The following is a 243067-nucleotide window of genomic DNA, read 5'->3' on the forward strand; positions in this document are numbered from 1 at the left end:
ATAGTCAGCCAGCCTATGCCATGATGCCATTTTTTTTTGGGGGGGGGGGGGGCGCCACAAGGTTAGCTCGCACAGGGCGCCTGAACACCTAAGGCCGGCCCTGGTCCTGCCTCATTCCATCATTGGCTGAGGGTCTTTCCTGGCATTTCCTGCCAGTCAAGCCAGGACCAGGAAGTGGAGAGCGGTGGGGACTGGAGCAGCAGTGGAATGGAAGTGGTGTGGGAATCGATAGAAGTGAGTAATGCTTTTTTTTTTTTAACTTCCTTCTGGGATTCGCGTCCCCACCTATCCCTTGGTTTGTCTTTTTTCAACCGTATTAACTATGTAACTATGTAACCTTCTCTGACCCATTTTTTAATATATCACCTTGGAAAACCCCTTTAATTTTAGTAAATATAACCAGATGGAACAATCAGTACATCTGGAGGCTCGCAGGTACAAAATCAAGGTACTAAGGTAGAAGAGGCAGAGAGGATACCTGTGTGGTAGAGTCACTCAGGGGATCCACGTCCTGAATCGTGATGCTATCTCAAGCTATGGTGATATTCACAGTGGGGAGGACCAGCTGAACGTGAGGCATTTTCGAGAAACTTACCTGGACTTCTGATATCCTTGGACATTTGAGATATCCCCACCCCGTATTTTCCTGCCATTCTGGACATCACTATTGCACATTACAACCCCCCTTGGAGAATGCCATTTTACCTATCATTTACCTCATACCACCTCTATATTCCTAGGGGAACACATGACCTTCCGTTACAGCTCCATTCTGCGAGTATCTCCTGTGTGTTGGACTTTTATATTTTACAACAGGCTGTAGTATTAGAGACATTTATTATGCGCCATGTGAAATTTTAAAGAATACATCTGCAACCTTTTTCAAAATTGACTTCTCTATGGAAATATTTATTCCCCAAAAAGCTGATATGGAGGACAATGTGGTTCCCATATGTGTTGTCCATATGAGAATTACCTTGTGTATGAGACGGTCGGGTGTAACGTGACATATGGTACTTCATCCCACTGCCATCTTAAATGCAACTTAACTTCAAATAAAAAGGGATGGTTCCTGACTCTACTTAATATACCTTTGTAAATATGACAAAAAGAAGAAATGGATGCTTTTATATAAACTATAAAACACTGTTACATAAAAATCATTCCTTGTCCTTACAAAAAAAACTTCAGGAAGATTTATCAGTAGTGTGTGCCTGAAGATGAATCTGGTGGAGGCTAACAACGATGCTACATCAAACATGTTAATACATGATTTAAACTTTACTCTGAAGACCACTTTTCTGGACATATTCATGTGTCAGAAAAAAAGGTATGAGGTGCATGAGGCGGTAGAGCCCAGGGAATCAGGAAATGATATTGGTGAGCAGGGGTGGACCCAGCCTTTCCGCTGTCTGAGGCGAAAACTGAAAGGATGCCCCCACTCCCCAATGCCAATTTCTTAACCTAATTCCCTTCAGCCCATAGCCCTTCAGCTGCCCCTCTCTTGCCCCTACCTGGTGCTGCCTGAGGAGATCGCCTCACCTGGCCTCATTGGTGGTGCACCCCTGATGTTGAGGAACCAGAAGGTCTTGGAGCGTATTATGGCTAGAACAATAGGGGGCCTATAACCTGGATATGGGTTTTATTAAAAAAATTGTTACCCTCCCCATAAAAAGAATAGTTCTGTAATTCTGTAAATATATAGTAAGTAATTCTGAAAATCTAAAAATTTATACAAAAAAGAAAAGCTTACATGGTGTGCACATGTTTTCAACTTTCCTGGAAAAAAGGTCCATCGTGTTTCCCAGACCAACAGCGGCTCGCCTGATCCGAACTCGCTGCATCATAGTGATCTATAATGCTGTGAATTCCAGCCCGACAGTGGGTCTACTGTTCCAATGTCACATGATGCTGTGAGTACTGTACAGTAGACAGGCTGGAATTCACAACATCATAGATCTCTATGATGCAGTGAGTTTGGTTCAGCTCGGGAAATGTGGGCACCTGCGCATCACACAAACCGTATTTCACAGACCACAAATGCTTGTGTGAAACTTGTCTAAGAGCGGAAATAAAGGTGATAGGTTATTGGGAGAACATGCAGATGTTTCAAATTGATGCACAATTTTTAATCTAGGCCATCACTATAAGATTGGTGAGGGTCCACCTCTAGGCACCCAGTCCGATCTGCTGTTTGAAGGGTCTGCACGCTCATACAAGCACTGGAGCCTCTTCACTGTTTACATTGGTCCAGACACTGTTCAGACTGCACATGCTGTACTTTTTATATCAGTGATGCAGGATATTACAGCTTTATCATCTTCTCTTGAGGAGTGCTAAGGGGGCTCAATGGATGTGCGCCAACACTACCAACTTGTTGTTGATGCCTGTCAAGGAAGGAAGGCAAGCTCATTAGCCAAAAATTGTGCCAGAATGCTGAGGGTTGTGCGGTTATTTACATGGGTTAACATCCTTCTAATAAGATGAGTACTCTACGTTCTACGCTGTTGTAATTAAAATATCCCAAAGCCACAAAGAATTAGGTCATTGTACAAATTTAATTTTCTTAAGTATCATAGTAGCCCATTTCTTTGAAATCTTATGGGACTTTTCTCTTTATAGGTCAACCACATTATGGCTTGAAAACATCTAGACAGATTCACTAGTAAAATTAAGTAGTAAAAGTGCAATTAAACCTGACAAGGAATCCCTATTTTTATTTATGGCGTCTGTAACTCTTTCACTGCTGGTAGGTTCTGGCAGTCTATCGGGAAGACATATTTTCTAGGGGTAGACAGAGCGAAGTCTGTGGGTGGCCTGAACAGGAAAACAGAATTAGGCTTAAAGCAAAGAGTTAAAAAAAAAAGGCGCTGCAGAGGAATGTTTCAATTCTGGCCAGATCCATCTTCCTGAGGCGGGATTTATACGGGATGTTATTTCATCCTGAGTCCGTAATCTGCATTTTTATGGGGCTCTGCAGAGCTTATACACTGGTCTTTTCTTGGGGTGGGTAGGAGGGGGGGAAGCAATGGGGAGGAGAAGGGAAGGCAATGGGGGGATGGAGAGAAAGCTTTTACTCTAGTATGCTGAGTAAGTAAAGCATTCCTCTAAATGTCTCTGGGAAAAAACGGCATTAAAATTGTTACCCGCAGGGCAGAGGGGAGAGTGCCTGGAAATAAATTCTTTCTCTCACCATCTGCTACTCTCACTTTACATCGCACTGATTCTTTTATTATATTTTCTCTCCATTTTCTCCTTGTTACTGTAGCTCACTCACATGTTTATGTCTGCAAATTGTCACTTCCCTTCTCCTCATATTATTTGATTCCTTCATGTTTTATTTGCCATCTTTTACCATCATTCTTATCGGTTATGTTTTAGCGTTCTGAATAATGTGTTGTTTTTTCATTGCGCTATCTCCATTATGAAATGCGCCGATCAGCCATAACAATAAAGGCACCTGCCTTATATTGTGTAGGTTCCCCTCATGCTGCCAAAGTAGCTGTGACCCATCGAGGCATGGACTCCACAAAACCTCTAAAGAGTCCTGTTGTAGGTGTCACCAAGATGTTAGCAGCACATGCTGTATTTAGCAATTTGGGCCCATCTCGTAAGTACTCGTTTGGATTGAGTTCTGGGGATTTGGAGGCCAAGTCAACATCTTGAACTCTTGGTCATTTCTGAATAATTTTACAGGGCACAGTATCCTGCTGAAAGAAGTCACTGGCATTAGGAAATAGCGCTGCCATGAGGGTAGGTACCTGGTTTTCAACCATGTTCAAGTAGGTGGTACATGTCCATAGTCTATTTTGGGGCCATCTCTTCCTTGGGTAAGCAACACACTTGACCAGTCATATGATGTAAGAGAAAATGTGATACATCAGACCAAGCCACCTTGCTCCATTGTCCCGTCGTCCCAAGTTCTGAAGCTCACATGTCCATTGTAGAAGCTTTCATGATGGACAGAAGTCATCATAGGCATTGCGACCAGTCTGCAGCTATGCAGTCCCCTTTTGTAGCAAGTTGCGAAGTGTTATGTGTTCTGACAACTTTCTGTCATGGCCAGCGTTAAAAGATTTTCAGCAGTTTGTGTTACAGTTGCTCTTCTGTGGGAATGGACCAGACTGACTGATCTTCACTTCCCATGTGCGTCAATGATCCTTGGGGACCCATGATCCTGTTGCTCGTTCACTAGTTGTCTTTCTTTGGACCACTTTTGGTAGATAATAACATATGCATACTGGGAACTCCCCACCTACCATTTTGGAGATGCTCTGAGTAATTCATCTAGCTATAACAATTTGGCTGTTGCCAGAGCCGCTCAGATCCTTATGGCCTTGTCATAAATTAGGCGACTCTATGGCAGTCTATGCGTCTGGCTTAAAAACTACTCGAGCTCCTAGACTACACTTGTTTCAAGGCGTAATTGTTAGTAAATTTGCCATGGTCGGAGTTCCCGCACCAGCACAGCCCCTGATACACTCCCGCTCTGCCATCATCCCGTCCAACTACAGAACACAGCGTAAAACTGGCTGAGCAACTAAATATTGACGCGCGGCTGGTAAAAAAATGGACTTGTGACTATTTTTACAACTAAAATTGTGACAAATCCCTTAATAAATGACTCATGTCAACTTCAAGAACTGACTGGTCTCTAGATGCCTAATATATCCTACCCATCAAGATTATTTATCTGTCACATGTCACCTGCCTCTGTTTGGTTGGGTTTACACATTTCGTTTTTTTGATGCAGGAAAGCCAGGAATGGATCACAAATTGAATCCCCTCTGGCTTTGGCTTCAAAAACCTGCATGTTCCACTCCTGCTTTTGGCTTGCAAATAGTGATGCAAAGCACTGACTTCAGCGTCTTTCTGTGTTTGTAAGCCCATGTTCACATGGCATCATTTTGAAGCTGAAGAGTATAGAGCTGATTTCAGACACTTTTTTGGTGTAATCCTTTATTTCCAGCAGCATTTTCAGCTGTGCAAATGCCTGCAGGCTGCGTTCATACAGTGAAATATGTCTGCTGTGGCAGATCAAAAGGTGATTTGCCTCTGAGAACAGGCCATTTTTGGCAGAATGAACCACCAGATACTCATGAAGGTATTTAAACCATTTCACATGATCTAGTACACGAGAAACTCTTTCTAAAAAAGCTAGAACCGGCCCTGTACCTCACATAGATGAAGAGATCTCCCCATTCACTGTGTAAATTGTTCTGCTAAATTTAGGGTACTTTCACACTAGCGGTTTTGTTTTCCGGTGTTAAGTTCCGTCACAGGGGCTTAATACCGGAAAAAAAACTGATCAGTTTTATCCTAATGCATTCTGAATGGAGAGCATTCCGTTCAGTATGCATCAAGATGCATCCGTTCAGTCCCTCTTACGTTTTTTGGACGGCGAAAGTACCGCAGCATGCTGCAGTTATCTCTCTGGCCCAAAATACGGCATTAAGAGTTTCGGCAAAACGGAGACGGCTTTCCGGTCTGCGCATGCACAGACCTTTTAAAAATGCAATTTTTTTTTATACCTGATCCGTTTTTTCTGGATAACACCGGAGAGACGGATCCAGTATTTCAATGCATTTGTCAGACGGATCCGTCTGACAAATGCCATCAGTTTGCGTCCGGTTTGCCGGATCCAGCAGGCAGTTCCGGCGACGGAACTGCCTGCCGGAGTCCTCTGCCGCAAGTGTGAAAGTACCCTTATTTCAAACTGCTGCAGCTGGTGGCTGTTGGATGGTACTGAGCATGTGCTTCCGTCTCAGTGAGCAGGACAGAGAAATTGGAAAAAGAGCAAACAGCAGGTGGCGCTATAACTCAGTAGTTCTAATACATTTTTAATGATATACAATTACAAAAGTATTCAGATCCAGGTGCTAGTTTGAAAACTGTGGAATATTTTTAGGCAACAACCCCTTTAACATTGAATTCAATGGGAAGCAGTTTGGTAGCTGCTTAAAATGCCTGTTTTTAAGCTGTAGAATATGCACTTTTTTCGGCATGTGAACATAGCCGCAAAATGCACTTCAACAACTAAAACACTACAAAAAGGCGTTTTTTTAAACCGTGGCATAAAAATGTGTGGTGTGAACTATGATGCAATTTCTCATTGAAAACAATTTAGAGGAGTCTCTGGTTTGGATGATACAAGGACAGCTAATTTTCAAGTTTTTCCCATGGACCTGTGCCTGTAAGTACATCTCCATACATAAGCAGGGTCTCTTCAATGATACCAGCACCCAAAAATTCTTAGTAAAATCAGTCATTATTTAATTGTGGGAAACAAAATTACCTGTAAGCCCCTATGGACATAAAATGGCAGATTACAGAATATCTGTGACCATAAGGAATTTTAATTGAACGCAGTAACCTAATCACTTTGCACAGATTATGAGACGGGTGGGTATTTACACCAGAGACATGTCTGGTTTTATATGGACGGTTGTAGCATGTTTACTCTGGATTGCTTTTCATTTCATACAGTGTCATACAATTAATCTCATCTGGTCTCGTGAATGGCGCTCATACCATGTCTCATTACATTGCACAATGCTGTGGGACATAAATTAAAACAACAGACGTCTGAACCGCGGCAAGCAATTAATCAGATGGCATTGCACATATGTTGCAGAAAGGTAATTTAATTGGACAACCACCGATCCATCCTTTATGGGGAGCACTGATATCTGAAAAGTAATGTTATTCTTGTCTATTTTATTATCCGCTATTTATTTAGCACCAAGCTATTCCACAGCTTTGTACACGAGTATGGGCTTAAATGAGCGCCCGTGCACTGTGGATCTCACAATCGAATTTCCTTATCACACGATTTTTTGGGATAGGCAGTAAAGGGATTTTCTGCGTATTCTTTTTTTTGGTTTGTTTTTGTTTTAAAGGTGTAAAAAGAAAACAAGGGATTGTCCACCGCTCCCATTCCTGCCGATCTCCACATCCTGGTGCTTCTTGGCACACAGGAAATGACTGCCCTCATGGGTGACCCACCTCAGCTAGTAATCGTCTAATTGTCAAGAAGAACCAGGAAGTGAAAATCACCAAAGACCAAGAAGCATCCGTTTGGGAAGGTGAGCATCACTTTGGTTTTTCGTTCCTATTCTGACCCTTTAAAAAAGAAAACAAATATTAACAGCTGGACAACCCTTTTAAAGAGCTATACCAATGAATGACGTTCATTGCATATCCATAAGCATATCCACCTATGGCCACAGCCATAAAAGTCTGATTGGTGGGGGTCAAACAACAGAGACCATCACCAGTTATGAATGTTCTATTTAGGGTCCTGAGTGGGGGGCCATAGCCGCTGGGTGTCTGCTATTTTACAGAGCAAACACTCGGAGCTAATGTCTGTGATCAGTGATAACCCTTCAGATGCTGTGGTCAATTTTGACCACGGCATTTAAGGCGGCTTTCCCCCGGGTTCACTGCTTCCCTGGGGCCCGAATGGCTCCCTTGCGGGGTGATCAGTGGAGGCGTTCATTCCCTATGGTAGCCTCAGTCCCTCTGAAGGATCTGAGGCTACCACAGCAGTAGTTCCTATACAGGCCTTTATATGGCAGGGCTCCATATGGGGAGCAATAAAGTCCCATAGGGGGGACTTAAAAAGGTAAAAAAAAGTTACGAACAATCTTCCCAGTTTATTGGCCTGTGTAAATGCCCATATAGTGATCTGCAGCCTAAAGAAAATGGTGGTCATTTATTAAGACCAGCGTTTTAGACGCCGGTCTTAATACCCCTTACGATGGTGGTGGACGCGCCTAAGTTATGTAGAGGCACCGGCCTGCCTCTCTAAATATACCTCAGCTCTCTTGCTGGCATAGATTTAGTCCATTTTCTACACCTAAACAGGCATAGAAAATGATAAATGAGACTGGCCTGCCTGCCCGCTTGCTTCCCCGCACTTGCCCCATGTCCCCTTTTTTAGACCCGCCGCGAGCTGGGAAAAGTCGCAGATTGCGGCACAAATAACCTTAGCGCCGCAATTTGAAACAGATATACACCAAAAACTGGCGTATATCTGTTAGTAAATGACCCCTAATGAATTTGAGAGGAGCAATCACCATAGCAATCCCTCATCCCAATTCAGCGGAGGTGGTTGCCGCATGTAAATGCAGCTCTCACTTTTTTTGACCAGCAGGCAGTTATCGGCAACAAACGGTTGGTTCCCGATAATTGCCATGTAAAGGGTCCTTAAATACCAGAGCTATACAGACCCCAGCTAGCAGATTGTGTTCTAGTAGTTTCTCACAATGTTCTATGTGGTTAAATGACTTTCTATGGGCCAGATTTGGCTTCTTAAACGATAGGCCAGTGGTTGCCTGTCCTAGCAAATCATCACCCCCACATGAACTAATGGAGTCCCATGAGACCTCGTGATCACATGTGACATTCATCGTTTTAATATATTGAAATTTTTCAAAATATATATTTGTGATCGATCGTAAAAAAAACTCCAAAAAATGGCTTCGTAGTCCTTGCCTAAGAGCCTACAGCGCCTCCAGATCACATTCTTGTGGAACATTAGCCTGCACTAAACCGACCCCAGACCATATTTGTCTTTTTTAATGAGAAATAAAGTTTACAACGGTACACCTACAGTTTATGGGGTTAACTTTAACAATGCTTAACCCCCCCCCCCCCCCCCACATCGTATACTGTTCACGTGCGCCACACCGGCATCCTTTGATGTGATGGTTATTGTAGCTTATGAGAGTGGAAACTTTCTCCCATAAGCCCTGAGAGGAGATTAGAAAGGACACTTTATAAATGTAATTACTGTTTGCTTTTATTATTATTATTACGAGACCAGAATACCCCCCAAGTGAATTTGAGAGGGGCCCGGCTGGAGCTGGATGTCATAGGCAGACAGTTTTCCCATCCCCCCCCTTCCCAGTCCCAGCCCCCGGGATCAGGACAGACGCTGCCATTGACAGAATGCCAGAGTCAATATGGTGCTGTATTTACTTAACCCACAGTCCTTCTTCTTGTTGCAGATAATTTACGCCCTGTCTCCTTGGACCAGGCCAGGCCAGTAACTCATCTTTATGGCTGCTGCAGAGAGAGGAACACACAGGAGCCACTGGCCAGATTAACCCATTAACCACTTCTTTCCTATTGATTAAACACTTCCAGCACTCCTCAATGTAAACCGCCTTCTCAGGTGAAATATTTATACTGTCACACCACTTACATATCTGTATATTTTAAATGGTGATCCATCTTGACCTTTAATGCAGTGTTTATGTAACATACATAGCTCAGGGCTGCGCTGACTTGGCAGCCATCAAGGAGGCAGACTGCATTGTAATTGTATTTACGGTCTGGAAGTATAAATTAGATGGTTTATAAAAATAAAAAAATTAAAGATGCCTTTACAAGCAATGATAGTTTTGTCTCCTTCACCCAGACTGAAAACTCCCTTTTAGGGCTCATACACAAGAATGTATTATTATTATTATTCCATTTCAGTTCCGTTTTTTTACAGGTCAGTATGCGAAATCATTCACTTCAATGGGGCCTAAAAAAAAAAAAAAAAGAAATGACACCATGTGCATTCCGTTTCCGTATGTCCCGTAAAAAACGGAATGTTTTTGCGGACAGGGACAGGCATTGTTACAATGGATCCGCAAAACAAAACGGATGCAACATGAACATTACACTTTTGTCATCCGTTTTTTTATTTTTTTTGTAGATCCCTGTTTTGTGGACTGCAAAATACATACGATCGTGTGCATGAGTCCTCACAGTTTGTTGACATATTTTTTGCGCTTTGCGACTTTTCTGAAACTTTCTCGCCTAGTAGCCGTACTTTAAAAGGGGCAACCTTCTTAGAGCTGTGATTTGGCTATGAAAACACAGGTAAGTCACAGGCGAGTCGCGTGCCAAATAAAATACAAGAGGTCTGGATTTTTTTGCCACTGCCGTTTTGCATGTCACATTTCAACACCATGGACAAACGTTACATGAAACGTCGCAAGTTGCTGTGTAGCCAAACTCTTAGGACACCTGCACACATTACAGAAAACATGTGTTTTTTTTGGCGCGGAAAAAACACAGCGTAGTACAGTACTCGCAAAGGGTATAAGATTACACTACTCTTATATACACTTTGCAGATTTTTTCCGTGTGGAAATTCACCTGCCGTGCGGATTTCCAACATGTCACTTATGTTTGCGGTTTTAGCTGAGGATTTTACCCTTTTCAATGGAAGGGTGAGATCTGCGGCAAAACCGCATCAAATCTGCATCAAAAATCGCAATTAGACATTGCAGGTTTTGGTGCGATTTTGTGTGACGCACATAAATCCGCAGGGAAATTCGTGCGGATCTTATGTGATCTTGTGTTCAGTCACACCCACGGTGGTCTGCAGGAGCATGTACACGCAGGGCCGGCCTTTGGGGTGTGCGAGCTGTGCGGCTGCACAGGGCGCCATGGCAACAGGGGCGCCCGGCGGCCGACACAGCCACTGGCGGATCCAGGGGCACGGTAAGGGGGCGGCGGCGGCGGGGGGGCATAGGGAGATGAACGCTTCCATTGTAGAAGCGCTCATCTCCATAGTCATCTGTATCGCCGTCCTCAGGACAAGAATAGAACATGACGGAGGTACTGGTTAATACCACTCGACCCCTATAAACATACCTCCAACCCACCTCTAACCATCTACCTCCCTCCGCCCTCCCTTCCCCAATAAAGACACTGACACCGCTTCATTGGATTAATTTTGGCCACAGCAGCCTATTTATTACAAACATACATAAAATATTATATCAAATATTATAACACTGTAACCTCATAAATGCCAACCAAAAACACATGTCCCTTTTTTCCGAAGGGGGAGGTCCTTGAAGCCCTAAACCCAAAACCGTGCCGAGGTGAGCCAACTTACCCCCAGCCGTTGACCACTAGCTCGGAGGCACCCCTGATGGCTCACCCTGACAGTTCCGCCACGTCCACCCAACAATCCTGGGAGTCCAGCCCCACCTGTAGGGCCCTCCCATCCTCATTACCATCAAATCACACCGACTCCAAGGACCTCCCACCGCCTTACTGCCGTGACAATCTTTCTTCCCCACAGACTGCACCCCACTACTCAACCTCGCCCTTACCCCTTATTTTCCATCCCCTTAAAAACCTTCACACAGGGCGGGTGGGTGGGCGTTTGTCACCCAAAATGGCCCCTGACCGGCTGCTGCTCGCCTCACTTAACCCCTTGACCACCCCCACTAGCCCAAATTGACCAATCCCCCGCCCCGGGGGAAAAGGAAAGGAGGAGGGGGGGGGTCTCGCTAACCACCCCCCCGTCATGGTCGCCTCCCCTCAAGGCTATCGCCCCCCAGTCCGGCTCTACTTGACGGAGGTACTGGTTAATACCACTCGACCCCTATAAACATACCTCCAACCCACCTCTAACCATCTACCTCCCTCCGCCCTCCCTTCCCCAATAAAGACACTGACACCGCTTCATTGGATTAATTTTGGCCACAGCAGCCTATTTATTACAAACATACATAAAATATTATATCAAATATTATAACACTGTAACCTCATAAATGCCAACCAAAAACACATGTCCCTTTTTTCCGAAGGGGGAGGTCCTTGAAGCCCTAAACCCAAAACCGTGCCGAGGTGAGCCAACTTACCCCCAGCCGTTGACCACTAGCTCGGAGGCACCCCTGATGGCTCACCCTGACAGTTCCGCCACGTCCACCCAACAATCCTGGGAGTCCAGCCCCACCTGTAGGGCCCTCCCATCCTCATTACCATCAAATCACACCGACTCCAAGGACCTCCCACCGCCACAAACGCACAGGCTTGACTTCCCTCAAGCCCGTGCGTCCCTCCACACCTGTACCGCAATCTCCATGCCCTCCTGTATCGCCAAGCTCCACATATCCAAACCCAGGGCGTTTAGGTGCACCCCGTCACTCCGCCAAAATCCCCCAACACCCCCTTCTAAATCCCTATGTCGCACCGCTAAACCCCCATTCCTCACCATAAACCTCCCAATAGCCCTATTAACCTTCACCCGGGCCTTGTTCAAACTCTCCACCGACCGAGCTCCTCGCCAGACCGACCGCGGCACAATATCGGACCATACTGTGATCATACCCGGATACAACACCCATAACTTTAACAAATCTGATTTAACGTCTCTCACCAACTCCCTAAAGGGCCGAGCCCCCAAATCATTCCCCCCTACATGTAGCACCAACACATCAGGCGCCCTGTCTTGCCTAACAAATCTATTGAACTCCGGAAGAACCCCACTCCACATCATCCCCCTCCTGCCAATCCACCTTACCACCGCCACTTCACGAGCCAATCCAAGCTGCAAACCGTCCGGCCTAACCGCAGCCCTGGCAGCTCCCCACCACACATACGAGTGACCCAACAGCCAAACCAACGCTGGATCTGAACCTGCAATGACAAAGAAAAACACAAGAAAACAGGAAGCAAGCCAAGCAACTGCAAATCCCTTCATTCAACCACACCTTCAGGTCTTACATATGACCTAAAACGAATCGATTCCCACCTACCGATCCTTTTTATTACTTCATCCCCCAACCCCCATCTAGCTGCCTCTGTTGCCGCCCCAATTCTAAATGAATGGCTGGAAAAACCTACCTCCCCCACACCTAACCCCGCCAAACACCGCCTAAAAACTGCCACAAACTGAAATCGAGAGAGAAAAGAACCATCATCATGAACTAATAACGGATTGAGCCCTTCACCCACCTTGTCCCCCATGAAATTCTCCGCACAACGCACCGGGCACATCAAGCAACCCGGAATTGCAAACAAAACCACCCGCCGCCCTTTTCCTTCCATATCAGTCTTGGATCGCCTGATCACGAATTCAACCCTATCTGGCCAAACATCAACGTCATCTCTAAACAACCCCCCTTTTCTACTCACCGTCGGGCTAACTAATTCACCCAGCCGCAACGCCCCAAAAAACGCCAATGAAAACGCCAACCTGAATAACTTTACCTCCCCCCCTGACCTGCATACCTCCCCCAACTGCTCCCCCATTCTAACCAGCAACGTAAATGACACCGGCCGCCGAGAGTCCACCCCTGCCTTCTCCCGCCGCCAACCCCTAATGGCCCGCGCCACCAAAAACGATTTAGTCACGTCCGTCACTTTCCTGAGCCTAAAACCAAAAGCCAGTCCCGCCAAACAACTATTCATCCTAGAAACGGACCAACCCTCATCCCTGCAATGCCCAATGAACAACAACATCGGTATCTCTAAATCCTCATTGCCCACCCCCAAACTCCCCTTCCACTGCTCCCAACATTCCCAGGCCTTTGCATACCGCTCCCACGTACCAGGTGCCAGAGATGACCGAATCAGTCCTGCCACCGCTACTCCAGAACGTTCCACAGCAAGGCTGGACACTCCACCCCCACCTCCGCCGCACCAGGAGCTAGCTGACGGAAACGGTCCCACTGTGAACGAGAGAGGGCATCAGCAATACAGTTGTCAACCCCAGGCACATGCACAGCCACCACCCACGCGTTGATTACAAGGCACTCCAACACCAACCTCTGTAACAACCTAACCACTAACGGTGATGAGGCCGACAAACCGTTAATCGCCTGCACTACCCCCAAGTTGTCACAATGAAAACGGACTTTCTTGTCCCTGAAACACTCGCCCCACAACATTACCGCCGCTACAATTGGGAAAAGTTCCAATAAGGCCAAGTTCCGTACCCAACCCCTGTGCACCCAACTATCCGGCCACTCTCCTGCGCACCACTGCCCCCCACAATACACGCCGAACCCGCACCCCCCAGCCGCATCCGAAAATAACTCAAAATCTACTGCATTAACAACCTCCCCCATAAACAAAGACCTCCCGTTATACTTAACTAAAAACGAACCCCAAACCGCTAGATCAGCCTTTAACTCCCGCCCCAACCTAATGAAATGATGTGGGGCCCGCACCCCTGATGTTGCCCCAGCCAATCGCCTGCAAAAGATCCTGCCCATAGGCATGATCCTGCAAGCGAAGTTCAGCTTACCAAGGAGCGACTGAAGTTCCCTAAGCTTTATCTTTTCCAACCTCCCCGCCCTAGCCACCTCCTCCCTCAAATCCTCCAATTTATCCAATGGCAGCCTACACTCCATCCGCTCTGAATCAATCACAATTCCCAAAAAACTCAATTCAGCTGTAGGCCCCACCGTCTTCTCCCCCGCCAACGGAACACCAAAACGCCCAAACACCCCGCACAGCGTATTCAGCAAAACTGAACAAACCCTCGAACCCGCTGGGCCCACACACAGGAAGTCATCCAGGTAATGGATGACGGAGTCACAACCTGCCGCATCCCTAACCGCCCATTCCAAGAAAGAGCTAAAGGCCTCGAAATACGCACACGACAGGGAGCAACCCATCGGCAAACAACGGTCCACAAAAAACCCCCCCATCCAAAAACACCCCAACAAATGTAAACAATCCGGATGCACCGGCAACAGACGGAACGCTGCCTCAATATCCGTCTTGGCCATAAGCGCCCCTCTCCCAAGCCGCTTCACCAATGCCACTGCCGCGTCAAATGACGTATAAACCACGGAACACAAAGCCGGGTCTATGCCATCATTGACCGACGTTCCCCTAGGGAAGGACAGGTGGTGAATCAGCCGGAATTTATTGGGCTCCTTCTTCGGGACCACCCCCAGCGGAGACAGGCGCAGGTCCGCTAAAGGCGGCTCCGAAAAGGGGCCGGCCATCCTACCTAACATAACCTCCTTCCCCAACTTATCCGTAACAACACCCGGATGCTCCAATGCCGAACGCAAATTCTTCTTAACCAAACGAGCCCCTGACTGAACAAACGGAATCCGAAAACCTTCCGCAAATCCCGTTTCCAACAAAACCGCCGCCTCCCTATCCGGGTACCTATCGAGGTAAGGCCGCATCTTTTCCAGCCGCACTGGCGTCACCCCCTTTTCCAAAACCATCCCCCCCTCTCTGCCTACCTCCCCGGAAACAACGCGAGGCTCCGTGTGACCCGCCGCAGGTAGAGCATTCGTGCTTGAACTTGCACTTTGCCCCAAACTTGCAGCTCCCTTCGTTAAAAAGGAAGCACAGCCCCTTTGCGGATGCCACCGCGAATCCGGACTGCCCCCCACCACTAGATTCCCCCCGAAAGGACTGCCCGGCCCTAGCTGGCGCTGTCACCTTCAACCACAAAGCAATGTCTTTGTGGTCCCATTTGATCCCTTGACGCACTGCCTTCCGCTGCCTAAACTGCTCGTCGTACCGCAGCCACGCAATCCCTCCGTACACCCTATACGCTTCACCTATCGCATCCAGATAACAAAAAAGCGCGGAGCAGCACTCCGGCTCTTTTTCCCCGATAACACTGGCTAAAATCGCGAACGCCTGCAACCAATTGGCAAACGTCCGCGGAATCAGCCTGTGTCTCCGCCTCTCCTCTTCCTCTTTCTTGCCCTCATCCCGTTTCGCCCTATCCAAATTAAATTTTTCCAAGGGGAGCAGGGAAAAAATATCCACATACTCCCCTTTCCATATTTTTTCCCTCAAATCCTGTTTTAAATGAGCGCCCAACGGTCCCTCAAAACAGACATACACTTCCCCCTTAGCCCTGTCATCCAACCTTGCCACCTCTTCCTCCCCGGCTCCCCCCGCCTGCGTTTCCACCGAGACCGAACTCGCCCGCGCCTCTGGGGCCCCCGATCCGACCGCCCCCACCCCGCCGAGGCCCCCAACGCCCCAAGCCGGTAACGGGGACATCCCCCCCCTACCTAACCCCGCAACCAAACCCGCCAAACCCCCCAGCAACTGGCCCAAACCCCTACCTAAATCCAGCTGGGACCCCCCACCTACAACCGACTGGGACCCCCCATCCCTACCAGCTAACTCAACCCCCAACTGTACTAGAGAACCCCAGGATGCCTCACCTGGCTGCGTGGGTGCTGTGACCCCACCAGCCGCAGATCCTGAATCCTGACGCTCTGGTCTCCTCAGATCTTCTTCAGCCAGGTGTCCCCTGACCACGCTGGAGCCAGGGACGTCGCTGGCAGGCTGCCCTCGTCCATCTTCAGAGGAGGCGGAGCCACCCTCCTCCTCTCTCCCTGTTCCCGCCGAGGGCCTGCTGGCGGTGGCCTCCACACTCACCGCAGCCCCGTACCGACCGCCAACCTTCTTCTGCAGGGGGCCCCCAGCCACCGATCCGTGGGCTGGAGCCGCCGAACCCGGTCCTGAATCCAAACGCCGCGTCAACCGCCGGGCAGACCTGGCCTGGCCTGCAGGTGAGCTCCGCCGCATCCTAGGATTCCTCCCACGCCCGGGGGTACAGGGAGGAACAGTATCAGCTGTCCCCCGGCGTGAAGGGTCCCTGGTGGGGCTCCTTTTCCGGCGCTGAGCCCGAGGGGACGCCATGTCAGGGCTGGGGCCCGCCGGCGGCCTGGCCCGCCGCGGCCGGGATGCCACAGGCGGAGGAACAGCTGGGACCTCCGCCTCCCCTCTCAACAGCTGCTGCACTCGCTCCTGCAGCCACTCTTCTCCTCTCTCCTCCGCCGCCCTCCGCAGCTCCTGAATTAAAGCCTCCATGCCGGTGAGATTTAGACCTGGCGCTCGTCCGTTTGTCACCCAAAATGGCCCCTGACCGGCTGCTGCTCGCCTCACTTAACCCCTTGACCACCCCCACTAGCCCAAATTGACCAATCCCCCGCCCCGGGGGAAAAGGAAAGGAGGAGGGGGGGGGTCTCGCTAACCACCCCCCCGTCATGGTCGCCTCCCCTCAAGGCTATCGCCCCCCAGTCCGGCTCTACTTGTTCTATTTTTTTGCGGGGCCACGGAACGGAGCAACGGACGCGGACAGCACACGGAGTGCTGTCCGCATCTTTTGCGGCCCCATTGAAGTGAATGGGTCCGCATCCGAGCCGCCAAAATGGCGACTTGGATGCGGACTCAAACAACGGCTGTGTGCATGAGGCCTTACCAGTAGCATTTCTGCATTGTGTTTTTCCCTTGTACAAAAGGTGATGTCAAAACACCTGGAAAAACACCAAAGCTCCAACATACTGTATTTTTGAAAAGAAACAGATTATTTTTATTTTTTTAAACACCACTTAATGAACAAAACCGGCAGGAGAAAAAACGCCGGTGTGGTCTGTGTTTTATATTTCCCATAGACCTTCATCTGGAGCTGGCATTTTTATAACAAAAAACCTGGAAAAAAAAAACTGAATGCAAAAGTGCAGAAAAACCATCAGAAAAGTGAAAGTACCCTTAGGCCTCCTGCACATGACCGTATTTTTTTTTATTGTTTTGCAGTCCGTTTGTTACGGATCCGTTGTTCCGTTTTTTGTTTCCGTTCTGTTTTTCCGTTCCGTTTTTCCGTATGGCATATACAGTATACAGTAATTACATAGAATAAATTGGGCTGGGCATAAAATTTTCAATAGATGGTTCCGCAAAAATGGAACGGATACGGAAGACATACGGAGTACATTCCGTATGTGTTCCGTTCTTTTTGCGGACCCATTGACTTGAATGGAGCCACGGAAAGTGATTGCGGGCAATAATAGGACATGTTCTATCTTTCAACGGAAAAACGGAAATACAGAAACTGAATGCATACAGAGTATTTTTTTTTGCGGAACCATTGAAATGAATAGTTTCGTATACGGAACGCAAAAAACGTTTGTGTGCAGGAGGCCCTAGGCTGGTGTCACACAATCTTTCTTTTGCAGTTTTTGAGGGATTTAGCAATTTGTGATTTGTTTTTTTTTTTTGCTTGTGTTTATTTCCATTTTTTTTTTATAGTAAAAAAGAATCCAGCTCCAGATCTTTAATGGAAGTCTATTGGAAATACAAAATGCTGCACACACAAATGTGTTTTTGTAGTGGTGTTTTTTCACCCCTGAAATTTTTTTTTTTTTTTTTTTTTTTATGGCCAATTTTTTTTCTGGATGTGGTGTTTTTTTTCCTATTTTGTCTGGTGTTTTTGTCCCTCAGCTATCTATTATTTTTTTTATTTTGCCCTCTTGAAAAAAAAGTGCGTTTTGCATATTGTTAATGGTGTTTTTGCATTGCATTTTTTGTGCCAATGTATATTCCCAATGTTGCTCTACAGAGGAAGTGGCCTTACAGGGGTCTGTACAAAAACGCCAACTGCTAAAACACACTATATGGGTAAAAAACGCCTCCAAAATGCCTGAATAAGCTCCAGAAAAAAAAACTTTTAGTTGGTATATTGCATAAAGGTATGGTTAGCTGAAGATTTACTGTATTTGTACATCTCAGTAGGAAACATGTGAAGAACAATGTTTCCTGCTATGTGTGAGAATAGGTGTGCTTTATGATGGCTTTTATCGCCCACAGTGCATCATGGGAGATGTAGTTTTTGTTTCAGCACTTAAGTAACAGATGAAGCATGCACACCATGTCATAGATTATTTTAATGGACAAAATGGTTTAGACAGGGCGGCTTAAAAAATAAAGCAGTGCAGGTGTGCCGTCCAGGCATGATTTATACACAGCCATTTCTGGCATTTTATCCAATCAAGAAACAGAATTTTCTCTCCCCAATTTATAAATATATGTACACATGTGTTTATATATGTGATGTCTGAGAGATAGCGATCATAAATCCTGCATTAATGCTGTAATCGCTGCCATAAATAACCTCCTGAAATAGCCATTAGTCCAGCACAGGCCTCGTTGACATGGCAACCAGCTGCCCGAGGCTGGAAAGCTCCCAGTAAAAGATTAGAGGCTTCGGCCTAAACAATCCCCTTGTAAAGTAGTAGACAACAGTAGATAAGTGAATGCTGCCTTGTACTGTATATATAAAGCATCGCCATTGAACACACTGGGGCACATTTACTAATACTATCTAACATGCCTCCCATCCGTCCTGGATCTGGTGGAACAGTCCCAGATTTCAGTTGTTGTCCTGAATTCCTGGGAGGATGCAGCATGTCCCAATTTCAACTGTATCTGCATCCTCAGGATGCAGATACGGTTGAATGCAGTGGTGAAGCAGGGAGACATCATGTCACGGCCTCGCTGTTGTGCGCCGTGACACTTTAGCCGTGCATGCTGGTTGCCAGGGGCAACATGTTGTTGTCGCAGCATGTATGTGCTTTGCTCCCCTTCTCGTGGTTCCTCCCCTGCTTGGTGTCTTTGGGGTTAACTATCTGGCTGGGTGTGGCCACTGGGTTCATACTGCCTGGGGTTTCCAGGCTGGAGGTGGTTGTCCTCCAGCCTTGGTGTGTGCTGGAGTTGCTCCTGTCCTTGATATGTCATCGATCTAATTTGAGGGCCACCTAGTTGGACATAGATGTCACCATGATGTCTTCCCTTTGTTCTGTACCCTTCCTTACATGTTTGGTGTGGGTTTATGTTTTGGGTTTGTTGTAATGTCTAGTTTGGTGTTCCATGTCTGGTATGTTTGGTGTTGTTATCCAGCATGGTTGCTAGATATCTTTCCTGTCTGTTGTACCTCCGGAAGGGGGTGTCAGGGTTCCCCAGAGGGGGAATCACAAGTCAGCGTGCAGCTCTGCTGGGGTCACCATGCATCCTGTCCGCATGGGGGTCCGTTCTTCGTTGTTGCAGTGGCAGATAAGTGCAAGTTGTTTCAGTAGCTGTGCACTGCCTGCCTTTCCCTGCATCTAGGCCTGGTGAGACTCCTGTTCATCCGTGTCTTGGATGAACAGGTCGTCTCAGCACTTTCCCTATTTTGAGTGATTATCAGGGCGACTCGGGGTCTTACCATCCCGGTCCGCTCATACGGTGAGGAGTTAGGCCTATTGCACACGGACGTTTTTTTTCCCCCGTTTACTGGACGTTTTTTGCGTTCCGTATACGGTCCGTATACGGAACCATTCATTTCAATGGGTCCGCAAAAAAAACGGAATGTACTCCGTATGCATTCCGTTTCCGTATTTCCGTTTTTCCGTTCCGTTTTAACATAGAACATGTCCTATTATTGCCCGCAAATCACAGTCCGTGGCTCCATTCAAGTCAATGGGTCCGCAAAAAAACGGAACACATACGGAAATGCATCCGTATGTCTTCCGTTTCCGTTCCGTTTTTTGCTGAACCATCTATTGAAAATGTTATGCCCAGCCCAATTTTATCTATGTAATTACTGTATACTGTATATGCCATACGGAAAAACGGAACGGAAAAACGGAACAGAAACGGAAACACAACGGAAACAAAAAACGGAACAACGGATCCGTGAAAAACGGATCGCAAAACACTGAAAAAGCCATACGGTCGTGTGCAATAGGCCTTAGGGTGAGGATTAGGGATGCAATAGGAGGTGACCTGCTCTCTTATCCCGGCCTAGTTGTATTCTTGTATACCCACCGTGACACATCAGCCCCTTGCTCCACCGCCCAGCAGCCTGTTCCCACCCACACAGCCAGGCATGATACTAGTTGAGTTGAGCAGGAGAGCGCACAGAGGGGGGAACATGTGCTCCATTCATCAGGGGAGCAGGGCTAGGTGACTAATACTTTTGTATTTTAATGTGTGGGTGTCACTAAAGGGGGAAACACTACTGTGAAGGAAGCACTGGGGGGCAACACTATTTTGAGGGGTACAAAGGGGGCAACACTATTGTGAAGGAAGCACTAGGGGGGCAACACTATTCTGAAAGGGCACAAAGGGAGCAACACTATTGTAAATAAAGTATTAAGGGGCAACACTATTGTGAGGAGGTACAATGGGGGCATCCTTATTGTAAGAGTGTCAGGGGTCACCATACTTACCAACGCCATGTGGAATGCCCCAACCCAGCTATGGAATTTATGGACACATGAAAATCCCGCCAATTTTTCAGCCCTGGACAAGGGACTTTCTCTGAAAATTAGGGATACTCCTGTCAAATTCAGGACAGTTGGCAACTATGGGGTCGCTAAGAGGGCATAACTACAGCGTGGGAATACTAAGGCAGCATGACTATGGTGTTGGGGCAAAAGCACAAAGTAGGCATTCTTGTTGTGAGGGGGTACTATGGGGGCATAACTACTGTGAGGGAGCACTAAGGGGGCATTCTTACTGTACATTGAGCCCTAAGAAAACATTCATACTGGGAGGGGGCATCATTACTGTAAAGGGGGCACAAAGGACTGTGTGAGGACACTATTACAGTGTGTCACATAAAACAAGCACTGTCAAAGTTTAAGAGGCACATTACTGAGTGGGAGCACTAAGAAGACTGAGCAGGATTGGGTGTGTAAGAAGAGAAATCGGGAGAGGTAAGAGTGGTGGCATAATGGGAACTATGCTGCTAATACTTAGTGTAAACTGACAGTCTTACACTGCACCAGATTTATCTCAGTATGTCATGCTGGGTGATAAATAGGGCACATTTTTAGACTGTCTTTAAGACTTTAGTTTAATTCCAGACCACCTTTGGTTGGCTTACTTTACAGTAGAATAGTTTGCCAAAATTTTGGTGCATTTTTTTGGTGCATCTTAAGTCACTCCCCTTTTACGACAAGCATACTTTTCTCAATATAATATTTATTATTATATTTATTATACTCCCTTATATAACGCTGCTATATCCCGCAGCGCTTTACAGATAATAGCATCACACTGTCCCCAATGGGGCTCACAATCTAAGTTCCCTATCTGTATGTCTTCTTCCACACCCGGAGAAAATGTAGCTATGTCCACTATTTACAGGGAGGGGCGCTATCAGGATACGGGGGTGCAGTTTTGAGACAAATGGTGCATAACTTTTTGACATCTTTATGCTGTTTTCCGGTTATACACAGCGTGATGGTGTGAGCCCTGCAGTTATCCATAACCCGGGAAGGCAGTTTTGAAAGTATTTTTTTTGTTTATAATACATTTTCTCAGAATTTCAGAGCAAATCTCATTAAAACGCAAACATAGAAACTCTAAGAGATGATGAAAACATAGACTATACATAATTAGTTTATATTGTGGACCCAAGGCTATATATTTTTGAAGAGACTGCTACGTATCAGTGAATACAATGTTTCTTTTCTGTTAGCGGCGCTTTTGTTGGCAGTAACTAGATTATATTCATTTCAGAACACAGAAAATTCAATTTATTTAGCTTTTTTTCTAGCTGATATGGTATTGGGCTGCAAGAGGAAGCTAGAAATAGCTTTATGCTATCTGTCGCTATAGGAGGTGAGCAATAGACATTTAGCTGTATGATGACGACTTATAGTTATGGATGAAGAAAATAATGTAACAGCCTGCCCTGTGTACACACTTAGAGGATTTTTAACTAGATTAATTATATATACATCGTACATGACACAGGCCAAGGGACAATGACACAGTGCAGAAATTAGATTTTCACGTGGAGCTACACATACTAACGGATTTAGGCCTCATTCACACCACAGTATTTTTGTTCTGCATCTGATCTGCATTTTTTGTGGATTGGATGCGGACCCATTCATTTCAACGGGGACGCAAAAGATGCGGACCGCACACCTTGTGCTGTCTGCATCCGTATGTCCATTCCATGGCCCCGCAAAAAAAAAGGACAAGAATATGCCTTATTCTTGTCCGTTTTGCGGACAAGAATAGGCATGTATAGCATAGTGTGGGACCTGAAGAAGGGGAAAATGCAGGATGCACACGGCCCGTGTTTTGCAGATCTGCGGTTTGCAATCCGTAAAACGGACACAGTGATGTGAATGAGGCCTGAGAATGGGTCTAGCAGGCATCATGAGTTCTTAGAAATGTGATGACATTATGTTTACAGTCATATTTCAATAAAAAAATAAGATCCTTTAAATAGATAACAATGTAAAATATGTAATACAAATAATATCAATGACTGTTAGGCCCCTTTCACACAGGCGAGTATTCCGCCGCGTGGGTGCAATGCGTGACATGAACGCATTTCACCCGCACTGAATCCTGACAATGGGGCTGTGTACATGAGCGTTGTTTTTCACGCAGCACTTGTGCGTTGCGTGAAAATCGCAGCAGGTTCTATATTCTGCGTTTTTTCATGAATGGGGATGCGTGAAAATCACATAGCATCCGCAAGCAAGTGCGGATGCGGTGCGATTTGCACGCATTGTTGCTAGGAGATGATGTTAGTAAATAGGTATGAGCAACCCCGGACCCCATCAAAGTCAATTCACTATTATTTTCCCTTCTAGCATGGTTATAAGGGAAAATAATAGCATTCTTAATACAGAATGCTAACTAAAATGTCCATTGAGGGGTTAAAAAATAATAAACTCACCTCATCCACTTGATCGCGCAGCCGGTATCGTCGTCTTTCTTCTTCCTGCAGGACCTGCGCTGACGTCATCGCGCTCACCATTGCGGTGATGTCAGCGCAGGTCCTGCTGAATGAAGATAGATGACGTCATCGAAGGCCCTTTTGCAGGTCCTGCAGAAAGAATGAAAGAATAAATAAGACGATGCCGGCTGCACGATCAAGTGGATGAGGTGAGTTTATTTAATTTATTTTTTTAACCCCTCAATGGACATTTTAGTTAGCATTCTGTATTAAGAATGCTATTATATCCCATTACAGGGAGTGCAGAATTATTAGGCAAGTTGTATTTTTGAGGATTAATTTTATTATTGAACAACAACCATGTTCTCAATGAACCCAAAAAACTCATTAATATCAAAGCTGAATATTTTTGGAAGTAGTTTTTAGTTTGTTTTTAGTTTTAGCTATTTTAGGGGGATATCTGTGTGTGCAGGTGACTATTACTGTGCATAATTATTAGGCAACTTAACAAAAAACAAATATATACCCATTTCAATTATTTATTTTTACCAGTGAAACCAATATAACATCTCAACATTCACAAATATACATTTCTGACATTCAAAAACAAAACAAAAACAAATCAGTGACCAATATAGCCACCTTTCTTTGCAAGGACACTCAAAAGCCTGCCATCCATGGATTCTGTCAGTGTTTTGATCTGTTCACCATCAACATTGCGTTCAGCAGCAACCACAGCCTCCCAGACACTGTTCAGAGAGGTGTACTGTTTTCCCTCCTTGTAAATCTCACATTTGATGATGGACCACAGGTTCTCAATGGGGTTCAGATCAGGTGAACAAGGAGGCCATGTCATTAGATTGTCTTCTTTTATACCCTTTCTTGCCAGCCACGCTGTGGAGTACTTGGACGCGTGTGATGGAGCATTGTCCTGCATGAAAATCATGTTTTTCTTGAAGGATGTAGACTTCTTCCTGTACCACTGCTTGAAGAAGGTGTCTTCCAGAAACTGGCAGTAGGACTGGGAGTTAAGCTTGACTCCATCCTCAACCCGAAAAGGCCCCACAAGCTCATCTTTGATGATACCAGCCCAAACCAGTACTCCACCTCCACCTTGCTGGCGTCTGAGTCGGACTGGAGCTCTCTGCCCTTTACCAATCCAGCCACGGGCCCATCCATCTGGCCCATCAAGACTCACTCTCATTTCATCAGTCCATAAAACCTTAGAAAAATCAGTCTTGAGATATTTCTTGGCCCAGTCTTGACGTTTCAGCTTGTGTGTCTTGTTCAGTGGTGGTCGTCTTTCAGCCTTTCTTACCTTGGCCATGTCTCTGAGTATTGCACACCTTGTGCTTTTGGGCACTCCAGTGATGTTGCAGCTCTGAAATATGGTCAAACTGGTGGCAAGTGGCATCTTGGCAGCTGCACGCTTGACTTTTCTCAGTTCATGGGCAGTTATTTTGCGCCTTGGTTTTTCCACACGCTTCTTGCGACCCTGTTGACTATTTTGAATGAAACGCTTGATTGTTCGATGATCACGCTTCAGAAGCTTTGCAATTTTAAGAGTGCTGCATCCCTCTGCAAGATATCTCACTATTTTTGACTTTTCTGAGCCTGTCAAGTCCTTCTTTTGACCCATTTTGCCAAAGGAAAGGAAGTTGCCTAATAATTATGCACACCTGATATAGGGTGTTGATGTCATTAGACCACACCCCTTCTCATTACAGAGATGCACATCACCTAATATGCTTAATTGGTAGTAGGCTTTCGAGCCTATACAGCTTGGAGTAAGACAACATGCATAAAGAGGATGATGTGGTCAAAATACTCATTTGCCTAATAATTCTGCACGCAGTGTATAACCATGTTAGAAAGGAAAATAATAAAATCAACAAACACCTAACCCAAACCCGAATTTCAGTGAAGAAGTCCGGGTTCGGGTCTGGGTACCACATTCAGTTTTTTATCATGCTCGTGGAAAACGCATTGCACTCGCACGGAAAAAACGGAACATAATCACAGACAAAACTGACTGAAATTGCAACACATCCGGACAAAATCCGTGATGCCCGTGTGAAAGAGGCCTTAGGCCCCTTTCACACAAGCATGACGGATTGGCTCCAGATGCGTTCAGGGTGCGTTCAGTGAAACTTGCACCATTTTGCAAGCAAGTTCAGTCAGTTTTGTCTGCGATTGCGTTCAGTTGTTCAGTTTTTTCCGCGCGGGTGCAATGCGTTTTGATGCAGTTTTCACGCACGTGAGAAAAAACGGAAGGTTTACAAACAACATCTCCTAGCAACCATCAGTGAAAAAAGCATTGCATCCGGGCGGAAAACTCGCTCGTGTGAAAGGGGCCTTATATTAAATCTCTGTACTTTCCCCAAAAATAAAATACTAAGGTTTACATATCCATGTGATGTATAAAAGCATTACAGCTTGTCCCGGAAAAACACAAGACCTCGTACAGCTAGGTAGATGTAAAAAGAAAGAAGTTGTTCCTTAATGAAAAGTGAAAAAGTTTTCTGGTATATGACATTTACTCCATGCAGCACTGGGCACAGCCACACTGGTATGGATGTTGCTGTGCCAGGCTGATGTCATACATAGGATTTTTTTTGGTATATTTGAGAGCTTTTGCAGTTTTGGTGCCTTTTTTTGGCTGTCATTTTTTTTTCCTAGATGGGAAATGGAAAATACGGGTAATATTAAAAACAGGACAAATAAAGGTTTTTCCTTGTAGTGCCATTTTTCACCCTTAGGGCTCATGCACACAACTGTATGTACTTTGCGGTCCGCAAAAAATAGATCCGCAAACAATTCGGATGACGTCCGTGTGCATTCCATATTTTGTGGAACGGAACAGCTGGCCCCTAATAGAACAGTACTCTCCTTGTCCGTAATGCGGACAATAATAGGACATGTTCTAATTTTTTGCGGAACGGAAATATGGGCATACGGAAAAGGAATGCACACGGAGTAACTTCCGTTTTTCTTTTGCAGACCCATTGAAATGAATGGTTCCTCATACGGTCCTCAAAAAACAGACACGGAAAGAAAATACATTCGTTTACGAGCTTAAAGTGCGTTTTATATTGTTGGTGTTTTTTTAAATTGCAGCGCGCACTGGTTATGGTGTTTTTCCCTCATTGTCTAGCATTTTGATATCACAGACATCCATTGGTTTTCTTGCCCTGCTTAAAAAATCGTGTCAGAGTCTTTTTGATGGCGTTCTTGCATAACATTTTTGTACCAATGTATTTTATTTACTGGGGGTACATACTTTCCTAATAAAAATGAAAAGAATACAAAAACACCAGGTGGCAAAACACACTATATATGGGCAAAAAAAAGGCTACAAGATGCTGAGCATGTTTTCAAAAGCCTTTTTTGGCCCAAAAAAGCCACCAAGGCCCTTTCACTTTTTTTCTAATTTAGTTTTTCTCACATCAATCTGCAATTAATATCCCATAATGACAAAGTAAAACAGAATTTTAGACATTTTTGCAAATTTATTAAAAAGGAAGGGCCTTGGTAAGAGAGGTGAACATGAACCCAATGCTGAGCTCCAAAGATCCTGTGTGCAGATAGGAAAAACTTCTAGAAGGTCAACCATTACCACAGCACCCCACCCTTATGGGCTTTAAGGCAGTGTAGTAAGAAAGAAAAAAAAACTCACCTAAAAGACTCTTGTACTAGGAGAAAAAAAGATTCTCTGGTCTGTTAAAACAAAGATTAAACTTTTTATCCTCAATTCTAAGTATCATGTCTGGAGAAAACCAGGCACTGCTCATCCCCTGTCCATTACCATCCTTACAGTGAAGCATGGTGGTGGCAGCATCATTCTGTGTGTTTGTTTTTCAGCAGCTGGGACAGGGAGACTGGTCAGAGTTGAGGCAAAGTTGAATGGAGCAAAGTACAGAGATATTCTTAATGAAAATCTGATCCAGAATGCTCTGGACCTCAGACCAGGCTGAAGGTTTACCTTCCAACAAGACAATGACCCTAAGAACACAGCCAAGACAACACAGAAGTGGCTTAGGGACAACTCTGTGAATATCCTTGAGTGGCCCAACCTGAGCGCTGGCTTGAACCCAACTGAAGATCACTGGAGAGACCTGAAAGTGGCTGTCCATCGATGGTCCCCATCCAACCTGACAGACCTTGAGAGGATCTGCACAAAAGAATAGCAGAATATCCCAGAATCCAGGTATGCAAACCTTGTGGCATCATACCCAAGACGACTGGAGACTGTAATCGCTGTCAAAGTTTTTCCTTTTCAATAAATTAGGAAAGATTTCTAAAATTCTGTTTTCACTTTGTCTTTATGGGGTATTCATTGTACAGTAGAATGATGGGAAAAAAAATGATTTTTTTATTTTAACACAAGGCTGCAACATAATAAAATGTGAAAAGAAAGTAAAAGGATCTGAAGACTTTCTGAAGGCACTGTATGTGTGGCAGCACCGTAAAGAGGTGTTTCCAACCTTAGACATTTATGAAATATCTGCAGGATAAAGTAGAAATGTCTGATAGATGCGGGGCCTACCGGTGACTGCATCCAGGTTCCCTCCATTTACTTCTACAGCTGTTACAGTCAAGCAAGTGTTCATCTCTCCATTCTTTTTCTGCCTGATCGGGTCAGTGGTTCCCCATTTTGGATATACATGCAGGTCTTAACTCTGGGACTTTCACCTGAGAAAGGGTATCCTCTCACCCTTGTTAAAGAGGTGGTCACGCTTGTGCCCCACTGTCTATTTGAAGTCTATGGGAGTGATAGCAATAGCCCACATAGCAGTAATATGAGAGGAGGGTTGCATCACCATATGACTAGGAAGGTTTGCCATTCAGTAGTACAAGAAAGTTGGATCACAACTCTGCAATGGAGGCCATATGTATCGTCACTCAACTTTTCCTGTATTAGGTAGTGTAAGTAACGATAGCGAACAGTTTAATAAAAATACCAGAAGACGACAACTTGTATTTTCAAACTAGTTACTTAGATTTTATTATTTTTCTTTTTCTTTTTTTTCCAGTGACATAAAGGGGATTAACTTGTTACTGAAATAAAGAAAATAGCCAAAAATAAACGACCACAGTTTTACTTAAAGGCCACTCGGCTGCTAAAGTTTTAGTGTTTTTGAACATGATCCAGGAACTTTATTGCTGAGGTCTAACTTTTTGGAACAGTTCATGAATTTCTCTGAAGTCAGTGTTTGATCAGGAAACTCTCGTAAACCACGGCAAAAAATAGAGCGGTGGCTGATGGACAGGGTCCCCTGTGAGGTTTTATATGATGATGGGAATCCCTCTGACTAGTTCAGATATGAAGTTGTCTGTCTTCAGTAACAATAACCCTCACTTTAATGAACACGAGGAGTATTTTCTTTAGTGAGGAGCTGAGGAAAATGAATAGGTTGTTTGTGAGAGGGATGCGTAGAAGCTTTCATGTATCTGTCATACTAACAAGCTGCAGCACAATCACAGCAGGACAGTTGGACGGTATACTGCATATGCAGTGACCTGGAGGACACTGCTAAAGATGAAAATTGTCCTTTTGTCATTGATAACAAGGCATTTTGCTATAAGTCTCAGGCTACTTTCACACTAGCGTTCGGAGCGGGTCCGTCTGATGTTTCATCAGACGGATCCGCTCCTATAATGCAGACGTTTGCATCCGTTCAGAACGGCTCCGTCTGCATTATAACTTAGAAAAATTTCTAAGTGTGAAAGTAGCCTGAGCGGATCGGTTCAGACTTTACATTGAAAGTCAATGGGGGACGGACCCGCTTGAAGATTGAGCCATATGGTGTCATCTTCAAGCGGATCCGTCCCCATTGACTTCCATTATAAGTCTGGACGGATCCGCTTGCCTCCGCACGGCCAGGCGGACACCCGAACGCTGCAAGCAGCGTTCAGGTGTCCGCTCACTGAGCGGAGCGGAGGCTGAGCGCTGGCAGACTGATGCATTCTCAGTGGATCCGCCTCCACTGAGAATGCATTAGAGCTGGACGGTTGCGTTCAGGGCCGCTCGTGAGCCCCTTCAAACGGAGCGCACGAGCGGACACCTGAACGCAGGTGTGAAAGCAGCCTTTTTTTCCAGTGTGTAGTTAGGTAAAACTGTATTACTTCAATGTTATGTTAATTTCTGGCTGGCACACTGAGGGTCAACCCATGGTTTAGTTACAATCACTAGGCTTGGGGGGGGGACAACCTCTTTAAAGCTTTATCCATGCAGCAGGACTATACAGTCACTTTAATGAGCCATGCACCTGTAGGAGTTGGATTAACGTAAAAAAGAAAAATCAGACATCATATAATACATGACAATCTCTCTAACAAAGCTCAAACCAGTCCTGTACCTCACATGGATCCAGAGATCTCCACATTCATTGTTCCAGTTGCTCTGCTAAATTTATATGAAGCAGGCAGTTCAGGGGAGTGTCTTTTCTGCTGAAGCTTAGGAGGTGTGTCCATTCTGCGGCAGCTCTCGCCCTATCATAGCTCAGGAGGAAACTGAAGGATGCAACTGAGCAAGTGAGGTGGACAGAGAAATGAGAAAAAGAGCAAACAGCAGGTGGCGCTATGCACATACATTGTATTAGATAACTCAGTGGCTATACAAAATTTTTAATTACATGCAATTTCAAAAGTATTCAGATTCAGGTGCTGATTTGAAAAACTGCAGAATATTTTTCGTGCGACAGCCCCTTTAATGTAGACATCTTAACCCCTTTCTGACATGGCCATTTTGTACTTTTGTGTTTTTGTTTTTTTTACTCCCTGTCTTGCTAAGACATAATCTTCTCACTTTTCCATTTACAGAACCATATTAGGGCTTGTTGCCTGCAGGATTAGTTGTACTTTATAATGGCACCACTTAATATTTCATATACTGTACAGTGGTCCCTCAAGTTACAATATTAATTGGTTCCAGGACGACCATTGTATGTTGAAACCATTGTAAGTTGAGTAATCGGTTCCAAAGCCCAAAAATGTCATCCAAGATAAGAGAAAATGAAGATTTAAGAAAAATATGCAGATAACTAAGACAGATAAAACAAGTCCTTACATATAACAGTCAGGAATAGCTGCTAAGTAGCAACTAATCCAGCTATTTTACCAGAAAAGTGGCCTTGATTGGTTGGATCCGAGTCTGAGGCATTGTATGTTGCATCTGGTTTCAACCTACGATGGTCAGAAAAGACCCTTGTATGTTGAAAATATTGTATCCTAAGGCCATTGTATCTTGAGGGAGCACTGTATTGTATTGGGAACCTGGAAATATTAATAGACTGAAATTAGCAAAAGCGCGATTGCAGGTTTACCAGGTTTAGTTTTTACCGCATTCACTGTATGGTAACACTAACGTTACCCTTATTCGGGTCAGTACAATTACAGTGATACAAAATGTATATACCTGTAGTTATATAGTTGTTATGATTAAATACTTAACAAATGTACATAAAACTTTGAAAACAGAATTTTCTTTGGAGTGCTATATTCTGATATTCAGAACTTTTTCATCTCTGTCTAGAGCTATGTGAAGGCTTTTTTGCAGGGCAAGCTTCAGTTCTTATTCATTCCATTTTTGGAGTAGGTATGACTTTTTGATCACTTTTTAAGAATTTCCATTTACTGACAGAAAGCAGAGCTCTTCAAAACAGGGATGGACTGAACCCAAGTATATTAACAAGTTGAACAACTTTTCATTATGCAATACATTAGATTTAGGTCTCATGCACACGACCGTTCCGTTTGCGGTCCGCAAACCGCCAATCCGCAAAAAACGGAAGCCGCCCGTGTGCCTTCCGCAATTCGCGGAACGGAACGGGCGGCCCATTGTAGAAATGCCTATTCTTGTCTGCAAAATGGACAAGAATAGGACATGTTCTATTTTTTTTGCGGGGCCACGGAACGGAGCAACGGATGCGGACAGCACACGAAGTGCTGTCTGCATCATTTGCGGCCCCATTGAAGTGAATAGGTCCGCATCCGAGCCGCCCCCAAACAACGTTGTGTGCATGAGGCCTTACTAACATAAAATCTGAAAACTCATTTAAAATCATCCATATAAGAAGTTCAGTTCTGTTCCTGCCAGGGGCGGACTGGGACATTAACGTGGCCCTGGAAAAAAATAAAAAAAAAATAAAAGTGGCCCCATGTAGGTGGATGTAAATTGACAGAAAGCAGGGCAACACATATAGGCGGGGTCAGCAATACCACAGCACAAAATAACATCCCAGCAGAACCATATACCACATTGCAGCACAATATACTACCCTAAAAGATGTCCCTCTGTGGTGGCCATCAATAGCTGCCATTTTCTGTCCTCCACCTCTAGTTGTGGGTCTCAGTTGAATTCAGGAGGACATGTGAGGTACCTGATTCTCACAGCGTTAATTACCGCTGAGAGCTCATTATGTACTCAGCCAGCAGCAGAGAGGAGGGTTCAGGTGGCCCCCTGGGCATCGGCCCACCGGGAAATTTCACTGTAAGGTCTATGGCCAATCCACCCCTAAATGCAGCAACTGGCCCACATAAGTGTTTGTTTCCCGGCCTAAAGGGATGCACTTTCGCCAATCATCAGATATGTATGAGTATATAATATCCACAGTATCCTCAGAGGAATACAGTCTATGAACAGGGAGCCTTCCTGTCTTTTGGATAAGGTGGGCAGCTTGTAGCATACAGTGTTTCCACCACATGCAGAGGAGGCTGTAGCCAGATTAGCGGTGAATACATTCTTTGCCAAAGTCCACAATCCCCTTCTGTCGGCTAAACCTTCTATAGATTTTTTCTCTTCTCAGGGCTGGCACATACGTTGCTTGTGGGCTGTAGGGGAATGGAATCTCCCTACAGGAGCTGCTCCTTGCTGCTCTGAGGTGTTCACTCCTCAGCAGTCAGCCATTAACTGCAGAATCTTCCTCCTAGAGAGGAAGGGTGGAGCCAACCATGACTAGCAACATGGGACCTCCCACTTCTTATACAATCTTATGGGATTTATAGTACATGCACATAATACATAAAATACAATGATATTAATACTTTCAGTGCTTTGCAGTGTATTTCAGGACACTACACTAATTATGTGCGCTTCTGCCTAAAAATTGCTGGAGCTTTTAACATTCTACTGAAAAGACCTGAACTTCCTTGCAGAGTTAGCAGCTCTCCATAAAGAAGGGAAGGACTTTGCTATACTGCAGCCAGCCAGTAGCGCAGGGGCAACACGTGAGGTGCACGGTGGACCGATGAGGGGCCAAATAATAACACACAGTTCATTAGTTTACTCACGGTTAGCAGAAAGCCTCCCTGGGCTGGCAGCACAGTGTTGAGGTGGACAGCACGAAATCCTCCGGGGCACGCTCTGTGGTAGGAAGCATCAGCCAAGATGGTGGTTGAGGTGCCCTTGATGTTAGGGGTGCTTGTTGCGGCTGTCGTGACGCCAGTACCGTTAATGGTGGTACAACCAGTGGTAAGAATGAGGTAGACAGTGGTAAGATTCAACTCACAACTTTTACTGATGTTAGTTCTAGTTGCAGTAGGTACATCAATCACAATGCAGTCTTTTGTTAGCAGTAGAGTTATCCTGTGAATCCACTGTTTGTAGGCTTTCTTAGGCTCTGATTTAGGCTGTGGTTGGGGAGTACCTTACTTTAGTTGGTATGCTCAGTCCTATACCTTGTCCTTTCCCTCCAAGCTGAATATTGGGACAGGTAGCTAATCTGTTTCCCAGAATTATAGTGTGGCTGCCAGAAGCTATAAGTCCTCCACCATGCGCAAAGGTGTCCCTAAATAACGGCTGTTATCACCGATTAATCTTTCTGATGCTTGGGTCTGTTCCAGGGAGGCAAACTCTCTCCTACTGGTCAGGGATGCAAGTGTATAGTCCCGCCACAGAAGGAAAACGCTCTTCTGCGCCTCACACCTTGGTACTACCACATAGCGAAGTTGGCTCCACTCACTAATCTGTGGTGTGAAGTCTTCATTCTGCATTCCCTCCCACTACTCCACTAATCTCCTCTGTTCTGCCTAACCTCCACCCACTAACTAGGCCTGACCTAGGTATTTATACGACCTAAGTGTTATCCCCATCTAGTGGTGGGATGTATAAATTACACCTATTCTGCCTAATAACAGGGATTTTGCAGATAAGTTAGTACAAAATTACATAGCATAGCATAATACAATTCTTAGGGAAAAACTTGCTTTTAAGCAGTGCCCAGACACATGTAGTGGGACGCTGCAATACCATCCCTGCCTTCTGCTTGCTATATTCACCGCATTCAATGAGCACTGTGTATAGAGATCAGGATGCATCAATGCCGTTTCCTGCTTCGGTCACAGTAATCATGTGATCATTGGGACCTGAGTGTCTGCTTGAGCTGCTGGGCCCTACCAGATCAGTTCTGCAGTAAGGCTCAACAGCCTTGTTAAAGCCTGCAGCAACTGTATTTCCCTCTATAACTGGTGCTAATATGTCAGCCGCAGTTACAGGATCAGCAATAAAAAAAATGTAATGTTAAATGCCCCTTACCGTTTTACATGACCTTATGGAGGAACAAAGTGTAAAATAAAAATAAAGATGAAGACAAAAAAAAAAAGCCATAACATGCCACACCGCAACCAGCCCCACCTCCACTGCCTATAAACCCATATATCCCCTATATCAAAAGGACTGTTAGAAAAGGGGACATAGTTTTAAAAATAATTTTAGTTTCACTTTGTGTTTAGCTGTAATCTTTTCCAACATATTTTTGGGTATAAATAAATAGAAAATAATATTAAATAAAGCCCCAGAAAATGCATCTGGTCAGGAAGGGTAATAAATGGCTTGGTATTGAACTGGTTAAAAATAGCCCAAAATATTGCTAAAGATCCTGCAAGTAAGTCCAGCTAATTCGGTGTAAGAGTAGAGGGATAGACTTACCACTAGGGGCTATCTTGTAAAGCCTCTCACGTATGGGTCGTATGCAGCACATTTGTGCGCAGTTCTAGAGATTATGCACTCAGACGGCTGCAACATCTGAGAGGCTTTAAAAACCCTGATCTGACTTAATCCCTACAATTTGAAGGCTGTGTTGAGACTACTCATTCTCCCACCTGCTCTTCCAGTGCTTTTCCCACCAAAACACCTGCTGCTGCTGATCACCATCCTAGCAGTGAATTGCTGGTCCTTATATTTTATACCTTTTTATATCAATAATTCATTATCAAATTAACTTTACCTAGTAAGGCCTTATCCGGAAGTCAGTGAATTACGGACATGTGCTGTCTGCTTTCTCCACGGACAGCACACGTACCCATTGATTTTAATGTGTGTATTTACATATCCGTCATTTACCACAGTCTGGGGTTGCACCTCGGAAGTATGTCCTATTTTTGTCCATGTTTCCGGATCCATAACACCCATCTTACTCTATGGGTCCAATAAAAAACACGGACACAACACTGATGGCATCTGTGTTTCCTCCATGTATAACGGATCGTTGCTAGGAGATGCTCTTGAAATTAATTTTCAGCCTAGCAGTGTCCGTGGAATACGGATGACACATGGAGGGCAAAAAATGGACACATGGATCCTTCACAGACATCTTCTCAGATAATCCACTGACCATCTTGTCACTGATGTCATCAAGGACATGTGAAAGAGGCCTAACATTGCGTTTATGAACATGCAGCGACCCACAGAGGAGTCAATGGGAGTAGTGGCAGGCAATATGATGGTGGTAGTAGTACTCACAGTTCACAGTGGCAATCTCCATAGGGCTGTGCAGTGATAAGACAGCGCACCTTTTCTCCCCTCGGGGCACACTCTGATATTGGGGCCCTTTATGGAATAGGGTTGGATGGGTGCAAGGCAGGAGTGTAAATGCAGAGGGCCAGCTGATGTATGGTGGAGTTGATAACCAGGCTATAATAAAGTATTTCTTTACTGTAGTGAAGATGGGGGTAGTAGTGCATACAGCAGCAAAACGGTGCAGTTCCAAGGTATGGCACTGTGCAATCCTCTCCCTATAGTAGCATATGGACAATAAAAATGATGATAGTTGTAGTACTCTCTCTAGAGACACGTTTCAGCCTCTCAACAGAACCACAGACATGCAATCAATTTCCTTTTCAACTCCTATTGCAGTTCCCGGGTCAAGGGGTGCAAAACTAAGCTATGGGTGGCCAATCTGTCTCAAAGTATGGTAGGATTTTTATAATCATAAAACGAAAGAGAAAACACACGGCCATCGGCCAGCATTGTCCTTTGATAAGAGAAAACACACTAGCGATCAGTGCCACATTGATATGGTGCTCAATGCAGCAGTATTAATCCAATATGTGTCCAGAACAAAAGAGATCCAAAGCATGGCACTCACCATAAAAACCTTCCTTTATATAATCCAGCGTGCACATAGAGCAAGGACAGGAGGGTAATGCTGGAGAGCAGTCGGCCATTTCACGTCACAGACGCGTTCTACAAGGCACTATGGGAGCACCTGTGTGCTTCCTTTTATTGGCTGCTCCCCGTCCACCTCATTACATACACATAACAATACAATATGTACTAACAGACATACAAAATATATACACAGACCTCCCAAGTGTCCCTCTTTTGAAGGGACAGTCCCTGGTTTTGACCCAAGTTCCTCTGTCCCTCTTTTCTCTTTAAATGTCCCTCTTTTTGATCTGAGGGATTAATTTGCATTATTACATTTTCAATATTGATCCAGAAACTGTCTGATTTCTATCTGTATATTAGACTCCACCTTGTATATTATTTCATTATTTGATGGAATTTGGATTTTAGAAATTTCTCTATTCCGATATAATTTTTGTGATATTGTGCGCTAACAAAACTATTAACGTGTATAAATATGCAGGAAATAATGGACTTTCACACAATGAACCATAAGTGTCCCTCTTTGATAGTCCAAAAAGTTGGGAGGTATGTATACAAACAAGATAATTCATTCTGAAAATTGAGAAAATTCATTTCGGTCATCGAAACCAAGAGGTCCCAAAGCGTTTGCTTTTATAATCCAATTTGCTTCACATTTCAACAGGGCACCATGTCTATCTCTACCGTAATGCGGTGAGAAAATCCACTGCAATCCTGCAAAGATTAAACAGCCCATATCAGCATTGTGAACATCTGTAATATGATTAATTAAACGGGTACATCCATTGGTTGTTTTTTATGGTGTTTTTACTGTATGTTCCCTTATTCTATGGAACAATGGTCTGATGGTTTTGCCTATGTAAAAAAATCTGCATGGGCAGAACAACACATAGACAACAAAATCAGACCTGCATGTTATCAACTGCTAAGGGCTCATGCCCACGAACAGAAGGGCTCTGTGCCCGTGCTGCGGACCTCAAATTGCGGTCTGCAATGCACGGGCACGACCGTGGGGCAGCCGCATGCAGATCGCGGACCCATTCACTTGAATGGGGTCCGTGGTCCGCACCGCAAAAAAGTAGTGCATCCACAACTTTTTTTGCGGTGCGGAGGCACGGCCAGAAACACCACAGAAGCACTCCATAGTGCTTCCGTGGAGTTCCGATCCGTGCCTCCGTTCCGCATCTCCATGATTGCGGACCCATTGAAGTGAATGGGTCCGCTATCCGTGGTGCGGGGTGCACACGGCCGATGCCCATGTATTGCGGACCCCCTGTATGCGGCCCGCAATACGGCCACGGCCGGGCAACGGTCGTGTGCATGAGCCCTAAGTGTGAAAAAGCTCCTGTTTGCAACACTTTACCTTACTGCACCTGAGCACAAAGAACACAATTCCTGCAAAGAAAATTGCCTGTAGGAATTAACCCCTGTAACCAGTTTTTCTGTTTATTTTGCATATATCTACCTTCACTAGTTGGTCTCTTAAATTTTTCCTAAACGATACAATGGAGGGATTTTTTGCTCTATCAACTAGTTCAGGATCGGATGCAATCAGGCGCCAATGTTTTCTAATGGCCCTTTTAATATTATCTACCCTTGGGCTATACAGGGAGTGCAGAATTATTAGGCAAGTTGTATTTTTGAGGATTAATTTTATTATTGAACAACAACCATGTTCTCAATGAACCAAAAAAACTCGATAATATCAAAGCTGAATATTTTTGGAAGTAGTTTTTAGTTTGTTTTTAGTTTTAGCTATTTTAGGGGGATATCTGTGTGTGCAGGTGACTATTACTGTGCATAATTATTAGGCAACTTAACAAAAAACAAATATATACCCATTTCAATTATTTATTTTTACCAGTGAAACCAATATAACATCTCAACATTCACAAATATACATTTGTGACATTCAAAAACAAAACAAAAACAAATCAGTGACCAATATAGCCACCTTTCTTTGCAAGGACACTCAAAAGCCTGCCATCCATGGATTCTGTCAGTGTTTTGATCTGTTCACCATCAACATTGCGTGCAGCAGCAACCACAGCCTCCCAGACACTGTTCAGAGAGGTGTACTGTTTTCCCTCCTTGTAAATCTCACATTTGATGATGGACCACAGGTTCTCAATGGGGTTCAGATCAGGTGAACAAGGAGGCCATGTCATTAGATTTTCTTCTTTTATACCCTTTCTTGCCAGCCACGCTGTGGAGTACTTGGACGCGTGTGATGGAGCATTGTCCTGCATGAAAATCATGTTTTTCTTGAAGGATGCAGACTTCTTCCTGTACCACTGCTTGAAGAAGGTGTCTTCCAGAAACTGGCAGTAGGACTGGGAGTTGAGCTTGACTCCATCCTCAACCCGAAAAGGCCCCACAAGCTCATCTTTGATGATACCAGCCAAAACCAGTACTCCACCTCCACCTTGCTGGCGTCTGAGTCGGACTTGAGCTCTCTGCCCTTTACCAATCCAGCCACGGGCCCATCCATCTGGCCCATCAAGACTCACTCTCATTTCATCAGTCCATAAAACCTTAGAAAAATCAGTCTTGAGATATTTCTTGGCCCAGTCTTGACGTTTCAGCTTGTGTGTCTTGTTCAGTGGTGGTCGTCTTTCAGCCTTTCTTACCTTGGCCATGTCTCTGAGTATTGCACACCTTGTGCTTCTGGGCACTCCAGTAATGTTGCAGCTCTGAAATATGGCCAAACTGGTGGCAAGTGGCATCTTGGCAGCTGCACGCTTGACTTTTCTCAGTTCATGGGCAGTTATTTTGCGCCTTGGTTTTTCCACACGCTTCTTGCGACCCTGTTGACTATTTTGAATGAAACGCTTGATTGTTCGATGATCACGCTTCAGAAGCTTTGCAATTTTAAGAGTGCTGCATCCCTCTGCAAGATATCTCACTATTTTTGACTTTTCTGAGCCTGTCAAGTCCTTCTTTTGACCCATTTTGCCAAAGGAAAGGAAGTTGCCTAATAATTATGCACACCTGATATAGGGTGTTGATGTCATTAGACCACACCCCTTCTCATTACAGAGATGCACATCACCTAATATGCTTAATTGGTAGTAGGCTTTCGAGCCTATACAGCTTGGAGTAAGACAACATGCATAAAGAGGATGATGTGGTCAAAATACTCATTTGCCTAATAATTCTGCACACAGTGTATAAAAAAGACAAGAGAGTTTTTTTTTCTTATTGTTTTTTTATTTTTTTTGTTATTTTACTCGATAATAGTTCCTTTGATTTTTATTTTTTTTATTTTTTTTTAGGGCTCTAGTAAAGGCTTCAGATGTGATCATTTCTGGGTATCCTCGATCCCGAAGACGACCAGAAAGATCCAGTGCCTGTTCTAGGAATGTATCATATTCACTAGTATTGTGCCGTAACCTGTATGGAAAAGATCTTTTGACCTGATCAGGTTGATAACTATGATTGTGTAAAAGAGAATTGGTGGCAGTGGATTTCCTGAGCCCCTTTGTCAATAATTCACCCCCTTTAGAGTAAATAACATTATGCTCCACAAATGAATGTAATTCTTTCTCTGTGCCTGACCAAATGACTAACACGTCGTCTATGAATCGAGTCCAGTATGTTCACATTATATATTTTTCCTCCCATATGGAATAGGTTTGCAAAGGTTGTTGCCACTGATGTGCCCATCACCGTACCAGTTCCCTGGGCATACGAGTGGTCGCCAAACCTGAAAACATTATTGGACAGCACAAAATCCAAAGATTCACAAAGTGAACACATTGTTTATTATGATGTATGGGGGTATACAGACTGGCAACATCAGTTGTTGCCAAACTGTAACCTTCCTGCCAGGACACATTCTTTAATTGTTGAAACAATGTTTTGGTGTCTAACAAAAAAGACGGGACCACTTTAAGAAGGGGTCGCAAAAACCAGTCTAAATACTATGATAAAGGCTCAGTGACAGACCCCCTGCCAGCCATAATGGGCCTGCCAGGGGGTCTCTCAGTGTCCTTATGAATCTTGTGAAGAAAATATCAATTGGGTTGAGAAGGACTGGGTGGGAATAGATGACTGGACAATTTCTCAGATATTTTCCTTTCCACATTTTTACGTAACCGGGCACAATTTTTGTTGTATTTTCATAATGCAGTCACCAGATAACCGCATCTAGGTGGTGTCATCCTGTAATTCCGCATCTAGGTGGTGTCATCCTTTCACATAGATTCCTCATAATAATATTCACAGTTCATGACAACTAGGCATATTCCCACCCTTGTCCGCAGGTTTTATTCCAAGCTCTTTTTTGATTTTTTAGTCACTTCAGGACACTGATTTCACTCGGAGACAAACAGCCTGTGGATAAAACTGTGAAAATGATTTATGGTGATTGCCATGCTTTGGATCTCTTTTGTTCTGGATGCTTTTTATAATATTCCCTTCCACAGCAGCAAAGTCTTTCTGCCATAGATGTGCACAATACCTTGCTGTCTGTATCCAGTGCATGTCCATGTGGGTTCTAGACCTTTTAATCACCTTCTCTCTGGAGAACGGCTGCTTTCTGGGCACTTGATAGCTCAGAGACTAGGGTTCTCTGAACTTGGGCCTAGTTTTGCAGGAGGTCTCTCACATACGTCTCTCCTCCAAGCTGTTTCCGACTAGACTCTCTCGCTCTCTAGTCGGGGGGCAGGCCTGGTCCATCTCCTGACAATTTAATACAATTTACCAAGTCTTGTTAACCATACAGGGAGTGCAGAATTATTAGGCAAGTTGTATTTTTGAGGATTAATTTTATTATTGAACAACAACCATGTTCTCAATGAACCCAAAAAACTCATTAATATCAAAGCTGAATATTTTTGGAAGTAGTTTTTAGTTTGTTTTTTAGTTTTAGCTATTTTAAGGGGATATCTGTGTGTGCAGGTGACTATTACTGTGCATAATTATTAGGCAACTTAACAAAAAACAAATATATACCCATTTCAATTATTTATTTTTACCAGTGAAACCAATATAACATCTCAACATTCACAAATATACATTTCTGACATTCAAAAACAAAACAAAAACAAATCAGTGACCAATATAGCCACCTTTCTTTGCAAGGACACTCAAAAGCCTGCCATCCATGGATTCTGTCAGGGTTTTGATCTGTTCACCATCAACATTGCGTACAGCAGCAACCACAGCCTCCCAGACACTGTTCAGAGAGGTGTACTGTTTTCCCTCCTTGTAAATCTCACATTTGATGATGGACCACAGGTTCTCAATGGGGTTCAGATCAGGTGAACAAGGAGGCCATGTCATTAGATTTTCTTCTTTTATACCCTTTCTTGCCAGCCACGCTGTGGAGTACTTGGACGCGTGTGATGGAGCATTGTCCTGCATGAAAATCATGTTTTTCTTGAAGGATGCAGACTTCTTCCTGTACCACTGCTTGAAGAAGGTGTCTTCCAGAAACTGGCAGAAGGACTGGGAGTTGAGCTTGACTCCATCCTCAACCCGAAAAGGCCCCACAAGCTCATCTTTGATGATACCAGCCCAAACCAGTACTCCACCTCCACCTTGCTGGCGTCTGAGTCGGACTGGAGCTCTCTGCCCTTTACCAATCCAGCCACGGGCCCATCCATCTGGCCCATCAAGACTCACTCTCATTTCATCAGTCCATAAAACCTTAGAAAAATCAGTCTTGAGATATTTCTTGGCCCAGTCTTGACGTTTCAGCTTGTGTGTCTTGTTCAGTGGTGGTCGTCTTTCAGCCTTTCTTACCTTGGCCATGTCTCTGAGTATTGCACACCTTGTGCTTTTGGGCACTCCAGTGATGTTGCAGCTCTGAAATATGGCCAAACTGGTGGCAAGTGGCATCTTGGCAGCTGCACGCTTGACTTTTCTCAGTTCATGGGCAGTTATTTTGCGCCTTGGTTTTTCCACACGCTTCTTGCGACCCTGTTGACTATTTTGAATGAAACGCTTGATTGTTCGATGATCACGCTTCAGAAGTATTGCAATTTTAAGAGTGCTGCATCCCTCTGCAAGATATCTCACTATTTTTGACTTTTCTGAGCCTGTCAAGTCCTTCTTTTGACCCATTTTGCCAAAGGAAAGGAAGTTGCCTAATAATTATGCACACCTAATATAGGGTGTTGATGTCATTAGACCACACCCCTTCTTATTACAGAGATTCACATCACCTAATATGCTTAATTGGTAGTAGGCTTTCGAGCCTATACAGCTTGGAGTAAGACAACATGCATAAAGAGGATGATGTGGTCAAAATACTCATTTGCCTAATAATTCTGCACGCAGTGTATGTTGTCCATATTGTGCTATTAAATGCATATACATGCAGCACGCCAGACCTGCAGGGTATTGCGATGTGAGGTCACGGTTATGGGCAATCGAGGGTTGCTCACTGTATTGGAGAACCCTGGGCAGGCATGCGGCAGTGAATGAGAGGTAGACACAGTTCCTCTGGGGCACACTCTGTTTGTAGGGACCAGGCCTGATGGTGGATGAGGTGCCCTGGATGTTACAGGTATTTTGAGTGCCTGGGGCAAGGTCCCTGTTGGTTTCGTGACGCCAGTGCCTGTAACGGTGGCACACCGATTTATAGGAGGAATAACTGAGTACTCAGTGGATAAACCAAACGTTGCTTTACTTGGTGAACACAGTCCAACTTTGTACATACAGTTACAGGTGATTGTGATGATAATGCAGTCCCTTGAACAATACTTCGCAAGCAGGTAGACTTTAAATAGTGGCAGGAATTAATCATGCAAGATACTTGGAGGGTGCAACAGTTAATGCTTTGCAGTGCAATGCTGCTCTATTCCCTTCAGCTATTCTAGCTGGCTGAATCCCAAGGCCCGGATGCCTAAATGCTGGCTTTAATCCTTGGTATATAAATCCTCACTCCAGTATTGGCGCTTGCTGTACTTTATAGAACCTCTGCCCATCAGGGTACTTATCTGACTTGTATTATCCTTGCTTGGTTGGGAAGCTGCAGGTTTCTCCCAGGAGGTGCTGTCCTGCAACTGGGGTGTCTCTACTGAGCTAAGCCTAGCCTCAGGAGCTTCAGGTGGACGAAGTAACTCCTCTAGTCCCCTGGAATGAACTAACTTCCCCTGTCTGGGCCTACCTATATATGACCAGGGCTCTCTGGCTCCCTCTAACGTCTGGGAGGCTAAACTGCACCCTAATAGGCCTGACACCAGTTAACACAGGGAAATGCATACATATAACATTACAGGTAATAACAACACATTAACCCCTTTTGTGCAGTGCCCACCTTAACCTAGTGGGACACTACATACATAACAAATCACAACATTTACCAAGAAACATTGCATTAACTCTGTTGTTTATTGAGTAATTAAACTGGGGTACTGCAAACACAATACACAGTAACTCAGTGGTTAGCACTGTTGCCCTGCAGTGCTTGGGTCCTAGGTTTGAATCCGACCAAGGACAACATCTGCATGGAGTTTGTATCTTCTCCCTGTGTTTGTGTGGGTTTCCTCCGGGTTTCTCCGGTTCCCTCCCACACTCCAAAGAAAAAATGATATGGAACATATGGGGTCATTTATCAAACTGGTGTAAAGTAGAACTGGCTTAGGTGCCCATAGCAACCAATCAGATTCCACCTTTCATTTTCTGAAGGAGCTATCAAAAATGAAAGATGGAATCTGATTGGTTGCTATGGGCAACTAAGCCAGTTCTATTTTACACCAGTTTGATAAATGACCCCAATAGATTGTGAGCCCCATTGGGGACAGCTTGAGGATAATGTCTGTAAAGCGCTGTGGAATATGTGCATAAAATAAATAAATATAACATATAAAAATATAGCAATATATCATAATACTAATAATACATTGCTTTGTAAACTTATAATGGCTGTAAGTTCCAACAGTTTTAATCTATAATGATGTTTCTTGTGATATCATATTTTTAAACCAACTTGAGCTTAAAATGCCACAAGCAATAGCCTTCTGGGCCACATGTGATTGGCTAAAAGATTCAACCAATCAGTATGCAAATTGTGTCTTTCTGCACACAATTAGTTCATATAACCCCCTTCATCATACCCTAAAATGGATACAGACCCCAGAACAGACCCGCTAAAAAAGCTGAGATGTTATGGTTCATGTACCAGAGTGTCAGTGAACCCTCAAAGCCACAATTTTCCCATTCTTTAACTGTAGGGCCCCCCCCAGTGCCCAACTATACATTTCCTGGCTTGGAACAATAATTTGGTTGCAATTTCCCTGTGTTGAGAGCCTTCCACCCCATCCAGCACCCCTAAGATACATTCCTCAAAATGTCTAGGCACTGTAAACTGATGGTATTCCTCAATTTTTCAATTATCTTTGCCCAGTAGTTTTGGACACAAACCGGCATTAGGTTGCCATTTAGGCAACATGTGACAAGTTCGGTAAGTCACTGGGCGGCTAAATTTGTGATCATATTTATTCTGAGCCTTTGCAGTGCTCCAGACAAAAAAAAATGACCAGTAGCCATTGGCTCCTAAACTAAAAAATTTAGGAGCCAAATTACATTTTTTAGTCGCCAAATTTAAAATGCATATAATTTAAAAAAAAAGGACTTTGAGAAGATGAGACGCAGGGTGCACTACATATAGGAGAAAACAGCACCACATATCTCTCACATCCAGGGACATTTTCTGGGGAACAAGGTGACTAAAAAATGGCGAATTGCGTGGTTTTGAGTTTTTGTTTTTTTCTGTTACGGCCTTCACCGAGCGGAAATATTTTTTAATATTTTAATAGCTCACACTTTTTGGGACGTGGGCGATATGTAATATGTTCTTTATTGTTTGTAAATTTTATATGTAAAACTGGAAGGGGGCCATTTAAACTTTTAGTATTTTTGGTGTTTTTTTTTTTCTTTTTATTTAATAACCATTTCTTCCCTTAGGGACTAGAACCTGGATCTTTTCATCCCTTGTGCTATTCACCCTGATAGAGCTCTATCAGGGTGAATAGGATCTCACACATCTCCCTGCTGCCCTGTGCTCTGTGCACACAGCAGCAGGGAGCTGAACATGGCAGCCAGGGCTTCAGTAGCGTCCTGGCTGCCATGGTAACGATCTGAGCCCCAGCAGTGTAATCTGCCACTGCCACCAATGAAGGGGATGGGACCCTGTGGCCACCATATAACAATGGGGGGGGGGGGGAGAGAGACGGGGACGACTTGTGGCCAGTGATAATGGGGGGGAGGGGAGAGGCTTTGGGAGAGCGCACTGCACCACCAATGAATGTTTAAAGAGGATCTTCAGTGAGCCTTGCGGTAACAAAGAGGCACTGTGTGCACAGAATAAACTCCGCAGAAATGAATGGCCATTTAAAGGGTTGCATAACCTTACAAGTGTGCTGGTCTCACTGTGTCGGCAGCGGTATCACAGACCCGGCACCCGGCCTCAATAACAGGGCATGCGATCCGCGGCCATTAACCCCTCAGGTGCCCCAGATCGCATGCCCTGTTATTGAGGCCGGGTGCCCGGTCTGTGATACCGCTGCCGACACTTGTATAAATGAGTCAAAGAGGACCTTTCATGGGTCCAAAGAATATGAACTTATCAGCAGGCTGCATAGAGCGGCGCCCAGGGATCTAAGTGCACTTACTATTATTCCTGGGCGCCGCTCCGTTCGTCCGCTGTGGCCCCCGGTATTTTCAGCATTCAGAGGAAGGAGGAGGAGACGCCAGTGTGTCTCCGTCTCCCTGACAGCAGCGCTGTCCAATCACAGCACAGAACTCAGAGCCAGGGAGAAAAAAAACCTGAGGGGTTAATGGCCGCGCATCGCATGCCCTGTTTATTTGAGGCCGGGTGCCGGGTCTCTGATACCGCTGCCGACACTTATGTTTTACATTCATTGGGTGGCGCAGTGGCGACAGCTCCTCCCCTCCTCCTCCCCTGCTATCTCCCCATTGGTGGTAGTGGCGGCCGCGTCACAGTGGAGAGGGAGGGACTCCTTCCTTCTCCACTGTGCCGTGTCCTACTGAAGGGAACTTAGTCTGCGCAGGATCGCGGCGGTACAGTCGCAAATGGCGACAAGACTAAAAAGTCTTGTCGCCATCTGCAAATTTTAAGGCGCATTGGCGACCGTTTTGGTCGCCATCTGGAGCCCTGCTTTGGCTTGCTTAGTTCACGAGATTGATTTAGTTCTTGAATTGTATATATTATAGTGGTACTTTCACAGAACTGATGTTATAATAAAGTATTGGTGTTACAGACATGCAATAAAAGTATTGTAAAGTTTTTATGTACATTACATTTTCCTCTCTGGCAGCGCCCCCTGCTGTTTATCCTTCCGGTCCACCCTTCACCTGTATTCAGAGGTGGAATAACATGCTCAGTAGCTTCCCTGTTCCCCTCCTTCAGTGCTGGCATAGTAATCTCATAGAGAAGAAGGTGACGTGTCCAGATACCTTTCATTTATTCATCCTAACGTCTAAATTCATAGAAATATATAGCTACATATCTCTCTAGACAGCGGATAAGGTAATTGTGGGGCATTGCATACTATATGCATCTCTGGGACTATATGAAAGGGACTATTTTCTATGCGGGGGAAGAAGGGGTTAATCACAATACATCCTGGGAGATGCAGGTGCTTGATTAGCTCCTGCCCACACATGGAAAGGAAAGTCCTCAAGATATGTAAGTAAGGGCTCTTTCACACCTGCGTATTGTCTTCCGGCATAGAGTTCCGTCGTCGGGGCTCTATGCCGGAAGAATCCTGATCAGGATTATCCAATGCATTCTGAATGGAGTGAAATCCGTTCAGGATGCATCAGGATGTCTTCAGTACCGGAACGGAACGTTTTTTGGCCGGAGAAAATACCGCAGCATGCTGCGCTTTTTCCTCCGGCCAAAAATCCGGAACACTTGCCGCAAGGCCGGATCCGGAATTAATGCCCATTGAAAGGCATTGATCCGGATCCGCCTTAAGCTAAACGTCGTTTCGGCGCATTGCCGGAGCCGACATTTAGCTTTTTTCTGAATGGTTACCATGGCTGCCGGGACGCTAAAGTCCTGGCAGCCATGGTAAAGTGTAGCGGGGAGCGGGGGAGCAGCATACTTACCGTCCGTGCGGCTCCTGGGGAGCTCCAGAGTGACGTCAGGGCGCCCCAAGCGCATGGATCACGTGATCGCATTGGACACGTCATCCATGCGCATGGGGCGCTCTGACGTCATTCTGGAGCGCCCCGGGAGCCGCACGGACTGTAAGTAAACTGCTCCCCCGCTCCCCGCTCCTACTATGGCAACCAGGACTTTAATAGCGTCCTGGGTGGCATAGTAACGCTGAAAGCATTTGGGAGACGGTTCCGTCTTCAAATGCTTTCAGTACACTTGCGTTTTTCCGGGATCCGGAGTGTAATTCCGGCAAGTGGAGTGCACGCCGGATCCGGACAACGCAAGTGTGAAAGAGGCCTAAAAATGTTTTTAAAAGAGTTTTTATATTGTGAGATAACCCCTTTTAATAGTCAAATTATTTTAGCTTCTATTTTGTAAGTTTTAAAGGGGCTGTGCACCCAGTACATACTGATGACTTAGGCCTCATGCACACGGACGTTTTTTTTTTGCGGTCCGCAAAAACGGTTTTCCGTTGTTCCGTGATCCGTGTCAGTTTTTTCATCTGTGGGTCTTCCTTGAATTTTTGGAGGATCCACGGACATGAAAAGTGAAAAAAAAACTAAGTCAAGTTTGCATTGAAATTATAGGAAAAACTGACACGGATCACGGACACGGATCACGGACACGGATCACGGACACGGATCACGGACGCGGATGACTATCTTGTGTGCATCCGTGATTTTTTCACGGACCCTTGACTTGAATGGGTCCGTGAACGTTGTCTGTGAAAAAAATAGGACAGGTCCTATTTTTTTCACGGACTGGAAAAACGGATCACGGACGCGGAAGCCAAACGGTGCATTTTCAGATTTTTCCACGGACCCATTAAAAGTCAATGGGTTCGCGAAAAAAAACGGAAAACGGAACAACGGCCGCGGATGCACACAACGGTCGTGTGCATGAGGCCTTATCCTCAAGATTAGGGCATCAATATCTAATCAGTTGGGGTCTGACTCCTGGCATCCCTGCCGATCAGTTTGTTTGAAGAAGAAGCATCACTTGGTACGAGCGCTACTTCCTAAAGATTACACTGTGCGTTGTCTTGGAAGTCTCAGCGGTGCAGTGTAATTACAAGTGCTTTTTCCATTTACTTTAATGGGATGAGCACTTGTAATTACGATGAGCCGCCGTTTCAAGCGAGACGACGCGCAGTGTAATCTTGATGAGGAAGCAGTACTCGTACAAGCGCCGCCTCCTCTCAAAAAGCTGATTGGCTAGGGTGTCGGGAGTTGGATTCCCACTTGATATTTATGGGACCCCCACCGATCAATATGTACTGGCTGCACAACCCCTTTAATAAAGATAGCTGTTGCCAAGTTTTTTTTCACTACAAGGTATCCACGTGTCTTATTTACTTAGGCCTCCTGCACACGAACGTATTTTTTTGCGGTCCGCAAAAACGGGTCCCGTTTTTTTCCGTGATCCTTGACCGTTTTTTCGTCCGTGGGTCTTCCTTGATTTTGGAGGATCCACGGACATGAAAAAAAAGTCGTTTTGGGTGGTCCGCCTGGCCGTGCGGAGCCAAACGGATCCGTCCTGAATTACAATGCAAGTCAATGGGGACGGATCCGTTTGACGTTGACACAATAATGGTGCCATTTCAAACGGATCCGTCCCCCATTGACTTTCAATGTAAAGTCAGGAGTCCCTTTAATACCATCGGATCTGAGTTTTCTCCAATCCGATGGTATATTTTAACTTGAAGCGTCCCCATCACCATGGGAACGCCCCTATGTTATAATATACTGTCGGATATGAGTTTAGATCGTGAAACCTCATTTCCGACAGTATATTCTAACACAGAGGCGTTCCCCATGGTGATGGGGACGCTTCTAGTTAGAATATACTACAAACTGTGGTACATGACTGCCCCTGCTGCCTAGCAGCATCCGATCTCTTACAGGGGGCCGTGATCAGCACATTAACCCCTCAAGTGCCGCACCTGAAGGGGTTAATTGTACTATCAAATTCTCCCCTGTAAGAAGTCAGGGCTGCCAGGCAGCAGGGGGGCAGACCCCCCCCCCCCCTCCCCAGTTTGATTATCTATTGTAATAAATCGTTGGTGGCACATTGTGCGCGCCCCCCCCCCCCCCCCTTCCTCCCTCTATTGAAATAAATCGTTGGTGGCACAGTGTGCGGCCTCCCCCCCCCTTCCTCCCTCTATTGGTAATAAATCGTTGGTGGCACAGTGTGCGCCCCCCCGCCCCCCCTTCCTCCCTCTATTGTAATAAATCGTTGGTGGCACAGTGTGCGCCCCCCATCGGCCCCCCCCCCCCTCTATAGCATTAACAACATTGGTGGCCAGTGTGCGCCCCCCATCGCCCCCCCCCCCCCCCCCCCCCCCCCCCCCCCCCCCCCCCCCCCCCCCCCCCCCCCCCCCCCCCCCCCCCCCCCCCCCCCCCCCCCCCCCCCCCCCCCCCCCCCCCCCCCCCCCCCCCCCCCCCCCCCCCCCCCCCCCCCCCCCCCCCCCCCCCCCCCCCCCCCCCCCCCCCCCCCCCCCCCCCCCCCCCCCCCCCCCCCCCCCCCCCCCCCCCCCCCCCCCCCCCCCCCCCCCCCCCCCCCCCCCCCCCCCCCCCCCCCCCCCCCCCCCCCCCCCCCCCCCCCCCCCCCCCCCCCCCCCCCCCCCCCCCCCCCCCCCCCCCCCCCCCCCCCCCCCCCCCCTGCCCCCCCCCCATCCCCTCATAGCATTAACAACATTGGTGGCCAGTGTGGCGCTCGCCCCCCCGCCCCCCCCCCTCCTCCCTCTATTGTAATAAATCGTGTGGTGGCACAGTGTGCGGCCCCCCCCCTTCCTCCCTCTATTGTAATAAATCGTTGGTGGCACAGTGTGCGCACCCCCCGCCCCCCCTCCGATCGGAACTCCGCTGCCACCAATGATGAATGGGGGGGGGGGGGAGATGGGGAGGCCGCACACTGGCCACCCAATGTTGTTAATGCTATAGAGGGAGGGGGGGCCGATGGGGGGCGCACACTGTGCCACCAACGAATTATTACAATAGGGGGTTAATTGTGCTGAGTCACGGCCCCCTGTAAGAGATCGGTGTGCTGCCAGGCAGCAGGGGGCAGTCTTGTACACAGTTTGTAGTGTATCTAACTAGAAGCGTCCCCATCACCATGGGAACGCTTCTGTGTTAGAATATACTGTCGGTTCTGAGTTTTCACGAAGTGAAAACTCAGCTTTGAAAAAGCTTTATGCAGACGGAACTTCGGATCCGTCTGTATAAAAAGTACCCTACGGCCACGGATCACGGACACGGATGCCAATCTTGTTTGCAACCGTGTTCTTTCAACGGACCCATTGACTTGAAGTGGGTCCGTGAACCGTATGGCCGTGAAAAAAAATAGGACAGGGTCATATTTTTTTCACGGCCATGAACACGGATTCACGGATGCGGCTGCAAAACGGTGCATTTTCCGTTTTTTTCCACGGACCCATTGAAAGTCAATGGGTCCGCGAAAAAAAAAATGGATAACGGCACAACGGCCACGGGTGATCACAACGTGACGTGTGCAGGAGGCTTATTTAATGTTATCTACTGTACAGTACCACTATCTGTGCCAGGATGACTTGGTCTTTTGGTAACATAGTGATGAGCGGCAGTGGCAATATTCGAATTCGCGATATATCGCGAATATTCGTTCATAAATTTGCAAATTCGCCATTATTTTCTTGATTGCAAAAATCGGCAATGTAATAGGCGCGTATTGCGCGTGCAATACAGGTGTGGGTCACTTTTGCTGCCATTTTTCAAGCTGCTAGAAGTTTCCTGAGACTGGAGAAAATGTTGGCACAGCAGAACATTACAATAGCTTTATATGCAGATGGAGTGCTCCAATAATTTTGCGATTGCACAAAATCGGCAATTAATGATGCGCATATTTTGGTGCAATATGCGCAACTATCACATTTTAGCCGGTCTGTACTACATATAACTGATTGGTGCACTAAGTTATAGTTGTGACATCACAGCACTATGGGGCCAGATTTATCATACTCTGAACAGCTCACCTCCACTTTCAGATATGGCTAAAGTCAGTTTTAGCCAAGTCAGATTTATGATCCCCCTTTAAGACTGTAATAAATGTGGTTTGACTGTAGCAGTTTATCCGTCAGTAAGCAGCTTTACAAAAGTGTCGCACATCTTACGAAAAAGTCGCACGTTTTTATGAAAAAGTTGCATGTTTTTATTAAAAAGTCTCATAAGATAAGCATGGTCCTCACTGGAGTGAAATTGCGACTTTTTTTGCGACTTTTTTGCGACTTTTTAAATAGTCCCAATAGTAAAGCTGTCTAGAGATTCATTTACATAAGAAAACAACGCCCACTTTCAGAAAACTGGCGAGCATAGTGGCAGATGCAGAAAAAGATCGCAAATTTGTGCGCAGTTTTAGCGTTTGAGACATTTTTTTGGCCTTTTCCACTCCATTATTCTGACCTGAGCTAATGATAAATCTGGCCCCAATGTCTGTAGCATGTATGTATGGACAGCAGAACCTATCACACTACCTAACTATCACACTACCAGCTACACTATATCACGATCTAACCTACACTGACTATCTCCCACTCACTATCTGTAATATATATATATATATACTAACTATCTAATGTAATGACACAGTAAAGCTCAGAGCACAGCAATGACACTGCTCTCTCTCAGAACTCTGCTGCGGAGGTTCTTATATAGTAATTAGTAGACAACTTTCCTATTGGTTGCTAGGGATGTTGCTAAGCTCAGACAAAGACATTGCAGCCTTCTCATTGGCCCACAGCAAGAAGCAGGGAGGAATCATGGGTGCAGATGAAAAAAAAATCTAGAATATTCGCGAATACGAATATATAGCACTATATTCTAATCTTCGCGAATTCTCGAAGTGATGATATTCGCGATTAAAATTAGCGATTTGAATATTCGCGATCAACACTATTGTTTAACCACATGTGAGTTATCTCCACTTTATATGAGGTTTATTTATATTCATATCCTCTGCATAAAACTGATGAAGAGCCACTGTTTAAAAATAATAATTGTATAATTTCCATTTAGGCTCTTCAGATGTGCTCTAGAAATATGTTTATTAATATCTCTGAAAGAGGACCTGGCTTGTCACCTCTCCTGACATTAGCTTTTAGTAAATATTTCTATTCCACTAAAAATTACAATCTGAAGAATTGTATCTTAGAAATTCTGCTGTCCCTCTGTTATTCCTCCTAGAAATGTATGAATATAATGGCCAATGGGGTGTATGCTCAGACAGTTTGACACCGTCCAATCAGTGGAGACAGTTGTCAATTTATTCATCGATTTCCAGGAAGAATAACAGAGGAAGGACACAATACAGAGTTTCTTCAAAAAGGTGGTCCAACTAAAAGATACGTGTCCAGCAAGGTCTTGAGGTCCTATTAGGGATGCTGTTAATAGTAAGGTAGAAACACTGTGAAATGTCCCTGTTCTGTGGAGAAGCAAATTGGAGTTTGTTTCATTAAGAATATGCATTTTAAAGGTTTAATGTAACGCCCTTAGAATTCACACGCTCATCATACCTTCCCTGACTTTCATCTTCTTCATTTGGCCTTCGGTGACATTTTGACTTCTCTGTTTAGGCTGATAGAAAGCAGGTAGATGGAAAAATACATCTTTTCTTTATTTACAGTGGAAAGTATAGGACAAGTTGTAATGCGATGGTGTATACGTTGGGGATGAAAGGATTCCTGTGCTCTGTTATGGAGACCATGCATTGTCCACATAATGGATAGCTTGATTCACAGTTGCTCATGATACCAATTAAGGGAACCAGCTATGAACCTAAGAAGTTCTACACAGCGTGATCTCCCATGTAGATCATCTGCACTATAGAGTTGGCGTAATTTTATAATTTATTGATTAGAAAATATCCATCATACTATGGAAATCACAGATTTTCCAGATGAGCCAATACAATAAATAATAATAATTCTTTAGTAAGGGCTCATTCACACGACCGTATGAATGCGTCTGCATCCGTTCCGCAATTTTGCGGAACAGGTGCAGACCCATTTGTTTTCAATGTTCTATACATCAGCAACCCTGTTTTGGTCATTTGAGGGTTTACAAGTCCATGATCATATATAGGTACAAAGTTATTGGCCATGTGATTTGATAGGGGACATTGGTCATGTTAATATGAAGCAGGCCCAGGAGAGGATAACAGTAATAGTAGTAGCAATAATATGGGTAGTAGTTACTCAATCTAACACTCTCCTGGGCTGTGCAGTGATGGGAAGGGCGTACCTTTTCTTCCCTTTGGGGAACACCCAGGTTCTGGGGGTCTCTCTGCTTGGTGGTGGTTCGGGGTGCCCTTGGTGTTGATGAATTTCGAGGTGCAAGGCAGGGTTCCTGGAAGTGTGAGGAAAATGATGAATGGTTCTTACTTGCAGATAAAGTACAAATACAGCAGTCACAGTTCTCAGCATGCATGGATTGTCAGTTCTTTCTAGTTCTCACAGCTGCAAAGGTAGTAAACAGGCCAATTGTCCTTCTCTAGAGCCTAATCTTCCCCACACTGCACTTCTCTCTCTGTAATTTTGGAATAGGGGTAACACTCAACATGCAGCTTTCAGCACTATATCACTTTCTCTAACTTTTTCACTTTACTCACAAGGTGATCCACAATGTCCTCTGAGGGACGTGGGCCTTAGCAAATTCCTAGTCAGCCTCTAAAGTATATCCAGGCTCCCAAAGCATTCCTTCTTCTGAACAAGTTTGCTGCAGAGTCCATAAGGCTCTATGGAAGTATTCTCCACAGTCAATTTTGCATTGTACCACCACTCAACACTGATATGCTCCAAGTCCAAGGTATTTCTCTCCACTTAAACTGGTTTCAAAGCTTTTTCTCTACATCTTTTGCTCCTCTCTGGGTGGATCTTTCTCGGGGCTCTTCTTTGCTTCCTTACACTTCACCGTCTCAGTCTGCACTGACTTACTTCCACTTATGCAGTCACATACAGAAAATGCATAATACACATTTTTAACTCTTTAAGCAGTGGGGGATGCTACAACAATTTACAAGGGTGTATTAAAGGGAGGGTCTTTGAGGCATTATCTTGGGCCCGGCACCACCTGTGGACCAAGGAGAACTCTATCACCAATTTTCCATGCACCAACCGCCCAACTTTTTCTTTATATGCCTATGGTAGTCACACATAGACAAAATTATTGGTACCCTTTCTGTTAAAGAAAGAAAAACTCACAATGGTCAATGAAATAACTTAAAACTGACAAAATTAATAATAAATAAAAGTTACTGAAAATCAGCTAATTGAAAATGAGACATTGCTTTTGGACTGTAGTTCACCAGAATAAATTTAAACCCTCGGTGCACATGGGTGTAACTGTATGCCTAGGTGAGCATTAAGTTGCACACCTGGGCTTACAGTTACGCCCAAACTTTTACCGGAGGCTGTTACACTATAAAGCCCGGAGACTCCCAGTCAGAGGAGACACGGGAGCTGCTGGCAAGGGTCCTAATCAGAGCAGTCTCTTGTCAGCGATTGCTCTGATTGGTTAGTCTGTGTAGACTACCAATCTGAGCCTTAGGGCCTCTTGCACACGAACGTGCGGTGCCCGTGTTGCGGTCCGCAATGCACGGGCACCGACCGTGGGCCAGCCACATGCGGATATCGGACCCATTCACATTGAATGGGGTCCTCGATGCCCTCCGTTCTGGCAAAAAGATAGGACAAGTTCTATCTTTTTGCAGGACGGAAGCATGGAACGGAACCCCACGAAAGCACTCCGTAGTGATTCTGTTCCGTAGTTCCGTTCTGCACCGCATCTCCGGATTTGCGGACCCATTCAAGTGAAAAAACAGCACGGTCGTGTGAACGAGCCCAAAAACTGACAAAACAGTCCATTGCAATAGATGACTATTGCAATGCACTGTATAGCCATCAGGCCCACTGGATCTTCAAGATCCAAGTGGGACTTGAAAAATTTTTTTTTTTAAAAAGTGTAAAAGAAATAAATAACTAAATGAATACAAATATAATAAGAGAAAAATTAATTGCCTTTCCCCATATCTGCTCATTATAATTGATAAAAAAATGAAAAAATAAAATAAACTACACATAAGTGGTATTGGCCACGTCCGTAACGACCTTATCTATAAAGTTGTCACATTACTTATCCCGAGTGGTGAACACTGTAAAAAAAATAGAATAAAATGGATGATGAAATTGCTGTTTTTGTCACCTCACCTCCGAAAAAAAATTGAATAAAAAGTGATCAAAAAGCTTTATGTAACCCAATAATGATACCAATAAAAACTACAGCCTGTCCTGCAAAAAAGAAGCCCTCACACAGATATGTTGATAGAAAAATAAAAAGTTATGGGTCTTAGATATGGCGATGCAAAAAAAAAATCTAATAAAAAGTGTTTTAATTATATAAAAGTGGTAAAACATTAAAAAATATACAACTTTGGTATTACCACAACCATATCAAGCCACAGATTAAAATTATCATATCAAATATACCACTTTTTGCACATTTTACCTCCCAATAAAATAAAAATAAAAATGATCAAAAAGTCATATGTATCCAAAAATGATACCAATAAAAACTACAGCCTGTCCCGCAAAAAACAAGCCCTCACACAGCTACATTGGTAAAAAAATAAAAATGTTATGGATGTTAGTATATGGTTATGGAAAATATCATTTATTTTTAAAGCAAAACTGAATTTATGCTGAAAAAGTAGTAAAACATAAAAAACTACATAAATTTGGTATCGCCATAACCGTGTCAACCCACAGAATAAAATTATCATATCATATATACCGCATGAGGAACCCCATAAACAGTGCTTGAAGTGGGCCGGAACGCGGCGGTACTCAGTACCGCCACTTCCAAAAATTGCCCTGGAGAGTACCAGCACCTCTCCGTGCGCCCAGTACGTGGGTTTCCGGTACCGGAGCGCAGCGGAGAGCTGGCAGTATCTCCTCCCTAATGTCGTTGGCTGGGCAGCTAGTGGAGGGGGGCGGGTCGTTGCATAGTACGGCTCAGGCTGGCGCAGGCAGGGAGTTGACCTCACGTTAGGTGACGTCAACTCCTTCCCGCGCGCCTGTGACTGAGGAGCGATCAGTGCGGCGACCAGTGACTGGTCCTCCTTGGAGTCAGGAGTCGGACGGTGCAGCAAAGAACATCGACTTTGCTTTGGAATCCAACTTCTGAAGAGTACTGGTGAGTGACAGGCACCCCCCCTCCCCCCACACACATTAGTTCCTCTCTGTACCACTCCTCTCTGTGGGTGATGAGGGGGGGGGGGGGGTCTGATGTGCAGGGGGGTACTGGTACAGAGAGGAACGAATGTGCGGTGGTGTGGGGGGGGGGGTACTGGTACATAGAGGAACTAATATATATGTGTCTGATGGGTGGGTCTGATGTGTAGGGGGCCCCTGCACATCAGACCCCCCCATCACACACATATATATTAGTTCCTCTATGTACCAGGACCCCCCCCCCACCACCGCACATTCGTTCCTCTCTGTACCAGTACCCCCCTGCACATCAGACCCCCCCCCCTCATCACACACATTAGTTCCTCTCTTTACCAGTACCCCCCCCCCCCACCACCACCACACATTAGTGCCTCTCTGTACCAGTACCCCTCTGCACATCAGACCCCCCATCACACACATATATATTAGTTCCTCTATGTACCAGTACCCCCCCCCCACCACCGCACATTCGTTCCTCTCTGAACCAGTACCCCCCTGCACATCAGACCCCCCCCTCATCACACACACACACATCACACATTAATTCCTCTCTGTACCAGTACCCCCCCTGGCAGGGGGGTACTGGTACAGAGAGGAATTAATGTTGTGTGTGTGTTGATGAGTGGGGGGGGGGGGGTCTGATGTGCAGGGGGGTACTGGTACAGAGAGGAACGAATGTGCGGTGGTGGGGGGGGGATCTGTACTGGTACATAGAGGAACTAATATATATGTGTGTGATGGGGGGGTCCTGATGTGGCAGGGGGGGGGGAGCACCGGCGCCTAATAGAGTACCGGCACCTCTTTTGGCCCACTTAAAGCACTCCCATTAAAAAATAAAAACAAAAAACACTGACAGAATTGCAATTTTGACACTTCACCTCCCAAAAAATTAAATAAAAAATGGTCATATGTATCCATAAGTCATATGTATCCCAAAATGATACCAATAAAAAACTACAGCCTGTCCCGCAAAAAACAAGCCCTCACACAGTAAAAAAAAAGTTATGGCCCTTAAAATCAATTTCTGCAAATTCCATGTTAGGAAATGCAGATTCTGCTCCTTTCCTTTTGAACAAATTGTGGGGTGCCTTTTCTTCCCTTTATCCCTTTGAAAATGAAAAATGGAAGACTAAAGCAACATTTTCTTGTAAAAATGCTATTTTTATTTTCACAGCAAAGTATTCTGGAAATCTATGAAACACTTGTTCGGGCCAAAGCACTCTCTCTAGCCCCTCGATGAGATTCTTTGAGGGGTGTAGTTTCCAAAAATGGGAATTATTTTTTGTGGGTTTCCATTTTAGGGTATCTCAGGTCCCTTCATATGGGACATGGCTCCTGTAAACTATAGCAGCAAAATCTGCCCTCCTAGATATCATATGGCGCTCCCTGCCTTCTGAGCACTGTGGTGAGCCCATGTAAAGGTTTACGATCACATAGGGGAACGGGAAAAATGGATTAAAATGAAAAATTTCAACTTCATTTGCTTTAATTTCTATGTAACACATTTTGCTTTAATTTCTATGGAATTCTTTTCCATGTAATGTAAACTGTGCATTGGCTTGGCCTGTATTATTCACTATAATTCCCCATGTAAGCATTGGACAGATAGGGCAGGACAGCAGTGCTATGACAGAATGCCATGGATATTCAATCAGTATAAACGTGGATACAGTGGTTAACATTAAACATTGAAACGTTATTGGAATTATGTTGATTGTAATGATTAACATTACTATTTTGTTATGAAACATAAAAGACAAATGGCTTAAAGTTTGAAAAGGCATTCGGTATTTACACACAAATGTATAAGTGAATGGTTTCCATTGTCCTGAAGAGAATCTGAAACTTCTGACATTGTTATCATCATTTGTTATGCTGTACAAAGCAATAGTTCATCCTCTGTCATCAGCACTGACAGGCCTCAAAGCCCTAAAATATTTTAATACAGGAATCCTGCTCTGAAATGGAAAAACATTGAACTCCAGTGTGTTGTTAGTATAGTGCTGCTTCGTTCAGACAATCATTATTGATCAACTAACGAATGGGAACATGGGATGAAACAAATGGCAAAATGACATCAACATGTCGTTTTCTTCTCATCTTTATCAAATTCACATCAAATATGCTAAAAAAACTCACAACGTTTCGGCCTATTACAAGCTTTTCTTCAAGCCATACAAAGGAATAAAATACACAGGGTTATACAGGGGAGTGCAGAGATATTAGGCAAGTGTATTTTTGAGGATTAATTTTATTATTGAACAACAACCATGTTCTCAATGAACCTAAAAAACTCATTATATCAAAGCTGAATATTTTTGGAAGTAGTTTTTAGTTTGTTTTTAGTTTTAGGCTATTTTAGGGGGATATCTGTGTGTGCAGGTGACTATTACGTGCATAATTTTTTGGCAACTTAACTAAAAACAAATATATACCCATTTCAATTAGTTAGTTTTACCAGTGAAACCAATATAACACTCAACATTCTCAAATTACATTTCCTGACATTCAAAAACAAAACAAAAACAAATCAGTGACCAATATAGCCACCTTTCTTTGCAGAGGACACTCAAAAGCCTGCATCCATGGATTCTGTCAGTGTTTTGATCTGTTCACCATCAACATTGCGTGCAGCAGCAGCCACCAAAGCCTCCCAGACACTGTTCAGAGAGGTGTACTGTTTTCCCCTCCTTGTAAATGGCTCACATTTGATGATGGACCACAGGTTCTCAATGGGGTTCATATCAGGTGAACAAGGAGGCCATGTCATTAGATTTTCTTATTTTATACCCTTTCTTGCCAGCCACGCTGTGGAGTACTTGACGCGTGTGATGGAGCATTGTCCTGCATGAAAATCTGTTTTTCTTGAAGGATGCAGACTTCTTCCTATACCACTGCTTGAAGAAGGTGTCCTTCCAGAAACTGGCAGTAGGACTGGGAGTTGAGCTTGACTCCATCCTCAACCCGAAAAGGCCCCACAAGCTCATCTTTGATGATACCAGCCCAAACCAGTACTCCACCTCCACCTTGCTGGCGTCTGAGTCGGACTGGAGCTCTCTGCCCTTTACCAATCCAGCCACGGGCCCATCCATCTGGCCCATCAAGACTCACTCTCATTTCATCAGTCCATAAAACCTTAAAAAATCAGTCTTGAATATTTCTTGGCCCAGTCTTGACGTTTCAGCTTGTGTGTCTTGTTCAGTGGTGGTCTCTTTCAGCCTTTCTTACCTTGCCATGTCTCTGAGTATTGCACACCTTGTGCTTTTGGGCACTCCAGTGATGTTGCAGCTCTGAAATTATGGCCAAACTGGTGGCAAGTGGCATCTTGGCAGTTGCACGCTTGACTTTTCTCAGTTCATGGGCAGTTATTTTGCGCCTTGGTTTTTCCCACACGCTTCTTGCGACCCTGTTTGACTATTTTTGAATGAAACGCTTGATTGTTCGATGATCACGCTTCAGAAGCTTTGCAATTTTAAGAGTGCTGCATCCCTCTGCAAGATATCTCACTATTTTTGTCTTTTCTGAGCCTGTCAAGTCCTTCTTTTGACCCATTTTGCCAAAGGAAAGGAAGTTGCCTAATAATTATGCACACCTAATATAGGGTGTTGATGTCATTAGACCACACCCCTTCTCATTACAGAGATGCACATCACCTAATATGCTTAATTGGTAGTAGGCTTCTCGAGCCTATACAGCTTGAGTAAGACAACATGCAGTAAAGAGGATGATGTGGGGTCAAAATACTCATTTGCCTAATAATTCTGCAAGCAGGTGTACAGGTACAGTATGGGGTGACAGAGGCATAAACAAATCTTATAGGGTCCAATAGCAAAATTTTGTATGGCCCCACCTGTCCTACCCAGTTTAACCCAGTTTCTGTACATTAGATATTCCCAGGTAACGCTAAACATGCCCCAGATGTCTCATGAATTTACATTTTTTTAAATAAAAATTGTGTAAAAAAGGAGACACCCTTCGCCTCACCCCACTTTTATCTGACTGCTATGTCGGAATAAGTGAAACAGCTGCTTTAAAAATATGGCTGTGATTCTAAACTCGATATTTCTCAATGTATTTACACCTGACGACTGCCATAAATACATTGATATATCTACCCCCACCACCCCTTCATACAGCTCTACATTACTGCTTCACTTCTCCTATAAAAAAAAAAAATATGGCTGCCTGACGCCACCACTAGAGGGAGCTTAGTCATAGGAATTATACAGTTACTGTAATAATCTCCTTTGCACTGAGCTCCCAATAGTGGCAGCTGTATGAAAATGGAGAGCTTTTTTCATGAACAGAAGAGAGTTCAGCACTGGGCCCAATTTTGGACTGGGATTCCTTGGTCCCACTAGAGGAAATTATTTTAGAGGCCCAACCACTATATCATAAATAAAGTCTAATAGGTTTGAATAAAAGAAATAGACTATAGGGACAATTGATTTGCTCGAAAGGAAACCAAATGAGTTTTTTCTCCTGGACCTTTGGGGGCCATCTATCATATAAGACCAAGGCTCACCACATTTGGGGCCAGTCCAACCCTGCCAAGCACCTACTCTACCTGGGCCCCATACCAGTCATGTGGTCTACTTCTATTGAAGGTACGCCACTGTGGCTGAATCAAAGCAAAGTAAGCACCGATCAATACATGTGACAATAATTATCATTAAAGGGGTTTTTCAAGATTTTTTTTTTACTGATAACCTATACTCTGGACAGATCATCATTAGTATCTGATCAGTGGGGGTACGACACCCGGGACCGCTGATCAGCTATTTGAGAAGGCAGTGGCGCTCTCAGCTTTTCCTAGTCAGAGTGATGACACGTTCATGTGTCAGGTGGCCTAGGAGCAGTTCAGCCCCATTCAAGTGAATGCAGCTGAGTGCAATACCAAGCACAGCCGCTGTACAGCGCTGTGCCCGGTTAAGCTGAAAGCAGCGGTGGTGCCTTCTCAAAACAGCTGATCAGCTGGGGTCCCGGGTGTTGGACTCCCACCGATCAGATACTGACGAACTATCTTGAGGATAGGTCATCAGTAAAAAAAATCCCAGAAAACCGAGGTGACTAACCTCTGGTTTCAATTCTTATGGGACACTCACACGCACCGATTAGGACACCAACCTTTAACAAACACATGGCAGGGCAATGGGGCTGTCAAGTGGAGCCATCGATGTTGACCCTGCATCTTTACAACTTCACATGCCCATCCTCCCTGCACTTTTGCGTGTCAAGAACTACATTCATGTTAACTCACTATGCAATGGCCAGAACCATGTATATCAAAACCACATATACACTACCTACTGTATCTCAGTCACTCATTTCTATCTATTCACTGCATCATCAGTATGGTCCCTTCATCTCTGTATGGATGCATCATTCCTCAACCAGCTAGGAAGCGTCATATCTACGTGGCAACTCACCGCCTCCTGATCGGCACAGCAAGGGAACGAAATCCAAATAACTGCAGGCTCATACATGTATGTGTGCTGATGCATAGTACTCTGGGGGGCTTGGGTACACTAAATTATATGTGGGCACATGATCAAATACATTCAAGAGTGACATATGCTCAAAAATTGTAAATCAGACATTAAAGATCCATAGAAAAGAAATTTCCCTTCACGCCACAGTCCTATAACAGATTACTTTGTAGATGAAAATTAGACTTTTGTTGGGTCATTGTGGTTTATCCAATCTTCTAGCTACCACCGTTCTCCATAAACTACAAAACAAGTAGGAATTTGATACATCGATATCTATTATGTATCTCCTACATACTAATTCTCTCACTTCTCTCATTGTGACATTATAAACAACTTAATCTATATCCACCAGTGTTTAATAGTTTGTGGAGAATGGGCCGAGTAGAAGACTTGAATTATTGCAGCTCTTTACTTCCTCCCTGCCGAGAGACACAGATATATAGCTAATATAGCTTAAATGTTTCACCTAAACATGGAATTACAAGCTGTCTGTAGAGGGAATGTACAAGTTAATACAGTCCTGTAATCACAACAGAAATAGCACTGATTCAAGCAGACAAGCTCTCTCTCTGCATTGTGAAAGGGATGCGGGGAGGGGAAGTGTAATGTGAGCAGGCAGGCTGGTAGAGACAGTGACCAGTGTATCTGTAACATGGCTGGCAATGTAAACTTCCTGTTAGTGAATTAGGAAAAATAGTTTTACAGAGAAAAAAAAAATTGAGCTTTGAAAAGAGCAGCTTCACAAAGGTGAACATTTATTTATCTTGCTCACTTACAGTATATAGCGCTGACATATTTCACAGCGCTTTACAGACATTATCATCACTTGTTGTTCCCAAAAGGGCTCACAATCTAAGCTCCCTATCAGTATGTCTTTGGAGTGTGGGAGGAAACCGGAGAACACCCACACCCACACGGGAAGAACATACAAACTCCATGCAAATGTTGTCCTTGGTCACATTCGAACCCAGGACCCCAGCGCTGCAAGGCACCAGTGCTAACCACTGAGCCACTGTGCTGTTTTAAAGGGATTTTCCAGGATTTATATATTTATGGCCTATCTTCAGGATAGGTCATCAATATCTGATTGGTGGGGGTCCCACTCCTGGCACCCCTGCTGATAAGCTGTTTGAAAAGGATGTGGTCCTCCAGTGAGCGCTGCAGCCTCTTACTGGGCCAGTGACCTCATGTTCATCGGTCACATGGCCTAGTTGCAGCTCATTCCCATTCAAGTGAATGAGCTTGGGCTGCAGTACCAAGCACAGTCACTATACAAAGTATGGAACTATGCTCAGTAAGCTGTGATGATGCCTCACTAGAATGCCACTGCATCTTGAAACAGCTGATCGATGAGGGTTCCAGGAGTTGGACCCCCACTGATCAGATATTGATGACCCATCCTGAGGACAGGTCATCAATATGGGGGTCCTCGAAAACCTCTTTAACTGATACATCCTGTAGAATATACTAAATGGGAGCTGAAAAGGAGAAATAAACATCAAAAATGTAAATGGGGCTTCTATCATCCTGCCCTGGAACAGAAGAGTCAATGCTTGTTACCTTACCTTTCTAATACTTTGCAAAACAGAATGGCAATTTGACTCTTGGGATGGTTGACCTGATTATTGGTTCTAATACGACTGCCTTCGAAAAATAAGGAGGCCTACTCATCAGAATGGGTCCAAGCTAGGATTAAAAGGGTTATCCGGGTATAAAGAATCAGAACTGGCCAAATGGTCATGATGTCAGACCCATGTGCTATTGATCCACAAGCATGGTAGGCAGAGTCCACTGCTTGTCTTATTGAGGCTGTGTGGGAGGACAAATTAGGAGGAGACAACAAAAGGATGATGGAGGGTGTAGTGGGTGGCATTTTCAGCTCAGTGAAAGGTGTAGTGGGCAGTTACATTTCTGGCTGATCTTACAGCACACTACACTATGGGAAGTGTTGTGGCTGCTGCTCAACTACATCCCCAACCCAGAAGTTCAGGTTGTAAGTAATGGAATGCACGGGAGCATAGGAGATTGGGAAGACTCAGGAAAAGTTGACAGGGGTACTATTATGCTCTGTAGGTGACTAGGCAAGATTTGCACAATTTTTTAGGATCCAGCACAAACCCTTTAACTTTTCCTCCATGAAGGCAATGTATCTATTATATGATAGGCACCTACACTGGAAAATTATTATCCAATTACAAAAAATATATAATTATTGTGATTATATGAAGGTGTTTCCTACCTTTTAATATTTACAGATAAAAGACGTGTTATCTCCTTACTTTATATAAGATCCATATAATGATTACATCCCCTAATTCACTATACCTCAGAACACGCACCCCATCTGAAACAGATCTGTAACGGACCATTGCCTTTGACATGTGGATTGCACACAACCCTAATCCATCCTCCATTTCTTTTCCATGAGGAAAAGGTCCATAATTTTATTTGTGGTGAAATAAAAAATAAAGTGGCTGACTTACGGTGTACAGCGACAGGGAAGTGTAAGTCACTGAACCATAATTAACTACCGCAGCTAACCATAACTCAGCGCCGTCTACTTTATTAATACATCCCGGCTTCCGGTATAATTGTGGCGGAGAAAATGACTTAAGGATCAGGTTGGCAAAGTAGACACGAAAAAGAAGGAGGACTGAGTGATTGTTCCATTCCTTACAGCAAACTAGTGCAATAACGATTCTAATCTTATTAATGTAATAGACAGCAGCTTTTCTCTTTATTGCTCCATACACAGCATACCTCTTCATGGCTGGGTCTTGAAACATGGTTATGAGGCGTGATGAATACTTAGACAAGTCACTCACAAGGGCTGCTCATCGGAGGGCAATGGTGTATAAAGTGAATCGATTCTTTATAGTAGACTATAAGCAAATATATCAGTTAGGCTACTTTCACACTAGCGTTAATGTTTTCCGGTATTGAAATCTGTCATAGGGTCTCAATACCGGAAAAAAAAAACGCTTCCGTTTTGTCCCCATTCATTGTCAATGGGGACAAAACATAACAGAATGGAGTGCTCCAAAATGCATACCATTACATTCTCATACCGGAGAGCAAAGCGCAGCATGCTGCGGTTTGCTTTGCGTCCTGAGATGCGGAGCAAGACGGATCCGTCATGACCCACAATGCAAGTCAATGGGGATGGAAATCTCTGACACAATCTGACACAATAGAAAACGGATCCGTCCCCCATTGACTTTCAATGGACTTCATGACGGATCCGTCTTGGCCATATTAAAGATAATACAGCCAGATCCGTTCATAATGGATGCAGACGGTTGTATTATCAGTAACGGAAGCGTTTTTGCTAAACCCTGCCGGATCCAGCAAAAACTCTAGTGTGAAAGTAGCCTAAGTGGAAAAATTCCACAGACTCATCAGATAAGATGTGTATCCTGTCGAGCTTATTCGTGTATTCTTGATATCCTCTGCACTGTTGAAGGATGCATTTAATTTATGACAAGGTACAGTTGTGTTCAAAATAATAGCAGTCAGACATCACTAACCTGATCAATCACTGTTTTTGGTAGAAATGATATTTCTACATGGAAAATCATTTACTAGCAGGTGTAGTAGAGTAATAGAAAGCCAACAGACCCAACAGTCATGACATGCATGCTGATGATTCTCTGTAATTCAATCACTTATTGAAAGGGCATGTTCAAAATAATAGCAGTGTGGAGTTCAATGAGTGAGGTCATTCATTCTTTGAAAAAACAGGTGGCAATTAATGCCCTTATTTAAGGAAGGAAGGCAGCAAATGTTGTACATGCTGGTTACAGTACATTTTTCTTTCTGGAATACTGAGGGAAAATGGGTTGTTCCAGACATTGTTCCAGAAAGAACAGCGTACCTTGATTAAAAAGTTGATTGGAAAGGGGGAAAAAGCATATAAAGAAGTGCAGAAAATGATAGGCTGCTCAGCTAAACTGATCGCAAATGCTTTAAAAATGGCAACCAAAACCTGAAATATGTGGAAGAAAGCGAAAAAAACTACCATTCTAAAAGATAGAAGAATAGCCAAAATGGCAAGGACCCCACAATCAGCTCCAGGAAAATCAAAGAAGGTCTAAAGTTACCTGTGAGTACTGTTACAATTAGAAGACACCTATGTGAAGCCAAGCTAATATGCAAGAAGCCCCTGCAAAGTCCCACTGTTGAAAAAAAGACATGTGCTGAAGAGGGTTACAATTTGCCAAAGAGTACTTGACTGGCCTAAAGAGACATTTTGTGTACTGGATGAAAGTAAGATTGTTCTTGGGTCTAATGTCCGGAGACAGTTTTGTCAGGTGACCCCTGTGAGGAATATGGATTAATATTTACTGTCAGCCATGTCCTCACACCCCATTGCTGACAGATAGCGGAGGTAGTGAACTCCACAGGAGGGCCCTGCTTCCAAGCCCCAGCCCTGATTGTCGATCTGATGCACCTCGTGGCATGCTCGTGTACATGCAAAATTATTTCCACCCCCCAGCCATCTGAGTGTCAGTTGGCAAGGAAGAAAGCCCCCAGGGGGTCCAGGCTTCAAGGAGAAGGTCACACTCACATCCACTAGTTTGGAGCCAAGCTGAATCCTGCAGGAAAACCCCCAGCATGGGGTATCCGCCTTGTCCAGGATCAATGAGACCTCCAGACATGTTGGCACCTACCTTTCATAAGGAATTATGAACCGCGCCTGGCCATCGCAGCGCAAACCGGATACATATTTGTGTCCTGGTGGCCACGAGGTACAGTTCCCATGGTCTTTGTTTAATGGGACGAGGTCAGGGTAGGGAGATATCCATATCTCCCCATAGAAACCACATAACGTGTACCAGGTTTGGGCTCTACTTTAGCTGGAACCCAGGCAGGTCCATTGGTCCCAGAACCATCTCCCTGTGACCCTCTGGTCTGGAGCTATAAACCCTAAAGGGGTTTTGTGGGTCATTTGCTGCCAGCCCAGAAGAGGGGGGAGTGGAACCCCTCCCTGAGGCCGGGAGGGGAGGGGGCTGGCTAAGGTTAAAAGTCTGTGTGCCAGGCAAGTAGGCGCGTCTTTCTCTGAAGAGGGGTTCACATCCTACAAATGTGTTTAGAGGGACCCAGGAAATAGCTGAGATCACGGCCCTTCATTGGACTCCAGCAAAGAACATCTCAAAGGAACTTTCATCTTACCCGTAAGATGACTTTTACACTGCTTAACCCTGTGTGTAACCATATAACCTGTAAACCTGTATCTGGTAACCTCAGACCACTGTATATATGGTCTGTGTCTATTGTGTAGAGTCTAGTGTGCCCATACGGCGATTAAATCTATAATTTAATCTTGTGCTATCTTGTATCTCGATCACGAATCCCCACGTACGTGTTTTGGCCTAGTCATAAGCTACCGCGGGTTGGTTTCTGACCTATATAATCCCGTTAGCAGACCGGGGCTTATATCAAACAAGAACTGGTGGCAGATACGGGCTGAGAAGGCGCTGTTTCACTGCGGCAGTGAAAAGGCTCTTTCAGCTTGGTGCCTCTCTGTGCCCGCGGTGAACAGGAGGTGTGTGTAAGCTATAACCAACCTGACCCGTGACCATACCACGGTCTCGTGAGCTCGACGTAGTTGATGTCAAGCGGGCATGAGGTGTGTGTATTTATCACATATTGGTGGCAGCGGTGGGGATCGAGATACTAGTGTGTGTGAGTGTGAGACCCATACTCCCAGACACTAAAGACGACCAGCAGTAGCTCTTGCCGATGGAGTCTTAAGATCAGCTCAACACTAGACAGTCTGAGTGCAGATACAATAAGGTGTGTGTGCATCAGGTTGCAGTGACCATCCGTTGCAATGACGGCCAGTGTCACAAGGAAAAGAGCTAAGGAGAATGGCCGCTGCTTTGAATGGTGGCGGGGAGGATGCAGTCCAGATGGGGGGCGGGAGAGGAGGTGGGAAGGTGAGGGGGAGCACAGCCAGTCGCCAGAGGTGAGGTCCGCGTGGGCCTCACTCCACCTGCCCATCCCCCCAGCCAAGCTGGCTCAGCTGCTCTCCTACAAGCTGCCATGGACCATCTCCAGGCTGGAGACAGGCAGCATCTGAGCTCCTCCTCGCGGCTGCAGAGCGTCGCGAGCAAGCAGAAGCTGCAGAGCGTCACGAGCAAGCAGAAGCTGCAGAGCATCGCGAGCAAGCAGAGGCTGCAGAGCGTCGCGAGTGAGCAGGAGGCTGCAGAACGTCGCGGAGCAAGCACAGGCCGAGCGTGGAGCACCAGCTACAAATGCTCCAGCTGAAGCTTCAATTCCAGCAGCCCTCCCCAGCCCAATGTGAATCTCCAGAGGTCCGGATTCCCAAACTGCGGCGGAGGACTTTCTCCTACTGGACAAAGATGGGGACTTGGACACCTTTTTGTTGGCATTTGAGACAGCCTGCCATCAATACCAGCTGCCAGAGGACCAGTGGGTCAGATTCCTCACGCCACGGCCCAGGGGAAAAGCCCTTGAAATCTTCGGGTACCTGCCCAGCGAGACCATCCTGAGCTATGAGGACATCAAACAGGCTCTGGTCAGGGCAGTATAACTTAACCCCTGAGTCGTACCGGAAAAGGCTCAGGAATTTCGCACCGGGGTTCTACTCAGAGCTGGGCCGATCACATGCAGGCCTTGCTGAGAGCGGTCGACCATGGACCCACCGGATTGGAGCTCTCCACCGTCCAGCAGCTGAAGGAGCTCATTGCCACAGAACAGTTCTTGTGGAACTGCCCAGAGGATCTCCAGCAGTACCTCCGTGACCGGAAGCAAAGGGGGCCTCCGCAACAGCAGCCCTGGCCGATGAATACACCAACAACAGGGACTTCAGAGGCCGGAAACCTGTCGGCTGGAGATGGGGGTAAGACGCACGCTGCACCTGCTACCCCTGCCCCTAGGCCCAAGTGGGCACCGGCCCCTGCTGCATTTTCCACGTCAGTGGGGGAACCCCGCCTGTGTCACCTGTGTAAGCAGCCAGGAGCACTTCAAAGCCAATGTGTCCCCAGCGCCTGAGGGATCCGTCCCAGTCATCAACCCGGAAACCGTCCACTGGTTGTGTGTGGGTGGGGGTGGTGGGAGGTCCCTTGACAATGTTCAACCGGTCACCGTGGGCCAGGCCGTGGCCATGGGACTTAGAGACACTGGCGCTGAAATGACACTGGTACAGCCTGAACTGGTGGCACCCCATGATTTACTGCCCGGGAGATCCCTCACTGTCTCCGGGATTGGAGGAGTAGAACCGGCGCTGCCCGTCGCCAAGGTCTATTTGGACTGGGGCGCCGGTCGAGGAGTAAGGGAGGTGGGGGTATCCGCAAATATCCCCGCCAGTGTTTTGCTGGGGACAGACCTGGGGCGGCTTGTGTCTAAGTATGTGACGGCTGACCCCCCGATGTCCGATTCCCCAGAATGTGATGTACCTGTAATGTCCCCCGCTGATGATACTGTGAATGTACCTACCATGCCTCTTTTTGGGGATGTGGGGGTGGGGGATGTAATGAGTGCCTCTCCCCTTAGTGGGGAGGGGGTCATTCCTGCCAGCTGGGCTGAAACCCCAGGCTGTGGCCAGCAAGCCTGCTGGACCCTGTTGTCCTCCAGTGTGGTGACTGAGGGGACAAGCAGGGGGCAGACAGTTGCGGGGGAGGAGGATGCAAATGAGGTCGGAGCTGTCCCAGGAGAAGTAGGGCTGCCAGGTGAAGCCTCAGTGCAGGGTTCCTCCCCCACTGGCATGTCAGAAGGCCAGGTTAGTCCGTCGGGACTGGCAACTTGGTCGGGGGCCGAGGGAAAGCAGGCACTACCAGCAGTGGCAGCGGCCATAGCTGCTGTCACGCGCAGTGGGAGTGCTGGGGCCCTAGGGGCCCCTCAGGGGTCTGATGGCTTTCCCCCTTCCGACCAAGTGGCTGCCGAGTCAGAGGGAGGCCAGGAGACAGGTCCCGGGGACCTGACAGGGGATGTGGCAGCCTCGTCTATTCTGGCCACGTCCAGTCAGGAGTTTCAGGCAGCGTTAGCGGCTGATGCCAGCCTGAACGCTCTCAAGGAGCAAGCGGAACAGCCCCCCTCGGACTCAGACCTAGAGCGGATGGTCTGGGACCAAGGACGGCTGTACCGGGTCACGGTCCAGCCGGGCTCACAGTAGGCGTGGCCTAGGGACCGACAGCTAGTGGTACCCTATCAGTTCAGGACGGAGTTGTTGCAGGTTGCGCATGAGATTCCGATGGCTGGACACCTAGGGATTGCTAAAACAAGGGCCAGATTAGCCCAGCATTTCTACTGGCCAAAGATGGGGGCTGATGTGGTTGCCTACTGCCGTTCATATGACACCATGAAACGCTTCATATTGACGGTAGTAGACTATGCCACCCGGTACCCGGAGGCGGTAGCCTTGTCATCCATTCGGGCCCACAAGGTGGCTACTGCTTGCTGGAGATTTTCTCCAGAGTGGGCTTTCCCCAGGAAATGCTCACCGACCGGGGGGACCCAGCTCATGTCACAATTGATGGAGTCCCTCTGTAGGCAAACACAGGTGCAACATCTGGTGACCAGCCCGTACCACCCACAGACAAACGGCCTGTGTGAACGATTTAATGGCACCTTAAAGCAGATGCTTAAGATGTTGGTCGACTCCCACGTTTGTGACTGGGAGCGGTACCTCCCATATCTACTGTTTGCCTACCGAGAGGTCCCACAGGCCTCCACGGGGTTCTCCCCCTTCGAGCTCCTGTATGGGCGACGTGTGCGGGGGCCCCTGGCTCTGGTGAAAGAGGCCTGGGAGGGAGATGTAGCCACCCCTGGAGTGTCGGTCGTCGAGTATGTCATGCGCTTCCGGAACAAGATGCAGACCTTGTCGCAGCTAGTGCACGATAATATGGAGCGGGCCCAGGCCGACCAGAAGCGATGGTATGACCAGAACGCGTGTGAGAGGACCTACCAGATGGGTCAGAAGGTATGGGTACTGGTCCCTGTACCTCAGGACAAGCTTCAGGCGGCCTGGGAAGGCCCGTACCTCGTGCACCAGCGCCTCAATGCCGTGACGTACCTGGTCACCCTGGACCACGCCCGAGAAAGGCAGAAGGCCTTCCACGTGAACATGATGAAGGCCCATCATGAGAGGGAGGCATGTGCCCTCCCTGTCTGCAACCTCCCCGAAGAGGGGGAGGAGGTAACCCTCCTGGACATGCTCACCCAGGTGAAGGCAGGTGGGTCCATCGAGGATGTGGAGGTGGGCCAACAGCTCTTGAAGGACCAACGGTCCCAGCTATGGGCCACCCTTCACCCCTTCCGGGAGTTGTTCAGCAACAAGCCCGGAAGGACGGAGTTGGCCGTCCATCACGTGGACACTAGGGATCACCCCCCCAATCCGGCGTTCAGCATATCGGGTTTCCTTGGAGGTGCAGCAACACATGCGCCAGGAGATTGACGAGATGCTGAAGCTGGGGGTCATCCAGGCATCCAACAGCGCTTGGGCCTCGCCTGTGGCCCTCGCCCCAAAGAAGGACCGGACCACCCGGTTCTGCGTGGACTACAGGGGACTCAACGCTGTCTCAGTCACCGATGCGTACCCTATGCCACGCATCGATGACCTGCTTGATCAGTTGGCCGGGGCCCGGTACCTGACCATCTGAGCCGGGGGTACTGGCAGATTCCCCTGACAAAGGAGGCACGGGAACGCTCTGCCTTTATCACCCCTTTGGATTGTACGAATCCACGGTGATGCCGTTTCGGCATGAAGAATGCCCCTGCCACTTTTCAGCGGATGGTCAACACCGCTGCTTAAGGGACTTGAAGAGTACGCGGCCGCATACCTGGATGACATTGCCGTCTTCAGTCCCACCTGGGAGGATCACCTACAGCACCTGACGCAGGTGCTGGGGCGGATCCACTAGGCAGGCTTGACCATCAAGCCGGAAAAGTGCCAGCTGGGCATGAGCGAGGTCCGCTACCTGGGGCACCGGGTAGGCGGGGGGACCCTTAAGCCAGAGCCCGGGAAAGTGGATGCTGTCGCATCCAGGCCCACCCCCAGGACCAAGAAAACAGGTGATGTCCTTCCTGGGCACCGCCAGGTACTATAGGAGGTTCGTCCCCCACTATAGTAGCCTGGCGAAGCCCTTGACAGACCTCACCAAGAAGAAGCTGCCCTCCGCAGTCGATTGGACGAACGACTGCGAGACGGCCTTCCGAGCGCTGAAGGCCGCCCTCTCGAGCTTCCCTGTACTACAGGCGGCCGACTTCACGCTGCCGTTTATAGTGCAGACCGACGCCAGTGATTTTGGCCTCGGTGCCGTACTCAGCCAGGTTGACACTACGGGCCAGGAACACCCCGTTCTGTACCTGAGTCGGAAGCTCCTGCCGAGGGAGGTGGCGTACTCCACAATGGAGAAGGAGTGCCTGGCAATTGTCCTGGGCACTGCAACGGTTGCAGCCGTATTTATACGGGCGCCGCTTCACGGTGGAGACCGACCACAACCCCCTCAGCTGGTTAAACACCGTATCCGGGACGAATGGGAGGCTGCTACACTGGAGCCTAGCTCTCCAGCAGTATCACTTGACCATTTGCCACAAAAGGGGCCGTGACCACGGGAACGCTGATGGGCTATCCCGACAAGGAGAGGGTGCGGATGGGCACGCAGGGGAACACAGGAATGTGCTGCCCCCTGGCGCCCTCTAAAAGGGGGAGGTGTGAGGAATATGGATTAATATTTACTGTCAGCCATGTCCTCACACCCCCATTTGCTGACAATATAGAACAAAAGACTGGCACTTCACTTCTGTTCAGAATCTTTGCTTTATTGGAGCATGGAGGAATACAGCGCAGATGCGACTCGTGTTTCGGCTCAAGTGTGAGCCTTTGTCAAGCATAGTGAACTACTGCATGAAACACATTTAAATAGTGCGCCCATATCGGCGTCAACGTGATGAGGTCACATCACCATAGAAACAGAGATATACAAAACATGAAGCGCAACAATTATAAACATTGTTGCAACAAAGTCACGGTACTTATTTAAACATATAATGCAATTAAATCTTATAACTTTAATTGAAGTGGGTTTTACAGAAAAGAGAAGTTAGCAAATGGCATGAGATGCAAAAATACAATGGATACAATTTATTAAAATAATTACCCTGAGAAATAAGTCTCCCACAGGTTACATATAACTTAAAGATATCAAATCTTTGTTGCTTTTTTTATTTGTTTCATTTTCTCTGTGACTAAACAAATACAAAATGTATATTAAAATACAATGACAATTATTGTCTATTGCAAGAATGAAAAGAAAAAAACTTTTATATATCTTACAGAAATGCATTAATTCGTATTCCCGATTTAAACCTTTTGGTTCAATGGTCTGCAGGGTGTGGATCCAAAAACTTTCACGTTTTTTGAGTAATAGCAACCTGTTGCCCCCTCTACGTGGTGGCAAAACCTGCTTGATGATCTGGAATCTTAGTTGTGAAACATTGTGAGAACATCTGTCAAAATGAAAGGGAATAGGCAACAGCAGATTTTTCTTACGTATGGTAGATTTGTGATTACTGAACCTATCCTTCATTCTGACAGAAGTCTCACCAATGTACAACAAGCCACAAGGGCACTTTAACAGATACACAACATAGTTGCTATCACAGGTAAAAAAAACTTTTACAGGAAATTTCTTACCAGTATGTGGATGGAAAACGGATTCACCCTTAAAGGGATTCTGTCCATCGCTATGTTGACTAAAGTAGCTTATTGCCAGGACTCTTCTTTTTACTTTATTTCGTTTAGTAGTTTTGATGCAAAAGCGATTTTTATGTTATGCTAATTAGGGTCCAAGGTGCCCAGAGGGGTCGTTTTTCTCACTCTCCGGTGCCCAGTGACGCCCCCCTGCAGTGCCCAAGACAGCCTCCTGATAATCAAAACACCTCCCACAGCCCGGCAAACGGTTCCGCCCCCTCCGCACGTCATAATCTACCTTATAGATATACCCCGTCCTCCTTCCTGTCTGCGGCCAGAAAACTCGCGCAGGCGCAGTACCGCCTGCGGCCTGCGCGATCATCAACGTCCTGAGGGCAACAGCGCTCAGGTCACATCACTGGGCTCGGCGCATGCCCAGTGAGACTTTTGAGGCTGTTGCCCTCAGGAGGTTGATGATCGCCTCAGGCGCAGGCCGCAGGCGGTACTGCGCCTGCGCGAGTTTTCTGGCCGCAGACAGGAAGGAGGACGGGGCATATCTATAAGGTAGATTATGACGTGGGGAGGGGGCGGAACCGTTTGCCGGGCTGTGGGAGGTGTTTTGATTATCAGGAGGCGTTCTTGGGCACTGCAGGGGGGCGTCACTGGGCACCAGAGAGTGAGAAAAACGCCCCTCTGGGCACCTTGGACCCTAATTAGCATAACATAAAAATCGCTTTTACATCAAAACTACTAAACGAAATAAAGTAAGAAGAAGAGTCCTGGAAATAAGCTACTTTAGTCAACATAGCGATGGTGCCAGCTTAAAATCGTAAAAGGAGGTGACAGAATCCCTTTAATTACCGCAGAACAGTGAACACACTGCAAACAAGGGAAAGTGCCCTTTTTAGGTGTGGAAAGGAAAAGTTGACGAGGTATGTTCATGAACCCACCTATGTCTGCTTTAACAATGGTATCTCTAATATTTTTAGTTCTCTTGTAGCAGATCATAGGTATATCATGAAATTCAACAACATCCGGATAAGCTGTGCGCATAATCCCCCAATGTTTATTGACCACATGGCGAACGTATTAATCCATGGATGATATTTGACAATGAACGGTAACCGTTTATTATCAGTATGAGGCTTAGATATCTCCATTTTGCTGCTACATTTCTTTATCTCAGAATCCAATAAGGATCTGGGATATCCCCTCAAAGAATTTTTTTTTTGCCATCTCATTGAATCTGACCTCCCTTATTGATTCGTCTGAAACGATTCTCTTGATACGTTTAAACTGTGAAGAGGGTAAAGACCTCTTCACAGAAGGTGAATGGTTACTGGAGTAATGTAACAAACTGTTCTTGTCTGTTTTTTTGATGTACAAATCAGTCTGCACACAATTATCATGACCCTTTATTACCAAAGTATCTAAAAAATTCATCTTGTGTGGGTCATACTGAACTGTAAACATAACTCGGGCCATATATTGTTTAAATACTGGGTGAACTGATCAAGGGACTCGCTGCCGCCCCGCCATACGCAAAAGATGTTGTCTATAAAGCGACGCCAAACAATACACGATTGTATGTATAATGGATTTTTATATATAAAATTTTCTTCAAGCCAGGACATGTAACTATTTGCGTATGGCGGTGCAGCATGCGAGCCCATCGCGGTACCCCGTTTCTGCTGAAAGAATGTATCCTGGAACAAGAAATAATTTTCCTGTAAAATTAATTCTAACAGTTGTAGAATTTTTATTTTTTTCTTGAATGGTATATTTTGACGATTCCAGGATCCATTTTACAGCAGTAAGACCTTCTGTATGTTCAATAGATGTGTACAGGCTACATACATCATATGTTACAAACAAATCTCCTACCTCAAGATGTAGATCTTTAATGGTCAGACAAGAATTGGTTAGTGTCTAATACAAATGATTGACACAACTTTCTGACAGGGATACTTATCACCCTTTAAATAGGGATCCTGTCTATGATATTAAACGCAAATTGACAACTATTGTTCACACTTACAAAGAATTAGGTCTACTTGATGAAAAGTTGTGTCAATTTCTGATAAATCAGCATCCTGTCACTCCTGTCCTATACACGTTGCCAAAAATTCATAAATGTATGACAGCCCCCCCCCCGGGACGACCCAATGTGGCGTCAAATAATTCCATTTTGTCTGCACCAGCCATGTTGATTGAAAAAGTACTCACCCCGTTAACAAAAAATATGCCATCATTTGTATTAGACACTAACCAATTCTTGTCTGACATTAAAGATCTACATCTTGAGGTAGGAGATTTGTTTGTAACATATGATGTATGTAGCCTGTACACATCTATTGAACATACAGAAGGTCTTACTGCTGTAGAATGGATCCTGGAATCATCAAAATATACCATTCAAGAAAAACATTTTTTTCTACAACTGTTAGAATTAATTTTACAGGAAAATTATTTCTTGTTCCAGGATACATTCTTTCAGCAGAAACGGGGTACCGCGATGGGCTCGCATGCCGCACCGCCATACGCAAATAGTTACATGTCCTGGCTTGAGGAAAATTTTATATATAAAAATCCATTATACATACAATCGTGTATTGTTTGGCGTCGCTTTATAGATGACATTTTTTGCGTATGGCGGGGCGGCAGCGAAGTCCCTTGATCAGTTCACCCAGTATTTAAACAATATATGGCCCGAGTTATGTTTTACAGTTCAGATGACCCACACAAGATAAATTTTTTAGATACTTTGGTAATAAAGGGTCATGATAATTGTGTTGCAGACTGATTTGAACATCAAAAAAACAGACAAGAACAGTTTGTTACATTACTCCAGTAACCATTCACCTTCTGTGAAGAGGTCTTTACCTTCTTCACAGTTTAAACGTATCAAGAGAATCGTGTCAGACGAATCAATAAGGGAGGTCAGATTCAATGAGATGGCAAAAAAAATTTCTTTGAGGGGCTATCCCAGATCCTATTGGATTTTGAGATAAAGAAATGTAGCAGCAAAATGGAGATATCTAAGCCTCATACTGATAATAAAACGGTTACCGTTTATTGTCAAATATCATCCATGGATTAATACGTTTCGCCTTGTGGTCAATAAACATTGGGGGATTATGCGCACAGCTTATCCGGATGTTGTTGAATTTCATGATATACCTATGATCTGCTACAAGAGAACTAAAAATATTAGAGATACCATTGTTAAAGCAGACATAGGTGGGTTCATGAACATGCCTCGTCAACTTTTCCTTTCCACACCTAAAAAGGGCACTTTCCCTTGTTTGCAGTGTGTTCACTGTTCTGCGGTAATTAAGGGTGAATCCGTTTTCCATCCACATACTGGTAAGAAATTTCCTGTAAAAGTTTTTTTTACCTGTGATAGCAACTATGTTGTGTATCTGTTAAAGTGCCCTTGTGGCTTGTTGTACATTGGTGAGACTTCTGTCAGAATGAAGGATAGGTTCAGTAATCACAAATCTACCATACGTAAGAAAAATCTGCTGTTGCCTATTCCCTTTCATTTTGACAGATGTTCTCACAATGTTTCACAAGATTCCACATCATCGAGCAGGTTTTGCCACCACGTAGAGGGGGCAACAGGTTGCTATTACTCAAAAAACGTGAACGTTTTTTGGATCCACACCCTGCAGACCATTGAACCAAAAGGTTTAAATCGGGAATACGAATTAAATGCATTTCTGTAAGATATATAAAAGTTTTTTTTCTTTTCATTCTTGCAATAGACAATAATTGTCATTGTATTTTAATATACATTTTGTATTTGTTTAGTCACAGAGAAAATGAAACAAATGAAAAAAGCAACAAGATTTGATATCTTTAAGTTATATGTAACCTGTGGGAGACTTATTTCTCAGGGTAATTATTTTAATAAATTGTATCCATTGTATTTTTGCATCTCATGCCATTTGCTAACTTCTCTTTTCTGTAGAACCCACTTCAATTAAAGTTATAAGATTTAATTGCATTATATGTTTAAATAAGTACCGTGACTTTGTTGCAACAATGTTTATAATTGTTGCGCTTCATGTTTTGTGTATCTCTATTTCTATGGTGATGTGACCTCATCACGTTTGACGCCGATATGGGCGCACTATTTAAATGTGTTTCATGCAGTAGTTCACTATGCTTGACAAAGGCTCACACTTGAGCCGAAACACGTGTCGCATCTGTGCTGCATCCTCCATGCTCCAATAAAGCAAAGATTCTGAACAGAAGTAAAGTGACGGTCTTTTGTTCTATATCGTAAGTGGGCTTTCATACCCTGGACGCGAGCACCACGACTCTGCAAGAGGAGTGCCGACCGTCTTCAATCTTGTACCCATTTGCTGACAGATAGCGGAGGTAGTGAACTCCACAGGAGGGCCTGCTTCAAAGCCCCAGCCCTGATTGTCATCTGATGCACCTCGAGGCATGTTCAGTGTACATGCATCTGAGTGTCAGTTGGCAAGGAAGAAAGCCCCAGGGGGTCCAGGCTTCAAGGAGAAGGTCACACCTCACATCCACCAGTTTGGAGCCAAGCTGAATCCCTGCAGGAAAACCCCCCAGCAGGGGTATCCGCCCTTGCCCAGGATCAATGAGAACCTCCCAGACATTGTTGGCACCTACCTTCATAAGGAATTATGAACCGCCTGGCCATCGCAGGCGCAAACCGGATACATATTTGTGTCCCGGTGGCCACGAGGTATGTTCCCATGGTCTTTGTTTAATGAGACGAGGTCAGGGTAGGGAGATATCCATATCTCCCCATAGAAACCACATAACGGTACCAGGTTTGGGCTCTACTTGTAGCCGGAACCCAGGCAGGTCCTTTGGTCCCAGAACCATCTCCCTGTGACACTCTGGTCTGGAGCCAGTGGCGTAGGGATCGCTATAGCAACCATAGCAGTGGCTATGGGGCCCTACACCACTGGGGGCCCGTCCGTGCCGACTTCTGTTGATTTTATTATTTTTTTTTATTTACACCTACACTACACACAGGCAGCCAGGCCCGAGCCGCGGACCGCCTGCCCACTACACTAGACTAGTGTAGTGGGCGGGACGCGGGCGGTCCGAGGCTCGGGTCTGGCTGGGGAGGAGTCAGGACTGGAGCAGGGCGCACGGAGGGCCGGGCCGACACAGTGGCTGCGGAGGCTCCAGCCAGGCCACTGAGTAAGGAAGATTCCGATAGTATATTCTAACCCCCAGGCGTTCCCATGGTGACGGGGACGCTTGCCTGGGGGTTAGAATATACCATCGGATCTGAGTTTTCACGAGCTCAGTGAGATCGTAAAAACTCAAATCCGATGGTATATTCTAACCCCCAGGCGTTCCCCGGTGACAGGGACGCTTGCCTGGGGTTAGACTATACAGGGCCACGCCGCTCACAGCAGTATATTTATAAACTAATCAGTAACTACTTTAACTTTAATAATTGCTCATTGCTGAGCTCTTTACTTGGATTTTTTTGGCTATCTTACTCTGTAGGCTCCTCCGGTAACAGCAGGCAGTGCTGGGGGCGGCGCTCACTCACTGACGTCACGCGCCCTGCTCCTCCCACTAGGCGGCGCAGGCGCGTGACGTCAGTGAGTGAGCGCCGCCCCCCGCACTGCCTGCTGTTACCGGAGGAGCTAAGACAGAGTAAGATATCAAAAAATCCAAGTAAAGAGCTCAGCAATGAGCAATGATTAAAGTTAAAGTAGTTACTGATTAGTTTATAAATATACTGCTGTGAGCGGCGTGGAGGGGGATCTGTGGATGTTACTGTTTAGGGGAGGGATCTGTGGATGGCACTGTTATGAGGGGGGGGGATCTGTGGATGGCACTGTTTAGGGGGGGATCTGTGGATGGCACTGTTATGAGGGGGGGATCTGTGGATTGCACTTTTTAGGGGAGGGGGGATCTGTGGATGGCACTGTTTAGGGGGGAGATCTGTGTATGGCACTGTTTAGGGGGAATCTGTGGATGGCACTGTTTAGGGGGGGATCTGTGGATGGCACTGTTTAGGGGGGATCTGTGGATGGCACTGTTTAGGGAGGATCTGTGGATGGCACTGTTTAGGGGGGATCTGTGGATGGCACTGTTTAGGGGGATCTGTGGATGGCACTGTTTTGGGGGATCTGTGGATGGCACTGTTTAGGGGGGATCTGTGAATGGCACTGTTTAGGGGGGATCTGTGGATGGCACTGTTTAGGGGGGATCTGTGGATTGCACTGTTTAGGGGGGATCTGTGGATGGCACTGTTTAGGGGAGGGGGATCTGTGGATGGCACTGTTTAGGGGAGGGGGATCTGTGGATGGCACTGTTTAGGGGGGAGATCTGTGGATTGCACTGTTTAGGGGGGATCTGTGGATGGCACTGTTTGGGGGGGGATCTGTGGATGGCACTGTTTAGGGGGGATCTGTGGATGGCACTGTTTTGGGGGATCTGTGGATGGCACTGTTTAGGGGGGATCTGTGGATGGCACTGTTGTTAATGGCACTGTTTAGGGGAGGGGGGATCTGTGGATGGCACTGTTTAGGAGGGAGATCTGTGGATGGCACTGTTTAGGGGGAATCTGTGGATGGCACTGTTTAGGGGGGGATCTGTGGATGGCACTGTTTAGGGGGGATCTGTGGATGGCACTGTTTAGGAGGATCTGTGGATGGCACTGTTTAGGGGGAGATCTGTGGATTGCACTGTTTAGGGGGGATCTGTGGATGGCACTGTTTAGGGGGGGATCTGTGGATGGCACTGTTTAGGGGGGATCTGTGGATGGCACTGTTTTGGGGGGATCTGTGGATGGCACTGTTTAGGGGGGATCGGTGGATGGCACTGTTTAGGGGGGATCTGTGGATGGCACTGTTTAGGGGAGGGGGATCTGTGGATTTGCACTGTTTAGGGGAGGGGGGATCTGTGGATGGCACTGTTTAGGGGGGATCTGTGGATGGCACTGTTTAGGGGGGGATCTGTGGATGGCACTGTTTAGGGGGATCTGTGGATGGCACTGTTTTGGGGGATCTGTGGATGGCACTGTTTAGGGGGGATCTGTGGATGGCACTGTTTAGGGGGGATCTGTGGATGGCACTGTTTAGGGGAGGGGGGATCTGTGGATCGCACTGTTTAGGGGAGGGGGGATCTGTGGATGGCACTGTTTAGGAGGGAGATCTGTGGATGGCACTGTTTAGGGGGAATCTGTGGATGGCACTGTTTAGGGGGGGATCTGTAGATGGCACTGTTTAGGGGGGATCTGTGGATGGCACTGTTTAGGGAGGATCTGTGGATGGCACTGTTTAGGGGGATCTGTGGATGGCACTGTTTAGGGGGGATCTGTGAATGGCACTGTTTAGGGGGGATCTGTGGATGGCACTGTTTAGGGGGGATCTGTGGATGGCACTGTTTAGGGGAGGGGGATCTGTGGATTGCACTGTTTAGGGGAGGGGGATCTGTGGATGGCACTGTTTAGGGGGAGATCTGTGGGTGGCACTGTTTAGGGGGGATCTGTGGATGGCACTGTTTAGGGGGGGATCTGTCGATGGCACTGTTTAGGGGGGATCTGTGGATGGCACTGTTTTGGGGGGATATGTGGATGGCACTGTTTAGGGGGGATCTGTGGATGGCACTGTTTAGGGGGGGATCTGTGGATGGCACTGTTTAGGGAGGATCTGTGGATGGCACTGTTTAGGGGAGATCTGTGGATTGCACTGTTTAGGGGGGATCTGTGGATGGCACTGTTTAGGGGGGGATCTGTGGATGGCACTGTTTAGGGGGGATCTGTTGATGGCACTGTTTTGGGGGGATCTGTGGATGGCACTGTTTAGGGGGGATCTGTGGATGGCACTGTTTAGGGGGGATCTGTGAATGGCACTGTTTTGGGGAGGGGGGATCTGTGGATGGCACTGTTTAGGAGAGAGATCTGTCGATGGCACTGTTTAGGGGGAGATCTGTGGATTGCACTGTTTAGGGGGGATCTGTGGATGGCACTGTTTAGGGGGGGATCTGTGGATGGCACTGTTTAGGGGGAGATCTGTGGATTGCACTGTTTAGGGGGGATCTGTGGATGGCACTGTTTAGGGGGGGATCTGTGGATGGCACTGTTTAGGGGGGATCTGTGGATGGCACTGTTTTGGGGGGATCTGTGGATGGCACTGTTTAGGGGGGATCTGTGGATGGCACTGTTTAGGGGGGATCTGTGAATGGCACTGTTTTGGGGAGGGGGGATCTGTGGATGGCACTGTTTAGGAGAGAGATCTGTGGATGGCACTGTTTAGGGGGAATCTGTGGATGGCACTGTTTAGGGGGGGATCTGTGAATGGCACTGTTTAGGGGGGATCTGTGGATGGCACTGTTTAGGGAGGATCTGTGGATGGCACTGTTTAGGGGGGGATCTGTGGATGGCACTGTTTAGGGGGGATCTGTGGATGGCACTGTTTTGGGGGGATCTGTGGATGGCACTGTTTAGGGGGGGTTTGTGAATGGCACTGTTTAGGGGGGATCTGTGGATGGCACTGTTTAGGGGGGATCTGTGGATGGCACTGTTTAGGGGGGATCTGTGGATGCACTGTTTAGGGGAGGGGGATCTGTGGATTGCACTGTTTAGGGGAGGGGGGATCTGTGGATGGCACTGTTTAGGGGGGAGATCTGTGGATTGCACTGTTTAGGGGGGATCTGTGGATGGCACTGTTTAGGGGGGATCTGTCGATGGCACTGTTTAGGGGGGATCTGTGGATGGCACTGTTTTGGGGGGATCTGTGGATGGCACTGTTTAGGGGGATCTGTGGATGGCACTGTTTAGGGGGGATCTGTGGATGGTACTGTTTAGGGGGGATCTGTGGATGGCACTGTTTAGGGGGGATCTGTGGATGGCCCTGTTTTGGGGGGATCTGTGGATGGCACTGTTTAGGGGGGATCTGTGAATGACACTGTTTAGGGGGGATCTGTGGATGGCACTGTTTAGGGGGGATCGGTGGATGGCACTGTTTAGGGGGGATCTGTGGATGGCACTGTTTAGGGGAGGGGGATCTGTGGATTGCACTGTTTAGGGGAGGGGGGATCTGTGGATGGCACTGTTTAGGGGGGATCTGTGGATGGCACTGTTTAGGGGGGGATCTGTGGATGGCACTGTTTAGGGGGGATCTGTGGATGGCACTGTTTTGGGGGATCTGTGGATGGCACTGTTTAGGGGGGATCTGTGGATGGCACTGTTTAGGGGGGATCTGTGGAGGCACTGTTTAGGGGAGGGGGGATCTGTGGATCGCACTGTTTAGGGGGGATCTGTGGATGGCACTGTTTAGGAGGGAGATCTGTGGATGGCACTGTTTAGGGGGAATCTGTGGATGGCACTGTTTAGGGGGGGATCTGTGGATGGCACTGTTTAGGGGGGATCTGTGGATGGCACTGTTTAGGGAGGATCTGTGGATGGCACTGTTTAGGGGGGATCTGTGGATGGCACTGTTTAGGGGGGATCTGTGAATGGCACTGTTTAGGGGGGATCTGTGGATGGCACTGTTTAGGGGGGATCTGTGGATGGCACTGTTTAGGGGGGATCTGTGGATGGCACTGTTTAGGGGAGGGGGATCTGTGGATTGCACTGTTTAGGGGAGGGGGGATCTGTGGATGGCACTGTTTAGGGGGGAGATCTGTGGATGGCACTGTTTAGGGGGGATCTGTGGATGGCACTGTTTAGGGGGGGATCTGTCGATGGCACTGTTTAGGGGGGATCTGTGGATGGCACTGTTTTGGGGGGATCTGTGGATGGCACTGTTTAGGGGGATCTGTGGATGGCACTGTTTAGGGGGGATCTGTGGATGGCACTGTTTAGGGGGGATCTGTGGATGGCACTGTTTAGGGGGGATCTGTGGATGGCACTGTTTTGGGGGATCTGTGGATGGCACTGTTTAGGGGGGATCTGTGGATGGCACTGTTTAGGGGGATCTGTGGATGGCACTGTTTAGGGGGGATCTGTGGATGGCACTGTTTAGGGGGGGATCTGTGGATGGCACTGTTTAGGGGAGGGGGATCTGTGGATTGCACTGTTTAGGGGAGGGGGGATCTGTGGATGGCACTGTTTAGGGGGGAGATCTGTGGATGGCACTGTTTAGGGGGATCTGTGGATGGCACTGTTTAGGGGGGATCTGTGGATGGCACTGTTTAGGGGGGATCTGTGGATGGCACTGTTTAGGGGGAATCTGTGGATAGCACTGTTTAGGGGGGATCTGTGGATGGCACTGTTTAGGGGGGATCTGTGGATGGCACTGTTTAGGGGGGATCTGTGGATGACACTGTTTAGGGGGGAGATCTGTGGATGGCACTGTTTAGGGAAGGGGGGATCTGTGGATGGCACTGTTTAGGGGGGATCTGTGGATGGCACTGTTTAGGGGGGATCTGTGAATGGCACTGTTTAGGGGGGGGATCTGTGGATGGCACTGTTTAGGGGGGGATCTGTGGATGGCACTGTTTAGGGGAGGGGGGATCTGTGGATGGCACGGGGGGGGGGGCCCATACATTTTTTTGCTATGGGGCCCATGCATTTCTAGCTATGCCCCTGTCTGGAGCTATGAACCCTAAAGGGTTTTGTGGGTCATTTGCTGCCAGCCCAGAAGAGGGGGAGTGGACCCCTCCCTGAGGCCGGGGGGGGAGGGGCTGGCTACAGGTTAAAAGTCTGGTGCCAGCAAGTAGGCGCGTCTTTCTCTGAAGAGGGGTCACATCCTACAAATGTGTTTAGACTCAGGGACCCAGGAAATAGCTGAGATCACGGTCCTTCATGTGGACTCCAGCAAAGAACATCTCAAAGGAACTTTCATCTTACCCGGTAACTGACTTTTACACTGCTTAACCCTGTTGTAACCATATAACCTGTATCTGTAACCTTAGACCACTGTATATATTGTCTGTGTATATTGTGTTAGATCTAGTGTGCCCATACGGCGATTAAATCTATAATTTAATCATGTGCTATCTTGTATCTCGATCACGAACAGGCCCGTCGCTAACAGACAGGCAAAACAAGCAATTGCTTGGGGCCCCGAGCTGGCCCGGGGCCCCAAGCAGAGCCGGTGCTTGTTTTGCTCCCTTTAAGGCTGCAGCCGCCTGAGCGCTCTATAGAGAGCCTCAGACGGCTGTAGCACTCCTGGTTACCTCCCGAGTTCCTCCTCTGCTGACTGCTGCTCTGTAGCGTGGCTGAGATCTCCTCCTCTACCTCCTGGCTGTCACTCAGTCCGGCCGGGTACCGCCCGGTACAGGAACAGGGGATTCAGTTTCCCGTTCCCGGCCGGACTGACAGGAAGTGTACACTGAGTGCTCACTTCCTTTTAGTCCGGCCGCGGCTGGGAACAGGAAACTGAATCTCCTGACCTGTACCACGCGGTTCCCGGCCGCACTGAGTGACAGCCAGGAGGTAGAGGTAGAGAGCGAGGAGCTCGGCCACGCTACAGGGTCCAGGGAAGGAGCCGGAGGACTGAATTAACTTAGGAACTTATCTAAGGTAGGGTAGGGAATAAAAAATAAAAAAAAAACAGGGAGGGGAGAGTAAGTAGGGACACAGGGAGGGGGAGGGGGAAGTAAGAAGGACAGGGGGAGGGGGGACTAAGAAGGACATGGGTAGTGGAATAAGAAGGGAGGGGGGAGTCCACCATGGGCCAAGAAAGGCTCACAGGACTGGCACTTACATCAATTGAGAGTGATGTTCGCCAGTCTTTGAACATGGAGGACATTGTGATTGCCTTTGCAGAAAACAAACAGCAGTTTTAGATCATTTGCACATGTTTGTAAGAACTGAAAAATGTTAATGTATGTTGGATTTAGTTATTGTGCACTTTTTTAATGTATATTGGATTGTATGGTACAGTGGTGTTTTTTGCAAATGTTCATTTGTTTGAAAATGTTCAAATTTCATGCACATTAAATGCAACTGCAGTATTTGCACTGTAAACCTCCTTTTTATTTATATAAAGTGTGGGTGAACTTAACTGTATGGCTATTACTGTGGTTCCTGTAGGCTTTGCGTGCGTTAAAGGTGGGGAGGGCGTGGAGGGGGGGCCTCCATGTCTATTTTGCTTGGGGCCCCCAAATTCCTTCAACGGCCCCTGATCACGAATCCCCACGTCCGTGTTTTGGCTAGTCATAAGCTACCGACGGGTTGGTTTCTGACCCTATATAATCCCGTTAGCGGGACGGGCTCTTATCAAACAAGAACTGGTGGCAGATAGGGCTGAGGGGCGCTGTTTCACTGCGGCAGTGAAAAGGCTCTCTCAGCTTGTTGTCTCTCTGTGCCCGCGTGGACAGGAGGTGTGTGTAAGCTATACCAAACCTGACCTTACGTGCTCCACTGGAGGGCGTAACTTCACGTTTTTGGTAGACCCGTGACCATACCACGTCTCGTGAGCTCGACGTTGTTGACGTCAAGCGGGCACGAGGTGTGGTATTCATCACAACCCCCCTAACACTGAATTCAACCCACAGTAAAACTGTGAAGTCAGTGAAGCATGGTGCCGCAAGCATCATGTTATGGGGATGTTTCTCATACTACGGTGTTGGGCCTATTTATCGCATATCAGGGATCATGGATCAGTATTGAATACATTAGATACTTGAAGAGGTCATGCTGCCTTATGCTGAAGAGGAAATGCCCTTGAAATGGGTGTTCCAACAAGACAACGACCCCAAACACACCAGTAAATGTGCAACATCTTGGTTCCAGACCAACAAGATTGACGTCATTGAGTTGTCAGCCCAATCCCCGGATCTTAATCCATAGAAAACTTGTGGGTGACATCAAAAATGCAGTTTCTGAGGCAAAACCAAGAAATAGAGAACTGTGGAATGTAGTCCAATCATCCTGGGCTGGAATACCTGTTCCATGCAACACAGATGTACAGCAGTTCTCAGGAACAGCGGTTATACAACTAAATATTCAAAGGAAAGCAAAATCTTCAAAACATTTTTCAGTTTATATAGTGAATGTTTGAGTTTGTAAAGAAGAATACAAACACAATTTTTTTTGAACAGTCTAATATTCACTTATCGTCAATTTTTTTTGGAGGAACACACAAATTTGATATATTTTTCTTCATGTTTTGATTTGAATAGAAGTGTAGTGTTCCCAATGCATTTGTGTGTATGGAAATAAAAGCTATTAGAAGGATTTTGAGCTTTATTCACTTTTTTTTTTTTAAAACTTTCAATTTTTATTGATTTTTCAACATAAGAAAATCAGACAGTAAATATGTCATTTGCATAAGCCAGAACAATGTTAAGATTTGCAAGTACAACTTTGACATTTATATTGTGATGTTACATATTTAAGCCAACAAAAGAATACCAGCTAATAAATGTCACTTGTATAATCCAGCAACTATCACTTAATATATGTTAAGCATATTGATGACATATACAACAAATTGTAACATAGTCAATTCAAGAACAAGACTAATAGATTGAATCCAGAACTTGTGATCCATTTCTAAGATATATTTTATTCTATACTTTAGTGTACCGCTATATATGCTTACCCTATACCGTAATCCATCCACCGTCCTCCATCCACCGCTCTCTCCCGCCATGTATGTATACCACAGTATTAGTCCCTACAGAGCTACAGAGTGAATCTTAACTGCAAACGGGCATGAGCTCCACAATTCCATCTTTTGTGAGCCCTTAAAGCGTTCAGAGTAAGAATCTGCATATATATATATTCATGTTGCATATACTGGTTAACTAGTGAGATCACATCAGGCACCTGAGGAGTAATGGGCAGCTTCCATGAGGTTGCAATAAGCTTCCTTGCAGCTGAGAGAATGCCCATCATAACCGGTCTAAGGGAGTGAGGGTAAATCTCCTATTCCGATGGATAACACAGCTAATGGAGGGTCGAGGGGGATCTGGAAGCCCGCCACTGTCGAGATAAGGTCAAAAATCTTCCTCCAAAAAGGGAGAATATAGGGCATGACCACCACATATGTGATAAGCTTCCCTTTTCCCCACAATTCCTCAGCAGTTTGAACTATATTCAGGATCCATGTGTGCTATGCGGGCCGGCGTCAAGTACCATCTAAGTTGTATTTTCCTATTTTGTTCAATGTGATTAATACATTTGGCATAGCTAATCGTCCAGTGGAAAGCATCCCTCACTCCCCCGACCGACCAAGAGCTTTCAAATTCTTCTTCCCATTTCACCATAAAGTTAAGCTTTGTTTCTAAAGTAGGGTCAAGTGCATGATATGCAGTAGCAAGGCCTTTCCCCCTTTATTCACTTTTTTAAACACACTGCTATTATTTTGAACACAACTGTACATGCCTCGACATAAATTAAATATTCTACAGTTTTCAAACCAGCACCTGATCTGAATCATTTTGTAATTTCATATAATTAAAAATTTAGCATAGCCACTGAGTCATTCAATAAAATGTATCTGTATAGCGCTTATTTCTTTGTCCTACTCACTGAGATGGCGCACATGCTCAGTTTCATCCTTCAACTGCCTCCTGAGCTGTGATAGGGAGAGCATGGACACGCCCCCTGAGCTGTGATAGGGAGAGCATGGACACGCCCCCTGAGCTGCAGCAGTAAAGACACTCCCCTGAGCTGCCAGCTTGATATAAATCTAGCAGAGCAATGAATGTGGAGATCAGGTACAGGGCTGGTTCTAGCTTTGTTAGGCTGAGTTCACATCAGCGTTCAGCCTTTACATTCTCCTTACATAATAGGAGCAGTAGAAAAAAAAGAACAGATTTTTGTCTCCGCTTCAAAAATCTTCCCCTGAGCAGAAACCTAACGGACCCCATGATATTCTATGGGGTCTGTAGGCTTCATTTAGCTCAGTTATCGGACAAATTCCTCCTTTCCGTTCTTCTGCTCCTATAACGGAGCAGAAGAACGAAAAAGCTGAACGCTTATGTGAACTCAGCCTTAGAAATAGATTGTCATGTACTATATTATGTCTGTATATAATTATATTATAATTTTTAAATTAGTCATAGGTTAACCACTTTAAGTCAGGGCCTTAGAAGGGTTGTCCCATCTTGGACATTGGGGGAATATCGATAGCACCTATACTTAGAAAGGAGCCCGCAAAGTGCAAGAGGGTGCACTACTCATGTGCGGCCACCCTCCATTCATTTTTATGGGACTGCTGAAAATAGCGCTGGCTCTGATATTTCTATAAGCCCCATAGAAGTGAATGGAGCACTCAGCTGTTTTTAGCAGTCTCATAGAAATTAATGGAGGGCAGCCAAGCATGTGCAGTACGCCCTCCTGCACTTTGCAGGCTCCATTCTAAGTATGGCTGCAGGTCCCAGAGGTGGAACCTGCACCTATCAGACATTGGGGGAATATCCTAGCAATATGCCCCCGATGTCCAAGATGGGAATTTAACCCCTTTAAATTATTGCTGTGTGTTTACTGGCAGGGGAGTGCTGGGCCTAACAGCCTACCGCTCCTGCTGCTGTGGGCCACGGTAGCTTTGCCACTGATTTAAAGGGCATCTGTCACTACAAGATTATCAAAATTAATCCAGCTGACGTGCGAGATCTGTGCATATCAGCTGAATGTAATGCTTTTAGTCTTAATTCTTTATGTGGCTTCAATGTGTCTTAAATCTATCTTTTATAATATGCAAATGGGCCTCTGGGTGCAATGAGGATGGTGCTGTTGCATCCAGAGGTTCCCTGTCTTGTTTTCCATGCCCCCACCGCTAATATTGACACTCCATCCCTGTACAACACATGTGCTGAAAGTGCTCCCGTGAGATTTCAGGGCCAGGTGGGAATATGTTTTCACTGCCTGGCCAGGCAGGTGGAGGTGAGGTCTCATTTATAAAGTAACAAAAGGTGTAGGAAAAAAAAAATTACGAAGAAAAAATAATGCGCTGTTTGGCTAATATTAGCTATCAAAGAATAGAGTGGACAACAGCGCCATATATTGTATAGTGGCTGTGCTTGGTATTGAAGCTCAGGCCCATTCACTTCAATAGGGGATATGACTGATGAATGTGACGTAACTGGTCTACATAGAGGGCATAGGACTCAGCAGGGTGCCATGGCCTCTTCAAACAGTTCATGGATGTTGGGAGTCAGACCCCGCCGATCAGATATTGATGACCTATCCTGAGAATCGGATCTTACACAACTCCTTTAAACAAAGCATCTTTAAAAGGTTTTCCTTTAAAATAATCACTTATGAAGCTGTTGTAATTTTTGTAATGTACTTTTACCTTTTGTGCTCCTATTCTTACTTCTGGTTTGTGATCACATGACCATGTCCAAGCAGCACTTTAACATTACCTGTTATGTTATGTCTATGGACATGTCAAAGTAGCAACAAGGGCAGTGATAGGGCAGTGTCTAAGTAACTAGCTGGGTGGGAGGAGATAGAAACTAGCTCAAGATTGTTAGGGGTTGTGCTGGAGCTGAGAAAGAAGAAGTGCATGATGGGTTTGGTTGGATACAGCTTCAGGAAGTGCTACATAAAGGATGGAAACTAACCAGAGTGATTTGTTTACGTGGTGAAAACGGATCAGGAGAGTCCAAATTGAAAAAAAAAACTTGGGGTAGATATACATGAGGTAAGCAACTACATGAACGTGTCTGTTAAAAACCATAGTAATCTCGGGAAAACCCCTTTAAGCTCCCTCTAGTGGCAGTTGCAAGCAGCTAGATTGTATCTGTTCATATCTGCTCTATTGCAGATTCTGTAATACATGATCGGCACAATAGTGCATGAAGCACGATTTTTCTTAAAGGGAGTCTTTCACGCTGATTGACCCTATTAACCTATTAACAGACTTATGTCCACGGCATCCCCCCTATTAAAACTGTTCTTACCATATGTTGCTATCATCGTTCCTCCGAAAAACACTATTATTCCGTATGCAAATTAGGCTGTGAAGGTGCCCAGGGGCGGCCTTGCAACGTCCGGTGCCCAGGCCCCTGGGTCATTTTCATACCAATCCACTCCCCCTCCGCCGCTTCTGCCCACCCATCTGCCGCGTCTGCTCGCCCTTGGTCTCTTCTCTATCCTTCCTCCTACTGTCCGTAATCCTGCGCATGTGCCGATGACCGCGATATCGGCACGTGCGCATTGAATGACCACAGTTTGGCCGGGGCATCACAGTTTACTGTGCGCATGCGCCGGCCCGGGCCTAACTTACGTTCTTGCCGTAATGCTGTGATCGCGGTAATCGGCGCATGCGCGGGATTACGGACAGTAGGAGGAAGGAAAGAGAAGAGACCAAGGGCGGGCAGACGCGGCGGATGGGCGGGTAGAAGCGGCGGAGGGGGAGTGGATTGGTATGAAAATTACCCAGGGGCCTGGGCACCTTCACAGCCTAATTTGCATACGGAATAAAAGTGTTTTCGGAGGAACGATGATAGCAAGCAACATATGGTAAGAACAGTTTTAATAGGGGGATGCCGTGGACATAAGTCTGTTAATAGGTTAATAGGGTCAATCGGCGTGAAAGACTCCCTTTAAAACAATGGACTCAACAGAGCTATACAGATTTACTAAGAAATTAGTCTTAGGCTACATGGTGACTTGTGACCAAATGACATTAAAGGGAACCTGTCATCAACTTCATGCTGCCCATACTAAAGTCAGAATAAAGTAGAGACAGGTGAGTTGATTTCAGCGGTCTGTCATTTATAAGTTAAAAGTAAGTGGTTGCCGAGAACTAACATCATAATTATTGCAGACTGGGCCTGGAAAAGAGTCACGGCCACCTGAGAAGAGTCCTGGTTATTCATGAATTCCTGCTCTCCTGCTGATGACTGACAGTCTAATACCTAGTTGTCTCCCTTTCTCTCTAGGAGAGAACTGCCAATCATCAGCAGATGGGTGAGAGTGCAGGAGATTATGGATAACCATGACTCTTCTTAAGTAGATTTGACTCTTTTCAAGGCCCAGTCTGCAATGATTATGATGCTGGTTCTCAGCAACCACTTACTTTTAGCTGAAAAAGGCTTTTTAGGTACAGGTCTGGAGGACCCCGTAAAAGTCACAAATTTTGCTCTGCCAGTCACACTTAATCATAGCAAATTTGTCATGTCGCAGATACTGCAAGTTGAGAGTCTCAGTGCAATCACATTCACATTAGGAATGATGCAAGAGCACAACTCTATGTCACTTGACCATAAGTCACCATGTAGGTAGCCCTAACCTAAATCAACACATACATTTAGACTTAGATCAAAATCAAAATGGTGTTTAACGGTGGACATTTACTTTAAGGCGCATAAAGAACATCCAATAGCAATATATATATAGAAATGTCTGAGCACACCTCATGCTCTGTTCACCTATATTTACTTGTTTGTAGTGAATTCCTTATATAAAAGCCCTTATCGCCAGCCCAGGACGTGGCGAGAGTGTCACGGCCATGGCTATGATCGTGACTCCTGAACCGCATGCGGTTGTCAGCGGTTTACTTTGGTTGTCAATCACAGGCGAGGGCTGTGGTATTTGCCTCACCTGTGGTTGCCGCTGGCAACAGTATGTATGTGGCAGCGTAGCAGTCTGAGCTGTGCCATTGCAGCTTGCTATGTTGTGCATGCGGTTTTGTGTGATGTGTGTATGTGTGCACCTGCTTTTTATGTTATTGTGTGCACGTCCTCTTTAAGTGGTTTTTTTCCCTTCCCTGGTGTTGGAAGGGTTAATCTCCTTCCTAGTGTGTGTGTGCACTGGGTGTGTCCGACTGTGGGGTGTGGCTTCTTGGCCTATAAAGCCTCACTGCTTTTGCAGGCCTGCAGGTTGCTTCAGCCATGCTTAGCTGAAAGCAGCCTCCTGTCTTTACTACCTGCCAGTAAGAGCCACCCCTGTGGTCATAACCATAATGTCTCATTAAAGAGGACCTTTCATCAGAATCAAGTATGTAAACTGAATATACATACATGGAGAGCGGCGCCCAGGGACCCCCCTGCACTTACTATTATCCCCGGGCGCCGCTCCGTTCTCCGGTGATAGCCTCCGGTAAAGTCATAGTTAGGCTCCACCCATTTGAGCCTGCCGGCGTCTCTTTCTCCTATGCTGTAGCGCTGGCCAATCGCAGCGCTCAGCTCATAGCATGGCTATGAGCTGAGCGCTGCGATTGGCCAGCGCTACAGCATAGGAGAAAGAGACGCCGGCAGGCTCAAATGGGTGGAGCCTAACTATGACTTTACCGGAGGCTATCACCGGAGAACGGAGCGGCGCCCGGGGATAATAGTAAGTGCAGGGGGGTCCCTGGGCGCCGCTCTCCATGTATGTATATTCAGTTTACATACTTGATTCTGATGAAAGGTCCTCTTTAAGTTATTTCTAGTTATGTGTGATGTCCGTTTGATGTTTTACATGTGATTTTGTGCAGCTATGGATCTGGGTCCCTGTGTGGGGATGCGTTTGTGATCTGCACCCTGCTTACACAGGGATCCAGTCAGCAAGGCTGTGGCAGGTAGGTAGGTGGAACTCTTTGTTCACCTGCCATATCCATAGAGCTGTTTATGTCTCTCCTTTTCCAGCAGCTTGGCCGTTGAGACTCCTGCTCCTCCGTGTCTAGGAGGAGTGGGTTGTCTTACTCAGCTCCTAGTTTAGGGCCATCTTGAGGGCTAGCAGGGACTTCTAGGTTCCGGAGCATGAGCCCTCCTACCATCAAGGTTGGCTCATGTAGCTAGGAGTCAGGGTCAGGTTAGGGATGCCTTTAGGAGGTGACCTGCTCCCTAATCCTGTCTTCATGGCCAAGCAGCCATAACATCACCGGGCTCCACACGGCTGAGGATTTCCCCCATCCTCAGCCGTGACAGTATGAATACCACAGCCCTCACCTGTGATTGACAACCAAAGTAAACCGCTGACAACCGCATGCGGTTCAGGAGTCACGGTCATAGCCATGGCCGTGACAGAGAGCGGAAGAAATCAGTGTCCTAAATTATCCAGTATATAAAAGCCTTGTCGTGATCGTACGAAGTTCATCTTTTGTAAAGTATTCTCAAGGAAGACATAAAAGTAATGTTCCCATGCTTTCATTAAGGGCCTAACGGTAACGAAATTCCTGAGCTCATCTTACCAGCTGCTCAATCTATCCCAGTTTATAACAATACAGATTAGGCAGAGAACATAAATATTACTACAGCAATTATTCATTGTAATTAATCAAAATGGCTGCATTGAAAACCACGGCGCTCTGACATTTTATGTGAACTGGACGTAATCACATTAAAAGATAATGCCGAGATTAAGACTGAAAAAATAGACTTCATACTGGATACAGAAGTTCATATGTTTCTAATAGTAATATGCAAAATGTTCAGTGCTGGAAAGAGACTACACAAACGAGCAATAAAGGGCGAATTCATTGCTATTTAGATACGTGCATGGCACGCACGCTGATCGTATGCTGAATAAAAATGCTATTAATTGGTTATGAAATAAACTGTGATTTTGGAAAGTCTTCAGATCATTACATTTTTTTACATTTTGTTAAGCTGCAGCCTTGGTTAAAAAATAAATAAAAAATCTAGTTTTTTTTCCATCATTCTGCACTCAATACCCCATAATGACAATGTGAAAACCCAATGTTAGAAATCTTTCCGAATTTATTGAATAGTAAAAACTAACATCTTGCTTTAACATTAGCATCAGCAGGGCCTTTGCTAGGGTCTCAAAAGATCTGGGGCCCAAGCCCCAATGAATATGTCCCAGTTCTCTAAGTCGCCCACTCTCCCCCGCACACCACACCAGCCTCCAGGTGACGTCTCCTCTGATGTAGATCTTCTCTGTCATCATCTTCTCCATTCGGTCCGGACAACTTCTTTCAGTCGCCTCGTCTCTGCAGAGTGTGACACACAGACATCTTAGCTTCTTCACATTTCTATCATCATCCCTCAACCTGGAGTCCCCACAGTGTTATCCTGCTGCTCGTTGTGCCCCACAATACCCCCAAATACTATCCTGAAGAAAAAAAAAAGGGTCCCCATAGTAATAGTGCTTCTTATAGTCTCAACAATAGTAATTCCCTTTTTAGTATGCCCTCATTAGTAATACTGCCCCCTACAGTGCCCCCAACCGTGATAATGCTCCCCAAGAGTGCCTCCATTAGTAATATTGCCCGCTACAGTGCCCCCAACGTGATAATGGTCCCCAAGAGTGCCTCCATTAGTAGAAGAGCCCTCCAATATTAATAATACCCTCACAGAGTCTTCAGTAGTAATAAGGCCCCCCTATTGTTATCCCAGTGGTAATAAAGCTCTCTATAGACCCCTCAGTAGTAATAAGAAGGCCCAATGTCCCCTGGATTTGCAGTGCCCCCTGTAGTTATATTCCTCCCTTCACCTTACAGTCCCATGTAAATAACATCACACCATCTCTCCTGCCCCCTCCAAAAGACAGCCCTATGTAAATAACATCACTCCCTTCCCTTCAGCCCCTCCAACATACAGTCCCATGTAAATAACACTATTTCCCTCCCTCCGCCATATAGTTCCATGTAAATAACATCACACCATCTCTCCACCCCTCCAGTATACAGTCCCATGTAAATAACATCCCTCTCTATCTACAGCCCCCTCCGAAATACAGTCCCATGTAATAACATCACCTCCTCCCCAGCCGCCTTCAACATACAGTCCCAAGTAAATAATATCACCCCCTCCCTAGCCACCTCCAACATACAATCCCATGTAAACATCACCCCCTCAACATTCAGTCCCATGTAAATAACATCATTCCCCCCCACCAGCCACCTTCAACATATAGTCCCATGTAAATAACCACCTCCTCATCATTCAGTCCCATGTAAATAACATCACTCCCTCCCACAGCCGCCATCAACATACAGTTCCATGTAAGTAACATCACTCCCTCCCACAGCCTCCTCCAACATACAGTCCCATGTAAATAACATAATCTCCTCCCACAGCCACCTGCAACATACAGTAAGTTGCATGAAAAAAGGTTCCAGCACTCACTTTGTAGTTGTGTCGTTTCTTTGTCTTTATTCACAGCAGCAAATCGGACATAAGGACAAGTCCATCCACCAATGGTAATCGTTAACGCGTTTCTAACATACTGTTCTTAGTCGTAACAGTAATGTGTGTGAGGACCGAGAGATTTATAGACAGGTTCCTACCCTCCCCACATCCAAAAGCGGTAGGAGGGATCAGAATTCGGTCCACCTATCCTCAGGCCAAACACACATTAACCTGTTATATGCAATCACATGTGTATTCCAAGAACCAAACCCAAAAGAGTAAGTAATTACAAATGTGATACCCAAATACATATGAAAAGTACAAATATTTAACTATACAAGACATATATAAAAACACAAACATTGTGCAAAAAAGGGGAAAGGACATGAATCTATTTGAAATCTAAAAACACATAATGGCCAAAAATTCTTCCATTGTCTGTCCCTGATGTTGATATGTTAATTTAATGATAGAATGCAGAAGTTCCTTCCTTAAATTTAATCCTGAAGGAAATCTCGTATTGAGCCTATAATCCAGTAAGCTTCCTCAAGAGGATGGTTTTCTTATGATCCCCTCCCCTTGGAGGAGGTGTCACTTTCTCGGAAATATTTAGCACTGCTGCTATGTGGTGATTAAAGTGTCTTGCTGCGTTTGAAATGTTGGTAGAAAAGGGGTTGGAAATATAATTAAGATGCTCCAATATCCTAGTTTTGAACCTTCTTGATGAACTATCGACATATATTAAATCTCATGCAATACATTGAATGATATACACAATACCAGCAGTGTTACAGTTAATATAGGATTTATTGGGGAAAGTGATGGAATGGTCAGCATTGTGAAAAATCTTTGTATTCTGTGCATAATTGCAGGTTTTACACGGATGGCCCCCACATTTAGTGAAGCCTTTGTATTTAATCCATGTATCACCTGCAGTTCTGCACTGCCATGTAAAGAATGAGGGTGAGAGAACATTTGGTCGCCTAAACACTATTCGGCAGCCCTTACGTAGAATATTGTACAAAAGCTAATCTTCATGTAAGATGGGTAAGCATTTTTTAACAATATCTTGTATTTGGCTGAACTGTCGAGTATATGTCAACACTAAAGTCGGCAACTTAGGCCCATCCTGATTGGAAGTAGAGCTCGTTCTGTCATTCCTTATTTTCTTGTTTTTGAATAATAACTCCTGTCTGGATTTATTGATCGCTATGGCTTGGGCTCTAGAGAGCATCCAAAAAAGGTAACCCCTATTCAGAAGTCGTGAGTGAATGATTTGACACGCCCTCAAAAACGCAGCCTGTGTACTACAATTCCTGCACGCACGTATAAACTCGCCCACAGGAATGGACTTAAAGGGAACCTTTGGGGACTGGGTATTGCGGAACCTATTGGGACTGGGTATTGCGGATGTGCTAGCAGCCATCTAGCAACCCATGACCTCAGCTCTATACCCAAAATCCCGGTGACAGGTTCCCTTTAATAGTGTGAATAGGGTGATGGCTATTTCCTTGCAAAATAGTATTCCCTGTGATTTTTTTACGGTAACTTTCTGTTAGAACGTAGAGTTCTTCGCCCCCTGTTAGAATGCCTACGTGAAAGAGACATTCCCTACATGTGGGGATATCCGTTTCAGCTGGTGGTCAGAAGAGGCGGCAAACGCCATGAACTGCGAGATCCCTCGGAGTTAGCAGATTTTCTGGCTGCGCTGGGACTACCTGATATTGAGCTCCCTGAATGGAGTACCATCCCTCCGATCCCAGCACGTTTCTCAGTCTGGAAGACTACGCCATCGGGACGCAATAGGGGTCTGATAATCGGAGGCTATTATCATGATCTCCCCATCGCATCGCATGCGGCGTACAGTTTGTCACTTATAACGTGCTCTTATGTTTGAGGTCTCTTGTCAGTTGAGGTCCGGGCGCCCTTGGTTTGTGTTAGACAGAGGTGCTACCCTGATTGACATGACGGCTTAGTTCTTTTGTCTTCAGTTGATGAGCAAGCAATTAGCTGGGTGTTCTCTGCTTCATAGTTCAGTTTCTAGCTGTAGTGTTATGTTATTGATATATGTCGGCAGGTTCTATTCGCCCGTCACTCCTTCCAGTCCACTATCCTCATCTCTAGGACGTTCACTTTGTTAACTAATGGTCAGTTATACTCTCGGGCAGGTCTCAATATCTGCTATTGGAAGACAGTCCCCAAATAATGCTTAACGTTACCCTCCTCACTTCCGAGGTCTCATTGATACACTCTGTGTACCACTCCTAGTTTGTTGTTTTCGACTACTCTCCACTTTCACCTCCTCTTCTTTTTCTTCCCCTTCCTCTCCCCTTTTTCTTTCTGTTTGTCTCTGTGGTCTCTTTGCCTAAGTTTCACTTGTCGTCCCTTCATAGTATTTGTCTGTCCTGTCTCCCACCCCTGGTGTTTTTTTTCCTACCTCAATACCTTTCCCTGATCCCTTCCCGAGTCCAGCATTGCTGATTCATTACTCTGTCAGAAATGAACCAACAGGCTGAAATCAAACTTGTCTCCCTAAATGTTAGAGGGTTTAATATCCCTGACAAAAGATCAAAGATTCTTGCGGGAATGCAAAAAGATAAAGCGCAGATCTTGCTCCTGCAAGAAATGCATTTTAAGACACACCACATCCCAAACTTTAGGTCAAGGGCCTATACCACCTGGTTTCACAGTACAAATCCAGAAGCTAAAGCTAAGGGGGTTTCTATCGCTCTGCATAAAAATCTTCCTTGCTCTGTTATAGATTCCAGGTCCTGCAGCAAGGGACGATACGTCTTTCTCAAGCTGGCCATCCATGGGAGAGCGTACACGATAGGTAACTTATACCTTCCAAACTCGGGGCAAGGTAAGACGTTTGCAGCTATTATGTCTAAACTTGAATCTTTTATAGATGGTATTGTACTGCTGGGGGGCGACTTTAACTTACCTCTTAACCCGTCACTAGACACATCCCTAGGACGATCTCTTGTTCCTACAACAATCTCCAGGGTTCACTCTGTCTTGCAGAACAATAGGCTCTTTGATGTATGGAGGATTTTAAATCCGGACAGTCGCGATTACACATACTACTCCCCAGCCCATAACACATACAGTAGAATTGACTTGTTTGCCATCTCCCATTATGCATTGTCATACCATCCTAAGGCATCTATAGGTTCAGCTGTATGGTCGGAGCATACTCCTGTTTCACTTACTTTAGCTCTGCCCGACTTAGTTGCCAAAGAGTGGACATGGCGGCTCAATGATACTCTACTGAAAGATATGGTGTGTAGGCAGGCAATCGAGAAAACCATTACGGACTTTCTTGACACACATTCTGCTGACACCACGGCCCCTCCTCTGCAGTGGGAGGCATTAAAATGCGTGTTACGGGGACTTTTATCCAACATGGTTCGAGATTGAAAAAGGAAGGTGAGGCACGTATTAGGAGCTTGTCTGATCAACTACTCAAGTTAAAGTCCTTACACAAGAGTTCTCTTACCCCTGCTCTGTTAACTGAGTTGACTATGGTTAGGAACAATCTAAAAGAAGCGATCAACAAGAAATTCAACTATGCTAGAGAACGTTACCAGAGCTTCTTGTTTGAAAATGCCAATAAATGCGGGTCGGCCCTAGCCAAACTCCTACATCCCAGACTGACACAATCCTATATCCCAGAGATTAAAGATTCAGGGGGTAAGACCTTACATCATCCTCTTAATATTGCTGAAGCATTCAGATTATATTATGAATCGCTTTACAATATAAAAGGCCAATTTACAGACATGCCCCTTCCTGAGTTGGATTGCCGTATTTCATCATACCTACAAGAGACGGCCCTGCCTGTAATTTCGTCGGACCAACAGACCGACATGGATCAGCCTTTCTCTGAATCAGAAGTAAGGTTGGTGGTCAAGTCTCTTAAAGGTCATAGGAGCCCGGGACCAGATGGGTTCGCTGGCATCTTCTATAAGAAATTTCTCGATCTGCTTCTCCCCTTCCTGACTAAAGTCTTTAACAGCATCTCGCCTGCCTGTCCCTTTCCCAAGCAATCCTTAGAAGCCCATATTGTAGTTATACCCAAGCCCAACAAGGACAGCACTGTTTGTGGCAACTATAGGCCAATATCGCTGATAAATTGTGACATAAAAATCTATTAAAAAATACTGGCGAATAGGCTTCGGATGGTTTTGACGAGGTGTATTAGCCTAGATCAGGTCGGGTTCGTCCCGGGCCGTGAGGCCAGGGACAATACCATCCGCACCATCACATTGATCCACCAAGCCCAGGAACAACAAAGTCCCCTGTGTCTGATGTCTGTTGATGCCGAGAAGGCATTCGACAGGGTCCACTGGCGATTCATGTTGGCTTCCTTGAGGCAAATAGGATTGGTGGACAGATTTCTAGAATATGTATAAGCTTTATACACCCACCCCACAGCTAGGGTTAGAACTAATGGCATCCTTGCTCCTTCTTTTGAGATCCATAACAGAACACGTCAGGGATGTCTGTTATCCCCTCTCTTGTATGTCCTCACAATGGAACATCTAGCACAGGCAATTCGTCTTAATCCAGACGTAAGGAGTATCAACATAAAGAATAGACAGCATAAATTGGCGTTGTACGCTGATGACTTGCTCCTATATGTGTCGGCCCCCCATATCTCAATTCCATCTCTACTCCGTGAGTTTGACAGATTCGGACATCTAAGCAATTTTAAGGTGAACCTCTCGAAGACGGAGTTATTAAACGTATCTCTTGCCCCTGACGATGTAGCCACCCTCCGTAATAACTTCTCCTTTAAATGGAGAGAGCAAAGCTTGACTTATTTGGGCATCCAAATCCCGGCACAACTGCATTTGCTTGTCCCGCTTAACTACTTGCCACTGCAGAGGAGGATGCTGGAGGATATTCAAAAATATTTTCTTAAACAACTCTCTTGGTTTGGCCGTATGACCGCTTTTAAGATGGATATCTTACCAAGGTTTCTATACCTCTTCCAAACTATCCCTGTTCATGTTCCTGGGTCATACTTCCGGGAATTACAAAAAGGGCTGAACAAGTTTATCTGGCAGGCCAGCAAACCCAGACTGCATAAACAGGTCCTGACTAAACAGAAATCTTTAGGAGGCTTTGGACTCACCGATATGTCCATTTATCATAGCCCGGCTGTACTCACCAGACTGAGGGACTGGCTACATAAAGACTCTCAGAAACTGTGGGTTGGCCTAGAACAGTCACTGTCTCCCCTGTCTCTTCAGGCGTTGCCCTGGATTGCTTTGGCCGACAGACCGCCAATTGATGGATGGCCATACTTGGTGAGACACACTTTGGTAATTTGGGATTACTGGATATCCTCTTCACAGATTTCAACCAGACCAGGTCCCATGACTCCTTTACATAGTAACCCGACCTTACCCCTTCCTCATTCCTCATTAAAGCTGCTCATGACGGTTTATTGCGGGTTAGAGATGTACTTACTTCTAGTCAGCTATCCTCTCTGGAGACCCTTCGACAGAATGCAGCCTTCACCGTAGTTTCGTGGTTGGGTTATGCGCAGATGAGGTCATTTACTGGACTCACGTTTTCAGGCAAGGAGATAGGTCAGTTGACAGACTTTGATAAACTCTACCTAGCTTCCACGGACGGTCAAGGTACAATATCAGCTATGTATCAGATTCTGTTAAACCTCCAAAATGGGGAGAGAGCCCCATTTATTGATAAATGGGAGAGAGATCTGCAAATCACTTTCTCGGCAGAAGAGGTGGAGAAATTTTGTGCGCTCTCTCATGGAATGTCAATGGCGACTCAAGTCAAAGAGAAGAATTATAAAATTATCTCCAGGTGGTACTATTGCCCTACTAATTTACACCAGATGTTTCCTTCCGTTTCAGATCAATGTTGGCGTTACAAACGGGAGAGAGGTTCCATGCTTCACATTTGGTGGGGCTGTCCTCTGATACGTCCTTTCTGGGAGCAGGTTTAAAAGATATATGCTAGCTACTCTAACAAATCCATACCTAATACACCGCAAATCACTCTGCTCTCACTTCTTCCGGGTTCCATTTCGCAGATCAAGAAGGGGGCTCTACGGCTCTTTTTGGCTGCAGCGCGTATGGTAATTCCAAGACCTTGGAAATCCATTTCCTCCCCCACTTTGATTGAATGGGCTAGTGAATTGAAGCTCATCTTGAGGATGGAAGAGTTGATAGCAGATAGACAAGAAAGAGGAGAGTTCTTTCAGAACAGATATACCCCTCTGACCTTATTTTTAGATTCTCAGGGATTTAGAGATATGATATGAATCTGTAGATAATGTACTGCATTTTTCTGCAAGTTTGCTTTGGTACCCCTCGCCCCCCCTCCTCCCCTCCTTACCCTCTTTCCTTATGTGTCCTGTATGTTCTGTTTGATCTGGGTGTTAGCTATATTGAAGCGGTACACTGCCTTGTGCTTTCATACCCAGGCCATGAGAGGCTTGTGACAAGCCTTTTGTTGCTACAAGTTATTATTTCTTTCTTACTTTAGGTCCCCTGATACACACGGGACGATAATTGTTTTCTTTAGTTCTATTATACACTTATAGTATGGCTGTATTATGATGGTCCTGCGTGACCTACTGTTGGGCAATAGCCCTCACCCTGTTTTCTAATGTCTTTTTCTGTAAAATGTCATTTGGAAAAGGAAAATGAATAAAATCAGATTACACATAAAGTCCCAGTTAAATAACCATAACTCCTAGCATTGCTCTGCCTCTCCCTTCACTTACCTCTCGTCATGTAGCAGACATCACCACAGCTTCTTCCCCCAGGACTTCACCTCTTCACTGCCCTCCTCTCCTGCACTGGTCACATGATGGTGACATCATCGCAGGTCTTTCTCAACCACTGCCTGTTTTACTGGTCACATGACCTGTAATGTCCTGAGGAGGGCAATACAGTTGTATCTAGCTGGCAGGCAGGACATTCGGGCCTGGGACAAAACATCAAGGGCCCAGGCCCCGAATGTTTTAACCTAGCAACGCCCTTGAGTATCAGACCCTTTACTCAGGACTTAGTTGAAGTACCCTTGGCAGCATTTACAGTCTCCAGTCTTCTTAGGTATGATGCCACAAGGTTTACACACCTGAATTGGGAATTATCTGACAGATTTTCTGACCAATAATTGGTCAGATGGCCAATTACACACACAGATCTTTTGTTATACACACACCAACTATTGGTCTGATTGACAGATATTGGTCAGATAATCTGTTGGTGTAATACAGGCCTTCAAATCAGGGCTCTGGCTGGGCCACTCAAGGACATTCACAGAGCTGTCCCTAAGCCACTCTTGTGTTGTCTTGGCTGTGTGCTTAGGGTCATTGTCTTGGAAGGTGAACCTTCATCCCAGCCTGAGGTCCAGAGCACTCTGGATCAGGTTTTCATTAAAAATATCTCTGTACTTTGCTACATTCAGCTTTCCCTCAATCCTAACCAGTTTCTCTGTTGCAGCTGTTGGAAAGCACCCGAACAGCATGATGCTGTAGGAATGCTATTGGGCGCGTGAGAAAAAAAATGCCTGGTTTCCTCCAGATATGACCTTTTGAATTGAGACCAAAAAGTTCAATCTTGGTTTCATCAGATGAAAGAATCTTGTTTCTCAATCTGAAAGGCCTTGTTTTGCAAACTCCAGGTAGGCTTTTATGTGTCTTGTACTGAGAAGCTTATTTCTGACCACTCTGCCATAAAGCCCATATTAGTGTGTTGCAGTGATGGTTGACCTTCTGGAAGTTTCTCCTAACTACACCTTTGGAGGTCAGTCAGAGTGGGTTCTTGGTCACCTCTCTTACCAAGGCTCTGTATTCAGCCACCAATGTACATGAGAGAAGTCTCTGAGTGTGAGTGGCAATTTCTTGTACAAGCAATGGAAGATAGGGATATGCCCCCAATGTCTGATACTTAGAACGGAGCCTGCGGTCGCCCTCCATTCATTTCTATCGGACTGCCAAAAATAGCTGAGCGGTGCGCTCGACTATTTTCTGAAGCCCTGTTGAAATGAATGGGAAGTTCAATGCACAAGTGTGGCCACCACTCCATTAATTTTTATGTGGCTCATGGAAATAGCCGAGCCAGCGATCAGCTATTTTCAGTGCTCCCATAAAAATGAATGGAGGGCGGCTACTTAAGTGCAGTGTACTTTGTGGGCTCCACTCTAAGTATAGATGCAAATCCTAGGGGCCCACACCTATCAGACATTGGGGGCATATCCCTTTAGGTCCCAATGCGAATCTTCATCCTCCAACCAATTATCTATCATTTATCCCTTTAATTCCCAATGTGAATCTTCAGTCTCCAAACAATTATCCATCATTTATGTTATTGACCCCTTGGACCTCACCCCCATCATGCTTAAGAGCCCAGACATGAATACAAACACTTTACTCTCTCTAGGTACACCAATAGCCTGTATTATGTAAGAATTAGGAGTTAGTTTGGTGTAACTATAGCTGCTGAAGCCTTCTCTTCTTAGGTGGAACTCTGGGCTGTGTTAAAAATGAGACTTGGAATTTGTAGAGCCCTGGCCTCCTCAACCTGTCTCTGGGATGTATCCATCTGTGAAATAAAAAAAATAATAGTTTTGCTGCGTTGATCAACTCAGCTTCTACAGTGCAGTATGGAGTTAGAATTAATGCATTAGAAAAAAGAATTACAAAGTGTTTTATGTGTTAGAGTAACAAGATTTTCTAATTTGGTGTAGATTCAACCGTATTGAAGTGGTTACAGATTCAAAGCAATACATAAAATGCTAGTACAAACAGATGATGATGTCTAATTTATGTAAAGTTAATTTTTTGGACAATAAAAGTTATTTTGTAACAATTGTTTTACAAAAACACAGATAATTAAATTTTAAGAGATTTAAAAGGGCTTTCCAGGACTTTTTTTCTTTTACTGAGGACCTACCCTCTGGATAGGTCATCATAATCTGATCAATGGAGGTCTCTGTTTGAGAAGGCACTGCATCTGGTAGTAGTGCCGCGGCCTTCTCTCAGCTCACCAAACATAGCGCCGTACATTGTATAGCAGCTGTGCTTGGTATTGCAGCTCAGCCCCATTCATTTCAAGGGTTCTGAGCTGCACCTAGATCATGTGACCGGTGAACGTGACGTCACATGGCCTAGGAAAAACTGGGGAAGGCTGTAGCGCCACTGCGATCACCGGTGTCTTCTCAAACAGCTGATTGGCAGGGCTCCCGGTGTTGGAGCCTGACCAATCAGATACTGATGACTTATCGAGAGCATAGGTCATCAGTAAAAAAAAAAAGGCTCAGAAAACTCCTTTAAGCTAAACTTGTAGATGTGCTTCGAACATACCAGATACAGCCATGGGCAGATTTGTCATTTCTGGGGCCAAGAGCAAAGTTATATTTTGGGGTTCCATCCCACTGCTAATCTCTGCCCTTTTTGGCATGCTGAGACCCGCTTTCAGCTTAGCAGTGAAGCCTAGACTCTTGCTTACTTGTTAAAAAAATTTCAGCTAACAGCTTGTGGCCAGCTGGGGGCCCCCTGATCTCTGGGGCACCAAACATTTGCTTGGTGGTTAAGTTCAGCCCTGGTACAGCCACATGTCTGATGTGCCATTTTTCCTGGATGAACACTGGAGGGACTTCGCCTCTTGTGGCAGAATGTTGCTGCTTTTTCCTGCTGATCATTGGGGTTCTGGAGGTCATTCTAAGGATAGGTTATCAATTTGTCTCAAGCCCATCTACAATCATTGCTATAAAAGGTCATGTACATATTGAAATTCCAAAAACAGTGACAAATTAAGGACTAGTTCACATCTGCATTGCAGACTCCATTTGGATCCTCCATTGCATATTCCATCAAAAACAGCAGAGAGTAAAGTCCTACATGCAGGACTCTTTTCTCTACTAAAAAAGCAGGCTTCCGAACGGATACTGAACAGACCCTGTTATAGTTTTGACGGGTCTGTTATGTGCGGAATCCGGTAATTTTATTATTTTTGTTGATTGGCCCCTAAAACAGAGCAATACAATGGAAACAATGCTGATGTGAACTCAGCCTGGCTTTAAATTTAATTTGTACTGGTTTTGTGTTCATACAGTACTATGCAAAAGTTTTAGGCAAGTGTGGAAAAAATTCTGCAAAGTAAGAATTCTTTTAAAAATAGAAGTGTTAAAGGGGTTGTGTGATCCCAAACATTGGTTGCATATCAATAGGATATACCACCAATGTCTGATAGCTCTAGGTGCCACCTCTGGGACCTGCAGCTATCTCTTGAATGAGGCTCTTTGGCATAAAATACAAGTACATTTTTCACAAAAACTGAGGCACATAGAAAGAAAAGACAAACACTGTTAGCTTCAGCTGACATTAGCATATGTCTAAAGCCAGCCAGTTTAATAACGATGTTCCTGATGACAGAAGCTCTTTAACTTTTTATCATCCACCTCAATATATTTCTGAACAATTTTTGCAGTGTGGCAGGATGCATTATCTTGATGATCAAGGCTAATGCTGATACTGAATACCATTGCCATGAAGTGATGCACTTGGCCTACAAAAATGTTTTGATAGATGGTATGTCTCAAAGTAACATTCTCATGAACCATAGCAAGTGATCTGTGCTACAGTAAATCTTCTGTGGAACTGGACCAGACAGGCTATTCTTCACTCCCCATGTTCATCAGTAATCCCTGGGCACCCATGACCATGCCACCGATTGTCCTTCCTTGGACCACTTTTTGTAGGTACTAACCACAACATAACAGTAACACCCCCCTGCCGTTATGGAGATGCACTGATCTCGCTGCCTAATTAGCAGTTTTCACCATGCTAAACTATTGTCAGCACTAGGTGGGGGCTGGAGAGAACAGGACAAACATACCTTTTGTGGAGCTTTTCTAATCAGGAACATAAAGTTGTATTCTGTCAAATTCTGCTTTAAGTGTTCATGACAAAAAGATCAAGGTGTTCACTTCCCCAGATCTCAATCTGATTAAGCATGGCCAAAAGTGCTGACTGACTCCATTTAAAGTGGCCCTGAAAGAAAAACCAAAAGTGGTCAGATATTGTAGGTGGGTCCAACACAAGTAGGCAGGGTCTACAATATCATAGTGCAGCACAAAATACAGCTCCAGCAGAACCAAATACCACAGTACAGCACAAATTACTGCCCAGCAGCAACAAACAGCAGCACAAAATACTTCTTTGAAGAGAAAGAAGCTGCCTCTTTTTGTTAATCTGCGCCACCCGCCACGTTCTGTTCTCTTCCAGTTGTCTTACTCTAATTAAGGTATGGAGGGGGGCTGAGGAGGTGAGATGCGGTCAACAGCACCAAGCCTGCCCTATCAACAGCATGCTGCCTGGTCTTTCAGTGCTACCAAACATACAGTGGAATGAACATCTGGTGAGTTCTCCTCTGATTTTAAATGTTCTCTTTCCTCATCGTCTCTGTTTGGTCTTGGCCGGTATGAAAACTTCTTTCAGCCACATCTCGTTTCTGGAGAATTTCCCACACATCTTAGTTTGCTCACTTTTCCATCATCCTTCCCACCTTGTCAACAGAAATTCCCTATCCTGGTACTTCAAAAGTGTCATCCTACTGCTACATCAATACTGCAAAAAAAATAAAAAAATAGAGCCATACAGATAGTCTCCCCAAAAATACTGGTACCATACAAGAATAATTGTGCCAAGCAGAGTGTCCTCGACAGTTATAGCGCTCCCTTATAGTGCCTCTCGTAGTATTAATGCCCCCCATTAGAGGACTCGGTAGTTATATGCCCTCCAGGGTAGCCACAGTAGAATTAAATTCCCTACAGTGTCACAAGTAGTCATAAAGCCAAACATAGTACCCCCTCTAGGAATAAAGCTCCCTATAGTGACCTTAGTAGTAATAATGCTCACTATAGTGCCCCCAGTAATAGTAATGCCCTATAGCAGTGATGGCAAACCTTTTAGAGACCGAGTGCCCAAACTGCAACCCAAAACCAACCTATTTATTGTAAAGTGCCAACACGGCAATTTAAACTGAATACTACAGTCCAATATAGTATATCTTCCATGCACTTTATCATTTAGCTATAATAACCTGCCTACATTCAATGCTCTGCTTGTGCTGATCATTGTGCGCCGTGCTCTGATGAATGGCAGGAAAAGTCTAAGGCATATTGGTACACCATAGACTTTTTCCAGGGGGTGGGTGCCCACAGAGAGGGCTCTGAGTGCCGCCTCTTGCACCCATGCCATGTTCGCCACCACTGCCCTATAGTGCCCCCAGTAATGCCCCTATACTGCTCCCAATGTTAAAAATACTTTCATATCCCTTCCTTTCCTGACCTTTATCTGACCAGATCTGCCTGGAGGAGAACCTGTCGGCTGGAATATGCCCAGTTGTCTGACTCCATCAACTCTCAAACTTTGAATCGCTTTTGACCCAACAGGTCCGTCCTCTACGATGATTCTATGGGTGGCTTTGAGTGGGGTCATGGCCTTTGGATCTTGCTAGGAGACGGAGTAGAGTATGTCTGTCTCTAACTCTGACTGGCAAAAGATCTTTTTGCTGACTCACAAGATGCCAACAGCATGTGCTACCCAGGAGACTTTACACTGAATTTACCCTACGTGTCAGGCATACGTTGGCGTTTCAACAAGGAAGTCAGTAGCATGCTTCACTTTGGTGGTCTTGTAACATTATCCACCTTACTGGTAGGCCATCTTTGATATTTACTATCAGGTATTTGGGAAACAAGTGTCTCTCTCTCCACAGTTGACTCTTCTTATGCTCCTTCGAGATTCAATATCAGCATTCAAAAAGGGCCTGCTGCACTATTTTCTCTTGGCAGCACGCACTGTACGGTATTGGAAATCACCTACTCCTCCTTCTATTAGCGAGTGGATTCAGAGATGGGCTTGCTGTAGTGTATGTAGACTTTAATGGCCAAGGATAAACACACTTCAGATAAAGTGTTACTCACTTTGGCCCCCCTGGGGGTCACCTTTAAAGGGAGTCCCAATTTTGTCACTTGGCTTGAAGGTTAATAATTTGCTAGGGACTGGAGTGGCTACAAGTAGATTCTCCTCCCATACAGCCTCCTCTTCCCCACCCCCTTTCCCCCTCCTGTTTTTTTCCCTCTTCTTCAACCTTACTTTCCTTCCTCTCTTATCTATTTGGACCAGTAGTGGCTTGCTTTGTATTCTTCTTCCTTTTTTAAATATAAATCCAGACAGCTACTTTGGTTGTTCTGCTTGACCTTCCTGGCTAGATTAGCTCATTGTGATGGAGACTTGAGATTGTTTCACTGAAATTCTCTCTATGGATATTGTCACTGGACTAATTGTACCTCTCACAATGTTTCACTTTTTCTGTATTTTCTATTGAAATTTTATTAAAAATTAGATTGTTGAAAAAATAAAATAAAAAACAATGCAACCTTATTGTTTCTCCAGTGAGAATGTGGCAGAGGAAAACAGGCGGTCATAATGACATTACTTTGTCACCTGCATCACAGGGTGCTCTGTTCACACAACTATCTCATAGGTTTCAGGTCTAGTGGCTTGTAGCCTATGAGGGTGAAGGGTAGGGAGCCAACCTTAGTAAAGCCATACAGTAGTATTCAGTCAGCCCTGGCCACTACCCGGGTACATAAGTACCTGACATTCCCAGTGGAGTTTCCTGGTACATTCTATGGCCACTCCACCCCAGATCACAGGTTATCCCTTCTCAAAGTTGCACAGATCCTTAGTTTTGTCCATGCTTCCTGTTTCCAAGAAATCAACTTCAAGAACTGACTGTTCACTTGCTGCCTAAGGGTGCTGCCACACATTCAGTTTTTTTATACAGTTTTTGAAACCAAAACCAAGAGTGGATTGAAAAAAGTGGATTGGAGAGGTTGTATCTTCTCTTAATAATTTTTCTTTCCTGTTATGATCCACACCTGATTTTGGCTTTAAAAACTGTATCAGAAAAATGAAACGTTTGGTAGCACCCATGGACACTTGTTTATCTCAATAGTAACCATTTTGCAAATGGTTTCACAGAACTAGGCATCAGGTGCATTCTACACAGACAATCCCATGGAAGGACTGGCCATAGACCATACTGGGAAATTTCCCAGTGGGTCAATGCCAAAGCTCTTCTCATGGCCACTAGCCAGGAACATAAAGATCTGATGCTCTCAGCATAAGTTAATGTAGGAGCATCAGGAATTTATGCTCCTGGCCAACGGCCTTCCATAAGACGATGATACAATTTCATACTGTGGCAGCATTTTGTGCGGCACTGTGGTATTCGGTTCTGCTGAGGCAGAATTCTGAGCTGCACTGATATTTGATTCTGTTGGGGTGGTATTTTGCACTGCACTACAGTATTGCTGGCCTACTTCAGTTGTCCTTGCCCTGCCTACCATCAGTTTGGATGGCACCTTCAATATGGGTCCACTTTTATTTGTTTTTCCAGAGCCACTTTAAGTTCCCAGTCCACCACTGGACAACCCCTTCCTGTACTGAATTTGCCACTGTAGTCAATGGCCATGGGTCTGACTTCTAAGGCCTCTTTCACACGGGCGTCACGGATTTTGTCCGGATGCATTGCGGTAAACCCGCGCGAGTAGGCACGCAATTTCAGCCAGTTCTGCGATTGCGATCCGTTGCTCAGTTTTTTCCACGCGAGTGCAATTCGTTTTGCACGTGTGTGATAAAAAACTGAATGTGGTACCCAGACCTGAACCCAGACTTCTTCACTGAAGTTCGGGTTTGGTGTTCTGTAGATTTTATTATTTTCCCTTCTAGCATGGCGATTTTCACGCAGCCCCCTTTGTTTCTATGGGGCCTGCGTTGCGTGAAAAACGCAGAATATAGAACCTGCTGCATGAAAAACAACGCTTATGTGCACAGCCCTATTGAAATAAATGGGTCAGGATTCAGTGCGGGTGCAGTGCGTTCACGTCACGCATTGCACCAGCGCGGAATACTCACCCGTGTGAAAGGGTCCTAAAACCCCTTGTAATTGGCTGTCCGTTCCAGGGGAAATTTCAGCTGCTGCAGGGGAATTGTAGTTGTACATGGTTGGCTTCCTTTTTGCCATAGTGAGAGCTGCTGATACCTACCAGCTTTCTGCCCTGTCTGGTGTACAGGGCCTTGAGAGAAAGTTTAGGTATGGGGCAGATGCTAGTTGGGGGTCTTATGTGTGAGACACCAAATCTTTTATGCAACAATTCATATATATATACATCTGTTTTTTGTAGACTTATTGGAACTTGCATCTGAATCAATCCTAAGGCAGCGTGTAGTCAGTGCACTCCACACTACAGCTTATAGTCAGTGGATGTAATTACAGGGCAGTACTGGGTAACATGGAGATATTTTATAGCCATGATGATGATGACATGATATTGAGTCAGTGCTAGTTAATAAATTGCTATAAGTTTATCAAAGGTTCTCTAGGTTTATTGTGGTGTCTACAACATTTAAGCATGCTGGTATACTCCAGTGCTGAATAAATGACCTTGAAAGTCTGTACAGAAGGACAACCCCCATCCTGCATGTAGTCACTGCTGTGATTTCTTATGGAGAAGCATGCCCGTGGAATGATATCATGAACAGAAGCAATTCTTCCATATGTTATTTCTATTATGGGCGTCTATAAGATTACATAATCTTTGACACAACCATTCCTAATCACAACCTGTGAAGAAACGCATTTTTATACGTTTCTGCTCAAATACAATTTTTTTTTTTAAAAAGACTATAAAATTCAGAACCACAAAGTCCAACAGACATGGTGAGAATGAACCAAAACCAGCGATGCTAAGATCCATCTCCCCCAAGCCATGTTGTAGCTGACTAAAGCCAATCAGAAGCTGGAGTGTGGCGTCCAAAGACGGGCTGTTCATTTGCAGTGCTGGGCGTGATTTATCTGTAGGATATAGGCAGAGGAGAGAGGATGATGAGGGCCATTAAAATGTAGGGCGATGCTTTTTATGATTGAAGTCTGTATTACAGCGGCCATAAAGCAAGGCAGCGAGCGACCATTAACATTTCCATCATCAGATCTCGCAGCCTGTCACAGGCGCATAACTCATCTTTACTGCGCCGCTCTATACGCCGGGCCTGATACAATGTCTGAAGAGATACGCAGCATTCATAGAAAGGTGGGGGGAAGAGCTTGCTCGGGATGTAATGTCCTTCACGGAATTATTCCCCTAGTCTAACCAAACCCTCTTCCCTGCCCCCCTCCCCTCCTCAGCCACACACTCTGCTGTCAGACACATGGGGATGATCTCGAGCGGTCCTCCACTGAGTACCACAGCTCACTATACAGACAGCCTCTGCCACAGCGCATCGCTTTTCCTATTACATCCATTATGCACTATCAATCCCTCAGTCGGTAGAAATTCGGCTGGTCTTGTGGTCACCAGCCGCATGCCGGGCAATCAATGGCTACTTGCCGTTCCTGCAAACGTCACCGCTGAAGCCAATTGATTGGCCTACAGCATGACTGGAATGTGTTAAAATAAAGTATAAAAGCCACTTACCTTTTTGCAAACAGTTCTGCTCCTTTGCTGAGGGTCTCTTGTGGACCAGAAGAGGGACGTCCAGTCCATTGTTATGTGCTCCACTTAGTGTTGATGCGTCCCTGAGCACCATTTGACCACTGAGCCTCTGTCACAATTTTGGGTTAGCTTTGTACACCACAACAGAAAAAAAGAAAATAAAAGTGGAACACAGAAACACCGAACCAGTTAGAGACACGCGTGTACTACCACCATAGGGCACCTGCTGGTGCCCATTATCCAATTCAATAGGTAGTGACCTGTTAAGAATAAAATGGTGTACTCAAACCCCCAGCATCTGCCTTAAATCTGCTACTGGGCTGGAATCACACAATACGTTTTGAGAGAGACGCTGGATTCACACACAGCACGTTACTGTAATTTCCAGGATGTTTTCATTGGAATTTTTCCCTCCAAGTCTGTATACACAATGTTTTCGTTTTGGACATTCTTTGCTGCATTTTTTAAGTCAGTGGCTTATTTTCAAAATGCAGCATGCTCTGGGGATGGGGGCTTTATACCCACAAACTTCTTTTTAGAGAGCTAGACAACGACACACGTACAAAATAAAAAAATGCCACCAAAATCCTTGTAAAAAAACAAACAAACCAAAATGCTAAATATACATGAGGCTTTTATACAAGCATTTAAAAACAGAAAAAACATAAAGGTAAAGGAACTCCAATTCTAGCATTTTGGCAACTTAACAGAAGAGGATTTACTATTGTATTAAAGGGTCTCAATATTTTCAACATTGATGGCATAGCTTTAGGATTGATGTGGGTGTCAGTGTTAGGCCTCATGCACACGACCGTTGTTGGCCAGTGCTCGCAAACAGCGGGTCCGCAATATACAGGCCCCGGCTGTGTGCACACCGCATCACGGATGCGGACGTATTCACTTGAATGGGTTCGCAATCCGTAAGGTGTGATGCGGAACGGAGGCACAGAACCCCACGGGAGCACTATGGAGTGCTTCAGTGAGTTTTCTGTCCGTGCCTCTGCAACGCAAGTGCAAACCGTCAGATGTGGATCGCGGTCCGCAGCACGGGCATAGGCCGTGTACATGGGGCCTTAGGGTCTGGCCACATGTTCAGTTTTCTTGACGCAATTTTGGAAGCCAAACCCGGAGTGGAGAAGTCATATCTGTCCTTAATAATATTTTCTCTCCTTTTATGATCCACTCCTGATTTTGGCTTCCCAAACTGCATCAAGCCTGAACCATACTTGCCAACAGTCCCAAATTTGCAGGGACTGTCCCTAATATTCAGAGACAATCCCTACAAATATGGCCTGAACCATAGTTGCCAACAGTCCTGAATTTGCAGGGACTATCCCTAATTTTCAGAGATAATCCCTACAAATTCAGGTTGTCAACTGAAAAAAGGCAGGGCTTATGTATGCCACACCCATAAATGGGCCTTCCCAATTGATTTGGGGGTTTTCCCAACGGCAGGGTCTATTTGTCCCTAATTTACCAGCTGCAACTTTGGTAAGTACACCAAACATGTGATTGTATGCTTAGGGTACGACCACACAGTACGGTCGTGGGGGGTTCAGAAAGCGGCCGTGCTGCAGCCAATTAGGACGCAGGTGCCTCCTATTTAACTAAGGCAACACTGCATAGCTGGTCTGCATTGTTAATGACCATGTTGCGCCTTAAATACCATGCAGCCTTTAAAAATGCAAAACGGCTATACAGTGCAGCCTTGTAAGAGGCAGCTCTGGCCTAACTGGCCATGTGGTACTCGACCACAGCACAGCCCCCTCCCGAACGGCTCACAGCCACGCTGTGTGGTCGTACCCTAAGGATTCCCAACAATCACAATGGAGCCAAGCTGTGATAACAGACACAGCACACAGACAAGAGTGGTCGTAAACCACGATCAATTATCATGGACCTTTCATTGTTAGAATCATCAGAACTGAAAAAGTTCAATAATAATAATACATCTATATTTACAGTGGATATTAAAAGTCTACACACCCGTGTTTAAATTTCAGGTTTCTGTGATGTAAAAAAATGAGACAAAGATAAATCATTTCAGAACTTTTTCCACCTTTAATGTGACCTATAAACTTTTCCCATTGAATTTAAAAACAAACTGAAATCTTTTAGGTAGAGGGAAGAAAAAATATAAAAATAAAATAATATGGTTGCATAAGTGTGCACACCCTTAAACTAATACTTTGTTGAAGCACCTTTTGATTTTATTACAGCACTCAGTTATTTTGGGTATGAGTCTATCAGCATGGCACATTTTGACTTGGCAAGATTTGCCCACTCTTCTTTGCAAAAACACTCCAAATCTGTCAGATTGCGAGGGCATCTCTTGTGCACAGCCCTCTTCAGATCACCCCACAGATTTTCAATCAGATTCAGGTCTAGGCTCTGGCTGGGCCATTCCAAAACTTTAATCTTCTTCTGGTGAAGCCATTCCTTTGTTGATTTGGATGTATGCTTTGGCTTGTTGTCATGCTGAAAGATGAAGTTCCTCTTCATGTTCAGCTTTCTAGCAGGAGCCTGAAGGTTTTGTGCCAATATTGACTGGTATTTGGAACTGTTCATAATTCCCTCTAGCTTAACTAAGGCCCCAGTTCCAGCTGAAGAAAAACAGCCCCAAAGCTGTTCAACCTTGGTTTCATCAGACCATAACACCTTTTCCCACATGCTTTTGGGAGACTTCAAATGTGTTTTTGCTAAATGTAGCCTGGCTTGGATGTTTTTCTTCGTAAGAAAAGGCTTTCGTCTTGCCACTCTACCCCATAGCCCAGACATATGAAGAATACGGGAGATTGTTGTCACATGGACCACACAGCCAGTACTTGCCAGATAATACTGCAGCTCCTTTAATGTTGCTGTAGGCCTCTTGGTAGCCTCCCAGACCAGTTTTCTTCTCGTCTTTTCATCAATTTTGGAGGGACGTCCAGTTCTTGGTAATGTCACTGTTGTGCCATATTTTCTCCACTTAATGATGACTGTCTTCACTGTGTTCCATGGTATATTTAATGCCTTGGAAATTATTTTGTACCCTTCTCCTGACTGATACCTTTTAACAATGAGATCCCTCTGATGCTTTGGAAGCTCTCTGTGGACCATGGCTTTTGCTGTGGGATGCGACAAAGAAAATTTCAGGAAAGACCAGCTAGAGCAGCTGAACTTTATTTGGGGTTAATCAGAGGCACTTTAAACGATGGCAGGTGTATGCTGACTCCTATTTAACATGATTTTGAATGTGATTGCTTAATTCTGAACACAGTTACATCCCCAGTTATAAGAGGGTGTGCACACTTATGCAACCACATTATTTTAGTTTTCTTTTGTTTTCTTCCCTCCACCTAAAAGATTTCAGTTTGTTTTTCAATTGAGTGGTACAGTTTATAGTTCACATTAAAGGCGGAAAAAGTTCTGAAATGATTTACCTTTGTCTCATGTTTTTACATCACAGTAACCTGACATTTTAACAGGGGTGTGTAGACTTTTTATATCCACTGTATATGGCACTAAAATATTCCTCAGCACTTTACATGAGGGGAAGGAAGAAAGAAGTAAAACGACAAGTTATCAAAGCAAATAAAACAATAATGAGATAAGGAGAGAGTTCCCTGCCCGTAAACGCTTACAAGTGAATGGGGCTGAGCATAAGGGCCCATTGACATGACTGTAGGCGGTCCGGACCGCAAACACTTGAATGGGTCCACAATCCGCACGAAACGGCATGGTGCGGAACAAAGTCACGGATTGGAAGCCCACAGAAGCACTATGAAACGCTTCCATGGGCTTTCGGATCCGTGCCTCCGCACCGCAAAAGATAGGACATGTTCTATTGTTGCTGTATATTGTGGATTGACGGTCCATGCCGAAATACGGGATTCACATTCGCATTCATGCATTGCGGACCGCATGTTGTGGTCTGCAGCACGGGGCACACACAGTTGTGTGAAAGAGCCCTAAGAAACATAGGTTTTTAATGCTATTTTTGTGCACTTTAACATTTTAGTGGAGTTTTTTGGGCCTGTGGTTTTGGCGGTAAAAACCCAAGCTCCAGATGTTAGCTGAAGGTTTATGGGAAATATAAAACACAGTACACACAAGGGTTTTGTTGCTACTGGTGTTTTTGTTAATTAGGTTGGTGTATTTGGGTCTCTGGCATATTTTTTTTAAAGGCAGTATGTTGAAGCTTTTGGCTTTTTTTTCTGGTGATCTTTCTCTATAGGAAATCAAAAACAACCACACAGTGGTTTAGAAAAAAAGTGCCACAATAAATGATATAAAAACGCATGCGGTAAAAAAAGACTGCAAGCAGTTTCTATGGTGTTTTTAGAGTGAACAAAAAATGCCAGAGTAAAATTATCAGAATCTGCCACAGTTGTTCACTTTGAATGCTGTGAACTCACTCACGTCTTAGGTTCATTGAATGGGAATAAACTGAGAGTGGACAACCGTCGCGCTTCAGGACATTCGCCAAGAAGGGACATTTCTCTTCTTGGTGCGGTTGTGGCTTGAAACCGCTGGCCTGTGAACTGCAGCACTGCCTCCCATTGAAAACAATGGGAGACAGACACCATGGGCCAGATTTATCATTAGCTCAGGTCAGAATAATGGAGTGAAAAAGTCCCAAAAAAAGTCCCAAACGCTAAAACTGCGCACAAATTTGCGACTTTTTTCTGCTCTGCACTATGCTCGCCAGTTTTCTGAAAGTGGGCGTGTTTTCTTATGTAAATGAATCTCTAGACAGATTTACTATTGGGACTATTTAAAAAGTCGCAATTTCACTCCAGTGAGGACCATGCTTATCTTATGAGACTTTTTAATAGAACATGCGACTTTTTCATAAAAACGTGCGACTTTTTCATAAAGATGTGCGACTTTTGTAAAGCTGCTTACTGACAGATAAACTGCTACAGTCAAACCACATTTATTACAGTCTTAAAGGGCCGATCATAAATCTGACTTTAGCCATATGTGAAAGTGGAGTGAGCTGTCAGAGTCATGATAAATCTGGCCCTATGCGTCTGCTGCTGGAGGTATGGCATGGTGTCTGTGCCAAAAATCTGGTGGTAAATTCGAACATGTGAACAAGCCCCTAGACCTCTTACTTCGCGTCAGTTGTGGTGCAATTTCTGCCTGTGTTTTTCTAGGCCAAAACTAGGCCTTGATCCCAAATAAGAAGGATTTTCTTTACACGCATCCCCTCTGTGTTATCCATTCTTAAACCCTTCACCTACAATCAGACTGGGGGCTGTTTCATGGATGCGGATGTACTTACACGTTTGCTTGCTAACTTCCTAAGAAGCGGAGTACTTTAATGGGGTATTTAAAGGGGTATTCCAGGATTTTATAATTGATAGCCTATCAGGATAGCCCTCCAATATCTGATCGGCAGGGGTTCAACACCCTGCACCCCTGCCGATCAGATGTTCTGCAGTAGCAGCTGAACTTAACAGCTGCGGATGGAGCTGGTTACTGCGGCGCAGCTCCCATTAAAGTGAATGTAACTAGCGCTGCGGTATCAGCTCAGTCCTCTACACAATTGATGAGATGTGTAGTTTTGGTGTTACACAGGAATAGCTGATCGGTAGTGGATGCAAGATGTGGGACCCACACTAAGGGCTCATACACATGGCCGTTGCCTGGCTTTGCCCATATTGAGGCTCGCAAACAGCGGGTCCGCAATATACAGTCACCGGCCGTGTGCACCCTACATCACAGATGTGGTCCCATTCACTTGAAAAGGCTTGGACTGCTGCACTACGGAGTGCCTCCACACCGCAAAAAAATTGTGCATGGACTACTTTTTTGCGGTGCGAACCGTTGGATGCGGATTGTGGACCCCAATGAAGTGAATTGGTCCTGCATCCACATACGGTGGGCCATACAGTCTGTGTCTGTCCATTGGGGCCTGCAATTTGTGGTCCACAGCACGGTCCCGGTTGGCACACGTTCGTGTGCATGAGCCCTAATCCACAGGATAGACCATCGATATCACAATCCTGGAATATCCCTTTAAAATGCTACAAGTCCTCATAGTAAATTGATGGAATCAAGAAACTAGGGCAGAGTGAAGCAGTTGCTTACAGCAACTAATCAAATTTCATCTCTCATTTTTTCACAAGTCTTGAAAATGAAAGGAGCAATCTGATTGGTTGCTTTAAGCACTTTGATAAATCTCCCCAATTGTGTTTGATATGAAGATTTAACTGCTTTATTGCCGGCAGATTTTTCCTCTGATGACACACGTGTACTTACTCCTGTCTGCATGCATTCTTTGGTGTCGCTGCGGTGGGCACACCAATCTATTACAATATGCGTGCTGACAGTTTCCCTTTTGTTCCTGGGACAGAACCTCTAATTAGAGATTCCAAAAGCAGAGACTCCCTTTACAATTTCCGTCCCTCGCAATATTTATACCTTTCGACTCCTTCTAGTTACATATGCACAAACTAGTCAATTTGTCTTAGGCAAAGTGCAATGTCAGTGCTGGTTAGAAACCGAGAATTACAGCCTCGGTGGGCGCTGGGGTCCCAGGGGTGGTATTAGGAGCCTGAAATGGCGCTCCATGTCCTATTCCTTATTACGGCTCTGTGATATGGTAATATTTATTAGATATTTATTAAGGAGATCCTAAGGTATACCGCTGGTTCATTACTTTGAAATATTGGCTTACGCGCTCTTGAACAATATCCCTAACGAATACAATGTGATGTGCTCCCATAAAAATCATTCAAGTGTGAACACCCCAACCCCCTGACACACAATGTGCAGCCAAACACGCACCGATCCCCAACCATTCCTTCACACACAGATGCAGCTTTATGTCTTTGGTCCCACACTCCCATTGCATGTACAGAATTTATCTGGTATAACAGTATCTGCTAAAGGTTTGTGTTCTTCTGTGATCCAAGGAATGTACGCAGCTGTACCGCAGGCACTGGCGTATCCAAACCTAGGCTACAGTGACCACCTGGCATTGCATTACGCATGGCCACTTAGACAATCCTGCTTTTATATCCTCTACTAAAATACTTCGGGGAAGCCGGCTCCTCCAGTATTCTTGTGTAACTGATCTGAAGCTGGAAATGTCCCATGTAATGTGGCCCTTGTAAGATCTGCTGCAGCTGATGTCTGAAGAAAAAATTCACGTAGAACTATGTATTCTTCTTATGTATTATCACAGAACATTTCATTCATCGTTCATTACTGTGTTAAAGGGGTATTTGGGAAGTCATTTTAAAGGGCATCTGTCAGAAGATTTGTACCAATCAAACTGGCTGAGCTGTTACATGTGCGCTTGGCAGCTGAAGGCATCTGTGTTGGTTCCATGTTCATATGTGCCTGCATTGCTGAGAATAATGATATTTTAATGTGTGCAAATGAGACCCTAGGAGCAACAAGGGCGTTGCCTTTACACCTAGAGGCTCAGCTCTCTCTTCATCTGCTGCACCCTCTGCACTTTGGTTGACAAGACCAGGCAGCGTAAACGTGATCACACCTGGCTCTGTCAACCAAAGTGAAGAGGGTGCGGCAGTTGCAGAGAGAGCAGAGCTTCTAGGTGTAAAGGCAACGCCCCATTGGTCCTAGATGCTCATTTGCATATATGAAAACTTCATTTTTCTTTGCAATCCAAGCGCATATGAACATGGGACCAACACAGATAACTTCAGCTGCCAAGCGCACATGTAACAGGTCAGCCAGTTCCATAGGTACAAATCTGCTGACAGATGCCCTTTAACTGAAATCTACGGTAGGTTGGAGTGAGGTAAAATAGCAAACAATCTTTACTCACCTTACCAATCGCCACTGCTGCTGTTCGGCCACTGCACCGGTCCCCACTCCTCTCCACTTCTTGGTCTTGGGCTCAACATGCCAGAAAAGGCTTGGACCGCTCACTTAGCCAATCACTGGCTGAGGTCAGTCACCAATGTGGCCAATGATTGGCTGAGCGCACAGTCCAAGTGATTTCTGGTGTGTCGAGCCAAAGACCAGGATGTGGAGAAGTGCAGAGACCAGAGCGGTGGCCAAACAGCAGTGTCGAAGAATCCATAAGGTAAATAAAGATTGCTATCTTACCTCATCCCGACCCAGTTTTTTATTAAAATGACTCCCTTGGAATACCCCTTTGATTGTATACTGTGATCAGTTCACTTTATCCAGATGTGTTCTTTTTCTAATACCCTTATCTAGGAATCGTCTTTTTTTTTCTTCTTTTGAACTTTCAAATTTCCAGTTTTCTTTGCTATATTGGGATTTATGATGGCTAAAGTTTAGTGGATGCCCATAAACTCAGTCTATTAGTTCCTTACCTTTTTAATGGTTTGGCTAGTCTAAATGAGTGTGTATGCTTTTTGGCAGCTGCTCTGTCACGGACGTTCCCGTGGCAGGTACCAGGAGATTGGAGAGACTGGCAACTCATGGGTTAAATTGACAAGTTCACTGTGGATCTTATTGTGTCTGTGTTTTGGTGAATGCCACACCTCTTGCTTTAGGTGTTGCTTGTTGGTAATTTACTTTTCCCATAAATAGCCGCTTCTCACTCTTGGAGATGCGGTTTATAGATTTTCTTCCTGTCTTCTAACTAGCTGGTCGGTTGTACTCTGTGGTGCTTCTGGAGTTGCCAGTTTTCTACTTTCAGATAAGTCTTGTCTTTTCTTATCATTTTGTGTTTGTTATATTCCCTGTTTGTATCTGGGCATGAGACAGAGACTTCCATTCGTCCATCTGGGGAGAAATGGGTTGTCTCTGGTCCTAACCTTATTCCAGGGCCTTATAGGGATATAAGGGCTTAGGTATACAGCATATGAATATTCCTACCTTCAAGGTCTATTCATATTGAAAGGGAGTTAGGGCCCGGATTATGGTTGTTTAGGAGGTGACCTGTTCCTTCCCTAGTTTCCAGACCCAATTACTGTTCCCCTTCCCTCCTGTGTTTAGTGTGGAGTTTTTCCCCCACACTGATCGTAACATTATAAACTGCCGAATAACTGTCATTTTGTTGTCTGTATCAGTTCAGCCATGGATGTTATCGCTGCACTGACCGGACAGCTACAGGGGCTGTCTCTGGAGGTGGATGACCTCCGCACGATCATCTCACAGATGCAGAGACCACTTTTGGCGGATCCTAGTAGTGGTTATGTGAACTGTCCGGAACCTAAAGTTGCTCTTTTGGATAGATTCTTGCGGGGGAGTGATAATTTTATTCGGTTCAGGGAAGCTTCCAAATGGGACTTTAAGTTGCGTCCACACTCATCTGGGGACAAGAGCCAGAGAGTGGGTGTGATTATTTAGTTGCTTAAAAGGGACGCCCAGTCTTGGGCTTTTTCTCTGCCGACCGGATCACAGTCTCTCCGATCAGTAGATGTATTTTTCGGAGCTTTGGGTCTCATCTATGATGATCCGGACTGAATCTCCCTGGCCGAGACTAAATTACGCGGCCTGCGTCTGGGAGAGTGTTCGGCTGAGATCTATTGTTTCGAATTTTCGAGGTGGGCTACGGATACTGAGTGGAATGATCCAGCTCTCCATAGCCAGTTTTGTCAGGGATTATCTGAGAGACTGAAGGACGCTTTGGCCTTTCATGAGAATCCTGAGTCTTTGGAAGCCGCTATTTCTTTGGCTGTACGTATTGATAGACGCCTGAGAGAGAGATGTAAGGGCCCGCTCTCTCAGGACGTTCTATTACATAATGTACCGTATTTCTTTCACTCTTTGGGTGAAGAGACTCCTGAGCTTATACCTGGGGATGAACCCATGCAATTAGGGGGAGTGACTCCGGAATCTGCTTGCAAAAGTAGGAGTCGCAAGCAGAGAGTATGCTTTTTCTGCGGTCAAAGGGGACATTTTGTCAATATACAGTACAGACCAAAAGTTTAGACACACCTTCTCATTTAAAGAGTTTTCTTTATTTTCATGACTATGAAGGCATCAAAACTATGAATTAACACATGTGGAATTATATACATAACAAACAAGTGTGACGCAACTGAAAATATGTCATATTCTAGGTTCTTCAAAGTAGCCACCTTTTGCTTTGATTACTGCTTTGCACACTCTTGGCATTCTCTTGATGATCCAAAAGTTTGGTGTGTCCAAACTTCTGGTCTGTACTGTATGTCCAAGCATTCAGCGGCAAAAAGAGAAACAAAAAGGGGGGTCTAAATCCCATCTGACTATCGGAGGTGTGAGTGGGGAGTCAGAGAATGCGCATTTGTCCTTACCCTCTTCCTTTGATCCCGATTTGTTTAACCAGATTATTGGTGCCAAGGTGTTCTCCAAGTTGGACTTAAGTGGGGCATATAATCTGGTTAGGATCAAGGAAGGGGATGAATGGAAGACGGCTTTTAATACTCCTACTTTGAGAACCTGGTCATGCCTTTCGGGTTGACCAATGCCCCGACGGTCTTCCAACATTTTGTGAATGACATCTTTCATCACCTTGTGAGGAGGTTTGTGATCGGGTATTTGGATGACATTCTTATTTATTCTACTGACATTGAAACACATCAGAATCATGTGAGGCAGGTTTTACAGATTCTAAGGGATAATAAATTGTTCGCAAAATTAGAGAAATGTGTTTTTGCTGTACACGAGGTGCAGTTCTTGGGCTACCTGCTATCATCTTCGGGTTTTTGAATGGATCCTGAGAAAGTCTGTGCTGTATTGGACTGGGATCGACCCGAAAATCTGAAGGCTCTTATGCGGTTTTTAGGATTCACCAACTATTACCAAAAATGTATTAAGAATTATTCGACAATATTAAAACCCTTAACGGACATGACTACGAAAGAGATGCAAGCCTTTTCTGCGATTAAGGAATGCTTCTCTTCTGCTCCCATATTGGTGCAGCCAGATGTGTCACAATTGTTTATTGTGAAAGTGGTTGCATCCGAGGTGGGTGTAGGAGCAGTTTTGTCACAGGGCCCATCACCTGGTAAATGGTGACCCGACCATGTGCAGTTTTCTCGAAAAACTATCTCCGCTGAGAAAAATTATGATGTGGGTAACAGAGAGTTGCTGGCCATTAAATTGGATTTTGAGGAATGGCGTCATTGGTTGGAAGGGGCGATTCATCTGATCACGGTATTCACTGATCACAAAAATATGGCTTATCTCGGCGAAACGACTGAACCCAAGACAAGCCAGATGGGCTTTCACCAGATTCAATTTCACTGTCACCTATCGTCCTGGGATTAAGAATGTCAAGGCAGACACCTTGTGATGTAGTTTCCTTGGAGGTGGTGATTTTGAAAACCCGAGTCCCATACTGTCTAAAGGGGTGGTGATATCTGCCCTCTACCCTGACCTTGAGGTGAAGGTGTTAGAGACTCAGGGAGACGTACTAGACTCGTGTCCCTCTGAGAAACTATTTGTGCCACCGGAATTGCGTCAAAAAGTGTTAGAGGAACATCATTGTACGGTTCTTACAGGACATCCTGGGAGTAGGTCCACTGCCAACCTCAAATCTCATAGATTCTGGTGGCCGGGGTGGCGTAAGTGTGTGAAGGACTATGTGTCAGCCTGTACTACCTGTGCACGTGCCAAGGTGACACATACTCGACCTTCTGGATCTTTAATTCCGTTACCCATTCTGTCCAGACCATGGACTCATGTATCCATGGACTTTATCACTGATCTACCTATTTCTTCAGGAAAGACAATTATTCTGGTGATAGTTGATCGCTTTAGTAAAATGGTACATTTTATTGCATTACCAGGCCTACCTAATGCTAAAACTCTTGCACAGGTATTTGTTGACAACATTGTGAAACTTCATGGCATTCCCTCTGACATGGTCTCAGATCGTGGGACTCAGTTTGTTTCCAGATTCTGGATGGCATTCTGTACTCGTCTGGGAATTCAACTGTCCTTTACTTTGGCTTTTCATCCTTAGTCGAACGGACAGACGGACCGCACTAATTAGAGTCTGGAGACTTACTTGCGATGTTTTGTATCTGAGAACCAGGAGGAGTGGTCTTCCTTTTTGTCTTTGGCAGAGTTTGCCATAAACAATCGTAGTCAGGAGTCCACTTGTGAGTCCCCGTTTTTTGGGACCTATGGATTTCACCCGCAGTTTGGGACATTTGCTGGTTCTAATACTTCTGCTATCCCTGAGAAAGAACGTTTTTCGTCATCGTGGTCATCGATATGGTGAAAAATTCTAAATAACTTTAAAAATATGGGCAACAAATATAAACGTGAGGCTGACAGGAAACGTATGAATGGTCGTGACCTAAATTTGGGTGATTCTGTGTGGCTGTCCACAAGAAACATTAAGTTGAAGGTACCTTCCTGGAAGTTGGGTCCAAGGTTTATCAGCCCATATAAGATCACGGCCATCATTATTCCTGTAGATTTTTGTCTTGAGCTTCCTCAGGCCCTGAAAATTCATAATGTGTTCCATAGGTCTTTGTTGAAATAATATGTGGAACCTTTACAGCCATCTTCCTTGCCACCCACTCCGGTCATGCTGGACGGTAATTTGAAATTCGAGATTAAGAAAATAGTTGACTATCGAGATCTCCGTGAATCCCTTCAATATCTTGTCCACTGCAAAGGTTATGGACCGGAGGAGAGGATGTGGGTGCCGGCATCCGACGTTAATACCAATCGTTTAGTGAATACCTTTCATAGATCTCACCCAGATAAGGTCAGTCCTGGGTGCCCGGAGGTCACCCGTAGAAGGGGGATACTGTCATGGACGTTCCCGTGGCAGGTACCAGGAGATCGGAGAGACTGGCAACTCGTGGGTTAAATTGACAAGTTCACTGTGGATTTTATTGTGTCTGTGAATGCCACACCTCTTGCTTCAGGTGTTGCTTGTTGGTAATTTACTTTTCCCATAAGTAGCCGCTTCTCACTCTTGGAGGTGTGGTTTATAGATTTTCTTCCTGCCTTCTAACTAGCTGGTCGGTTGTACTCTGTGGTGCTTCTGGAGTTGCCAGTTTTCTACTTTCAGATCATTCTTGTCTTTTCTTATTGTTTTGTGTTTGTTATATTTCCTGTTTGTATCTGGGCCTGAGACAGAGACTTCCATTCATCCATCTGGGGAGGAATGAGTTGTCTCTGGTCCTAACCTTATTCCAGGGCCTTATAAGGATATAAGGGCCTAGGTATACAGCATATAAATATTACTACCTTCAAGGTCTATTCATATTGATAGGTAGTTAGGGCTCGGATTAGGGTTGTTTAGGAGGTGACCTGTTCCTTCCTTAGTTTCCAGGCCCAGTTGCTGTTCCCCTTCCCTCCTGTGTTTAGTATGGAGTTTTTCCCCCACACTGATCGTGACATGCTCAGTTTCCATCAGTCTAGGGCAGGGATCAGCAACCTCCAGCTGTTCTGAAACTAAAACTCCCAGGATCCTCCTTTCACTTCTGTGGGAGTTACAAGAACAGCCAAGAAAGTGTGCATGCTGGGAGGTGTAGTTTCACAGCAGATGGAGTGCCGAAGGTTTCTGATCCCTCGTCTAGGAAATAGTGTCAAGAAGAGGCGAGGCTGACCAAAAAGAGTCAGGAAGTGCTTCAGGTTTGTGCAAATTTAACCAAAAGTGGGCAGATTCTAGGTGCTTCCTTAGCATTTCAGAGGGAGGCCTAGGGCAGGACTAAAATATTTCATTTCATTATGTTGGTAACTATTCAGCTACAATGAATGGAAGTGAAAGAGGCTGTGCCATTACTGATGTGAAAATCAGACATCACATAGGACATGACAATCTCTTTCTAACAAAGCTAGAACCAGCTATGTAACTCACATGGATCCAGAGATCTCCCCATTCATTGTTCCAATTGCTCTTATAGCTTCTTTTCAGGCTGGCAGCTCAGGGGGAGTGTCTTTCTCAGAGATGTGTCCTCTCTGCTGCAGCTCTCTTCCTATCACAGCTCAGGGGGGTGTCTTTTTTGCTGCAGCTCTCTTCCTGTCACAGCTTAAGGAGTTTGTCCTTTCTGCTGCTGCTCTCTCCCTATCACAGCTCAGGGGCAGGCTTGTCTGTTCTGCTGCAGATACATTCCTGTCACAGCTCTGGTGGTGTGTCCATTCCACTGCAGTTCTCTCCCTGTCACAGCTCAGGGAATGTGTCCTTTCTGCAGCAGCTCTCTCCCTATTACAGCTCAGGGAATGTGTCCTTTCTGCAGCAGCTCTCTCCCTATTACAGCTCAGGGAATGTGTCCTTTCTGCAGCAGCTTTCTCCCTATTACAGCTCACAGGAGGGGTGCACTTTCTGCTGCAGCTCTCTCCCTGTAACTGTTACAACTTCTAACAGGAGATACAGTTGATGGCAGTTGAAAGATGGAAGTGAGCATGTGCAATCACTTTAGTAAGTGGATGTGCACTCCACTTTACAGATTAAACACCAGAGGGCACAATTATAATGACGTAAAGTGAATGAAGTATGTTTATCAAGACTGGTATATGCCAGTCTTGATTTCTCTGCACTGGCAAGAGATGCAACTAATTTATTAAGAGACATGTCTGCCCTGCCGTGCACCGGATACTGGTCTATGCCAGTTACAGCTATAACTTATGCCACTTTCTGGTGAAAGTTACAGTAAATCCAGTGGGATGTGTGAAGCCACACCCCCTCCTGCTAAGACCTGCCCTCTTTTTTGGCACTAGAGAAATGCAGAGAAACGTAAAAAGTCGCAAATTATGGTGTATATATAGAAATTTATTTACAGATGCCTATACAGGCGTTGAACCTATCTTGACCCAGGTGAAAATTAATACTTCACTTTTATTATTACTTGAATTAAAAACTAAGTGTGAAAGTGATGCCTTTATTTTTGCTTAACGAACCAAAAAAAGAAAGAAGTTAAAAATACAGTCACCACTCCACTGTGGTGTCAGAAGTGGGTCAGTGAATCAGGGGGAGAGCAAGTGCACTAACTCTCACCCTTGTCACTTTACAGGCTGTATGCTGCCATCATACCGCTTGCAGTGTTACTGCCAAATAGACTGGGTTGTCAGTCCAACCATGTGATTGTGGGAGCGAGGATACGTCAGCCCACTGTGAAAAAAACACATCAAAGCATCCCATGTGCAATCAAATTGGCATCTATCCTACTGATAGCAAACACTGCGATCGGAATGGTCACGTTTTTGTTGCCGTGTCTAACTGCTTAGGTGAACCTAGCATTGATAATGATGTTCCTAGCATCCCCCCTGATGTTCAGTTTTTACAAAGGAAAATGAAGGAAAAGGACCTCAGTTAGGAAAGAAGACTAATGAATCTTTTGATGCATGTGTCTTTACGGAGGAAGAGGTTCTAAGGCTACTTTCACACTAGCGTTCGGAGCGGGTCCGTCTGATGTTTCATCAGACGGATCTGCTCCTATAATGCAGATGTTTGCATCCGTTCAGAACGGATCCGTCTGCATTATAACTTAGAAAAATTTCTAAGTGTGAAAGTAGCCTGAGCGGATCCGTCCAGACTTTACATTGAAAGTCAATGGGGGCGGATCCGTTTGAAGATTGAGCCATATAGTGTCATCTTCAAGCGGATCCGTCCCCATTGACTTACATTGTAAGTCTGGATGGATCCACTCACCTCCGCACAGCCAGGCGGACACCCGAACGCTGCAAGCAGCGTTCAGGTGTCCGCTCACTGAGCGGAGTGGAGGCTGAACGCTGGCAGACGGATGCATTCTCAGTGGATCCGCCTCCACTGAGAATGCATTAGGGCCGGACGGCTGCGTTCAGGGCCGCTTGTGATCCCCTTCAAACGGAGCTCACGAGCGGACACCTGAACGCAGGTGTGAAAGTAGCCTAAGTCAGCTGTCTAAAATGAATACAAATAAGTCACAGGGGCCTGATGGGATACACCCAAAGCTATTAAAAGAGCTCAGCGGTGAACTAGCAAAACCATTAACAGATTTATTTAACCAATCACTGGCAACAGGAGTCGTCCCAAAAGATTGGAAATTAGCAAATGTTGTGCCCATTCACAAGAAAGGTAGTAGGGAGGAATCGGGCAACTATAGGCCAGTAAGCCTGACATCAATAGTGGGGAAATTAATGGAAACCATACTTAAGGAGAGGATTGTGGAACATCTAAAATCCCATGGATTGAAAGATGAAAAACAGCATGGGTTTACTTCAGGGAGATCATGTCAAACTAATTTTATTGATTTTTTTGATTGGGTGACTAAAATAATAGATGGCGGAGGTGCAGTAGACATCGCTTATCTAGACTTTAGTAAGGCTTTTGATACTGTCCCACATAGAAGGCTTATCAATAGATTGCAGTCTTTGGGCTTGGACTCCCATATTGTTGAATGGATTAGGCAGTGGCTGAGGGACAGACAACAGAGGGTTGTAGTCAATGGAGTATATTCAGACCAATGTCTTGTTACCAGTGGGGTACCTCAGGGATCTGTTCTGGGACCCATATTGTTTAATATCGTTATCAGCAAAATTGCAGAAGGCCTCGATGGTAAGGTGTGTCTTTTTGCTGATGACACAAAGATTTGTAACAGGGTTGATGTTCCCGGAGGGATACACCAAATGGAAAAGGATTTAGGAAAACTAGAGGAATGGTCAAAAATCTGGCAACTAAAATTTAATGTTGATAAGTGCAAGATAATGCACCTGGGGCGTAAAAACCCAAGAGCAGAATATAAAATCAGTGATACAGTCCTAACCTCAGTATCTGAGGAAAGGGATTTGGGGGTCATTATTTCAGAAGAGTTAAAGGTAGACAGACAATGTCATAGAGCAGCAGGAAATGCTAGCAGAATGCTTGGGTGTATAGGGAGAGGCATTACTAGTAGAAAGAGGGAGGTGCTCATGCCGCTCTACAGAGCACTAGTGAGACCTCATTTGGAGTATTGTGCTCAGTACTGGAGACCATATCTCCAGAAGGATATTGATACTTTGGAGAGAGTTCAGAGAAGATCTACTAAACTAGTACATGGATTGCAGGATAAAACTTACCAGGAAAGATTAAAGGACCTTAACATGTTGTCACGAGTGGGAGGTCCCAGGAGAGACCACCGAGTCGTCAAGCAATAAACGGAAATCAGGTACAGACACATAAGAGTTTATTGCACAAACAGAAACATGGAAAGCAGCACAGAGAAAACATGAGCTCTATGTACCGTCAGCACAGTGGGAGAAAACCCCCACTGTGCCACTGTCTAGTAATACTCCAGAGGGGCGTAACTAAGCAACTCCTGGTTTTCACTAGAGCCCTAGATGGTAGGGTTAGACTTAGCCGCAGGAAGTTGCCAGGGTCCACTCTGGAGCGTGACCTAGACAGTGACAGCAGGAGCGAATGGACAACAGGTACCAGAAGGTACCGACGGCACATAGGCAAACATAACAGACAGGTAAATACAAAACAGGGCAAATAATAACACAAGCAGGAGTTCATGCAAGGGAGCAGGAGTGGCAATGAGCAGAGAAGGACTTGCTCCACCAGTAGTAAACTGCATGGCCTTGTCATGCCACTCTGCTGCAAAGGCTTGCTGAACACAGACATCAGAATAAACACAAAGTAACTAAAACATAACAGGCAGAACAGATAACAGACAGACGACGTTAATGAACAAGTAGGGAAACCCACAGAGCACAGACAGACAGACACGGATCCCATGGGTCAGCAGCATGGGAGAGAGAGTACAAACCAGGAGCAGGACAAGACAACACACACCAGGAGAGCTGACACAGAACTGAGGAAACCTCAGCCTTATATACAGGTTCCATGGGTGCAGCAGAGAGACCACACCCATGGAGCAGACAGAGGATTAACTCCTAATAGGCACACAGGGGAGTTAACTCATAAAGAACCACAAATTAGCACACAGGAACGAAACTTCAGCGAGGAGCACCAAACGAGCAAGGACGGAAGGTCACAGCCAAAGGTAACGACTGTGACACTCCCACCCCTCAAAGCCCCCCCCCTCTCCTCCCAAACAGAAAGGGGAAGAAGAAGTGGGGGCAACAAACCAAACAGAACCAGGCAAGGGGACAGAAATCAAAGGGGTGACGAGGTACAAGGGCAGGAACACATACGACGACCGCAACCAGCCCAACCCCTGAAAACCAGCCTACACGGAGGGTCCGCAGCCAGTACGCCAGGGGAAGATAGCCAGCCAACACGGCATACACGTCAAGTGAACTGCACCAAGAAGTTACCTCCCCCTCCACTCTCCCTCTGGAGAATGACATATCTGCCAAGAACTAATTGGCCAGACATGCAGACACCCCCTTCCGGAGGATTGGGACCAGGAACAGGAACCAGACAGGAATACAAAGAAAATCAGAATCAAAGGGGTACAGAGGTACACAAGCAGAACACATAAGACAACCACAGCCAGCACGCAGCCCCTAGCAACCAGCCTACACGGTAAACGCAGCCAGTACGCCAAGAGGAATGCAGCCAGCCTACACGGCCACAAAAGTCATGGTGAACTGCAGTGTGCTAACACCTCCCCCTCCACTCTCCCTCCGGAGAATGGCATGTCTGCCAAGAACTGATTGGTCAGACATGCTGACACCCCCTTCCGGAGGCCAGGACCAGAAGCAGATACCTGCGCCGATAAAGGAAAACACGGCCGTAGGCAGAACTGCAAGCTCAAAAGGTTAAACCGGACGTCACCCCTGGCAACCAGCATACACGGAGAACACCGCAGCCAGTACACCAAGGCAACCAAATCCGATACCTACAGGTAGCATAAAGAGAGAAATACAGAATGCACACACACCACAGATAAGCAGAAAACAGAACAAAAAAAAAACTCTGAAAGTTCACTTGTTTATTCTGTCACGAGTGGGAGGTCCCAGGAGAGACCACCGCGTCGTCAAGCAATAAACGGAAATCAGGTACAGACACATAAGAGTTTATTGCACAAACAGAAACATGGAAAGCAGCACAGAGAAAACATGAGCTCTATGTACCGTCAGCACAGTGGGAGAAAACCCCCACTGCGCCACTGTCTAGTAATACTCCTGAGGGGCGTAACTAAGCAACTCCTGGTTTTCACTAGAGCCCTAGATGGTAGGGTTAGACTTAGCCGCAGGAAGTTGCCAGGGTCCACTCTGGAGCGTGACCTAGACAGTGACAGCAGGAGCAAATGGACAACAGGTACCAGAAGGTACCGACGGCACATAGGCAAACATAACAGACAGGTAAATACAAAACAGGGCAAATAATAACACAAGCAGGAGTTCATGCAAGGGAGCAGGAGTGGCAATGAGCAGAGAAGGACTTGCTCCACCAGTAGTAAACTGCATGGCCTTGTCATGCCACTCTGCTGCAAAGGCTTGCTGAACACAGACATCAGAATAAACACAAAGTAACTAAAACATAACAGGCAGAACAGATAACAGACAGACGACGTTAATGAACAAGTAGGGAAACCCACAGAGCACAGACAGACATGGATCCCATGGGTCAGCAGCATGGGAGAGAGAGTACAAACCAGGAGCAGGACAAGACAACACACACCAGGAGAGCTGACACAGAACTGAGGAAACCTCAGCCTTATATACAGGTTCCATGGGTGCAGCAGAGAGACCACACCCATGGAGCAGACAGAGGATTAACTCCTAATAGGCACACAGGGGAGTTAACCCATAAAGAACCACAAATTAGCACACAGGAACGAAACTTCAGCGAGGAGCGCCAAACGAGCAAGGACGGAAGGTCACAGCCAAAGGTAACGACTGTGACACATGTATAGCTTGGAAGAAAGACGAGACAGAGGGGATATGATAGAAACTTTTAAATACATAAAGGGAATCAACAAGGTTAAAGTGGAGAGAATATTTAAAAAAAGAAAAACTGCTACAAGAGGACATAGTTTTATATTAGAGGAGCAAAGGTTTAAAAGTAATATCAGGAAGTATTACTTTACTGAGAGAGTAGTGGATGCATGGAATAGCCTTCCTGCAGAAGTGGTAGCTGCAAATACAGTGAAGGAGTTTAAGCATGCATGGGATAGGCATAAGGCCATCCTTCATATAAGATAGGGCCAGGGGCTGTCCATAGTATTCAGTATATTGAGCAGACTAGATGGGCCAAATGGTTCTTATCTGCCGACACATTCTATGTTTCTATGTTTCTATGATAAGTAGGCCAGCTGGACTACTACTCACTAAATTTGCAGTGGAGTGAATCACTGAGTTAAAAACTAAGACTGCCCCCCGACACGTTTCACCAGATTTCTGGCTTCTTCAGGGTAAAAGGGCAGCAATGAGTAACCCCATCCGACTGGAGGGTTAAATACATCATTTTAAGATTGACAGACTCTGCATCCTATGATATGTATAGCAAAGTAACAACCAGCCAGTAGCGTCTAAAACCCCACCCCCTCAAGAGAGGTGAAGCACCAATCCGGAACGTCTGCTAAGTTCGTCATCACTGACGCGCTATCATCATCAGGGTCGCCTGCTAGAAACGTCATCAGTGACGTCCTGTCCTCCCAATAGGTGCACCAACACTTAGACCCTCGGAGCTCATATTATTAAACTGCGCATGCGCATAGACTCTAACCCTGAACTGGGCGAGTGCTGCGCGTACAGCGGCTGCGCTGACACTTAGAACGAGACACAAAGCGGCATGTCGAACCTGCCCTGTGGATGTGCTACACAGGATAAAGCTGCGCATGAACTTAGAGGTGAATAGGCATTGGATAGTCTGATAGTTAACCTTCTAGACCCCAAGATAGCTAAGTCTTATATTTGTAGATCACATCCACATCTGTGATGCAAATATTGTAAGATGCTGCTCACTGCATTAAATATAGTGTGACAGGGACAGGTGCTACCAGGGCCGTTTGAAGGAATTTGGGGGCCCCAAGCAAAATACTGCTAATATGTTGGCAGATCCTTCTCCTAAACTCTTGTGACGTCTTACCGACATAAATCTTGGGACATGAACATTGAATGGCATATACTATGCCTTTGGTCTTACAATTAATATATTGTCTAATATGATATTCTTTTTCATCGACAGGGTTAATAAATGATCGACATCTTCTCACAAGAGGGCAGAAAACACAGTCCCCACACGGGTACGTACCCACTGTTTTGGATGTTAGCCAGGTGGTTTTTGTCGGTATGGGACGATAGAAGCTATGAACCAGTGCATCCTTCAAATTTCTACCTCGACGGTAGGTAACACTGGGATTCTGAGTGATAACTGCCCTCAGGACATGCCAGTGTTTCTTCAGAATTCGGAACACCTGATTATTTTGGGCATCGAAGGTGCCAATGCATCTAACAACATGTGCACCGGAACCTTTGGGTGCGGCATTTAGCAATTCTGTCCGATTGATGTTACTTGCCCTGGCAAATGCCTGATGTAAAACCTTTTTAGGGTATCCTCTTGCACGAAAGCGGTCATATAGAGTTTTGCTCTCTCTAATAAAATTGGCATTGTCTGAACAGTTCCTGCGGGCCCTGATATATTGTCCCACAGGTATCCCCTTTCTGAGTGGTTTCGGGTGATAGCTGTTCCATTATAATAAGTTGTTCGTCGCTGTGGGTTTACGGTGGATCTTAGATTGGATGTGGCCATCAGGGTCCAGGGTGAGTTTGAGATCCAGAAACGTGATGGTGTTATCATGAATCTCAGAAGTGAATGTCATACCAATTGGGTTGGTATTAAGGGTGTGAACAAATTGGTGAATGCTATATATAGCATGCACCACAATTTGCAGCTTTTTTACATCACTATTGTGGCGTAAAGACAATGATAAATGTCCCGCAGGGTGCTAACTTTATTATTTGGGTCGTTACAGATATGTGCCCCCTTCACGATAGTTATGCCCATATACTGTAAGTGCCCCTTACAGTAGTTATGACAGATATGTGCCCCTCATAGTAGTTATGCCCAGATAAGTGCCCCCTTCACAATGGTTATGCCCAGATATGTTCCTCTCACAGTAGTTATGCCAGATATGTGCCCCCTCACAATAGTTATGTCCAGATATGTGCCCCTCACAGTAGTTATGCCCTGATATGTGCCCCTTCACAGTAGTTATGTCCAGATATGTACCCCCTTCACAATAGTTATGCCCAGGTATGTGCCCCCTTCACAGGAAGTAAAAAAAAACAAAAACAAAAAACACTAAATGCTCACCTGGTTCCTCTGATGATCTGCGCTCCCCAGCAGCAGTAGCAGGATACACACGGAGCTGCTGGTCTGTGCAGGAGGAGCACATCATTACAGGCAACTGTCTCTGTGTCCTATGGAAGCAGAGACAGCTCGCTGAGAGCGGGACGTTCCTCACCTGTTCCGGGACTGCGGACTGTGGAAATCCGGGACTGTCCCGCCAGATCCTGGACGGTTTGGATGTATGTAGAAAGAATGCAAAGGTGAAAAGCCATTGACGACAGAGGTTACGGGGTGATTGGTGGAGCTGATGCTTTCCTTCTTTGCTGTGATATTCAACTGTATCTGCATCCTGAAGACACATATAAAGTTGAAATTGGAACATGCCACAGTCATTTCAGGAGAGAGGCTAAAACTCTAGACTATCCCACTGGATCTACGATAGTTGGGAGGCATATCGAGGGAATTAGTTAGGACACCAACTGCTGTAGCAGCATAAGTCCCACTATCAGTCACAGCTGGGCTCCCGCTGTGACTGTGCAGCACAATGAGGTACATATACAGCACATTCTTTGGTAAGTAGCCTGTGCAGATGATGTATGTATATGTCATTCTGCATTCAAGGGTTAAGCTATAATCCTAGTGATGCAAAACCATGTCCCTAACTGTACAGCCCCTGCACCCCTCATGATGCTGATGGTCATGTTGGCTGCATTCCAGTTTAGACAACATCTGTAAAAGCATAGTGAGGCAGATAAACACAAACACTTGTCCCTGACATACGGCACTATTAAAATGGCATGTTGTAATCCACAGATTAGTGCTGAGTCGATCAGTAATGGAAGTGTTTTTGGCATGTTTGATCAAAGAATTAACTACAGGGGGTGCAGAGGTTGCAGTGAGGGGACCCTCCTCTACCTCCTATGAGGAGACGAGTACTATAAATGACGCATGATAGTAGGGGGTTCTTTTTGCATTAAAGGGGTTGTCCCATGAAAAATATTCTACAGTTTTCAAACCAGCACCTGGATCTGAATACTTTTGTATTTGCATGTAATTAAAAATGTACTATAGCCAGTGAGCTATTGTTTGCTCTTTTTCTAATTTCTCTGCCCTCACTGAGATGGAAGAACATGCTCAGTTCCATCCTTCAACTACCACCTGCTTCAGCAGAAAGGACACCCCCCGACAGAGGACATGACCCCTGAGCTGCTAGCTTGAAATAAATCTAGCAGAGAATTGGAGCAATGGAGAAATCTCATTAAGGGCGATGCTCTGTTGGATCTGGTAATTTCTAATGATGCAGAGCTTGTTGGTAATGTTACTGTTCGAGAAACACTAGGTAATAGTGACCACAATATAATTATATTCATCCTAGACTATAAAAAGCAAACTCTGTCAGGCAGAGCAAAGACACTGAATTTCAAAAAGGCTAATTTCCCTGGGTTGAGGGCAGCATTTCAGGGCATAGACTGGGAGCAGCTACTGTCACAAAATAATACTGAGGATAAATGGGAGAGCTTCAAATCCACATTTAGTAATTGCACAAAAAATTTTATTCATTTAGGTAACAAGTATAAATGGCTAAAATTAAACCCCCCATGGCTGACAGCTACTGTGAAAAGGGCAATAAAAGACAAAAAGAGGGCATTTAAAAAATACAAATCTGAGGGGTCAGCTGTAGCATTTGAAGATTACAAAGGGCTTAATAAAATCTGCAAAAAGGAGATAAAATTAGGAAACCTACAAAACGAACAGCAGGTAGCAAAAGAAAGTAAAACAAATCCCGAAAAGTTTTTTTTAATATATAAATGATAAAAAACCTAGGTCTGACCAGTTAGGTCCCCTAAATAATGGTAAAGGGGGAGTAGTCACTGAAGATAAGGAAAAGGCAGAGTTCCTAAATAGTTTTTTTTAGCTCTGTATATACAAAAGAAGTGAAAGGAGCTGATATCGGTGGTGCTGGGGCTGTTAGTACATCCAGTGATATACTCAATTGGCTAACTGTAGATATGGTCCAAGAAAAGTTAAATAAGGTACATGTGAATAAGGCTCTGGGTCCAGATGGATTACACCCAAGAGTGCTTTAAGAGCTCAGTTCAGTCATTGCTGTGACCCTGTTTATAATTTTTAATTATTTTCTATGTACTAGTACAGTGCCAAGTGATTGGCGCAAGGCAAACGTGGTGCCCATATTAAAAAAAGGATCAAGGTCCTAACACAGGTAATTATAGACCAGTTAGTTTAACTTCTGTTGTGGGAAAAATGTTTGAAGGACTCTTAAGGGACTATATACAGGAGTATGTGACTGTAAATAATATCATAAGTGATAACCAACATGGGTTTACCAAGGACAGAAGTTGTCAGACTAACTTGATTTGTTTTGATGAGGAGGTGAGTAGAAACCTGGACAGAGGGGTGGCTGTGGATGTAGTGTTTCTGGATTTTGCAAAGGCTTTTGATACTGTCCCTCATAAACGCTTAATAGGTAAAGTAAGGTTTATAGGCTTGGAAAGTATAGTTTGTAATTGGATTGAAAACTAGCTGAAGGACCGTGTCCAGAGAGTTGTGGTCAATGATTCCTTTTTAGAATGGTCCCAGGTTATAAGTGATGTACCCCAAGGTTCAGTGCTGGGCCCTTTATTATTCAATTCATTTATTAATAATATTGAGGACGGGATTACTAGCACCATTTCTATTTTTGCAGATGACACTAAGCTGTGTAGTACTGTACAGTCTATGGAAGATGTCCAAAAACTGCAAGCTGACTTGAACACTCTGAGTGATTGGTCATTGGGACGATTACCGCACCTCGCTGCCGCCGGACGTCAAATACGTAGAACCAGTGAGATACGGTATAGTCACTGGTTACCAAGGCGTGACATAACGCTGTTCTTGAGAAGCAGGTATGGTCAGCTTGGTACAGTGTTCACAGATTCCTCCTGTCCACACGGGCACAGAGAGGCAACAAGCTGAGGGAGTCTTTTCACTGCCCCAGTGAAACATCGCTTCCTCACCCTGGGAAGACTGCCGCCAGCTTCTCATTTGAAATAAGTCCACTAACGGGATTATATAGGGTGAGAAACCAACCCCCAGTTGCGTGTAACTAGGCCGAAACACGGACGTGGGGATTCGTGATCGAGATACCAGAACACCACAAGATTACATTATATATTTAATTGCCTTAAGGGCTCACTAGACATAACACAATATACACAGAAAATATATACAGTGGTCAGATGGCGTGGTACAACAGGGTTAAGCAGAACAAAAGTCAGTTTACCAGATAGATGAGTCCTTTGGGTGGTGATGAATAATGGGTTTCTGTAAGGCTTGGCTGTAGTCACATGGGAGGCAGTGATGTCAGCCATTTCCAGGTCCCTTCCAAACACGTATGCAGCGTGACCCTCCTTCAGAAGAAAGACACGCATGCTGGCTTGCTTGAGTCTTTTGACCTGTAGCCAGCCCCTCCCCTTTCCGCCTGGTCCGGGCAGCCCAACTACCCACAAAACCCTTTAGAGTTCATAGCTCTAGACAAGAAGGTCACAGGGAGATGGTTCTGGGACCAACGGACCATCCTGGGTTCTGGCTACAAGAAGAGTCCAAACCTGGTACCGTTATTTGGTTTCTGTGGGGAGATATGTATATCTTATCTCCCTGGCATCCTATTACCAAACCAAGAGCAGGAGCCTGACCGTCTTGGCCACAGGATCACAAATATATATCTGGTTTATGCCTGTGATGGACAATTACTTATGAATCGCCGGTTCCATGATGTCTGATAATTTGATTGAAGTGGTGAATGGCTTAGATTCCTTGCAGAGAGGTTTTCCTGTTTAATTAGATGGGTTCCTGGCTGGCTGGAGTAGGTGCTATGTGTAAGCGAGTGGCTTGTTTGAAGCCAGGACTCCCTGCGGTGCTCCTCCCTCTGCTATCAGACAGCAGATGGCTGGTGTGAGAACATGGCTGACATTAAATAATAATCCATATTCCTCACAGGCATCAACTTGGCAAATGAGGTTCAATGTGGACAAATGTAAGGTTATGCATCTTGGTAGTAATAATCTCTGTGCTTCATATGTCCTAGGTGATGTAGCACTGGGAGCAGTTATACTGTAGAGAAGGATTTGGGTATCCTTGTGGATGGTAGATTAAATTACAGTATACAATGTCAATCAGCTGCTTCTAAGTCCACCAGGATATTGTCATGCAATAAATGAGGCATGGACTCGCGGGGCAGGGATGTATTATAACCACTTTACAAAGCATTTGTGCAGCCTTAGGCCTCATGCACACGACCGTATTTTTTTGCGGTCCGCAAAACGGGGTTCCGTTTTTCCGTGATCCGTGACCATTTTTTCGTCCGTGGGTCTTCCTTGATTTTTGGAGGATCCACGGACATGAAAAAAAAGTCGTTTTGGTGTCCGCCTGGCCGTGCTGAGCCAAACGGATCCGTCCTGAATTACAATGCAAGTCAATGGGGACGGATCCGTTTGACGTTGACACAATATGGTGCAATTTCAAACGGACCGTCCCCCATTGACTTTCAATGTAAAGTCAGGAGTTAATATACCATCGGATCAGAGTTTTCTCCAATCCGATGGTATATTTTAACTTGAAGCGTCCCCATCACCATGGGAATGCCTCTATGTTAGAATATACCGTCGGATTTGAGTTACATCGTGAAACTCAAATCCGACAGTATATTCTAACACAGAGGCGTTCCCATGGTGATGGGGACGCTTCAGGTTAGAATATACTAAAAGAACTATCTACATGACTGCCCCCTGCTGCCTGGCAGGTGCTGCCAGGCAGCAGGGGGCAGCCCCCCCCCCTGTAGTTAACACATTGGTGGCCAGTGTGGCCGGCCCCCCCCCTCCCTCCCCTGTAGTTAACTCATTGGTGGCCAGTGCGGCCGCCCCCCCATCCCCTGTAGTTAACTCATTGGGGGCCAGTGGGCCCCCCCTCCCCTGTAGTTAACTCATTGGTGGCCAGTGCGGCCGGCCCCCCTCCCTCCCCCGTAGTTAACTCGTTGGTGGCCAGTGGGCCCCCCCTCCCTCCCCTGTAGTTAACTCGTTGGTGGCCAGTGGGCCTTGTCCCCTCCCTCCCCCTCCTAATTAAAATCTCCCCCTATCATTGGTGGCAGCGGAGTGTACCGATCGGAGTCCCAGTTTAATCGCTGGGGCTCTGATCGGTAACCATGGCAACCAGGACGCTACTGCAGTCCCGGTTGCCATGGTTACTTAGCAATTTGTAGAACCATTATACTTACCTGCGAGCTGCGATGTCTGCGTCTGGCCGGGAGCTCCTCCTACTGGTAAGTGACAGGTCATGTCACTTACCAGTAGGAGGAGCTCCCGGCCGGATGCAGACATCGCAGCTCGCAGGTAAGTATAATGGTTCTACAAATTGCTAAGTAACCATGGCAACCGGGACTGCAGTAGCGCCCTGGTTGCCATGGTTACCGATCGGAGCCCCAGCGATTAAACTGGGACTCCGATCGGTACACTCCGCTGCCACCAATGATAGGGGGGAGATTTTAATTAGGAGGGGGAGGGAAGGGAGAAGTAACCACTGGCCACCAACATGTTAACTACAGGGGAGGGAGGGGGGGGGCCCACTGGCCACCAACGAGTTAACTACAGGGGAGGGAGGGGGGCCCACTGGCCACCAATGAGTTAACTACAGGGGAGGGAGGGGGGCCCACTGGCCACCAATGAGTTAACTACAGGGGAGGGAGGGGGGGGGCGGCCGCACTGGCCACCAATGAGTTAACTACAGGGGAGGGAGGGGGGCCCACTGGCCACCAATGAGTTAACTACAGGGGAGGGAGGGGGGCCCACTGGCCACCAATGAGTTAACTACAGGGGAGGGAGGGGGGGGGGGCCGGCCGCACTGGCCACCAATGTGTTAACTACAGGGGGGGGGCTGCCCCCTGCTGCCTGGCAGCACCTGCCAGGCAGCAGGGGGCAGTCATGTACACAGTTCTTTTAGTATATTCTAACCTGAAGCGTCCCCATCACCATGGGAACGCCTCTGTGTTAGAATATACTGTCGGTTCTGAGTTTTCACGAAGTGAAAACTCAGCTATGAAAAATCTTTTATGCAGATGGATCTTCGGATCCGTCTGTATAAAAAGTAACCTACGGCCACGGATCACGGACACGGATGCCAATCTTGTGTGCATCCGTGTTCTTTCACGGACCCATTGACTTGAATGGGTCCGTGAACCGTTGTCCGTCAAAAAAATAGGACAGGTCATATTTTTTTGACGGACAGGATACACGGATCACGGTCTCGGCTGCAAAACGGTGCATTTTCCGATTTTTCCACGGACCCATTGAAAGTCAATGGGTCCGCGAAAAAAAAACGAAAATGGCACAACGGCCACGGATGCACACAACGGTCGTGTGCAGGAGGCCTTATCTGGAATATGCAGTTCAGTTCTGGCCACCAGTACATAGAAAGGACGCAGTGCAGCTGGAAAAAGTACAGAGGAGACCGACTAAACTGATAAGGGGAATGGAGGGTCTTAGTTATGAAGAAAGATTAAAAGAATTAAATTTATTTAGTCTTGAGAAGAGACGTCTAAGGGGTGACATGATTAACCTATACAAATATATTAATGGGCAATACAAAAAATGCGGTGAAAAGCTGTTCCATGTAAAATGTGCTCAAAAGTCAAGGGGGCACTGCCTCCGATTGGAGAGGAAAAAGTTCAGTCTACGGAAGCGTCAAAGCTTCTTTACAGTAAAAAAAAGGTTTAGACAAATTCTTAAAAGTTAAAAACATTAATGCTTATGAAAAAGTGTAGAAATCTGATTCTCAATTCCTTTTGGCAAAATCACAGAATTGCAGTGGCCAATATGGGGGAACTGCTCAAACCCCAAACACTGTAGCGTGTTTCTCATTGGGCGAGCAGTCCCACCGCATGTGAACCACAGAAATATCATGGCAGATATGGGGGAGCTGCTCAAACCCCAAACACTGTAGCGTGTTTCTCATTGGGGGAGCAGTCCCACCGCATGTGGACCGCAGCAAACGACCATCCCGAGCAATTAATGCGTACAATGGAGGACGCCAGCGCGGTCCACATGCACCACAAAAGCATCCTACACAGACCAGAGCATTGTGCGGATGAAAATACAATTATATAAATCACTGAAGAAAATGCACCAAAAGGATATGCCACTGACTATACTAGCTGGTCATACAAGCAGATATTAAAAGTTGAGACTTTTGCCAATATATTCCTGTTAGGAAAATATCGGAGCCCATCATGCAAAAGTCTCAGCTTTTAATATCTGCTTGTATGACCAGCTAGTATAGTCAGTGGCATATCCTTTTGGTGCATTTTCTTCAGTGATTTATATAATTGTATTTTCATCCGCACAATGCTCTGGTCTGTGTAGGATGCTTTTGTGGTGCATGTGGACCACGCTGGCGTCCTCCTTTGTACGCATTAATTGCTCGGGATGGTCGTTTGCTGCGGTCCACATGCGGTGGGACTGCTCCCCCAATGAGAAACACGCTACAGTGTTTGGGGTTTGAGCAGCTCCCCCATATCTGCCACGATATTTCTGTGGTTCACATGCGGTGGGACTGCTCGCCCAATGTGAAACACGCTACAGTGTTTGGGGTTTGAGCAGTTCCCCCATATTGGCCACTGCAATTCTGTGATTTTGTTTTATATGTATTGAATGTGCCTTCATCTGGCAATTAAACATTCCTTTGCACCTGGTAGCCTCCATCACACGGTCTGATATGGGTGTGGCTTACAGTCTGGCTTTGTTCACATTGCACTAGCTGTCCTGCTAGGCGGTTGTGTGGAAGCTTGGCTGTGAGCTGGATTACATCACCGTCAGACCGTGTTCACACCACAGTTAGCGTAGTGGTAGGACCCCGTGCCATGCTGAGTGACCGTGACGTGGTGCATGATGGGCTCCGATATTTTCCTGACAGGAATATATTGGCAAAAGTCTCAGCTTTTAATATCTGCTTGTATGACCAGCTAGTATAGTCAGTGGCATATCCTTTTGGTGCATTTTCTTCAGTGATTTATTCAATTCCTTTTGGGATTCGCATCCCCACCTATCCCTTGCTTGAACTTGATAGACGTATGTCTTTTTTCAACCGTATTAACTATGTAACTAAGGATCCATGTGAGGTACAGGGCTGGTTCTGGCTTTGTTAGAGATTGTCATGTACTATATGATGATGATCATTTATTACATTATTCATGGGATAACTCCTTTAATTCAAGTTACGCTTCTGTATGGGAATATGCATTGTAGTCAATAAGGGTGATAATGGTGGACCGGAGGGCACAGAATCAGCGCTGTCACTCTTCCATCATGTCCACTGTTACTAACCTGTGGTCAGAAAAGATTAATTACTGGACATTTCTTTTCTTTCTGTGCCTCGTATCTACAAGAAAGTGTTATCTAATCTTTAATCTGAATTAAAAATGATGTCCTTGAGCACTAGAATCTCATCAGCGTTTTACAGTGTTAGCAAATGGCTCTTTAGCAATCTACTTAGAGGTCAATTAATAATTACTTTGCTAATTAATTGAAGTCTGGTAATACTATTGATTACCGTCTGGTGAAGTAATGCATGTCCCTGTCGCTTACTCTGATGCTTTACTTTCAAATGATAATTGGAATTTAACTGGTTGTCACAGGCAACAGCCATATTCATGTTTGCTCTGTACTTCTGTGATACCTGTGTTGTGCCGTACTGCCAATGACCATTCTGTATATACCTACTGCTTTAAAAATATTTTCTTCCATATAAAAACAGAAATCCTCTGTTCCGTGGTGTACCTGCAATAGAGGCAGACCGCATAACTGCTATGGGGCCCCCGACAGAACTTTTTCTTCTTCTCCCAGCCTTAAAACACTGCATTTTCACACAGCCGCCACTAGTGGGAGCTCAATGCAAACAGATTATTACAGCTACTATTGTAGTTGTATTAAAGGGAGTCTGTCACCACATTTGAGCCTATTAGACAGATCCAATAGCGTTATATGTGCCACCCAGAAGTTTAAAACGGTACCTTTGTTGCATATACCGGAGTCTTGTTTCAGCCAAAAATGAACTTTGTAGGTTCTGTAAATGCGCCCTCTCAAGTGCCCAGGGCGGCGTCTCAATCTTCCCGAGCCCAAGACCGGACCTCCCCAACGGCTCATAACCCCGCCCTCCGTGTGCCTCTGCCCGCCCGTTTACGCTCCTCCTCTCTCCTGCGGCGAAACAAAACTCCGGTATATGCAACAAAGGTACCGTTTTAAACTTCTGGGTGGCACATATAACGCTATTGGATCTGTCTAATAGGCTCAAATGTGGTGACAGACTCCCTTTAATTCCTTTTCACTGAGCTTCCCCTAGTGGTGGCTGCAAACAACCAGCTAGCTTTGTAATGAAGAGAAACAGATTTATCAATGTATTTTCTCCAGTCTTCTGGTGTAAATACATTGATAAATATGGTGTTCAGAATGAGCGCCATATATTTGAAGCAAATAAAAGTCGAATAAAGTGGGTGAGGCCAAAGGCAACTTTTTTTAATTACAATTTGTATTTAAAATTTCTTCCACTTGATTCAAAAAATTTAATTTTGTCAGAAATCTATAGTGTTGTACATGTTCTGCTTTGTCTGGGAGTGATTGACGCATGTACACTGGGAAACTAGGTGCAGGGGGCCCATACTAAGTTTTGCTATGGGGCCTATAAGATCTGTGTACACCCCTGCCTCTGTTTGATAACTTATATCATACTCTCTACTGACCTAGGCTCTTTATCGGGCTTTGACTAAGAAAACAGAAATGGAAAACAGAAATAAAAGTGCATTGACATGTTGTAAAGCCAAACATTCTTCAGTACCACTTATGGACCCTAGGTGGCAGCATTGAGAATAACTTCCTTGCAGTTGCAAAATGAGTTCAATTCTTGCTCTTTCTCCAACTATACTTTTCAAAACGGGGAAAAAATAAAATAAAATTATTGTATACCTGTCAAATGTGTGCCAAAAAGGCACTTTTGCCATGCTTTTGTCTACTGAATTCACTTGGCACCGCAGGATATTCACTGGAATAACTTACTAATACTAACTAACCAACCAGCCATACTGTTGTACTCTGGGTGAGAGAACAATTTTAGAATTTTTTTTTATTTTATGGACTATGCATCAATAAATTTAAAAGGCAGGCAATTGTGAGCTAGTCTTAAAGGGGTTTAGCATCAATATCATTTAAAATAATCATTATAAAGCTAGATATAATTCAGTAATGCAATTATTTTATACGTTTATTGCTCCTATCTCCTGTTCTGGGCTGCGGTCACATGACCATGTCCATACAGCTCTTTATTTCCTGTGATGTCATGTCCATGGGTGTGTCAGTGATAGGGGAGTCCTGAGGGATTGCTTTATATGGTGAAAAAGCAGCAGGAAGCCTACAGAGGAGAGTGTTATGAGGATGATGGGAGTGGTAGTGGCACTGATAGGAGTGTCTGAACTTTGGTGCTCTCTGGGGCTGTGCCGCAGTGAATGGAAGATGCTCTTTCATCCCTCGGGGTACTCCCTGACTCTCTGAGGCTCATGCCTGGTGCTAGTTGGGGGGCCCTTGATGGCAGATGTTTGTCAGAGTGCAGGACAGGAAGTCAGGTACACTGAGAGTTGGCGAATGGTGGAGACATGGACCAGGCCCAGTGTAGTTGCAATAAAAAAAGTCAGATAGTGGGAGTCGTAGTGCAGTGTCCCACTCAAGTAACCGTGGGCCCCGCAAACGTGTTTTTATTATGTATTAATGTCATGTGATATGCCTGTATTTTGTATTTTATCTCCTGTCATATTCTCCATGTCACAATGTGATTTTACATGCAAATATCCTTTACACAGGCCTAGTCAGGGTGCACTACACTTGTTTCTCCACTAGATAGAGCAGTGTCAGTGTGTGTGTATATATATATATAGCTTAGCTCAGACCTAAGTTAGGCAGTTGAATTCTGTTAGCTGGTTGAGGTAAATGCAAACCAGTTCAGATGAGCTCAAGTGAATCCAAGTGAGAGTTCAGTTGAATGCAGTTCTCTCATGAGCCTTCAAGAAAGCAACAGCGATGTAGCTGAATACCTGGAGGGAGGCCCCATCCTAGCCTCTCTACTCTGTCCCTGTCGGCTCCACAGCCCAGGGTTAAAGCCTGCAATCATTCTACCTAGAGGTGAGCAATCCACTACTATAGATCGGTCTTCCAGGGTGACCAATGTCTAAACTGTATACAGCCGACTATATAAGGAATTATCACGTTTATGCAAGACAAAAGATTAGCAAGATAGTCATTACCTGAGGACTTATTAGGCACCTTTGTACTAGGTGTAGGAGAAGCTTGAAGTATCTACATCTCCAGTTTAAATCCTGAGGACAGTCAGGCCAACTGTCAGAACAGCATTGGAATAGAAGTTTCAGGATTCAGAAAAGCACCTTTTTATTCAAGGATTAGGATCAGGCGGAGTTGTTACCAGTGTAAGACTTTCTTTATTACCAGCCTAGTCTGAGCAGTAGTTTTCTCATGTATTACAAGAGCCTGTACTTCATTGAGGATTTGCATTTTCCTTTCCCCATATGTATGGGAGATTGTGCTTAATGCCGGGCTGTATCAAGACACTATTTAATGCCTATAGATGTATTGTAATCAAGAGTCATCATCAGTAAAGTGCCATTTGGAGTTTCACCCTGTTTGCCTCACTCAAGTTGCTCTATTAACACTATAGTAAATAGATGTACCTCCATCCAAAAGGTACTGGCGTCACGATTACAAGGGACATTGCCACTGGCACATTAATACAGACCACCAAGGGCACCTCAAACCAACATCTGGCCAGTGTCCCTTACAACAGAGTGTGCCCCAGAGAATCCTTGTGCCATTCTCCTTTTCACTTATGCGAGCCTGCCCAGGGACGACATAACCGTGAGTAACCAGAACTGTATTTACCTCGGCCCACCTATTACTCACACCGTGACCTCACACATAATTCCCCTGCAAGGTCTGGCATACCGCAGTAGTTCATAAAGCAGCAAAAGGCACAGTTTGGAGGTGTGTTACAGAATAGGATTCTGCCGGTAGTCCCGATTCTCTCTAAACACACTTAGAAATCCTACCAAATGACCACAGGCGTGTAATTCTGTTCTGTTTCTGCAGCTCCCAGGCTGAGGGGTGCAGATCTTGGATTCGGATGGTCAGTTCGTCTCAAAGTGTGGTGGGTGCTAGAAGCAATTAATCCTTTCTACCAGCATTAGAGTCTTAATGCCATAAACAAGTAGTACCTTAGTGACTGAATCTAATGCACGGCGTTGATGGTTCTAAACCTATTAATGTCTCCTTTCCTCAGGTGTAGTCTCTCTGTTAAGTTGTTCTTTAGCAGCCGTTCAATTTTAGGAATGGTGTTTCCTAGATAAGGCTTCACTTTGGGCCTACATCGTAGGAGCTCACATATATGGGCCTTATCTCTAGCTGCTCTGACTAGGCACTGAAACTAACCAGAGGAGTCCGGACTTGCCCGTCTCCACACAAACTAAGCCAGACTGCCTTAACTGTTTTATGTCCATACACTACATCTAATACATCTATTTGGAATATAGTGCATAGAGAGACATGTGCTCTCAACATTAAATTACAATTTAACTTTCAGCAAACAATTAACCTTCAGCAGTGATCCACTGGATCACGGCAAGAATGGGTAAGGAGAGTCCAAATTGAAAAAAATGGGGAATATGTACAGTACATGAGGTTAGCAACTACATGAGCATATTTGTTAAAACCATAGTAATCCCAGAAAAATCCTTTAAAATGAATTTGTCCCTAGTTTTAGGCCTCATGCACACGAACGTTGTTTGTTTCCGTGTCCGTTCCGTTTTTTTTGTGGATAGGATGCGGACCCATTCATCTCAATGGGTTCGCAAAAAATGCGGACAGCACACTGTGTGCTATCCAAAATCCGTATGTTCGTTCCGTAGCCCCGCAAAAAAAATAGAACATGTCCTATTCTTGTCCGTTTTAGGCATTGTTACAATGGATCCGTAAAAAAAAACGGATGGCATACGGATGTCATCTGTTTTTTTTTGCGGGACCGCAAAACACATACGGTCGTGTGCATGTAGCCTTATGCTGCTAGGTTCTAAAAGCTTTAGTGCCTGCCAGTGAGTCCCCATATTCATGAGCTCACGGCTCTCCCCGTCCACCTGCCTCTGATAGACAGTTTTTTCCATATGAATCAGCAGTCAGTGGGCAGGGAAAGCCAGGATCTCATCAATATGGGGACTCATTCAGAAAGCACTGGAACTGTTTAGCACAAGATTGTAGCAAAACGGCTATGTTCTTTGACTAGTTTATGTTACCCTTAGATAGGACACAATAAAACTGGTGACGTATTCCCTTTAAAATCTTTTTCCATGTCCAAACCCATTTGCCTTCATATCAGTTGACCCCTGTTAGCTTCCCATACTCCCTATTACATTTTGGAAACATCTCTCTTGTCTGTGATGCCTTTTACCAGTTATTTCTGTAATGCCTCACATTATAATAAATGATGTGGAGCAGCAGCTGGCTAACTGATATACTGTAAGCCATTCTCCTTTATCATGTCACGCCGTGAGGGCACATATCACATTGCATCATTAGAACATCCCCTGCCATGGAGATACAGGGTATTGCTTCATTAACCTTGTTTTAATTCTGGAGCCTATGGTACATTGCTCCATTAGTCCATTACCTACTATGGTGACCCACAGTGCTTTGCTGAATGGGTTGTCTTTAAGCTTTGGAGATATTTATAGCATTTTTACCACATCATTGGGAGCTGAACATATACATTACTGTCTATGTGGTCATTCAGGGCATTCATGGAACATTGCACTTTTAGTAATAGTTTTGTGTCTATAAAAATATACATATATATATAGAATAAACTCCACGGCACTTCCCAAAAAAGTGTGTTTAATCACCAGATCTGGTGATTAAACACACTTTTTTTGAAAGTGCCGTGGAGTTTATTATTTTTTATCGTTTTATGGTTGGTGGATTGCCTCTTCAGCTGCTGGCACTCCATTTCTGCTTTGTTACTGCTGTGCTGCCCGCAGTTTTTTCATATGTATATACAGTACAGACCAAAAGTTTGGACACACCTTCTCATTCAAAGAGTTTTCTTTATTTTCATGACTATGAAAATTGTAGATTCACACTGAAGGCATCAAAACTATGAATTAACACATGTGGAATTATATACATAACAAACAAGTGTGAAACAACTGAAAATATGTCATATTCTAGGTTCTTCAAAGTAGCCACCTTTTGCTTTGATTACTGCTTTGCACACTCTTGGCATTCTCTTGATGAGCTTCAAGAGGTAGTCCCCTGAAATGGTTTTCACTTCACAGGTGTGCCCTGTCAGGTTTAATAAGTGGGATTTCTTGCCTTAGAAATGGGGTTGGGACCATCAGTTGCGTTGAGGAGAAGTCAGGTGGATACACAGCTGATAGTCCTACTGAATAGACTGAAGGAAATGACTTTAAGAAATGAAGGTCAGTCAGTCAGCCGAAAAATTGTGAAAACTTTGAAAGTAAGGGCTATTTTACCATGAAGGGGAGTGATGGGGTGCTGCGCCAGATGACCTGGCCTCCACAGTCACCGGACCTGAACCCACCCGAGATGGTTTGGGGTGAGCTGGACCGCAGAGTGAAGGCAAAAGGGCCAACAAGTGCTAAGCATCTCTGGGAACTCCTTCAAGACTGTTGGAAGACCATTTCAGGGGACTACCTCTTGAAGCTCATCAAGAGAATGCCAAGAGTGTGCAAAGCAGTAATCAAAGCAAAAGGTGGCTACTTTGAAGAACCTAGAATATGACATATTTTCAGTTGTTTCACACTTGTTTGTTATGTATATAATTCCACATGTGTTGATTCATAGTTTTGATGCCTTCATAGTCATGAAAATAAAGAAAACTCTTTGAATGAGAAGGTGTGTCCAAACTTTTGGTCTGTACTGTATATATATATATATAGTGGTGATGTGTACAGTATAAGTGCTGGGAGGCGTGTATATCCCACCCAGATACCCCAGCTGGGTGAGATAACTGAAATCCAGAAAGCTGCAGTGGTTTCAGCAAAGTGTAGTTTGCTGAGACAGTTTTGTCTAGATGCTGTTCTAGGCTGGATTTTATGTGGCTGGGGGATAGGTTTGGTAGTGGGATCTGCCAGTCCACACCCTTCCACTACATGTATTGTCTTTTGCGGGAGGTGATCGCAGGTGAGGGGTGGGGGCAACGAGTTAATTGCCATCGAGAATATAGTGAGAGTGGGCTTCCGATCGCCCTACTTCCCCATTCTGCCGGCACTGCCCGGATAACGTGCGGGCTGTCGGCTGTTGCTGCACTGCTGAGTGCCAGTGACGTCACACGCCAGCGCTCAGACTCAGCGCGGTATACAGTACAGACCAAAAGTTTGGACACACCTTCTCATTCAAAGAGTTTTCTTTATTTTCATGACTATGAAGGCATCAAAACTATGAATTAACACATGTGGAATTATATACATAACAAACAAGTGTGAAACAACTGAAATTATGTCATATTCTAGGTTCTTCAAAGTAGCCACCTTTTGCTTTGATTACTGCTTTGCACACTCTTGGCATTCTCTTGATGAGCTTCAAGAGGTAGTCACCTGAAATGGTCTTCCAACAGTCTTGAAGGAGTTCCCAGAGATGCTTAGCACTTGTTGGCCCTTTTGCCTTCACTCTGCGGTCCAGCTCACCCCAAACCATCTCGATTGGGTTCAGGTCCGGTAACTGTGGAGGCCAGGTCATCTGGCGCAGCACCCCAACACTCTCCTTCATGGTCAAATAGCCCTTACTTTTAAAGTTTTCCCAATTTTTCGGCTGACTGACGGACCTTCATTTCTTAAAGTAATGATGGCCACTCGTTTTTCTTTACTTAGCTGCTTTTTTCTTGCCATAATACAAATTCTAACAGTCTATTCAGTAGGACTATCAGCTGTGTATCCACCTGACTTCTCCTCAACGCAACTGATGGTCCCAACCCCATTTATAAGGCAAGAAATCCCACTTATTAAACCTGACAGGGCACACCTGTGAAGTGAAAACCATTTCAGGGGACTACCTCTTGAAGCTCATCAAGAGAATGCCAAGAGTGTGCAAAGCAGTAATCAAAGCAAAAGGTGGCTACTTTGAAGAACCTAAAATATGACATATTTTCAGTTGTTTCACACTTGTTTGTTATGTATATAATTCCACATGTGTTAATTCATAGTTTTGATGCCTTCATAGTCATGAAAATAAAGAAAACTCTTTGAATGAGAAGGTGTGTCCAAACTTTTGGTCTGTACTGTATATCAGTGGACAGTGGGGGAGGGAGCTGCATGCAGAGTCGGCGGGTGCGCGGTCGCACAGAGAGTACTGTACATACTACATTGGCATACTGTAGAGCTGAGCTAGAACTTCTAGCCTAAACCCTGCCTGGACCAGCCCACTAGCGACCAGGTGAGCCTCGGCAATCATGCTCCAGTGCCATGCCGGCTGGCCACACTTTTAATAGTGTACTAGCTGCTCTAAATTGTTTACTACCTAATACTAAATACTTTACTACCTAATACTAAATACTTTACTGCCTGTCCCCAGCCCAGGTGTTAGAGCCACTGTCTGGCCATAGTCTAGAGCTTCAATTTGACGTGGTCACGCCGGCCATTAGGCCATAGTGTCATAGTGACACTATGGCCGAATGGCCGGCGTGACCACATGCAAATTGACTGTCACACTAAAAGAGTTCACTAAAATGGCCCTAGCCCAGCCACCTTAGCATAATTCAAGTTGCCTTGCCAGCCTGAGCCTACTATCAGTGAGTGGTAGACTGTGGGGAAGGGGGGGGGGGGGGGTTACCTTAAATGTGCAAGCTTTATTGGCAAAATGAATTACATTAGAAGGCTAGCTTTATTGTGCTTTAAACAAGGTGATATAACATAATGGATGTGGGCATGATGTCCTAGCGAGCCAATTATTTTACAAGGTGTGCTCTTTTGTGCTTTAATTGTAGAAAGCGCGAAATGAGCCAGAAAAGGGTGACTAGCAGGACTATTGATTCCTTCTTCAGTACTAGTGCAAAAAAGTCAACAGGAGCACAGCGTGTACTAGAAAAGCACTATAGAAACTAACACTAGCAGTGGCGTACCTCCAATAGAGGCAGACCACGCAGCTGCTATGGGGCCCCTGGGGGAAGGGGGCCCGCAGTGGAGGATAGGCCCCGCCCACTAATTACACTTGTATGGCTACCTGAGAAAGTAAGAGGTGGCGAAGGACCTTTGGTGATGTCATCAACCATGTGACCAGTGCAGGAAGCCAATGAATAGCAGAGCAGCAGAAGTCTAAAGGACCTTTGGTGATGTCATCATCATGTGACCAGTGCAGAGGACTGGTGAAAGACCTGTGGCATATCACTGTGAGGGGGCGGAGCTTCTGTGTGGTGCCTGAAGGAGAGGTTAGTGGTGTTCTGGGATAACATAACATCCTAGAAAAGCTGGGAGTTGTAGTTTTGTCGTATTATATGTTTCTCAATGTAATTTAAACGTATGCCCTAGTACAGGCTGGTAATGCTGGGAGTTGTAGTTCTCTCCTCTTATACCCCCTCTTTGGAATGTAAACTGATGACCCATAATAAGTCTGGCCATACGGGGGGTTATAGTTATTTCTTTTTAAAGCTCTTACCTGGTACAACTAGATGATGTCCTATAATCTGGACATGCTGAGAGTTGTAGTTCTCTTTTCTTAGGCTGGATTCTCATCACAGTTTAGTTTTCCGTTTTGCATGCAGGACTTTTTTCTGTCTAAAATAACGGATCTCCGACAGAAATGGCATAAACGGATGCCAAATGTGCAGAACTGATGCTTGAAATACAGGATCATTTTTTTCCCTTTATTTTTCTGTTTATCTGACGGATCAGAAGAACTGAAAACTAAACGGTGATATGAACCCGGCCTTATACTCTGTGTAATATCTACTTGTATCTGATCATAACAGCCTGGACATGCTGGAAATTGTAGTTCTCTCCACTTTCACCTCTCCCTGTGTTGCTCCCTAATTTCCAATAATAATCTGGTGATGATGAGACTTGTAGTTCCCTTGTCACTATTATAATGTTCTGCAGCAGCTGAGGTGTGTATTACTTGTTCACTTCTGTGCTGGTGACGGTCGCTGTTCTGCCGTCATAGGAGCACAACAACGAAAATCACTGCAGTTCCGGATCTGGCACTTCATGGACGACAACACGGATCCCGCTGACTATGATGAGATCTGTCAGGTTTCCATCTTCCAGGCTATAAAATTGTGTCCAGCATTTATGACCTGATCCACGAATGAGGCCCCAACACAGATGTGAACGAAGCTTTATATGTTCTGCAGCAGCTGAGGTATGCATTAGGAGGTTCTGACAGTTCATAAGGCAAGGGGGGCTATGGTGGCACTGGTATACTATTATGCCAGCACCACCATAGCACCCCCTGTGTGCTGCTTATAGTGGACAGTGCCCTCAGACAATGAATGGGGACAATCAAAAGCGGGTTTTTTCCCGGTATTGAGACCCTATGACGGATCTCAATACCGGAAAATAGAAACACAAGTGTGAAAGTAGCTCCTAATGTCTACACGGCTGCAACTGCTGGGGGTATGGCAGGGGAGAAGCCAGGGCAGGTGGTGGGATGGGCCAGTGGACGGAGTTAGTGGGGCCCCATTAAGATTCTTGCTATGGGGCCCAAGGATTTCTATGTACGCCCCTGAACACTAGCCTCCCTTTGTGTTCTGGTACAGTCACACTTAGAGCCAATACCTTGTCAAACTGATTCTGTGTTGCCATTGCCTATTGATACCCCACCTCAAACTGGCAGTATCCTAATGAATGACATTGGCACACATCTTGGGAAAACAATTGATGACTTCACCAAATGCTTGTTACTGGAAAATCCATGGCAACCTCCTCCTGGATATGAGCTACCTTTCTCTATTCAGAACATGACTTCCAAAAATTCAGAAACTCGGATAATCAAACGATATTTGTCAAAACAACATATTGACAGTTTTCCTTGGCTAGTATTTTCAGCTGTTAAGAAGGGTTTGTTTTGCAAGTACTGTGCGTTGTTTGCACAACATAGAAAAGGTGGTCATAACAAAGGCATGGCACTTGGAAAATTGGTAACAGAGTCCCTTACGAATTTTAAAAAGCTTAAGGGTAAGGAAGGAGATTTGGAAGTCCATGCAAGACTTGTTTATCACCAGGAGAGTGTAACCGAAGGAAAAGCATTTTTATCAACCTACCATTCCCTTGACAATGAAATTGTCAATCAAATAAATTCACATCGTCTTCAGAAGGTGAAGGAGAACCAAGAGCGAATTTGTCCTATCATTGAGTCCATTATATTCTTGGGTAGACAAAATATAACTCTACGAGGCCACCAAAATTATGGTGCATTAATGGATGACTCCATTCCGGATGTGAATGAAGGGACCTTTCGGGAATTGCTGAGATACCGCGTTGCATCTGGAGACAAAATGTTAGAGAAGCACCTCCTTACTGCATCTTCACGTGATACGTACATTTCAAAATCCACACAAAATGATTTAATCAAGTGTTGTGGTGATGAAATCTGCAATGTCATTGTTGGTAGAATTAAAGAAGCTTGCTATTTTAGTGTAATATTTGATGAAACTACAGATATTTCACTTAACTTTAGATATGTCTACAATGGATCTATTTATGAAGATTTAATAAAATTCGTAGATGCCTATGAATTTGCAACTCAGAGTGAGTCCGGATTGGATAGTTCAGATTCAGAACTAAGGCTTACAGGACAGGTTTCAGGCCAGATGGTAATTCAACTTATCAAAGACCTCTCCCTGGATATCACTCATTGTGTTGGCATTGGAACAGACAGTGTTATGTCTTCAGAGGTGGCTGGTGCTGTTTCAGAAATTATTAGAGCAGCACCCAACAGTTGCAGATGTCCTTGCTACAACCATTCTCTGAACAATTCAATTTCAAAGTCCTCACAAGTTTCAGCAGTTCACAATGCAGTAGCAGTGGTCAAATCAACCATTTCATTTTTCAGCCAATCAGCAAAGCGTCATTTTGTTTTAAAGCAGGAGTTAGGCTCTCAACTGACCAGTCTTTGTGAAACTAGATGGGTAGAGCGCCATGATTCTCTTATAAGATTTCGAGATGGACTAGTTAAAGTGGTGAGTGCAATATCTCAATGGAAATGCTCAAGCTCTAGTTCATCAGCCTCTTCTCTCATCCATTCTTTGTGCAGTGCAGAAGTTATATTTTCCTTGATTTCACTTATCAATGTTCTGAAAGTAACCATACCTCTAAGGCATTTTCTTCAATCTCCAACACTTGATTTGACAAGCGCATCTGAATGTCACCATGACAACCCTGGAGAATATGCGATGTAACCCTGATCATATTTTTTCCACTTTGCATATGGAGGCTACAGAATTGGCCTCAGAACTTGGAGTGGAACTAAAATTGCCACGTCTTGGTAGAAAGACAAGTGCACAGATCAAATTACAATGCAGGATCAACTGAAGAATTCTACAGGAAATCTTTGTATATTCCTTTGCTGGATAACATTAACGATTTAAAAGCTTGTTTGCCAGAAAACTCTATGCAGTGTTTCCAGATTCAAATATTGATGCCACCAGTACTTGTAAAAACCAAAAATGGAAACCATGGATCCTGTTGCTGTCCACTCTTTATCAAACTGTTTACATCCCTCTTCTAGCTGATGGTGGCCAGAGGATAGTGGAGACATTACTTCAAGAAGAAATTTGTCTCTGGCTTACAAAGTGGAAAAGCGAGTTATCCCAAAACAAGGAAATTCCAGAAACAGTCCTTGAAGTTTTAGATGTGTGTGACCAGGACCTCTTTCCAACCATCAGAAGTTTACTTCTGATCTTAGCAACTCTACCTGTAAGTGTGGCCTCTGCAGAGAGATCATTCTCAACCCTCCGTCATGTTAAAACATGGTTTCGGTCACGAATGTCAGAGGAAAGATTAAATGGTTTGAGTTTGCTTTACATTCACAGAGATGTTCCTGTGAATACGGACAGAATAATTGAGCTGTTTGCAAAGCAAGGAAAACGAAGACTTGAGCTAATTCTGTAAATTGTTCATGTTATTTAATGTACAAATGTAATGTATCTGTTGCTTTTAGTGTTTGGATAGTGACACTGTTATCAGTATATTTCTACCTTTTTATACATAATTGTGTATTGTTTGTTACTATTTTGTCTGGGAATATTCTGTTCTATAATCAGTATACAAACTCCTGATGAAAATGTCTCCAAAACTGTGAAATAATAAAGTTATATGTGGTTAAATGTCACCTATTTGTTTGTAATTCTTAAAATCCGTAATTTGGAAATACAAATGTGACTGTTTTTTAAATAAGGTTAGAGTTGAAAAATAGTCTGTTCTATAAGCACCACATTATTTTCTTTCCGCCGCCACAAAACAATCTGGAAGTGCCTTTCCCGGGACCAGGCTCTGGATCCGCCACTGGATAAAACAACCCTCTGTGTATGACTTGGAGAGAGAAAGGCTGAGGAAGCCTGAGAGAGAGGGAAGCCTGAGAGGCTCTGTGTGGTCTCAGCCAGGAGGGCTGAGGGGCCACGAGGCTTTGTAAAGCCTGAAGTTTGGGGGGCCCAGCGACGCCTATGGAAAGAGGGTCGCCCGGTCAGAGTCGGGAGGACTTATGGACCATCTCCCCCCAAGGGTGCTGGTGTGATCTCAGCCTGGAGACTGCTGGACAGTATATGGCTGAGGAAGCCAGATCTAGGTGTGTGTGAACGGTGCTCTATAAGTGAGGTAGAGACAACACATGTATTAGGTAGAGCCCAGACGGGCAGGTGTTTATTTGATTTCTTGTGTAATCATATGGTGGCCATAGGAAATCTTGCAATTTCATATGGCTGTAATTGTGAATTATTCCCCACCTAGGGCAGCCTATAGGGCACAAAATCATTGGACACATAGCAAAATTTAGAATGACACCCCCCCCCCCCCCAATTTATTTCTGTTAATGGAGGGCAGTTGGATGTAATTTTCTTTCATGTCTCTTCACACAGATTTACTGATGTAACTAGAATATAGTCTAAAAAAAATGTAGTGCAAATTGCTGCAACTACAGTTAGTACACATATTACTAACCGTAATCATACATTGTGCTTGTGAATAAAGCTATAATATGTATTCACTTTCTAAGCATAGTAATCCACTTTTATGGTACTCATTATGGTAAGGCTATAGTTTGTAGTGTATATGATATGTACATGCTAGGACACAGCTCTACCCTCACAATGTTTAGCCCTATCAATCAAGGGGAGGAGGGAGTGTGCAGAGCACAGAGGGTGTTACTAAAACAGTGCTCCAAGGATTCAGCCCCACCCCCTGGTGCTCCAACCTTCTTATTTGCATATGAATAAAACCACAGATATCTCTGCCGCTGTTTAACATACAGACAAAAGAAAGGTATTGTTTTAATCAACATGATGAGCCCTACCAGGCAGTATGCCTGGTTTAATAGCAGTCTATTTAATCTAACATCTGGCCGTAGCAGTTTTTGGAATCTGCATCATTTTCCAGTACCAGAAAAATGGACGAGATTTTAAGAAATATCATCCACATGCTGCAAAAAAATAAAAATAAAATATATATATATAATAATCTGCAGTGTGAACTGACCTGCTGTTTGGATTTTAAAACCACAGCATGCTAATTTATGCTGCCGATAGCTGCAGCAGATTTCACTCTTTGCAAAGCATATGGTGAAATCTCTGGTAAAACTGCAGTGAAGTCCATGACATTCACCCTGTTCGGCCATACCTTGAATAACCTTCCATAAATGCACTGATTAATCGCCCCACAACCTTGTATATTGATCTTATACAGGGTGTAGTCATTGCACGATAATACACTTTATAATGTACTAACCTTTTGGTGTACAAATATCAAAAGTTTTGTCGCAAGTGCCATTTAGCAACTTTTTAGCTTCTTCCAACATCCACGCCACTTTTACATAATTGGGTGAGCAAAAGTGGTGAGCACTGTTCAAAAGTGTTAGCTAAGTGTGGAAAAAATGCAACAAAGTAAGAATGTTTTCAATAATAGAAGTGCTAAAACTTAGCAATTAGCAAAATCCAAAGAGAATGAAGAAAAGAGAAATGTAAATCAAATGAATATTTGATGTGACCGCTCTTTGCCTTCAAAGCATCAGTTCTTCTAAGTACACTTGCACACAGTTTTTAAAGGAACTCAGAAGGGAGAATTAACCTCAGGTCTTCTGTGGCTGGGGGCTTGTTCAGATCCTTCTGTCTCTTCATCTAATCCCAGACAGACTCAATTATGTTAAGATCAGGGCTCTGTGGCGGCCATCCTATCCCATCACTTCCAGGACTCCTTGTTCTTCTTTACACTGAAGATCTTAATGACTTTTGTTATATGTTTGAGGCTGTTGCTAGTGGCGTGCCTAGAGTGTTTGGCACCTGGGGAGGGTCCTTGCTCTGACACCCCCCCCCCCTTCAAGTACTTAAAAAAAATTGTACCCCCTCACAGTAGTATTGCCCTCATTGTGCAACCTTCACAGTAGTTTTGTCCGGATATGTGCCCCCTCACGATAGTTATGCCCACACTGTGCCCCCTCACAGTATTTATGCCCTCACTGGACAACTTTCACAGTAGTTATGCCCACATTGTGCCCCTTTCACTGTATTAATGCCTTATCTGTGTCCCCTTTACAGTTGTAATGCCCTCTTTGTGCCTCCCTCACAGTAGTTATTCCTTCACTGTGCCCCCATAACAGTAATAATGCCCTCTGTGCCCCTTAACAGTAGTAATGCCCATTGTGCCCCCTTCACAGTAATAATGTCCACTCAGTGCCCCATAACACTTATGCCCACCACCTTCACAGGAGTTAAGCTCTCTGTGCCCCTTCACAGTAGTAATGCCCTTTGTGCCCCCTTTATAGTAGTAATGCCCATTGTGCCCCCTTCATAGTAGTAATGCCCTCTGTGCCCCCTTCAGATTAATAATGCCTATTGTGCCCCCTTCATAATAGTAATGCCCATTGTGCTCCCTTCACAGTAGTAATGCCCATTGTGCCCCCTTCATAGTAATAATGCCCATTGTAACCCATTTATAGTAGTAATGCCCATTGTGCCCCCTCCATAGTAGTAATGTCCATTGTGCCCCCTCCAAAGGAGTAATGCCCTCTGTGCCCCTTTTGTAGTAGTATTGCCCTCTGTGTCCTCTTTGTAGTAGTAATGCCCTCTGTGCCCCTTCACAGTAGTAAAGCCCTCTGTGCCCCCTTTGTAGTAGTAATGTGCTCTGTGCCCCCCCAAAGTAGAAATGCCCATTGTGCCCCCTTCACAGTAGTAAAGCCCTCTGTTCCCGCTTTGTAGTAGTATTGCCCTCTGTGCCCCCTCCAAGGTAGAAATGACCTCTGTGCCCCCTCTTTTAAAAATAAAAAAACACAGTACCTACTCACCATGTCCCATTCCTGAAGCTCACAGTCCTCTCTCCCCTGCAGACAAAGATCGTTCTGCAGCACTGTTAGGGCAGAGCTTAGGCAGATTCCTGGGCTGAAGGCTCCTCCCACACAGGCCAGCAGCGAGATCTGTGCCTGCAGGCTGAATGGTGGAGCAGGGAGAAGTCTTCCTGCTTGCTCATTCAGTGTGAGAGAGACAGAGCGCACAGAGCTGAGTGACCGGACTTCAGCTCATGGTGCTGCAGCAATGGGTACTTCCATCTGTATTGATGGCAGTGCTCATTGCTTCTGGGCTCTGGCACCCCCCTGACAGCCAGCACCCGGTGTGGACTGCTACCCCCAACCCCCCTTCCTCAGCACGCTACTGGCTTTTGCCCTGCTGCAGACTTAATGTGGAGCCAATCAGCTGCCTCCCTGATGGTACTGCATCAGCAGGGCCGTCTTTAATATTGATTGGACCCTGGGCAAGAAATTACTTGGGCACCCTGGATCCCGCCTTCCCACGGTCTAGCATGCAATCACGCCCTCCACCATAACACACACACACACAAAAAATCCACACACCTCGTAGAGTACAGTGAATGACTGTAAATACTTACAGTTCTGAAGACTCCAGCAGGCTCAGGATCAGTGCTCTGGGCAGCTGGGCTCAAGGGTGGAGACCGGGGCTCTTCAGTTCAGGAAGGAGACCGGGGCTCGGCTCACCCTACCATTGCAGTGCACCCCACAGTATGCAGTATAGCACCCTATAGTACAGGGTGGGCCATTTATATGGATACACCTTAATAAAATGGGAATGGTTGGTGATATTAACTTCCTGTTTGTGGCACATTAGTATATGTGAGGGGGGAAACTTTTCAAGATGGGTGGTGACCATGGCGGCCATTTTGAAGTCGGCCATTTTGAATCCAACTTTTGTTTTTTCAATAGGAAGAGGGTCATGTGACACATCAAACTTATTGGGAATTTCACATGAAAAACAATGGTGTGCTTGGTTTTAACGTAACTTTATTCTTTCATGAGTTATTTACAAGTTTCTGACCACTTATAAAATGTGTTCAATGTGCTGCCCATTGTGTTGGATTGTCAATGTAACCCTCTTCTCCCACTTTTCACACACTGATAGCAACATCGCAAGAGAAATGCTAGCACAGGCTTCCAGTATCCGTAGTTTCAGGTGCTGCACATCTTGTATCTTCACAGCATAGACAATTGCCTTCAGATGACCCCAAAGATAAAAGTCTAAGGGGGTCAGATCGGGAGACCTTGGAGGCCATTCAACTGGCCCACGACGACCAATCCACTTTCCAGGAAACTGTTCATCTAGGAATGCTCGGACCTGACACCCATAATGTGGTGGTGTACCATCTTGCTGGAAAAACTCAGGGAATGTGCCAGCTTCAGTGCATAAATAGGGAAACACATCATCATGTAGCAATTTCGCATATCCAGTGGCCTTGAAGTTTCCATTGATGAAGAATGGCCCCACTATCTTTGTACCCCATATACCACACCATACCATCAATTTTTTTGTTCCAACAGTCTTGGAGTGATCTATCCAATGTGGGTTAGTGTCAGACCAATAGCGGTGGTTTTGTTTGTTAACTTCACCATTCACATAAATGTTTGCCTCATCACTGAACAAAATCTTCTGCGTAAACTAAGGGTCCTGTTCCAATTTTTGTTTTGCCCATTCTGCAAATTCAGTGCGCCGATCTGGGTCATCCTCGTTGAGATGCTGCAGTAGCTGGAGTTTGTAAGGGTGCCATTTGTGAGTAGCTAATATCCGCCGAAGGGATGTTCGACTAATGCCACTCTCCAGTGACATGCGGCGAGTGCTACGCTGTGGGCTCTTGCTGAATGAAGCTAGGACAGCCACTGATGTTTCTTCATTAGAGACAGATTTCATGCGTCCACATTTTGGCAAATCCAACACTGAACCAGTTTCACAAAACTTAGCAAGCAGTTTGCTAACTGTAGCATGGGAGATGGGTGGTCTCGTAGGGTGTCTTGCATTGAAATCTGCTGCAATGACCCGGTTACTGCGTTCACCAGACATCAACACAATTTCTATCCGCTCCTCACGTGTTAACCTCGGCGACATGTCAATGGCTGTAAACAAAGAGGAACTTGTAAATAACTCATGAAAGAATAAAGTTACGTTAAAACCAAGCACACCATTGTTTTTCATGTGAAATTCCCAATAAGATTGATGTGTCACATGACCCTCTTCCTATTAAAAAAACTAAAGCTGGATTCAAAATGTCCGACTACTTGAAGCTGCAAGTACTAGCTTCAAGTACTACATTAAGTACTAGTAAAGAGATATTGCAGGAGATAGTCAGGAGGTAGGCTGGAAGGTGGAAACAATACAAAAAAAAAAAAAAGGTAAGATTTGTTTGATTTAAAGTTACAAATTTATTTCTATTTTTTTATTTTTTTCTCCTCTTTAAAATGGCAGACTTGGTTCAGTGCAGGAATTGTTGTGCATTTATTTCATGTTCCACTCTTTGGAGATTCGGATACTGTCAGATCTGTAGACAGTTCTCCTTACTGCAGCAGGAAATTGCATTTTTGAAAGCTGAAATATTTAAATTATCTGTTAAACAAACTCCAGCTAGGACCGCTGCAATGCCACTGCCACAGAGGACCCCCAGAAATGGCAGATGGGTTACTGTAGGTTCTGGAAGACTTAGAGTGGTGGATAGAAGACATGTCCCACAGTCGGTGGTTCTCCATAATTCATTTGCAGCACTCTCAGAATGTAAGGACAACATGGATATGGACTCAAGCACAGAGGGTGAGAAACCATCGACTCCTATGTCTAATGTATGCAACAAAAAAGATAAAGTGAAGTCTCAAAGGAAGCAGCTGTTGCTGGGTGATTCAATCATAAGAAGTGTGGAGCTTAAAGAAAATGGTTTTGTGAGATGTCTCCCTGGGGCAACTGCTAGAAGAGATAGAAGACGTATTATTAATATTGTTAAGCAAGCAAAGCAGGAAGGGGACGTGGATGTTCTTGTCCATCTAGGGACAAATGACCTGGCTTGCAATGAAGTGTCAGAGGTGAAAAAATCTTTTATCACACTTGGTAATGACGTACAGGATTTTGCATCCACCATTTCATTTTCTGAAGTTCTGCCTGTGCATAATGTTCAGAATGATAGGCAGAGGCGCATAAAGGAGTTCAACATATGGCTTGGTAAATGGTGTCAAGAGCAAGGATTTGGCTTTGTTTCTCATGATAGCTCTACTTGGAATAGAAAGGAACTGTACAAAAAAGATGGCTTGCATCTTTCTCTCAAAGGAACAAATGTACTTAGTGAACAACTCCAAGAATTTGCGAAAGAGTATTTAAACTAGTAAGGGGGGGCAAAAGAGTGAAAATAAAAGAGTCCAATTGCCCCCCGAAACAATGCCAGAACAGGTCAGAAGCACAGAGGTTAAGAAATGATAAGCTCAGAGTCCTGTCTACAAATGCTCGCAGTTTAGGTAAAAAAATCAATGAACTTGGGTCAATAATGGCATCTGAGAATGTAGATTTAGTGGCTGTTACGGAGACATGGTTTAATGAAAGAAATGACTGGGACATAACCATACCAGGGTACTCTTTATACAGAAGAGACAGAGAAGGCAAGAAAGGAGGAGGAGTGGCCCTGTATGTGAAAGATAGCATTAAATCTAACCTAATACAAGTTGGTGAGGCCAACATAGAGTCAGTTTGGGTTACGTTGCAGTTTGCTAACCATGCAGTAACTCGTGTAGGTGTGATATATAGACCACCTGGTCAAGTTAAAGAACTAGATGATCTACTAGTTGAAGAAATAGCTAAAATGACAATGAAAGGAGAAGTTATCATTATGGGAGATTTCAATCTTCCAGATATAAACTGGAAAACCAAAATAGCAAGTTCTACCAGGAGTACAGATATTCAAAACTCCCTACTGGGGTTATCTCTACAACAAGTGGTTGAGGAGCCAACCCGGAGGGAGGCCATTTTGGATTTGGTATTCACAAACGGGGATTCGGTATATGATGTCATTGTAGGCGAAACCTTGGGATCTAGTGATCACCAGTCAGTGTGGTTTAATATAAGAACTGTGAAAGAGTCCCACCACACAAAAACAAAAGTTTTAGATTTTAGAAAAACAGACTTTTCAAAAATGAAATTAGTCATAAATGAGTCCTTATCAGACTGGAACGGATTACATGGAGTCCAGGAGAAATGGGACTACTTAAAAGGTGCATTATTGAAGGCAACAGAAAATTGCATTAGACTTGTCAGTAAAAGCAAAAAAAGGAAGAGACCACTGTGGTACTCAGCAGAAGTGGCCCAAATCATTAAAAATAAAAAGCTAGCATTTTGTAATTATAAAAAAACCCAGAGCAATGAAGATAAGGAAATCTACAAGATTAGGCAGAGAGAGGCTAAGCAAGTTATAAGAACTTCTAAAGCGCAGGCAGAAGAAAAACTAGCTCAGTCTATGAAAAAAGGGGATAAGACATTCTTCAGATATATAAATGAAAAAAGGAAATTAAAACAAGGAATAACTAAATTAAAAACAAAGGACGGAAGGTATGTAGAAGAGAATAAAGGGCTAGCCGACTGCCTTAATGAATACTTCTGTTCAGTTTTTACAAAAGAAAAAGGAGAAGGACCTCCACTAGAAAGAATGACTAATAAATCGTTTGATGCATGTATCTTTACAGAGGAAGATGTTCTAAGTTTGCTGTCTAAGGTGAAGACAAATAAGTCACAGGGGCCTGATGAGATACACCCAAAATTATTAAAAGAGCTTAGTGGTGAGCTGGCAAAACCGTTAACAGATTTATTTAACCAATCATTAGTAACAGGAGTCGTCCCGGAAGATTGGAAATTGGCAAATGTCGTGCCCATTCACAAGAAAGGTAGTAGGGAGGAATCGAGCAACTATAGACCAGTGAGTCTGACATCAATAGTAGGCAAATTAATGGAAACCCTATTAAAGGATAGGATTGTGGAACATCTAAAATCCCATGGATTGCAAGATGAAAAACAACATGGGTTTACTTCAGGGAGATCATGTCAAACAAATCTTATAGATTTTTTTGACTGGGTGAATAAAATAATAGACGGTGGAGGTGCAGTAGACATCGCATATCTAGATTTTAGTAAGGCTTTTGACACTGTCCCACATAGAAGACTTATCAATAAACTGCAGTCATTTAGCATGGACTCCCATATTGTTGAGTGGATTAGGCAGTGGCTGAGTGACAGACAACAGAGGGTTGTAGTCAATGGAGAACATTCAAAACAAGGTCATGTTACCAGTGGGGTTCCACAGGGATCTGTACTGGGACCGATTTTGTTTAATATCTTCATAAGTGATATTGCAAAAGGCCTCGCTGGTAAGGTTTGTCTTTTTGCTGATGACACAAAGATATGTAACAGGGTTGATGTTCCTGGAGGGAAACGCCAAATGGAAAAGGATTTAGGAAGACTAGAAGAATGGTCAGAACTCTGGAAACTGAAATTTAATGTGGATAAGTGCAAGATAATGCACCTGGGGCGTAAAAACCCAAGGGCAGAATATAGAATATTTGACACAGTCCTGACCTCAGTATCTGAGGAAAGGGATTTAGGAGTAATTATTTCAGAAGACTTAAAGGTGGGAAGACAATGTAATAGAGCAGCACGAAATGCCAGCAGAATGCTTGGATGTATAGGGAGAGGTATAAGCAGTAGAAAGAGTGAAGTGCTTATGCCGCTGTACAGAACACTGGTGAGACCTCACTTGGAGTATTGTGCGCAGTACTGGAGGCCATATCTCCAGAAGGATATAGATACTCTAGAAAGAGTTCAGAGAAGAGCTACTAAACTAGTACATGGATTGCAGGATAAAACTTACCAGGAAAGGTTAAAGGACCTTAATATGTATAGCTTGGAAGAAAGAAGAGACAGAGGGGATATGATAGAAACTTTTAAATACATAAAGGGAATCAACTCGGTAAAGGAAGAGAGCATATTTAAAAGAAGAAAAACTACCACAAGAGGACACAGTTTTAAATTAGAGGGGCAAAGGTTTAAAAGTAATATAAGGAAGTATTACTTTACTGAGAGAGTAGTGGATGCATGGAATAGCCTTCCTGCAGAAGTCGTAGCTGCAAATACAGTGAAGGGGTTTAAGCATGCATGGGATAGGCATAAGGCCATCCTTCATATAAGATAGGGCCGGGGGCTATCCATAGTATTCAGTATATTGGGCAGACTAGATGGGCCAAATGGTTCTTTTCTGCCGACACATTCTATGTTTCTATGTTTCTATGACTTCAAAATGGCCACCATGGTCACCACCCATCTTGAAAAGTTTCCCCCCTCACATATACTAATGTGCCACAAACAGGAAGTTAATATCACCAACCATTCCCATTTTATTAAGGTGTATCCATATAAATGGCCCACCCTGTATACAGCACCCCACAGTATGCAGTATAGCACCCTATAGTATACAGCACCCCACACTATACAGTATACAGCACCCCACACTATACAGTATACAGCACCCTACAGTATACAGTAGAGCAGTATAGCACTCCACAATATACAGCACCCCACAGTATACAGTAGATCAGTATAGCACCCCACAATATACAGCACCCCACATAGGGTGGACACTGGCTTGACCCAAGAAAGCAGGACCTCACCAACCACGCCCCCAAACCAGTTTCCACGCCCACCTCCGTGAAGCCAAGACCCCATCACCACCGGGCGTGGGGGAACCCTTCACAGTATTTATTAACCCTTTCAGCAGTCCCCCTTCAGTGAAGGGGGGACTGCTGAGGGGTTAATAACTACTGTGAAAGGACTGCAGGTGCAGACATGTCCTCTACAAGACTGGGGATAATCTGCAGGTGATCCATTTACAGTCAGGTCCATAAATATTGGGACATCGACACAATTCTAACATTTTTGGCTCTATACACCACCACAATGGATTTGAAATGAAACAAACAAGATGTGCTTTAACTGCAGACTGTCAGCTTTAATTTGAGGGTATTTACATCCAAATCAGGTGAACGGTGTAGGAATTACAACAGTTTGCATATGTGCCTCCCACTTGTTAAGGGACCAATATTTATGGACCTGACTGTAGATAATAATGCAGATCCGCCTCTGTGCCAGGATCTCCTACATACAAATAAATGCTATACACCTGTGCCCATAGCCCGCCCCAACCGGACCCTCCATGCCAAGTAGAAAAGTTTACACCGTGCAGGTGCCACACTCTCACACAGGGAGCCCCCAGCAGCTCGTCCTCCACTATCCTTCCTGGACAAACCTGCTCTGCTTCTGGCTGCAAGTGCACACGCTGTCTCTCTGCAGGCTGCCCGGCGGCCCACAAAACAGAACATGTCCTATTCTTGTCCATTTAACAGACAAGAGTAGGACATTTCTACAAAAGTTTTTTGTACTCGGCTGGGATTCGTGTTTTGCATATCCACGATTTGTGGACCGCAAAACACTTACGGCCGTGTGCATAAGCCCTTATGGACACAGATGTTGCCTAGTGTTAGGAAGATTGTAGGTTCTGCTTTTGCATATATCATTCTGTATCCATTCGGGGGTGCACGTTTGTGCAGCTGTAATGGGTTGAAAGCAATTGTTTATAATACTCATTTTTAACAACATTAAATGCGCTCATAATGTCCCAGCATGTTTAATGCTCAGAAAGCAGCATGAGACATTGTCTGATTTTAGTACGCTCTCATCAGGATACGTGATAGCTCATTATGTGAGCATACATGGTAAGACAATGGCAAAGTGTAGTACAGTAAATCTGCCTCCTGTTAATCTCACGGTGGAAACTTCCTGTAGAGAGCATTGCAAAAACAGCACAGTACGCCAGGAAATGAGAAGAAGACTTCTACATCAGCATCCAGTCACTGATTAACCCACAGAGCTGGGTTCTATGCAGCCTTCTTGAGCATTTTACCAAAGGCCAAGTTCACACTCGGTAGTTGTAGTGCAGCATCATGGAGCCTTACTGCAGTGTCATAGTGTTAAAGTTGTATGGAAATAATGTTTAATCGGTGTAAAAATGAAAAGTTCTACAAGTAATGTACTTTATGTTTCAGTTCTTTATAATTTTCAAGATATGTGTTTGCTGTCAGTGAATGAGAACTTACCTGTTTACAAACTGGTACATAAACCAGAGCTGCTGTAGGCTGGGAAGTGGATGCAATGGTATCCAGTCTGGGCAATGCTCTGTGAGCTGAGCACATCACCAGCAGCAGCTGCGCAGATCTCTCCATGGGTATGTCCACACAGGTCACATTTGCTGTGAAAAATGTCCATAGTAAATTCTTCTAAATGCGTAATACAATTGCACACCAAACCATGCAGACATTGATGTGGATTTGCAGCTTAAATAGGACCTTTCATCTGGCAAAACATTGTGAACTAAGTGTCATGATCTGTACAGCGGCGCCCAGGGATCTCACTGCACTTACTAATATCCCTGGGCGCCGCTCTGTTCTCCTGCTATGCCCTCCGGTATGTTCGGTCACTTGGTTATAGTAGGAGGAGACTGCCCCTGTTCTCCTGGGCGTTCCTTCTCCCAGGCTGTAGCGCTGGCCAATCGCAGCGCAGAGCTCACAGCCTGGGAGTTTTTTTTTCTCCCAGACTGTGAGCTCTGCGCTGCGATTGGCCAGCGCTACAGCCTGGGAGAAGGAACGCCCAGGAGAACAGGGGCAGTCTCATCCTACTATAACCAAGTCCCCTAAGTCTCCGCCTACTATAACCAAGAGACCGAACATACCGGAGGGCATAGCAGGAGAACGGAGCATGACACTTAGTTCACAATGTTTTGCCAGATGAAAGGTCCTCTTTAAAGGTTTTGAACACCTTTGGGGGCAATTTTTATTTATTGCATTCTACTCACTTTGGGCTACAAATCATTTTTTCAATGGGTCTTTATTAAAAAATATTAATTCCTTTTCTCTGTACAGATGTCAGTCTCTGTCCATTTACAGACTAGCAGCAGGCTTTCTATTCACAGCCTTATATCTGAATTCTTTCTCTTGGCTCCAGCAGGCTAAGGGTAAGGCTACTTTCACACTAGCGTTCGGGTCTCCGCTTGTGAGCTCCGTTTGAAGGGGCTCACAAGCGGCCCCGAACGCATCCGTCCAGCCCTAATGCATTCTCAGTGGACGCGGATCCGCTCAGAATGCATCAGTCTGGCGGCGTTCAGCCTCCGCTCCGCTCAGCAAGCGGACACCTGAACACTGCTTGCAGCGTTCGGGTGTCCGCCTGGCCGTGCGGAGGCAAGCGGATCCGTCCAGACTTACAATGTAAGTCAATGGGGATGGATCCGTTTGAAAATGACACAATATGGCTCAATCTTCAAACGGATCCGTCCCCCATTGACTTTCAATGTAAAGTCTGGACGGATCCGTTCAGGCTACTTTCACACTTAGAATTTTTTTCAAACTATAATGCAGACGGATCCGTTCTGAACGGATACAAACGTCTGCATTATAGGAGCGGATCCGTCTGAGCAGACATCAGACGGATCCTCTCTGAACGCAAGTGTGAAAGTAGCCTTAACTGGCAGGTGAACTTTGCTTTATCTCTCTGCTGTGCTAATGTCTGTCTTCAGTCTGGTCACTGGACTTTCTAACAGTTCTGGTACTTTTGAGTGGGGTGCATTTGGTTGTTGACCCCTCGTAATACTCATTCTGTGAACTGCCTGGAGCCATGGTGCTCTACAAGCTGCTTCCCAGGGCTCTTTCAGCAGGAAGGGGGAAACGCTCCCCTCACTGCGCCATATCTAGTTCCCTTCCAACTCTCAACTCACCACAGCTTGCTACAACCTTTCCCTTGGTAGGAAGCAGGGCTAGCCCACTTTTGCCCAAAAGGAAGAGAATGGAATGGTAAATCTTATTCTATCTAAAAGTACTCTCGGCCAGATACACTGCCACCTGATGGACAACCAGGTACATTGCATGAGATACAATGCATAACAGTTACATAGCAATATTATTAAGGCTACTTTCACACTAGTGTTTTTGCTGGATTCGGCAGGGTCCAGCAAAAACGCCTCCGTTACTGATAATACAACCATCTGCATCCCTTATGAACGGATCCGGTTGTATTATCTTTAACATAGCCAAGACGGATCCGTCATGAACTCCACTGAAAGTCAATGGGGAATGGATCCGTTTTCTATTGTCAGATTGTGTTAGAAAAAACAGATCCGTCCCTATTGATTTGCATTGTGGGTCTTGACGGATCCGTCTTGCTCCGCATCCCAGGACAGAAAGCAAACTACAGCATGTTGCGGTTTGCTCTCTGGTATGGAAGTGCAACCAAACAGAACGGAATGCATTTTGGAGCATTCAGTTCTGTTCAGTTACGTAGCGTTTTTTTCTGTTATTGAGACCCTATGACGGATCTCAATACCGGAAAATATTACCGTTAGTGTTAAAGTACCCTAAGGCACAGTATCAGAGAACCTGCAATTAAATACACAGATTACATTCTTTGTTAGCCATTAGACTCAGTAGCTAGGTGTAAGAATGGTAGTGCCCCCTCTGGGATACTACATTATCAGTTTGATAAGAATTTAGCTATAATGAGTGTTTATGAGGTCAGGAGTTTATAGATAAGAGCTACACATGAGTTCTGATGGGATTTGCTGTGAACAGAAAGTGACAGTCTGCAAATATTGTGAAATTTAACCCCGGTATCACAAAAACTGCTGAAATTTTTTAAAATAAAAAGCTATTGAAAAAATGATTTTTAGACCAAAATAAGGGTACTTTCACATTAGTGGCAGGGGAGTCCGGCAGGCTGTTCCGGTGGGTGAACAGCCTGTCGGATCCGTCCTGCCGCTAGTTCACATGTGCCCCCGGACTGCTGCTCCGTCCCCATTGACTATAATGGGGGCGGGGGAGGAGTTCCGGTGGCAGCATGGCAGCGCACGGTGAGAGGCAGCCAGACTAAAACTACGACATGCACTACTTTTAGTCTGGCTGCCTCTCGGCGTGCTCTGCCACCAGAACTCCACCCCCGGCTCCATTATAGTCAATGGGGATGGAGCGGCAGTCCGAGGGCACACGTGAACTAGTGGCAGGACTCCCCTGCCGCTAGTGTGAAACTAGCCTTAGTAAAATACAATCATGTACAAAATTGCCCCAAAAGTGTCTATAGCCTTCTGGATTTTGCTGAGGTGATCTGCAGCAAAATATGCAACAGTAAAATGGTTTCACACCACGTTTTATGCGTCCCTTTGATGGATACGTTAGAAAAAAGGATACAAAAGCACAGCAAACCATGTTTTGGATCCTGCAGAGTCCAGTAAAAATAAAGAAAGTATACTTTTTTTTTTACAATTGAACTCTATGGTGAACGGATGCCACTGTATGGCATCTATCTGAGGCATCCGTGTAAGGTATATGTGTAGCGACCAGGCCACAGGAGCAATATGTGTGAGTTATGGTGGGCCGATGGGGGTAGTAGTAGTTTACTCACGGTTTTGTTAAGCTCCCTGAACCGGCGTGCAGTTAATGGAAGGACAGCACCAGTTCCTTCGGGGCACACTGTGTTGTCCATGGACTCCCGCCAGATGGTGGTTGAGGTGCCCTTGGTGGTGTGGTTTTTAAGGTGCCGTGGCGGCAGGGTCCCTGGTGTTCGTGACGCCAGCACCGTAAGGTGCAATAGAGGATAGTGACGAATAAGGAGAGTCAAAGGCTGATGAACAAAAACTGCGTCAGGCATCAATCTTCCGCTCCATTCTTTAGAAAGGTTGCCTTTACACACAAAAGTCCACTATGTCCCTTGCTGGACTGTGGTACTGCAATATGACCCTGGGTTCTGAGTCTTGGTTTACTTCTTTGGTTCCCCTGGCTGGCAAGTGCCAAGGGGACATCTAGCAGCTATATCATGATGTTCCTTTGTCTCCTCTCCTCACTCATCCTCCACCCAACTTTCTGTGAAAGGCCTGCTACTTATATATGATGTTATGGCACCGCCTAGTGGTGACTCAAGTGTAGTGCGATGACCAGCCTGTTGCTGGGAATGTGCAGGTTAATACAGACAAAATAGACATTAGCATGACATGACATTATCAAAGACCCACTTCTAGCATGGATTGGGACACTGCATATGTTTTTTGTATATGTTAAACAGATGGGAAAAATGCAATGTTAACCCAGCCTAAGATTGCCAATTTCTTCTTTCCTATCAAGTTCTGCAACAGAACTTGACAAGCTGCTGAAATTTCCCACTGCATGTGGATGAAATCTGTTAAAATCCCAGACGCTTGCCTTGTACTGTATTCTACAACAGATTTTTGGACACAAATTAGCCAGAAAAATCTGTAGCGTTTCCGTCCCTATGGGCACAAGTATTTATTAGACATGGAAGCTCATAAAAGCCAACGACAATCTGCATAGCATGCATGTGAATCCGGCTTCTGCAACCCCCTTGCATGCTACAGGGAATCTCAGCTTGGATTTTTGTCAGCACTGCAGAAAGAAATCTGCTGTGGAAGTAAGTAGCATGTTACTTATTCCACACAGTAAGGTTACTTTCACATGATCAGAATGTGGTTGGTACTTTTCATCAATATTTTTAAGCCAAAACCAGGAGTGGAACCTAATGACAATGGAGCTAATCTATGTGCAGATCTGCTGAACGGCCCTAGCACATCCTCGGTATAGAAATCCGAGGGTCGGGCTTTGAGCAACTAAAGTCACTTCAGCAAATGGCATTTATCATGTAGACAGAGTGGCTGTGTTGTACACTATAGGAAAAAGCACCGGTCTCACTGGTGACCGGGACCGCGGGATTGCACATAGACCAGCGCTTTGTCCTATAGTGTGCAAGCACGACCACTGCTGCTGGATTACAAGGATGTATAATGTGATGGAAAAATGAATCAAGCCAGCAAAAGAAGCAATATGGACAATCACAATACATTAGGAAGTGCCTTCTATTAACTTTCTCTACATGATAAATGCCATTTACTGATACAACCCCTTTAATACCTCCAGGACATTACCGTACTCAGCCTAATATGTGCTAGCGATATGTCAACCAGATATTAGACATGAGCTTGTGGATGGTGTCCTTGCAGCCACAGATTTTATTTCTAAATGGTATCATACTCGGATAGACAAACCATTTAAAAATACTCCAAATGTATAAAACAAATGCATATATACTTTAAAGGGGTTGTTTGATACAGGGTGGGCAATTACCACATCGCAAAACCACAGTATTTGCGATAAAAAGGCATGTGTAAACCCGGCACAACTGAGTCAATCCTAATCATGTCATCAGTATGTACCAACTAAAAAGTGGAAAAAACTCAAGTGGCAAAATGGACCTGGCAGTTTCAGATGGGGTTGTCCTCTTTCCCCTAGAGCTCATGGGCATTTATTGTGGATCGGTTCACTGGTGGTTTCTCTGATGGGAAAGGTCAAATGCATTTATCCCACAAATTCAAAAAAAATCAATATATCTGGAGTATTGCACACAATTATTTTAATGATATCAATGCAAAAAATGCTGCTCTTTGTAATAATATATTTTTTTTTCAAATTTTACTCATATCTGGAAGACTTGTATCTTTGATATGTGTGGTTGGGCAGCAGCTCATCCCATTTGACTTTCAAGTGCCCAGAAGTACATTGCAGTCAACTAATTAATAGCACTATGGTATGCAATGGGGCAATTCCTTTATGAATTTAGAAGTAGGGGTGGGTGAATGAAAGGTGTCTGACCTGCCTTAGGGCTCATGCACACGGCCGATCACTACAATGGCACTTACAGCAGGATATCTACTGAGCATGTCTGAGCATGTCTACCACAGAGTGCAAGGAAAAGTGGACCAGAATTTCAGCCACAGGATAAACAGCGCTACCAAAGATGAAATATAATATAGCACTTGGCTTGAGAAGGATCCCGGAAGGGGATTGAAACATTGCCTATTTTGTGTCACATGTGTGAATAAAGACACTGCATTTTTTATAAGAAGAGTGCTGCGTTGATTTTCTATGAATATATATATATATATATATATATATATATATATATACACATACAGTACAGACCAAAAGTTTGGACACACCTTCTCATTCAAAGAGTTTTCTTTATTTTCATGACTATGAAGGCATCAAAACTATGAATTAACACATGTGGAATTATATACATAACAAACAAGTGTGAAACAACTGAAAATATGTCATATTCTAGGTTCTTCAAAGTAGCCACCTTTTGCTTTGATTACTGCTTTGCACACTCTTGGCATTCTCTTGATGAGCTTCAAGAGGTAGTCCCCTGAAATGGTCTTCCAACAGTCTTGAAGGAGTTCTCAGAGATCCTTAGCACTTGTTGGCCCTTTTGCCTTCACTCTGCGGTCCAGCTCACCCCAAACCATCTCGATTGGGTTCAGGTCCGGTGACTTTGGAGGCCAGGTCATCTGGCGCAGCACCCCATCACTCTCCTTCATGGTCAAATAGCCCTTACTTTCAAAGTTTTCCCAATTTTTCGGCTGACTGACTGACCTTCATTTCTTAAAGTAATGATGGCCACTCGTTTTTCTTTACTTAGCTGCTTTTTTCTTGCTATAATACAAATTCTAACAGTCTATTCAGTAGGACTATCAGCTGTGTATCCACCTGACTTCTCCTCAACGCAACTGATGGTCCCAACCCCATTTCTAAGGCAAGAAATCCCACTTATTAAACCTGACAGGGCACACCTGTGAAGTGAAAACCATTTCAGGGGACTACCTCTTGAAGCTCATCAAGAGAATGCCAAGAGTGTGCACAGCAGTAATCAAAGCAAAAGGTGGCTACTTTGAAGAACCTAGAATATGACATATTTTCAGTTGTTTCACACTTGTTTGTTATGTATATAATTCCACATGTGTTAATTCATAGTTTTGATGCCTTCAGTGTGAATCTACAATTTTCATAGTCATGAAAATAAAGAAAACTCTTTGAATGAGAAGGTGTGTCCAAACTTTTGGTCTGTACTGTATATATTTAAAACATCTAACAATATTGCATGTGTGTGGCAATGGGCTTATTCACAAGATGCAGTCAAAATTACGTTAAAAGAACACTACCATCACATTTCTTTCTTACATATTTACAGTCTTTATGTTCTATGTAATTTTTCTTTTCTTTTTTTTACAAAAACATGTGAATGGTTGACCTTGATATAATTTTCTGGTCACTCCATATATTCTGCTTCCTTGTTTTTTTGGACTTTTAGCATGACAAACAGCCTCACTTTTCTGAGACTATTTATTTCCTGAGGATAGGTCTTCAGTATCTGATCGGTGGGGGTCCGACACCTGGAACCCTGCTGATCAGCTGTTCTCTTGTGAGCACCACGGCCTTCTTGCAGCTTTTCCTAGGCCAGTGACGAAATTTTCATCGATCACACGGCCTAGGAGCAGCTCAGCCTCATAGAAGTGAATGTACGGCACTGTGCTTGGTATGCACGGAGGAGGCCGCGCACTCACAGAAGCACCGGTGCATTCTCAAACAAATGATCAGTGGGGGTCCCGGGTGTCAGCCCCCCAGCAATCAGATACTGATGACCTATTCTGAGGGTAGGTCATTAGTTATAAAATCTTGGAAAACCCTTTTAACTCTCTCAGTCAGACCATTCACTCTGACCAGAGAGGGACACACATGTGAGGGACTCAATTAGAGCATCACACATTACACTAATACTAATCAATGCAATGCTCTTCTGTGGGTTTCTGCACAAAAAGAACAATAGAGCCGTCATACTGGCATCCCAATTCTACACCTACTATTATAATGCGGTTGCCCTGCAGTTAATATTGTGCCATCACAGCAGCAGTAAACTGACAATGATTCCCTTCCCTATCCATATAGGAATGTTATCTTTGTGCTGACTGCTGCAGAAGGACAATAATCTGTATTAAATTTTCAATGGTGTAATACTGCCGAAATGAAAGAAAAACAGCTAAAAAAAAATAAAAGTTTCTATGAATATTGAGTCATTTATCAAATTTTGCATATCAAGTCTGTCTTGATATCCTTGAAGAGGATGCGCTTAATTTATGATGAGGTGCTGGCCTTTTCGTAAACTTAGCCCATCCTCTGCCGTGCACCTAAATTGAAATCTACCCTCGCTTCTAGCTGATGTAGATTTCAATCATCATTTACGGCAATAATCTAGCATAAATAATAGTAAATGCGCTAGGCCCAATTGCCCCACCCACACCATTCCCCTACATGCCCCCTTTTTTCAAAGTGGGGGACGGTGTAAAAACACCCCTTGTGCCTGAATGTAGGTGTTTCTTTACGCCAGAAATCTGAGGTCGAGCCAATGTAACTGACCCTCATTGAGGTGAAAGATGCCCCTTTCTGATAGAGGTGGTCAGGGGGAGGTGACCGGTGCTAAAACGGTCAGCACCGGTCTCCTCCGAGGTGAGGCAGGGGACGCCGGTGTTTGGGGTCCCCTGCCAGCACTGCGATTGGCTGGAACAACGTGCAGCGCTATAGCTGCACAGGAAAAGGCTAAACCTTCCTGCATGCAGCCATTCTAGCTGGTGACTGCATGCAGAGAGGTTCTGTGCTTTTCTGTGCTGCTTGTTGGCTTGCTGGGACTTGTGGTGCACCGACACTGTGATTTCAACTTTTACTGCTGAAAGAAGAAAGAAGAAAAGAAGAAAAACATCTGGAACTGCTGCACTGATTTTATTTCATTGCAGCTGTTCCAGATCCCTAAACCACCCTTCGTCCCTGTCCCTTCCCCCCCATCCCAACCCTGTCCTTTTTTTTACGGACGCCATTTTGTCTGTACGCATTTTTTGGTCTTTTTTTTAAAAAAAAATTTCCAGCTCTGCACCACTTTTTCTGTGTGCGAGCTGTGACCGCCAAGTGCTGTTCAGTGCATACCTGCCTGATCAGCACCTGGGGATTATTCTTTGTGCTTTTTTTTTGCCAATTTTTCCTTTTTTTTGGTTCAAAAAGAAAAAATTGTAGTTAGGGCTTTATATAAATATATATAGAGTATATAGAGTTCTATATGTATATATATATATATATATATATATATATATATATACATATAAGTTAATTTTTGGCCAGTGTTCACTTTTTTAACACTGTAGTAAATTTATATACTATACGATATAATACGATCTGTGTGCGTGCGTGCTGCAGAGCACCGATCCGTGGTGTGCTCATTTACATCTGCACATTTTTGAGGGTTTTAAAAAAAAAATTGTGTGAAAAAAGACCTGCAGTTAATATATATATATATATATATATATATATATATATATATATATACATTTTTTAGTTAGTGTCAGTTTAGAATTTTGCACGAACGCACCATCTGCGTGCTTGCATTTTGCAGGGCACTGTAGTGAATTTTTATAGTACAGTTTTTGCGCGGACCATTGCAAAACCTGCCCTGAAAAACCTGGCCTGTGCATGTAGGAGTGTTTTAAAACCTACAACTCATCCATGGAGTATTCATTTAATTTCATCCATGATGTACCGTGTAGTTTTACCACCTTATATCTCTGATTTAGTCCACATAGCTTACTGATCTACTTTTCACCATCCACTACATATTCATTTCTGTGAAACACCTTTTAGGTCACCACTTAAAATGTTCGTACGGGGGTGCTCTTTCTAAAATGGCTTCACTTCTTGGGGTTTTTAATTTCTGGGGACCTCAGGAATCTTTTAAATGCCAGATGGCACCTAAAATTTTGTCCTGTTACCCTTTGGGAAAGTGAAAAATTTGAGTGTAAAGCAACTTTTTGGTGAAAAAAATTTAATTGTTCATTTTCTCTGCCAAGTGTTTCCTAATTCAAGGAAACACCTTTGAGGTCAAAGTGCTCACTACACACCTTGAAAGATTCCTTCACGGTGTAGTTTCCAAAATGGGGTCACTTTTTGGGGGTTTTCACTGTAGGTCCACCTCAGGGTGTCTTCATATGCGACATAGCTCCCAATTACCATTCCAGCTAAATCCGCTCTCCAAAAGCCATACGGTGCTCCTTCCACTCTGAAGTCTGCTGTGCGTCCATACATCATTTTTTGAGCACACGTGGGGTGTTTCTGTAAACTCCAGATTCAGGGTAATAGATTTAGAGTTTTGTTTGGCTGTTAACCCTTGATGTGTTGCAGAGAAAAATAGATTAAAATTTAAAATCTGCTAAAAGAAGTGAAATTTTGAAATTTCATTTCCATTTTCCTTTAATTCTCATGGGGCAACTAAAGGGTTAACAAAGTTTGTAAAATCAGTTTTGAATAGCTTGAGGGGTGTAGCTTCTAAAATGAGGTGATTTATGGGTGGCTTCTAATATGTAAGCCCCACAAAGTGACTTCATAACTGAACTGGTCCTTAAAAGATTGGGTTTTGGAAATTTTCTTAAAAATTTTAAGATTTGCTTCTAAACTTCTAAGCCGTCTAACGTCCCAAAAAAATAAAATGTCATTTTCAAAATGATCCAAACATGAAGTAGACATATGGGAAATGTAAAGTAATAACTATTTTTGGAGGTATTACTATCTATTATAAAAGTAGAGAAATTAAAATTTGCAAATTTGCAAATTTGCTAATTTTTCAATTTTTTTTTGTAAATTTGGTATTTTTTTTATAAAGAAAAATGAAATATTTTGATTCAAATTTACCACTGTCATGAAGTACAATATGTGACGAGAAAACAATCTCAGAATGGCCTGGATAAGTAGAAGCGTTTTAAAGTTATCACCACATAAAGTGACACATGTCAGATTTTCTAAAAATGGCTTGGTCCTTAAGGTGAAAAATGGCAGGGTCCTGAAGGGGTTAATTAATGCTAGGAGCATCAGGTACTTAAAGGGGTTATCCAACTCCTATAATGCCCCCCAAAATGCCCGGGCCCCTCATATAGATTAAACTTACCCCACTCCCCAGCACCCATGTCACTGCTGATGCCCGGACGGCCGCTGCTGCATCTCCCCGTCACGCGGATCAAAACATCCGGCGAAGGGCCGCCAATAGCAGGCCGCAATGGGGACGAGCCTTCTAGTGGCACCCGCGATGCTAGGGAGGCTCATCCCCGTTGCCGCCTGCTATTGGCTGCCACCCCCGTTGCCGGATGTTTTGATCCGCAAGACGGGGAGATGCAGTGGCGGCCGTGCGGGCATCAGCAGCGATGTGGGTGCCTGGGAGCGGGGTAAGTATAACCTGTATGAGGTGCCTGGGCATTTTGGGGGGCATTATAGGGGTTGGATAACCCCTTTAAGCACCTTGCCAGCAGCCAGGAGCTCTCCTGAATTCAACTCTGTCACTCCCCTCAGTATGGTGACAGGGAAGTATTTTATGCTGCAATGTAGTATTTCGTTTTCCTCGGGCGGTATTTTGCGCCTACTTGTGTTGCCTGCCTTCTGTCAATTTGGACTCGCTTAAAACATGGAGCCACCTTTCGGTTTTTTAGCCACTACATTTCCAGTCCACCCCTGTCTGCTCCCTTACATTGAGGCAGTTCTGCATCGGGAACCATACCCACAGAATACAAGAATTTGTTTAGCCCAGTACCAGGTGGATCATGGCCCATCCGGTCCCCCCCGCTCACACGCATCCTTTCTTTCTCTTTCCCGGCTCTGACCATGTCCTGATCTGCACACAGTAAGCAGACATCTAAAGATAGGTCGTGAAGGTTTGGAGAGAACACACTCCAGCGCCTGCTTTGTATTTCAGCCCCATGAATCTTACAGATGATTAATATCCACTTTGCGACCACGTCAGCTGAGAAATTTACCTCCCCTGCCTTTCATTAGTCTCCCCCAGATCTCATTATAATGCAGCCAGGGTGCTGCAGGTAGGTGCTGAGATGGACCTGCACATTGCTCCAGTAGGGGTCCCCAGCACCTCAGGAATCTCTCAGACTCTGCAGCTGCTGGCTTCTGCCTCCCTCCCCCTTCCTCCTTACTCTGCTCTGTGCAATTCCTCTCTTTTGTCTTCTAGTTGCTTGAGAATTTCCTCATTTTTGTATTCCAGTCTAATATCCGCGCTTTGCTTCTTTGTACAGTTATTATACGGGTTGACCTCATTCAGCCTTTTGCACAATTTCAGCGATCTCTTAAATACCTTATTTGTTTTGTCCTCTTCTTCTTTCTTAACCATGTAAATATAATTTATGTAGCGGCAACATATTCCGTAGCAATGTACCGTCCCTTTTCCCAGTGAGGGTCACACATGCACACACTCTAGGGCCAAATGCATCCGGTTGACCTAGCCCTATTCTTGGCATGGGCTTCATTTGATCTTGCATGAATGCACAACCCAACCTTTTCTCCAGTGCTGAACGGGTTAATGCCCTCTTTCCATTTGACTACATTTTCGCCAATTGGTACAGTTTCTGGCACGACCACCATGCATCCCTGATTTATACCTCTGCCTGCAAACCCCCCTCCCCCCCCCTTCAAAAGCGTTAATGCGGGAAGCCGTAAAGCGGCAGAGGGATTCCATTAATTAAATCGGTGTTATAATTAACTTTCATTAAAGGGAAATCAATAACGAGAGAGGCTCAGGTGATGAGAACAAGGCAGATTTACGGCTGGAGATGGAAGAGGTGTTCAGGCACCTAGATATTTTAACCCTGCGAGCGCCGCGGAGACGGAGAGTAAGCTAGGCATGGATTTTAGCCTTTTGAGCCAGTGAATGAGTCTCGGATAATTTATTAACCCATAAGTCACAGAGGAAGAATTATGGCCTCTTTCTGTAGAAGTTTCCTTCTCTCCTTGGTTCATTAACCTGATCTGCCCGCAGCATCTTGGTCGCTGCCAAGCATAGCCCAGATAACAGCTTGACACCAAAAAAATGCTGCATAAAATTCCCCTTTTAATATAATAGACGTTCAATGGAAAAAAAATTGATGGAAGGGCAGATTTTCTGCATGTGGCACCGTACGGAGGTAATCATATGCTCCACGTTATTCCATGAAATCCCTCCTAGATTTTTAACACTTTGGATTAAAGTCACATTGCCCTCCTCCGAGCATGTCTGCAATTTCTCAGTTTCCAATCTAAAGGCTTTCTAGCCTTCATAAATGCCATAGGAGGCTGTAAAATATGGATCCCCGCTGGAATGGTGACATTTGGCAGATGGCGGTGGTTCTATTCAGGGCAGTGATACAGGTAATGGCATCTAGGGATCTCCTCTAGTATCCTCCTCTTTATCATGAAGTCCATGTTACTCATGCCTGTGGCACCCAATAATTCTTTGCATCTTTGTATAAGAGGTGACAGATTAGGAAGAAATATTTAATTGATTTGTCTATAAATGGATTGTGTAGCCGACGCAAGGTCCCAGGCTAGAAATATGAGGCTGGACGTGAATAAAGTAAATTTATAAGGCAATATAATGGCACCAGCAAACCGTGAATCACAACCAGGCAAAGGGTAAGGAAGGGGGGGGGGGGGGAATGTAAAGGAAAACCTTACACGGAGGCAAAATAAGCAAATATTCTGAAGGCTTGCAGTCCTGTAAGACTGAGATATAGCATGTTTATGTGCTGTCATGACTGGGCACTTCTAGTCTGCATTTTATTCCTTCTTTATATCTCATCGGTTTATATTTTCTACCCAAACCGTATAATCTATTGTCTGCGCGTCTTTCCATCCATCGCCCTCAGGCTCTCACTTTCCCTCTTTACACCTGATGAATGATGCAGTGACAGTGGACAGTCTCTCTCTCTTCTTTCAGACTCTCTGAAGAATAGACTGATGAATGGCAGCCATCTCTGCTTTTTGCTCTTGACGATGATCACAGCCTGGGGAACATGGTGCCCTTAACTACATGCTGCCTGTGAAATCTCTATCACGATGCAAATGAGAGGCTGCAGGGAAGCAGAATGTCTTAGACACAATAAACTAGGGATATATGGGGGACCTAGTAGAAGTGTCAGCACGTGGTGGATCCATCGAGCAGTTCCAGCCAACCATGGTTTCATGTCATAACTAGTGTTGAGCGCAAATATTCGAATAGTGAATATTATTCGCGAATATCGCCACTTCGAGAATTCGCGAATATTTAGAAAAGAGTGCTATATATTTGTTATATCGAATATTGAGCATTTTTTTTTCCATCTGTACACACGATTCCTCTCTGCTTCTTGCTCGTGGGCCAATGAGAAGGAAGCAATGTCAAGTTGACAACAATACTTAGTACACCAATCAGTAATCTGTAGTCAGACCTGCTAAAATGTGAAGTTGCACTGCCGATTAGCGCAATCGTGAATATATTGGAGCACTTGACTCTATCTGCATATAAAAGCTATTGTAATGATCTGCCGTGCCAACCATTTTCTCCAGTCTCAGGAGAAACTCATGAAACTTCTAGCGGCTTAAAAAATGTGGCCAAAGGGACCCATGCCTGTACTTCTCGTTGTGAATTCGCATTGCGCGATTTTGACATTGCCGATTTTTCGCATTCAATAAAATAATCTCGAATTCGCAAAATTCGCGAATATAAAACGAATATTCTACAAAATATTTGTGAAATATCGCAAATTCGAATATAGCCCCTGCCGCTCATCACTAGTCATAACATGGACTCTTATGTCATAGCAGCAGGCTTACTTGACCATTTCCCTATCTTTTATTTAAAGAAGCACTATAGCAAATGTGTTTTCTTCTTTTTTTTTTGTGCACCATAGACTATTATTAATCATTAGGGTTTATCCAACATTATATCTGACCTCACAGAATGGCCAACTCTCGATGATAATCATACTTACCTGGTCCCCGCCTTTTCTCTATCGCTCCCGGGCTTGATTTTCATCTCCCTGGTGTGCTGATATGAACATCATGTTGTTGGAAAGGGGAGGGGGGTAGCACGTGACCACTGTAGCCAATCGTTGACCACAGTGGCGACCTGCTTCTCTTGCATCATGACTGGAGATGAGCGAATTCTATGACGGAATGCATAACGGAATGCCTTTAGAGGACTCCCCTGCATAACGGAAACGAGATGGATCTGTTTTGTAGCCTTCTATTATGATGGAATAAATAACGGATATGTGTTATGTTCCGTGGTAACGGAATCCATAGCGCAATTCACCTTTTACCACCAATCGAAGTGTGAACTAATTTCTAAATATGAAATTCGCTTATCTCTAATCATGACAAATGGTCACATGACGCAAGGGAGCAGGTCACCACTCTGGACAGTCTGTAAAAATAGGTGATTTTTTTGAGGCTGGTGGTAGTTGACTAGATTATTTTGGTGGTAATTATCATCATTTTACAGCTCACAGTAAATGTTGGCAATAAGTTCTTATCAGTATAATGAGCTATAGAAATGTATTTTTTATCTTTATCATATGGTTTTCCAATTTGTCCATAAAAAATGTTGGCTGTCCGTGATTTTGGGAAAAGTTGTCCAGAAAAAAGAAAAATCCTGGTTAGCAACCTTGCAGGTAAGTATGATCACCACCGCGGGTCAGCCACTTTTTGAGGCTTGATATAATGTTGGATAGCCCCTTTAAAGAATAATGTAGAGGTTCCTGTGTATACCTGTTATTCTTCATGTGCCATTTATGGGTTGACTGCCATCTTGGTTACTTTTTCCTCACTGGCATGGTCCCCCTAATGTAACTGGATCAAGTGAAGTTTATGTCCCCTATTTTCATTTATTTCACTACATTTTTTAACACCTGCCAATATTTTTAGTGATAATGACTGTGATGTACTGTACATAGTTTATTGCTTGTGTTATATTTCAGTAAGGAATTACGGTAAGTGAAATAAATTAAAATAATCTAGGAGCACATGATCTTCACTTGATCCATGTAGCCTACATTTCCCATGATGCCTCTGGCTTTGCAGAGAGAGGGGGCAGAGTCTTCCCACACTGCACTTGCGCTGCCATCTATGAGCAGCAAGTGATAGATTAGTGACAAAGAACTGCTGTCTCCGGGCTCGCACTCCAGTGTATTCTGATGGGATGCAGCTTCAGCCTGTCTCTCCTTCTTCCTACTTGTAACAGGTTTCTGTCAGTTGTTACCAGGGGCGGATTGGCCAGAGAACTTACAAGGAAACTTCCCGGTGGACCAATGCCCAGGGGGCCGCTTGAGCCCTCCTCGCGGCTGGCCAGTGGAAGTTTTTGGGGATGTATTTTTTTGCTGCTAGCAGCAGTATTTTGTGATGGACCGTGGTATTTGGCTCTGTTGGGGTGGTATAATGTGCCACAATATGGTATTGCTGGCCCTGCCTTCCATCAACTTGGACCCGACTACAAAATGGGGCCACTTTTAGAATTTTTTCCAGGGCCACATTAAGTTCCTAGTCTGCCCCTGGTTGTTACAAACAGGAGATAGGGGCAGCAGTGTGAAGCTGCTTCTCAGAAATACACAGGAGAGTCTGCACACAGCACACACAGTGAGCGTACACAGTTAATGTGAATTAGGGTAGATTTATAACTGCAGCTAATCAGTGTATAGACAAACTTACTATATCTCTTGGTCCCTCGGATAAGGCAGAAATAATACATTCAGCAGCACTCTATACATGGAGGACAGAAAAATCAGGGCAGAACTTGGTGGGGAGGTGTCTGAGAGATGCCAGGAGGGATTTGATAAAGGGCTCATGCACACGACCGTATGTGTTTTGCGGTCCGCAAAAAAAAGCGGATGACGTCCGTTTGGCATCCGTTGTTTTTTTGCGGATCCGTTATTTTTGCGGATCCATTGTAATAATGCCTATCCTTGTCCGCAAACTAGAAAAAAATAGGACATGCACTATTTTTTGGGCGGGGCAATGGAACGGACATACTGATGCGGACCCGTTGAAATGGGTCTGCATCCTATCTGCAAAAAAAACGGACACGGAAACAAACAACGTTCGTGTGCATGTAGCCAAATGCTGACGTAACTCTGTAGTTCACAGGAAGCCTGCCACACAGTATACACAGTAGAGCAAGCTGATCTGGTGATCAATCATACAGGGGATCACATGACACATCTGTTCATAATAAAAAGGTCCAAAATGTATGTATGTAACTGAGCTGAAAATATTACACTAATAGAAAATTGCTAGCATTTAAGTTAGCATTATAAGTTTAAAAAAATTATTATATACCTACGTACAAAATGGTATATGGGTTTTAGTGAAATACTTTTGCACAGTACCGGCAATGTACAGAACACGCATGATGAGATAGATACAGATTTCTTAGTCTGTATATCTTACTTTGTAATATTTTCCTCTCTGTGTGTACACTGTACATTTCTCAGTATAGTGCATACCAGCATTCCTCAACTAGTAGCTTGGAAGCCACAAATAGCTCTCAGTAACCCATGCCAACCCAATATTAGGCTGGTTTCACACATATTTTCTTTGGCCATATTTGCTGTTTTGTTGCATTTTTACTGCTTTTCTTTGGTACACTTTTAACATTTTGTATGCTGTCAGATTTATGTTATTAGATTTATGCATGCTATTATTAAATGCACTACGTACAAAGTGTTTTTTCTTTGGAGGGGGTGTTTGTGCTTTGCGGTTGAGTGTTGTTAGTATTTCGGATTTTTTCTTCACAGCGCAGCTTTAGGTATGGTGTTTTTTGCCATGTTTCCAAGAAAATGCACATTCAAAGTGTTACAAGTAAAAAAAAAGATGCCATTACAAATGACTCAAAACAAAGCTTGACATTTTTATATACATTAAAAAGCCCAAAATAGGAGTAAAGAAAGCCTTATAACAGTAAGTAGCTTTTAGATGAGCTCAGGATTATGGTATTTACTTAGGCATTATGTCACACTGCTGCTTAGACATTGTACAGTGTATTAGCTTTGCAGCGTATGGCGGTAGCAGCACTATAGGGGGGCGGGAGAAGGTCCTACATAGAGTCTCATTGGATGTAATGCCAGCACCACAATCTACACATGTCACCCCAGGTGTTGGTAGTTATAGATGATATCATAGACCAATAACACCGTTAGGAGCCTTTTCACTGCTAATTTGTGCTTAGGTAAAGATCATAGAGCAGTTCCTGGCAATTTGGCCAAGATCATAGAACTGCTCCGTACTCGAGCAACTGAGATATTCTCTTTTTGGTTGTTTCTCTTGTTCTGGTTAATATTTGCTTTGACTTTGGCATTTTATATTGTCTTTGCTTATATGTGTTGCTGCTTCTGTAATAAAATTCATCTTGTCTAATAGTTGACAAGGTAAGTTATAATTAATGGTAGCACCATGCAATGTCAAACTCAGTTTCCTTCGACCCACCAGAAGTAATGATTTTGAGAGCCCACCCTGTTTAGGACATTTGCAGGTTCACGTTTATCCGTGCACATTCAGGGCTTATCATTAAGAAGATTTAAAAGGATATCTGGTGGTTATTGGTTCCAAGGTCTGCTCCAAATTATCCTACGTTAGGGTTTATAAGGGGCCCAATATTGTGTCTTGGGTCCACCGGAGGATTCTCTGGTGGTCCAGTCTGAACTTGGCACAGTTATTGTGAAGCTTCTTGGATATTTTATGTGCTTTTTACAACGCCCTAGTCAGCCATAGTGGTCTGTGGAGCACTGTCAATGTTTCTTTTTTTTCTCATTAACCTTTTGTTATTACTTTTGTTTCTTTACTACATATAGCCAACAAAACCTTTGCATTTTTTTTATGGGTAACTCATTTATGGATAAACTACATCACAGTTCCCTTGACTATGACCCCTAAGATCTGTCCATAGGAACCAAATGAGCACACACTTTGGGCTTATTTAAAGGGTGTGTCTAAGACTAGAACAAAATGGCCTGCTGTTTTTCCTACAAACAGTGCCACTCTTGTTTATGGGCTGAGTTTGGTATTGTAGCTCAACACATTCAAGTCAATGGGGCTTAGCTGCAAGACTAGCACAGCCTATGGACAGCAGGGGCAAATCTCAAACAACCCTTTTAACCTTACTAAAAAAATGAATTATTCTGATCGAAATCTGCCTCTTATACAGCGCTGCCATCCTACCACAGTCTATGAAAATTACCGAGAAGGGAAATGCAAAAAAAATATAAAAATATATAAAAATGCTAGAAGGGCCATTTCATGTGAGTGATGCTGTGTACTTGTGCAGGTGCGTTACTTCCTGCAGACTACACATACTTAGCTGGTTATTGGATCCAAGCAGGCTGCAGCCCTGAAGCCTTTGTAGAGGCCTGAGCTGCTTCGTCTGCTGCTGAACATAATCTATATTTCTCCTTTACGGCTGAATTGGTTTTTGTTCTAGAGATTTGTACATCAAAAGTAAGCAGAGCGCTGCTTAACATTTGTTGGAGTCGGCAGAGCAGCGGACTGTTGTGCCCACATTTCTCTGGTTCTAAAAACGTTCAGCACATCTGCTTGCAACCTGGTTTCTGTAATGCATCTCACATGCAAAGCTATGGGGCAGAGGGGTTAATTTCCTTGAAGACTTTAAAGAGTTATGAAAGCCCATCGGTGATAAAAATTGATTTTATGGTTCTGTGGCCAGAATGGCAGCGACGTAGAGGAGGGGTTTGTACAAACCCATCATCAAAAAACAAAGCCTTGACTGCCTCAGCTGTATGCCCCAGCGGCAGCGCGTGGATGTAAAAATGGCCTGCATACTCCATCATTCTCAATTACATTTGCTGGGAGAATGGGACACTTGGGTATGTAGTGAGCTCTTTACCAAGGTCTATTTGGATTCCATTGTGAGGATTTTAAAAAAAATTGCATTGTGTTCATGGTGATTAGGATCTGCTACAATATGAATTAAAACTATATATACTGCTGCAGCAGTTGGAGATAGAACATAATCATAATCAACATTAGCGAAAAAACATTTTTTGGAGAAAATTGGTGACCTTGATACAGAAAAATGACCATCCTACAATGGCAAAGCAAGTCTAGGAGGGTCGCGCAACACCTATATTAGGCATTCAAAAAGTCGCGACTTTTTTAATGTCCATGTGTCAATATTGGGCGTTTTTACGCTGCGTTCGACATTTAGGCGTGGTGTGAGATTTACAAGGGATTTACATGCTGGGGGCCAGAACATCAAAGTGAGGCCTCATGCACACAAACGTATATTCTTTCCGTGTCCGGTCCATTTTTTTGCGGACCATATCTACGGAACCAATTATTTTATTGGGTCCGCAAAAAAAATTCGGAAGTTACTCCATCTTCATTCCGTTTCCGTATGTCCGTATTTCCGTTCCGCAAAAAAATAGAACATAGGATAGGACTGTTTTATCAGGGGCCAGCTGTTCTGCAAAATACGGAATGCACACGGACAACATCTATATATTTTGTGGATTTGTTTATTGTGGACCGCAAAACACATACGGTCGGGTGCATGAGCCCTTAGGGTACTTTCAAACTTGCATTAATCTTTTCCGGTATTGAGTTCCGTCCTAGGGGCTCAATACCGGAAAAAAACTGATCAGTTGTATCCTAATGCATTCTGAATGGGGAGCAATCCGTTCTGTATGTCTTCACTTCAGTCACTGTACGGTTTTTGGACGGAGAAAATACCGCAGCATGCTGCAGTATTTTCTCCTTCCAAAATTCCGGAACACTTGCCGGAATGCCGGATCTGGAATTATTTTCCATTGAAATTCATTAATGCAGGATCCGGCCTCAAGTGTTTTATGGAAAAACTGATCCGGTTTAAAAATGGGAAAAATATAAATACCGGATCCGTTTTCCTGGATGACAACCGGAGAGACGGATCCGGTATTGTAATGCATTTGTGAGACGGATCCGCATCCGGATCCGTCTACAAATGCTGTCCGTTTGCATACAGATTGCCGGAATCCAGCAACGCAAGTGTGAAAGTACCCTTACTCACATTTATCCCGGAAAATAGGCGTGAATGTTGGCGTAAAACTACTCCACTCGGCAGGCGGAATGCTGGAGATGCACATAATTTATGACAAGATGCACGCTTCATTATAAATTAGGTACAAGCTACTCAGAGGGGAAACAAAGGCTGGCAAAAAAAAAGCATTTTTTTTTGTAAATGACCCTCAAACACATTTTGCCACAGGAATTTTAGGTCCGAACAGGCAACCATTTAATTCTTGCGGGACCCCAGACATGATGATGACACTACATTTGGCATGTGAATGATACACCATTGCCTGCTAATACATAACCTATAGTCTTAGCTGATAAATAACACTATATATAATGCATTTTTATATTAGACAAATTGTCTATTTGTAATTTTTATAACCCAACTGGACAAAATAATAAAATCCAAGTAAAACTCAAGAGATTATAAATTTGCTGCAGTGAAAGTGGAGGCAGATGTGTACACAGAAGATGAGGAGCTACAGCGCAAGGATAAAGATCAGCCCATTTCTTACTGCCTGCAACACAAGGTCCTGGTGCCACCAAGGTAAGGCCACAGGTAGCTGGGGTTTTACCAAAAATCTGCATGGTTTTTAATTGCAAATGGCTGCACTATATTCCTGCAAAATTATGTGGCCATTAAAGGGGTTATCCCATAAAAAGTACTACTATGCAATGAATAGAGTATTTGAAAAGAAGTACTGTATTATTGCAATATACTGTACCTGCAAAAATGTATATATATATTTTAATGAACATTACGTTTTGCTCTTTGGTAGCTCCTCCTGCCTGGTCCACCTTTTCCTGTATTCAGTGGAGGACTAACATGCTCAGTAGCTTCCAAGCTTTCAGTGCTGGCATAGTGATCTCATAGTGAAGCAGTTCTGACCTGACACCTTCCATGTTGTCTCTATTTCTAAATTAACAGAAATATATGTATTTTGTGAATCCACGGACTGAAAAATACATACAGTTGTGTGCATATAGCTTTAAGGAGAAACCCCATCCTAAAGAAAGAATAGCAGGAAAGTCAGTAAGAACCAAATAATGGCGGAAATTACACTGAAGAGCACTTTTTTTTGCATTGACATAGTTAAAATAATGGTGTTGATTACTCCTGATATTGGGGGTCATTTATCTGCCGGAGGATGCATATAATTTATGATGAGCCATAAATGAGGTGCATCCACTGGCAGCGTGCGTCTGGAATGAAATTCTTCTCCCTGAGCCATCCTGAGGACAGGTCATGAATATTTAAATCCCCAAAAAATCTTTTAACAATCAATGTGAAAACGCATTTCTGTGTTGTTCTCAGCCATCCCCAAAGTGCGGCCTTACCTTTAAAGGACATCTGTCAGAAGATTTGTACCTATGAAACTTGCTGACCTGTTACATGTGCACTTGGCAGCTGAAGGCATCTGTGTTGCTCCCATGTTCATACTGTATGTGCCCGCATTGCTGAGAAAAATGAAGTTTTATTTAGCAACTAAACCTTTAGAAGCAACAGGGGCGTTACCATTACACCTACAGGCTCTTTTCTTCTGTGCTCTGTGGACTTTGATTGAGAGGGCCAGGCAGTGAAAATGTCATCATGTCTGGACCTAAATTCTCAATCAAGTCAATCAAAGTGGATAGGGTGCGCCAGTTGGAGAGAGAGATGAGCCTCTAGGTGTAATGGTAACAGTAACTATATACAGTGCTGCCCATAATTATTCATACCCCTGGCAAATTGTGACTTAAAGTTACTTTTATTCAGCCAGCAAGTAATTTTTTGACGGGAAATGACATAGGTGTCTCCCAAAAGATAATAAGACGATGTACAAGAGGCATTATTGTGGATAAAAAACATTTCTCAGCTTTTATTTACATTTGAGCAAAAAGTGTCCAGTCCAAAATTATTCCTACCCTTCTCAATAATCAATAGAAAAGCCTTTATTGGCTATTACAGCAACCAAACGCTTCCTATAATTGCAGACCAGCTTTTTGCATGTCTCCACAGGTATTTTTGCCCATTCATCTTTAGCAATGAGCTCCAAATCTTTCAGGTTGGTCTTCTTGCCATCACCCTGATCTTTAGCTCCCTCCACAGATTCTCAATTGGATTCAAGTCTGGACTCTGGCTCGGCCACTCCAAAACGTTAATGTTGTTGTCTGCTAACCATTTCTTCACCACTTTTGCTGTGTTTTTTGGGTCATGCTGAAATGTCCACTGGTGCCCAAGGCCAAGTTTCTCTGCAGACTGCCTGATGTCGTTGAGAATCCTCATGTATTGCTCTATTTTCATGGGGCTGTTTACTGTGATTAGGTTCCCTGGTCCATTGGCTGAAAAACACCCCCAAAGCATTAGGTTTCCACCACCATGTTTGACAGTGGGGATGGTGTTCTTTGGGTTGAAGGCTTCTCTTTTTTTACACCAAATGAAGGAAACATCATTGTGACCAAACAATAAAATTTTTGTTTCATCTGACCATAACACAGAAAAGTCTTCTTCTTTGTCCAGATGAGCTTTTGCAAAGGCCCAGTGAGCTTTTGTGTGCCTTATCTGGAGAAGTGGCGTCCTCCTTGGTCTGCATCCGTGGAACCCAGCAGTGTGCAGTGTCCGTTGGATTGTCTGCCTTGAGACATTGCCACCAGCAGAGCCCAGATTCACCAGGATGGCCTTGGTGGTGATCCTTGGATTCTTTTTCACCTCTCTAACTATTCCCCTGGCCAGCACAAGTGTCATTTTTGGCTTCCGACCACGTCCTCTGAGATTTTCCACAGTGCGGAACATCTTGTATTTTTTAACCCCTTAAGGACACATGACGTACCGATACGGCATGTTTCCCGAGTCCTTAAGGACACATGACGTACCGGTACGTCATAGGTTTAAAACGCGATTGCGGTGCGGCGGGGGTTAATCGGAACAGGATGCCCGCTGAAATCATTCAGCGGGCATCCTGTCACAACGCCGGGGGGGGGGTCATGTCCGAAACTTTAAAATGCCCAAAATAAAAAAAATTTCACCCCCTGCACCCCTGAATGATTTTATGCCGGCGGGTGGTGCAGGGGGGGGGGGGGTGTTGCAGATGGTGGAGGCGGTGCGGGAGGCGGGCGGTGCAGGGGGCGGGATCGCAATCCCCCGCCCGCCTCCTCTTGAATATTCATTGGCGTCCAGTGGGTATACCAGAGTGTCAGCTGTGCTGTGATGTCAGCCGTTTATCCCTTTCCATACCGCGGTCCGTACGGACCGCTGTATGGAAAAGGTTAACAGTCAGGGAGCTCCCTCCCTCTCCCATTGGGGGGCTGCTGTGCCTTTTCAGCCCCCAGACAGGATGGTGTCACAGAGGGAAGGAGCCCCTCTCCTTCCCCTTCCCTGTCTGCTCAGTTGTGGCAGACGGGGAAGGTTCCCATGGCAACAGGACGCCTTCTCAGGCATCCTTCTGTCCATGGTGCTGAACAGATCTGTGCTAAAGGCATACAGTACAGACCAAAAGTTTGGACACACTTTCTCATTCAAAGAGTTTTCTTTATTTTCATGACTATGAAAATTGTAGATTCACACTGAAGGCATCAAAACTATGAATTAACACATGTGGAATTATATACATAACAAACAAGTGTGAAACAACTGAAAATATGTCATATTCTAGGTTCTTCAAAGTAGCCACCTTTTGCTTTAATTACTGCTTTGCACACTCTTGGCATTCTCTTGATGAGCTTCAAGAGGTAGTCCCCTAAAAATGGTTTTCAATTCACAGGTGTGCCCTGTCAGGTTTAATAAGTAGGATTTCTTGCCTTATAAATGAGGTTGGGACCATCAGTTGCGTTGAGGAGGAGTCAGGTGGATACACAGCTGATAGTCCTATTGAATAGACTGTTAGAATTTGTTTTATGGCAAGAAAAAAGCAGCTAAGTAATAAAAACGAGTGGCCATCATTACTTTAAGAAATGAAGGTCAGTCAGTCAGCCGAAAAATTGGGAAAACTTTGAAAGTAGGGGGCTATTTGACCATGAAGGAGAGTGATGGGGTGCTGCGCCAGATGACCTGGCCTCCACAGTCACCGGACCTGAACCCAATCGAGATGGTTTGGGGTGAGCTGGACCCGGAGTGAAGACAAAAGGGCCAACAAGTGCTAAGCATCTCTGGAAACTCCTTCAAGACTGTTGGAAGACGATTTCAGGTGACTACCTCTTGAAGCTCATCAAGAGAATGCCAAGAGTGTGCAAAGCAGTAATCAAAGCAAAAGGTGGCTACTTTGAAGAACCTAGAATATGACATATTTTCAGTTGTTTCACACTTGTTTGCTATGTATATAATTCCACATGTGTTAATTTATAGTTTTGATGCCTTCATAGTCATGAAAATAAAGAAAACTTTTTGAATGAGAAGGTGTGTCCAAACTTTTGGTCTGTACTGTAGATCTGTTCAGACAAAGTGTAAGTAAAATACAGTACAATACACTATAGAGTGTACTGTACTGTATTATACAGACATCAGACCCACTGGATCTTCAAGAACCAAGTGGGTCTGGGTCAAAAAAAAAAAAAAAAGTGAAAAAACTAAAGATAAAAAAAAACACATTTATCACTGAATAAAAAAATAAATAAAAAATACACTACACATATTAGGTATCGCCGCGTCCGTAACGACCTGATCTATAAAATGGTCATGTTACTTTCCCTGCACGGTGAACGCCATAAAAATAAAAAAATAGAAACTATGAGGAAATTGAAATTTTGCCCACCTTACTTCCCAAAAAAAGTAATAAAAGTGATCAAAAAAGTCGCATGTACGCCAAAATAGTACCAATCAAACCAGCACCTCATCCCGCAAAAAATGAGCCCCTACATGAAACAGTGGCCCAACAAATAAAAAAACGATGGGTCTCAGACTATGGAGACACTATAACATGATTTTTTTTGAAAAATGATATTATTGTATAAAACTTACATAAATAAAAAAAGTATACATATTAGGTATCGCCGCGTCCGTATCGACCAGCTCTATAATAATATCACATGACCTAACCCCTCAGATGAACACCGTAAAAAAATAAAAACTGTGCTAAATAAACAACTTTTTGTCACCTTACATCACAAAAAGTGTAATAGCAAGCGATCAAAAAGTCATATGCACCCCAAAATAGAGCCAATCAAACCGTTATCTTATCCCGCAAAAATAATACCCTACCCAAGATAATCGCCCAAAAACTGAAAAAACTATGGCTCTTAGACTATGGAAACACTAAAACATGATTTTTTTGGTTTCAAAAATGAAATCATTGTGTAAAACTTACATAAATAAATAAAAAGTATACATATTAGGTATCGCCGCGTCCGTATCGACCGGCTCTATAAAAATATCACATGACCTAACCCCTCAGGTGAACACCGTAAAAAAATTAAAATAAAAACGGTGTAAAAAAAGCAATTTTTTGTCATCTTACGTCACAAAAAGTGTAATAGCAAACGATCAAAAAGTCATATGCACCCCAAAATAGTGCCAAACAAGCCATCATCTCATCCCACAAAAAATTAGACCCTACCTAAGATAATCGCCCAAAAACTAAAAAAACTATGGCTCTCAGACTATGGAGACACTAAAACATGATTTTTTTTGTTTTAAAAATGAAATCATTGTGTAAAACTTACATAAATAAAAAAATTGTATACATATTAGGTATCGCCGCGTCCGTGACAACCTGCTCTATAAAAATACCACATGATCTAACTTGTCAGATGAATGTTGTAAATAACAAAAAAAACGGTGCCAAAAAAGCTATTTCTTGTTACCTTGCCTCACAAAAATTGTAATATAGAGCAACCAAAAATCATATGTACCCTAAACTAGTACCAACAAAACTTCCACCCGATCCCGTAGTTTCTAAAATGGGGTCACTTTTTTGGAGTTTCTACTGGAAAAAAAATATTAAAATGGAAAATCTGCCAAAAAAGTGAAATTTGAAATTGTAGATCTATTTTCCATTAATTCTTGTGGAACACCTAAAGGGTTAACGACATTTGTAAAATCAGTTTTGAATACCTCGAGGGGTGTAGTTTTTTAGATGGGGTCACTTTTTTGGAGTTTCTACTCTAGGGGTGCATCAGGGGGGCTTCAAATGGGACATGGTGTCAAAAAAACCAGTCTAGCAAAATCTGCTTTCCAAAAACCGTATGGCATTCCTTTCCTTTTGCGCCCTGCCGTGTGCCCGTACAGCAGTTTACGACCACATATGGGGTGTTTCTGTAATCTACAGAATCAGGGCCATAAATAATGAGTTTTGTTTGGTTGTTAACCCTTGCTTTGTAACTGGAAAAAAAAATATTTAAATGGAAAATTTTCCAAAAAAGTGAAATTTTGAAATTGTATCTCTATTTTCCATTAATTCTTGTGGAACACCTAAAGGCTTAACAACATTTGTAAAATCAGTTTTGAATACCTTGAGGGGTGTAGTTTCTAGAATGGGATCATTTTTGGGTGGTTTCTATCATGTAAGCTTCACAAAATGACTTCAGACCTGAACTGGTCCTTAAAAAGCCTTGTAACGTCCCCCAAAAATAAAATGTCATTCCCAAAATGATCCTAACATGAAAAAGACATATGGGAAATGTAAAGTAATAACTATTTTTGTAGGTATTAATATGTATTATAGAAGTAGAGAAATTGAAACTTGGAAATTTGCTAATTTTTCAACATTTTTGGCAAATTTGTATTTTTTTTATAAATAAAAATGAATTTTTTGGACTCCATTTTACCAGTGTCATGAAATACAATATGTGATGAAAAAACAATCTCAGAATGGCCTGGATAAGTCAAAGCGTTTTAAAGTTATCACCACATAAAGTGACACTGGTCAGGTTTGCAAAAAATGGCCTGGTCCTGAAGGTGAAAATGAGCCCGGTCCTTAAGGGGTTAATAATACTTTGCACTGTAGCCACTGGAATTCGAAAACATTTAGAAATGGCCTTGTAGCCCTTTCCTGACTTGTGAGCAGCCACAATGCGCAGCCGCAGGTCCTCACTGAGCTCCTTTGTCTTAGCCATGACTGTACACAAACCAACTGAAAAAAGATGCTGTTTTTCACCTGTTGAGTTGATTAAAACAGCTGTTCCCAATTAATCAGGGTAATTAGGATGCTTTAGAACAGCTTGGACTATTTGGAATGTTATAGAACTTTAGATTTTCCCACAGTATGTGAAGGGTATGAATAATTTTGGACTGGACACTTTTTGCTCAAATGTAAATAAAAGCTGAGAAATGTTTTTTTTTTTCCACAATAATGCCTCTTGTACATCGTCTTATTATCTTTTGGGAAACACCTATGTCATTTCGCGTCAAAAAATGACTTGCTGGTTGAATAAAAGTAATTTAAGTCAAAATTTGCCAGGGGTATGAATAATTATGGGCAGCACTGTAAGTAACTGAAGGTTGAAATGGTGATCTTATTAAAACTTTTAATTGATATCAGGATAGAAAAAAGTCCCTAAATATAAACAAAATAACAAATAAGTGCAAAAATTACACATGAGAAAATTGGTACGCAGCGGCACCTGAGAGTATAACCGGTTGTCCTACCGTAACCCAGGTGTCATCCGGTCGTTGGGGATGTTCAGAAGGTGTTCGTCGTACTGAAAATAAATTCTTAGTGGTAGGCACCGGACATGGATGACAGAGGGCTCTAAGTCCCTATTTCAGGATAGGGATACTGATTTGTCCCTGGTCTCCTAACCACGGAGCACTCGTCCTAAAAAGAACGACCCCGTCCGGAACCTTACCCTTACACTACTTGGCCCTATTGTGCCCTAGTGCAGCTAATCCCTACATGCATGTTTCATGTACAAATCATCAGTGGAACTGTTGTGCAGTCGAGCAGGGCATGAATCACATGAGATATTACTCCAAGTTGATTCTAACATTCACACTGGAGATATTCAAATATAGCAGAGTGAATGGAGGACACTTACAAATAATGGGCCCCTGGTGTGGGATCCATTGTATATCAGGGCTGAAAACAGGCCTAAAGAGATGGGGCCATATATCCAGGCAGGGAGGTCTGCTGATATGCAGCTCCCTGTAGAACAGCGCCGCGGTATGTCCTGAGGTTATGACACAACCAGCTGCTACACAGCCAATAAACGTGCGGGGAAGTACTGGCCTTCACTGTAATGCTGTAGCCATGTTGATTACTGGCATTACAGTGATTGGCTGGCCGTAACTCCTCATCGGGTGCTATATAGCACCCGATGTCACATGGTTCGGCTCAGTCTTAGTCAGGGAGAGCTGCAGCAGAAGGGACAGATAGTGTAGGGACAGGAATTGTTTAGTGTTGAAAGGTGTTAGAGACCCAAAAGTCCTTTTAAGGACTATTTTATCTGGCTGCAATATCAAGATTTTCCGCCACCACCTACATTAGTGGCTGTAACCCCCCTTCTCCACCTCCTCCTCCACTTCCACCTCTAAGACCGAGACCACCCTCCGTTCGTCTTCTCAGCGTGAATTGGATGATGATGAGGAGCAGGAGACGGTTGCTTCCACTACAGAGGGTAGTACCCATAGCAAATTTATTCCTTCTGTTCAGCATGGATGGACCGAAGAGGAGGAAGAGGATGAGGAGATTTAGAGTCATACTCCCGATGAGGACAGCAACGTCTTGTCTGTTGGGACTCTGGCACTCATGGCTGACTTTATGTTATGCTGCCTTTCCCGTGACCCTCGCGTTATACGCATTTTGGCCAACACTGATTACTGGTTGTTCACCCTTCTCAACCCCCGCTACAAAGAGAACTTCTCATCTCTCATTCCCATGGAAAAAATGCTCCAAAAATTTCCAGCTGACAACGCTGGCAGCAGAGTACGTAGTTCCTTGGGCAACCGAGGAGGGGAAACAAAGGAGAACACACAGCAGTTCCAACAGAGGAAGGGCAACACTCTCCAAGGCCTGGGACAGTTTCATGATGCCCCGCCAGCACCCTCACCCTGATGCACGGCCTAGTGTCACAAGGAAGGAAAAGTTTTGGAAATGGTGAAGGAGTACGTAGCAGACCGTGTCAGCATTCTCAATGATCCCTCTATGCCTTACAACTATTGAGTGTCCAAGCTGGACACATGGCACGAACTGGCGTACGCCTTGGAGTTGCTGGCCTGCCCTGCCGCCAGCGTTTTGTCAGAGCGGGTATTTAGTGCTGCTGGGGGCATAATAACTGATAAGTGCAACTGCCTGTCAACTGAAAATGCTGACAGGTTGACTTTTATCAAAATGAACAAGGACTAGATTGCCCCTGGCTTCTCTACTCCACCAGAGGAAAGCGGCTGAACATAAATGCACTTTAAATGTGGCTTTTATGGTGTATTAAATACACTGTATTCTCATGCACCCCTTCCACCACGTAAAAGGGTATATAGTTCAATCTTCCTTTTCTCGTCCTTTTCCTCCTCCATCATATCAACATGCTTATTAGGCTGCCCTCACTCCTAATGTTTTAGAGGGTCAGCTCAGCAGCAGGCCCTCGCCCATAATGTTTCAGATGGTCAGATCAGCAGCAGGCCCTCGCCCCTAATGTTTTAGAGGGTCACCAGCAGGCCCTTGCTCATAATGTTTTTGAGGGTCACCAGCAGGCCATCAATCATAATTTTTCAAGAGTGTGTATGATGCCCTCCTTTATGTGTAATAAAGGGTGTATTGGAGTGCCTCTTCCTTGTAATTTTTGGCAGCACTTTCACTTTATATACAAGTAAATATACAGGAAAGAATGTTTCTTAACAATTTTTTCTCTAAAATCGATTTTATCTTTGGTTTTGTGCGTATTATTGTCAGTCTGTTAAAGTGGCGTACTACTCGGACAACATCGTTCCCAGCAGCGACATGGGAGTCCAAGATGCATCCAGACATCCTCCCCATGCTGTTCCTGAACCATTTCAGTGGTGTTTCCATCAATTTCTGACCTTCTCCTATGAACCAGACACCCTCCCCTCTTCAGAGCAGGGGGTGCCTGGTTTAATGCTCGGATTCTCCTATTGACTTCCATTGTGCTCGGGTGCTCTGTAGAGCACTCGAGCATCCCAAAGTGTTCCACTCGAGCACCCGAGCACTTTGGTGCTCGATCCACACTAGTTACAGGGTGTTCCCATCTGCTAAGGACTCCTGACAATAAAACATACATAGCATATCTAATCAATATGACATAACCCCTGTAATATTTCAGCGTTTAGTGAAACTGATATTGCTTGCATAAAACAAACACAATGCATCAAGAGATTAAAGTAGGATTATGGCAGAGCTAACAATATTAGTTCAAAATCTGACAGTGGGAGATCAGTCATGCTATTTGATACGTTGCATGTGCGGCAGGGAGGCAGGAACCGCTCTGGATATTATACATGTGTATCTGCAGCATACGGGTAGGTTACCCGACACTGCTATATCATAACGTGTAGTTCCCTTTAAGCCAGTTAGGCCTGCAGCAGGCAATTCATATTTCAGCCAGCAGAGGGAGCCCCCTGGTTAGTATAAATAGGCTAGGGCCTAGCCAGGAAGGGAGTTCAGAAGTTTCTAGAGCCTGAGGAAACTGAGAGAGAGACAGAGGCAAGTTAAGAACAGCAAGAGGTACTCAAGACTACAGAGGAGGTACTTGATAGAGATAAAACCAAGGATATACGCCAGAGCTAGGACATCGGGCCTTGGAGAAGAGTTTCTATGTTCCAGGATCAGTCAGGAATAGAGTGCAAGCTGCCTGTACTGCAAGTCCTGTGTTTAACACTCTAAAGTCACCTTGCTATATACATATATATTGCCTGCATCAACTGTATTGAAAATCAACTGCCTTCAAAGGAACTGCGCTTCCTTCAATGTCCCTAAATGATGACTACTAAAGTTTGAATTCTGTTTTAACATCACGTGGTTCCTCAGTTATTCCTGCTATCAGCAAACGGCGTGCCACCGTTTAATTGGCACTGGCGTCACGAACATTTCTCATCATCACCTGCCCTTGCAGAGAGTCAGCCGTCTCAGGTTAGTGTCTATTGCACTACAACACCCAGGAACATTTCTAAACCTAACTTGAGTACGCTGCACCTCTCTTTTGGCGTCACGAACAGGATACGCACGCTTTCTAGTGCAAGAAGCGTGAACTTTGTGCCTTATACAGTTGCCCTGTGACCAAAGTGACAAATTGCCTGTTTTATTAAAGTGGACTTTGTGGACTGAAAAACATACCCAAAGTGTGCCTAAAACCTCAAAAAAGCGCTGTGCAGTGTTGCGCTATCAAGAGGAAAGAAATCGCCACACCGGAGTGTGGTTTTATGGACTTTTTATCATCCTGCTTGCTGTCAGTGAATAGACAGCGTTTCTTGCTAAAAGATGGCCACCGGCCGCCTGGAGTAAAGTTTCCCGCGCTGCTGAGGACCTTCGTGGGCGGATCCCTTCAAAGACACAGAGAATCCCGCCCCTCGTCATCATCGCACCGCCGCGGCCCGGTTTCTTCTACGTCATCGCGTACTCAGGACGTCCGGAATCTCTCGAGACTTGGCCTGCGCAAGCCCGGCGATACCGGTAAGAACTTGTAACCGGAGGGAAGGGGAGTGTTCCGGCCCCTTTAGTCACCAGCGGCCACATCGCAATAAGCTAACATGTCAGAACCGGGAGTTCCCGAGCAGCCGGCCCCGGGAGAGCTTGCGGCTCCTAATCATTCTATAGCCCCCAGCATGATGCCCTTTACCATGCCTTACTATTTCGGGGCCCCATGGTTTCCCCGCTATAAAGGAGAGACCCATACCCTAAGAGACTTTAAAGAAAAGTTGCTGGCATTATTCAAACTGTACCCCATAAATGCCGATCAGCAAATGGAAATCCTGCTAGCGCAACTGGAGGGAGCTGCCCGCAGGGAGGTATTATCCTGGCCTGCTACTGAGCGGAGTACTCTAGAGCAGATATTCACCCGCCTCAGGGCCACTTTTGAAACTAGGACTGCCTCAGAGATAAAGATGCACTTCTTTGGCAAGAAACAGAAGTCCGGTGAGTCCCTCCGTGACTATGCCCTATCACTTCAGGAGGCTTTAGGGGCTGTAATTCAGATAGATCCCAAAGAGGCTGATAACCAGGACCAGACCCTGAGGGAACAATTTATCAACGGGGTGTCTAGTGAGCAAATAAGGACCCAATTAAAGATGCTGTCCGCCCAGCACCCTAACAGTGCCTTTCTGGACTTTAAAGAACTGGCTATAAAAATTCTGGGGTCAGCAGTATCTACGGAGTTGAGCACCCCACCTGAGTCATCAACCTGCAGGGTGAAACCGCTTATCTCTAACCAAGCTCAGGCCGGTCAAGCTGTTCAAGTGTCAGCTACCGATACTATTGCCATGCTGACAGAGCAAGTAAATCACCTCACTAAAAGTCTAGAGAAGGTGTGCAGAAAAATAGAGGAATGGGAAAAACCCATAATGACAGAAGAAGAATTACTGTCACCTCCTAGGCCGTTCCCACCTCCATACCAAGAGACTCACCCCAGGGATCCTGGGAGGCGTAATAGAGGTCGCAAGAGGCCCGTGTGTACATACTGCAAAAAGCTGGGACACACAGAATCCACGTGCTGGCAGTTAAACGGGCAACCCCTGAGGCTGAGGACCACCCCTCGGGAGGTAGAACACTAGGTCCAGAGGATCCAAATTGGATGCCACGTTATGTAGGATCCCATCCTAAAATCAATATAGAGATCAACGGGGTCCCCTTTGAAGCCCTATTAGATACTGGGTCTCAGGTCACTACTATTCAGCTGCCCGCCTTTGAAAGATTCTGGGACACCAACCAATTGACCCAGCCGCCTGAATCCTGGGTGGAAATTATCGCCAGCAATGGCAAACCAGTAAAGATTCATGGATACTGGGAACCCACCCTGCAGGTGGGAGAAGTAACCTTACCGCAACAGGGGGTGATAGTAGTACAGGCCGGCGACAGAGGAGGACATCCTGTCATTCTAGGCACCAATGTCTTCAAAAACTGTTATTCAGAAATACTTGCCGTATTACACCAGACTTTGCCCACTGCTTCCTCTGCATCCAAGAGGGTGATTCAAAAGACTATTACTGTGTTAAGTGCCCAGCAGAGGTTTGCTAATGGGAAAGGAGAAATTTGTACTGCCAGGATTAGTGATATTAAGCCTGTGACTTTGCCTCCTAATTCTCAAACTCTTTTATGGTGTCGTGCTGTCCTGGGAGTCCAAGGCCGAGATTATCCAGCCCTGGTGGAACCAATCCAGATGGAGGATTACCCTTATGTGAGAGCTGCCAAGTGCCTGGTGAACGTCTCCCAAGGTAAAGTACCTGTCCGTCTGATTAACCTGAGTGATCATCCTGTTGCGCTTACTAAGCATTGCCGTGTTGCCCAGCTGTCCCAGGTGTCCTTCCAAGACATCATTCGTCTTCCAGTGACAGAAAAGCCGCCAGCTGCAGTCAGCGGATGTTCGCCGGTGACCCAGCCACAAGTGCCCTGGTGGGAAGAGCTCCATGTAGGGGACGAGACTACCCCCCAACATCAACAAGAAGGGATTCTACAGCTTGTCAAGGAGCACCACCAGGCCTTCAGTAAGCATGCTACTGACTATGGAGAGGTTAGTGCCATACAACACACCATACCTACTGGCTCTCACCCTCCTATCAAGGAGAGATACAGACCCTTACTGCCTACTTCATATCAGACTGTAAAAGAAATGATCCAAGAGATGAAAGACTCTAATGTAATCCGGGACAGCCGTAGTCCGTGGGCTGCACCCCTGGTCCTTGTAAAGAAAAAGGATGGTGGTATCTGTTTCTGTGTGGATTATAGAAAAATTAACCAAATAACCCACAAGGATGCATACCCACTGCCCCGCATTGAGGAGTCACTAACTGCTCTGGGCTCCTCTGCCTATTTCTCCACCTTGGACTTGACCAGTGGCTACTGGCAAGTACCCATGGCCCCTGCAGATAGGGAAAAGACTGCTTTCACTACTCCCATGGGCCTGTTCGAATTCAATTGTATGCCGTTCGGGCTATGTAATGCCCCAGGAACTTTCCAGAGACTAATGGAACGGTGTTTGGGTCACAAAAACTTCGAAACAGTGCTGCTGTATCTAGATGACGTCATTGTGTACTCAAAAACATATGAAGACCATCTGAAACATTTGGCAGAAGTATTTGAAATCCTTATCAAATATGGCTTGAAGGTAAAGCCCTCCAAGTGTCACCTGCTCAAACCTGCAGTAAGATACCTGGGGCATGTGGTCAGCGGAGAGGGCGTGCAACCTGACCCTGATAAGCTAGCGGCTGTCCGTAATTGGCCGGTTCCTACTACCGTCAAGGAAGTGAGGGGTTTCCTTGGTTTTGCCGGCTACTATAGACGTTTTATCCCCCATTTTGCTCAAATAGCTGATCCTATCCAGGAGCTCTTGAGGGGGCAACCCAAGAAAAGCCCTAGAACTCCGGTGCCCATTGAGTGGAATGAGGAAAGAGAGATAGCGTTCCAATTGCTAAAAAAGAAACTGACCGAGCCTCCTGTGTTAGGTTATCCAGACTACAGCAAGCCCTTCCATCTGTATACTGATGCTAGCAAGCGAGGCCTGGGAGCTGTGTTAGCCCAGATCCAAGAGGGAAAAGAAAGAGTGATAGCATATGCAAGCCGCTCCCTGAAAGGAGCTGAGAAAAATGACCAGAATTATAGTTCCTTCAAACTAGAGTTCCTGGCATTAGTGTGGGCAGTGACAGAAAAATTCAAGGATTATCTAGCCGCCACCCCGTTCATTGCATTCACTGACAATAACCCTCTGGCACATCTAAATACAGCTAAATTAGGGGCCTTGGAGCAGAGATGGGCCTCTCGCCTCGCCAACTATGATTTCTCTGTAAAATATCGTGCTGGACGTACTAATGATAATGCTGATGCTTTATCCAGGCTTCCCACAGAGACAGCTCCTGATGATGTGCGAGATGCTTGGGAAGATGTAGAGATGCCGGCCTTCTATAACAAATTTGCTCAACAGGATCAGGCTCGAGCTACCAATGACAGAGCTGCAGTTCCTTCACCCTCCAGTAGGCCTGAACCTAAAGAAGAAAGGTGGGTGAAACTACAGTCTGAAAGTAGAGTGCTGGGTGAGTTGTTGGACTTCATTACTAGTGGCAGAGCCCCTGAGAGGATTCGGCGTAAGAGTGCAGATCCTGAGCTCATCAAACTGTGGAGACAGCGCCATCAACTCTTCATACAAAAGGGCCTATTGCTACGGAGAAGCCTAGACCCAGTGTCCAACGAAAGAGTACACCAGATTCTCATACCCCGACGAGATGCAGGTATGGTGTTGGAGATGTACCACAATCAATCCGGTCACTTTGGGGTCCAAAAGACTGAGGCTACTATCCGCCAGCGGTTTTACTGGGTGGGCATGAGAGAAGACATGGAGAAGTGGTGTCGGGAGTGTGTAGCCTGTGCCTTAAAACGAAGTGAGCACCATGATCAGAGGGCACCACTGAGACCCATTGTAAGTACTCGTCCTCTTGAACTTGTCGCCATTGACCATGTGAAACTGGAGCCTAGTCGCTCAGGGTATACTTATGCCATGACAATTTTTGACCATTTCACTAAGTTTGTTGTAGCGGTGCCTGTGAGAGACCAGACAGCCAAGACTACAGCCGAACTGTTCTGGAAGCACTTCCTCCTGCCCTACGGATGTCCAGAAAAGATCCTCACCGATCAAGGACCTGCTTTTGAGTCCCATCTGTTCCATGAACTGTGCCGCTTACACAACTGTAAGAAGATCCGGACAACGGCCTACCATCCTCAAGGTAATGGATTATGTGAAAAAATGAACCAGACCTTGATAGAGATGCTGAGGGCCGTGCCTCCTGAAATCAGAGGAGATTGGCCTAATCTGTTGCCACAGCTCATGTTCACATACAATCATACCATACATTGTTCCACCGGGTATACTCCCTTTTATTTGATGTTTGGGCGCCAAGGGACATTGCCTGCTGATCATTCATTGGATCTACACGTACCTGATTGCATTAACCCATTACCTAACACCGACTGGGTTGCTGAACATCAAAGGCGATTGAATACAGCCAAAGCCATTGTTCAGGAACGTATGGACTATGCTAGGGACCGACAGCAGAGAGACTATGATCAAGCAGCCCATGCAGAACCCTTGACAATAGGGGCTGTGGTATGGTTAAAAAATAACCGCCGTACCAGTAAACTGGACAGTAAATGGGAGCGAAGTCCCTATGTTGTCACTGCAATCCCAAATGTTGGAACTCACACTTATGAGATCACCCGGGAAGGCAAGGGATCCCAAATTGTACACCGAAACCGGTTAAAGCTCTGCCTGACACCAGAACCTAGTGCCGAGAGTTCTGGATCTGAATCCCCTGTGTCAGAGTCATCAATACCGCCCGAGGATCCTATGCAGGCTGTCAGTAATCTGAGGTATGACGCTGATCCCATGCATTGGCTTCTGACACCATGGTTGAACTTGTTGGTGCCCGCTCCTACTGTATCTTCACCTCCAGAAGAGCCGGTTCAAGATGCCCCGGATCCAGTTTCCCCTCTAGTGGATCTAGTTGTTCCTGTTGTTCCTGTTGTTCCTGACCAAGGTCTCACTGATGGAGACCCTCCTGTTGCTCCTCTCTCTTCTACCTCGTTGCTAAGGGAAGAGGAGACCCCTGTGTTGAGAAGGTCTACCCGGATGACCAGGGGACGTCCGCCAGTCCGTTTAGGAGACTTTGACTATTCTGGTGGTGTCTCCTCCCAAACAGTTGCTACTGGTAATACTTTACTTGACATTTGTGCGCAAGAATGGACTCCCCCACGTGAGCCCTTGCCTGTGATACACCCACAGGATACTCCTGGGTAGTTCCGTTATTATACTGCCACCAAAGAAAATGGACTAACCTGGTTCACCCTAAGTCCGCTGTGCCAGGTCAGCGGCCGTGCCTAAGAAGCAAGAAGACGCCCCTTTCTCTTGTGTCATTTGTTCATGAAGTTACCAATGTTATGTTTTTCTGTGTGAAATAATTATTTATTATATTTATAATGTAATGCATATGTTATGTATCATGTTATGCTGGTTCAGGAAGGTGTGTGTGAGTACGAGGCCTTACTCACGTTAAAGTCTGGGGGTGTGCAGCATACGGGTAGGTTACCCGACACTGCTATATCATAACGTGTAGTTCCCTTTAAGCCAGTTAGGCCTGCAGCAGGCAATTCATATTTCAGCCAGCAGAGGGAGCCCCCTGGTTAGTATAAATAGGCTAGGGCCTAGCCAGGAAGGGAGTTCAGAAGTTTCTAGAGCCTGAGGAAACTGAGAGAGAGACAGAGGCAAGTCAAGAACAGCAAGAGGTACTCAAGACTACAGAGGAGGTACTTGATAGAGATAAAACCAAGGATATACGCCAGAGCTAGGGCATCGGGCCTTGGAGAAGAGTTTCTATGTTCCAGGATCAGTCAGGAATAGAGTGCAAGCTGCCTGTACTGCAAGTCCTGTGTTTAACACTCTAAAGTCACCTTGCTATATACATATATATTGCCTGCATCAACTGTATTGAAAATCAACTGCCTTCAAAGGAACTGCGCTTCCTTCAATGTCCCTAAATGATGACTACTAAAGTTTGAATTCTGTTTTAACATCACGTGGTTCCTCAGTTATTCCTGCTATCAGCAAACGGCGTGCCACCGTTTAATTGGCACTGGCGTCACGAACATTTCTCATCATCACCTGCCCTTGCAGAGAGTCAGCCGTCTCAGGTTAGTGTCTATTGCACTACAACACCCAGGAACATTTCTAAACCTAACTTGAGTACGCTGCATATCAGGACAGCGCCTTCCAGAGTCAGGGAAGATAACATATTCTAAGACCTCATATACAAAGCAGGTTGTGTGTGGGTCCTTATTATGAACCTGTAGGCTCTCGTGTGCCGCTATATGGTGCTCTATACTGCACTATTGTCTCCCCTAGAAAGGGAAAACCTTCACACTATAACAGAGGATGGAATATGGCATTGAACCTGTAAGATAAAAATCTATGTATACTTCTAGATAAAATCAGAGGCGTATGGAAGTACAGAAAAAGATGAATTCCAGCACTCAATATTGTAGAAAGCTTAATGTTTGTTTATACTTACACATTCGGGCCTCATGCACACAACCGTATCTGTTTTGCGGTCCACAAATTATGGATTGTCAAAACATGCATACCGGCTGTGTGCTCCCCACCCTATGTTAAAAATGCCTATTCTTGTCCACAGAACCAACAAGAATAGGATATGTTCTATCGCTTTTTTGCGGGGCCGCAGATTGGACATACGGATGCAGACAAGACATGATGTGCTGCCCACATTTTTGCGGCCGCATTGAAATGAATGGGTCCGCATCCAATTTGCAAAAAATTCTGATGGGATGCGGATTAAAAATATAGTTGTGTGCATGGGGCCTAATACTAAGATTTGTATCTTCTATATTGGATGCTGGAATATGACTTCTTAGGCATTCGGGAAGTCTGTGCATCCCTCACCCACTCCAGGATGAGCTGGTTTGGTGTGAATCTACATATGGAAGTACAGTGTGAGCCTACGGATTTCTTTTTGAATCAACCAAATATTATTCAGACAGGACACGTATAATATTGTACTATAGGACAAGGTATAATATTGTACTGTAGGACAAGGACAGACATGAGCCGGTCAGATAGGAAACGTATAATATTGTAGTATTGTGAAGGGCTTGCGAGAAAACAGAATATTGTATATTGTCAGTAAACATATCAGATATACACTCACCTAAAGAATTATTAGTAACACCTGTTCTATTTCTCATTAATGCAATTATCTAGTCAACCAATCACATGGCAGTTGCTTCAATGCATTTAGGGGTGTGGTCCTGGTCAAGACAATCTCCTGAACTCCAAACTGAATGTCAGAATGGGAAAGAAAGGTGATTTAAGCAATTTTGAGCGTGGCATGGTTGTTGGTGCCAGACGGGCCGGTCTGAGTATTTCACAATCTGCTCAGTTACTGTGATTTTCACGCACAACCATTTCTAGGGTTTTCAAAGAATGGTGTGAAAAGGGAAAAACATCCAGTATGCGGCAGTCCTTCGGGCGAAAATGCCTTGTGGATGCTAGAGGTCAGAGGAGAATGGGCCGACTGATTCAAGCTGATAGAAGAGCAACGTTGACTGAAATAACCACTCGTTACAACCGAGGTATGCAGCAAAGCATTTGTGAAGCCACAACATGCACAACCTTGAGGCGGATGGGCTACAACAGCAGAAGACCCCACCGGGTACCACTCATCTCCACTACAAATAGGAAAAAGAGGCTACAATTTGCACGAGCTCACCAAAATTGGACTGTTGAAGACAGGAAAAATGTTGCCTGGTCTGATGAGTCTCGATTTCTGTTGAGACATTCAAATGGTAGAGTCCGAATTTGGCGTAAACAGAATGAGAACATGTATCCATCATGCCTTGCTACCACTGTGCAGGCTGGTGGTGGTGGTGTAATGGTGTGGGGGATGTTTTCTGGGCACACTTTAGGCCCCTTAGTGCCAATTGGGCATCGTTTAAATCCCACGGGCTACCTGAGCATTGTTTCTGACCATGTCCATCCCTTCATGACCACCATGTACCCATCCTCTGATGGCTACTTCTAGCAGGATAATGCACCATGTCACAAAGCTCGAATCATTTCAAATTGGTTTCTTGAACATGACAATGAGTTCACTGTACTAAAATGGCCCCCACAGTCACCAGATCTCAACCCAATAGAGCATCTTTGGGATGTGGTGGAACGGGAGCTTCGTGCCCTGGATGTGCATCCCTCAAATCTCCATCAACTGCAAGATGCTATCCTATCAATATGGGCCAACATTTCTAAAGAATGCTATCAGCACCTTGTTGAATCAATGCCACGTAGAATTAAGGCAGTTCTGAAGGCAAAAAGGGGTCCAACACCGTATTAGTATGGTGTTCCTAATAATTCTTTAGGTGAGTGTATATCAAAGTGAAGGAAGATATATGGAAATCATCATACAATTTTTTTATGTACTCCATTAGTTTTAATGTGCATAGTGTTATGGATCCCTACAACATGGATGCACAATGCAGCTGTATGCATGAGGCTTAATGTTTATCTAAACTTATAAAGTTTAATAAAACCAACTGTAAATGCCCTGTGACACAGTGAGAGGTTTGGTCTGGGAAAACAGGTATTTTCCCCCCAGCATATGCTGCTGGGCTGATTTACAGCCAGGTGAGGTCAAATACCAGACCGGATTTTAAATGCCGATCCGGGTTTTGGCAGCACCTGGCTGTCCTTAAATAGGCAGCTGGGATAAGAAGTCATGTCTCTGTGTTGGGATCTGGGAGCCTTGTGTCTGGAGGAAGGCTTGCTACCTGTTTGGTGCTGCTGTCAGCAAGGACTCTTTGAGGCAGAATTGCCGCATGGTGTGAATTACCACCAACACCGCAAGGTGACTTTTTGTTTCAATATGACTGCTTGTTTTGTCACTTGCCTAAAGTGTGAATAAAACACTGAACTGTTTGATCCAAAGAACTTGTTGTTGCCTCTATACTGCGTCCGCTAATCCTGTCTACCAGAGCGAGTCCCCACAGCGCTAAAATATTTTTTTCTAATATACTTTATTTTTGGGTTTTCCATGTGATATTGGCATATGACATTCAGGTCCCTATAGCGCTTTGCAATCTGTACTCCGATACACTGCTGTATATTATTATTATTTATTTGAAAGTGCCATTAATTCCATGGCACTGTACATCAACAGGGGGTTACACAAATATAATCTAAAAATACAATAAACAAGGAACTATAAACAGACTGGTACAGAGGGGTAAGAGGACCCTGCCCGCAAGAGCTTACTGGGAGTATGAATTCCCCTGCCGCCACACACAGCATTGGACAGGGGCTTTATAGCACAGTGATCCTCTCCTAAAGCCTGGCATAGATGTGCTATGCCAGGCTTCAGTAGAGAGCGCAGAGGCAGAGAAGCGATGTGCTACACTGAATTCCTGCTCTGCGCCTGCTCGTTCTGCTCTTTTAAAACCTTGCATGGTCCAGGGTCTACCTGGAGCAGGGCAGGAGCTCAGCATAGCAAATCGCTCCTCTGCCTGTGCCCTCTATTCTAAAGCCTGGCATAAAATTTGTATGCCAAGCTTTAGGACAGCAGTGCTTGTACAGACAGGAGCAGCAATGTGCTATGGAGCTCAGTGCGGAATTAGTACTCCCATATACAGCAGTGTACAGGCGTATGGACTGCAAAGCGCAATAGGGACCTGACCTTTAATGGGGTTTTCTAGGATTATGGCCATTTTACCTGCCCACTGCTGCAATGTTCTGGTGCCTTGCTTGTTTACTCCCAGCCGGGGTCATATGTGCAGCTGCAGCTAATGACTCGCCTCAGTGGTGACATGTCCACAGGAAGCACATCACTGTTAGGTCACATACCCGTTGGAGACAGGTCAACACTGAGGCCAATTATTGGTTGCAGTGGAGCATGTGACCACATTTGGAAGTAAAGTCGGAGACAGGAAGATCATCGAAAGGTGCCAGAGCACCAGAATGGAGTTAGTATGATTTTTTCATTAGATATGACACTCTACAGGGGCTAATTAAAAATGGACGGAATCCTGGAAAACCCCTTTAAAATGGCTATGAAAGTCAATCAATAAAACAAAGCTTTGTGCTCAACCTGTGCCTTTAGGTATCCTCCATGCACAGACCTGCACTGATGAGGTGGTGTAGATCAGAAGGCATTTTGTCGGCCTGTCACTATTAATCCATTCATATTAATTTATGAAACTTTGCTATGGAGTGCACTTCACTGCAGGACCATCTGTCAGTGCGCCGATTGCATTCATTATTAATTGTTCATCCAGCAGAGCTGTGCAGTAACATTAGGAATTAAACACTTTGCAATGGTAATTGCTATAAGAAAAGCAAAAGTGTTAAGTGCAGTGGAGAAATTAGAGAGTATTTATAACACGGATCTGTGCGGCACGTGTAAAGATAATGCAATTTGCTCTGTAATGAGGAATAAGAAGTGGGGAAAAAATGTCATTTGTGCCGCTGACACATACATAAAAGTGGTTAATATGCTTTTAGATGAGATACAATGAGGTGCGGCCTCATCCTGCTGGATCCAAAAGAGAAAAAAATGAAAAAGGCTGAAATTCATTTTATACCACTTAAACGAGTACAGCACTCTGATGGTAGGACACCAAATAACAACCACCATAAACCTAAGCATGTCATATACCCACCCAATTAAACCACACACGTAATATAAAAAAGTAGACTGTATTGCACATAATCATATCAAAACAATATATCACAGAGGCACATCATAAAATCTGCGGGTGAGAACTCTAGAGCCAAAATCCCCCCACACACACAGATACTATCAGCCTATATTGCATATACCCCATATACATAAAGTTAATCATATATGCACACCAACAAGGCAACGCATAACAAAGTGCTAGCGATTAGTGATGGACGAACATCGGACGAACACCGGGACGGTTCGCGAACGCGATCAAATGTTCGCGAACCGCAAGTTCGCGGTGGGCCCCATTCACTTTAATGGCAGTCGAACCTGAAAAACCTTCAGCTCATATAAGCAGCCACCAAATACTTACAAGAAGTAAGTGCACAAATCGTCCCACAACATGGACAGTGACATACCAGAGGGGGATCAATGGCAAAAATTCACACAAAAAATATGTATTTTAATCAGGGGCCATTTTTTTGCGTCCTAAAGGGAACCTGTCACCGGGATTTTGTGTATAGAGCTGCGGACATGGGTTGCTAGATGGCCGCTAGCACATCTGCAATACCCAGTCCCCATAGCTCTGTGTGCTTTTTTTGTGTAAAAAAAACGATTTGACACATATGCAAATAACCCTGAGATGAGTCCTGTTACTGACTCATCTCAGGGACAGGACTCATCTCAGGTTACTTTGCATATGTATCAAATCAGTTTTTTTACACAATAAAAGCACACAGAGCTGTGAGGACTGGGTATTGCAAATGTGCTAGCGGCCATCTAGCAACCCATGTCCTCAGCTCTATACACAAAATCCCGGTGACAGGTTCCCTTTAAATTGAAACTCTGAAAAATGTGCCCTGCTGGAGCCTAGAAAGATTTTATTTTAGGCCACGGGAGTACAGGCCCCAAACATTAGGCATTCAGAAAACATCAAGTGATTATGTGGCTGGAGGTATATAAGACAGGCCCCAAAAATTATTCATTCAATGTACAGAAAAGAACAAGCTTTGTCTTCTTCTCATTGTCTGTCGCTAGTAGAGGCCTAAGCATGGCAGGCAGGTTCCCCCAGAAGTATCTTGCTGGATGAGCAGCCAATACCGCACTTGCATCAATCTTGACAGGATTCAGCTCCAGGTGTAGAGGAATTGTTTTTTTGGAATGCTTTCTCCATCGCAACACCCTCCACGTCGTTGAAACTGAAGACTGGCCGATTCTCTCCTAAGAATTTTTTTTAATGTTATTATTAAATTTATTAAACATTTTATTATGAAATTTATTCCATATATATTATAAAATTCTGTGTCTCCATGATCAATCTGTAGTGTGGTGGTCGCACACGGGTTCTACACACTTCCAAAATAAAGTGGGGTGAATAGATGACGGATGATCGGGACGCTCCATGATCTTCCTAGGAGCTGCTTTTGGGAGCCACGTGAGATGTCTGTGTGGGAATCCGAAGACCATCTCCGTGCACCACAGGATGTCCTCCTCCTCCTGTGTTAGGAAAAATGTAATTTTTATTATAAAATGTATTAAACATTTTATTATTAAATATAATAATGATGCCCTCCTTTCCATTCCATGATGACTGGGAATACCTGATGAAGAGATTGGGCCCTGGTTGGTTTGAATTGTGATAAAATTTTCAACTCTTCCGGGCTCCAAGCAATCTTGAAGCTTTGTCTTCTTCTCATTGTCTGTCGCTAGTAGAGGCCTAAGCATGCCAGGCAGGTTCCCCCAGAAGTATCTTGCTGGATGAGCAGCCAATTCCGCACATGCATCAATCTTGACAGGATTCGGCTCCAGGTGGCGAGTAATTATTTTTTTGGAATGCTTTCTCCATCGCAACACCCTCCACGTCGTTGAATAAACTGAAGACTGGCCGATTCTCTGCTGTCTTACGCAACATTTCATTTTTATTATAAAATTTATTAAATATTTTAACATTGATTTTATTAAACCAAAACTTGATTAAAATTATAAAAAAGTATACTTAAATTTGCCAAAACTGGCCTAATAACTGGCCTTACAGGTTGATGTTAGCGTCAAGAAGAAGTGCACTCCTTTTACACCCTTGTCAGCTGATTCCACATAGATGTCTACAGAACCTATTCTATTACACGCTTATACAAGTAGAGCCCCCCGACAGAGTGGAGAGGATGTCAGCAGTAAGTTTGTGTTGACTTCACTGATTAATTAGCCCTTCCTCTGATCCATCAGAACAATAACCCACAAAAAACGGATCCTGTCTTTGGAGCATACGTCTTCACCCGGTCAGCATTTGCTCAGTATTACTAATGACAATAAAAACAGGAGTGGATCTAAAACAGAGATGACATGTGAACGGAATAGTTGCATGTCTTCTGTGTTTTGTACCCACTCCTGCTTTTGTCTACCAAATCATAAGCCAATAAGCCTTACAGCTGCTACACAGAGAGAATCCGTTGTGCGTCTCATTTTTACTTCCTTCTGACAGATCAGAAGAAAGGTCAAATAAATGATGATGTCAGCCAGGCCGAAAGCCAAAATAGTGGCTCAGTCATGAAGTAGGGAGGCTGTGAACAGCATGAGAAGTCCACAGAGTGTCCCTATGACAGAGTGGTGAGGTGGAAGCAGCATGAGGAAACCACACAGTGGCCCAATGACAAAGTCTGGAGGTAGCGGCAGCATCAGGAGGCCACAGAGTGGCACAATGACAGTGTGGAGGTGGCAGCAGTATGTAGAGGCCAGCGAGTGGCCAGGTTACATAGTGTGGAGAGGGCAGCATCAGGAGGCCAGAGTGGCAAGGTGACATAGTGTGGACATGGCAGGAGCAGCAGCATGATACAACAGAGTGGCACTGTGACATAGTGTGGACATGGCAGCACCAGGAGGCCACAGAGTGGCAAGTTGACATAGTGTGGACATGGCAGCATCAGTAGGACACAGAGTGGCAAGGTGACATAGTGTGGAAGTGGGTGGCAATACTAGTACTCGCTGAAGATGGTGGGTGAAAGAAGGAGCACTTGGCATCAGATGTTTGGCATCAGGCGGGTAACAGCATATTATTGTTAGACTTTTCTATGTTACTATTCAACTCACTTATCATTTTTGTTCACTTCGGTGATATAAGTTTATTATGCGACTGTAATCAAGTCTGAACTCCTATATTTGATATTTTCTCTGTATCATGGAAAAGTATTTTTTGTTTTATTTGTTTTAAAAAACTTTAATAAAAAGAATTTTACAAGAATAGTAGCTGAGGCTGGTAGCCAGAAGAAAACGGTCTCTTTTGTCAAAATGTTGGTGTGGCACCATGGATGATCTAGTCTGATGCATCAGGCATTGGTGTGTTGAAATCCTGGCTGATCTACGCCTGATTCATCTTGATGCAGTGTCCCACTATGTGCTATATGTGGGCACTTTAAACTCTTGCTAATAATGCGATTTGTTACCACGAAGCATGAGGAAATTCACATTCGTTCAGAATCAAATTTTTCCTGAAATTCGGAATGAATTCGACTTTGTCAGCTTCGATTTGTTCATCTCTAATCACAACAGTTGCAATTAGTTGTTCCAACAGTGTTTGTCCCTCTGTATAGCTGCGGTATCTCAGCAGAACCGCACTCAAATGCACTATATATAAATTATATTATAGGTATATCACACCCCTGCCTTAATCTGTTTTTTTTGGGGGGAACTGGTAAATCACACCAGTAGAAATTATTGGTTCCAATGGTGTTTGTCACTCTGTGTAGATGCGGTAACGCAGCAAAACCGCAGACAAATGCTGCACTACCTAAATGCACTATATAACACTAATTTATATGGTATACACCAATTCTAGTAATATTTTTGACTGTTTATGCCTGATATATGTCTAATAGATATGTCTAAGAGATATGGTGATTATTTACTATTTATTATCTATTTTTTATTCTGTAGATTTATATTTTTTTTAGGCGCATGTAAATACTATTACTATTTTACTCTTTAAAGTAATTAACGCAGACAGAGGAGGACAGTATACTACTACAGAGGGATCTGGATAGATTGCAGGCTTGGGCAGATAAGTGGCAGATGAGGTTTAACACTGACAAATGTAAAGTTATGCACATGGGAAGGAATAATGCAAGTCACCCGTACATACTGAATGGTAAAACACTCGGTAACACTGACATGGAAAAGGATCTAGGAATTTTAATAAACAGAAAACTAAGCTGCAAAAACCAGTGTCAGGCAGCTGCTGCCAAGGCCAATAAGATAATGGGTTGCATCAGAAGGGGCATAGATTCCCGTGATAAGAACATAGTCCTACCACTTTACAAATCGCTAGTCAGACCACACATGGAGTACTGTGTACAGTTCTGGGCTCCTGTAAACAAGGCAGACATAGCAGAGCTGGAGAGGGTCCAGAGGAGGGCAACTAAAGTAATAACTGGAATGGGGCAACTACAGTACCCTGAAAGATTATCAAAATTAGGGTTATTCACTTTAGAAAAAAGACGACTGAGGGGAGATCTAATTACTATGTATAACTATATCAGGGGTCAGTACAGAGTCTCTCCCATCATCTATTTATCCCCAGGACTGTGACTGTGACGAGGGGACATCCTCTGCGTCTGGAGGAAAGAAGGTTTGTACACAAACATAGAAAAGGATTCTTTACGGTAAGAGCAGTGAGACTATGGAACTCTCTGCCTGAGGAGGTGGTGAGTTCACTAAAAGAGTTCAAGAGGGGCCTGGATGTATTTCTGGAGCGTAATAATATTACAGGCTATAGCTACTAGAGAGGGGTCGTTGATCCAGGGAGATATTCTGATTGCCTGATTGGAGTCGGGAAGGAATTTTTTATTCCCCTAAAGTGAGGAAAATTGGCTTCTACCTCACAGTTTTTTTTTTTTGCCTTCCTCTGGATCAACTTGCAGGATGACAAGCCGAACTTGATGGACAAATGTCTTTTATCGGCCTTATGTACTATGTTACTATGTTAAATATTCCATAGCTGAAGGTTCGCATGTTTGAATTGTGGATTTGTCCTTTGGTATTTTGCGACTATGTAATTGATTATTGTATGCTGGGGATTATGTTGCCATTGTTCTCAGCATTATACTGACCTGCGGGTCTGTTTGTCCCCTTTTAGGACGCAGGCTCGCTGAATTGGCTGAGAAGTCTCTATGGCGCATGAGTCATGTGCTCGGTCAAGTGACGGGTTGCGTGGCGTGGTCACATGGCCGGAACTACGCATTCAGCTAGTGCCGCGTACCCTGCGGTGTCTGCTGGACACCTCATGAGTTAAGTAGGCGGGACCAGGAGGATGCGATGCCCGACCCTGTACACACACCCCCTTCCCCATTCTTGTACCGGATTGGAGAGAACCAATAATTATGAAGTGATCCCAGCTGAGTGCTGGGTTTATAATGTAGGTAGCAACTCAGTGATTTTATTCCCTTGGATAAGGCTACTTTCACACTAGCGTTTCTGGGTCCGCTTGTGAGATCCGTTCAGGGCTCTCACAAGAGGACCAAAACGGATCAGTTCAGCCCCAATGCATTCTGAATGGATAAGGATCCGTTCAGAATGCATCAATTTAGCTGCGTTTGGTCTCCGTTGCGTTTTTCAGACGGTCACTAAAACGCAGCTTGCAGCGTTTTGGTGACCGTCTGACTATGCGGACCCAAACGGATCCGTTTTTCACTGACACAATATGGTGCAATTGAAAACGGATCCGTCCCCCATTGACTTTCAATGTAAGTCAAGACGGATCAGTTTTGACTTAGACTTTTTTTTTTATGAATAATGCAAACGGATCCGTTATGAACGGATACAAGCGTTTGCATTATCGGGGCGGATCCGTCTGTGCAGATACAAGACAGATTCGCACCAAATGCGAGTGTGAAAGTAGCCTTAGGCAAAATGTACGTCAGGAAGTTGTCCTCTTTCTCTCTCCCCATGGATACTATGGTTAGTATACTGTATGTTTGTATTGGGTAATATCTGTTTATACCACTCTGATTGCTGTTAGCGATACTTATTCCGATGTCCCCAAGTTGGAGCCACATTGTCTGGAGAATAACTGGTGGGGGACCCAGCATATGTTTTGGCTATCTGTGAGATGAGTATCAGATCTTTATTACTGACCTGCTATAGATTATTGTGCCGTATCCTATATCACTAGCACTTTGTTATGCGTTGCCTTGTTGGTGTGCATATATGATTAACTTTATGTACACTCACCTAAAGAATTATTAGGAACACCTGTTCTATTTCTCATTAATGCGATTATCTAGTCAACCAATCACATGGCAGTTGCTTCAATGCATTTAGGGGTGTGGTCCTGGTCAAGACAATCTCCTGAACGCCAAACTGAATGTCAGAATGGGAAAGAAAGGTGATTTAAGCAATTTTGATCGTGGCATGGTTGTTGGTGCCAGACGGGCCGGTCTGAGTATTTCACAATCTGCTCAGTTACTGGGATTTTCACGCACAACCATCTCTAGGGTTTACAAAGAATGGTGTGAAAAGGGAAAAACATCCAGTATGCGGCAGTCCTGTGGGCGAAAATGCCTTGTGGATGCTGGAGGTCAGAGGAGAATGGGCCGACTGATTCAAGCTGATAGAAGAGCAACGTTGACTGAAATAACCACTTGTTACAACCGAGGTATGCAGCAAAGCATTTGTGAAGCCACAACACGCACAACCTTGAGGCGGATGGGCTACAACAGCAGAAGACCCCACCGGGTACCACTCATCTCCACTACATATAGGAAAAAGAGGCTACAATTTGCACGAGCTCACCAAAATTGGACTGTTGAAGACTGGAAAAATGTTGCCTGGTCTGATGAGTCTCGATTTCTGTTGAGACATTCAAATGGTAGAGTCCGAATTTGGCGTAAACAGAATGAGAACATGTATCCATCCTCTGATGGCTACTTCCAGCAGGATAATGCACCATGTCACAAAGCTCGAATCATTTCAAATTGGTTTCTTGAACATGACAATGAGTTCACTGTACTGAAATGGCCCCCACGGTCACCAGATCTCAACCCAATAGAGCATCTTTGGGATGTGGTGGAACGGGAGCTTCGTGCCCTGGATGTGCATCCCTCAAATCTCCATCAACTGCAAGATGCTATCCTATCAATATGGGCCAACATTTCTAAAGAATGCTATCAGCACCTTGTTGAATCAATGCCACGTAGAATTAAGGCAGTTCTGAAGGCAAAAGGGGGTCCAACACCGTATTAGTATGGTGTTCCTAATAATTATTTAGGTGAGTGTATATGGGATGTTGTACATGCAATATAGGCTGATAGTATCTGTGTGTGGGGGGGATTTTGGCTCTACAGTTCTCACCCACGGATTTTATGATGTGCCTCCGTGATATATTGCTTTGATATGATTATGTGCAATAAAGTCTACTTTTTCATATTACATGTGTGGTTTAATTGGGTAGGTATATTAACACTCTGTGATGGTGCCTTCACACATGTCCAGCAATCTGAAGCAGTTTACCTACAACATGGCTGTGCTGGTTCAAAAAACATTAGGGATGATTTATTAACGCTGGAGGAGATTAATCAAAACTGGTGTAAAGCAGAACTGGCTTAGTTGCCCATAGCAACCAATCAGATTCAACCTTTTTCCAGAGCTCCTTTGGAAAATGAAAGGTGAAATCTGATTGGTTGCTAAGGGCAACTAAGACTGTTCTACTTTACACAAGTTTTGATAAATCTACATGGGTCGTCTCATGGAGACAATTGGGGAGATTTATCAAACTGGTGTAAAGTGGCACTGACTTAGTTGACCATAGCAGCCAATCAGATCCCACCATTCATTTTCCAAAGGAGATCTGAAAAATGAAAGGTGGAATCCGATTGGTTGCTATAGGCAACTAAGCTAGTTTTTCCTATACACCAGTTTTGATAAATCTCCCCCAGTGTATTCGCTATCCACAAGACATGGAATAAGTGTCTGACTGGCGGGGTCCTGTTTAAATGAAGCAGCAGACACACTTGTTGGCTGCTCCATTCAACTCCGGATTGCCGGAGAGTACTAGTGCTTGGCTATCTCCAGTGCTCTTATTGAGCTGGACAGAGCGGCAGCGAGCATGGGTTATCGCCACTCCTCCATTCTCATGATCGTCAGGGGGCCCTAGTAGTCAGATACTTAACCCCTATTCTGTGAATACGGGATACGGGATACGTTTTAATAGGCCAACCCCTTTAAAACACATGCTCTTTGTTTCCCATAGCAACCAATCACAATGCAGCTTTCCGTTTTATGAGCAGAATATGAAATGAAAGCTGCGCTGTGATTGGTTGTTATGGACAACAAAAACAGCTTTGGTTTTAGACAATTTCATAAATTTCCCCATTTGCTAAAGCACCTTTCAATCCTGAATGTTAACAAGCTCGGCACAGTGCCCTCATTTGAGTTTATAGAGCGCTGGATAGCTCAATTGTCATCTGTTGTAGAGCTCTAAAATTTCCTAGTCAGACACAACTTGGAAATTTTAGGCCTCTTTCACACGGGCGTTGCGGGAAAATGTGCAGGTGCGTTGAGGGAACACGCACGATTCACAGAAGTTCGGGCTTGGGATCGGTGTTCTGTAGATTGTATTATTTTCCCTTATAACATGGTTATAAGGGAAAATAATAGCATTCTGAATACAGAATGCATAGTAAAATAGCGCTGGAGGGGTTAAAAAATAAATAAAAATATTTAACTCACCTTAGTCCACTTGATCGCGCAGCCGACATCTCTTCTGTCTCCTTTGCTGAACAGGACCTGTGGTGACGTCACTCCGGTCATCACATGATCTATCAAAGATCATGTGATGGATCATGTGATGACTGGAGTGACGTCACCATAGGTCCTGTTCAGCAAAGGAGACAGAAGGAGATGCTGGGCTGCGCGATCAAGTGGACTAAGGTGAGTTAAATTATATTTTTTTAACCCCTCCAGCGCTATTTTGCTATGCATTCTGTATTCAGAATGCTATTATTTTCCCTTATAACCATGTTATAAGGGAAAATAATAATGATCGGGTCTCCATCCCGATCGTCTCCTAGCAACCGCATCCACACTTGCTTGCGGATGCTTGCGATTTTCAAGCAACCCCATTCACTTCTATGGGGCCTGCGTTGCGTGAAAAACGCAGAATATAGAGCATGCTGCGATTTTCACGCAACGCACAAGTGATGCGTGAAAATCACCGCTTATGTGCACTGCCCCATAGAAATGAATGGGTCGGTATTCAGTGCGGGTGCAATGCGTTCAACTCACGCATCGCATCCTCGCGGAATACTCGCCCGTGTGAAAGGGGCCTTAGAGCGCTTCATGCTTCCCTCTGCTGACAAGCTTTATGGAGATGCTGATTTAATTTTTCAGCAGGACTTGGTACTTGCCCAGACTGCCAAAACTACTAATACCTGGTTTAATAACCATGGTATGGCTGTGCTTGATTGGCTAGTGAACTCGCCTGACCTAAACCCCACAGAAAATCTATGAGGTATTGTCAAAAGGAAGATAAGAGACACCAGACCCAACAATGCAGACGAGCTGAAGGCCGCTATCAAAGCAACCTGGGCTTCCATAACCCCTCAGCAGTGTCACAGGCTGATCGCCGCATTGATGCAGTAATTAACCCCTTAACGCAAAACTCAGTGCATGTACGGTGGCGGATGCATTGCCAGAATGCATTCCACCGTACATGCATGGCGGGCTGATCGGGCAGGCACCGGAGCGTTGCACGCCCGATTACTGCAGAGGTCCGGCAGTCCTTGCTAGCCGGGCCCCTGCTGTATCCACCGACATTGATGTTTACAGCAATGCCAGCGTATTAACCCCTTCTATGCCGCGGTCCGCGCTGACCGCGACATAGAAGTTAGTTCAGAAAAAAGGAGTCGCTCTGCCTCACTTGGCTATATTTCATGGGTACTGATCAGGATAGGATACATCTGGTGATGCCAAATAACAAGGTTCCACAGGAGGATAATCTCGGTCACAAAACCACCGGGCGGTGTTATAACAACGGAGATTTTATTCTGTTTTATGCCTACTGATTTTATACCTTTGTTAGTATAATAAAAATCTATAGTGCCATATTCAACAATAAATCCTTACATACTAAATAATAAACACAAAACTCATATGGATGAAAAGGCCGCGGTCTTTATTAAATTCTTGGGGGTTACATAAATCAACCAACTTTAAATCCAATATAAATACCATTTGAATAAATATTAAAGTCCATTACTGAAATAATTTAAGTCCACCCAGAATTCTGAGCAACTAACCCCCCCCTAAAATGAAACAAAGACCGCGACAAAATTGCAGGGAGGGCGGGCGGGACAAGCTTCTTCTCTGCTCTTGACGCGACGACTGCACTCCGCAGGTAAGATGCCTCAATAAATAGGTGAATTTCCCGCCTCACCTCACCGCTAACCAATCTAGCTGCTAGATAAAAATTGAAACATGGCCCAGCAACCAGACAGCAACAGATTTATCCAATAGAAACGCTGACCATTAAGCCAACTGACCAATCCTGAAGCTGTCCAGTATCCTACCGGCTCACTTAACCTGAGGAGAAATAACAGGAGACAAAGAAGGGGGGAAGGGGGGGCAGAAAACACCACAGACAAAAAAACATATGTTTCAATGGCACCATGAGGTGCAAAGCCCATTCAGGCCATGCCCCTATCATTATCATCGGAAACATTGGTGGACCTTCACTATGTACCTTAACCTTTATATCTACAGAGGGGTGGTTTTGTGACAGAGATTATTCTCCTGTGGAACCTCATTGTTTGGCATCACCAGAAAGCTGTTGTATCCTATCCTGATCAGTACTCATGAAATATAGCCAAGTGAGGCAGCGCGACTCCTTTTTTTGAACTGACTCGTTGAATGTGAAAAAGCCCGCTTCAGACGAAAGTCTGCGACGCCAAAAAAAGAAGAAAACACAGTGGTGAACTTTTATTATATATTTTATTTTTATTTAAGAGACGCAACATAGAAGTTGTTTCCAGTGGGTGAAGCAGCGCACCGAGTCCCCGATGGGCAGCCTCTGCACGGCATCGGGCTGCCTTCGATGTGTCAGAAGGCAGCCCGATGCCGTGCAGAGGCTGCCCAATGCCTTGCACGACATCGGGACCTGCCTTCTACGGGTGCCGAGGAGATCCATCCAGCTGGGTCTCCTAGGCAACCTGTTAATGTATGACTCAGTGTCATACACTAACAGGCAATGCATTACAATACAGATGTATTTTAATGCATTGCAGAGGGGATCAGACCCCCAAAAGTTGAAGTCCCAGAGTGGGACAGAAGTAAAGTTTTTTTTAAAAAGTAAAAAAAAGTGTTTTAGTTTCAAGTCAAAAAAAGAAAAAAACGCCCCTTTCCTCTGATTTTATAATAAAAAAAAAGAAAGAAAAAAAAAAAAGAAAAAACGCAAAATGCAAAAAGTGTAACACCAAGCGATCAAAAAGGCATATCTTTCCATCATCTCAATCTAACCGTCACCTCATCCCGCAAAAAATGAGCTCCTACATAGGACAATCGTCCAAAAAATATAAAAAAAAATATGGCTCAGACTATGGAGACACTAAAACATTGTTTCAAAAATGCTTTTATTGTGTTAAATGTAAAAAAAAAAAAAGTATACATATTAGGTATCGCCGCGTCCGTAACAACCTGCTCTATAAAAATACCACATAACCTAACCCCTCAGATGAACACCGTAAAAAAATAAAAACGGTGTTAAAAAGCCATTTTGTCACCTTACATCACATAAAGTATCAGCAAGCGATCAAAAAGTCCTATGCACCCCAAAATTGTAACAATCAAACCGTCATCTCATACTGAAAAAAATGAGCCCCTATATAAGACAGTTGCCCAAAAAATAAAAAAAAACTATGGCTTTCAGAATATGGAGACACAAAAAAATAAAAAAATAAAAAAAAATGCTTTATTATGTAAAACTGAAACAAACAACAACAAAAAAGTAGTCATATTTGGTATTGTCGCATCCGTAACAACCTGCTCTATAAAAATAGCTCATGATATAACCTGTCAGATGAATGTTGTAAACAAAACATAAAAACAGTGCCAAAACAGCAAATTATTTTTTACCTTGCCTCAGAAAAAGTGTAATATAGGGCAACCAAAAATCATCTGTATGCTAAGATAGTACCAACAAAACTGCCACCTTATCCCGTAGTTTCCAAAATGGAGTCACTTTTTTGTAGTTTCTACTCTAGGGGCGCCTCAGGGGGTCTTTAAATGTGATATGGCAAGTTAAAATTATCCCAGTGAAATCTGCCCTTCAAAAACCATATGGCGTTCCTTCTGCCCCCTGCCATGTGCCTGTACAGCAGTTTACGACCACATATGGGGTTTTTCTGTAAACTACAGAATTAGGGCAATAAATATTGAGTTTAGTTTGGCTGTTAATCCTGGCTTTGTTAGCGGAAAAAAAATTATTAAAATGGAAAATCTGCCCAAAAAAGTTAAATTCTGAAATTTCATATCCATTTTCAATTAATTCTTGTGGAACACCTAAAGAGTTAACAAAGTTTATAAAATCAGTTTTAAATACCCTAAGGGGTGTAGTTTCTAAAATGGGGTCACTTTTTTGGAGTTTCTACTGCACTCTAGGGTGCATCAAGGGGGCTTCAAATGGGACATGGTGTCAAAAAACCAGTCCATTAAAATCTGCCTTCCAAAACCCATATGGCGTTCCTTTCCTTCTGAGCCCTGCTGTGTGGCTATACAGAAGTTTACGACCACATATGGAGTGTTTCTGTAAACTACAGAATCAGGGCAATAAATATTGAGTTTAGTTTGGCTGTTAATCCTTGCTTTGTTAGTGTAAAAAAATGATTAAAATGGAAAATCTGCCAAAAAAAGTGAAATTCTGAAATTTCATTTTCATTTTCCATGAACTCTTGTGGAACACCTAAAGGGTTAACAACGTTTGTAAAATCAGTTTTGAATACCTTGAGGGGTGTAGTTTCTAAAATGGGGTCATTTTTGGCTGGTTTCTATAATGTAAGCTTCACAAAGTGACTTCAGACTTGAACTTGTCCTTAAAAAGTGGGATTTGCTTCTAAATTTATAAGCCTTCTAACGTCCCCAAAAAATAAAATGGCATTCACAAAATGATCCAAACATGAAGTAGACATATGGGAAATGTAAAGTAATAACTATTATATGAGGTATCACTATCTGTTTTAAAAGCAGAGAAATAGAAATTTTAAAAGTTGCGAATTTGTCCGAATTATTTACGAGAAAACAATCTCAAAATGGCTTGGATAATTAAAAGCATTTTAAAGTTATCACCACATAAAGTGACACAAAAATCTGTCTGGTCCTTAAGGTGAATAATGGCCTGGTCCTTAAGGGGTTAATGCAAAATTAGCCCTGACCAAGTATTGAGTGCATAGACTGTATATACTTTTCAGTAGGCCAACATTTCTGTATTAAAAATAATTTTTTAATTGGTCTTATATTATATTCTAATTTTCTGAGATACTGACTTGGGTTTACATTAGCTGTAAGTCATAATCAGCAACATTAAAGGGGTTGTCTCACTTCAGAAAATTGAATTTATTATGTACAGTTACAAGAAAAAGTATGTAGACCCTTTAGAATTATATGGATTTCTGCACAAATTGGTCATAAAATGTGATCTGATCTTCATCTAAGTCACAACAATAGACAATCACAGTCTTCTTAAACTAATAATACACAATGAATTAAATGTTACCATGTTTTTATTGAACACACCATGTAAACATTCACAGTGCAGGTGGAAAAAGTATGTGAACCCCTAGACTAATGACATCTCCAAGAGCTAATTGGAGTGAGGTGTCAGCCAACTGGAGTCCAATCAATGAGATAAGATTGGAGGTGTTGGTTACAGATGCCCTGCCCGATCAAAAAAACACACCAGTTCTGGGTTTGCTTTTCACAAGAAGCATTGCCTGATGTGAATGATGCCTCGCATCAAAAGAGCTCTCAGAAGACGTACGATTAAGAATTGTTGACTTGCATAAAGCTGGAAAGGGTTATAAAAGTATCTCCAAAAGCCTTGCTGTTCGTCAGTCCACGGTAAGACAAATTGTCTATAAATGGAGAAAGTTCAGCACTGCTGCTACTCTCCCTAGGAGTGGCCCTCCTGTAAGTATGACTACAAGAGCACAGGGCAGACTGCTCAATGAGGTGAAGAAGAATCCTAGAGTGTCAGCTAAAGACTTACAAAAGTCTCTGGCATATGCTAACATCCCTGTTAGCGAATCTACGATACGTAAAACACTAAACAAGAATGGATTTCATGGGAGGATACCACAGAGGAAGCCACTGCTGTGCAAAAAAAAATTGCTGCACATTTACAGTTTGCACAAGAGCACCTGGATGTTCCACAGCAGTACTGGCAAAATATTCTGTGGACAGATGAAACCAAAGTTGAGCTGTTTGGAAGAAACACACAACACTATGTGTGGATATAAAGAGGCACAGCACACCAACATCAAAACCTCATCCCAACTGTGAAGTATGGTGGTGGGGGCATCATGGTTTGGGGCTGCTTTGCTGCATCAGGGCCTGGACGGATTGCTATCATCGAAGGAAAAATGAATTCCCAAGTTTATCATAACATTTTGCAGGAGAACTTAAGGCCATCTGTCCACCAGCTGAAGCTCAACAGAAGATGGGTGTTGCAACAGGACAACGACCCAAAGCATAGAAGTAAATCAACAACAGAATGGCTTAAACAGAAGAAAATACGCCTTCTGGAGTGGCCCAGTCAGAGTCCTGACCTCAACCCGATTGAGATGCTGTGGCATGACCTCAAGAAAGCGATTCACAGCAGACATTCCAAGAATATTGCTGAACTGAAACAGTTCTGTAAAGAGGAATGGTCAAGAATTACTCCTGACCGTTGTGCACGTCTGATCTGCAACTACAGGAAACGTTTGGTTGAAGTTATTGCTGCCAAAGGAGGTTCAACCAGTTATTAAATCCAAGCATTCACATACTTTTTCCACCTGCACTGTGAATGTTTACATGGTGTGTTCAATAGAAACATGGTAACATTTAATTCTTTGTGTGTTATTAGTTTAGGCAGACTGTGATTGTCAATTGTTGTGACTTAAATGAAGATCAGATCACATTTTATGACCAATTTGTGCAGAAATCCATATCATTCCAAAGGGTTCACATACTTTTTCTTGCAACTGTAGATAAAGTTAATACCAGGCACTTACTAATGTATTGTCCATATTGCTTCCTTTGCTGGCTGGATTCATTTTTCCATCACATTATACACTGCTCGTTTCCATGGTTATGACCACCTTGCAATCCATAGGAAAATGCACTAGCATATGTGCACTCCCACAGTCCCAGCCACCAAATAGGCCAGCGATTTATTTATTTATTTATTTGTTTTCCTATAGTGTCCAAGCAAAACCACAACCATTGGTGGTTGGATGTAACCCCTGGATATGAGCAGTGTATAATGTGATGGAAAAATGAATCCAGCCAGCATAGGAAGCAATATGGAAAATCACAATACATTAGTAAGTGCATGGTATTACATAGAAACATAGAATGTGTCGGCAGATAAGAACCATTTGGCCCATCTAGTCTGCCCAATATACTAAATACTATGGACCTGGCCCTATCTTATATGAAGGATGGCCTTATGCCTATCCCATGCATGCTTAAACTCCTCCACTGTATTTGCAGCTGCCACTTCTGCAGGAAGGCTATTCCATGCATCCACTACTCTCTCAGTAAAGTAATACTTCCTGATATTACTTTTAAACCTTTGCCCCTCTAATTTAAAACTATGTCCTCTTGTAGCAGTTTTTCTTCTTTTAAATATTCTTTCCTCTTTTACCTTGTTGATTCCCTTTATGTATTTAAAAGTTTCTATCATATCCCCTCTGTCTCGTCTTTCTTCCAAGCTATACATGTTAAGGTCCTTTAATCTTTCCTGGTAAGTTTTATCCTGCAATCCATGTACCAGTTTAGTAGCTCTTCTCTGAACTCTCTCCAAAGTATCAATATCCTTCTGGAGATATGGTCTCCAGTACTGAGCACAATACTCCAAATGAGGTCTCACTAGTGCTCTGTAGAGCGGCATGAGCACCTCCCTCTTTCTACTGGTAATTCCTCTTGCTATACACCCAAGCATTCTGCTAGCATTTCCTGCTGCTCTGTGACATTGTCTGCCTACCTTTAAGTCTTCTGAAATAATGATCCCTAAATCCCTTTCCTCAGATACTGAGGTTAGGACTGTATCACTGATTTTATATTCTGCTCTTGGGTTTTTACGTCCCAGGTGCATTATCTTGCACTTATCAACATTAAATTTTAGTTGCCAGATTTTTGACCATTCCTCTAGTTTTCCTAAGTCCTTTTCCATTTGGTGTATTCCTCCAGGAACATCAACCCTGTTACAAATCTTTGTGTCATCAGCAAAAAGACACACCTTACCATTGAGGCCTTCTGCAATTTTGCTGATAAAGATATTAAACAATATGGGTCCCAGAACAGATCCCTGAGGTACCCCACTGGTAACAAGACCTTGGTCTGAATATACTCCATTGACTACAACCCTCTGTTGCCTGTCCCTCAGCCACTGCCTAATCCATTCAACAATATGGGAGTCCAAGCCCAAAGACTGCACTTTATTGATAAGCTTTCTATGTGGGACAGTATCAAAAGCCTTACTAAAGTCTAGATAAGCGATGTCTACTGCACCTCCTCCATCTATTATTTTAGTTACCCAATCAAAAATCAATAAGATTAGTTTGACATGATCTCCCTGAAGTAAACCCATGCTGTTTTTCATCTTTCAATCCATGGGATTTTAGATGGTCCACAATCGTCTCCTTAAGTATGGTTTCCATTAATTTCCCCACTATTGATGTCAGGCTTACTGGCCTATAGTTGCCCGATTCCTCCCTACTACCTTTCTTGTGAATGGGCACAACATTTGCTAATTTCCAATCTTCTGGGACGACTCCTGTTGCCAGTGATTGGTTAAGTAAATCTGTTAATGGTTTTGCTAGTTCACCGCTGAGCTCTTTTAATAGCTTTGGGTGTATCCCATCAGGCCCCTGTGACTTATTTGTATTAATTTTAGACAGTTGACTTAGAACCTCTTCCTCTGTAAAGACACATGCGTCAAAAGATTCATTAGGCTACTTTCACACTAGCGTTCGGGTGTCCGCTCGTGCGCACCGTTTGAAGGGGCTCACGAGCGGCCCCGAACGCATCCGTCTGGCCCCAATGCATTCTCAGTGGAGGCGGATCCACTGAGAATGCATCCGCCTGCCAGCGTTCAGCCTCCGCTCCGCTCAGTGAGCGGACACCTGAACGCTGCTTGCAGCGTTCGGGTGTCCGCCTGGCCGTGCGGAGGCGAGCGGATCCGTCCACACTTACAAGTCAATGGGGACGGATCCGCATGAAGATGACACTATATGGCTCAATCTTCAAGCGGATCCGTTCCCCATTGACTTTCAATGTAAAGTCTGAACGGATCCGCTCAGGCTACTTTCAGACTTAGAAAATTTTCTAAGTAATAATGCAGACGGATCCGTTCTGAACGGATGCAAACGTCTGCATTATCGGAGCGGATCCGTCTGATGAAACATCAGACGGATCCGCTCCGAACGCTAGTGTGAAAGTAGCCTAAGTCTTCTTTCCCAACTGAGGTCCTTCTCCTTCATTTTCCTTTGTAAAAACTGAACAGAAGTATTCATTGAGGCAGTCAGCTAGTTCTTTATCTTCTTCCATATACCTTCCTTCTTTAGTTTTTTATTTGGTAATTCCTTGTTTTAGTTTCCTTTTTTCATTTATGTATCTGAAGAATGCCTTATCGCCTTTTTTCCCTGACTGAGCTAATTTCTCTTCTGCCTGTGCTTTAGAATCTCTTATAACTTGTTTGGCCTCTCTCTGCCTAATCTTATAAATTTGTCTGTCATCCTCGTTTTTTTTTTTTTTTTTTATAATTCCTAAATGCTATCTTTTTGTTTTTAATGATTTTGGCCACTTCTGCTGAGTACCACAGTGGTCTCTTCCTTTTTTTGCTTTTACTGACAAGCCTAATGCAATCTTCTGTTGCCTTCAATAGTGCCACTTTTAAGTAGTCCCATTTCTCCTGGACTCCAATTAAACTGTTCCAGTCTGATAGGGACTCGTATACCACTAATCTAATTTTAGAAAAGTCAGTTTTTCTAAAATCTAAAACTTTTGTTTTTGTGTGGTGTGACTCAGTCACTGTACTTATAGTAAACCACACTGACTGGTGATCACTAGATCCCAAGCTTTCCCCTACAGTAATATCATATACCAAATTCCCATTTGTGAATACTAAATCTAAAATGGCCTCCTTCCGGGTTGGCTCCTCCACTACTTGCTGTAGAGATAATCCCAGTAGGGAATTTAGAATATCTGTACTCTTGGCAGAACTAGCTATTTTGGTTTTCCAGTTTACATCTGGAAGATTGAAGTCTCCCATAATGATAACTTACCACTTCTATGTCATTTTAGCTATTTCCTCAACTAGTAGATCATCTAATTCTTTGACTTGGCTAGGTGGTCTATATATATATCACACCTACACGAGTTACCTTATGATTATCAAGCTGCAAGGTAACCCAAACTGACTCTAAATTGTTCTCGTTAACTTGTAGCAAATTAGATTTTATGCTATCTTTCACATACAGGGCCACCCCTCCCCCCTTCTTGCCTTCTCTGTCTTTCCTGTATAGAGAGAACCCTGGTATTGATATATCCCAGTCATTACTCCCCTTGAACCACGTCTCAGTAACAGCCACTACATCTATATTCTCAGATGCCATTATAGCCTCAAGCTCATTGATCTTATTCCCTAGACTGCGAGCATTTGTAGACAAGACTCTGATCTTGTCATTTCTTAACCTTTGTGCTACTGGCCTCTTCTGGCATTGTTCCGGGGGGCAGTCGGACTGCTAGATTATCACTCTTTTGCCCCCCTTTCCTAGTTTAAATGCTTCTTAGCAAATACTTGGAACTGTTCACCGAGGACATTCGTTCCCTTGAGAGAAAGATGCAAACCATCTTTCTTGTACAGTTCTTTTCCATTCCAACAAGAGCTATCATGAGACACAAAGCCAAACCCTTGGTTCAGACACCATTCACCAAGCCATACTTTAAATTCCTTAATGCACATCTTCCTGTCATGCTGAAGGTTATGCACAGGCAAAACTGCAGAGAATGAAACAGTTGATGCAACCTCCCGTATATCCTTTCCAAGTGTATGAAAAGCTTCTTTCACCTTTGAAACCTCATTGGAGAATAACATCCACTTCCCTTTCCTGCTTTGCTTGCCTAACAATATTTAGGATCAGTCGTCTATCCCTGCTAGCGGTAGCACCAGGGAGACATCTCACAACACCCTTCTCCTCAAACTTCACACCTCTTATGATGGAATCGCCCACCAACAGCTGCTTACTATCAATCCTCACCTTCTCCTTTTTGTCTTTGGCTGCAGTCTTACATAGTTTAGGCATGGGAGATGATTGTTTCTCACCTACTGTGCTTGAGCCATCCTCCATGTTGCTTTTGCACTCTGAAATTGCTGCAAATGAATTATGGAGAGCCACAGACTGTGGGACATGTCTATCCACAACTCTCAGTCTACCAGAACCTGCAGTAACCCATCTTCCATTTCTAGGGGGCCTCTGTGGCAGTGGCATTGCAATGTTCTCAGCCTGAGTTTGTTTAGTGGTTAATTTAAAAATCTCATATTTCAAAAAGGTAATTTCCTGCTGCATTATGGAGAGCTGTCTACAGATCAGACAGTATCCAAACCTCTGAAGAGTGGAACCTGAAATAAAAGCACAACAATTCCTGCACAGAACCAGATCTGCAATCGTAAAGAGGGGAAAGATTTTAAACAAACAAATCTTACCTGTTTAGATTGTATCCACCTCCAGATTACCTCCTGAGTATCTCCTGAATATCTCCAATGCACTTATAACAAGCAGCACTTGAAATAGCAGCCTTGGAAAAGCAGCAGCAAGTATTCATTTTGTCTACATGATAAATGCTATTTGCTGAAGTGAGACAACCCCTTAAAAGGAATAAATGCTTGAAATAGGTCACTCTGTGTGTAATAAATTTATAAAATATATGAGTTTTACTTTTCGAATTGAATTACTGAAATACATTTACTTTTCATTGATATTCTAATTTATTGAGATGTGCCTGTAGTTATGTTCCTTCCTACCTGTCCATTACTACTTTGCTAACATGCATTCATTAGGCTATTTAGAAGTACTGGACAAATGTAGAAAAGTATGATTGCAAGACCTGACTACACAGGGTTTGCCTGTAGTCTGTTACTGTGGACGCACTTAGGTTTGAACAGGAGCTGTAGACACAAAAGTTAGGATTCATTTTTCATTTTAAAAAAATTGGAGCAATACAAAAATGTTTGTCCAAGCTATACATAACCTTTAAAGGTAAGTTCACATGGGGGATTTTGTCCACTGGGTTTTCATGTAGCTCTATTGAATGGAGCTAAACTATGGGCAGGCTTCGCAAGGGGTCCACGTGGTGACTGCACCAAGAATGGACCCATACATTCTCACCAGTCTTGAAAGCTGTGAATCAAAAACCCTCGGCTGCATGAACTGCAGCGCGGCCTCCCATTGAAAACAACGGGAAGTGGTTTCGGAGCAGATACAGTCTGGTTTTCGGGCACCTAATCCAGCCTCCAAAATACTACATCTGAAGTCATCTCTTCTCTCTATGTTGTTACAGAAAATGTACAAAGTATACAGTAGATGGAGATCCCTGCCATAAATGGCCATCATTTGGATAGCCCTTTTTAAATACGGCACCTATTATATCCCCCAATACAGTTTAACTATATACTGGCCATATTACATAAATATTTTTGCAGTGTCTCGATTAGGTGTTTTGACCAGCTACGTGAACCCTTGAAAGCTTCTGACTCATCAACATCAGCTTGCTGTTTCAAGGGGTCTATCTTAGTGACCTCTGGAAGAGTTATCACGTTGAAGAGCTAGAAAAAGCACACCAGGATTTTATATGTCAAAAAATTTGAGATTTCATTTCTCTTTGCCAATTCACACAAGTATAGATAGCATAGTAATGATTCCTTAAAGGGATTGTCCAAGTAAAGGAAAAAAGTGGCCAAAAGGTAGTGACTGTAACATAATAATAATAAAAAATGCAATACTTACTTGATCAACCCCATGCTCCTTCTGGTCTTTGTCTACCTGGCTGCAGTGATGACATGCCCGTATACATGTGACTGCTGTAGCCAACGACTGGCCTTAGCGGTATATGGCAAAAAAAACATTGAGGCCAGTGATTGGCTGCAGCGGTCACATGTGTATACGGGCACATCATCGTTGCAGTAGGGTTGACAAAGACCAGAAGGAGGGAGAGAAGCGGCGGTGCTGGAAGCCGTGGGGGTCCAATGGGCAGATATAGATTTTTTTAATATTATTTTCTACATTACATTATCACAGTACCTGCCTTTGGCCATTTTGTCCATAATTTGAACAGCCCCTTGAAGCCATAAATTAAAATCACAAAATCGGCATATATTTGAGTCCATACTGATGACTTTAATTGGAGGTGACAAAGATTTTTATGTTAACCTGTACCTTCAAGGTCCCTCATGTACAAAACCATGAGCTGTGTATGTCTCGCCTGTCTGGCATGCATGTGAGAATAAGCCGGGCAGTGACTAATGTGGGATCACCTAGTTTCCTTGTTAGAAACAGGTGTGAAGAATAAATATAGCTTCAAACAGGCACGGCAGGAAACAGGTCGACAAGGGGAAGGCTCTTGGGCACTGCAGCCATCAAGCTGTTTGCAGACTTGTTGACACCATAATTGGCTTCAATTATCATTGACAAATTGTGCAGTAAATGGTTTGACAAACGTCTCAGATCTACGAGGGGGCAGGAGGCCAAAGACTAAATACCTTTAGAACTCGCCAAAGGTGTTAAAATTGACATCACTGAGTGCATAAGTATGTGCATATAAAATGTCCTGAAAGCACAGAATATAAAATGAGACAGTACATGGTAGCACTGAGCGCCATTCTCATACGTCATGGGCTCTGCTTAGTAGATCTTGCCAGATAATAGCAGTAATGCAGTGAATCCCACCTGCCAAAGTCCCTCACGTCTTACTTCTCACGTCACTTCAGTCTAGTTGCGGGATAGAATGTTTTTCACGATTTAGGCTACTTTCACACTCGCGTTTTGGGCGGATCCGTCATGGATCTGCATAAACCGATCCGTTACAATAATACAACCGCATGCATCCGTCATCAACGGATCCGGTTGTATTATCTTTAACATAGCCAAGACGGATCCGTCATGAACTCCATTGAAAGTCAGTGGGGGACGGATCCGTTTTCTATTGTGCCAGATTGTGTCAGAGAAAACGGATCCGCCCCCATTGACTTACATTGTGTGCCAGGACGGATCCGTTTGGCTCAGTTTCGTCAAGCAACGTTTTGGTGTCCGCCTCCAAAGCGGAACGGAGGCAAACTGATGCATGCTAAGCGGATCCTTAATATGAAGGAGAAAAAGGGGCAGTAACGTGGTATAAAAAACTAAGGTTTATTAGAATTAATTAAGATCCCTGATGGGGAAGACAAGCCCCTACCAAACAAACAAGACAGACAACATAATGGGGCCCAATAATGAGTCCCCAAAGGATAGGTCACTCGTGCAGAGCTGGCCCACAATAAACACAAAAAATAGATCTTTGGCGAATGCCGTAGATCTTAATTATGCCATACGGCAGGATGCAGGGTAGATCTTACCGGTATGCCAATCAGGACAGTTATAGTCCAAAAGACAGGAGGTGGAGGAGCTTCTTGTGTTCTGAAGAGCGTCCTCTTGTTGGTGACAACTGGGTTCCAAGGGGCTGCAGGGAAAGTCTATCCCTGTTTATGCCCTACTTGGCCTGTAGATCCCTATGGTGTCAACCTAACACGAGGTCCTGTCCCCGCAAGGGGTGGCCACGTCCGGAACCTAACCCTATTACGTCACCCTAGATAGCCCTAAAGGAGCAATGAGCTGGTCCTGATGGTAATGGGGGTAACCAGGGTGGGAGGGAAGAAATGGGTGTGGATGATATATATATCGGAGTCCCTACGCGTTTCGTTATCTCGGGAATATATCAAAAATATGGAAGATACCTCCACTTTATTAAAGAAGGGAGACCCCTTAACTCTTCAGGGGACAGGGGTCATGAGTGGAGGATATTGTCTCCACTCCTATCACCGTGTAGTCATATGTCTAGATCCTGGGCTGGTGGGAAGAGACCACAGTCTTTGGTGACACACCTAATTGGTATATGGAGTACATCGTCCTCTGGGCCCGCTTCATAGATGATATTTTCATCCTGTGGAGCGGGTCAGAGGACAAGTTCAAGAGGTTGGTGGATGAGCTTAACATCAACACTATCAATCTCCGATTCACTTCGGTGATTGTACATAATAACCTGCCCTTTTTGGACATCTGTATCTCAAGAGACACCACGGGAGGTCTACAGACCACTATTTTCCGCAAGGAGACATCCACAAATTCACTCCTTCGGTGGGACAGTTGTCATCCTGTCCCATTGAAACGTGGGATCCCTGTGGGTCAATATCTGAGACTCAGGCGCAATTGTTCGGATCCCAATGAATTTTCACGGCAGGCAAATGAGCTCAGACAGCGTTTCCTGGCACGGGGTTATCCGGACAATACACTAAGAAAGGCATATCAAAGGGCCAGGCAGGAGACACGTACCACACTCCTACATCCCAAGGGTGGTCCCAAAACTGGCCCACAACCAAATAAATTACGCATTATTGGTACATTCGATTCGGCGGCTAGACAGATTAAGGAGATCCTAGCACGTAATTGGGACACTCTCCTGATGGATCCAGATCTGACTACTGTTATAAGTCCTTATCCATCAGTGACTTACAGGAGAGGGACCAATTTGAGGGATCAATTCGTACACAGCCACTACAATCCTCCAAAAAAGAGGACTTGGCTGGATCAACCAGTGAATGGCTGTTTCAAATGCGGCAGATGCAGTTTTTGTAAATATGTTACCCAGGGCAAAGTTGTCGCAGTTGGCCCTGCGGATCCCGACCATCACATACGAGATTTCATCAATTGCGGCACCGCAGGCGTGGTTTACCTCCTCACCTGCGAGTGCGGCATTAGATATGTCGGCAAGACCCGTAGGGAGCTACGGGTACGCATGGGCGAGCATCTAGGCGACATACGCAATAAAAGAGACACCCCAGTGGCCAGACACATCCATGCTGCCCATGATGGACGCTCATCAGGGATCAGTTTTATGGGACTGGAGGTGGTTAGGAAGCCACCACGCGGGGGGGACTGGGACAAGAGGATTCTCCAGAGGGAGTGTTGGTGGATCTTCCGATTGAAGACCACCAACCCCCTTGGTCTTAATGACCAGTTACAATTCGGTTGTTTCTTGTGAGAAATTCCCCAGTTCATACATAATGGTCCACTCAGCACTTGCAAGTAATACGTATGTTGGACCGCATTGTGTCTTCTGACTTCTACCATCTGTACTACTTTTATATTGCTCCAGGTGTGATTGAGGCCATCTCTGTATACTTTAGGACCTTACTTCATATAATAGGGGCCACCTTGCCCTGTGATCATGCTATACATTGCTAATAGCACGACTCTACCATGGGACATACACGTCGTCTTATGATTTTAATTATTATTATGGAGGCTTACATGGTCTTGATGTCTCAATGGCCACCACATCACATCTGGGCTCATCCATATGTTGCTTTAGCCAGGCATATGTTTATTACCCCACTCATATGCTATTTTGGCGACCTAGATGACAACATATTCCACAGTTCTGTATGAGTTATTGTTATTTATTGTACTATCGTGTAATTGCTTTCATTGGGCAATCACACCTTGTCTTTGTCCAGGGGGGCTACCTGCCACTTAATGCCCCTCCTTGAGGTCCCATGCTCTCGGTGATTCACTGTCACCCATATGAGCTTAGGCGCAGGGGTATGAGCCGGCCGCATCTATTAAGCCACTCCCCCCACCGCCGCTAAACCTTACCTCACAGCCTATGCCGCGCCAGGCTTGTATGACGCTCCCAGGCTATTTTGCCTGGTCTCGCGTCACTTTAACCGCACGGCAGCCGGGCTGCCTTCTTTGACGACTGCGCATGCACTGGGGTGGAGGCGGACCGCCGCGTCATCTGACATACGCATAGTCACATGACGCCGGCCGCACTCCGCACGCAGGCGCACAGCCAGCCCGCCTCTCCCATTTAAACTGTTTGGCGCCCATTGTAACGCCGCCAGACGCTGACACACAGGCGGCAAGTTAACCTGGACTGCCGCTCTGTATGGGATTCGCTACACGCGCCCCATATTCATAAGCTGTAAGTAAATGAATCTTCTTTATACCATCTCTATGAGGGTTGCTACTAAGTACAGATTGAATCATTGATTTATTGTTTGTACTATAGGTATTTGGGCTTATTTGGACTTCATTAATCCTATCAGGTCTGCGCAAACCACAGGGTTTTCCTTTGTCATCCCTCCTTCCCATCTAGATCATCAAATCGGGCTGGGAGCGTTGCTTGTTTTGGTACATGTTACACACGCTCCACGAGTATAACTGTGAGTAAAACTAACCAAATGTATGATACATTCACTATGCTCGTCATGCTTAGTACTTGAACAGATTTCTTTCTGTCACTTTGCAATTCACAGATACCTGGGCTGACCTTGACCACACCGGCCTAGTTAGGCCTGTATAACCCACAGGCCCGTCCCCTCCCTTTGATCTAGACATATGACTACACGGTGATAGGAGTGGAGACAATATCCTCCACTCATGACCCCTGTCCCCTGAAGAGTTAAGGAGTCTCCCTTCTTTAATAAAGTGGAGGTATCTTCCATATTTTTGATATATTCCCGAGACAACGAAACGCGTAGGGACTCCGATATATATATCATCCACACCCATTTCTTCCCTCCCACCCTGGTTACCCCCATTACCATCAGGACCAGCTCATTGCTCCTTTAGGGCTATCTAGGGTGACGTAATAGGGTTAGGTTCCGGACGTGGCCACCCCTTGCGGGGACAGGACCTCGTGTTAGGTTGACACCATAGGGATCTACAGGCCAAGTAGGGCATAAACAGGGATAGACTTTCCCTGCAGCCCCTTGGAACCCAGTTGTCACCAACAAGAGGACGCTCTTCAGAACACAAGAAGCTCCTCCACCTCCTGTCTTTTGGACTATAACTGTCCTGATTGGCATACCGGTAAGATCTACCCTGCATCCTGCCGTATGGCATAATTAAGATCTACGGCATTCGCCAAAGATCTATTTTTTGTGTTTATTGTGGGCCAGCTCTGCACGAGTGACCTATCCTTTGGGGACTCATTATTGGGCCCCATTATGTTGTCTGTCTTGTTTGTTTGGTAGGGGCTTGTCTTCCCCATCAGGGATCTTAATTAATTCTAATAAACCTTAGTTTTTTATACCACATTACTGCCCCTTTTTCTCCTTCATATTCTCTGTCTCAGAGCAGTACATTACGGAGAGTGCCCCGGCACCTTCTCCCCCCAGGGACCACTTATTTTTTCGTTAAGCGGATCCTTAACCATTTAGAATGCATTAAGGGCAAAACTGATCCGTTTTGGACCGCGTGTGAGAGCCCTGAATGGATCTCACAAACGGAAAGCCAAAACGTCAGTGTGAAAGTAGCCTTATTCACTATTTTTCAATATTTATTCACTCATTGTTATGTACTATAGCATATTCTATATAGCGTTGTGCTGTTTTCACCTAATTCTCACTTTATTGTATACAGTGCATGGTAAAAACTTATCTATTCCTCTCCCCTACACTGGAACTCACTACCCCAACATCCAAACCTTCAAGAGTAACCTGAGAACCCACCTTTTCAGGAAAGCCTACCATCTGCAATAGCATGCTGCCACCACAATGCCACATGAGCAGCCTATACCCTCACCTACTGTGTTCTCCCCTTATAGATTGTAAGCTCTTGCGAGCAGGGTCCTCTACCCCTCTGTACTGTGTCTGTTAATAGTTTCTTGTTTATTGTATTTTTATATTTGTGTAACCTCATCTAGATATACAGCGCCATGGAATTAATGGTGCTTTAAAATAAATAATAATAATCTAATGTGCTAACGAGTCAATCAGATCCACAGGAGTAATATATTTGCTCATTATATAGGCCCTCTCATATGTAATAAAGCTACTGGAGAGCAACTGCTACAATCAATGGTGTGTCCTTAGGGCTTTGCCTGTAATTAGTTCCATCCTGAATAAACTATAGCCTGGGGCAGGGATCAGCAAGCTTCGGCACTCCAGGTGTGGTAAAACTACGACTCCAAGCATGCACACCTGCTTGGCTGTTCTCAGAACTCCCATAGAAGTGAATGGAGCATGCTGGGAGTTGTAGTTTCACAACAGCTGGAGTGCCAGAGGTCGCTGACCCCTGGCCTAGGACTTTGCCCTACGCCAGAGGTTAGCACCCTCCAGCCACAGCTGCCGTGAAACTGTAACTCCCAGTATGCACAATTGTTTGGTTGTTCTCAGGAGCATGCTGGGAGTTGTACTTTCACAATAGAGTGCAGGAGGTTGCTGACCAGTCCTAAGCTTCCACGAATGGTTGCAACAGCCAGAAGTGCACATTGCAGAGCCACCCTTTAACCAAAGAATTAGGGTATGGCTACAAGACATAATGTGTCGAGGAACGTTTCATGTAATGTTTGTCAACAGTGTCGCAATGCCAAATGCTGCGACGCGACAGTCCCATGACAGGCCATCAATATCGGAGGTGTCCAAATCTCAGAACCTCCCATCAGCCATTTGAAGTGGCTGCAACACTCATGCAAGCGCTGCTGCCTTTTTATTGGTTATAGGGGTTCGTTGATCTGCAGGTCTACTTTAGTAGCAGCGATGCTCTGTGCAGCGTATTGCAACCCCCTCCTGTTCACTTGAATGGGACAAAGTTGCAATTTACTAAGTAGACAGTACGCAGGAACCCAAACCCATGTAATCAATGAAGAGACGACAGTGTTCACACAAGTAACATGGCCCCTTTAAATCCCTGATCAGCAGAGGTGAAGACCACAACCAATCTGATATTGATGGATACACTATACGAACACATCAGGGCATTGCATGGCTAGCCCATTGATTTCATGGGCACTGTGTACTACTTGACTATGTCTGTGGTGGCGCTTGGTTCCCTCACAGAGTACAGTTGAATGCTCGGGGTTCCAAAAGAAGGACACCCTGTGCCCAGGGACCCTTTTTTGAATATAATTCAGCATGAAAAACTAGTTACTTTTGTAATATACTATACAGTTGTGAGAGAGTCTCTACTTCATTATAACGGGGCAACCTGGTGTTTAATATGTATAATAATGTCCATATCCACCTAATAAGGTGGTTGCACATGTTCAGTTCTATCCATCAACTGCCACCAGCCATATCTACTCTGAGAAGCTGTGACAGTTACAGGGAGAGAGCTGCAGCAGAAAGGAACTACCATCTGAGCTGTGATAGGGAGTGAGCTGCAGCAGAAAGGACACACCTCCTGGGCTGTGATAGGGAGAGTGCTGCAGATGAAAGAACACGCCCCCCTGAGCTGTTATAAGGAGAGAGCTGCAGAGCAAGTAAAATACCCCTGAGAAAGCACACACTCTTGAGCTGCAACAAGGAGAGAGCTGCAGCACAAAGGCCACACCCATTGAGATGAGGACACGCCGACAGCAGAGAAACTAGCAGAGCAATTGGAGCAATGAATGGCCAGATCTCTGGATCCATGTGAGATACAGGGCTGGTTCTATCTTTGTTGGACAGCAATTGCCATGTACTATATGATGTCCGATTTTCATTTGCTACATCATTTATGGCATCCTGGCGGTATATGTAACCATTACACAATCTCTGTCAGCAGATGTCCCTATGACTGCTAAGTAACTGTGGTTACTAATACAGACAATACAAGTGTTTCTTCCAATAGTTCTGAAGAATCAAAGTCAAGTGACAGTTTATAATGACACAAAATTCTATCAGATAGAAAGGAGTGAGACAAGTGGCGGGTCTAATATCCCGATGGGTAAAAGCCCATGTAAATACGGGATTTATGCAGGTTACACAGGCCTGACATCCCGAGCAGTCCCTCAGTCCTCCAGATAAATCAATGGTGAAGGATCTATAAGTGCTTTCGCAGTACAAGTGTATTGTGTTTGACAATGGGACTTTTCGCTTTTCTTTATGGTGTTACTGTGGTCTTTGTCATCGGGCCATCAGCACGGAGTGTTCTGCTCGCCTGCAGAATGAATGGCACAACCCTTAGCTAATTAAAGCACTGAGGGGATTGATGACCCATACTTACAATCTGTATGAATTTTTATGGCATATTTACTGTATCTGTAAATCAAAAAGGAGCTCAATGTTTTCCACCAGAGCAATTAATCACGGCTTCCACTGCATAAATTAACCGACGAGATCTCCTTTTGTTTCCAGCAGCTTCGAAGGAAACTTGTTTATAGACAGAAACAGATAGTCATATCTCACAGTGAGAATACAGAGGACAATTAGGAAATCGGACGCATTGGTTACTACAAGCAAGGGGATGTAAGCCAGCTAATAACCAGGCCCGAATTATGGATTTTATAGTTACGTTGGCAAACAATGACTGCAAATATTTATTTTGTTCAAAAAATCCCTGTTGGGAACAGTTTACATTAGTACCTTGTAATATACCAAACACTACAACCACTATACATCAGTCTACCACATTGCTTGCTTTTTTAACAGGTGGCAAAATACTTGTTCCTCTGTACTAAACACATGGTGTCCTATATTCAGTATTGGACTGGGTTGCCCGGGGCCCACCAGTAAAATTAGTTCTGGGGGCACACAGTACATTTGCATGAAAGATTACCTGACCTCTGCTCTAGAATGCACTGGACATGTTTTTATCACTAGTAACCTGCTGGCTACACTGTGCCTCGGGCTGACTCTTGCCCTGGACTAGGGCCCTCTCTTTAACCCAGGACAAACTCTCACGCAAGGGGCCCTTGCAGCAACATAAAGAAGGCGGGTTCCTGGCAGGCCTGCCTCTGTGTCTTTAAGGGTTGCCTCACAAATAATATTCTATGTTTTTTTTCAAACCAGCACCTGGATCTGAATACTTTTGTAATTGCATGTAATTAAAAATGTACTATAGCCACTGAGTTATTCACTGAAATCTACCTTTACAGCGCCACCTGCTGTTTTCTCTTTTTCTAATTTTTATGTCCAGCTCACTGGGACATAAACTGCCACTGCCACCAGCTGCAGCAGAAAGGACACTGCCAGCTTGAAAATAAATCTAGCAGAGCAATTGAAGCAATGAACGGGGAGATCTCTGGATGAATGTGAGGCACTGGGCTGATTCTAAGTTTGTTATTGCGTACTATATGATATCGGATTTTCATTTTTTTTACTTTAATCACAGGATAACCCCTTTAAGTAATCTCAGCCACCAGATCTACCCATTTTATATGGACGCATAGGCTGGATCCTGCACGCTGTCTATCTGTACGTAGTGAAGTCATGTGCTGTGCCATGTGCAACTTGTGCAGGGGGTGAGGGACTAGAGACCCACCCTGGCTTCAGGCACTAACACGTCAAGAAAGGACACGTCTATGGCCGTAAACCGCAACCTCCCACTGAAGACAAACTGAAGTGGTTTCTCTCCAAATTCCTCAAAAAAAATGCTGTGTGAATGGAGTCATGTGTAGAAAACTATGCTGAGCAGTTAGAGGAACTTACTCCAAAAACATTGCCATCTAAACTGAAGAAGGAGAGGACGTAATGTACATAGGCGCCACTCATTTGATGCATCTAAGTGATGTATGTATATCCACGACAAAAACAGCTGTTTGGAGGTGGTATTATAGAGGATGACTATGAGGAAACTGACCGTTTATATATCTAATACTGGTAATACTGTATCTCCACCATTTCTCTTCAAGGCCTATAGAAATGTCCTTCAGCTTGTTCTCCACTTCTTCCACATCAACACAATAAATTACTTTGGAAACCATCTTGCTTCCTTGCTGGAGGCGTGTGATCAATATACCCCACCAGTCTTTCTCCAGAATAGAGACCTGACATCACCAGTCTCCAGAACAGAACGGAGATCCATCCGTGTCTGTGACCCATGCTTAGCAAACAGTATGGAGGCAAAATAATAGATTAGGAAGTCCAAAGGAGTGATGAATAATTATAAAGGGGAAACTTATTGTACGTCAGTAATATTATTCTGCACACTACACTGATCGCACTGAGAAGGAATTTCATGATGAAACGCATCTTCATACACATCAAAGATTAAAGGGAGTCTGTCACCACATTTGAGCCTATTAGACAGATCCAATAGCGTTAATAGTGCCACCCAGAAGTTTAAAACGGTACCTTTGTTGCATATACCGGAGTCTTGTTTGAGCCAAAAATGAACTTTGTAGGTTCTGTAAATGCGCCGTCTCAAGTGCCCAGGGCGGTCTCTCAATCTTCCGAGCCCAAGACCGGACCTCCCCAACGGCTCATAACCCCGCCCTCCTTGTGCCTCTGCCCGCCCGTTTACACTCCTCCTCTTTCCTGCGGCGCAGTGGAAAAGGAGAGAGGAGGAGTGTAAACGGGCGGGCAGAGGCACAAGGAGGGCGGGGTTATGAGCCGTTGGGGAGGTCCGGTCTTGGGCTCGGAAGATTGAGACGCCGCCCTGGGCACTTGAGACGGCGCATTTACAGAACCTACAAAGTTCATTTTTGGCTCAAACAAGACTCCGGTATATGCAACAAAGGTACCGTTTTAAACTTCTGGGTGGCACTATTAACGCTATTGGATCTGTCTAATAGGCTCAAATGTGGTGACAGACTCCCTTTAAAGGGTTTGTCGACTCATGGGAGGTCACGTCTATATGCCTTTTTAAGACCTGTAAACCTGCAGCTGTTGCAAAACTACAAATTCCCTCATTTCTGGACAGCCTACAGCTATCACACGCTGGGAGTTGTAGTTCTGGAACAGCTGGAGGGCCGCAGGTTGGGCATACCTGATGTAGACAGTAAATGTAAAGTATAGGAGTAACAATTATAGTACTCTTGCTTCCATTATTACTTGTCATTACAGGGGTTTTCCGATTTTTTTTTTAACTGATGACCTATCCTGTTCTGATGATCTATCCCAGTGATGGCTAACCTCCAGCACTCCAGCTGTGGTGAAACTATGACTCCCAGTATGCTCCATTCATTTCTATATGGCTCTGAGAACAGCCAAGCAGGTGTACATCTTGGGAGTTATAGTTTCAACACAGCAGGAGTGCCGGAGGTTAGCCATCACAGATCTATCCTGTGCCATACTTGGTACAACCCCTTTTATGTAAGAAATTAAACATTTTGCATAGCCAATAAAATCTATCTGTATAGTGCCACCTGCTGTTTGTTCTTTTCCTTATTTGTTTGTCCACCTTTTTAAGGTGGACACACGCTCAGTTCCATCTCAGTTGCCACCAGCCCTATCTTCTGTTAGAAGCTGTCACTGTTATAGAGAGAGAGCTGCAGCAGAAAGGACATGCCCCCTGAGCTGTGATAGGGAGAGAGCTGCATCAGAAAGGACATGCACCTTGAGCTGCCAGCTTGAAATAAATCTATCAAAGCAAATGGAGCAATGAATGGGGAGATCTCTGGATCCATGTGAGGTGCAGGGCTGGTTCTAGCTTTGTTAGAAAGTCTGATTTTAATTTTTTATATTAATCATGGGATAAACACTTTAAAGGAGACCTGTCAGCTCTCCTGATACGTCGGTTTAGCAAATACTATGTCAGAGTGTGTAATAGTAACAACTGGCTGTGAACTTATTCATACATTCCCAGGAGGAATAACAAAAGAAACGTAATGAAGAGTTCTAAGGAAAGATACGCCAGAATTGTTATTTTATGAAATATACAACTATTTACTGAAACAGATGTCCGGAGAGGTTTGGGTTCAAGGTTGTGTAGATTGTATTATTTTCCCTTATAACATGGTTATAAGGGAAAATAATAGCATTCTGAATACAGAATGCATAGTACAATAGGGCTGGAGGGGTTAAAAAAATTTTTTAAAAATAATTTAACTCACCTTAATCCACCTGTTCACGCAGCCGGCATCTCTTCTGTCTTGTTCTGTGAGGAATAGGACCTTTGATGACGTCACTACGCTCGTCACATGATCCATTACCATGGTGATGGATCATGTGATGAACGTAGTGACGTCATCAAAGGTCCTATTCCTCACAGAACAAGACAGAAGAGATGCCGGCTGCGCGAACAAGTGGATTAAGGTGAGTTACATTTATTTATTTTTTTTGTAACCCCTCCAGCCCTATTGTACTATGCATTCTGTATTCAGAATGCTATTATTTTCTCTTATAACGATGTTATAAGGGAAAATAATCAAGATCGGGTCCCCATCCCGATCGTCTCCTAGCAACCGTGCGTGAAAATCGAACCGCATCCGCACTTGCT

The 243067-nt window shown here is 44.5% G+C and overlaps 1 long non-coding RNA gene across 1 annotated transcript; it reads right to left on the bottom strand.

The window, feature by feature from the left end:
- Positions 1–27806: 27806 nt before the first annotated feature.
- Positions 27807–236429, bottom strand: LOC120996107. The gene is made up of 3 exons (XR_005777726.1): positions 236346–236429; positions 201408–201413; positions 27807–27883 (listed from the first exon to the last, which is right to left on the bottom strand). It is a non-coding gene; the product is annotated as an uncharacterized LOC120996107 (long non-coding RNA).
- Positions 236430–243067: the final 6638 nt, after the last annotated feature.

The sequence above is a fragment of the Bufo bufo genome, chromosome 3 (assembly GCF_905171765.1).
Source record: "Bufo bufo chromosome 3, aBufBuf1.1, whole genome shotgun sequence".
Classification (NCBI taxonomy): domain Eukaryota; kingdom Metazoa; phylum Chordata; class Amphibia; order Anura; family Bufonidae; genus Bufo; species Bufo bufo.